Genomic DNA, 258423 nt, shown 5'->3' with positions numbered 1-258423 from the left:
GGCAAAATCGAACGGAAAAGAAGGCAAAACGCCGGATTGACAAATGCCCGCCATAGCGATCGCCGGATCGACAAACGTGGCTGCCCATCACACCGGAAAAGACGGCAACAACACACCCGAACCGAACCCCAGGGTTCGAGTGCGTACGTGCAGCTCCACCCCAACCCTGGCGTTCGATCGGGTGTGATGACGGGAGCCACGTTCGTCACGGCTGTCAGAGGTTCGTTCGAGTTGCCGGACTGGTGATCTTGGTGTGTATTTATGATCTTGTTCTAATTAAATGTATGTATACATTAATCATGTGGTACCTTTATGTGATTTTGGTGTATTTATTTTCTGAAGTTGGAAGAGGGAATTTGGTAGCATCAATCAGCAAGGTTGTTCTTATATATATATATATATATATATGTGATTGGAAGATTACAAGCAAGCAAGCAAGCTATGTATATATTACAAGAAAAATATAACTTCATTTCACTTTTTGAAAATATCATCATCATAAATCTATAACATTACTCAACAAAAAATTAATGTTAAAAGAGTAATGTTAGCAGCCCGCCCGCCCGCCCGCCCGCCCGGATGTGGATCGATGCCCACTGTAAATACATATATACATGCTTTATTGTTCTTATTTTTTTTTTTTTTTTGTACCCACTTTCATACATATATACTGTCACTGTTACTTTATTGAAGTTAAGTTAATTTTAACACTTGAACTAGGAGGATAAATGCTTAATTTTAGCATAGCAGGCCTCCTGAACACGTGTTCGAAACCAGTGACCCAATACCCACTACGTGTCTTGCACAGCGGGTATCAAGCCCTTCGCCTGTGCAGCAAAACCCGCAAGTGCCCCACCAGATGTGCCTAATAGCGACACGTGGCCTCAATTTCTTCACTCACCGCCACATCACATGCAATTCACTGTATAGTAACCGCATGTTCATTTTCACCATATGTAGTCTCTTCTAACTATACTTGCGCGCGGTAGAGACAGACAGAGAGAGAGATGGGAAAGCGGCTGGCGTTTTTGGTGCTTCTGGTGGTGTTCGCATCGGCGGACTATGAGGCGGACAAGAACGAATTGAAGTACGCAATGAGGGGAGAAGACGACGTGAGGCACACTCACGAAAAGGGCAAAGGCAATCAATCATCACCGCGACGAGAGAAAGGCCGATAAAGCAATGAAGTCCGGCGAGGAGACAGACGACGATGATGCAAAAGCTGACCGGCATAAGAGAAAGGGCGAGAAGGCAATGAAGGCGAGGGGAGAGATGGACGACGATTATGCGAAAGCCGGGCGGCACAAGAAAAAGGCCAATCGAGAAGGCAATGAAGGCCGGCGGCCGGGAGATGGACGACGACGACGATGCCAAAGCCGATCGAGCGGCACAAGAGAAAGGCCGAGAGAGCAATGAAGGCGAGGCGGCGGCGGGGAGATGGATGAGGACGGTGGCAAAGGGAAATTAAGTTCATAATCATCATCATCATCATCATCTTGATGTCCATGTTAAAGTAGTACCCACCAAAGCCGCATGGGAAGGGGAAAATAGAGGAGCATTACGAGAACGCTAAAGCCGAAGTGGCGGATAAATTGGAGTCGGCCAGGAGTAACGCAGCCAAGGATAACTATATATGAAGCCGCCAAAGAGGTGAACTGGGAGCTAAGCTCAGATCTAATTAAGGGTTCCCCAGGTGTAGAGCTGTGACCTGTGTGATGGGTCGGTTCCTAATTAATTAATTATTCATATATTGTGATCGGCTTAATTAATTCTCATGCATATATGCTCGTGACTTCTTAGTTAATTTCTCTAGGAATAATTTTTCCAAGAACTTAATTGAACTTGTAAGTGCATGCGGCCTTAACTATATAATTCATTCGAGTGATCGAGTCTGCCTGCCTGCTAGTGCTGCTGGTTACATAATATATATATATATATATATTTAATATTTATATTCCCCTTTCACTTGTTAATTCCTTTGTATATATATGTTCTTTTCAAGTATCAACTTCCTAATTAATTAAAGACAATACATATTTATATATAGCACAGAATCTCAATTATATATATATATATATGGTTAAAGCGTCAAACATAATGCACACTACAAACTAAAAATGCAAACAAAATGGCTCCATATTCATCTAGCTAGAATGTCATGTCATGTCAATGGCTTCAAACAAATTGTTAAAAGATGCCTTTAATATCTCATATTAACTACTTGACGATAAGTGCTGATTTGACTCGATCGCTCATTTAAGTGCTTTTAGAATATAATATATGTCGACCAAATTAAAATTAATATTCTCAATCACATTTTTTTCTTAACGGGACAAAAAATAATTTAAGAACATACTGAATATTCACTTCTCTTAAAGCACAAACAAAATCTTTATATATAGAAAAGTAAAAATAAGAATAAAATTGCATATAAATAAATACTAACATTATTTCTCTAATCCTGATCTATTGAGAACGTGCTTTATGACTGGGAATTGCGTGCATGTGTGGCCATCTTATGTAAAATATATATATATATAGGTGCAAATTAATCGATCGTTCTTGTCATGTGGAAGATTTGATTTTTCAGATGGTTATGAAGAAGAATTGAATTTCAGTGGCAAATGGGTCTTACCTATATATTGCCGGCTATATGTCTCTGATTTGTGTACTGTTTTTGTTGCGTGCACAACTCGTCCAACTGCGGCGGAATAGCCATATTTTTTGACTGCTTTTTTACGTCCATGAAGTACTCAATGCTACCCAGCCTCATACATATTGGCTAATTAAGGTTACCCACCATAGCCTCCCATTAATGGTAAGGTATGTTACAAGGGGTATAGGACTGGGAAGATTGGGACATAAAAGGTACATATATACATACAACATTCTCAAACAGTATAAATAAATATAGTTCTAGCTAGGAGCTAGCAAATGGAAATGGTGAGTTAGCCATCTCAGGTGCCTTGCCTTCTTCAGTTAATTAGCTAACCCTAGTTTTGATGGATCCAGAAGCAACTCTACATGGTGCTATAATTAAGACATGTATAGTTTGCTGGCAACAACTTTGTTAAGATTTAGGATATATATTTTGAGTCAAAACTCTTAATTATATTTAATTACAGACTTATCTTTGGGTTTTAGGTTTATTCCTTCCTCGTGCAACGATCTTGACAAATAACTCTAAAACAGCTATATATATAATTTATTTAAAACAATATAAAATACATTTCTGAAGTCCTGTATTTATTCTAACATGATATCCCAGCCGATTAGCCAACCCGGTTAACATATTAGCTGCACTAATGCAGATGATTGTATATGTCACTTTTGGCTCTTGCTCTCTCTCACATGAAATAAAGGCCTGCGGTTGTACTGTCACTGACCATGGCAGCAGAGGCTAACTAATTAAGTCCAGGGTTCCTGATTAATTTTAGCTACTATATGTCTGAGCAGGATCACTGCGATCTTGCTTAATTTGATCTAATACTAAAAACCCACATAGCCAGGACAAAGATCAATGTAACTACAGTAAGCAGCAAATTAACTAATAAAGAACTTTCCTTCCAAGGAGAATTAAGAGAAGGGAAGAGGTAAAACATATATAGCATTAATTAATGAAACCCAGTTCCTAATACTGGAGATTAACTCTCCATTTGTCATCAGAGATTTATACTGATCATTAGTGTCCAGCCTAGCTAGGAAAATGATTGATACACGATTGGGAATTACTGGAGTAACGTATTTGTGTTATTCTAGCATCAACTGCAGCTCTACATTTCATATATAGGAATTAAAATTAACCAAAGGCAGTGGATAGATTGAACATTGGTAGGGTTTGCAGTTTCAACAATATATAGCTAGGAAGAGTAGTACTGTGTTTATTTTGGTTTCATCTGCAAGAATAGTCAGCGATCAGCATGCCCATGTCCAAATTAAAGCGCACAGAGAAAAAGGCACATATAGAGAAATGTAAATATCAAACTAGGCTAACAAACAAAAGCCTGAAAGAAACATGGACAAGGACTGAAATTCTGGGACACGTTGTCCTGGAAAAACAAAATCCAAAGAAAAAGGAAATTAAGGATATATATATAGATATATATGGGCGGAGGTGATGGCGTGATGCGAATTAGCTTCAAGGGCATTTAACTCTCTTATTCTCTAGCTAGTATTACACAGAAAAAGCTTAAGCCAAGTACTGCAAGGTTAACCTAACATGTCAATATTATGCTCCAAAACAAGAGCAAAACTAGGAGATTTTTGAATGTTTGTAAAGATTAATTGTACGTAGCTAGATCAAGAATATAATAAATTCTCTACTCTCTCCGAAACTAGGAATTATTAAGCTTTGTGATCTTACAATTGTCTCTTTTTCATGGCTTGTTTATTGTTGTGCATCCATACCTTGAAAACTCGCCGCTTTACGCCTGATTCAGCGCAGAATCTCTGGACTTCTTCCTCGTCTTCCTTCTGGATCTTCCATCCCAATCTTTCTGCTAATTCTTGCATTTTGTCCTTCTGTTCTGGCGTGAATTTCGTCCGAAACCTCTTCTTCGAAGGTGAGAACGCCGGCTGCTGCCCCATTGCTTGTGTTCCGGCGTGGGAATGGAACATGTTGAGGTCTTCACTTGACGATTCCGCATGAGCTCCGCCGCCGCCGAACGCCACCATCAGCGGCGGAACCGGGCCAGCCGGGGGGCTGGCAGAGAGGCCGCCGCCGCGGGAGTATCTGTGGTACTGCGGCGGCGGCGGCGGAAGCCAAGGCGCGAGATGGGTTGCGCTCCGGTTGTTTCTAATGGGATTGTAAGGGTAGTATGAAGCGGCAGCCGGCTGAGAGTCGCCGTCGACCTCTTTCCGGTGGAAGCTGCGGTGGCAATCGCAGGCGGCACATTTCAAGGCTTCCGGCGTGCCTTCCTCGCCGTTGGGCATGAATTCTCCGCAGCCGTCGACGACGTGGCCGCCCATGCTGGCGGCGTGGTTCTTCAGGCACTCTCTATACCGAATTGAGGCGGCGCTGGTGGCTGCCGCAGACGTTGTTTCCGCTGCCGCGGCAGACTGCGGCGGCGGCGGCGCTGGAGTACTCTTCGAGTTTGATGCAATAGTAATTGTTGCAGTGGGCAGCGGTGACGGATCTGGATCTGGGTTCAGATTTGGATTGGAATCTTCTTCTTCCGGAACACGTATTTGCTGTTGCGGCTGTGGATTCAGTTGTTGGTGAAGAAGATGGTGATCTAGGGTTTGTCCAGGGTTTCTTCTTCCATCTCTGATTCCTGTAGACAAACAGCCAGAAGATAGCTTGGAAGATGATTCTTGATTTGCAGAAGATAAAGCAGAATACCCCATTGGCAAGCCAATATCTTTCTTTTGGCCTCGGAGCTCCATTTCCGATCTTCTTCAACTCGTCTACCCTCTGTGTTTAGATCGTCGTCGCTGTCATAGCATCGAGGATCTCAGGCAGAATCGAAGCGAACTCGTCTAATCCCAGGAGCAAATAATCAACTGGGTAATTAATCCAGGATTCTTGTGGTCTCTTTTCGTCTGATTTGGAAGTTGTGAATATTGCTAATCCCACCGAACCAACCACAGTGCTCTAGGCTTGAAGTTGAAACCGTTTCCCAACACTCACAAGCGAGTGAGGACAAAGGATGGATGAAAAAGATTTCATTTTTCTGAAAGCAAAATCATTAATTAAACGGAAAAGAAAAATAAAGGAGGGAGGGAGAGGAAAGAAAAAGGAATCTTGGAAGCCGAAATGGGACCCCTTGAATAGTAATCCAAAAACTGTGTTCTGACAAATTGATGAATCGTTCCACTGTAGGTTAAGAGAGAGGGACTGCACCACCTATCACCAGCACCAGATGAACAACTCTTGTACATGTATATATGAGGTTTGGTTCAAGCATTGATCTTCGGAGGAAAGCAGAATAATTTTATACTAGCAAAAGCGAGAGAGAGAGAGAGAGAGAGAGAGAGAGAGAGAGAGAGAGAGAGAGACTTGTGTTTCCCAACAGCCATCCAAGGCCATAAAAGCCATCTATCAGAGGAAACGAAAGGGTTTGGAATTGTGGGCACTGAAGATAGGGAGAGAGAGAGGAGGTGAGTTTGGGTTTTGTTGCCAGAGAGACTGATGACAATAAAGACTCACACTGCAGAACAACCGACAAGGTCATGTTCGTCCTCTCCCAGAGCCTGCACACTGGTCCAGCCCCTCATCATTTGCCCCTTCTCTCTCTCTCTCTCTGTTCTGTGTTTTTTGCCTTTTGCTTTCCCAGTTTCCTCCCTTGCGAGAGAGAGAGAGAGAGAGAGAGAATACGTGTATATGATGTGACGAGACCAGGTGGTGGTGGGACGCTGGGATTAGCTGCTCGATCGGAATCTTCCTGCATCCTTAAACTCCTTTGTTAGGAGGCCTAAGCTCCAACACAAAACGCAGTTACAAAGCTTCAAAGACGGTTTAGGAAAAGAAAACATTTCCAAGAAAGAGAGAGAGAACTAAAAGTAAAAAAAAGAAGTGGGGTTAGACTCTCTCTTTCTCTCTCTCCACTCGAGGAGGGGGGAAAGGCTTTGTGGGTGCGCCTGCAGTGCATGCTGGTGCAATGCCTCTGCTGCAGCCAGTAAGCACCCACTCACAATCACAAAATTGGCTTTGGAGCTCTCTCTCTCTCTGAGTCAGAGTAGTATTGTTGTTGTTGGTGGTGGTGGTGTGTTGTTCTTGCGGTTGATCGATGGTGCTGTTGGCTAGGATTGCAGGCAAATCTGGCATCTCTGTCTGCTCTCGCCCTTTTTGATCGTTTGTTTCTGTTCTGTGCTTTGGTTTTCGCCTCCTGCTTAATTTGTTCTACGTACTATTATACCACACTCACTGTCTCTTCTTACGTTTGCCTTTCATATGCAAAAGCAAAACCCCCACAACTACTCAAGACGATGCCACTTCATCCTTCCCTCTTTTCTTTTCTTTCTGTGCGAGCAAGTTCTTTTTGTGCTCCTACCCACCATTCTAATGTCCCAAATCTATTCTATTTTACACGTGCTGATCACTTCGAGTAAATTTTTATATTAATTTGTTCTCATCATCATATATAGATACATTAGTTATAACACATGCAATATAATTAATTTAAGAAACACTGTTTCAGATTATTATTTGGAGGAATCCTTTCCCTCCTCTCTCTGTTTGCAGGGAATAGCAGTTTTTTAAACTGCGGATTTGAAGTCCACTCATCGACTTCAAGATTAAATTAAATTATTAAATAAGCACAACCTTTACAATTGGGAAACCTAAACTTCCAGGTCTCCATACTTTATTATTATATCTTAATCCCTTTACAAATTGGGAAACCTAAACTTCCAGGTCTCCATACTTTATTATTATATATCTTAATCTCTTTCTAATTGGAACAGAAGTGAGGATTGTAATGATTTTACTCAAAGCATTACTACACACACACACACACACACAGTATTAGTATTAGTCTAATGCACGAACTTTTTGTTATCATCGTATCAATGACAACGTAACTTGTTGTGAGTATTGAACCACGTGGACAACGCCCAGCCATGCTTCCCATGGAATTCTTTATTCCTTTCCTTTTATATATATATATATATATATATTCGAATTCGAATTGATTGATGATCTGCCTGCCTGCCTGCCTGCAGCTTGCTTAAGGGCGAGCTGATTAAAAAAAAATATTGTTATATATTTGATATTACATGTGTTTCAAAATCCTTAGCTTTAACTTTTGAAGGGAATATTTATTATTATTATTATTATTATTCAAATTTATTCGGGAAAAGAAAATCCTTAATTACATGGAGATTAGACTGTTGAATGGACTGACTTTCAAGCTTCCAATCAACAATCAATATCAACCAACATCGTTCGTACCTAATCAAAGACTGGGTTTCTTTTCTTTTGCAGAATGGATGGAACATACAACTGTTGTCTTGTACAGACAAGATTTGAATGGCTCAATTAAGGGAGTCTACTGTTCAAACAATTTTTTAAATTAATAAAAGTTAATTTGTGTAATTAACATTTCTTTGTTTATGAGTCATCATCTCTAATATCAATAACAATAAAATATTATTAGTTAATGGAATTCAGAGCTTTCCAATACTTCTATTAGTAAAAAGATATTAACTAGCGGTAGTTAATTAATTAAATGCTCACTACCATTCAAACAGTAGGGAGTAGCTAAATTAATAATAAATATTTAAATTAAATGGGTGAATTATAACACACTATTAATTGGTCCTGAATTTTATATATGCTTAATTGGTAACTAGTTAATAACTCTTATATATACTTCAACATGTCTTATATATATAGCAACCATTAAATTTTTAAAGTTATAATAATATTTTAGAGTGGTAGACCTTTTATTTATTTATTTATGAAAAAGTGATAAAATTTTATGACACCTCAACATAATATTATTAACTAACACACACGCCAGAATTATATATTGAAAAGACAAAAGTGCCAAAATTCAGTAAGTTGTCTTTCCAAGCATTTTGGAGTGTTATGTCAATTTGAGGCGCCAATAATGTGTGGCCATTGAGAATTAAGGCAGATTAATTTCATTGGAATTTTTCTTTAACTTGTTGTTAGATTCTTTTGTTTTGCATTTATATATATTGTACTTACTTGGATGATTATTTATACTTTAACCATTCAATTCATTTTAGTACTCTTGAAATATATATATTCATAAAAAAAAATCAATCTAAAGTGTATTAATGTAATTATCTTTTCAAAAAAAAAAAATCATATTAGAAGTGTCTATTCAAAAAGTCACACTTTTTTTTTCTTGACAAAGGTATCAAAAACTCTAAACTCAATTAGTTTGTTAAATTTTATATGTAGAATATATTAAAATATGAGTGGTATATTTAAAGATTACACACGTAACATGTCAACTAAGTTCTTGTAAGTCTCGATTCAGACCATCCTTAATTTTGGTATTTTATTTGTGCTTGTTTTGACCCACAAAATGAGTTTTGGATAAGTTCGAGAGGAAGTGAATTTTATTTAGGATGAAATTACAACATGAATTGGCTTAGCATTCAAAAAGTGAGATCAAATCAAGGATGGCCAAATACATGCATGGGAAAGAAGAAGAAGAAGAAGAAGAGGATTAAGCGAAAATGGTGGCCTACAATTACAATTTAAATCCACTTAATTTAATAAACGGTTTAAAAATAATTGTCACGTGCCCCCGCTGCCTAAATTTGAAAATCTCAACTTACTTACTGTAGCAAAGCACCTTTGAAGAAGACAAGCAAATCTAGTTTGAAGATTATATATATATATATATGGGCATGCATGTCACATCGCCTTCTGCACGCGGACCTCCTCCTCCTCCTCCTCAATCCTCCTTCAGTGCGTCGCCCATCATGCTTTCAGAGAATCTCAATTTTACGTTTACTTCAACATAATTATAATTAAATTCAATTATTGTTTTATTTCATCCTCACATATAAAATAAAATATTTTCTTCTCCTATTTAATACGTCTTCATCTTTATAGAATAATAAATAAATAAATAATAGATAAAAATAATACGCAACGAAAAAGAGTGAAGTGAGGACGAAAAGAAGAATACAAAGACTTGTTGATGTATTCTTTAGCGTTTAAGTTAGTTATTATGTTTGAAAAGAGTGTAATAATGATATAATAATAAATATCGTACCTAACTCTTAATAGTTTACGCTTTTATATAAACAACTTGAAAGATCAAAATAATGTCATATAAATGATCACATTTGATCGTCTGGATGGATTGGGAAGCCAGTTATGAGTTTGAATTTGGGCTCGAGCCCTTCTCTTTGATACTTATTTCGATAGTCTTTAGGTTACCGTGGATTTAGGGTTTTTTCACACTATAAACTAAAAAGCCACCCATCATGATCAAATTTTAACACTCATATATAAATTTTTGAATGTTAATACGTAATTTATAGATTATTATGTATATTTAATAAATATATACTTTTAAGATACTGAATGCAAAGTTTGAGATAGAAGGGATTTATAATAAGCTAGATTAGATTAGGGTAGCCTTGTGAAAGGTAAAGCATAAATAAATGGGAAATTAATGCTGGAGGATCAGTCAGTACTGGTATTTTATATATAATATGTAAAAAGTGTTTATATAATATACAAAATATAATACATAATAATAGAAAGTAAGAATAATATTGATATTGTATAATAAGAATGATAAAATTAATTAATGTATACTTTAATTTTATATTATTATTCGTATCATATATATATATATATATAGAACACTAATTAATACTTTAGTTTAGGTAACATTATTTCCCCTCATATATGTATGTATGTATGTATGTATGTGTGATGATTCACATGGCACTGTGTCTTGTTTCCGACCTTCCATACAAGTACTCGATCGATCGATCTCTCTTCTTTGGTTCTTCATTGTTTCCACGACTTTGAAGAATTGAATGTTTTAAGTGTCGGCCGGAGTCAATGTTGCATCCACAACTTAATTTGCCTTTGTGGAATTAATACGCCAAATTTTATTCCAAAAAAGTAGTTAATGTATGTCAATAACGTACGTTATTATAAATCTTAAATTTTATCAGCTAATTAATAAAAGATATGTCAAATATATATATATATATATAATGTTAAGCTAATCTTTATACTGTTTTAAGTCAAAAGTAGTGAGTCGACCCCCAAACACTGTCGACTCGACTATTTTTAATTAATTAATTAATTTATTTTTAACTCACCGTCCAACCCCCCCCCCCCCCCCCAAAAAAAAAAACAATATATATAATGTAAAAAGCATTTGTCCTTATTACAAGAAAAGCATATTCATAAATGGTGGGTTGTAGCGTAGCGTACAGATGAGATGAGGTTTGATGTGGTCAGAGCGATGGGGTTTATTATTATTATGGTTGTCAAATTCATATTTGTTAGATGGATCCCACTATTTGTACAAGAAGGGATTCATAGAACCCCTTTCCAAATGCAAAAAATTACGATTTGTTCACCCATTCTCTCTCTCTGCCCGCCTCTCCCAGTCGCCCTCATTTGCAACTTTGCTGTCGCCTCGCCTCATCTCGCAGCAGCAACCTCATCGCCTCTCGTCGTCTCGTTTCTATGCCTTGCGCCTCGCCTCCTCACCGCTGTAATCTCTAACAATCGGTGACCACTCAAAACTAACCGAGGTGCAGCGGTTGGCAAGCGACGAGACGAGAGAGAAATAGAGGAGAGAGAGAGACAAAGGAGATGACAGGCAAGAGGGAGATAGAGAAGAGAAAGAGTCTTCTAGGTCATTTATTATAGAGATAATTTGATCATTTCATTATTTATGTAAAGGGTTATGCGAATCCCTTCTGTACAAATAATTTTATCCTTGTCAGATAGATGGGTGGCTGGCTGGCTCATGGCTGAGCTTTGATCAACCTGTGAAATTCTCAGTAAGTTACAGAGCTTAAACTAAGAATGCGATATCCAACTTATAATCCGTCATTTCTTTTAATAATTAAATTTATATTACGATTTTATTATTAATATTAAGGTGTGTTTAATTGCATTACTTAGAATTTAATTTTAAATAATATTACCTAGAAAACAAAAACCATCTCACCCTATTAAAAAATGAATTCCATGAAAAGAAAATTTAAATAGTTGTACCATACATATTTTTTCATGAAAAAATTAAGAATATTTGATTATTTTTCATAAAAAATTATAATAATTACATATTTTTCATAAAAAATATATACAATCAAACACACTAATATTAAATTACAATTAATTTTCCCACTTTTTACTTATAATATATTCTTTGGGTTTGTCGGCAAAAGTTAAGACGGACGTGGGGATGCTTGCGCCCTTTCGTTCTTTCTAGTTTGGTGACAAAGTCCGCATGGAATTGCGGACTTCTAAGGTTGGTTCTCTCTCTCTCTCTTTTTAATTTTAAAAATGATATTTAGTCCTTTATTTTCAGTTTTAAAATAAAATAAACAAAAATTAAAAGTGACAGAATAGTAGTGAGTTGCCAACCAATCACAGCCCTCATTGACTCCATCTCAATCATTCATTCTGCTTTTATTATTATAAAATATTTTTTTCACACTTTTATTCATATGATAAATAAAAACACTATTTTTCTGTCAAAAATTGTTTTAATTTTTATTTTAATAAAAAAAAAAACAATATTATCAAATCACAACAGAAGATAGAAAAAACACAAACAGATGCAAATGCATGCATAAAAATTAAGAACAAAAGCAACACAGCCTCTCACCTCAACAACAACTGAATTCAGTCACTACATTTGCCCCCTTGTATCTAAACCCCAACCAAAACCAAAACCAAAACCAGACTGATAAAGATAGAATATTCAGAATATCTATATCTATATATATATATATATTATATTGCATGATTTAATTGAATTATAATACCACCTCGTCACAACAATGTACCATCACAATTATATTGAATATTTGCTCGCCTGCAATTCAAGGCCATTTACGAAAACAGGCCATATTGAATAAATCTTTGTCATTAAATTGGAGGGAACCGTTCCAGTATTAAAATTGTAAGTAAATCAAGCAACCATACCTGTGTGTGTGTGTGTGTGTGTGTATAAGCATTCCAATATTAAAATTGTAAATAAATCAAAGTAAACCATACCCGGCGGCCATCTAAAAGTTGCGGTAAAAGTATTAGCTCACCAGAGCCAGAGGATTAAGGATATATGCGCCAGATAAAGCTTCCTGCAGATCAATGCAGCCTCTGAATCAATACGATACATTGACTCTGATTCCCTAATCCCCATAGTCAGGAGCTTAGCGCAAGCAATTAGATGAAAGCACCTTTTATTACAATTAGTCCCCTACCTAAGCAATAGCCATGCTTCTGAGACCAGAGAAACACCTAAATAACTAGCTCACAGACAAACATTCCTCTTACAAATCCAAGAAAGCTATATTACAAGGGCAGGGGCCCGGAAAATTGGATCTCCAACTTCTGTGAATCACATTCGTCAAGAATTTCTCCTTTTCCTTGCTGAGAATTCCGGGTCTCTTCAGGTTAACCGAAGGAATGGAGTGTCGTAAGAAACTCTTTTCCCTCCATTATCATTGTTCCCCTGAAAAAAGTAGCATTCACGATAAATGAATGAGTACTAGTATATCTTGCTAAAATCAATAACGAATAGCATAGAACTGGGTAAACAGGAATGTGAAACATGTTTGGCAGTTGCATGTATTTGCAACTCCACGCACAAGAGGCTGAGTAAAGACCGCACAAGCAAAAACACACTACTGTGAGTGCATCAATAAGTGGGGCACAGGAAAAATAAAAACCCAACAAGGCTTCAAATATATACTCTGATAAAATGAGAGGAAATTGAGTTTATGTTATGGCCAGGGAACCCCCTATGAGGCCATTCAATTGACAGGATCGGTTACCATACCAATCCTGCACGTCTACATATTGTAGTTTTAATCACTTCAATTATTACTATTAGCAGATCCGTATGCTCACATTACATACCTTTTTGGATAAATTGCAGACGTTTCACATGCTATCCAATTTTAAGATGATTTTTAGGAACTTACCAACATGATTTACGCATACCAAAAATCTGCACATATTAAGCAAAGCTCACAAACCAAACTCGATTATGCATGCCTGAACTTGCCAAATGCTTAGGACAACTTTAGACCAAAAAAAAAAAAAAAGCGAAGTCAAGTCCCCAATGACACACCAAAAGGCCTAGGACTACATCCCTCTGATAAGAGGCTCAGTTCAGATCCCACCGCCTGAACTATTAAAAAAAGGAAAGCAGGACATAAAAATACTAGACAAGAGGACCTAACATTACAGATCAAAACCAACTGGATGTCACATCCTATCATTTCCACTTTAAGGGTGTAGATAATATTCTATCAGCTGTAGAGTAATACCCACATCATTGACAAGCATGATTACTGCTGCAAAGCCTTACCATACACATGTCAGGTGAGTAAAAATGAACAACAGATGATCGTCCCCACAACCCTTCATGCTAGTGCTGAAGGAATTCAAGGTTCCACAAAAGTTACTCTCAACCTTGCTATACATATGATAGGTGAACAGCTGTGGAAGTCTGCTTGTGAGAGGGAAGAATTTGAGAAGGCTAATTGTGTCCAAGTATGGTAGTAGTTGGAAAGATTAGTGCTCCTTGAGGCTTCTATGTTAGAAGGGGTAGGTCTATATAAAGGTTCCAAAAATTATTTTTTGTATTCATATTTATTTCGTGGTGAGTAGGAGTCATTTATGATCTGGGGAGCAAACTATGGACAATGTTTTCCCTATGCTTGTGGGGTAGTTGCATAGCCGTCAAAGGCACACCAATTCAGCAGTGAGGTGAGGCACCATCCCGAGGCCTCACCTAGGCACACGAGGCAAACGCTTCATGCGCCTTATATCACAGCTTCGGTTGGCTTGCTTTGGCTGTTATTTTATACTGTTATGTGTTAATATTCACTGTTTCACACTGAATGTTCTTCACTGTACACAGATTTGGCTGTTCCTTTTTTCCATCTTTCTTTTTCCTAATATATATATATGTATATATATTGCAATTAAGTTCATATTTTTTTCTCCTAATCTCTTGTTCTAACTCTTCTAACTCCACCTGTATATCTCTATTTATAGCTGGTCTCAAACCTGAATAAAGAGGAGGGTTATATTAGATAGTTGATAGCTAGCGTAAAACTCATCGAATCAAACAACATAAACTCTAAACAAAAGAAATATTGGGCGTAACCCTCTCCTACCCTCTTGTTTAGTCACCTCTATTTTTCAATTAAGTTTTTTTTTTTTTTTGGAAGGGGGGGGGCGGGGGGATTATATTGTGTTGTTTTTATCTTTAAGTACAGCTCTATGAAACTAATTTTTTATGCCATTATGAGACTAATTGTTTAGTTATTTAGTACATCTGGGATTTGGGATAGAACTTGAATTTGACAATGAGGATTGACATATGAGTACAATGAGTAATTTTTAACATGTGAATCATGATTTAAAATTTTTGTGTTTTGTTATATTTAAAAGGGGAGAAACGATTAATCTTCAAAAAAAAAATTAAGGGGTAGAAGGGAATGGAATGGAGAAGAACAGAAAACCAAATGTGGAGGAAAATGACTACTGCCCTGAGAAGTATGGCAAATGTAGTCCTTAGAGAGACAAATGGTAGAGCCTCAAACCTTAAGTAGTCTTGGCAGTGGAATGAAGAGCTACAATTGAAAATTAGAAATAAAAAAACTTGCTATAAGACTGTATATCAGTGCAACAATGAAGAAAACCTAAAAAATTATAAAGAAGCAAAAAAGGCAGCAAAAAGAGTTGTTAGTGAAGCAAGGTCAAAAGCATATGAGAATCTATATAAAAAACATGATATAAAATATGGAAAAAGGGATATATATAAATTAACTAAAGCAAGAGAAAGAAAAACAAGGGATTTAAATCAAGTGAAATGCATAAAAGATAAAAACCAAAATGTATTAGTGAATAAGGGAGCGATTAAGGAGAGATGGAAGGAGTATTTTACCTTATGGAACGTGAGCTATACATTTTATCGATGCATAAGTTCAAAAGAAATAAGGCAAGCATTAAAAAAAAGATGAAAAATCATAAGGTGGTGGAACTAGATAATATACCAATAGAAGCATGGAAATGCATGGAAGAAGGGAGCATCTCTTGGCTAACGAAATTATTTAACGCGATCCTTAGATCAAAAAAGATACTAGATGAGTGGAGGAAGAGTACTTTGATTCCTATATACAAGAACGAAGAAGATGTTTAAAACTGTGAAAATTACAGAAGAATTAAGTTAATGAGCCATACCATGAAACTCTAGGAAAGAGTAATAGAGCAGAGGCTCAGAAAAGAAACAGGCGTCTCAGAAAATCAGTTTGGTTTCATGGCTGATAGGTCAACAATGGAAACTATATACCTACTGAGCCACCTAATGGAAAAGTATCGGGATCATCAGAAGGACCTGCATATAGTGTTTATAGATCTAGAAAAGGCCTATGATAGGGTCCCTAGAGAAGTATTATGGAGAGTTTTAGAGAAGAAATGAGTCCGAATAGCCTATATACAAGCCCTTAAGGACATATATCACAATGCAAAGATAAAGGTCAGAACATGCGGAGAGGATATTGAACCGTTTAAAATTACAATGGGGCTACATAAAGGTTCTGCGCTAAATCCATACTTATTTGCTTTAGTAATGGATGAACTCACTAAATACATTCAGATAGAGATGCCATGGTATATGCTATTTGCAGATGACATAGTGTTGGTGGATGAAACAAAAGAGGGAGTGAATACTAAACTTGAGTTGTGAAAAAACAATTTAGAATCTAAGGGATTTAAATTAAGTAGAAGGAAAACAGAATATATGGAATGTAAATTTAGTAAGAATGCAAGAGTGGAGGATGTTATAATAAAATTGAAAGACCAAATCATTCAAAGAAAAGACTATTTTCGATATTTGGGATCAGTGATTCAAAAAGATGGAGAAATTCATGAGGACGTCACGCATAGAATTAAGGCAAGTTGGCTAAAATGGAAAAATGCATCGGGGGTGTTATGTAATAGTAAAATCCCATTAAAATTAAAAGGAAAATTTTATAGGACAGCTATAAGACCAATTTTATTGTATGGCTCAGAATGTTGGGTAATCAAATACAAGCATGAGCAAAAGACGAGCGTAGCGGAGATGAGGATGCTAAGATAGATGTGTGGCCATATAAAAAAAGATAAAATTAGAAATAAGATTATTCGTGATAAGGTAGGAGTAATGCCAATTGAGGAGAAGATGAGAGAGACTATACTAAGTTGGTTTGGTCATGTGAAAAGAAAACCAAGAGATGCTCATGTGAGGAGAGTTGATGAAATGGAACAATTAGTCAAAAAAAGAGATAAGAGGCAAATCCAAAAAGACTTTGAGAGAGACATTAAAGTTTGATATGAAGTATATGAGGCTAAATAAAGATATGACAAAAGACAGAAATACATGAAAGTCTAGAATTCTTATGGCCGACCCCACATAGTGGGATAAAGGCTAGATATGTTGTTGTTGTTGTTTGTTGTGTTTTGCTATATTTGCAAATTGCATTTCATTTTACCCGCTTTTCATTTTATGAATTTGTCTTCTTGTGTTGAAATTTGAAATAATGCTACATGTCATCTAAACTTCTAGTACTTTGTTGAAATAATATTAGTTGTTATTATGTGTTAATTATTTGTCATTCAATGATTTTATGAGTTTACATTTACCTCCTTATAGTTGTATGTTGAAAAATAATGGTGTACAAGTATTTGCTACATATTTTAAATAAATGTGCACCGCGTATCTAAGCCTTTCCTCATCAAGTAAGGTGGGGACCCTTTACAGCTCACACACCTTGGATCCAAGCATTCTTTGTGCCTCAATGCGACTTGAGCCTTTGGCAACCATGGATAATAATTGTTAATGGGGTGGATATATGGGATTATCCTAGGAGGTTGGGGCTGGGTAGACAAAAATTTTCAGGGATATTCAGTTTCAGCTTTGGGAGTTATATATTGTTAGGCCTTTTATATGGGTTGCCTCTCATCAGAGGTGGGAGGATTTTGTGGCATGCCAATCACAAATGTCCTTCTATGCAAATCTTAAAAGACTTCATCTTTATCCACTGTCAGGTGGAGCAAAATTATCTTTCATCTTTCTTTTCCTTTTCATTTGTTTCAAGAAACATATTGATCAATTCTGATTCTTTCTTTTTCTTGCTTGCATATTGATAATTTCAGTTTCCAATAATTATACATCCAATTTGAATCGTGGATGAACACACAAGCATACATGTCATTCTTTGTTTTGAGTTATAGCAATTAGATTTCTCAATGTAGCGCTAAGAATAGCTAAAATTTCCAGAAGAAGATGCCTTTTGCTTGATCAGAAATGAAAAGGAGTATCACTCAAGTAGCTAAAGCTAAAATACCTAGTTTCAAAAGTAGGACAAAGAAAGGCCACAAATAGAGTTGAAAAGAGGATTGCTCACTTCTTTCTATTATTCAAAACTGTGCATGAAGGAATGTTATCACCTCACACAGCTCCTACATGATTAAAGTAAAAAACTCATCTTCTCCACGCGCATGTGTGTATAGGACCAAATCCATTCAATTTCTAGAAAAGATTGCTAATCCTTCATTTTTTAAGTTCTATGAGTGGTGGGGAAGAACTAACTTTTCAATCTTTTTCATCTTGATTCTATATGTGCAAGTCAATAAAATTGAGAAATAAAATCATTTGCTTCGATTAATTCTCTACAGGCACAAGATCATATTTCATTGATCCTTTTGTGGACAAAAGCTTCAGTTTTGTAAGTTTTGCATTTTTGGGGTATGCTAGCCTAGTAGGAATTTAGTGGGATAGTGGAGACTTAGCATGTAATTTTATTTCATTTCATTTCTCTTTCTTGTCTTTAGGGAAATATAGTCCCCATTTTTGGGTGAATTAGATCAAGATTCCTCCTTTTTGAGTTTTTTTTTTTTTTTTTTTCTTTTTTCTTTTTTCTTTTTCCTTTTTATGGATGTTTTCCCCCACGTTGTTGGGGATTGCTTTTGTACAGGGTTTGCCCTTAAGGACTTCTTTAGTTAATATATTGATCTTTCACAAGAAAATATGAAGACAAATATTATACAAGAATGACTAGAATTCCTCACAAATAACTCAAATTCATTACACAAGACTACATAGGTTCACAGTTAATCGTATCCATCCAACTTCCATCCAAGACATCTACTTGATGAACTGGCTCGGTTCTAATGTTTATCCTTGAAACTATCATCCAGATTACTCAAACCAACATTCTTCCCTGTTTCTATGACACACAAGATGATACTGACTATAACTGCACAATTTACTCATCTAGCTTAAATGCAATCCCCATTCTTGCTCCAGTTAAGATGATTCCTTTGACCTTGACATTTCATGCATTTATCAAAGATTGTGGAGACTTAAACTGTCCTTTGTCAACAATGGTGAAAGATACAGAGATAAGAGGGTTGGCAATGAGTAGCCCATTTACCCATTTAGTAAATTCAAAATATGTCTTATGTTTATATCCTTCAAATACGAATTTTTCAAACTTATTTCAATTTTAAATGGGTAATTAGGGCTTATTTAGTAAATGTTCAAATAATTTTTTTCTCTAACTGAAAATATGAATTTTTCATAATCATTTTACCTTTAAATGGGTAAATGCGATATTGGCCCATTACCATCCCCAGATAAGAGTTGTGGTATATAAATATCATGTTAAAGCTTCACATGCATAACAAATTTACATAAAGATTAGGATTAGACTTGTTATCTTGCTTATCTATTAGGTGGTTGGAACTTAGAAGGAATATAAAGACTGCAGTTCAGAGAAGATAGTATGTTTCTTGTATGCGTGTGTGCGTCTAATAGGGCTAATAGTGTGTTTGGTCGAGAGGAGTATGGGATGAAATAGATGGAAGAGCGTTATCCTCGTTTGGGAGAGATATTAGTAATGGAATAGAATGGAAATGGATGGAAAAGCTCTCCATAGAAAGCCCTATTTTTTTGTCTCCTCCAAATTGAAGAAGAATAGATAGAATGGAAATCAATGAAAAACTAAAGTTGGGTTCTCTTTACTTTTTTCAATCCGTTTTGAGTTTTCAATTTTTCAAAATACTGAAAATGAGTTTACAAACACGTTTACTATTTTCGAAAACAAGAAAAAAATTAGTAAAGGAAACCCAAAACAACATTTGTTGTGGGTGTTTTCAACCAAAACACCCAAAACGCAGAAAACACCCAGCGCCCCCCCCCCCCTCCCCCCTACCCTCCCCACACACCAATCTCGCACAGACCTAGCATCTCTCCTCTTTTATCTCCTCCCTTCTTTTCCTTTGGCCGTTAACCGCCACCGCCATTGCGACCACCACCATCGACCCCCCCCCCCCCCGGTCGCTCTCTTGCTGGTTTTATCTCCTCTCTCCTCTCCCTTCTCTTGCTGGTTTTTGGGTATGTTGGTCAATGAGCCCTTAAGTGTCGGGTGGTTGCCTCTAATCGCCGGAAACCACCGATCACAGTGGCCGGTGGCGACTAACAATGCGTATATAAGAGGGTGGGTCGAACGTTTAAGCTTAAATCTAAGGAGATTTGGCTGTTAGATCTTGTTGATTTTTAGGTATGTTGGTCAATGAGCCCTTAGATGTCAGGTGGTTGCCTCTGATTGTCGAAAACCACCGGCCACCGTGGCCGGTGGCGACTGGCAATCGTTTTTCACTTGTGGCCAAAAATTAAAAATTAGATCTACGAAAATCTAACCATTAAATCTGACTTATTTTTGTGTATGTTAACCCCCTTGGCTTGGACTTTATAATAGTAGGTTGTGATCGTGTGAATCTCCAGCTAGCCGTGGTCACTGGTGACGGAGAAGATGCAGGGTGCCAAAGAAAAAGAAAAGAGAAAAAAAATAAATAAATAAATAAAAGAGAAAAAAAGAAGAAAAAATTATTATTAAATTTTGAAAATAAAATTATATATTTATTTAAAATTTAAAAAATGTAGTATATCTATATTATAATTAAAAATATAGGATAACATATAGTATATTATTAAGTGTATAATTTAATATAAATTATTGTTAAGATGTATGCTAATAATTTATTAATCAAATTTATTGTTTTATTTTAAAAGTAGAATTTCATTAAAAAGAGTTTATTTATTATTTAATAATTAAATTCATTGAATAAAATATCATAATGAAAAAAAAGAAACAATTTTTCAAAATTCCAAAGTAAAAGCATTTTCTAGTTTTCTATTTTAAGAAACAATTTTTTAGAATAACAAAAAGAATGCGGTTTTAAAAATCTCAAAACAGACATTCAAAACACAAAACTGAAAATAAATTTAAAACTCAAAACTGAAACACGAAGAGAACACCACCTAACTTTTGTGTTTTGACAAATTTAACCTTAATAGCTTTTTAAAAGTTAAAATTTTCCCTTAGCTTAATCACACTCCATCTTTTCATTAAAAGGGTATAATGATCGTTTATTGTTTAATATCCTTTCACTCCATCCATTTCCATTGCTCTCTCAAACAAAGAGAGACATTTCTCATTACTTTTCATCCCATACTCTCCCAAATGAGGAGAAAATATCTTATATTCCATTCCATTACTAAATCTCTCCCAAAAAAAGGCCTAAGGCATAGGATCTTCTCTTTGGACTAACTTCTTAAAAGAACAATCTTGTTCTATCTTATAACCTCTTCCTCTTCTTCTTGAATCCTATCATACTCCTAATGATTGAATTAAGCTTCTTCATTTGACAAAAAGCTAAATCAAGTACTCCTTTCTTTCTTTTAACAATAGGTATAATTTTCCACGATGGTACGACAACTTGATTCTTCCATCTTGGATCAATTGTTAAAAACAAAAAAGAGAGATTATTAAGAATGTTACTCACAGAAAATTAAGGCAAGATAGTTAAAGTAAAAAAGGTGTCTTAACATTTTAAGCAGTTTTAAAATCCCTTTAAAGTAACAAGTAAGTTTTATTGAAAGGTTATACAACCGTCTTTGTTGAATTGCCCAAAATGTTAGACAATTAATAATCAAAATGTGCAAAATATGAGTATAATCGAGATGAAGATGTGATAGTGGGTGTATGACCATACGAGAAATGATAAAATTAAATAAAAAACAAGTTTATTCATAATAAGATTAGAATTGTGCTTATTGAATATAAGATGCACAAGACACAATTAAAATAATTTACACATGTTAAAAAAAAAGACTAATGTAAGCACTTACAAGCGAGCGGATGGAATAAAAGAAGATTTTAATAAGAGAGGTATAGGAAGGCAACCAAGGCATGACATGGGTTATAATGGTCTGCAAAAAAAATGACCATAGATAGAAATGACTGGAAAGTTAAAGTTCACATAGTCAAGCCTACCTAATAGGATTAAAGCTAGCAATGATGATGATAATCTAACTTTCTAAACCACCCAAAGGGACCAACCTCCAACCTCAAAGGCTATAACAAACACATGTCGAACCCTAGAGCTGCTTGTCATGTCCAACATTAAATGGAGATTGCTTTTGAGATACGAGTTTGTGACAAACTATTATGAGAGCAGGACCCAAGTGCATTATTCCTCTAATATTGTTATAAGCCCAATTGAAGACATCAAAGTCAGGATAGATTTAGGCTACGATGGGTCTCTCCACTCCCAGGGAAAATAAGAGTCAAAATAAGGAGGGTCAAATATATATACATATATATATATATTGTTTGCTTGGTTGGGGGAGCCAATATCACATGACATTGGTTGAAGATAGAGTGCCACATGGGTAAACAATTTAGTTAACCGCACTTAATAATAATTGCTTTTGAGATGTGACTCTGTGATATGTAGCCTTTTCCTATGTGTCACTTATTTCCATGAATTCTTGCCCCAAACCAAATCTCCATCCATCTATGCATAAAATATTAATCCATATAAAGAGATCTATAGTCAAGCCAATTCTCTCCATAACCATTTCCTCGAATCGTAAAGATGACATGTAAACTCATTTTGTATCATTGTCCAAATGGAAACCCATTGTACCTTTCTCTACAATAGCTTGAATGAAACTACATTCAATTCCACGATATAAGTGTTACTTAGAATTATAGATCTTGTAAAAAAATAGTATTTAGAACAATAAACCTCAATCTGAGAAACATTAACTTCGCTCATCAATAAAACCAGTAAAAGAAAATAGGATTCACAAAAGTTTCCAACGCACAAAAGAACAAAAGCTATGCAGTAACCAATTTTTTTTAACTGCCAGTCTGTCTTTGTAATTGTATTCCTCGGGAAGATACCCTCTTCCCAACCCAAGAAGACATATAAAATGGCATTAATGTTCTTTGGCCTAAAATATACATTGCTCCTGACCCTAAAATTCTCCCCTCCCCCTTCCTGCTTCTCTTCCATTGTTCCTCATCCAAATCATCAATTTTCAAGTTAAATTGCTAATAGGTTCATTAAGAAGAGCCGAGACATAAAAGATTGGATAAATACATACAAGACTAACCAATTGAATGCCAACTCCTCATATCCATCTTTGCACTCTAAAATATTTGATTCCGACGTGGAGCATTACACACTTGTTATGAGACAAAGAGAAGTTCACTCAGATACATGATTTTATTTTTGTAACAACCAATATGCACTTCAATCCTTACGTTTTTTGGCTTATCAAAAGAAAAAATGAATATTTGCTTTTGATGTTACTAGGGATCAACCATCATGCAGAATCAACAAGACCTTATTATAATACAAGACAAGTTTTATTTAGGTTAAAGTGGTACATTTTGGAAACAAGAAGGAAAAATCAACATATTTTTTATTTTTACCTATCATGATCTTAAGGAGTGATTCCCATTAAAAATGTTTGCAAGAAAACAGAAATAAAAAATAATACTTTTGCCAATACAAGCATTATATGCAACAAAATATATGCTCAGTTTATCAGGAGTGTATCAAATAGAGATAAACCAACCAGTGTTGAAAAAAGACATTACAGGAACAGAAACTTATTCCTGTCTGTTTTAACCAATTTACATTCATGTAATTGACTTGAACTATCAAAGTTGACTTCCATCATTACACCAATGAAATCAAATAAGGACATCTTTGGCATAACCAATCAAAAAATGATTGTTCCAAGCAAGTAATCCATGTATTTGCAATTGCATGATACATTGATTTTAATAACTTAAAAAGGCAGCATATAACAAACCACATTATTTCGAAGCCCAAACCACAATAAGAAGCAGAATGGACCACTTCGAGTTTGCAATACAAACAGGTTCATTACTGGTAAGAACATGTACATGCCAATCACCTAACACTTATCCTACACAAACATGAACCAAGTTTAAGTAAAGGGTCAACTACCCGAAGTTTGCAGTGCCACCAATGGGTTCCAAAAGCTGCAATTGATGCTGTTGTTGTGTCTCTTCTTGCTGACCCATTTGTTGCTGCAATGGCACGATACCTTCCAAAGTTAACGCAGCTCCGGCTTGTGGATTCCCTTTTCCGTCGATTAATCTCCACATATACCACGATCCCACAGACCTATAAGGCCTCCACTTCTCACAAAGTTGTTCCATCTGCGACGGCCTTGGTACATCTTCTAGACCATGCAGAATCTGCACGCCCTTCCTAACACCGACATCGCTGACTGGCAAGACGTCCGGTCTGTGCAGCGAAAAGATCATGAACATGTGTACAGACCAAGATCCAATCCCTTTCACCATTGAGAGCATGGTGAACAGAGACTTATCATCCATTCCCACAATCGAATTATCAGACAAAATGCCAGTATTGTATTTGTTAGCCAGATCGAAAAGGTAGGTGGCCTTTCTAGCGGACACTCCAATTTGCCGAAGCTGCTGTGCTGAGAGGGCCAGGACTGTCTCGGGGAGGACTCGGTCCTCGCCGCCGCATAGCTCGACGAAGCGAGTGTAGATTGAAGTGCCGGCCTTGTACGCAAGCTGCTGGTACAGAATGCTTCTGGTTAGGGCAACGAAGGGAGGGTGGTGAGCCTCGAACGCAGGCGCCGGGAGGGAATCGATCAAGGGGACAAGAAGCGGATCGACGGTGCGGAGATGGTGAAGAGCGACATCGATTTCGCCTTCCGCCGACAACGGCTTCAAGACGTAGGGCAAAGCCCTTGCCGATTGCCCACCACTCCGTCTCCTGTTCCTGGAGGCGGCGGCGGCATCATTCGCGGCTGAGACGTTGGAGACGACGAGAGCTTTGGACGAATCGCCAGCGGACGGTTGCGGAGGCTTGTCTTCCGGCGTATCGGTGGCGGAGGAGGAGAGTTTCCGGAGTTTGTGGGGGCGAACGGGGATTTTGGAGGAAACAGAGGGGTTGTGGGGAAGATTGGTGGGAATTGTGGGGTCAGAAAGGCTAGCAACGGGGGTAGCTTTGGATTCAGCAATGGTTTCTTCCTGAGAACGAAGAGGCGGCTGAGATTGTTGGGGTTGGGGTTGGATCTGCGTTTGGGCCTGTGTTTGCTCACCCATGGCGGAGGGAGAGAGAGAGAGAGAGAGGGGGAGAGAGTGAGAAACAGAGAGAAGTTTCTGAGGTTTTATGAATGCAATGAGCCGAAGACCTCCCCCACCACCACCTCGTGCCTCATCACCAAGTCAATTCCACCGTTTTCCCTTGCCTATTTTTCAAGATTAAAAAGTTTATTTTAGGTTACTGCTTCTTAAATATTTTATTTTATAATAATTTTGTATAAATAAAAATGTCATAAAAACAATTAAAAAAAACATTTACAACTTTTAAAATGAGCCTAACAACAAAATATCACACATGATACCTAAACTACTAATAAAATGTATAATTGTCCTAATAAAAAATATGTATAATTATTAAAAAAATCTTTATTAGCATCATTTTTTAAAAAAAGTTTAAAAGAAACAATTTCTTCAAATATCATATTAGATTTAATCGTTTAAGATTAACAGTTGTACAAACAATCTCATAATACTCATTAAAATAATTACTTGGAATGCATAAATATATTCATAACTCAAATTATTATTTTACACGAGAGTTGATATTTGTAATATTAATCTTCAGTTATTAAGCAGTCCAAACCAATAAAATCAAATCACCATAAGTAATTCAAATCAGCAGGGCAAAGAAGATTGGTCCAGTCGAAAGCCACCAAAAGTGCTGCAAAGTTTAGATAATTTTAATAAATTTTATTAAAATTTAAATTTTTTTATTAAATATTATTAATAAAAATTGACATAATATATATTAATATAAACCTTCTAATCATTTGTTATTAAAATTAACCTTTTTAAAAGACGATATTCGGGAAACCTCAAGTGACCCAAGGGGCTTCCGAAATAACTCTCAAGAAACACTTGCAAGTACCCTCTAAGTGAAGTTACTTTAGAAAATTCATATAGTTTATTTTGAAGAAATTTCATGAAAAGACTAAGTGATGATTTAAATTTTTTGTTCATGTAACATTTAATCTAGTTAAATCTTGATTTTTTTTTAAAATATGACATGATCTTGATGATTTAAATTTATTTTTAAAATTAATTTTTTTTAAAAAATTATAACCACAGAAATCAAAACACCACTTATGATACTAAATTTTATAAAAAAGATAATTTTTTTTCCAAATGTATAAATAATTTATAGAATACTATTAACCATTTTAGTTTCAACAAAAATAATTTTTTCAAAATTAAAATTAATAAAATTTTATCTACTTTTAAGTTTTAACTATGTCACAAAAAAAGTAATTTGATTATATTATTAATTAAAAAATATTTACTTTTTAAACTTGAATATAAAAAATTAATTAATGATTTTATATCTCAAAATTAAAAAAATATTCAATAACTTTTATTATTTATTTATATTAAAAAAGAATCATTAAGAATTATGCCGGCCTTGCTAAGTATAAACACTACAATCAATCGCATTATGGAAGAGCAGATAAGCTGCTATTCTTTGAAAAATATATATGAGCTCATTTGTTTTTGATTTTATAAATTTAAAGATTAACTTTAACAAGATAGTTATAACATTTATTAGAAATAATTAATCTTAAACAATTTAATTACAGGCAATGAAAAAATAATTAGTTAGCTTAAAAAATTATGACTATATGAAATTAAAAATTATAAAAATAATAAGCACTGACATTAAGAATTCTAAATTCATTGCATGATAAATATTCAGAATGTTCTCGATTCTTTTGGCAGGTGGGTCCAAAAGAGAAAAATTCTATAAGTATGGATAACGTGATGAAATTTGTTAGTTGTCTGAAAAGATAAACATAACAACAACTATTTAAAGGTGCATATACCTGCATATTTATTTACATAAAAATTTATACCATATACTTGATTACTTATTATTATTGAGTAAAATTCCTATGGTTTAAATGGTAGCAACTGAGGCCAAGAAAATATTATTTGTTATAATGGCTATAATAAATAAAAGGAAAACATTATAATAATGCCTCTAATTAATTTTCATATTGTTTGAAATTTAATTGTTGGAGAAAATGTATCAATGTTGGCAAGAGAAATTGTGGGCATTATAATGTTTTTTTGGCTAAATAGACTATTTTTTTAATGAGTAATGTTTTTAGCTATTGATATTTTTTTATAATGTGTATTTTTTTTTGTTTAATTTTTTTATAAAAAAACAAGGGGGATCAATTTTGACTAAATTAGTTTCTAATAATGTATAAAAAAAAAATCAGGTTTTACCCGGTTTAATATAGATTAAATGAACACTCTTACCCATTATGGACCATAATAATTAAGGTATCATTAAACTAAACTACTTAGGATTAAGCAAAACTACACTTAGAAGTTATCTCAGCAACAAAATCAAAAGAGTTATGTTATTTGTACAAAAGAACTTTTATAGATTGGTTTACTAGGGGAGAATATCGCGATAAATTGACGATATTTTGAATTTAAATTGAAGCAATTTATTGCTATAAATTGAATTTAAATGAAAATTGCCCAACCCCTCTTCTTTGCTCTATCCACTTGCAATGTCATCATAAATTTCTCGCAACCATCGACGAAGCTACCATTCTTCACCGGTCACAAAGAAAGCAGGACAAGCCGACTCGTCGTTGGATCAGTGCCATGATTTCGACCAATCTGTAATACCTCATATTGGTATGGGGTTGTCACGTAAATTAAGTGAGTTTAAAATATCAAAAAATTAAGTTGATGGTAAAATTGTCGAATCGATGGCAAGGAAGATCTCAGAACTTAGATACCTAAAGATAAGGGTATGAAATCGACGAATGTCTTGAGGTAAGATTTTTGATACTGAAAAAAATCAGATTAGAAACGATTTTTTGTACAACTATGATTAGGTCTGAGAAATCTAATAATCATAAGAGATTTTTGGGAAGTCAATGGGACCCTGAGTAGGTTCATATTTAGCATAAGAATCAACCCTTAAGTAGTTTCGAGAAGAAACAAAACTAATTTCGGTCGAAACACGATCTTACGTATATTTGGGCCTAAGTATAATTTATTAATTTTGGCCGAAGGAGTTTGAAATGATAGTTTTTTTGTGTCTTTGGGGGCGAGATGAAGGGTTTAGAACTTATGGGGCTTAATGGAATAGTTGAAAAGCTCAGGGGTTTCAAATGGGGGCCAAAATGAAATATGGAAAATGGTAAAGGGTTAAAGTACAAATTTTGAGAAAACTGCCATAACCATGGCCATCCGAGCTTCTACCATCGCCAGTCAGCCTCCAACTGACATCGAAATGGGTGTCTAAGGGCATAAAAATGGGCCCCACAGCATGGCAGGTCAATTGCGATGAAGTATGGTCGCGATTGGATAAGATGTGACCTGTGATTTGATAGGATATGGCCGAGACTATCGAAAAATTGGGGAAATGGGTGTTCGAGCAAATCAGAGTGATTCGAGGTGATCTAGAGTCGTATCAGGTCATTAAGAGATTGGATTTGACAAGGCATGGCTCGGGTTGGTTGGAAAACAAATATAAATAAAGGGTTTGAGGTGACCGATTTCTTCAAAAATTAAACTCAAGGATCCGAGAGTTTGAGGAAAAATTGAAAGAGAAGGATAAGGGACTTTTGTTCCCCATGTGTTGAGGATTATTTCTGGAGAATTTCGTGAAGTTTCATCAAGGTTTGAAAGTGTTTTGAGCTTGGTCAGAAAGTCGTGCACAGTGGCCGAAATCGAATTGATTTTGCTCGATTTGGAGGCCTTCCGATGGTTGTTTGGACACCTAAGGGTACCTTCGTGATCAACTTGAAAAGGGCTACCAGGTGGTGTGGTCGGGGAATGATTCTGGTCGCCGGTCGACGAGCAATTCGCAGGAGAAGAAAAAGCGTGTGGCTTTCATGCCTGATTTCACACGCGCAAGCGCGTGAAGGCGAGTGCCAGATTGGATTTTTTTTGAAAATTTTTAATTTTCTTAGAAAATTATTTTAGGATTTATGGTGGAGAAAAATTTGGGAAAAACCTTGAGAAGATATTTATTTTAGAATTTTTGAGGAGAAAATTGGAAGAAAATAAGGAAAAAATTATGAAAAATAGATGTTGATATTATTTTGAATGAATATGATGTCTAGGGATCGTTGAGGATCGAAGTTGAGCATTAGTACGACTATTTGAGGACTAACACGAAAATAGAGATATTCTGAGTTATGTTCGAGGTGAGTGTTCTGACTTACAAACTTGGTTGACTATGAGTGGTTCTTCCGAAAACTTGATTTACTGTGAGTAGTTCTACCAAAAATTTAATTTTATTGTGAGAGTTTTTACTTCAACTTGGTTTATTTTGGGTGGTTTGACCATATACTTGATTTTTTCATGCAAACAATTTGACCTGCGATCAATTGGTTTCATGCAGGAGGTTCGTCCCAAATTGTTTATACATGTGCATTGAATTTCGTGCATTATAAATTCATGCATTGAAATGTTGATTTTAAATTATGCATGTTATGTGTTGCGACATTGACATATTTATGTGTTGTCTATGTGAGATGTGAGTTGTCAATTTGTGTTATGACACTTAAGTGATAACACTCAAGATGCATGCCAAGGATTAATGCTATGTGACTCACTTGAGACGGGGCTGAGACAGACTTCACCCTATGGTATTCAAGTGGCGAGACTGACAGTGAACACCATCTCAGGTTCCTTTGAGAATAGCATTATTGTCTATGTGGACGTTGATTCTGGGGATAGTGTTGATCCTCTTGTGGCCATGGTTGTGTTGAGATTCAGAATGCTTTTGAGTGGGAGCATGACGCCTAACATGATATAAGGGTGATACCCGGATTCATGAGTTGAGATTGTCCCTCTTAAATAAGATTGTGTTATGTCAATATGTCGGTGGTTGTGTTGACTTTAGAGAGATTGCATTTTTCCTAATTAAGGTTAAGTGCTGTATAGGATTCCCTTGAGTTGGGACATGTCAGGATATGTCGATTTTTTCATGGTCTTGCATATATTTATGAAAATATTTTGAACTCTCATTTAGATGATTCATCATCCAATTTGGATTTTGTCTTTGAAATATTCAAACGTTCCAGGTAAAAGTAGCGGCGCCAAAGGAAATGAAGTTATCGAGATGTAGCTGACAGTTACATATTAGATCTTTTATAGGTATTTATTTATGTACGAGATATTCAGCTGTAGGTGTCTTATTTTGATGATGTCATGTTGAACATCGATGGTACGAATTCTATACTATGAATAAATGAATTATGGTTATGTATATTCAAGGTTTCGATTTTGCTTCCGCTAATGTGATGATGTACCTATCTTAACTTATTTATTTTAAGTTTGATATGCTGATCAAGGTAGAATGGGATTGTCAGGATTTGCTTTAAATTGAGTGTATGTTGAAAAAAAATATCCCTGAAATTCTATGTTAACGCACGCACTTGGGAAAAATAGGGTGTTACACAATCTGCCTCTTGCAACTGCTCTCGTCTCCACCGGTCCTATAGCCTACAACAACGATACAACTGGTCATGCGCTTTAGGCTCTGTTCTACGAGTTGTTTCCTTCACTTTTTGTCTCTGGCTTCCTCGAGACCCCTTTCTGACTGCGAGCCAGAATGCCACCGTTCTTCTTCTGATATTGCCATAGCCACCTCTTCCAAGCTCCCTATGAAGGCGTCGCCATTGTGGAATCACCAGTCGTCTCCGTCACTGACCTCTCCCTCTCCATCTCTCTATGGATTCCCCTCAAGTGGCCACTGATGCCCTTTTTCGATCAACACCACAAGGCCGTTGTTGCTTGATAATTCAAATCTACCTCCATTTGATCATTATTTTTGGATACAAGTCTTGTATTGTAATCAATATTATTTTTACATTGTTCTTCAAATTTTCAGATTAAAAATAATTCCATATTTTTCAATATTATTTTTTTCAGAAAAAAAAAGAAAATAGCTCATTGTTTCCTGTCTATTTCTTTTTCTTGATTTTTTTACTTATTAGGAATTTGTTTATCAAATTTGGTGTCTCTACAAATATATTTGGGGATGCATTCAAAATTTAGGAATAAGTTGATTTATAGTATATTTATGTAGAGGTAAGTATTCTCTTAAGAGGAGATTAAGAATTCGAACAATACAACTTAAAAGTTGGAACTACTCGAAATATTAATAAATTTTATGACAGTGTTAATCAATGATTTATAGAATTGTTCTTGAGAATGTGAAAGAGAGAGAGAGATATTGCAGAGAAATGTTAAGATCTTGGAATGGGGGAGAGATTTTATAGGGGGGCAAATTAAATGATCAATTTCTCCCCCTATACACCAATATGTAAAAGTTCTTACCTACAAATACCATAACTCAAACCAAAACAATCTACCCTGGCAGATTTAATTACCTCCTTTGTGGTAACACTTTGACTTTAATGTTTTATGTAATTATTATTTATAAACAACACTAAATGAATAGAAATTAATATATATATATAATTTATTTACATCTACATATTAAAAAATTATTTATCGTGACCCATAAATTTATATTGCCTGTGGATAATAATTAAAGTGTAATAAATGTAAATTACATTTATTACACTTTAATTATTACAAAAAAATGATTAACCTCGTCCTCTTAACTGATAATGGTAGGTATTCTTATATCAATTGACATCTTTCCTCCCCTAATTGCTACTTACCAAAGAAAGAAAAGACACCTCAGGAAGCGACACGTACGTCGGTGGCAGTGACATGGCGACAACTCGTCGAGTTCTTTCGCTCCAACCGTCGCACGGCCGGTTTTCAACCTCTCCAGCTTTATCGCTTCTCCTCCTGTTTTCCCACATCCACCATCAAAATCCCATTCTTTTTCTGTCCTCCTGAATCCGTCTTCGAAGAAGCAAAAGGAAATTGACGAACACACAAAGCCGCGAGAGAGAGAATATGAACGACAACGCCGAGGATGGGTTCAGGAAGCCATTGCTGAACACCGGAAGCTGGTATCGGATGGCGTCGAGGCAGTCCAGCATCATGGGATCAGCCACCCAAATGATGCGCGATGGCTCCGTCTCCGTCCTCTTTTGCGTCCTCGTCATCGCCTTGGGCCCTATTCAATTCGGCTTCACGGTAAGATAAGATCATCCTTCGCTTTTTTCTTACAGTCATTTTTGCAGATACTTGCATGCATGTAGTGGTGTTTTGATACCCATATTATGACAGTGCGGGTACTCTTCCCCTACGCAATCTGGAATCATCAGCGATCTTGGACTTTCCATATCAGAGGTTTCAACTTTTTCTTCTTTTATTTACAGGAATTTTTTTTTCTTCTTTTCCTATTTGGGATTATGAATTAATGCGTCTGGGTATTACTTGAAATGTTGTTCGTGGCTAGTTTTCTTTATTCGGTTCGTTATCGAATGTGGGCGCGATGGTTGGTGCGATAGCCAGTGGGCAGATTGCGGACTACATTGGGAGGAAAGGGGTAAGGATGATCAGATTTTTCTTTTTGATATCTTGAGAATATTTTACTGGTCTTTGTGTTCCTGATTAGGATTGATAATTAAATTGGTGTTTGTTTCGTTCATTGCAGTCACTTATGATTGCCTCAATACCTAATATAATCGGGTGGCTAGCTATTTCATTCGCCAAAGTAAGAGTTTGGCAGTGACTTTTATAACTGGATTGTATCCATGATCTAGTATTACTAATTATAAATCTTATTGTTTGCCTATAGGATTCCTCATTTCTATTTATGGGAAGGCTGTTGGAAGGATTCGGTGTTGGGATAATTTCATACACGGTATACTTTAAGCAAACTTATCGCATCGGGTCTCCTGCTGTTGGGAGTAATTGTTATGGAAATGTCAATAATAGTGGTGGTGTTGATTGCCTTCAGGTGCCCGTATATATAGCTGAGATAGCACCTCAAAACATGAGAGGAAGCCTTGGATCTGTGAACCAGGTTGGTTTTACCATTTCCAGTTCACAGTGCTTAAGTTTATATTTATTTATCAACTTAAAGCAACTTGCTAAAACCGTTTCCCTTTTTTTCCTCCTATTTAGCTTGCTGTGACAATTGGAATAATGCTGGCATATTTGTTGGGACTTTTTCTAAATTGGAGAGTCCTTGCGGTTGTTGGTGAGCAATTACCACATAACTCCCTTTCACTTTTTCTCATAGTAATGGAAGTTTTTCAACATATTATTAATTTTCACGCCCTTACATTGAGTACATTATTTGATGTCCTAAAGAAAAGGTAAATTCATTCTTGATGTCTTCATTTGTTAGATGGCAAGTATTGGTCTGAGCTCGGTGCCTTATTTATTAATTTTCTTTTTTCCTGTCAACCTGCAATGCCATTCTATTGTTGCTCGTCTTTTTGCCCAATTTGTTTCATGTCCTGTTATGTGGACCCATTCATATTGAGCAGCATATATTGAATAAATAAATTGAAATAGTAACTGAAAGGACGAATTTTACAATGTCATTGACAGGAATTTTGCCGTGCACAGTTTTGATACCTGGTTTGTTTTTTGTACCAGAATCTCCTCGTTGGCTGGTAAAATCTTCTGTAACATCATCTTCAATTTTTATTTTGGGTTTATTGATAATGATGATTTGTTCTGTATCTTTTTTATTATGACACCTAGGCTAAGATGGGAATGGCAGAAGATTTTGAGACTTCTTTGCAAGTCTTACGGGGACTTGATGTGGATATTTCTGGGGAAGTAAATGAGATCAAGGTACTAAATTGAGTTCCTTTTGGTTTAATGCAGCTCAATCATGTTCACAAGTGGTTATCATCAATGATTCATTAGCTAGATCCTGAGCATTTGATCTCAAGATGGGGAGCATATTTATCCTTTAGTTGTTTGTACGGATTGTTTCTGATTTTGTTACAATCATTTTCTTATGAACTTGTTTTATATATATAGAGGTCAGTGGCATCCTCAGGAAAAAGAGCTACCATTCGATTTTCTGATCTTAAGTGGAAACGTTATTGGTATCCCTTGTTGGTGAGACGATTTGATCATTCTTTTTTTTTTTTTCAACATTAGCTGTTATTTCATTGAGAATGGATGATATTAATTAGAGCTTATTTATTTTTTCTTTTCCTTCTAAAATAATTTCCCTACAGATAGGAATTGGATTACTTGTGCTCCAGCAACTCAGTGGTATCAATGCTGTTCTGTTTTATTCCACCAACATTTTCGAATCTGCTGGTTAGTTCTGTTTCATCACCTTTCATTATCACATTAGCATTACAGTTATAATCTCTCGTGTCAGAAAGATTGTAAGATTGACATAGTTATACTGCATTTTTGTGGATAGATGTGTCACTCCTTTAATCTTCTGCTGTACCTTTTGCAATGTATATACTTGTTAAATAACTAGATTGATTATCTGTCTCCTGTGACCCATCCTTTTGGATGATGATTAGCTGGTTACAACCTCCAATATATTCCAAGTTAATGGGGTATTTCATGTCAAGTGAAGTATTTATGCTTCCTGGAAATATGCAAGATGCAAAATTGGAAAGCTTACGGTTATTCCTTGTTAGCATATCCTAGTAGGTTGTAACTTAGATATGCAAAAGCACAGCATTTATGCCAAACTTTCTTTTCCTTCCTTTCCTTTTCTTTTTGGGTTGGGTGTTGGATTGAAGATGTTATTTAATTATGGAAATTTTTATAATTATGCACAGTGAAGTGATGATGTTTACTCAATGGTTCTTTTTGAAACCCTAAAACATGCAAATTACTGATATTCTGTCTTTACCCTCCCATAACTGCAACTCATCAAGTTTTAATCTCATTAGGTGGAGTCAACTGTATAACATGTAGACTGATAATCATCCTAATGTCTGACCATATATATTTTTTTTTGGCCAATTAAGTGCATGACCATATATTTTAATGTGGTGCATATGGATGACCATATCTTACTCTCACTAAGAGTTTTAAATTTATGCATGTTGATCAAACCTGACTAACTTTTTGATGTTTAGAAACATGCTCTTTATCCTTGTTAACCTTCCCTTGGTGTGGCAATACTAAATTTCATTGTATAAGCTACTTTTTACGTAATTTTCAAAATGCAGTCCAATTTGGACACTTCCTCTCGTTTTGTTATTTGAATTATATCAACCAAATCTTATCCAAAAATTACAAATTATATCTCATTGGAATCCATTTTGAAAGAGCTACAACATATCCAAATTTCGGGTCCATCCAACTTCATTTGACACTTCAAATTAGTACACAAAGTTGGAATATCTTCAGAACTTTCAGAACATTTCACTTGTTCAGAATTCTGGGCGTCTGTTTCAAAACAGATAATCTTGAATCCTATATTTCTAAATAACTCACTTAAATTGCATAAATAGTTAGTGAAATTTATACTAAGATACAAAAAGATTACTAAACTTCAATTTATAACTAAAAAGTCATTAAATTTTAATTTAATATACATTTCCATAATCACCGTGAATTGACGTTAAAAGAGACTAACGGAATATTGACGTGACTAATAATGTGGATGGCTAAATAGCACAAATGATCACTGAACTTTACATAAAAATATAAAAAAAATTACTGAACTTTACATTAAAGTACAAAAAAGTCACTAAATTTTGCATTAAAATATAAAAACGTCAGCATTTCGTTATTTCTTTTAACGATAATTGAAGATAGTTATGGAATTATATACTAAATTAAAATTTAATAACCTTTTGATTATAGATTAAAGTCCAATAATTTTTTTATATTTTAGTGCAAAGTTGAATGACTATTTATGCAATTTACTCAAATAACTCACCTTTGAAACTTTCCACTTACTGTTCACTTTCTGGAAAAAAATTTCAAACCTTTCCTTCTTTAACCCATCATTCACATTCTGGACAATCTTATTTCAAAGTATCACTTTATTTTTGTTAAATTGTTAACCATCATCTCATATAAAAATTTAAATTAGTATATAAAGGTTTGAGTTATCTTTTATATTACTATTTTTACTCTCAACATATGTACTCACATGTGATTAGGCTCTACTACATTGGTTCAAACATGTGCAACTATTTAAATATTAGATTAACAATGAGTTTTGAACTCATAATCTTTGACTATTTTGATACTATGTTAAATTATTAATCACAATTTTATCTAAAAGTTAAGCAATAGATAAAATGATTAACTTATTTGTTTATTATTATTTTTACTCCCAATAATTTTAATCCAAAATTTTGATTTAAATTTAGAAACATATGCCCCCTATTTTGACACAATGTTCATTGAAAGAAAAAAATGGTTATTTAGAAATTTTCTTCTGCTTAGCTTGATCCAAATCGTATATCTGGATTTTCAAAATATCTGAAAGTACCGTTTATGAGATTAAACGTGACCAGTTGCCAAAATAATCTCATGCCATCCCACATTTTCAAAGAATCGTTTAATTGAAAAATATCTGAAAGTACCGTACTACAAGACACTTTTATGATATACTTCTCCCTTTACAAAATATTTAATTGAAAAATAATAAAAACTTCTATTTAACTCAAGTCTTGCATTCCATCTTCAAACGTCCACCTTTTCTTCCCCGTAGAAGAGTCAGGCTGTCAGCTTTATCTAATCACATTGAATGCACAGGATGAGTGTTGCCACACAATAAGGGTTCCGCCATATCTATCCTTGAAAACGTGTCGGCTTACCTGGTTTCCATTTTCATTGTCCATTTACTCCAACTTACTATTTTCCATAATTTCTGCCAGAAATTTATTTAATTATGAGGTACAAATTACAAAAGAGGATGGGGTGTTACATATAATGCCCGTCTATTATATCACTGGAGCAATGCAATGCCAAGTATTTGTCTGTTGAGTGATACTGTTGGAGTATGATTGCTTTAAAAATCTCCATGTGATTACATTCATTCTTCTTTATGTAAGAATTCTTGTGATTCATGTCATGGTAGAGTTCAAATTGTCTGTCATGCTGCATTTGGTAATAAATTTGAGGAATGGCTCCTTTTAAGAAAATTTGAGGTGGATGATCTATCTAGGTGCCTGTTTCCTTTCTCTTTTGGCATTTCAACACTAGCTGGGTCCTATCTGAATTTTGACCTATCTTGTATTCCAGTGGCTATTAAATTGGGCAGTGGATTCCTTTCTAGACTCGAGGTTGATGGTTTTTTTAATCTTTTTGGTCTCAAACTTAAACAGGAGTTTCATCCAGCAATATTGCAACATTTGGACTTGGTACTCTTCAGGTGACTGCAAAATGTTGCAATTTTCTGTTCATTCAGGGGCTAAGGAATCTGATCATTAACTACAGCCTGTCATTGATATAGGTTATTGCCACTGGGGTGACTACATGGCTGATGGACAAAGCCGGTCGCCGGCTTCTTCTTACAGTGAGTTTGCATGAATTTTCACTTCAATATTTAATTATCGCTTCTGTGTACAGGAAAAGACAACAAATAACCATTGTACTAAATCTGCCATCATTGTATGCAGGTGTCCTCATCCATAATGACTATCAGCCTCTTCCTTGTTTCCATTTCATTTCTTTTAAAGGTCACCAATTCATATTCCTCTTTTCCCCATTTTTAAAATAAATTTGTTGACTTACCCTTTCAGAAAACATGTAATATTTGTTTTCTCATATTAAGATTTCATACAAACTACATGTAATATATGTACTTCTCTCCCTTTCCTCTTGTTTTCTCTGAAATAGGGTTACATATTGCAAGATTCTCCTTTCCATAGCTTCTTGGGAATACTGTCACTGACTGGACTTGTGGTATGCCTTGCTTGTACATATCCATATAGTATAATTTTCCTCTGTAGTATTTGTTTCTCTTTTGGGTATGGTATTAGTTCTTCTTTCAATTTGTTGGTAAGTATATTTTTCGAGTGGCTGCATCTTAAGTCTCCAGGGACTAATTGTTTCTGTCCAGGCTTTTGTAGCTGGCTTCTCTTTGGGCGTTGGAGCTATCCCTTGGGTTATTATGTCTGAGGTATGCTAATATTCACCTGCTTCTAAAGCCTTTCTCCGCAGGCATGAGAAATGAGGTTCTGGAAGACAAGATTATTGTGTCAAAATATCTATTTGTTTTTCTTCTGGACACTTCTAATCTTTCACACTGGGGAGGTTGTTGATGGCTTTTGGTATTATTTTACCAAACATATAACCAACTGTTTAGGTTCCTTGAACTGTCTGTTTAATCCCCGTGCATCCTTAACTGGAAGCATCAAACTGATAGAACCATTGCCTGGAACTTTTAAGTGGGACTGGTCTCCCTTGAGAAGGTCAAGCTACATGTCTTGCATATCTAACTCGCCAGTGGCACCCAATCCAGGACTCTATCTATACTCATAATTTCTGTTCCATGTCTAGAAGTTTGTACCCAAAAATTCGAACTCAGGACTTGTGGGTCTTAAATATTTAAAGAAAAAGAAAACAATAATCAGTAGTAAGTTTGTTTTTGACCTTCTGTGCAAGTAAATACATGTAAGAGGTCTCACTGCTTGTGCAAGAGGTCTTTCCACTACCACGTTGTATGCGTGAAAGCTGCAAAATGATTTACGTAAATCACTTCATTCGAGAGCTTATGTGTTTTAATCGGTTGTTCAGATTCTTCCTGTAAATATTAAAGGCCTTGCTGGTAGTGTAGCAACATTGTTGAATTGGATGACAGCATGGGGGGTTACAATGACAGCAAATTTACTCTTGGTGTGGAGCAGAGGAGGTTCTCTCTCTCTCTCTCTCTCTCTCACACACACACACACACACACGTGAGCAAAATACCCTTTTTATGTTGGTCTACGTGGTTGTCTAATACTTTTTACTGTATATCTCAAGCAGGGACCTTCGCCATCTACACTGTGGTGTCAGTTTTCACTGTGGTATTTGTGCAACTTTGGGTTCCAGAAACTAAAGGAAGAACCCTAGAGGAAATTCAATCGTCCTTCCGATGATGAGATTGTTTGTTGAAGCACAGTTTTTCACCTTGTTCTGGCTTCAAGTAAATATCTTCGCAGAATTTTGCATGCGGACTGTAAATGTAGTTTTGCTCCCTTCATTGTAGCAAAATGTAAGTAAAAGGAAATCAATCCATTCACACTCATTTCCTACCTCCTCCAACCATAAATAAAACAACTCTGATCTTCTGTTTGAAGCATAATTAATAAAAGTTACTATTCCACATTCAGTCCCCGAGCAAATGTTTCTTCTTCTCATACCCCTGCAGAATAAAAGTTGGAGATGAATTCGTCATTTTCGATCTTCTTTCGGGTGGATTGAAGCAAGGAATTGCTTGAGACATCTGTTGTAGACACACGGCCGTTCCAGGTGAACCAGGTGACCGGCTTTCTTTATCCCTTGAAATGTTGCCTTGTCTCCTAGTTGCCTGTTATCATGTTTAGCAAACCTCCATGAGTATATAACCTGTTACGGCCTTTTGATATTATTTCTTTCGGACATTCTTTATTTTTATGGTTGTTCAATGCACGTACAAGCCTATATGGGTGTTATTTAGTTGATTGAGTGATGAATCTCATGGCCTAGGCCTCCTTATTGATGAGTAGTCTAGATATGTGGCTTTGAATGTGTGATCAGATTGCTTACTGTTTCATGTTCTGGGCAAGCTCCAGCTTGAAGATTTGATCATTCTCACCCCACAGGAGATGTATTCTCTGCATAAAAAATGCTTTAACAAGTTGAACCACAAAGCAAAGCAATATTTTTGCATAGAAGGCATATATTTATATATGATTGGATATAGACATTTTACCTCACGATTAGTTGGGTGGGTGTTTAGAAGTTATTGTTATCTCTTCTATGATCAAAATTGAAATGTTTTTGAGAGCATAATAATTTTATATATTTATTTAATGTGTGATATATGCACTATCTTATATATTCTAAGATAGTATTTGTTAAAATGAGTAAGATAAAGTTATATCAAAATAAAGTTAGAATGTTTCAGAATTAAGATATGGTTGTGAAACATTTTAAAATTTTTATCAAATTATTTGTTAAATTTTTTGAAATGCATTGATAGAGATATATATCATTTGTTCTTATCTGTAACGTTTAAAATAAATTTATCTGAAGGGAAAGAGATAGATTTATATGGATAATCCAAAATAAAAAGCTAAACAATTTATTTTTTAAAGGTTGTCAGATAAATTTAACATACATAATAAAAAATATTTTTATATTTTACTTTTTTTAACTCATATTTTAATTAAAATCAAAAGTTTATGGTTTACCTGTTGGAAAATGGGGATGGTGGCATCTTTGTTGCTGACAATCAAGCCCTCTAGAAGCTCACCTCTCTCCTTTCTGTTGTTGAACATCACCTATATATCATCAAATGAATATCAGTCAGAGGTAAGTTGAAAGAGCAATTTATGATGATGGGCTGATGATAGTAATATTTTTGACAATTAATGGTTCTATCAGAAAATCCAAACCATTTATGGCTATGGTTGGGAATTAGAATTTATGGAATGAAAAGTATAGAAAGCTAATTATTCATATGCACCGTCGATCACTATTAATATAAAAAATAAAAGGGTGTTGTTTATATTAAGATCTTGGTTCGCATGCATACACGTAATGAGATTCAGACGATTCCTATATATTTTTCTAAAGTTAGTTAAGTATGTATGGAAAAGAGTTTTATTTTATTTTTTTGATGAGTAATGTTATTTATTTAGATTAGGTGCCACTTTTATATTGGACAACAAAAATGTACACAATAAATACTAAAATTTATATCTTTTTACTGTCCAATAAAAGAGTGACACTTAAATTAAAAAGTACAAATTTATCTCTAATTTACATGAATAATATTATTATATTATTATTTTTTTTTGGTGGGGTAAGTCATTTAAGGGAGACGTCAATGTGCCCTGCTGCTGCCAACTACAATTGCCCCATAAATCTATAATTGTATTGGAATTTGAAAGGTGGGTCCACTACCTATTATTGAATCTTTCAAATAACGCTCAAGAAGAATATATTTATATAATCATCAGGGAGGGAGGGGGGTAATTTAGTAGGAAATTAAAGATTATAATTATTTCATTAATTATTAAAGTTTAAATTTTAATGGAGGTGAGCTATAGCTTATATATCTGAATTGTTATGTGCTTAATTAATTGATTTATTTTGTTTGTGAACTATATTGAATGAGCATAATGGACAATGGATGAGCTGAGCTGACTTTTTATACATTTATTAAAGAATAATAATTGAGGTTTTATGGATGGTAAAAAATTCAGTGCCATTCAGGAAAAATAATAATAGTATGAAAATAAGTATATGGGTGTATTTAGAAAACGATGGATGCGCCATTAATTCCAAGTTCCAACCATTGGGCATTTGTTTGAAATATATATGTATTTTATAAGATTATGAACAATGATGATATTATTATTATTGATAATTCATAAAAAAAAAAATATCATTGATTCCTTAAAAAAATTATTTATTTAGCCTCCTCCTTACATCATATATATTTTGAATCTGCATGAGTTTGCCTAATGAAAATTGATATTAATTATTATATATAATTAATTATTTATATTAAAAAAATTATTCAGAATATAATAAGTGATTGCAATTCTTTAATTAATTAAGATCTTAATTAATATATAATAAGAAATGATAATTCTTATAATTTTTGTAAAAGCAACACAAGGACAAGGGTATTAATTAGTGGTTGGAGACCACTATACATATATCTTGTAACTAGGCGTCTTGAAAAGTTTAGTGTTAGATAAAATTGGAATAATAATTAACTCCATTTGGGATTCAAGTACAGTTTAAACACAAAAAATTAAGATTATAAAATCTAGTTTTGCACGTGAGCGAGATTAGACGTCAGGGCGGGAGAGAGAAGGAACAGTAGAGCGAGGCTTAATTATTAATTAATTAAGGTCACGTTTTTAACTCAACAGAACAGTAAAATTTTAGGGAAGAGTAAGTTACTTTAAGGGTGGGTTGATGAACCAACCTCAAGAAAATCCTTGTGGAGTTTGTTGGGAAACCAGAGCTTCTTGTGAGCCGCGACAGATAGAAGCGCCTTCAAACCCTTGACGGAGCTAGGCAACAGCAGCTCCGATGAAGAAGAAAACCCTAGACTATGAAGCGTTGTCTGGCTGATCGAATCCGTCATGGCCAGAATCGAGCCGGAAACCACCAATGCCTCCACCACCTCAGGCCACAGCTCCGCCATCCTGAACGCTACCATCCCGCCGTAGCTGAACCCCACCACGGCGCATCTCTCAACGCCCAGCTTCCCCAATCCCTTCATCAGGCACTCCGCCTGGAACGTCGGTGACCGATCGCCGCTGTCGGAAATGGAGCCGCCGAAGAAGAGGAGGTCCGGCACGTAGACTGCGTACTTCTTGGTGAGAGCTCCGATCTGGAACTGCCACGTAACGATGCCCTCGGCTGCGAAGCCATGGACGAGCACCACCGCCGGCTTGCTTGGCTTAGCGGGTTTATCGGCGGCCGCCTTTGCCTTCTTGTTGATGGTTTCTTTGGGGACCCAGAAGTTCATGGTGGTGCCTGGCTCGATCTCCACTGCGTGGGGAACCACTCCCGCCATCTTCATCAGGCCATGCAACAATGGCTTCTGAGCTGCAACTAGATTCACCATCGATCTCTCTTCAATTTCTCAGAGAGAGAGAGAGAGAGGGTGTGTGTGTGTTTGAATGTTTGAAGTGGATTGAAGGAGTGAATAGATGAGGCAATTTAAGCTGAATGGTAAGGCAAGAGTTGGTGTCGGGTTGTTATCGGTTGTCCATTGAAATATTGATATATAATAAAAGAAAACGGTAAAATTATATAAAATGATATAATAAAAAGAATTATGTAATTCTAAATAATAATAATAATAATAATAATTTATTATTATTATTAATCTAACACATTGGTGGTTGAGATCGAAACTGGAGAGAGCATTGCAATTGTCATCAACAGTTAGTCTGTGAGGGTGCCAAAACAAATATATATTTGATCCAATTCTCAGAGAGAACATAAAATTAACCCAACATAAATACAAAAAATCACATAGTTGATCTAGAAATCGATCGGAGTTAAACAGAGTTCTATGTAATGATTTACCCATGGCTGAAACAAACATCATGTTGCTTCTTCAATATCCATCCTGGAGCTTATATATTAAATTGCTTGTCAGTTAACGATGATGATCCGACAATTCAGCTCTGGGGACAAATTAAATTAAGAAATTGATTCACAAAGCAAAAAAAGAAAAGAATTAATTCTACGGAAGGTTGGTTTGATCTTCGCTCAACTGCACCACCTACTCTCGATCGATCATTTGTGTGCTTTAGTTTGCTACAACTGGAAACTTAATTTGTGGTACAAACGTACGTACGAGGATTTTGTTTGTTCAGTAATTGATTGATGCCTCAGTCAATTGCTTCCAGGTGGCGCAGCTAATTAATTAAGCGAGAATCGGGATCAAATATAAACTAAAAATTTCAAGTGTGGATGTCCTATTATGTGTACTATATACATATTATATAACGTGTAATTAATTATGAAAGGATTAATAATAATATTACTACGTACTAGCTATAATAACCCATTAAAATCTATATATTTATAGTAAATTAATTAGACGACCTTTGAATATAATTTAAAAAATTAGAGTATTAAACTAATCTTCTACTTAACCCTTGTTAATGAGCAAGGAGCCTAGGATATATAGGATTTGAACAAGAATTAGACTACATCCAAAGGTCTCTTGTCACTACTTTATTTAAGGAAAAAGAATGACTAATTAAATGGGTAAGTCGGGATTTCTATAATCCTAGGGTTGCTAAATTATTTTGCCAAGGACAATATTGATCAAATTATGGGTAGATTTTGTTTGTTTATTTTTTATTTTTTGATTGGTAGTACGTGAATAAATATTATTCTAATTTTATTTATTTTTCCAGTTCTTTCTACAAATTCAAAGTTCAAACACATATAGTATTAACTATATATTAAGAGACTTTATACAATTTTCAATAATCTGATTTAGGATTATTTTTCTTGTCACAAGAGGCCATCTCCATATGTAGATTAGTACTGTAGCTTAAACGTCATGTCTTGGATTTAAATTTCTCCAGGAAGAGAGAAACGAAAGGATGCAAAATTATTTGTAAACGATTCTTATTATGATGGTGATGTCATTATTCAATGGTTAGGAAGCAATGAGTTTTCATATTCCATTTGTGGTGTTTTTTTAGTTGATTCTATAAGCAACGATCGATATTCACAAGAACAGGCTACTCTTAGGTGGTCATTAAAGACGATGACATGCAATATGTGGAAGCTGGAACATCACCGATGTTTTTGTTTTGTGTACAAATTCATAGGCATGCATTTGTTCCGATTTGCCATTTGATACTGCTAGGTCGTCGGTCCTTAATGCTACTGTTACTCCAGCTGGAAGAGGAAAACGAAAGATTTTCTTCTAGAATTAGAGTTTATATATATATACTTGCCTAAAATGTGTTTAATTAATATAAAACTTTAATCACATATCCGATCGATAAATTTATCTCATATATATATACACTCAAAATGAAGATAATAACTTTAAATTTTTATCGATAATTAAATCTGGATATATAATTGAGATTGTGGCATGTGGAGTAGGTTGGTCAAAGAATCACACTTTTTAAGGTAGCAACAGAGATTAGGAATTTGAGGAATTAGGCACACCCACTAGTTTCGTAGTTTAGTATTTTGGCGTGCACCGCCGGTTTCGTTAAGTTTGGGTCACCTGCCATCTAAAGTAGGCACAATTGATCCTAGGTTTCTTCTATACATTAAGAACACCAAATACCAAACTTTTACATAATAATTCTAACATAACAAGTACTTCTAAAATAATAAAATAATACTAATGAAATTTTAAATTAGTGATAAGGTAGAGATATAAAAAATCTTCAAACTTCAGATTTTCTTAAAAAAAAATTATTTAATCAATTTCAAGTGCGCATTGCCACCCGCTATCCGCTGATATTTTTTATGCTTGTGATTGTATCTGACAGGGTCAAGACGGTGTTGATCGGGCTTAGATGAGATTGATATAGGAGCTAGTTTTCATTTCAACCTGGGGAGATTGATACAAGAGCATATTCTTTGACGTATTAGTGTTTTTATTTTTTTATTTGTTTAATTAGCTTATGGTTGGTATTTATATTATTAGCTTTAATAAGACTTTTTAATATAGATGGACGGCCAAGATTAGAAGGAGATTAGAAGGATCTTTTGTGATCAGTGGCTGGGATTTATTACGACTGTATCCCTAGTATAAATAATCTTTTAACACACTTTGTAGGCAGCCTTTTTATTGGTTTGAGGTTTTCCTAAGCCCCAATTTCATATTAGCTTTCCAGCTTTGGTATGTCACTGTTTTAGCCCAAATTTTGCAGTTGTTTAGCTGTTTCTTCATTTCATACTATGTCAACATATCTTGTAGTCAGAGATATTTTATGCTAAACCATCTTGCTGTCAAGTTTAATATTGACAGTTGTATGATTTGGTACAATCTGGAGAAACAAAATCAACCATCCAGAGTTCGGTGTTTTCAGGGAAGAGGATGCAATTCTAAACTGCATCAATATTATGATTTTATATCATTATTCAGTGGTTAGGAACCAAGGAGTATTCATATTCCATTTGTGGTGTTTTTTTAGTTGATTCTTTTAGCAATGATCACAAGAACAAGCTACTTTTAGATGGTAAGTACGATCACATGCAATATGTGGAAACTGGAACATCGCTGATGTTTTTGTTTTGTGTACAAAATCTTAGGCATTTGTTCTGATTTTCCATTTGTTACTGCTAGGTCCTTAATGCTACTGTTGGTAGCATTGTAGTATTGCATAAGTGTTCACATATGTTGGTTTTTCTTTTTTCTTTTTTTTTTTTTTTGCGTGGAAGATCACCTGGGTAATACAGAGTCGGTGCAACTCTTTTGCTTATAAAGGAAGGCATCTTACCACATAGGGTAATTGTTGAATCTGGATGCCATCAAGAAACTGGTTGTCACAGTTTTTTTTTTTTGTAACTTAAACATCATGCAAGAAACTGGTTTTGTGAGTTTTCAGTCAGGCCATCGGTTCAACTTCACAGGCAATTATGTTATTTGCTTTTTAGAGAATGATGGGTTCCATTCAATCTTACGATTTGACAGTTCACTTTTGTCTTCTTGATGTTGTACAATGAACTCTCGACTAAGAGGGAGTAAGAAATTCTACATTGGAAGTAAATATTACTTCATTTGTGCAAGAATTTGCATACAGTTAGGAAATTTTAAGCAGGATTCACTAACAGTGATGCAAACAACTGAAGGGTTTGTATTAATAATTGTTGGAATGAAGCTTGTTTTAGGTGGTGGGGAATGGGGTTTTAGATGCACTCTGAGTATTGATTATTTCACTAGATTTAACATTTGGAAAAGAGATAGAGCTTCTAGACCATCATTTGCCATAAATTTTTCTTTTTTGTATATAGCCTCCATCAGCTCGAACTACATGGAATTTAATGTGTGTGTGTGTGTGTGTGAGAGAGAGAGAGAGAGAGAGGGAGAAGTTACAATTACTGATAATCTGTTCCGTTATACTATCTTTTTATACATAGGTAATTGTGAAACTATATCTAGGAAGGGAACATAGTATTCTGTTTCTTCTTTACCTTTGGCTGACTTCTCTCTTTCGAAAACTATATTGTTCTCTTTGCAAAACTTGTCTATTTGGATGAGGTAACACTCCAATCTTGTTTGATACATTTCTTCTTTTTGGTTCTTATTGCAGTCAGTTAAATTCCTATTCATATTTGATAGACAGACATTGGGTTAGTTAGAACTCACCACATGATGATGTTAATTTTATTTCTCTATTTATTGTTTTAATTACTCGGGCTAATTATCATACTCATTCATGTTATGACCTGATGATTTAGAAGGTAGAATGCCCTAATTAAGGGGATATCACAATATCATGAGAGCTGCATGGTTAGTATTTGTGATCTTTTAGGGGTTCTATAGCTTGAAGTGTGGAAATATATTGAGTTAGCAGATGACATGTTGGAATCTTAATTGAAATTCTCTCATAATTGGGGGTGAAATTTCTTTGTTCCACTACACATAAAACAAAATTAAACATGAACTCTGCTTTAAAACCATTGTTCCACTACACATAAAACAGCTCTGCTGCGACATCAATTCGATGCCACAAATCACATCACCAGTTGACCGCACCTTTTGCTAGAGAATCTGCACAAAAATTTCCTTACTTGGAGAGTACGCTGGAACTTTAACATTTCATAGCTTATTAATATTACTACAAATTTTGTAAAATTGACTGCTTCATTGGAATCAAGAATGCTAGTGGCGCAGGAGAATACACACCAAAAAAATGGCCACTGCTACTTCTCAAAACACCAGCAACCCCAGAAATTCCGAACTTACCCTTTGCAGTCTTGTCTACATTAGTTCTGCAGGGGTAACACCCATTCTAACACAGCCCTGCATTTTCTAATTCCACCACAATGCTTGAAAAGGTCCAGAGAAATAAGGAGTCAATGACCAGAGTAACCAGAAACATCAACTCAAATAGCTGGTCGAAGTCTCACCCCTTGTTCTGAAAACCAACCTTTTCCTCTCCAACAATATTTGACCAAACAACACCAAAAAAAAACAAAACAAAAACACCGAATAGCAAACTTTTTTTATTCATTTGAATTACACCCTAGAAAACCCTATTGGTCTAATAATTTACAGAGAGAGTTCGGACAGACAGCCTGAAACCCCCACCACTTAAAAATTCTGCCTTAAATTTGCCATGATACAACACAACAAAAAAATAAATGGTCTGAGCATTTGACGATATGGTATCATTTGACGATAAAATACCTTTATTGCTTAATTTCTAACCTTCATATTTTGTGAACCCAGCACAGCTAACCACAAACTTACAATTTCCTTCAATGGAGCACAATTCTTCCTGAAAAAACCCACAGCATTCAAGAGAGAATCTGAACTGCTCTAGCTTCTCCTTCCAATAATGTACACAACGATCTCAAGTTCCTATGTAAATAAGTTCCTTCTCCACTTTAAATTCCAAATGCAAACATTATCAACCCACTGACCCATTATACAAATCACACCTTCTTTCTCGAGAGATAGAGAAAAAAGTATTGGATAAACCGATTTGAGACTCTGCTCCCCTGCTCCCAAGCACCGTGCCAAAATCTTGTAGAAGACCCCTCCCCCACAAAAGTCTATGCAATTTTGAAATTTCCTTGGCAACACCTGCAGGAATTTCAAAAATAGGGATATAATGTAAAAGTTGGTTAGCAATAACGAACTTAAGCAAAACAAGCCTTCCACCTATTGATAAAGACTTTGCCTTTCTTGAAGCTTTCCTCTGAGCCTTTTAATCACTGGCGCCCACATTGAGGTTTGTGGCCATCCTTATAACTAGTGTATGATCTTCCGTTGACTAAACATGCATATTACCTCTTTGTAGAAAGCATTACTAGTGACGAATGAACAAGTCACCAATAATTGAATATTTCTACTGACACGTCTTTCATCACTAAAAAGGTGTCAAAATATTTGAACCATCAGAAATTTAGAGATGAGATTGCTGCCCTTTTGTCAAAATATTATCCCTTTGTGATATTTGATACGTATGATTCAACGATTCACAAATCTCAAACTTTTCATAGGCCTTGATCAAATTCGTGACAAAAAAAATTTAACAATATTTCTAGAAGGTACTGTGTTCCATATCTCTCTCTACATGCGGAGACAAAGGTGTTCATCTTAAACCCTTGTTTGCTGCAGTGTTAATTTAAGCGGGAAATCTGTTTTGCATGGTTTCTTCCATATTTTATTGATAGAAGGGTTCGAAGACTCCATATAAAAACAAACCTGTGCGTTTTTTAGGGTATGCAGTATGGTATGGAGTGGGTGATGCAAACTATGCTCTATTGCCTATTTCAAACCTCTGTGTTTTTTAGGGTATACAGCAGCATGGTATAGAGTGGTTGATGCGGCTTATGCTCTCTTGCCTATTTCTTTTGTGGCCCAAATTCTTTAGGACAGGTTGATTTCGTTTTTAGTTTAAGTTTTTAAATTTGTGTTAATTTTTTATTTCAGTTAAAAGGAATAAAACCTAAATCTGTCATTTCATTTTTACTGGCATCTTAAAAAAAATGAAAATAGAACATAAAATCGTTTGATAAATCTATTAATCTGAACCTTTTTCTTCATATAGTGATATAATTTCTGCAAATCCATGTAATATAATTTTATTTTGCATGTATATTAATTTATTACTTAATATTCATAATTATTTACAAAAACACCTTTTGTGAAAATATGCAAAAGCACAAGACGTGAATATTATATATTATCCCCATTCCTAAGCTAAATAAAAAGCAGTATAATATAGTTTTTGTTCAGTATAATAACGTAATTAGATTTTATTAACGCTATTGAAAATCTTTTTAATCTAAAAGCAAAATAGTTTTGTCCCATAGGCCAGGACCCCGTTTGTTAACCAGTGGCCAGCCTTGGGCCTGGCCCAAGGGACGAATCAGGCCGAGCTTCTTTTTTTTTTTTCTATATATATAATGTAATCTGCTTTTAACTTGGTAATAGCTTGATCTGCTAAAATATTAATTTATAAAATTATCTTTATTGTTTTATTAAAATTTCTCGGATATAATTTCTTAATAATTATTTGCAGTCCGGTAATTTCTTGTCCATTTTGGGAGTCACCCAAGCCCATATGATGATATTAATAACATATCAAGTTTTAATAACTTAATATTTTTATATAATATTTTGTTTTTTTTTATAAAAATCTTTATAACTTATACCCTATTCGAGATTCTCCCACAAAATTTGGTTGACTCAATTCTGCCTATTTTGTTAAATATTTGTTTTATTACATTACTTCTCTTCACATCATCAACCTTATATATATTAAACTTCAAGCATATATACATTTTATTCTCAACATCGTTCTTGGCTTTATTATAAAATATTTTATTTTTAAATTTATCTTTTCTCATACATCTATTTTAGCATCTTCATATCCATCACACATATTTTGATATTGTAGAGCTTCACTATTGTTAGAATTATAATAATGCATAAGCACGTGCATTATGTTAAATATCACAAAGATAACATACTAATTAGTTAATTAATTATGTGACTTTTTAAGTTGTGTCATGCAACCGATCGACTTCTTGATAATTCAAGTGTGTAATCATAAGATGAAAAACACATTCTAGTCACATCTCAAATACCCACAATTAATTTGGTAATGGAAATTAATTGAATTTGATTTTTTTGTGTACAAGGCTCACTCATAAAGTTTAGGAGACTAAGATGAATTTGAATTCTAATTTTAATTTAGATAATATTCTTTTAAATATTTATTTATCATGATTGCATAAAATTTAATTGACACTTACCTTAATTAAATTTACCTACAGTACTATCTAACATTTGTTATAGCTAGGATGAAGTTAATGTTATAGTTGTTTTATAAAATATTTCTTTAAACTTTATTAGAATCTTATTATTACATGAAACTTCACATGCACTTTTCCATCTTGATTATTATGCCTTAACAATATTTATATATATATTGGTAATATTGTTATCAATCACTCATCTTTTTAAATATTTGATCCAAGATATATGAATTGACATTTTATTATGGTAAATTGGTCATGACATGATACAAATCAAGTGTAATCGAAAAACGTAAGCTCTCCTTCAAAGTCATATATATATATAGTAATACTAAACCAATTCTATTCCTTTATCCGTCCTATGAGTACTAAAATTAGTATCTAGATTCTATCAATATTTTAGCTTTTTTTCGTTGTTTTTTTTTTTATTTTTGGTGTAAATGAGGATTATGACAAACCCAACCCGCACCCATACCCAAGATGTGAGGAGTCAGCATTCCAAAAATAGAAGGAATTAAGACATCCTTTTGCTGGATCAAGATCTCAATTCAACACGACCAATACATTACATTAATGGAGTCTTTGGTGTCTCTTTCTTTTTGCATCTTTACTAAACTTTCTTTTTAATCCATCTTCACGGCGAAGGAATGTGTCGCCTGGAGAAAAGATGGGACAGGAGGACATCTAGCTGTTTCATTTTGGACTCTTTTTTTTTTTTTTTTCAATTCGTCTGTAGATAAGCCAAAATATTAATTATATATATTATATTGAGCATTTGCATGTTTCTCTGCTAGAACTTAATTTCTATTCAGATAAAACCGAAGTAATTAGGGTACCAAGAACTAATAAAATTAAACATTGGACTTAACCGTTGCATTTGAAGGGGATGCATCGATCAGTAGCTAGCATTTTCATTACAAAAAAAGATTTCAAACCAGAATAATATATATAAATATTAAGAGTTGTGTTAAATCTTTTATCTTATTATGTAAATTTGATTATATAAATTATAATTCATTACTCATTTTTATCTATGACATCTCCAAACATTCATGCCAATCTCAAGTCTCTGTCACTAAAGTTTTTATGTTTTTATCTACTTCATATTTGATTTTCGGTCTATCTAACCAATCTATTGGGTCAAAGAAATCTTTATTGATTTTTTTATATAACAAAATTATGTTTTAATCGTATATATATTAATTGCTTATCTTTTATGTAATAGATTTGATTTTAACCTCTATGATTTTTATTTTTATTTTATCGCAGCAGCACTAGACCATTTTATGAATAAAAGTAACTCATGTCCCCAGTGAAGTTGGGGGAGTAGGTGTGTGAGCACTTTGTGAAATCACCCAAATGCCCTTTCAAAAAATTTGGTTATTTCACCAATAATTGGCATATCTACTCAAATCAACTTTGATAGGATTAAATATATAACTACCATTTCTAATATTACTTTTTTTTTGTATGTATGACTAATATCTATCCATCGCTTATGTTTTTTAAACAAATTTTAGATATTTTACTTTGTGCCGTACAATGGGTAATATTATATATAAGGAAAAAATATGATATGCCTAGAGAGAGAGAGAGAGAGAGAGAGTAGGGCATGATATATAGAGGGGACAGTTAGAGGTTACAGAGTGGAGGCTTTGGCGTTCAAAGTAGAAAGCATTGACCAGAGCGAGAGAGAGAAGCGAGCAAGATCTTCCACAGCACGGCTGGGGATAGTTATTTTTGTAGGGGTCGGGGGTTTGTCATTCTTGTAGTAGGAGGAGGAGGAGGAGGAGGAGTGGTGGTGTACGGGTGATATATGAATGTAATATGTTGCCCTTTTCTTTCTTTTCTTTCTTTTGTCTAAATGATGATGTTGTTGTTGTTCGTTCCGTTGAGAGACTGAGGCTTGTTGCTTTCTCTTTACTCTATCCCTCTCATATATATATATATATATATATATACAATACACTCTTCCATCAACACTTTCTAAGACATATATATATATATACTTGACCTATGAAGAAGTTTGGAAAAAGACTATACAAGCAGCAACAACAACATCACTGGAGACCAATCGCAGGCACTCTCTCTCTCTCTCTCTCTCTTACATTCACAAAGCCAGAGACAGAGATTCATTCCAGTTGTATCTTGTTGCTTTTGAGGAATGTTCCTACCTAGCTTTTTAAGATTTCCAACACTGTTCCTCAATACTTTTCCCACCCATATTATTATTTATCATCAACTTTGTCTCCCCCCCTTACTCTCTCTCTCCATATATATAATCTTAAATAATTAAAATCTCTATGTAAAACTAAAAAGTTACAGCATAAACTAGCTTAGTTAGCCTGTATATATCGCACCTCATATATCATATAGCAATATATGTAAAATTTTAAGGACAAATTACTCTCAACCCTGGTAAAAAAACACATAAAAACTATTAAAAATAACATGAAATTTTCTTGACTTATTAGTTGTGAATCACTTTTATATAACTAAATGAATTGCTAATTTTTTTAAAATATAAAAAAGTACTTTCTCTCTCCTAGCTATATTCCTCGTCCTCTTCTCAGGACATTCACTCTTGCGACAAGGCACGGCTTAGTGATTTGTCTCTCTTCCCCTCTCCACAAAATCCTAGTGATGCCAAGAGTTGAAATTACCCTTTAAAGAGGGTGCTTTGCAACCCCTATAACTAGAGATTTTTTAAGTTTTTAAATATATATATGTGCACATTTACTTTACTTTATAGTATATACTTTCATTTATATTTATATAGAAAATGCATTCATTTATATGAATTGTTTTCTGTAAATATATAAATGAATATGTTTAGTTTAAGTTTATATTTTTATTTTGGAAATGTTTTATTTCATAGTAGTTTGTACTTAAAATATATATATTCAATGTTTACATTTATATATACATTTATTTTTGTAATTAAAACATGTAATTTTTATATAATTTAGAGATAGATAGGGGAGACAAAACTAACTATGTGAGACAAAGAGGAAATTTACATATTGAGGGCAAAATAATTTATTTATTTATTTTCACAAGTAGTAAATAATTGAGGAAGTCTTTATTATTTTTTATTAGTATTCTAGCTAGATCCTGACTTCTTGTCAAACCTAAGTGGTGGGGAAGGCAGTGAAATTTATCCGAAATTTAAATACAAATAGGGATGAAAGAAATAAGTAAGAAAAGTTGTCGAATCAATGGTTGAATTGATGGCAGTTTGAATCCACATACTGATTGTTGTTAACTATATATGTATTATTAACCGGCAATCATAGAGAAAATTACAAGTCAATAACTTCTCTAAAATGTGTGTTTTAAATTGATTTGTACACAATCGAGGAACAAAAAATAAAATATAGATAATGATCAAAGAGTTTATCTCAAATACCTCAAATTATGGTATTTATAGGTTAATTGTTCCTTACTCTTCCTACAAAGATATTTTGAGGTTGAGATGATCGATGTGGTAGATTCATCATCTTAAATTTTAAACTAGTTAAGTCGCTTATTTGAGAAATATTTATTTTGTTTTTATGATTATTTATTCATTAGTTCATCTTATAGGTATGTGTGACAAGTGATTTGCTTAAATGAGATAATTTTTTCACGTTAGTGAACTTAGAAATCATTTTCATTCAAGCTTCTCTTATATTATTGGCTTGCAATTTAAAGGTGTATAAAAGAAAGTTGCTAGATTATTTGTGACAAATTGTTCCCAAATTTTCAATGCTTAATTTTTCACCCATAATTCCGTATATATATATATATATATTATAGAATATATATGCATCCATATCCATGCAAAATTGCATGGATGCATGGAAAAGCACACGTGGCACGTGAATTAGCGGTAATGATTAAGAAGTTTTGGGGGTTTAAGTGGGCAGTCAAGATACGGGCGGGGACCATGGGAAATTGATCCGAATGTGGGACCCAAGAAATCCAAGACCCACATAACATCATCATTGGCATTGAGCACGTAAACAAACCAACCGGGCCTTCCCCCCTTCACGATGAAGGCGGCCAATTAATTAAATTCTCTGCGTTTAAATGATTAACCAAATCCCAGAGTTTCATTCATTAAAATACAGTAAAAACGGATCATCTGCATTAATCCTTACATTACACATATATAGCTTGCATTTTTTCCAGATTTCATTTCAAAACCCCCACGCCCACCTCAGGACTCCTCTCGCGCGTACGTTCACGCGCACTTCAAATTAACAGGTTAATAGTCTCTTCCTTCCTTCCTTCCTTCCTTCCTTCTTGATTAAACTTTTGAGTATATATATATATATATATATATATTTAATTGTCGGTGAAGCAGAGAAGAAGGCGGCAATATTATTATTATTATTATTATTAATGAGGAGGCAAATGAATGGGTGGTAGTAGTTTGGGGAAACGCATGTGGGAGGGAGGGAGGGATGGTCTTGGTCTTGGGGTACTATTCCTAGTTGGTCTTTGCAAACAACGGAATAGGCAGCAACTTTTGGAAAGCATGCAGTGAGATCGTCCAACTGCTAGCTATTATCACCAATCTTTAGACGATTTGATTCTTTTTCTCATATATGAATTCTGAACCTTTTAATTGAATAGCGATGATATGATCGATATTCGAGAGGAATTTATTCGATTTTGGTGGGTCAAGATAGAATACACAACGGTAGGGTCACCTCTCTCTCTCTCTCTCTCTCTCTCTCTCTCTGTGCGTGGATTGGATCTATTTTTTTTTTTTAATTTCCTCCAGAGAGAAGTTATTTTATATGAATCACTCTCACTTGCTTTTATCATTATTGAGGATCTCTCTTGTTCCGTCCAAATGAAATATATGATTATTATTATTATTATTATTATTATTATTATTATTATTATTATGCCTTTATTTCTTTCTCCTTTTACTTCCTTTTTTATTTTCTCTCTCTCTCTCTCTCTCTCTCTCTCCCATTAACATGTCTCATCAAAATCTAACCTCTCGTATCTTCTCCCCCACCAAATCTTAAACATCTTTCTAAAAGCAATTCTAATGACATTACCAATTTTCTTCCCCCTTAGGTTCAATCTCATGCAATTACCTATATGAAAAATTGCCATCATAAATTATGAGATAATATAATTTATTTTTTATCATCTCTAATAAAAATAATTATACAAACAGACAAGTTTGATTGATTTTATTTCACATTGAGAACAACCAACCAACCAACCAACCAAAACGCATATTATTAACTTTAGTCTCGTGTTAGGTTTACTTGATCTTACGATATGATCACAAATTATAATAAAAGTTACAAATAATCCTTGTATGACAGATAAAAGTACAAATCTAAAATGCTCATCCACTTAATAAACGCCCCCTATAACAACTAGCTCACTTTCTTTGCCCCTCTAACTACCTCTTCTCCATTCCAATGTCTCATTTTCTTTATTCTCTAGTTTTTCAAATTAAAGTTTTTGGGATATGAATTTTGGTGTGTAGGATTTTATACACACGATTTATGAGTGTTATTGAACATGTTGGTGTTCGGTTGTGTGGTACGGGCAAGTGAAGAGGATGCGCGGGAAAGGTGGTGGGAGCAAAGAGAGCAATTCCATTTCCCTTCAGATCGAGGGTGGCAGTGATGGAGGGAAAGCATAGATGGATACGGATACGGACAAAAGTGTTTGATGGTAGCTAGAGTCGTCTCATGATCGGAGAAGACAGATAATGGATCCATGGAACATTGTTCCCCTCCCTCTAGTCACATGGCCTCTTTTGACTACCCATTGACCATTATTCTCACTCACCTCTTTTGACTATCCATTGTGTATAACGCTCAAAGATAAAATTTAGGAGACTAACATGAATTTAATTAAATTTAAATTTAAATCTAGATAATATTTTTTTAAATATATTTATTTATCATGATCACATAAAATTTAATTGACACTTATCTTAATTAAATTTATCTACACTATCTAACATTTTTTGTTATACGATGAAATTAATTTTATAATTATCTTATAAAATATTTTTAAAATTTTATTAGAGTCTTATTATTACATGAAACTTCACATGCACCTTTTTATATTAATTATTATGTTTTAACTATATATATATATATATATTGATAATATAGTTATTAATCTCTTATCTTTTTAAATATTTGATTGATCAAGATATCTAAATTGACATATTATTAGGGTAAATTAATCATGACATGATGCAAATCAAATGTAATCGAAAAACCTCATAATCTCCTTCAAAGTCATATATCTATAATAATAATAATAATGTTAAATCTGTTCTATCCCCTTATCCATCCCATGAGTACTAAAGTTAATACTCAGATTCTATTAATATTTTAACTTTTTTGTTTTTGTTATTATTGGTGTAAATGAGGATTATGACAAACCCAACCCGCACCCATACCCATTCACGTTCCGTGACGTGAGGAGTCAGCATTCCAAAAATAGAGGGAACTAAGACATTCCTTTTGCTGGATCGAGATCTCATCTCCATTCAACACGACCAATTAATTACATTAATGGAGTCTTTGGTGTCTCTTTCTTTTTGCATCTTTATTAAACTTTCTTTTTAATCCATCTTCACGGTGAAGGAATGTGTCGCCTGGAGAAAAGATGGGACAGGAGAACATCTAGCTGTTTCATTTTGGATTTTTTTTTTTTTTTCAATTCGTCTGTAGATAAGCCAAAATATTAATTATATATATTATATTGAGCATTTGCATGTTTCTCTGCTAGAACTTAATTTCTATTCAGATAAAACCGAAGTAATTAGGGTACCAAGAACTAATAAAATTAAACATTGGACTTAACCGTTGCATTTGAAGGGGATGCATCAGTAGCTAGCACAAAAAAAGATTTCAAACCAGGATAATATATATAAATATCAAGAGTTGTGTGAAATCTTTACCTTATATATGCAAAGTTGATTATCTAAATTCTAATTCATTACTCATTTTTATTTGTAATATCTAACATTCATGCCATGCAATCTCAAGTGTCTGTCACTTAATTTCTTTATTTGTTTTTTTTTTCCCGTATCACTAAACCTTTTATGAATAAAAGTAACTCATGTCCCGGCCCAGTGAAGTTGGTGGAGTGGCTGTGAGCAGCACTTTGTGAAGTCACCCAAATGCCCTTTCAAAAATTTTGGTTATTTCACCAAATTGGCATATCTAATCAAATCAACTCTGATCGGATTAATTAAATATAACTACCATCTGAATAATCGGTCTCATTTTTAATATTACTTTTTTTTTTTTTTTGTATGTATGACAAATATCTATCCATTGCTCAAGTTTTTTAAACAAATTTTGGATATCTTACTTTGTGCCGTACAATGGGTAATATTATATATAAGGAATTAATGTGATATACCTAGCTAGAGTGAGTGAGAGAGAGAGAGAGAGAGAGAGAGAAGGGTGCGCATGATATAGATATAATATTTAGAGGGGACAGTTAGAGGTTACAGAGTGCAGGAGGCTTTGGCGTTCAAAGTAGAAAGCATTGACCAGAGCAAGAGAGAAGCGGCAAGATCTTCCATAGCACGGCCGGGGATAGTTATTCTTCTAGGGGCCGCGGGTTTGTCTTTCTAGTAGTAGTAGTAATAGTAGTTGTAGGAGTGGTGGTGTTCCGCAGATATATGAATATATATGTTGCCCTTTTTCTTTCTTTTCTTTTTTTTGTCTAAATGATGATGTTGTTGTTGTTTCGTTGAGAGACTTGAGGCTTGTTGCTTTCTCTTTACTCTATCCCCACTCTCATATATATATATATATATACACTCTTCTATATATCAACACTTCCTAAGATATATATATATATATACTTGATATATGAAGAAGTCCGGAAAAAGACCATAAAGCAGCAACAACAACATCACTGGAGACCAATCCCAGGCACTCTCTCTCTATCTCTCTCTCTCTTACATTCACAAAGCCAGACAAAGAGATTCATTCCAGTTGTATCTTGTTGCTTTTGAGGAATGTGCCTGCCCGGCTTTTTAAGATTTCCAACACTGTTCCTCAATACTTCCCCCACCACCCTATGTAAAACTTTGTCCCCCTCCTCTCTCTCTCTCTCTCTCTCTATATATATATAAAATCTTAAATAATTAAAATCTCTATGTAAAACTAAAAATTTACAGCATAAACTAGCTTAGTTAGCCTATATATATCGCACTTCATATATCATATAGCAATATATGTAAAATTTTAAGGACAAATTACTCTCAACCCTGGTAAAAAAACACATAAAAATTATTAAAAATAACATGAAATTTTCTTGACTTATTTGTTGTGAATCACTTTTATATAACTAAATGAATTGTTAAATTTTTTAAAATATCAAAAATGTACCTTCTCTCTCCTATATTCCTCGTCCTCTTCTCAGGACATTCACTCTTGCGACAAGGCATGGCTCGGTGATTTTTTCTCTCTTCTCCTCTCCCCAAAATCCTTGTGATGCCAAGAGTTGAAATTACCCTTTAAAGAGGGGGCTTTGCAACCCTATAACTAGAGATTTTTTAAAATTTTAAATATATTTATTTAGTTTATACTCATATATATATATATATACAAATCTAATTAAATATATATATACACATATTTTACTTTGTACTATATATTTTCATTTATATTTATATAGAAAATGCATTCATTTATATTAATTGTTTTCTGTAAATATATAAATAAATATATTTAGTTTAAGTTTATATTTCTATTTTAGAAATGTTTTACTTCATAGTAGTGTGTACTTAAAAATATATATATTTAAAGTTTACATTTATATATAAATGTATTTTTGTAATTAATACATGTAATTTCTATAAAATTTAGACATAGAAAGGGGAGACAAAACTATGTGAGACAAAGTGCAAATTTACGTAATGAGAGCAAAATAATTTATTTATTTATATGACTAGTAAATAATTGAGGAAGTCTTTATTATTTTTATTAGTATTCTAGATCCTTTCCTTCCACTCCTTATAGTTATCGCCATTGAAATCGAGAACATCACACACTTCATATCAAATAAATTCACAATTAAAGCAGCTCCATAGAATAAAACATATAATCATGCTTATGTAATTGAATGTGACTATTATAACTTAATATCATATTTTACCAATGTAAAGAATAATGGAACAATCATGAATCACTAATATATAACAATTGTCTATGGGCTAAGTTACTATTTAAATCGATTCATAATGTAAGCTTCATGATGTGACTAACAAAGTATATTTCTTTTCTTAACTGTCGTAGCTAGTCATCAATTAATCAAAATTATATTGATCACATGAGATTTATTCGATTTAATCACAATAAATCATGCATAAGCAAGCAATTAATTGATGCATATATAACACTAATAATTATGCATAAACAATATCAATCTACTTAATCATGTATTAAAAATTAACATGAGAATATAATGAATTGCATATGCATAAACATTATCATGATCAAAACTATAAATAATTTACTTAAAGCATGCAATTTAATAATTAAACAAGAGATTAATACAATCGATTGCATGAAAATAAATTATTGTAAGCTGAAAAATTGAATCCCACACTCGCCTTTATGTGGGGTTAACTCAAACATGGATTTCAAGGCGTATTTAGGGGATACGAACCTTGCCAATGGAATTAAGGACTCCAAAAACCTTAAGTGTGACCATTTTCCAAAGTTGAATGCTTGTCTAGGGCGATGCGTGAGCCTCATGCGCCTCCCAAGGCGTGCGGCTATGCTAAGGCATAGCTAATGGGTTAGCCAATGGCTCGTGAGTCACACGTTTTACCAATGGCATGTGAGCCATATACGCGCAATGCATGTGAGTCATACACACCTCAATGCCGTGACCCAAATATGCATATCCGAATGGATCTGATCCGATTGGTTAACCCAACAACTCAATGGGCCAACCCACATTTTTCCCTAACAGCAGCTAGGGTTTTCACTCTTGTTGCCACTGCTAACTACCCTATTCTCCATTCACGTTGTCGGACGTTTCTTTCTCCCTTCATCACCGATCACCCAATCGACAATCATGGCGAACTAATCGACTGACAGCGAAGAGGGAACCCAATTGCCATGGTCGCGCCCATAGTGAGTCGTCATCAATAAACACAACAACCCCTCAACCATAGAAAATTGAAGACAGTGAGCCACGACCCACGATTAACCCAGGAAGATTCGGCCACTATAAAGTCGACACAAGACATCGCCATCAATTAAGCCATGATCGTTAATCGGCCATGGGAAACCCAGGGATGCGGCCATAGCGAAAAGCTTTAGCCGTCGACTGTGGCAAAACTTAAAGCCATGGTCGTTCAGAGGTGGCAAAGCGATCGGAAAAGTCACAGACGGAGAAGCTTAAATCGACGACGATGGCAATGATCGATCGCCGGTCAATGAGGGGTAACTGGAAAGCCAGCTCACAACCGACTACTAGCCATGGCCCATTCACGACATAAGAAGGAACCGATAGCCATGGAGTAGAGAACGGTCATTCACGACGATACAAGAAATTCGGCCATGGGTCATTGCCACCCCACGGTTGCTAGCGACATAAATAGCCGCAACATACGCGGCCGCTAGCGATGTTCATCTGTCTAAAACGCAAGAAATAAACATGCCCAAATATTTTGTAGAAAATTCAATATTTCCTAAATAAAAAAAAAAATCGTTATACAATAAGATTTTTAGCAAATAAGGCAAAGATACAATAGGCTTTGATACCAACTATTAGAAAAATTAAATATAAATTCACTTACCTCCGGTCATTATTTGTATGAAAAACTATATTACAATTGACTTGGATGCTTTCAATCAATCAATCAATTGTACAACGATAGTGTATGCCCTCAGATCTAGACTTGATTAGAGACCCAAACTGATTTCAATGTCTGTATGATTGTATGACTGTATATTTTCCAATAGAGGAATCTTCAATTTATAGACTGAACAACGTCTATCTTCATAAAAAACTAATCCTATCAAATTAGTTTGACTTCAATTTGAAAAGCAATTATCACTCTTTATCTAGTCGATAAATATTAGGAAATAGTTTTTTAATGGTTTAAATGATGTTTATTAGATAAATAGGACCCCTTAATGGATAATTATACTAATAGATAATTACAAAATTGACTGGTTGTGTGTATTATTTGGGCTTTTGCATCTATTATCTGTATTGGTTATCTGAATTTTAGGGGTAAATTCTGTTGATGTTCATTGTAGCCTATGTTTACTTGGATCATGGTGTGTGTTTGTCTATATTTCTATGCATTTGCATTTCCAGTTTGGTGTATGTTTGGAATTGAAAGTTTTGTGGGTATTGAAATTGAAATTATTTTTGTAAATTAAATGAATTTCTTATAACATGATATATATGATATGCAACATTACTATGTTACCTCTCATTTAAACCACCGGATTGAAATGGAAATATGTAGTAACATCCAACCAACGCCAGCAACAAAAAGTTGACCAATTCCGATGATGACAACAATAACAACTACTTTTATATATTTGTAATTTTTCATGTTATCAAATCTTGTGACTATAAATTATGTTTAACTAAAATGGTGCTTTGTGAAATATGTAGCGGTTGGTGATTTAGGCGTGTTTTTTTCTTTCTTTTTTTTATTTCATATGACCATGTCTGTTGTAAGTCACGAGTTCATTAGTATTAATAATAAACACCATAAATGTTGATTATGGTTAGCGTATATTGACAGTTTTGAGTAATAATTGATTACATTCTATTAAAATTTATTTTTTGTTGATTGTATTATATACACAGTAGGGAATCTGATTTCATATGGCTGAAAAAGTTGTGATGTTAAACCATGGGGGAAATTTTGTAACTAATTATGGGGTAAAGAGGTATGTTGGGGGCATTCAAATTGAAGGCATTGTGGACCCAGATAAGCTGTCAGTTTTTGAATTGCAAACATGTATCAGGGAGTTGGGTTACACCAATCACATTGCCATTTAATATGGGTGGGTCATAGGTGCTGATGTCTCGCATTACACATTAATTGAAGGAGATCAAGATGTGTTAAATTTATGTGCACTAATTGTAAACGGTCATATTGTGGATGTATTTGTTCAACATATAGATAGTGAGATTAATTGTTCAAGAACTGAGGGAAGTGGGATGTGAGATTTTGAATTTGAGGGTTCGGGGGAAAGCACTCAGGATAGTAGTATTGACAATAGTGAAGAAATGATTGACCCATCAGAAGATGATGCTAGTGGACTATTTCATAGTGGGGTTGATGAGGAGTTGACGATTGGTGAGGAATTACAAAAAGGACGTCCAATTTGCACAAGAAGATAGAACTATCATTAGGAGAAACAGGTAATGATACGAGGTTCTAGGGGAAACTTGTTCTGTCTGGTAAATGTATGGGTGTAACTGAGGGAGGTGAGCCTTATGAGAATAGCTTTAATCCTGACAGTAGAGGAGGTACTAAGGAAAACTCTAAGGCTGAGGTTAAAGCTAATCAAGGAAGAAGATGCACATGAGAAATATTCACTATGATCTGAACTCTGAAATTCCATACTAGGAGGTGGGTATGATTTTTAAGAACGTAGATGAGTTCATGGAGGTTGTGTCCAAGTACGTTGTGGCTAAGGGAGTAAAGCTTACCATTAAACCTAATGAGCTTAAGATGGTCAGGGTTAAGTGCAAGGAAGGATGCCTATGGTTGTTGTTTGCTAGTTTAGACATAAAATCAAACAACTTTATTGTCAAAACTTATAACCCTGTGCACAAGTGCTATAGAACCAATATGAATAGGTTATGCAATTCAAAGTTTATTACTGGGCATTTCAGGGAGATGATTTTGTCTCAACCTAGGATCAAGATTAGAGAAATTCAACAACTATGTAAAGAGACCTTTAATGTTTTTGTGGGGAAAACAGTGCGTAAAAGAGCAAAGAATCAAGTCATTGGAAGTATCACTGGTGATTACATGATTGAATATGGTAGGCTACACGACTATGCCAATGAAATTAGGAGATCCAATCCTGGTATTACATGTTTTGTTAAAGTTGAAAGGGGTGAAGATGGGCTCCAACACTTCAAGAGATTTTATGTTTGCTTAATGCTATTAAGAATGGGTGTAAGGTTGGGTGTAGACTGATTTTTGGATTCGATGGATGCTTTCTCAAGAGTCCATGTAAGGGTCAACTTTTAAGTTATGTTTCAAAGGACGATAATAATCAAATTAATCTATCCAGTAGCATGGGAGGTCGTGGATATAGAAAATAGGAAAAACTAGAATTGGTTTATCTCTACAGCCAAGATGGACCTTGGGTATGAGTACAAGTGCTGATTGGATAGTTGTAACAAACATGCAAAATGTATGCCATTTAAACTGATAGTTCAATGACTTTATTTTAATTTACAACTTATGCCTCATATAATGTTATTACATTCATTATTTACATAGCAATGCTTGGATTTTGCTATTGTGGACAAGTTGCTTGATGTAAAGCATAGAATGTGTGCTAGGCACATATAGTTAAACTGGAGTAAGAAGCAGAGAAGGGAGGAAAGGAGGAAGAAAATTTGGGAGGTTGCACAATCACCGTTTTAGCCGTTGGTAAAGGAAAAATTAAATGAAATGAATAAGTTCAGAAAATAGATAATTGATGACCTATTATATTATGATCATAATACATGGTGCATGGCATTCTTCAGACCAAATTGTCAATGTGATACACTTGAGAACAACATGTTGAGCCAACTTGTTCATATTAATTAAGTTTTGATGATTAATAAAAATATTTTTATTTATTTCTCATATAAAAAATAAATTTATTTTGAATTAAAGATAAATTATCTTTAGAAATGTTTCATTCTTTTGATCATTTATGTCTCAAAAGTTTATGTTTGAATTTTTATTTATTGATAAATACTTTTATTACTTATGCAAAAAGTATATATATTTTGAATTAAAGGAGAATTACTTTTAGACATGTTTTATCTTTCTCATAAAAAAAAAGTAAATTTATTTTAAATTAAAGAGAATTAGTTTTAGACATATTTTCTCTTACTTATGTAAAAAGTAAATTTATTTTGAATTAAAGGAGATTATTTTTAGACATGTTTTCTTGTTTTAATCATTTATGTCTCAAAAGCTTATATTTGAAATTTCAAATCTTAATTTCTTATGCAAAAAGTAAATTTATTTTAAATTAAAGGTAAGACATGTTTTCTTATTGTTTGATAAAATTTAAACATTTTTTGAATTTCAAATTTCATATTAATTATTTCTTTAGTGACTAAAATGCTTATAAATACCCCCAAACTCATTTGTTAAGAATCTATTGCACATCCAAATCTCTCAAAAGCTCTCAAGCTAATTTTCAAGCATTCCAAGGCTCTCAAATATTCATTGTTCATCTACCGAAGAGCCACAAGGCAAGAGAAGAAAAAGATATCGCAAAGCCGAATCCGATATTCTCTATTCAAACTGAGGTCATTGTTTATTTATTTATTTAAATATTATTGCTTTGTATAATTTGTTCTTAATTGCTTATTTGTGTTCAAGTGTGGACAAATTATTTGTAACATTTAAATTATTATTGAGTATTGTATAGGTTTCTTAGATCTATTAAAATCTAGGTGAATCTAGTTTCCAATATAAGTTAGAGAGAAAATCTTGATATAGTGGTTGCCTAAAACCCATTGTAATCTAGGCGTGTATCTAGTTTCCAAAGTGAGCTAGTGTGGAAACCTTAGTGATTTTGATTTAGTGGAACCCTAATAGTGGTTAGACATTGGAAGAGTGGACTAGGTGTATGTGAAGACACCGAACCACTATAAATTGTCTTGTACCTTATTGTATTTATTTTTGTTATATCTTGTGGTTTACATTTATTATTAATCTCAAATATAATTTATTATATTTATCAAATATATTTTTTTCAATAAAATCATTAATCAATAATATTTATTAAAATTGAGAAAAAATTTAATTACTCAATTCACCCCCCCTCTTGAGTTGCCATACCCTAAGGGACCAACAATTGATATCAGAGCAGATCCTAAAATATTTGTGATTATCAATCTCAAATCTTAGGATAAGATCTTATAATGGCCTCTTATTTTAGCTAATCCCTAAGTGATGTTTCAATCCCCTCTAGTCCTCCAAAGCTCATTAGAAATGATTGTTTTTTTTGGAAGATTAGGATAAAATCCTATATTATTTCCATAAGTTATCTTTTATGGAGACTTGTTAGGGATGGATTTGATCTATCCGCTCAATATAAGGAATAATGGTTAAAGAAATACCTAAAAAAAATAGAAATGGACCGTAGGGCAAGGTATATAATTCTTAGTTTTTTAATGTCTAGTGAGTGTGAAAAATTATCTTCATGCTCCACATCTAATGAATTATGGAAAGAATTAGAGAGAATTCATGAAGGAATCAATAATTCTAAAATGAGTTTTCTTATGTCTCAATATCAAAGATGTAAGTTATGATTTAGTGAGATAATTATTAATTTGAATGGATGGTTCAAAAAACCCTCAAATATTTTTAGAATGCTAAGGAAAATGAATGAAGGTGCTAAAGAGTATAATGAAAAGAAAACATTAGCAGTCAAAGGTGAGAAAAAAAAAGAAAAAGAAGAAGAAAGAAAAAAGAGATAAGAAATCAAAGAGAAATGTTATTCCTGCATGGGATATGGATGACTTTAGTGAGTCATTCCAATCCAATAAGGAAAAGACATGTCGACGTTCAATTTCGGCCGACCGTGATTCGTTTTGGGCCGTGGTGAGTCAATCCAAAAATACCGAGAAGAAAGGAAAAAACCCCCCAAAATTCCAAGCGTGTACACCAGAATCTTTACGTGGTTTGGCCAGAACGATGCCTAGTCCACAACCGCAGTCTGATTATTCTCTCAGAGTGGCGATATCTGATTATTCCTCTTGTCCCTCATGGTCTCTTTGACTCTCATTTATTCTGAGGAGCTTTTATAATTCAGATAACATATAAAAATACAGTGATTGTATAATGGGGGACAAACAGTTCTTATCGCCTTCACAAGACCGGGAGTGGGATCCTCATTACGAGGGGCATGGGCTGTTACAGATAAAGTGATCAGACCCTGCCTCTGACTTCTCAGCAGTTTTGCCACTCATGCGAGCTGGAGGTTTTAGGTCGGTGACCTGGATGGTCCAGCGATCTGGAGGATATTTCAAGAGCTCGTTAGTCGATTGCTTGGAGCTCGTTAGTCGATTGCTTGGAGCTCGTTGGGGGATTATCGGGAGCTCGCCATATGCTCGCTTTACGAGTTTCGAATTTTTGGTGGAGGCTGGACTTTCCTTGACGAGGTCGTCCGGGCCTTCTTGGCCTTGGGTGATTGGGCCGGTCTATTGGACCGAGTCTGGCTCATGCGGGGTGATGCGGGAAATACATATAACAAGACACATGTATGTTTTATGGGTAATCACCTCATTCCTAAATTCTAAAATTATTATCGCTTGAAATCTAAGTTTGTCAAATGCCTTAAAATATGAAAAATCATCCTATGGCATTTAAAAGAATTAGGCTTAATAAAAATTTCCATGCTTATGTCTAGGTTTTATTCCATAGTGTTTAAATGTTTGAAATTTTGTTTGAAAACCCTCATTTCCATAATGTTGATCCAACTTGCATGACTTATTGTGATAGATATATTTTTTTCAGTCATTCAATGCAAGCAAAATTGATTCATTTGAAAGAAAAATAAAATTTTTGACAATTTAGTCCTTATTTTCTAGAAGAATTATTATTTTTTTGAAATGGTCTAAATATGTTGTGTGCTTAAATGTTTCATTTATGAATGTATTAGGCCTTGTAGTGTATATATATATATATGTGTGTGTGTGTGTGAGTTACGTCATGTGTTACGTACGTGTAAATAAATAAATAAATAATTTATATATTAAAAAGCTTTAGTAAAGAATATTTATTTAATCTATTATTATGCTAAGCGTATAATAGTATACATTAATCTATTAAGCAATTATTATGCTAAGTGTATTTGGAAGAAATATGTTGTGTGCTTAACACAAATAACCAAAAAAAAAAATTTGCAATTTTCATTTCTGTTAAAAATAAATAAATTAAATTAAAAAAAAAATCAAACCCTTATCTCTCTCACTTTCTTCATCCTCCCACCCGAATCCTATCTTTGTTTTCTTTTTCTTTCTCACTCTCTGTCTCCCGAAACCGATATATATATATATATCTCTCTTGTCGCCCTCGCTTGCCTCTTTCTCAGCCAGTAGTCGTCGTCCTCTCGTTCGCCGCCTCTCCGTCATCTTCTCGTTCATCTCGCCACAGTTGTTGTCGTCCAGATCCGCGCTTGCCGTCGTTACGGCCTCAAGATCTGCATTCGCCACCGCTATTGTCTTTGCCCAAACTTGTGTTAGCCACTGCGCCCGCCAGATCGAATCAACGCCTTCAGCTCCGCACCATCCGTCGTTTCTCCATTATCACGGCCTTCAGATCTGCCTCTCTGACGTCTTGGGCTTCAGATCGCGACCTCTGTTGCAGCCGCCTAGATCCATGGTCGCTTTAGCTGCTCGATCTACCAAGCTTCAGTGAGTCTCTGTTTATTTTTGTTTTCTATCTTTGTGACTGTTTTTGTTAGAGTTTCTCGATTATTCATTGTTCCAGCCAGATTTATCCAAATCCGGCCTCTAAGTTTGTCTGTCTATTTTTTCGACCCGATCTATCTAGACCCAACATCCATCCAGATCTATCTAGATCCGGTCAAATCTACCAATTACCCAAATATAACTAAATCTACCCAGATCCACCTAGTACCCAGATCTGCCCAATCTTAAAAAAAATAAAAATAAAATATATATGATAATAATAATAATAATAATAAATAAGTAAATAAAATTAGAAGATCATGTCAGGACCCGGCTCTCCGTGCGCTGCCTGCAAAGTATTAAGAAGAAAATGTACCCAATCGTGAGTCTTTGTCCCTTATTTATGCCATGAAGAATGAGCTACTGATTTTGTAGTTATCCATAAGTTTTTAGTGCCAGTAATGCCTCAAAGTTACTGAACCAGCTTCTGGTTAATGACCGTTATGGAGCCGTCACTACACTCTTGTATGAAGTTCAAGTTAGGCTTCAAGATCCTATTTATAACTGTGTATTCTACTTTTTTGCCTTGCAACAGCAGGTCGTCGATCTTCGATTTCATCTAGCTTTGTTGGAGGAATTACTATTTATAACCTCTTATGCAAACCCTCTCAATGTTCAAAATTGGTTTCACCTAGAAACCAATTCAAACCCATATTATGACAATGAATTTTTTCTCTTGAATGATCCAAACCCTATTTAGAATTTTGAAAACCTAGTCATCCAAGAAGAAAATGTATCGTTTCCTTATTTTCAAGAGGCTAATTTGCAACCTTACCCAGTCGAAACTAGCAGGAGCCAATGGCCATTCCCAAATGATATAGATGAATTTAGATCTGTCGTGTTCGGCAACCATTATCAGTATTGAGCATTGGCGAAATCCAAAGATATCAACATGGGTGCCTTAGATTACTACTTTGTAAATTTTGTAATGCTACTATATCCCTTAACTATATTATGATTACTCTCTTTGATGTCGTGTAATCTTGAATTATGCTCGATATATTTCTCTCATGAGTTATATTATTTATATATCTTTATTTTCTTCATTAACAATGTCTTTTTGATTATGACAAAAATGGGAGAAGAATAAGATGCTATGAGATTAGAGATTGTATGTATGAGAGTGTGAATTGTACATTATTTTTGTATGGGGGAAGAAAAATGTATTATGATATTTTTTCGTGTATATGAGGAAATAGTATATCTGAGAGATAGGACATCAAGTAGGTGCAATCAAGACAATCAGGTTTCGTATTTAAAACTTTTAAAAATTATTTTATCTATTAAGCTATATCCAAAATACTTTTATGTTATTAGTATTTTTGAAAGGGGGAGCTTATAGTATAAAATTAAGGGGGAGTTAAAAAATATTTTATCAAATTAATAATCTCATAAATTATTTTTTTGTCATCATCAAGAAGGGGGAAAATGTTGAGCCAACTTGCTCATATTAATTAAGTTTTGATTATTAACAAAAATATTTTTATTTCTTTATCATATAAAAAATAAATTTATTTTGAATTAAAAGTGGGTACAAAGAGTAAATTTATTTTGAATTAAAGGTGGATTATCTTTAAAAATGTTTCCTACTTTTGATCATTTATGTCTTAAAAGTTTATGTTTGAATTTTTATTATCCTCAGGCACATAATAGTCGACTATGTGTGGCTTCTGTCGACTATATTCTATTATGTCGACTATTATGTAAGAATAGTCGACTATAAATTTTTTTCTATCGACTATGTATGTGCATGATATTGTAAAATTTCTTTGTATTTTTGTATATGTCGATTATGTGAATATATCTATCAACTATCAGTAGTTTTTGTTGGACAATAGTCGACTATGCTTTCTTGTCTGTCGACAATGCCTTAGTTTTATTTGAAAATATAGTCGACTATCCATTGTCTTCTATCGACTATATCTTTTCGCATAATGCTTCTAACGGCTAGTTTCTCATTCTTCAACGGCTCAATAACAACTAATTTCGGGCAAAGCTTGTGGGAAACCTATAAATACAAGTCATGGAGATCAAGAGAAGACTAATGGACGGGAATGAAATGATTTGAGCTTACTGTTATTCTCATTTGTATTTAAATCGTATGTGCTTTATTTTTCTCTCTTCAAGGTTTTGATCTAAATCTGTATACATTCATTTAAGCCTTGTTTAATTTTGAGAGACATTGTAACTAAGATATTCATCTCTTAGATTCTCTCTAATTGTACATTTCTTCTATTTCCTAGCTTGTGTAGCTAGAGGGCCTATTTGATTAGGAGATTTGTAAATTTCTTAGTCGAGGACTAGAGGACCTAGTTGGGTTGTGTAGGGGGTAGATAATGGATTGTTTTGAAAATCCTTAGTGAGGAGTTAAGGTAGTGGATTACGTTTGGGTTAAGCCGAACCACTATAAATTCTTGTGTTTATTTCTTGCTTGTGCTTTTATTTCAGTTATCATTTCAACCATTTCAATAATCCTTACTTGCATCAAATTTTCCATCAAAATGATTTCAAGTCTCTATCAAGTTTTTAAAATAATCAATTTACCCCCTCTTGGTGTGTGCCATAGCACTTCCCAGTCTCACAGGTGGGTCACCAGCTAGGGAGGAGAAGTGGGTCGCTGGCTATGGAATGGGTCATTGTTAGCTAGAACGATGAGGTGAACACTACAGACAGTAAGCTCTATCGACGTTAACAGTGGAGACAAAATGTGGCCAACAAGACCGATGATTGGTGGGCCACGATTGGAAGGAGGTTGTCGACCAAGACTTGTTGCCGTTGTGTCATTGGCGTAGGAAAAAGGCCCAAATCTCGCTGTTGGTCGATGTGTCTGAGGATGAGTGGGTCATTGGCTCCCTTGTCGCCTCTATTATTGTGCGCCGTCATTCATGCAATCGATATGAACGGTTAAGGAAGGGGATGCAGGTCATTGGGTATGGTGGGTCACCAGCTAAGGAGGGCAAATAGGTCGTTGGCTATGGAAGGAGTCATTGTTGGCTAAAACGACGAGGTGAACACTATAGGTAGTAGGCTCCATCGACATTAACGGTGGAGACAAAAGGTGGCCGAAGAGACCGATGATGGGCTCGCTATCATTGTGTTGTTGGCGTAGGAAAAAGACCTAGATCTCATTGTTGATCGATGTGTCTGAGGATGAGTGGGTCATTAGCTCCCTTGTCGACAACATTGATCTAGCTATGTCGTTGACAATAGCAAGGAGCCATATATATGGTTGTCTAATTTAGTCGTTTGAGACACATAATTCATCACTCACTCTTCTCAAATACAAATCATTTCACGCATGCTGTTTTGTGGAAAATCAAGGGTGTGATGGGTCCAAAATCTTTAAATGAGTAGTTTAATCGGATTCTCTTAGCAATTTAAAAGGGACAATAGACCCCTAAGTTAAGAGACATGAGTGATTAATTGAAATAAGTTGAGGGGTTTATATATGTTTTTAGCTTAGAATATTTTGCATGGATGCATGGACGTAGATCCCTGGGAAAAGCACACGTGGCACGTGAATTAGCGGTAATGATTAAGTCTTTGGGTTTTAAGTGGGCAGGGAAGATACGGGTGGGGACCATTGGAAATTGATCCGAATGTGGGACCCAAGAAATCCAAGACCTACATAACATCATCATTGCCATTGAGCACGTAAACCGGGCCTTCCCCCTTCACGATGAAGGCGGCCAATTAATTATATTCTCTGCGTTTAAATGATTAACCAAATCCCAGAGTTTCATTCATTAAAATACAGTAAAAACGGATCTGCATTAACTACATTACATACATAGCTTGCATTCTTTCCACCTCAGGACTCCACTCGCGCGTACGTTCACGTGCACTGTCCAAATTAACAGGTTAATAATCTCTTCCTTGTTGATTAAACTTTTGAGTATATTTGTCGGTGGAGCAGAGCAGAAGGCTGCAATATTATTATTATAATAATTATAAATTAAATATTAATGAGGAGGCAAATGGGTGATAGTAGTTTGGGGAAACGCATGTGTAGTGGTCCTCCTAGTGGATGGATGGAGGGAGGGAGGAGTGGTCTTGGGCTACTAATCGCAGTTGGTTTTTACGAAGGGAATAGGGAGCATCTTTTGAAAAGTGGTGATCGTCCAACTGCTATATCACCAATCTCTAGACGATTTGATTCTTTCTCTTATATATGACTTCTGTTCCTTTTAATCGAATAGCGGTGATGATTGATATTTGAGAGGAATTTATTTAGATACACAGTGGTGGGGTCACCTCTCTCTCTCTCTCTCTCTATGTGTGTGTGGAATGGATCTATTTCTTTTATTTTTTCTATTTTTCTTTTTCAAGTTTTCATCTTTGACTCACTTGAAATGTGAATCACCAAAAGAAAGAGAAGCTATTCTATATGAATCACTCTCACTTACTTTGATCATTGTGGAGGATCTCTCTCGTTGCATCTATATGAGGTAGATTATTATTATTATTATTATTATTATTATTATTATTATTATTATTATTATGCCTTTATTGCTTTCTCCTTTTTTTTTTTTTCTTTTTTTCCCCCTCTCTCTCTTACCCATTAACATGTCACATCAAAATCCAACTTTGTATCTTCCCCTACCAAATCTTTAACATCTTTCTAGAAGCAATTCTGATGCCATTCCCCATTTTCATCCACTTCAATCTCACATGACTGCCTACATGAAAAATCGCCATGATAAATATGAGAGAATCTAATTTATTTATTTTTTTGTTATATCTAATAAGTTCGATTGATTTCATTTTACATTGGAGATGACCACTCAATCAAAACGCATATTATTAGCTTTGATCTAATGTTAGGTTTACGTGATCTTGCTAAATAATCACTGCATGTAATAAAAATTAAAATTAGTCATTGTGTGACATATAAAAGTACATATAAGAGACTCATCCACTGATTGGGCGCGCCCACTATAACAACTAACTCACTGGACTACAAATCTCCATTGCCTTTACCTCTCTCTCTCTCTCCTCCTTTTCGATGTCTCGTTTTCTTTGTTCTTTGATTTCTTCGAATTAAAGTTATTGGGATATGAATTTTGATGGGTTAGATTTTATACGCGTGATTTACACATGTTATCGAACGTGTTAGTGTTGGATTGTGTGGTGTGGACGAGTGAAGAGAACGTAAGAAAGATAGTTTTGGGACAAAGAGAGCTATTCCATTTCTATTGTGAGGGTGGCAATGACAAAAAAAAATAAAAATAAAAATAAATACGAATACATACAAAAATATTTGAAGATATAATCACTTCGTGATAAAAAAAAAATAAATAATAGATTCATAGAATATTATTCCATTCCCTCTACTCACATGACTTCTTTTGACTAGTCATTGATCATTATTTCCCACCTCACCCCTCTATTCCCAATTCTTTATTTTATGTATGCAGGCTTAATTTCTCCTTTTTTCCTCATTTTTCATGTATTATTATTATTATTTTAAACTTGTTTTTAATCCCATTAAGTCCAGCATTGTTATAAGTATACAATTGTAAGAGTGTAATTTCTTGTCTAGAAGAAAATTTGATAAAATAATGCTTTTATTGAAGTTCGTCCTAGCTAGTACAAGTATCCCAAGTCCTAGCTAGTACTTGGGATTACCGCCCGGCGGTAATCCCAAGTATCTCTACCTAGCATTTCTTTGTGGGGTTGGGTGGAGTGTGTTTCATTTATTTATGGGTAATTAAGTTGGCATCTGGCACGTACACATATGAGCCACATGTTAGCATTTGACGACAACATAGACTGCAGCAGGGGCTGACTGCTATTTCGACAGTTTGTTATATTTTAGGCTATAAATATTATAAACCCACCCACAATCTCGTCGCACAACTCACTCACTCACTCACTCTCCCTGTCTCTCTCCCCCCATTCAAACCTTTCTCTCTCTTCCTCTTTCTATGTCCCCATTCAAACCTTATATTATTACACGTCGCTCTCACTTTACCATTTGCTCGTACCGTCTGCTGCCACTTCCCCTCTTACCATATTCATATATATAGACGCTTGCCCTCTCCATTTTCACTGCCCATTTCAGCCTTTGAATTTGAGCTTCGAAGGCGTTGTTAAGCTACGCACATTGGCAAAGCTTTAAGGATGCATCGCTGCAGTAATTCTCAGACCAATTCCTTTTCGATGCTATTCAACACCCAGCCGCTTGACGAAGCCGATATGTACCCGTATTCCTTCCCCCCCTCCTCCTCCTCCTCCTCCTCCTCTTCTGTTGATTGTACTCTCTCTCTTGGAACGCCGTCCACTCGCCTCAGTGGCGACGGCGACAAGCGGAGCCACCATGATCGCCGCCCCAGCTCCTGCATGTCGGGCTACTGCTGGGATATGTTGCAGGCCAAGAATGCTCCCTCGTCGCCACCAACTCACAAGGCCAGCCGCGGAGGCAATGGCGGCACTGGCAAGAGCCCTGGCGCCGACCCTCTCCTTGCCAGGCGCTGCGCTAACTGCGACACCACCTCCACTCCTCTCTGGCGTAACGGCCCAAGAGGCCCGAAGGTAATTACTTGTCGTTTCATTCAATAATTACATAGTCAATACACAAATTAATTAGCTACTTGTATGGCTAACGAAAGCGTGCTTGTATGAGGTGCAGTCACTTTGCAATGCCTGCGGAATTCGGTTCAAGAAGGAGGAGCGGAGAGCAACCGCCGCGGCGGCGAGCGGGGCGGCGCCGGGAGCAATGGAGCAGCCTCAGCACATGATAAACAACTCGTGGGTGCAGCACCCGCAGTCCCAGAAGCTGCCGTGCTTCTCTCCGGCCATCGGTGGCCACGAATTCAGGTTTATCGACGATGCCGACCGCGACGGCGAAGGCGGCGGCATTCCCTTCCTTTCATGGCGGATTAACGTGACGGACAGGCCCAGCCTCGTCCACGATTTCACCAGATAATTGATCAAATCGATGAATCGACCGGTCATCTACGACGCCTGTGAATCAAATCAAAATTCTTTTCCTCTTTATGTTTGAAAAGCTAGCTCGACCGTCCATCTAACGTGAGATGGGTGCCAAAATGGGGTAATCCGACGTTGTTTTTAGTGGCTTTTTTTTTTTCTTTAGATCTTTCTATTAACCCTTTTTCTTTCAGTCTGCGAAATCCACCACCATATATTGCTACTTTTTCTTGTTTAGTCTCTGATTCATACACTTTTCTTTCTTTTTTTTCTTCTCTCAATGGGATACGTGGATCTATGTGTTGTCCATCACTTCTGTTAACTGCAGTTTAGTGCTCAAAACACACACACACACACACACACCCGCATTTTGTGTATACCTGAGAGTCTGAAAATTTAGGTCTATATTTTTCTGGGAATCTGGCAGTGCATGTGTTTTCTGGATTACAGAAACTGATGGATGATGATCCAAATAGAAACAAAGAAAGAAATATATGACTTGACTCTACTCCTCTCTACTCATCTATTCTACTGCGCCTTCCTGTAATAATGACATCGCAGTACTTTCTGATGCACACACCCCCCCCCCCGGCCCAAAGCTGAGCCTGTGTCTGCAGTGCAGAAATGGAACATGGTCTTGAAAATGACTTTAAATCAGCCCCGCATTATTATTATTAATTTCGCTTGCTTCGGAAATTGAACTCACTCCCTTCTCTTCTTCTACTTCTTCTCTCAAAAAACACCCTTTATTAGACGTATAATAATAATAATAATAATAATAATGTATTTTATACTCAAGGGTACGTATATATTATGATGACTTCTCTTCGCTGCACTCATCAATCATCGTTTAGAAGAAAATGACTATTGGGGTACGCAGTCGATCAACAATTAATTATCTATTATGATCATAATATAATGTATGTATTTTTTTAGGGTGAAGATAAATCGATAAGTTTCCAGTATCAAATGATGTTAAAGGTTGAAAACTAAGTGCAAGACAGTGCAAAGAGGAAAATACACGATTGCGGACTCTGGATTCTCAAATTCTGAATAGAATTGTTCAGTTCCAAGGCATTGGCAATGATAGCACTATTCTTGAAATTATCGTTCTTATGCATCTTTCATCGTTTGTGCATGCTCTTAATTTTGATAAAAGAAATAAATTATAAGTAAAAATTTTATCTCAATGTGTGGAGTAAAGAGTTGAACTCATAATCTATTGATACGAATCTCAACTTATTATAATACAATCACTTAATTTGTACCTTAAAGGTCTCATACAATATAATGCAGTTGTTTTCTAAAGAGAATTTAAAATTTTATTAAATGTTTGAAAGTATATGTTGACAAAATTTAAAATATGCATCAATTTAACTTGTACAACTAAGAATCATTGTTAAATTTTTTCAAAGGCAAAAATGTCTTTGTCCTAATCTTCCAGGACTTGTTAGATGAATAAATTCGAGCTATCTTAGGGAAATAAGTTGAAATAACCCATTATGCTAAAAGCATAGTAATTGGAGGATTTTTGTGTTTTTTAAACTCGATAGTAATAAAGATTTTGTATTTGTCTTTTAATAGTGTAGAAGAGAAAAAAAGAAAGATAAAGTAAAAAATATAATAAAATATTAAAAAAAAAACTAAAAACATGATTGAGTTTGTGAAGTTTATTTTTGGTAAATTTAGGCTAACAAAAGGGTATCATGTGCATATTTTGTCAATCATAAGGGTGCTTAGTGCAAAGTTACTAACACTATATAAATTTTGTAAAATTAAGGGAGATAAGTCTAATTTATGAGTTATAAGGGGTTTCGCTTATGTCCAACATAATTTACTCTTTTTACATATTTAAATTTATAATGAGGTAAAAATTAAAAATTTAATATAATATCAAAATAAACAAATGTTCTGATTTTAAATTTTACCATCGATTTGATATGTAAATAGTTATAAAAGTTTCGCTTTATTATATACTAAAATCTATGTATAAGTGAAAGTAAGTCTATAATAAAATTAAGGGTTTTGCTAACGGGCATCTTTGGATATTTGTTAAGGTGTATTTAACATATTTTATTTTTAGTATTTAATATTTTTATTAGTTGTTATTAAATACATTATATTTTAGAAGATTTGCCAACCAATAGAAATGCTCAAATACGAACAATAAAGTATATTAAATTTATTTTAATGAGTTTTTTTGGGCAGTCATGATCAAAACTTTAAAATTAATAATATAATTGTAAGTAACGGCTAATTATTGCCCATAAGTTAAAAATTAAATAATAATAAATATATATTTTTTTAGATTACGCCTTATCTACCACTGACACCCTACCAATTGGCCCCACAGTCCGATGGAAGATTAAATTAGGAACCCATTGGCAAGTTTCGATTTCAAGCACACCTAGTAACGTGAGGGTGGAATACTCATTTATTGGAGTTCGTCGGGCTATACCTGGGACATCATGAATGTATATTATTTTTAGAGAAGATATATTTGTTATATTTCTTTTAATATCAAAATAATTTTATTAGCTAATTGTGTTTTCAACTATCTAATTAAGTAATAGAATTATTAAGATATTAAAACTAAGTTGTAATAATCTAGTTTATAAAAATTAAGTTACATTTATTATTGCTTAATTGTTATTATCACCTCAAAAAATTTAATTTTTTATGTAATAAATAATTTTGACATTCGTATAAAAATCTTAGACGTTTTCCCTTAACTTACAAGATCCTAAAAGTCCACACCACAACTTCTCTTTTTAAAACACTAATTTTGATAATATTATTTACGAATTTAAGTAAAAATAATTAATAATACTATTAATAATATCTTAAAATGCATAGAAATAATATACAATCTCGTCCAATGCCCTTAATTTTCTAACAAAATCAGCCCAAATATAATAATAATAAAATATAAATTATTTATGTCTTTTCCAGTTTTAAAAAGTAATTTATAATTTCAACTCTAATTTTATATTTCAAAAAATTATAGATTCATTTTAAGAAAATTTTAAAAAGTATCAAAAGGAATATTTTATAATTCATTTTATAAATTTAAAAAAATGGAAATTAGAATTAAATTTGACCATGGAATAGAAATCTAGAATTAAAAAATTTAAAAAACTATTTTATAAGCTGAACGGGGTGGGTAACTTTTTAACTTTTGAGCTTTGAGTGTTTGAAGCCCACATTTTAGACGATAAAGGGTTTTATACATATCAAGAATCTTGAGCTTGGCCCAATAAATAGTTGGCGGGCTTGTGAAGCCTCGTTTAATTCTAGTAAATTTCTCCGCTTTCGTTTCTCTCCCGCCACCCGTACCCTCTATCTATCGGAGCCCTAGTTCGCATTCACCGACTCTGTCAATCCTGCGTTTTGTTTCAAACTCCGAGCGGTAACACAGAGGCTTGAAAACAACGGCGAGTTATGGCTTCAGAGGCGGTGATGGATCCAATGGACTTGAAAGTTCGCGAGCTCTTGAAGGAGGTGCAACTTGAGTACACTCCTGCCGTCACTAAGGTCATCGGCGATGCTGTATCGGCCATCAAAGCGACCATCGATAAAATCCCCGAAGACTTGCAGGTTTTCTTCTCCACAAGCTGTTGTTTAATTGTGACTCCGGAATTTTGTTTTGTTTTCTGAATGTCCAAACATACCACACAACTAAGGGTGCGCTGAAATTTGGTAGGTTACGGCGGACGTTGCGCCGGGTTTTGTGAGAGACACGGGGGCTGACAAAGTTGAATTCAAGTTCAAGAAGCCGGAATCTATTGAAATTGGAGGTAGTTATGCAATGCGTTGTATTGCGAAGCCGGATGTAAACGTTGACCTCTTCATTCGAATGCCGAAGGTACTGGTTTCTATCCACGCTTACCGGTTGGGTTGCTTTAGTTGCAGCTTTCTGCTACAGTTATCGAGATCCCAAGCGATTCCAGTGCTCAAAAGTTGCGAGTTCTAAATTTTCCATCGATAAATATTACATGGAGAACTGAATAACGTGCCCAGTGATTGGTTTTTCAATTTTAACAAATAAACACATTGTGTGCGTGTGTTTAGATAAAAGTTTTTATTGAGGTATAATTACATTAATCTTGGTGCATTTTTGTTTTACCGAGGGGCTATTTAGAACTACGTCCTTAACGAATTGGGTAATTGATGATTTTGTTTGGCAGAGATTTTGTTTTTTGACAATTACTTTCCATTCTCTCTACGTTAGATGCCTGTATATATATTTTGAAGGATAAGTTACATGGATCCCCTCCCCCTGCTGCAAACTAACTTAAATTACCAGTGGAGATCCCTCACGTGGATGGTATTGCATTTATCGCCCCTACTTTTTCTCAAGATTCACATCATACCTTTACTGTTGAAACACCCCCTCTGGGCCTTGGCCAGGAGAACATTATTGTTTTCGTTACTTGCTGAAAAGTATGAAACTGAATGTTCTTATAAGGAAGGTATGGCATCTTAATTCGGTGTGTCCAAGTTTTTGCATGAATATAGTTGGCAACTCCACCAAATGGAGTTTGCCAGAGACAGTTGACATGGAAATATGTTAAGTAATATTTTGTTATGATTCTATAATTGTGCCGTTTCAAATCAGCACACAACTTTTTTAGCTTTACTGCCACATGGTAATTATGTAGTCCTGTTAACCTAGATCTCACCCTTTATATGATCACTCAAACACTCAAATGAAATCTCTCCTTAATTCACAAATGACCAGCAATCAGAAAACAAATCAAGAACCACACAACACACAGGAATTTACCCTGGTTCGGTCTCAATGAAGACCTACATCCAGCTTGGTTTTCGCCCCTACTTTCTCCACTATCTTGAATGTTAATACAAGATTACAAAGCACTCAAACTCAACTCTCACCTAGCCCATAAACCTGAAAGCTATATAGAGTTGATACAAGAAAGATATACACTCTTCCTCACTGCTCAATCTTATCCCAAGACCAATCACTAATCCAAGAAAGAAAGCCACACCTAAAAGCCTTCCCCTCCGCCTCTATATATAAGAAACTAAAAGGAGAAAAGCCTCCTGACCGACTGCCCAAAACTGGCAGTTACAACCAACTCGGTCAGCCCTAGAAAAATAATAAAATCCTTCTAGAAACACAGCAGAAACATTACATGAAAAATATCCCTATCATTACAAGCCCTAATCTAGAACAAATGCTTTAACAAGTCCACTTCAAAGTCTTTGAGTTTATGTATTTTAATTAAGCTCCTTAATCTTAATTTCTCTTTTTGACAGGAGTGCTTCCATGAGAAGGATTATCTGAATTATCGTTACTTTGCAAAAAGATGTCTTTATCTCTGCATATTAAAGAAGTATCTCAAACTTTCTTTAGTAGCTGAAAAGATTGAATGGTCCACGTTTCAAAATGAGGCTCGGAAGCCTATATTGGTCATCCATCCAGGTCTAAACCTGCAACACAATTATAACTTTTTTTTGTTGTAATCAATTTAAAAATTGGGTTTTGGCCGCTTATTCTAATTCCGATATTCTCAACTGAAAATTTCTATTTGGTAGTGTAGCTACAAAGCTTGATGAATACCCTCGCTTCTTGGTGAAGATAATTCCTACAGCAACATCTATATTTAATTTATCAAAGCTAAACTTGGAAAGGAATAATGTCCGGTCTCTGAAAGAAGGTAGTATATACTCACCTGCTTAATTACATTCCTACCTTTGAATGACGTGGTGATGTAACAGAAAAGTGAAGACTGTTTTGGAATTTTTTTCCAGGGGATGTTCTTCATGCTACTCCAAAGTACAATAGCAGTATAATAGAGGACCTTGTTTTGGAGGATAATGCAGAGTTTGTCAGAAAAACTTTTCTGGGATGGAAGGAACTAGGGGAGGCTTTGATTTTACTGAAGGTATGTTATACTTAATATTGCGGGCATTTTGAATTGGTGCAATGATCTGCTTAGATGCAAAATTGATAATCTTGTGATGATATAGGTCTGGGCTCGGCAGAGAAGTTCAATATATTCCCATGATTGCCTAAGTGGATTTCTGATCTCTGTCATAATGGCATACCTTGCAACAAAATCTGGTAGGAATCGCATAAATAATTCAATGAATGCAATGCAGATGTTTCGTGTGACAATGGACTTCATTGGTATGTGTAGTTTTTCCCTTTATTACTTTGATGTTGAGAATTACATATATGTCATGGAATAAAGTCAGAGACTCAAATAACTTCCCAAACCTAGTACCATGAATTCATATATTTAGTGGACTTATTGGTATGTATAATTTTTCCTTAGTTCCTTCACCATTGAAAAATTTATTGGATTCATTAAATAAAGCTGTGGAAACAAATAATTTCCCCAAATTTGCACCATTAAACTTTTAGGGGATGTTATTTTCCTGAACTTTCAAGGTCATGAATAATTTTCAATCGAATTTATAAAACATATACACAAACCAAGGAATTGAGGTCATATTTCTGATACTAAAAATTGACCTCCTATTTTACGTACTGATATCAGATATTGCAGAATTCAATGGTAATGTTGACATGGTCAAAAGTGCTCCTTGTTGCCTGTTGTGTTCCAATATAAATATATACAATGAGAAAAGGAATGGTGCTACATTTTGATCACTCTTCAAATGTGGCCTTAAGCAGCAGTGACTTATAATTATTTTCTTGTTTGTTGTTTAATTAAATCAATCAATTGATCTGCCTTTGCATGTTCTGCTCCTCTATAGGTATTCCCAAACTTCTATTATAATTCAGTAAAACGCCTACTATTTCCCAGGCTGGGAAGAGTCAGAATGCACACAGCCTTGTCTTGTGTCCAAAGACACTTTTCTTTGGTCTGAACCAGTGACCACTAGTCGCAATAGGGCAACTTTGAGTGCTGCTTGAAGGCCTCCAGAGTCCTGGACGTTTTCAATCTGTGGGGATCTGGGAATGTATTAACAAAAAGCTTACCCATGAATGAGTTTGATGTCAGTTCTGAGTTTCTATGGAGAATAGCAAGTTGATTGTTGTTTTCTGGGTGATTTTAGGAGCTTCACTCAGCCCACTATGTGGTACTTAAAACTATTTATCAATTTTGGCTTCTAGACAAACCTTCCTTCATGTCCACCTTATACAATCTTTTCAACTACTCCCTATGAGGTTAAAGTATAGCAATGTGAGTCAGAACGGACAGAAATGTCTTTTTTAATTAAAAGTGGCAAATAATGTGAATATTTGGACATTTTGGTTCGGAATGAAAGGATATCTTATGATTTTGAACTTTATTCTAATGATTTCTTCTTTATTAACTAGCAACTATCCCTATTGCATGTACACTTTTCATAACAATATTGCGCATAGTATCTTCATGAATCAACAGAAGGATGTTTTGACACGTGCAGCCACTTCAAAACAATGGGAAAATGGCCTCTTTTTCCAGCCTCAAAGTGAGTACAACATTTTGAAGAAGGTATGTTGCTTCATAATCCTTGTATTGACATATGATTTTTTTTTTATACCTTGAATGCACTTTGGATTACAGGATTGAATAAGGTGGGATACCCTGGTATATACTCTCCTAGGAGATGATATGCTGGGAGAAAGTATATTATGTTGATCTTTTCTGCCATATTTGGTAAACATGTGTTAAATTGTGGGATAATGTTACTGTTTTGCCTAAAGTAATTACATGCTGGATTTATTGAAGAAATCAGGAAGAAATAATGATGATTTGGTAGCAGTTAGTTAATAGGACATAAATGTAACTAATTGTTTTATTAAGGGTAGATTTGACTTTTATAAAGTTAGTTATTTCCCTTAGATATTTCCGCCTCCCTTAGTCTATAAATAGGAGGGTGCGGAGGCCAGTTTCATCATCAGTCATTCATATCTTTTATTCCTTGGGTTCGGATATAGTGAGAGGCGAGATTAAGAGCTGTGTGATTATAGTTCTTGTTGTCTTCATTAGAGTATTGTATTCGAGAGGCAAGGTGGAGTGAAAGAGGGGTATTCTTGTACTAGTTTCTGATTTGTTTCTAGTGGATTGATTGCTTCTTGGATTGCTGGATGTAGTGCCATGTAAATGGCATGAACTAGGGTAAATCTTGTGTGTTGCATTCTGGTTTGGTTTATCTACTTTTTAATTCTGTTTTTATTTTCTACTTTCAGTATTCAATGTTGGTTTGAATTCGGTGAGGTTCTTGAGTGATTCTTGAGAGATCATAATCTCGGTTTTAACAGATAAAGGCCACATTGTGTGCCATGTTGCCGTGGGACACATCCGTGCACAAAAGTAGACTTACCCATTAGAGGGGAACCCCACTTGTTTGTCAAATCTATTCCATTCAGTGACTTTCACATCTGAGGAAAAAAAATTGTTGAATCCATCCATCCAAGACATCTATGCTGATCAGCCCTTAGTGGCCTTGCTTCATCTTTCATATCATCACGGAAAACCTACATGCTCGTGACTACATTGACCATGCAGTATATCCTTGTAATAGTCTTTCTCAATACCACTAATCTCTTGTCTTGCCACAAATACATTGCCTTTTCCTTCCTCTTACTCATCGGGAGATCAAACTTGCACTTGCCTAGCTATAAATCAAATATGCTTTCCCTTTAGAATCGATTATGTTTTGTCATCTCATGTATGTTTACGTGCATTCAGGATAATATAACAACATATCAAGCCATAATCATGCCATGTGGGATTGGTTAAATTATAAATTATAACTTTTAATTTATAATTTTAAATTTTCTCATGACACTATTGATTATATGCATCAATGATCAGAAAACCAAAGTAGTGTATCAAACCAGAAAGGAGAGAGGTTCATGGGTGCAGTGGTTGGATTGTGGTTGAACTAGGATGTATTTTTATGAAATAAAAAAATATTAATTAAACCTATGATATAAAAATTTTAAAACAAAAACTATCATATAATAGTTAATAGAATTAAAAGTGTATTTAGTATATATGAAGAAAGTGTATTAAGTAACAAGGTTCATGGTTCAGTGGTTGAACTAGGACGTATTTTATGAAATAAATAAATACATTAATTAAACCTATGATATAAAAATTTTAAAATAAAAACTATCATATAATATTTAATAGAATTAAAAGTGTATTTAGCATATACAAAGAAAGTGTATTAAGTAACATTGTTCTACAACTAGAAAAAGTTTATGCAACAATATTAACATAAATTTATGATGAAAATAGAATAAAACTCAAGATTAAATATTTAAATTACAAAATCAACAATTAAAAAAAATTATCCATGTATTAACAAATGATAAACAACAACATATCCAGCCTTTATCCCACTATGTGGGGTCGGCTATATGAATTCTAGACTTCCATGTATTTCTGTTTTTTGTCATATCTTCATTGAGGTCCATACACTTCATATCAAACTTTAATGTCTCTCCCAAAGTCTTCTTAGGTCTGCCTCTATCTCTTTTTTTGAGTAATTGTTTCATTTCATCAACTCTCCTCACAGGAACGTTTCTTGGTCTCCTTCTCACATGACCAAACCATCTTAGTCTAGTCTCTCTCATCTTTTTCTCTATTGGCACTACTCCTACCTTATTACGAATAACTTCATTTCTAATTTTATTTTTTCTTGTATGGCCGCACATCCATCTTAACATTCTCATCTCCACTACGCTCGTCTTTTGCTCATGCTAGTATTTGACTGCCCAACATTCTAAGCTGTACAACAAAACTAGTCTTATAGCTGTCTTATAGAATTTTCCTTTCAGTTTTAATGGGATTTTACCATCACATAACACCCCTGATGCATTTCTCCATTTTAGCCAACCTGCCTTAATTCTATGTGTGACATCCTCGTGAATTTCTCCATCTTTTTGAATCACTGATCCCAAATATCGAAAATGGTCTTTTCTTTGTAAGATTTGGTCTTCCAATTTTATTATAACATCCTCTACTCTTGCATTCTTACTAAATTTACATTCCATATATTCTGTTTTATTTCTGCTTAATTTAAATCCCTTAGATTCTAAATTGTTTCTCCATAACTCAAGCTTAGTGTTCACTCCTTTTGTTTCATCCACCAACACTATGTCGTCTGCAAATAGCATACACCATGGCACCTCTGTTTGAATATCTTTAGTGAGTTCATCAATTACTCAAGCAAATAAGTATGGACTTAGTGCAGAACCTTGATGTAATTCTATTGTAATTTTAAACGGTTCAGTATCCCATCCGCATGTTCTGATCCTTGTCTCTGCATCATGATACATGTCCTTAAGGGCTTGTATATAGGCTATTCGGACTCCTTTCTTCTCTAAAACCCTCAATATAACTTCTCTAGGGACTTTATCATAGGCCTTTTCCAGATCTATAAACACTATATGTAGGTCCTTCTGATGATCCCGATACCTTTCCATTAGGCGCCTCAATAGGTATATAGCTTCCATTGTTGACCTACCAAGCATGAAACCAAACTGATTTTCCGAGACTTCTGTTTCTTTTCTGAGCCTCTGCTCTATTACTCTCTCCAGAGTTTCATGGTATGGCTCATTAACTTAATTCCTCTGTAATTTTCACAGTTTTGAACATCTCCTTTGTTCTTATATATAGGGACCAAAGTACTTTTTCTCCACTCATCTGGCATCTTTTTTGATTTAAGAATCGTGTTAAATAATTTCGTTAGCCAGGAGATGCCCTCTTCTCCCATGCATTTCCATGCTTCTATTAGTATATTATCCGGTCCCACCGCCTTATGATTTTTCATCTTTTTTAATGCTTGCCTTATTTCATTTGGACTTATGCGTCGATAAATGTATATCTCACGTTCCCTTTGGAGTTACTAAGATGTCCCAACCTAACTCTTGTGTCGCCATCATCATTGAATAATTTTGTGAAATACTCCTTCCATCTCTCCTTAATCACTTCCTCATTCACTAATACATTTTGATTTTCATTTTTTATGCATTTCACTTGATTTAAATCTCTTGTTTTTCTTTCTCTTGCTTTAGCTAATTTATATATATCCCTTTCTCCATCTTTTGTATCAAGTCGTTTATATAGATTCTCGTATGCTTTTGACCTTGCTTCACTAACAGCTTTTTTTGCTGCCTTTTTTTATTTTTTATATATTTTTTTTATTTTCTTCATTGTTGCACTGATATACAGTCTTATAGCAATTTTTCTTATTTTTAATTTTCAATGGTACTTCTTCATTCAACCACCAAGACTCCTTAAGATTAGAGGCTCTACCATTTGTCTCTCCAAGCACTACCTTTGCTGTGCTTCTCAGGGCATTAGCCATTTCTCTCCATATTTGGTTTGTCTGTCCTTCTCCATTTCAGTCTCTTCTACCCCTTAATTTTTCTTTGAAAATTAGTTGTTTCTCTCCTTTTAAATCCCACCACCTGATTCTTGGATTTTGTTTTATGTGATTTTTTCTCTTCCAATTTCTTACTTGGACGTCAAGTACTAAAAGTCTATGTTGAGTAGTCAAACACTCTCCCGGTGTCACCTTACAATCTCTATAACATACCCGATTCTCTTGTCTCATGAGGAAGTAATCTATTTGGGTACTTGATGTGACATTTTTCTATGTGATTAAGTGTTCGTCTCGTTTTTTGAACCTAGTATTGGTTATGATGAGCCCATATGCCATTGCAAAATCTAAAATAGACTTACTCTCATTATTAATTTCCCCGAATCCATACCCTCCATGTACCTCTCTATAGCTGTTTCCGTCTCTACCCACGTGACCATTTAAGTCACCTCCTATAATCACTTTATCTCCTCTTGGTATCATTTGTATGAGTCCCTCTAGGTCCTCCCAGAATTTTGCTTTTATCTCCTCACCTAACTCCGCTTGCGGTGCATATGTACTAAAGATATTCATAGTCATTCTTCCTAGAAAAACCTTCACCATAATAATCCTATCCCCTATTCTCTTTACATCCACTACCTCATCTACTAAGCTTTTATTCATAATAATCCCCACTCCATTTTTTGCTCGATCATTTCCTGTGTACCATATTTTATATCCATTTTCTGGCTAAGTTTTTGCTTTTTTCCCTACTCATCTCATCTCTTGAAGGCACATAATATTAATTTTTCTCCTAATCATCACATCTACCACTTCCATAGCTTTGCCTGTTAATGTTCCTATGTTCCATGACCCAATCCTTAATCTATGATTTTGTTTTTGGCTTTGACTTTGAATTTGATTTTGTTTTTTATTTTGATTTTGGTTTTGGTTTTGATTTTGATTATGATTATGATTTTGATTTTGATTTTGATTTTGGACTAACTTCTTTACCCACATCCGTCCAAGCAAATGCGGGAACCCTTGCTCATTTGTCACTACATCCGGGCGCCGATGCAGCGGCCTTAGCTCACTTGACACTACACGCAAGTAGTGTAGCGCGTCGCTATGAAGGGTTATGCCCATGCCCAAACGATTTTTCATAATTTGTCTAGAGTTCATGCTTTGGATCCGACTGAGTTTTACGTTGGCTGTCGGCTACCTAACACAACCCTCTTCCTTTATCCGGGTTTGGGACCGGCAGTGGATAACATCCCCAAGCGGAGTTTTATTAACAAATGATACATGATATTAAAAGAGTAGACATCAACTCCTTCCAAATGTATCAAATTATTATTTATATATACACATTACTACAATTATGCACAACTATTTTACATGTAATTATGTTATAGTTACAAAATAATGTGCCATTATTGTATTTGTAATACAATAATTGTGTTATATGCTATATTCATGAAATAATATACCTTAATAGATTTTATTTTTATATTTTTGTTATAACCGTATATTGATTATACATATGCTGATATAACTATGTTATAATTCTATAACTATATGTTTATGTATTACCAAAGTATAATTATACCAATCATGTTATATAACATTTTGCTTAATTATTTTATATTAATGCTTAAGAGGTACAAGTATTTATAATGATGCTATAATTTTATGTTAATAATAATGCTATGTTATTCTAAATATAATATACTAAATTTGTAGCACATCCTAGATGACCTTTATCTTGGGTGATAGCATCCCAAACCTCATATGGTGCGTATCAATATCTCATTCACATGAGATACGAAGCTAAGCCAAGAGATAATATTTCACCTCTTAAACTCACATCAAATGTAGGATAAACAGGTCCACACAGGATAATTTATTCTTGTCCCTCTTTATCCCACATGAAACAAACATGGCCAAAAGCCATTTTCTTGTCTTCTTTCTTTTTATTTTAAAATTAATTTTTTATAAGGGAGAGAGTTTCAAGGGGGAGTGGTCAAGTAATTATGAAGTTTCTACCCATAGACTTCTCAGCCAAATTTGCCCGATGGTAGTTGGACCCTTGTGGCTTGTACTACAGATTCATCATTTTGGAGTGTCATACCCAAAAATTTGTTGCATGACAGCTGCTCCTTGGTGTTGGGTTAATATATTGTCTTTCTGGACTTTTGCTTTTAATGCGTTGTATTGTTTCTGATGTAAATTTCTACATTGTGAACTTCTGAATTTCAGGAAAGGAGGATGTCTTCTGCATCTTTTCCAGTAATTATACGTGATTCATTTGCTGACTTTAATTTGGCATTTCGCTGGACAAGTATTGGTTTTTTGGAGGTGCTTTTGCTATTGTATTTTAGTATAGCTTATTTGACCTACATATAGATTTGAATCTGTCTTCAAAGCACATTTACTCATCTGGGGATTATATTTTCTATCATTATCCCAGCTCCGGGATGAGGCTGCTCTGACACTTAGCTGCCTTGACAAATGTAGAGATGGTGGTTTTGAAGAGGTTTTCATGACCATGATCGATTTTCCTGCTAAATATGACTACTGCATAAGGTATATTTTGTTGAGATGATATTTGTTTACCTGACAGTTAGTGACACAGGATTTCTGATTATTGTGAGAAATATCTGTCATAATTTGCTTTATTTTTCACTGTTCCAAATGAATATTAGATGGTGGGTTGAAAGAGGTTATTTGTGGTGTACCTGCTCATTAGCACCCCGGGATATATATTATCATGAGAAATATATCTGTCGTGATTTGCCTTATTTTTCACTGTTTCAAATGAAAATTAGCCTTGTGAAATAGTTCAGGACAACTCATTTTTAACAACTCATTTTTTGAGCTAACTCCTATTTAAATTCACATGTCAACCAAGAAATCATTGTATTCTAGTTATTAATTGAACTCTTCCTTGACTCAACTATCATGAACTTTATCAAATATATATGTATATATATATATATATGATTTTTTCATGTTACTTACACAGGTAGTTTGGTCTGAGATCGTCAAAGAGCTGGCTTGTTCATTATTCAATTGGGACTATGCCTTCATTTTGTCTTCATAGTTGCATTAATTTTATCTGTCAATAGTATATTAAAATGAGCATTGCTACCTTTTCTCAATCTTGATATTCTCTTTCAAGCTTTACTGGGGTTGTAACAATGACCTTGAAATTTGTTACTCATATTCTCTTCTATAGTTAGTATGGTGAAATTATGAGCTTATAGGAAAAGCATCCTCTGAGTCTCCTGATGTGCATTTCTGGAGCCTCTGGACTCTGGAGCAAATGCAATCAAGCTAAGCTAGATCATACAAGAAAAGGTCAGCTGATAATTGTTTGATAATTCCCACACTCAATCTAAAGAGAAGATAACTTCTTGTTGTTAATATCCAGAACCAGAAGATTACTAGGATTACAGGACTTACTTTTCCAGTCAAGATAATTTGTTTTGCATACTGTTTTATTTTTCTTCACCAACTAGGTTCTATGCATTTTTCCTTTTTGAAGTGTAGTAGCAAAGATGATGTTTCCTTCAGGGAACATATTACAAGGGGTGAAATGTTTAGACCATCTTCTTTTCTATAATTGTGCATGTTGGTGTAGGCTGTAATGTTCATAAAACTACTTCTACAGAAGCAGATTGATAGTTTAGCCCGTGGTTTTTGTAAACTGGTTATACAATGTTTTTCCATTTTAATTAATGAAACATAGTTTAAATAACATGTTTTTCCATTTTAATTAATGAAACACAGTTTAAATATGATGCCAATTGTGACTGTTAAATTTAAATATGAAACTGAATATGCTAGTTTGTTTTTGGTGGGAATGGGTTCAAATTTGGTTAAATCTTAGAAATGATTAAATTCAAATTTGGTTCAAACTGAATAGCATTGACCTTATGCCAATTGTGTACTGCTGTTGGTTTGAGCTGCAGTAACGGACTGATTGTGTCTGCTCTATTAGAAAATTAGCAAAAGGGGCCAGGGTAATTAAGTTGAGGAACCTCAGGTGGAAATGATTAACTTATACAGACTGGTGGCTTTTGGTTGTACTTTGCCATGGTTTTCTGCTGGCTGCTACAAGTAAATTTGTGTGAACCTTAAAGGTTGACCATGTTAATAGAAAAAATAAGAGCTTAAATTTGCAGGTTGTTCACGAGTGTCATTTTTTGAGGGTGTATAGACAGGGTCCAGATTTTTAGTTTAGTCTGAAGTTGAATATAGGTATCCTTCAAATCCAGATAAGGAGTTTTAAGTACAACTGAGAGCTTATATGGCAAATCTCCTTAAACTTCTTCCCATCTAAGCAACTCCAAAAAAAAAAAAAAAAGTTTGGATACTTCCAGCTCTTGGTCAGGGTTTATGAAAGTATTTAACTAGCTTAAAGTCTCTCATATTCTGTACTTCACTGATTTTCATATAATCCCCTCTTCCCCATCAGAGTGCAGCTTTTGATTCCAGAACTGTTGTGATTTTTCAAGTAATGCATGTGTTTTTTAGTTAAAATTTATGATATATTTGTACTTATTAAAAGAAAAGTTCATATTATGTTAGCCTACACTTACTTCAATGGGAAGTGGGGTCACAGGTTTGAACCAGACATAACCTCTCCACATGTTGTCAAAAGGGGATCGAGTTGTTTGTTTTCTTGTTTATTTTTGTAGCATGATTGAAATTCTTCTGAAAGTGTTTTTTGTTAAGTTCTTGAAGCAATATGTATTACATTTTGCTTCTCTTTTGCTCTACTTAGGTTGAACTTGAAGGGAAAGAGTGAAGTACATGCATTGGGATTTTGTTTGGATGATGAATGTTGGAGATTATACGAGCACAAAGTACTTTCTCTGATGCGTGAAGGGTTGAATGATAGAGCAAAGTTCATACGAGTTATATGGAGAAACACAGTTTCAGGGTGCTGTATGGAAGAAGTAAGCAATCCGTGCATTTATCCTTTTAGACTTTGATATATCATTTTGTAGACTGCTTTGATAATTGATTAATCTGTTTGTAGGGTTTCTCATTGTTGTCTAGAGAGCCATTGTTCATAGGGATTTCAATCAGTACTTTGGAGAAAGGTCTTAGAGTGGTTGACATTGGTCCAAATGCTGAGAATAAAGATGAGGTATCTTTGATATCTATCTTCTGTATTCTTATTATGCCTGTTCCATACAGGTGCTAACTTGTAAATGTTTGGAAGTAGGCTCTCAAATTCCGGAAGTTTTGGGGAGATAAAGCAGAACTGCGGAGATTTAAAGATGGTACAATCGCTGAAAGCACTGGTAAGCCTTTTAAGTAATCTTGTGATGGTTTGGAGTATCAATCTTCACTTGGTCAAGTATTAACTTACCTGTCACATTGTCCTGAATCTTAGTTTGGGAATGCAAGCAATGGGAAAGACATCTGATTATAAAGAGGATTACCGAGCATGTTTTGGTGCAGCATCTTTCCTTGCCAAAAGAAAATATCACGACTATTGTAGATCAACTTGATTTTTCACTTCTTTATGGCACAGAAGGTAATGGCACTTGGCTAGTGACTGCTTATGGGTTTAAGGTTATTCTTTGTATTTTGGTTCTACAATTCCTTTTTGGCATTGAAATTGTATAAAAACCAACAAAACTATTTGTTTCAGATCCTATTGCTTTTTCTGCAAGTTTGCTTGAAGCATTTGAGGTTCTATCAAAGCATTTGCGACTTCTCAAAGACATTCCATTGAGGGTAACTAGTGTGCAGCCTCTAGACTCAGGTTTGGTTTCTCACCTGAACCGGCCAATATTCTAAACTTCTTGCAATCTATAAATATATCAATCTTTTCCTCCACAAAGCTGAGTTAGTATATTTATGTGAATCTTCATCAATGTTAAATAATTTCTTTATGAGGTTTGGTGTTCCTAAGATATTGCCTATGTTTGTTGGTGTTGTTTTTTCTCATTTTCTTTTTTTTTTCCCCTCACCTGAACATTCTTGCAGAGTAGTGATGGCTGATATACGAAAGCAAATGTTCAATCATGTTAACAGAAAACAACATATCAATCCTTAGTCCTAGTACGTGAGGTCGGCAATTATGTAACACAAGATGGGGGAAATTTTTAAAAATAAAACAGAATGATTCTTTTTCTTTTGATTTTTTTTTTTTTTTTGGTAAAACTTGTTTGACTTTTTGTTGGTACTTCTCTTTTTTCAATCAGAACATTTTAGCCATATAGAGTTTTGGATTCTATCTTTGACACACACATGTTAGCATATGTTTTCTTTCAAATGCTTGATACTTACCACCAGGCACAGCTTTCAGGTTTACATCTGTCTTTCCTCCTGAACCTCATCCACTAGCTGTTGATAAAGTTATCAATCAAAGATTGCAAAAGCTTCCTTTATCCTGTATACAGCCTCTAGAAGTTATGATCCAGGTATGGTAGCAGCTAATTGAAATCATTTAATCTGTCATTTCTGAAAATTTCTTGAAGTTATGCTTTTGTCTTATAGTTGGAAGGTTCTGGGAGCTGGCCAATGGACGAGGCAGCCATTGAGAAGACCAAGTCTGCATTCCTCCTTAAAATTGGGGAAAGGTGTGCCAGTAGGAGAAGTTTAGATAAAAAAGAATAAATGACTATTTGCCAATTGGCACTTATCTAGTGTACTATTATTGTGACAGTCTCCAGGATAATTGGGGAATGACATGCAATGCTACTGAGGATGATGTGGTTGTTTTCACATCTGGATATGCATTTCGCCTTAAAATTTTGCATGAAAAAGGCCTTAGCTTGTTGAAAAGGCAAAGTAAGGAGCACTTTTTCTTGTCTGTTAACCATAATGCTTACATATAGAAGGAATATTGTGCATGATGGTGCATAAGCAGGACCGTCTGACTGTGTGAACTGTTGTGCCATTTTAATTTTCAGTTGGAAGTAATCAAGTGAAGCAGGTCCCATTGACCGACAAGATTCTTTTTATTCGAAGCCAGCACTCTAGCATGATTAATGGTTTACAGGGTCGTTACCCAATATATGGGCCAGTTGTTCGGTAGGAAATTAAGTTTATGCAAATTCCGTATCATCTACCTTTTTTCTCTAGCCATCTTGCTAACTTTTCATGTCTTGTTTGTTTGATCAGGCTTGCAAAACGTTGGGTTTCTGCACACCTGTTTTCTACTTCTTTGGTGGAGGAAGCAATTGAGTTGTTAGTTGCTTACATTTTTCTGAAGCCTTTTCCATTTTCTGCTCCTTGCTCACGGATTACTGGATTTCTAAGGTTGAGTTCCTCTCCTAATAGTATATTGAAGTAAAGAGCCATGGAGAAATTATTTGGTGGAGGAAGCTTCCTCCATTTCTCCATGAGTAGGATTTTTTTCTTCTTTTTTTTTTTTTGCTGTGTGCTAAGATATTTTCAAGTATTGAATGTTGTTCATTTTGCTGGTGCGCCAGAGCTGGCAGCTGCACACTGTTTGGCAAATAAAAATGCATTTCTTGGTGTAGGTTATACTTTCTAATCAATTCCAATATTCGTTTACCTACCCATATTTAGCAGAACTAGTTTCAAAGAAAATTTCTTAAATTTGGATGCATATTAAATCTACCACATTGGGGTTCAAAATAAATGGATCCTAATAATTTTTTATGGAGACTGGAATTTTTTGTGGTATTAAGATGGGATGTACATTAACTCTAGTTTATGTTAGCTGTTAAGAAGCACTTATATGGATATGGATATGAAAATGGATATGGGATACAACGGTTTGAGAAAAAAAAGTTGAGAATATGGCAGGAACACAAAAAACAATTTTTTATTTGTTTTTAGACTTTAATCATGTTATCAACATAAATAATTAAAGACCAATAAAAATATAAATTGCATCACTCTTACACTATGAAGATTTATTTTTTTGTACTTTATTTTTTTGATAAGTAAGCCAATTTGGAATCTCTCCATCTATAACAATAGTAATATGTAAAAATATTTAAAAAATTTCACTAGTTCAGTATTGAGTTATCATTTAATCCCTAATAATATACATAACAATGAATATACAAAAAAAGTAATTGTCTTTTTTACTCATATCTGTTGTGTTATCATGTTTTTTCAAGTTGGTTTTACAATATCAATTATGTGATGAACACAACTATATCAATTGTCTCTATTCATCACCCCATCTCATGAAACTTTTCCATTTAAAGATGGTGTTGGAACTCTATCTGGTCATTTAGTCGCCAGAGCATTGTGTCAGGAAAGCAATCTAATGTTAAATTTTGCTATATTGTTCTTTAGCATGGATTTGTATTGTCACTGTAATTTTTTAAAAGTCAACAATTGACATTATGATTGCTGAACTGCTGGCCCTAACTTCGTTACAATAAAGTATGGTTGATGATGATGATGATTTGTTTCCCTCTCTCAGGTTCAAATTTTTTTGCCAAACAATGTTCTAAATGCTCTATTCAGACCCTACCATGTTGGGCTTGTCTAATTTAGGGCTATGTGTGTGCTTCATGTTTTCAACTCATAGACATGTGTCTGGTGTCTTAGACATGTCAGAAAATGGAAATAATAATAAAATTAATGTAGTTATTTGGTTGAACATGTATTTTGGCCTTGTCAATAGAGTACTCATGGAGAAATAAAAAAGTTAGGGTACTTTTTAGCATGTTCAATGCATGTCAGAGATGGGTACAATACCTAAAATGAAGTGTCTGTGCTTCCTGGGTAGGGGGCCTTCTAGTGCCCACAGTGGTGAGCATATGTTGGCTGCTGTCAACAAAGGATACTCTTGAGTTAGTGCATCTACAAGAAGAGAAGATACTATCTGCAGTGGACAGTTTGCCTATGTGGGATACTGATTATCTAGTAACCACATTCTATATTTTACTATCATATTTATTTTACTGCTAATAAACTTGTATTTCTTGTTCATTTCATCTAGAGGTTCTCCTCTTAGTTCAAATGTGTTAATGTGCTCTCAAATAATTTGTTTTTCTGATCATAAAATTTTTAGCTGAGTATCTGTTAATTGGTGTTTGCACAGGAGATTACATACAGCCATGTACTCTGTCATTTATTCCTCTATGGATTAGCAAAAAAAGAAAGTGTGACTTTCTTAGATTACTGTTATTTGTTTCCTCATTGTCAATTTGACTGTCAGGTTCTTAAGATTACTTTCAGAGTATGACTGGGCCTTTTCTGCTTTGGTTGTTGACATAAATGGTGACTTGACAGGGAATGATGATAAGGAAATTAATGTGAGTGCCACTGTTGTGTAATCAGCTTGATGATGGCCATATCTTATTTGTCAATTCATTTCTTTCACTTCACTTTGTTGTAATGTTCAAAATTTATGACATCAGTTGATTTCCAATTTGATAGGGGAATTTTATGTCAAGTAGAAAAACATACGAAGCAAACATGCAAAATCAAATCCCATCCATGTTCTTGGCTACTACTTATGACAAGGCATCTGAAGCTTGGACCAGATTGTCACCGACCTCATCTGTGAGTACCTATCACAAACTAATTTGTTACGTGACCAAGGAATGTGATGAAGCTTTACCCTTTTCTGGTTTGTCTTAATCAGGAGAAGTTGTGATCTTTATCTTGCTTGTGCTAATCAAAAAAAGTAGTTCATGATTTTTTATGTTGTTAACACCAACCTAAGAAATTGCCAGCTCCAAATTTAATGGCCTTTGACTTCACCACTGTAGATCATTTTGTCTCAAAGAGGATTACTTTTGCCTATTAGTGATGGTAATGTCAGTGTGGTGATTATATTTTTACTTTCTTAAAAGCAGAGCACCATAATTTATCTCGCACATTCTTTTCTTCCGTCTTAGTGCCTATGCAAAGTGGAACCCGTGCTTATAGGCATTGAAACAATCAATGCCTTGAAGAGGATTTCATTTCTTTATTGAATTTACTTGGCACAAACAAGCACTTGCTGGCATATACAGATCCTGTTAGCCTACATCTGGTTTAATATGTTTGTGTTGTAGATGTTAAAAAGGGATTGATGTTGGATTTGCATTTTCACTATAATTATAAATGATGTAAACATGTGAAAGGAACTTGGAAGATTGGTGGCTTATGCAAAAAGCAGTGCGAATTTGCTAGCCAAACTCATAGCCTGTGGCGAGCTTGATTCTTATAGATGGGAGGTAAGAAACATGTGCTCATTTTGTGGTTTATAGGTATTAAATCCCTGATTAAGGATTATTATGGTGTAATTCTTTGCTTGCAGTGCCTTCTCCGAACACCTTTGAACAACTACAATGCCGTTGTGCTTCTCCACAGAAACAGGTTGCCATATCCTCAACGTCTCCTCTTCCCATCTGAACTGAACCAAGGTAGTCTTTTCTGCTTTTATCTCTTCTCCTCTCTCTAGAGCTATGAGCTTTCCAGTGCATTACAAGTCTCATAACTTGCATAGTTCGGGCAGGGCGGCATGTGGTTTGCGGGGGACCAAGCAAGAGTTTCCATCCCTTTATGTCGCCTGGGGACATAAAAGGGAGGTTAGAAGAAATGAAACATAAACTGATGGTAGACTTCAATCCACTGCAGTGCTTTATTGGAGATTTGGAAGTAGGTTCTGCAGAAATGCTCTAGTTTATAGTCCCAACACTAATTCTTGATAATTCTTACATAGGAACTAACCTTCTCATGTGTTAAATCTGCAGAGAGAGTTCCCCAACACGTTCAAAGTGTGGTATGATTCCCTAGGTGGTGATGCTGTTGGCTTAACTTGGGAGAGACTGGGTTCAAAGGTACAAAGATATGTTTACTCAATTTTCATGCATGACCAAGGAATGCTACTCACTGATTTGCAGACACATATGTTTATACTTTATATGTTATCGGCGAACAGTTTCTAATTTATGATCCCATTATTCTCCTGGTTCAGAAACGTGGACGAGAAGAAGTGGGCGAGGAAGAATCCGATATGCTTGATATGCTAAAAACCGTCGGTGAGGTCGGTAAAGGCTTCATCAGGAGTGTTTATTTTGTCAAGGCCCCGAGGCTAAGTAATTAAGTAGTTTCGTTGAGTTGAGTAAATAGCATCATGGTCAATGTTGCAGACTTGTAACCTTATGTCTTCTTACATCCATCTTATTTCTCACATTAGTGATTACTGCCACAATTTTGTATCCTGTGGCCCTAAAATTCGGAGTTTTGAGTTTTCTTTGTACCATCTCATTCCCTTTCCCTTTTATCCTTTCTTAGTCTGGCAAACGGAGTTGAAGCAACATTTTTGTGTATGCTGCCTACTTATCGTGTAACCGTGGCCAGGAGAACAGGTTTGTTGCTACTGGCCATAGCCAGTGTGCTGACCCCATTCATTTCAATAGTATACGGGTTTCTTTCTTTTTTGTTTGAAAAAAAAGAAAAGAAAAGCTTGGCACATTATTTTTTCATAGTGAATAAAGTATAAATGAATTTTATTTGATCTGTTAGTTAAGAAAATGAAAATGGGACATATAATTTCATGTGGCCCTCACAAAAGGATAGGAAAAAACACATGAAATATTATTTAAATAAATAATTCGTACACACACACAAGGTTAAACTTAAACCTAACCAATTCGATTCTCAGCGTTTTAATCAAAATGATAGTATAATGCAGGAAGCTTTGCAATATGACTTTTAAATTATAAGAAAAAAAATTAGTATATAGTGTAATTTAGTTGTAAAGGTTTGGCATTAGTGGAGTCAATTTAGTTGCACGAATAAATAAATTTATAGTGAAATGGCATGAGTCATAAATATATATATATATATATTTATATTATTATTATATTCATAGTTAGTATTGTTGATTTAGCTGAAAGTGAGAGTGAGAGAGGGGAGAGAGACCTATAAAAATAAGGGAACGTTTTAATTACAATAATGAAAACTAGTAAAAGTAAAACACAGAAGAAAAAAAATTGTACTAAGTAAAAGTCATTCACTCATAATATGCCTTTTTGATAAACTCTTGATGAAAAATTTTAAGCAGAATATGTCTAATTTATTGATGAATGCGTTAGTAGTCACCCACTTCTAGTTATAGGGCAGACACAAGAAAATTAGAAGCAGCTTTAAGGGCTTTCTGGTCTTTTTCGGAACTTCGGTTAGCAGTGTTAAAATGGTGGCCGGTGTGTGTAATTTGAACTTCCCCAAATCTGTAAAATTTGCCCTAAATATATCCACTGAATCCGAAGCTGTATTCTTGTTAGAGTCATTGGCATCCAATACCATCTTTTCTCTTCCGTTTCGGTTGGGGAACTGCGGGCCATTGAGAGATGGGGCTTCTGAGCATCATTCGAAAGATCAAGCGCAAAGAGAAAGAGATGCGAATACTCATGGTGTATGCTCAGAAATCAAATTTTCTACGTTAGATATCTTATCTATGTGTACTTACATCTACACACAGATGCCTGAAATGGTTGCTGCTGTAGGGGACTTGATAACTCCGGGAAGACGACAATTGTCCTGAAAATTAACGGAGAGGACACAAGCATTATTAGTCCTACGCTTGGTTTCAACATCAGGACCATCACATACAACAAGTCAGCTTCCGACTACTTCTTTTTCTCCCTTTTGTAGCACATTTCTACGTTTTTGTCCATTTAGTCGATGTTTACAAAATTGCTTGTTGCAAAAGCAATTGGTCAAGCGTCGTATTTGTGTTCTAACATGATCTTGATAGTTGAAGTCCAGATTATCTGTTATTGTTCTAGTTCGCTAAATGTGATTTTTGTCGGAGCAGAATCTACAATGACGAATTGGGGGAAAATAGGACAGTTGTTTTATTTGGCCATTTAGTGCCAGTGGGACGGGATCTACTACATAAGATGAGATGAAAAGGGGATCGTGTTACAGTGGCTTTGGGATTACTTCTTGTTTGTTGTAACAGGGAACTGCCTTGGTTTCAAAATTTTGAAATCGTACCACAGATGCCACGCTTCCATTTGCAGCATTTATATCAATCCTTATAATTTTTTTCCTTTTTTGGTTCCTTTTCCTTAATTGTACTGTGTTATTAATAACTTGAATTTCCTAAGCTACATATTTTCTAATAGGCCTTTGGAATTTAAATTGGTGCTATGTGCAGGTATACACTTAATATATGGGATGTTGGGGGCCAAAAGACGATAAGGTCCTATTGGAGGAACTACTTTGAGGAAACCGATGGTCTGGTATGGGTTGTTGACAGTTCTGATCTGAGAAGGCTAGATGACTGCAAGCTTGAATTGCATAATCTTTTGAAGGAAGAGGTACCCCTTTCTATGTCCCATGCATCTATTTGTTGAACAACAATGTTGAGTACTTATGGTATGTTAGCAGGTTTTGGTTGGAGTGGTTATTCTAATGACGTCCAAGTCCTTGCACTAGAAAGTGCTAATACTCTTACCAAATTACAAATTTACAAATTGGTATGCTCATTAGTACCCTGGCATTTTGCAAATTGGTATATTCACTCCAGAACACTGTGCACTGTTTCTTGCAAAATAGTGAACTTCAATATCCTGAATGATTTCCATAAAGGTTCTCTTAGCAAGAGAAAAATCACTCACTATAATAAATAAAATTTAGGGAAAATGGAGTTTTTGGGTGAATAAAATAGAAAAGATTTGTTGTTATGTTTAGAGAACAATGTTTTTACACGATTGATTTTATGAAAATAAACTATTTTCAATTATTTTTGGAATGTCTACTTATTAAAAGAATTTGTTGTACAAATACCTGAACTTTTAATAGTAATTTATACCAGTTTGGCATGTGATACCCCTCCCCTTCTACAAATAGAACATTTTTCATTCCGCGTAACACAGGTTTGGGTTTCTTTCTGTTCCCACAAATGCCTACAAGTGCTATCACCTTCTGTTCAAGATGATAGTACATCATTCTTTTCAGTTACAAACTTATTGTGAGATGCTGTGTTTTTAAGGTTCTTATAATAGCAGTTCACGTGGAGTATTATTTCAGTATTCTATTACCTGGTCCTGCAGGAATGTATGTTTTGCAATTGTTTCAAAACCAAAAGTTGTTCTTTCTGTTACATTCATTAAAGGATAATGATTCCTGGTCCAAATCAGACCATGAATTCTGGGCCGACTGGGGGTGAATTCCCCACTCAGTCCTTGCTTTTTAACAGAATGTGTGTGAAAGAGCACAGACTGAATGGGGAATTCACCACCCATTTGGCCCAAGAGGCTTGGAAAGATTCACTCCCACTCGGACCAAGCATCACAATCCTTATCTAAAATCCAATATACTGAGGAATGGCTATAGAACTATGCTCCTCATCTCTTGGGTTGTTTAAGTTCATTGGTTCTTTACATGGTTGGATAGTTGCACAGCTGGAAGGAGGAGGAAAGCATGAGACTTGTTACCTTTGCCTTCATGTGTTGATTGATTTTAGGAGGTTGTTGTACTATTTATAAAGTGAAGGATTAGTTTTTGTCTATTTTGTATGGTTGGATTTTGGCTTAAGTTGATCTGTTGTTGGATCAAATTTTGGATTATGTAGAGTCCTTGGAGTCTGGTTGTATAGCCAATATGGCTTTTCATATGTTCTAACCACGCCCAAATTCTATTCGCCAATCTTTTTGTCTGCTAATTTCTTGGAGATTGTTCGACTACGGATTTAATCAATCCATTACAGTTTTGCCAGTTGGGCTTGAAATGGGTTGATGCAATAATTAATCAAGCCAATATGGCTTGAAATAGAGTAGTGCAACAATTAATCTTGATACATGTCAAAACTCCTAGTTTTGTTGCTTTCTAAGCCATGCATAAACCAAATTGACGTGGAAACAAGTATTGGTGATGCATGGGCAATGAAACTTTATCCCCTTTTCCTGGTTTTCTCCCTCAAATAACCTGTGAAACCTGATTCCATTGAGATACCAGTTGTTGGCATCTTGCAGGACTTGTGGTAATTATTTGTTTTCCCATGTAAGCTTTTGACCTATTCACCATTCTTTGTTCACAAAATTTATCTTATGATGCTGAACAGTATGCTCTAATTGATGTGTTTATTGAACATGATCCAACTATTTATCTAGAGAAATTTTTTTTTTTTGGGTGGATGAGAACCCATAGCCACTATATTTCGAATGTGCACTGAGTAAACTTACTGAGCATGCGCTAAGCCCATAAATCACACACTCCAGGTAAGCACACAAAAATTTGCATGCAGGCTCGCCTCGAAAGAGGTTTGAGCCCTGGTGGTAGAGGAGGCCACTATAAGCACATCTTCTATTTGTGCTTGCTCTTTGATTTGTTTAATCTGACCTTCATAGCATGTTCTAAACATCTGCAACTACACATTTATGAATTATGATCAATTGCACCAATTAGTAGAGTCTGGAATGCTTTCTTCTTTTTTTTTTCCTTTTGCATTCAAGGCTATGGGGTGAAAGGTTTTCCAACGTCAGTGTTGCCTCTTTCAGGAGCAATAATTCACATAAAAGTTGACTCTTTTATTCCTATGGCAGAGGCTAGCAGGGGCATCATTACTGATTCTAGCAAATAAACAGGACATACGAGGTGCTCTTTCACCAGATGAAATAGCTAAGGTACCTTACTATCATTGTTTAGTATGGATGTAAATTTTCTAGATTCATTTCTTCAATGATTTAAGGATGCCATCAGACTTGGAAAAGCTTATCCATGTTGTTCTAAAGCAACTGATGGGATCCCTGCGAGGGAAGGGTTTTGTTCATGTTGCTTGCCCAAAAAAATCATTTTATTGGTGCATTTGTTCTTGAGTAAGAGATGGCCTTTCCTCATCATTATGTTCAAACCCAAACTTTGTTCATATTAATCCCATGAATGCTTCTTGGCGAAACTCTTCTCTAGATGGTCACCTGTGTTAAAAATCTATCCTCTATGAATTCTTATCAATTCTTTTTAAGCAATCTGGGCTTAAAGGATTGATATTACATAAGCTCGCATGATATCAGTAATATAAGTCATTTGATGATAAAATACTTGGAACTGCTTCTATATTTGAAACAGTCCGTAAGTTTTATTCTAATTTAACAAGCTAATAATGAACATGTTATACAAGGAACTAGCTAATTTAAGCCAATGTCTTTAAGTACATTGCATTTTCGATATCTGTGATAAAATACATGTTACGTTTTTATTTACTCATTGTGACTTCTGCTCTTTGTATTTTAAGTAAATTGGTATCTTCATCCTATGCATGCAGGTGCTCAACCTCGAGGCCATGGATAAAAGCCGGCACTGGAAGATTTTCGGATGCAGTGCATACACTGGCGAGGGCCTGCTCGAGGGATTTGATTGGTTGGTTCAGGACATTGCCTCTCGAATCTACATGCTCGATTAAGTGATGTCCATGGTTGAAACATCTTTTAGCTTGTATAACCAAGTGGAGGCTTCCTTTTTGAAATTAAATTGAGCTTTGGCTAATAGCATACGCCTGAGCTCGTATTGTTCTCAAAATTGTTATTGGCAATATGGTTTAAGTACGGCCAATGTGAAGATAGCTTTGAATGGCAAGGAGTTTTCCTGTTTGGTAGAAGCAGAACTCAGTTCAGTTGTAATTCACCCTTATGCAGGCTGCTTATGTGCAAACATCATCACTTGAAGGACCTCTCCTGGTACCTGAGCCTTGAAGGTGTGTAGAATAATTTTGCTTGCTGTGGGATTTGATCCTCTCTTTTTTTTCCTCATATTTGGACCAACATTATGACAAACGGCTTGGGAATTGGCCTTAGTCTAGCAAAAAAGTGGAAAAACTGAGACCAGTATGGCAAGGTTAGTTGGAAAAAAAATTTAAGGCATCGTCAGCTATTTTAGAGTTCGAATTTGATGCAAGGGCAATAAAGCCAATGGAGCATATTATTACCTAAAACCAGTCCAAGGAATAAAAATACTTATTTATCAAGCCTAAAAGGGATCATTTTATACTATATACAAGCTTATCCTTGTTTTGCAAAAATTATTATATTCACAATTTGAACTGTGACCTTCTAGTCACAAGGAGACAACATTATCATCGCCATCAATCAAGATTTTACTAGAGCTTGCCCTTAAAACCCTAAATGATAAGGTGATATATAAGTATGAGCCCAAAAAAACCCAGGCTGAATCTTAAAATTCAAAGCACCAATTCAGAATTCAAAATAAGTAAAAGTAAAATTGATAATGGTACAAAAAGGCATTATTTTGAGTCCAAATGTCAGCACATTTCTGGAAAGTGATTAGATCTAGAAAAGATGATGATCACTTCGACTTCTTTCCCTGTTTTTTCTTGATAACTTCATCAATATACATTATGCCTTTCCCTTTGTAAACTTCTGGAGGTTTACAGCTACGTACAGCAGCAACAAACTGGTGCACTCTGTGCTTGTCTATCCCAGTGCAACAAACTATGTTGGGTTTGAAACAGAACACTCGCACAGCTGGGGGTACAGTCAGTTCAACATCATGGCTGTAACCAAGTTTGAGATACAATAGACGGCCTTCTGATTCAGCTCTAGCCTTGAAACCAACACCCACAATTTTCAGGAATCGAAAGAACTTGGCTTCCATTACAATACCTACATCTCACAAAATGTTGGTCAGAGGAAGCAACCATAACCGGAAAAACAAGGACAAACAAATAATCATGGACATGTTTAAGAAATAAAGAAGGTTAACATGTAAACTCATACAAAAGATGCGTGCGATCAGTATTGCATTTAGGGATGAAGTTCAAGTTGGCATTCCCTCTGTTCGGAAAAGATTTAGTAGTGGAATGGAATAGAAATGAGTGGCATGGAATGCAAAATATTTTCTTCTTGTCCGGGAAAGTAGTGGGTGGAAAGTAATGAAATCTGTTTTTCCTTATTCTATAGAAGAATGGAAATGAATAGAATGAAAAGATGTTAAAAATGTCATTTATACCCTTTTAAGGAAAAGACAAGAGCATAATTGGTGCAAGGGAAAATTTGAACTTTAAAAAATTATTAAGGTTAATTTTATCAACACAACATAAATTTCACATCCATTTTTTATTCTCTCCATACTCCCCCAAATCCCCAATTTGGGGGAGACAAAAGATAAAGGCTTTGAATGGAAATTGATGAAAAATGTTCCCATCTATTTCCACTCCATTCCATTGCTATTGTCTATCCCAAATGATAAGACCACTTTTTCATCCATTTTCACCCCCCCCCCCCCCCCCCCCCCCCCCCCCCCCCCCCTCCTCTCTGGAATGCTCTGTTAAATAGGGGGGTGGATGGCAGGTACATCTTGCCCCAGGATCAATATCCTCTTGTATTATTTGATGATATTGATCATTAATTTCTGGAATAAAAAAATCCTTTCAAACTCCATGGCATTTGTATGCTTTCAACAATATCAGTTTGTCGGCAAAGAATATTTATCAATATCTACACAGGTATCTTTTCTGAGCCACCAGTTCACTGAATTGAGAGTGTATTGTACAACCATGTGCAACCCATTCAATTAGTTTCAACAAGGCTTATTTGCCTCTCGAAATTCAAATCATACTTGAACATAATCTGTTGAAATGATTGAAGCTGCTGCTCAACAGGGATCATATAGGAATTTCTCATAAATCAAAGATCAAATCATAAAATTCCTCAACTTTTAGGGTTATTTAGACCTTCTTCTCCTTTTTAAGTAAATGCTTGAGTTGATGAAAGAATGTGGGATTTATTGGAGAAAAGAAAGACAGGCAATGTGAGCACGCCATCCATTAAGCAGAGATTCCTAGAAACTGGATTAAGTTCCATTGCAGGATCATAGCACATTATTGTAATTACTTCCAAAATCCAGCTTAAAAATACAGATTTGAAATAATATATATCCTCAACTATCTGGATGTCAGATCTTTAGATTCCTCAGTAACCCAAGAATTATAGAAATAATCAGGACAATGAAGTAACCCAACTTCTAATACAGATTAGCAATCCAGGAAGAACCTTCCCATCAACCCATCACTCTGAACAATCGGAACAATACAATCAAATTCTCATAAACAAGGTAAAGTTGTTCACATGTGGACGTGAATCACAGCGTTCCAAGTCAGAATCTAAACCAGGGGGGATTCACCAAAATTCGCGGTCCGGTAAACCATAAACAGAACAAGAAAAGAAAAGAAACATAAAAGATTACACTCCTCTTCAAAACATGTTAGAATTGGGAGCACTGGCAGCCTTGTAATCCTCGCAAGAAACTGATCAAACACCCCTCAACACACTCTCAATTCACTCGGCTAACATACAACCAACACAACAGTTAATAAACAACAAAAATAAAAGAATAAACAGAACAAGAAAGACAATCAAACCACATGAGGAGACACCGGTTTTTATCCAAATTCATGCCACGTAAATGGCACTACATCTAGCCTTAGAAACCACTACCGAGCAGCCTTCTTTATTGATGGATAACAATACAGGACTTTCCCTCTTTTTTTCTCCCACAATACAACCTTTTCCAAAAATGTACAAGACTATTCTAACTCTCAGCCTTCTCACTCTCTTGGCTCTCATGAAAACATAAAGAGAACATGTGATTCTTAGACCCTCAGCCCTCCTACTCTATTTATAGAAAATAGGGTGATATTTCCTAGGGTTAGTTATGACATTATCGGATTTTCCCTCTACTAATAATTAATATTACAAGAGTGTCACCCGCTTGTCAACTACCCCATAACCGCATACAAAACACTACACATAATCCTATCACTAACTCAAGACAATGTTCAACAAATCTCCACCATTGTCTTGACTCTTCAATGTGATACCTTATATCTTCATCCATCAAAACCTTTGGCTTGCTCTTCCTTTGGTTTCCCGCATGATAACCTGACTATCAAAACAATCAACCTCAACAAACATTAAGAATATCAAAATAATGCTGTAAATTTCAACAATGGGACACCTTGGATCATACTTCCACTTGCATAACCTATACATGCAACTTTAATTAGGATTATTCCTCCTTCTCAAGGGGCTTTCCTAATGAATATATTTCTAACATCAATATGATTGGTCTCTCCATTGTGGGACTAAATTCTAAACCAATTTGAACTGCATCACATTAACACTGCACCATACCTGGATTGGCCTTAACATTGCTAGATTTATTCCTAGCTCCCCAAAACCAGCCTTTTAGGCTTTACCACTGTTTTTCCTCTAATGTTTACTTCAAACAAACAAAACTGCTTGAATTTTCTTTTAATTCTCCTCTATCTACCTACTAGTCTACCAAGATATACTTAAGATTAGGGTAACCTAGGCTACCTTAAACTGTCCAAACCCTATTCCAATCTCTATGCCTTAGTATTTCCTAGCTTATCCTTCCTCCCACACTCTCAAACACTGATCTAAACGCTCAGCTATACCTTGAGAGTTCTATTTGGAGAAAATACCAATGAAGCTGTCTCACAATATACTAGGCATACCACTGGAATACTCACAGCTTCCACATGCACTCAATTTCCCTTTTGGACTCTTCCAATCTTATATCTTACCTAAGGAATTACTATCATTTTTAGAGAGACCTTCTAAGTAATCAACCTTGCTTACCTTTCCTTCTAGCCTCTATTCCCTTGGGCTACTCTATAAGATCAATTTTCCCTTAATTTTCACATGGATCATGGCTGTTGGAGTCTTAGAGATGCCTATTCGACACAAATCAATCCTTCTGTGCAACTTTAACCAATGGCTATTTGTCTAGCCTTTTTCCTAGACTTTTTCCCCATTTTCAGCACCTTCCTTAATTCTCAAATAGACACTTCATAGCACTCCACCCCTTTAACCTAAGGGATCTTCCGTTTAAGTCCAAGATTCTCCCCAAATTTACATAGCTCCATGCCATTCATTTGGACAAGAGTGCATCACCTCTTCTTATACAAGAGGTTCCATTTTTCATCCTATTCATTAGCACTCAAACCAGAGCCTAAGCATCCTTCAAACCCAACATTCCATACCTCACTAATACTTTCTTGTGGTTCTATCTATTCCTCATCCTAGGCAACACTCTAAACCTTCTACTCCCTTGCTCATTATCTACAAGATGATTCTTCTTCTCTTTCCTTGCTTAACCCGGATTTTGATCAAAATGGGCTACACCATACAAGACAACACTTGCACACACCCTTTTCCCCTCACTATTCACAAAGACCTTCATTGCAAGAGCCAAAGCTATCTTGAACACTAGCTTTTTCCCTCTCACAATCTAGCCCATGCTTGCGCAATGAGAATGATAAAAAAAAAAATCAGATTTTCTTATTGCTATACCCTAGTTCATAGGCTAGTTTTGAACATTCCCAAAGGATTATACATGTTTTATTTTCCCAACATCCCAGATTCCATCCCTTGCCCTTAGCATCAGCTAATTTTATATTCCATTGGTAGAGTTTTCCCACATAAGTAAGAACCATAGCTTTAGAAGTCCTAGGCATACCTATTTCACAACTCTAAATCACCTAACCTTTCATACCAGAAGAAATTTCCAGCAAGCTCATACACACTTGGGAATTCCTTAGGGACACACCACCTCCACTAGGTTCACCTCACCTAGCTCCACCATGAGATAAGGCCTAGATAGGTCCCCCTAGATCCTAGAAGCTGATCTCTAATGGGATTTTGACATATAAAAGGTCTGATTTGGAGATTTCTATTTTGGTGACCTTACCAAACCACATGGTTCCTATTTCCTTACACTTACAAATTTTCCTCATCCTAATATCCCTAGCCTTAGATACTTTTCTTAGACCTTGCTCATCGAAGTGAGTCATCCTTAAAGAATGTCGTTGCCTAACTTATCATAAGCTTTCCTTAGTGGCTGCAGCTTATCCACATAAAAAATGCAAGCCTGCACCACATAACCTCCATTCTTTAGGGTTGCTACCATCTTTCTAAGAGATCCTTGCAACTCTTAGGGTTTCAATTCTCCTAAATAGGAGAAATCCTTTACTATCTAATTTTTCCTAAGAACATTAGGCTTTCTTTTAAATCAGGGACATATTTTTATAGCTTCTAATATTCTGGAACAGCTCCACCATGCATCCTATTTTCACATCTCCAATTCCCTTGACCATACTTGTTTCCTAGAGAAACCATTTCCCCATCCACCATGACTCTAAAGGTAAATACCTATTTCTTATGAGAAGTGCATCCTAAACCTAGTGCTTATGCTACTTTTCCTGCATACTTAGAAAAACTATAGGACATCCGCACTCTCATAGCCAAGACCCCACATAGTGCTTGAGCATTTAGGGCTAGTTCTATCTTGGAATTCTTTCTTCCTATTTAGGCAGTCCTTCTTCATATGCCCTTTTTCATGGCAATGAAAACATTTAACCACTTTCTTGCCACACCTAAAGTTAGACCGATACCTACCATTAAACCTAGGGTCTCTTTTTCCTGTTCTAGAGTTTACTGCCAAAGCTTCTATGGCAAATTTTTTATACTCTACCTTGTGTTGTAAATCCTTGGAATTCAAAGCTCCTGTCACATCATCTAGGGTCAACTTATCCCTCCCATGTTTCAAGATATCTACAAAGGTCTCATAAGACCTAGGAAGAGAGTGCAATAAGACCAAAACTTTATCCTTATCTTCATACCTAATATTTATATTCTCAAGATCCAAACACAGTTTATTAAAACTGTCCATATGGTCTTGCAACCTTTGACCCTCACTCATCTTGAAGGAAAAAAATTGTGTTTTAAAGTATAGCCGATTAGAGAGTTTTAGTCATGTCTAACCTATTCCAAATCTCCTCCGCAATTGTCATCTTTGACACCTCCCGCAAGACTTTATTTCCTAGGCTTAGAATAAGGGTGTTAAAGGCTCTTTTGTCGGTCTCTTTCCTCCTGTCCTTGATTTGCTTTTTTTGGACTTCAGTTAGGGTTTCAAGCATAGGCTTTTCAGCCTCTAAGACATCCTCCAGTCCAAGATTTCTCAAAAGAGCTCTCATATTCATCTTCCATAGGCCAAAATCGTTTTGGCCATCAAATTTCTCAACATCATACCATGCGGCAGAGGCTATAGGAGTCATTCTTGCGGGTATGTGATGAAATTCTAAGTTCTTGATGGTTCTTGATGAAAGACTCGGCTCTGATACCAATTTGTTAAAATTTGGGGCGCTGTCAGCCTTGTAATCCTCATAAGAAACCGATTAAACACCCCTCAACACACTCTCAACTCACTCGGCCAACATAGAACCAACACAACAGTCAATAAAGAACAGAAATAAAAGCATAAACAGAACAAGAAAGACAATCAAATCACATGATGAGACACCAGTTTTTATCCTGATTCATGCCACGTAAATGGCACTACATCTAGCCTTAGAAACCACCACCGAGCAGCCTTTTTTATTGATGGATAACAATACAAGACTTTCCCTCTTTCTCTCTCCCACGATACAAGCTTTTCTAAGAATGTACAAGACTATTCTAACTCCCAGTCTTCTGACTCTCTTGGCTCTTGTGAAAACAAAAAGAGAACATGCGATTCTTAGACCCTCACCCCCTGCCCTATTTATAAAAAATAGGGTGATATTTCCTAGGGTCGGTTATGACTTTATCGGATTTGCCCTCCATTAATAACTAATATTATAAGAGTGTCACCTGTCTGTCAACTACCCCATAACTGCATACAAAACACTGCACATAATTCTATCACTAACTTGAGACAATCTTCAACAAAACACATTCATAAATTCATCACTGTAATAGAATCTAAGATATATTTAAAAGAGCTTAAATCCCTATATCCACAGCAAAAACCTCCTATAGAATCAATACAAAATAGCAGTAGCATACAAGTATGGAGACTGTGGTTGGACATAGTCGAGTCCGTGAATCGACAACAATTGAACTTTCATGAAACAAAACAAAATAGTGGGGAAACTACATAAACAACCTACACAAATTTTCGTTGTTAGGAAATTAAAACGCATATGAATCCAACATATGTACCAAGATTTCATAATCTTTATTCACAAAAATAACAAAAGTGGATTATGATACCATAGAAGATAAAGTAAAAGACCCATAAAAATTTCGGATCATGGACTGATAAAGAGGGTAACGAAATGATACAGGTAAATAAACACAAAAATATGGGGGAAAATAACATAGAACAAATCAATCATTGTTTTAGCCAAAACATAAACAGAGACACTCATTCATACCTTTCTTGTAAGGGTAGATTTGGAGAGTATGAAAGAGAAAAGGGAGACTACAGCTTCTGTTTGTATGAGCGAATGATTGTCGTATGAAACTCAGGCTGATTAGTGTGAAGGGGCAAGAGAAGCAACTGTTGTCAATGGCCGATAAGGAATGACAACAGTGACCAACAATGGACAACGGCAACGGTTGTGGTGACTTCGCTGCTCTTTGATCGAGACAAAGAAATGGGTTTGAAAAGAGAAGGGCATTGAAGGATTAAATACAGAGTGCAATGGTTCTAATTTTGAAGGGTCGTCCAAGTTAATTTTATTGATAGTAATTTTATCTTTTTTCTACACTGCATTTCAGCATAAACTTGAAATTTTTTATTTATCTTTATTTAAAAATAATTAACTAATTTTGAAGGACCGTTCAAGTTAATTTTATCGATAGTAATTTTATCTTTCTTCTACACTGCATTTCAGCATAAACTTCAATTTTTTATTTATCTTCATTTAAAAATAATTTTTAATTTTAACCAAACACCCTTTTACAATCTACAATCTCATCTTCACAATTCATCTTAAAATCATTATACTATTTAATTTTTTTTGTCAAATAAAAAAGATTATACTTTAAAACTAAGTAGCTTGTGAAGGGCATATTTGTATTAATTTTTAATTATAAATTATATTAAGACAAAAGTGTCTTGAATTTGAGTATTGTGGGTTACATAAGATAGTGATTATTGAACACACATAAAAGTAGAAATTTAAAATTAAAAATTAATAATATTATCCAAATCTCTAAATGCAATATGCATCATAAACAAAACGAAGTGAAGGAGCAACTAACTATTGAAAGTAACATCAATAAAATAGATAGGCAAGCTATCCAAATCTCCGAATGCATTATGCATCATAAACAAAACGAAGTGAAGGAGCAATTAACTGCTGAAAGTTGAAGCAGATCTGGAGCTGGAGCTTCTAAGAAGCAGATCTGAAAGACTGAATCTGATGAGAGCCAATCGACAATCAAGAGGCAGCGAGCCACCAGCAACAGCGAGCGACGGAGCAAGGGGCAGCGAGCCACCGACCACGAGCACGAGGGCGAGCCGGCAAGGGCGAGCGACGAAGCAGAACAGCGAGAGGCGACGCTTGCTGGGCGAGCGACGGAGCAGCGAGCCATCGGCCACGAGGGCGAGGCGAGCCGGCGAGGACAAGCGACTGCCGACCGAGCAGCGAGAGGCGAGAGCCAAAGGGCAATGGCAAAGGGGGACGGAGTAGCAGGAAGAGAGAGAGGCAGTTAGCGACCAGCGACAGATTAGTTAGAGGAGCGAGGGCGAGCCGCCGACAGTGATGGAGAGGGCGAGGCGCGACAAAGCGAGAGAGGTAGGGCTAGGGCAGTGAACAAAAGAAATGGAGGGAGAAGGGTCGCGAAGAAGGGAGTGGGCGAGTGGGCCTAGGCAATGGGCCCTTATAAATATGGACATTTTCAATTTATGAGCCCCCTAATTAATGAAATTTTCATGGCCCTAAGGCAACTGTCTCGTGAAAGGTCCGGCCCTGGGCAAAGCCCTAGCTACAATTCTCTCTCTCCAGTCTTGACAAAATGATGTAGTCATTCCATGCAAACATTTCCATTGTCCGCTCAGTAAAGCATTTGCCAAAACAAAAACATCTCAAGATAGTTAATAGCAGTAGTAGCCAACATCATGTACAATTGATTGTGAAGGAATTGAGTTTAGAAAATGTATTCGAGTTACAAAACTTTAGCTAGAAAACCAAGCAAGAGAATAGACGCCGGCAATCCAATTTGCAACACCAGAGTCTGGATATTGGCCATTCATCTGCAATCTTCTAGCGGTTCTGAATCAGAGGACCTCCTGAATGAGCTTCTTTGTGAGGGATTTAGAGAGTCCCATGACACTATCAGTAGTCCCCACCTGCAGTTCAGCAGTTCAATCAGGAGAGGAACCGGTTTAACTTACAACAACAACAATAACAATCACAAGTACGGCTTCAATAAACAAAAGAGAAATACTGAAATAGAAAATATGAATTCCACAAGTAGCTAGACAAAAAGACTATTTGGTTCCCTTCAGCCACAGTATTGGAGATAACATCAAGATTCATATGTTTAACAGTTTTAGAGCTTCCACAAATTAAAATATTTGAAATAAATTCGGTAAAAGGAGTAATTGGGAGGGAAGGAAAATAAAACCATGCTTTATTTATTGGAAGAAAGAAAAGAGGAGGTCATGGCTAGTTTGGTTTCTGGGAAGATGTCAATTGGAAATGACTTTTTTTCAAAATCTTAGAAGATGAAATGAAGAGTTCAAAACTTGAGGGACTCAATGGAAGTTATAGAAAGTTTCGAGGCTTCATGGAAAGATTAAAAAGTAAAGAAGTAAAAATAAATGGGACAAAAGTGCAATTTTCAAAACTTGAAAACTGCCATGGCAGACCAAGCTTCTTGCCACGCTTCCCATCACCGAATTCGGTGGCGAAAGACTCAAGGGAGTGGGATGAGGGACCTCGGGGCAACAACTAGGCGGACAATCGGCCTTGGCATTGACCGAAATGGCCAAATTTCAGCCGAAAGTGGCTAAAAAATTAGTCACTTTAATCAAGCTTTTGAGAGCTATTTCGGTAGGTTTTGGACGGATATATGGCAAGGGGAGACATCAGAGGCCCTGGGTTGCTCAAGATCTGTCGTTTTTGGGTTCGAATTTGGTTATAAATAGAGGATATAGTGATCGAGGGTTTTGCAAGATTTGAGCTTCAAATCGACCTCGTTTTTGAACAAATTGAGGCACGAAACCATAAGAATTTTATTGCCCGTGAGGTGAGGATCATTTCTAAAAATTTTGAGGAATTTTAGAGTTCATTTGAGGGGTGATCAGAATTTCGCCGGAAAAATCGAATCTCGTCGGAATCGGACTGATTTTTGCCCGGAAATAGGTCTTCAGAATGTTGTTTCAAACTCAAATTTGGCCAGGGTGATTGAATCAAGGTGGGCTATCTTCTGGTATAGTCAGTTTGATTTTCTTGTGTGCCGGCGCTGGAGAAGATGATCGGAGGTAATTTTTATTATTTTTAAATATTAAAAATAAAGAAAAATAAAGTAAAAATAGAAATAAGATAGATAAAATTCTGAAAAAATGTCCATAAATACAGGAACAATGAATAGTTTATGTTTATGAATTTTTATTTTAGAAATTTCATGAGAAAAATAATTATTTAGAATATTTGAAAGGAAACTTAATTAGAAAAAAAATAAGAAGAGATTTTGGAAAATTCCCAGAAAATGTATGGAGATTATAAATATTATTTTAGGAATTTTTATGAATAAAAATTCAAGAAATTACTTGATTAGGTATTTATTTTGAATTTTGGAAGAAGTTATGACTATGAAAAATAGAGAAAAAATAAAAAATAAGTGTGAAAAAATTAGAGTATTGATTTTTCCTTGCAAATGATTGGTCAGGAAGTGATTTGGCCAAAGATCTTGATGATTTGCATTATTTTTTAGGTTGGCACGCAAACCAAGATTATGCACATTTTTTGAGGTATTTCGAACTTTGTGCTAAGGTGAGTGGTTTTGTCCCAAAAACCTATATATGACATGTTTGCTTCATTATGCATGATATTTATTAAAGTTATGATCATTTTGTCATATTACATGGAAAGTCGTGATTTTTGTATGGCATGATATTATTAGCATATTGATACTCGTGCATGGAATTGGGATGTTGCCCCTGATAGTGTAACTGTAATTTCTCAAGGGCGAATGATGGAACAACGTTAGGATTATCTTGAAAGCAAGTCAGGATTCTGCCTAGGGTTCCGTGCCGGGCTGGTGGGCCAAGAAAGTTACAATAAGGCATATGATTGTTTATGTTATTGTATCATGTATTCATGTATCATATTTCTAAACTCTCACTAGAAGATTCATCTTCTAATTGGGTCATGTCTTTGGAACATTCAAACGTTCCAGTTAGGATTTGCATATATAGCAAGGAGATGATTGAGACGTAAGGGTACGTGATGACGTGGCCGATAGGTTTGGCTAGTTGTCCCGATATTTGCTTCCTCGTGAGGATTCAGAATATATTATTATATTGATGATCATGTATAATTGTTATGGTTTTATATATTTATGAGGAATCGTCAGATTGTACAGATAAGTCTCCATGTATTTAAGTATTTAATGATATGATGGTACAAATTTCTTATGTTATGATTAAGTGAATTCAGTTATGTACCATATCAGGTTTCGATTTTAAACTTCCGCATTTATGATGATTACCTGTCTTGGCTTATTGATTCTTGTTTAGTATGCTGGGAAGGTAAAACGGGATTGTTGGGAAATGGTTTATATTAAAAATATATATATATTCTCAAAATTCCTAAATTATTTAACGCTCGAAAAAGTGGGGCGTTACAATAGCTTGTCACAAAATTTCATTGACGAAATTTCCATCACTGTTCAGCGACGAGACTACCAAACCCGTCATTGATTTGCGACGATATGACCTACCCCGTCGTTAATTTGAGACGGGACTGGTAGTCCCGTCGCTAATTTGTGTTTAAAATCTCCCAATTTCCCATCCCGAACGCCATTTCTCCCCCCTAGTTCTCATGCTATTTCTCCCCCATCCTTCTGTTCTCACACCATTTCTCTTTTCCCCCTAGTTCTTTTGTTTTCTACAGTTAATACCTCTCACCGATGTTGTTACTGCCTCCGGTGCCATTGTTGTCACTCTTTCAGTCACTGAAATAATTACTTTGTGTTGTTTAGTTTTAATTTTAGTTATTTTGTGTTATTTAGTTTTAGTTTAAAGTTTTTAAAATTAATTATTTTATGTTAGTTAAGTTGTAGTTATTTTGTGTTAGTTTAGTTTAATGATTATTTTGTATTAGTTTAGTTTAATGGTTATTTTATGTTAATTAGTTTAGTTTTAGTTTAATTATTTATATTATTTGTTACAGTATGTTTAGAAATTAAAATGTAAACTTTATTGATTGTTATTTAGTAATCATCATATAAATGTATATCTATTTTGTTATGTAATTGTATTAATAAATAATGATTATTTTTTATTTTTAATTTAAAACAGTAAAACTTTTAATTAAAAAATATAATACTGTAATTTTAAATAAAATACATAGAAAATAAAATACTAAAAATTAACATAGTATTTAAATAAATATATATTTTGTTGTTATAAAATAAAATATACACATTAAAAAATTAAAAAATTCTATTTAACATAAAACATTAAAAATAATAAATAAAATTTCGATTCAAATATTTAAAATTAACATACGAAATAAATTAGATAATTATTTTAATTGAAATATATAGGTAAATACTAAAAATTAAAATAGTATTTAAAAAAATTATTATTTTGTTGTTATAAAATATGTAGAGCATACTAATAGATTTTAAGATTTTTATTTAAAATAAAACACTAAACATGAGAAATAAAATTTCAATTCAATTATTTAGGAGTAACATAAGAAATAAATTAGATAAATATTTAAATTCAAATATGTTAGAAATGAAATATTAAAAATAAAAATACCATTCATGAAAAAATATATTTTGTTGTTATAAAATGAAATAAGCACACTAATAGATTTTAAGATTTTTATTTAAAATCAAACACTCAAAATAAAAAATAAAATTTCAACGTTAGACATTTACAGCTAACATATAAAATAAATTAGATACACTATTTTAACCATAATTTTTTTAATAACTCAATCCAAATAAAATAAAAATGTAAAAAATAAAAAATTTAATAAATATTAATTTATTAATGAAAATAAAAATTTAAATAAGTATTTAAGAAAAATTCAATTCAAACATGTAGAACTAAGTAATACAGAAAATATTCTGAATATTTAGTTTAGACAAGCCTATTTATAAAATTTAATTTAATTTAAAAATATATAGTATTTTAATAAAGATCAAAATTTATCTCAATGTTATATTTATTTATTGATAAATATGCATATTAAATAAACAAAATTTAAGAGAATAATAAATTATCTATTTTTATATTTATTTCTTGTTCATATTTATCAGTTGCCTATGACAGTCTGGAGTCATGCAATATATAATTTAGTTAGTTTTCAGGATATATAGTATTTCAGTCATATACTTGTAGGGGTGTGCAGCGGTTCGGTTAAACCGAACTAACCGAACCGAACCGACCAGTTTGGTTCGATTAATTTATACTTGGTTATCGGTTTAGTTAAGTCCGGTCAAATTTCAGTTTATAAAAAATCGGTTCGGTTTTACTGATTCGGTCTACTCAGTTAACCGAATCAACCGATAATCAAAACGACGTCATTTGACGCAAAAAATCGAGTTTACACAAAGAAGATATCACGTGGAGAACAGTAGGGGGGCTACGCACGCATCCATTCGGACCAATCCATTGTACGAGAGAGAGAGAGGGGGGGGAAATCGAAACCCTAGCGTCGTCGTTGCTTCCAACTGTCACCGTCGATTCCTTCCGTCGCAACTTCGTCTTTTTCTTTCCCGTCAAACGTCGATAGAGTCACAGAATTGAGGTGAGTTCCTGTTCTTCATCGTCAGTGGCTTTGTATATTTGATTCTTTGAGCGTTCAAGCTCTAATCCATCCTAACCAAAACTAAGAGAAAGAGAAGCCCTACCGTCTGTCGATTCGTCGTCGTCAATTAGGTCCTTGACTCATTTCGATCTACCCCTAGCCCTAACCAAAACCCTAAACGTAAACCTAAATCATAATCGATTAGACCTAGACCACACCTAGTCACCGACGATCGACCCACACGGCCACACCTACGACCAACACAGAGGTTAGGTTAGTTTCGAATTTTCGTTAGGTTAGGGTTTTGGATTTTTTAAATTTTTTGGACTTTTAGTTACTAGTTTGGGGATTTTTTGTTTGTTGTTGGTAGTTACTATTTACACAGCCACACCTACGACCAACATAGAGGTTTTTTGTTTTTTGTTTTTTGTTGTTGTTGCCATTCTTTGTCATATTGAGATTCATTACCTATTCTTTTTGAAACATCTTAGGTTGTATAAGGAAAGGAAATGAGGTTGTTGAACACTTGAACTTGTTGTTCTTTACTTCTTTTTGCAAATTTCCAGGCATGTATTTTTTATTTCAACATTATTTAGTTGTGTAATGTGGTAGAAATGAATTACATGTTGAATCAACTGCTTTATAATAAAAGGAAAAATTATAAACCAAACACATTTTCATTTTCAAATAATTAGTAGAAGTGGACAAAATGGGATACCCTATCCCATTCTGTCCCTTAATTTTTCATTTTAAATTACAGCCCCTTAGAAGTGAATTCCATTTTTCAGTATTCATTTTCATATAATTAGTAGAAGTGGACAAAATTAGGAGGATGATAGAATTTTAATTGCAGCCCCTTAATTTTTCTTTTAAATTACAAGATTGTAAGTTAATCACAAGAAGACATTTTAACTCACTGTTTTAATACATATTAATTACAATTGTATTAATTTTAGATGGCTAGAGAAGAAGACACCAGTCAGGCCACAAACATCCCTAGCAGTATAGATGATAGTTCAAGACCTACACCAATAGTACCAAGTCAAGGTAGTCAATCTCAAGCTGATAGAGGTGCAACTTCACTAGGCAAGGCAAATAGAAAAACAATAAGAGCTAGGTCAGATGTGTGGGATCATTTTACTAAGTTTACAAATGTAGAGGGTCAAATTAAAGGGAAATGCAACTATTATTTTAGGGAGTTCCATTGTGATTCCAAAAAAAATGGGACTACGGCTCTAAGAAATCATATAGGAACATGTAAAAAACACCCTCATGCTTTGGAAACCCACCAAATGCAATTAAACTTGCAACCAACTTCAACGATAACGGGAGCTGGGAGAGAGGGGGAGAGTATGGGATTGGTAAATTGAAAATTTGATCAAGTGCTTGCTAGAAAGGCTTTAGCTCGCATGGTGATGATAGATGAGATGCCTTTCAAATTTGTTGAGCGTGAGAGGTTTAGGCACTTCATTAATGTGATTTGTCCAAAATTTCGAATTCCTTCACGTTGGATAATTTCTCGTGATTGTTTTAAATTATTTAATGAAGAGAGGTTGAAATTGATGAATGAGGTAAAAAATGCATGTCAAATAGTTTGTTTAACCACTGCCACATAGACCTCCATTCAAAGGATTAATTATATGTGCTTGACAGCGCACTATATTGACAATAATTGGACATTGAAGAAAAAAAAATTAAATTTTTGTCCACAATATAGTCACAAGGGTGATGCTATTGCTATGGCAATTGAGAAATGTCTAATGGGGTGGAAACTTGATAGAGTTTTGACTTTGACAGTAGATAATGCTAGTTCAAATGATGTTGTTGTGGGTAACTTCAGGAAAAAAAATAGCAAAATGGGATGCTAGCATTATGAGTGGCAATTATTTACATATCAGGTATGTGGCTCATATAATAAATTTGGTTGTGCAACATGGGTTGAAAGAGCTAGATGAATCAATAACAAGAGTTAGGGATGCAGTCAGATATATTAGATAATCTCCAGCAAGATTAAGAAAATTCAAAGAATGTGTGGAAGTGGAAAAAATAGAATCTAAGGGCATATTGTTGTTGGATGTTGCAACTAGATGGAACTCCACATACTTGATGATAGAGACTGCTCAAAAGTTTGAGAGGGCTTTTGAGAGATTTGATGAGGAAGAGCCATGTTTTATGCTTGATCTTGGTACAAGTAGTTGGAATAATGACATGCAATAGGTTATTACTATTAATGGGAGACCTAAGCCAGAGGATTGGACAAGGGTCAGAATGTTTGTTAAAGTGTTATAACAATTTTATGAGCTTACTTTGTCAGTTTTGGGTACTTCATATGTCACATCCAACACTTTTTTTCATAAGATTAGTACTGTTCATTGTCTCTTACATGAGTGGCAGGAAGGTGACGATCTTGAGTTTAGTGAGATGGCTGAAAAAATTAAAGAAAAGTTTGATAAATATTGGGGGGATCTAGAAAAAATAAATCACCTGCCTTACATTGCTATGGTGCTTGATCCTAGGCACAAGTTAGATTTTATGGAGTATGCACTTCAGAAGATGTATCCAGGTAAGAAAGGGATTGTTGTAGTTTTGTCCTTAAAAAATGTTGTATATGCTTTGTATGAAGAATATAAGAAAAAATTGGTACCTGACGATGAAGTAAGAGAGCGGTCTCAAGTGTCTACTCCACTTGTTGTGGAGAATGTTGAGAAAGGAAAATCGCAGACCAAACTTGCTTAGTTCTCGTTTTAAAAAGTATAAGTATGCTAGTGATAGTGGGTCTACAATTGTGCCTTCAGAATGGGATAAGTATTTAAGTGAAGTGTGTGAGAAGGAAACTGATGACTTAGAAATTTTGAATGGGTGGAAAGTTAATTGTCATCGATTTCTTATTCTATCTTCCATGGCTCGGGATGTGTTGGCAATTCCAGTTTCTACTGTTGCATCCGAGTCTGCTTTCAGCACAAGGGGTCGAGTTATCTTTCTCCTAAAGTGGTTGAAAGTTTGATTTGTACGCAAGATTAGCTCCGGTCATCTACCACCTTATTGAGTATTGAAGAAGATTTGGATCATGTTGAACAACTTGAAGAAGGTAAACTTATTGTTACTCTTTTTTTTAAAAAAAAAAATTAGTTCAATACTTGTTACTTTTAAATTATTTAATTAATTTTGTGTATTGTTTTAGAATTGGCAAAGGTTATTGTTGACAGCCCCGCACCTATGGAAATTTAGATTTTGAAGACTCTTGCATTTGTAAGTAAGAGGATTTGAACCTCTTAGTATTTCAATATCTATTAGTTATTTGGTTTGCTTTGGTTGACTATGTTTAAGGTTTTTTTTTTAATTGCCATTATTTTAGTTTCTCATGGAGAAATTACCCCCTTGTACAAATCTTATTTGCCTGACATTTAATTCACTGATGGCATATTTCTTTTTTTATTTTTCTATCGACGAGGCATTTGTAACCTTCAACCTTTAGACAATAATTCACAAACCTTTCACATTGAGAAATTACTTTTGTTGGACCATTCAATTGATAGAAATGAAGAATTGTGTATAAAGAACAGATATATAATCAACACGAGCTGATGACTCATACCTAACTAGAAATTCTTGTTAAGACTTAAGAGTTGCAATAATATGTCTCCATTACCATGAATTTTTAAAGACTATAGACACCCATAGTAGCAATCAAATGTCAACTTCATCCTGACATGGAGCTTAAGAGAGGCATTCGCTAAAGTATATTGTGTTCAATAACATGTGTTAATTTTTTGTGTCTCAATCATATATGAAATTTAAACCTATCACTTGAAAAAAATAGGGTATCCAATCCTCCCAATTCAGCTTAAAATGTTTTCGTGTACCCACCAACTTCAATTAAATGGTCAGGTCATACAGAGACCAAAACACCTTGTTTGTTTCCCTAATTGGATTGAGGTTGTTTTGCCATGGCTTCAAGATGATGGTAGCAAAATCTTGGAAGGTACAAAAAGGGAGGATTAAGTTTTCTTTGTTTTTTTAGTGTTATAATTCGTCGTTTTTTAATATTGTCAACGCTAAACAACTTAACTTTAATTAATTTATCGACAACTAATCACAGTTAAATTAGCATACTAGCTAGGAATAGTCTAACATGTTAATTACCTGTTGACTATGTTTGAGGTTTTTTTAAAGTTGCAGAAAGCATATTGTTGCATGTTGTTTGATAATAATATTAATATGTTGTAGAGATTAAAAATGCATGTACTGAAGTTCAACTTTTCTTTTTTCGAAGGTTGGAGAAGTTAGGAGCTCTTGAGTAGAGCAAACAACAGAGTAGTGCACTTTCTCATGGCATAGGCTTAAGCTCGTGGATGTGAAGGGGTTTTGGACACCCCAACAAACCTATTTCAGGTGCTTTACTCCATCATGCTTTTTGGTGGACTCTAGTCAAGTCCTATGCTATGTTTTCTTTTTTAGTCTAGGTTTGTGAGGTATGAGGCATTACCATGTTTGTTCCTGCATGATAATATTCCCTGTGGCTAGCTTGTGCACGAGCACCAACAATGGAGGCTTTATTACTTGTATGTGGTTACAGCATATTGTTCATCTGCTTTCAAACTCTATGTTGTTGTTATGTTTGTTGTTATTGAATAACAGCATATTGGTTATGTTTATTGTTATTACTTGTATGTTGTATATTTTGTTTGTTTGCTGTTATTGAAGTTACTTTTGAACCATGTCTTGTGACAAGTTGAGTGAAATATTATTGTTGAATGTATATTATTGTTTGAAATCTTGATTGCAAAGTTGAAAGCTAATTTTTCAGTATTAGAAATCTTGAATTGCAAAGCTTTGTTTCCCAATTCAGTGGGACAATTTAGAAGGTACATTAGGCTAGTTCAATACATTTCGAAGGTTTGGTTAGACCGAACCAGTTAGTTCGATTCGGTTATATAGCGGTCGGTTCTCGGTTCGGTTAGTAGTTTAGGAAAAACTTCGGTTAGCATTTCGGTTCAGTTAGGGCATTTTTAGAGATCGATTATTTCGGTTATTCCATTGGTGTCAGTCTGTTCGATTCGGTTATTGTTTCTGGTTCGGTTATTAATTTTCGAGTGGTCCGGTTCGGTTAAAACCGAATGCACACTCCTATATACTTGTGAGGAATTAGTACATGGTCATTATACAATTTTGAATTGAAAATGGAAGTCTCGTTGCATCATTGATGGATTGATAATAGGTGTATGCCAAGAAGGGATGTGATCACTCCTGAATTTTATGTTGGTGTCGATGAGTTCATTCAACTTGCATCTACTCAAAAAAGTTTCATAAGACTACGAGTGTTAAAGTGTCTTTGTAAGCATGGGTTCATGAAAGGGTAGTATTACTAGACAAACCATGGGGAAAACATGCTAGTAATGCCTCCAAGTGTTATTGTAAATGAATATTATAGAGAATATAATTGTAGGGATCAGTTTAATCCGTATGAGCAAATGATAATGGATGCAACAGGGCCGTCACATGGGTTTGCTATAATGCAATGAGCGGTTAACGAAAGTGGTCATCAGTCGTACAATATTGAAGAACCACCTAATGAAAATGCAAAAACATCATTCGTAAGTATTAGAGAGTCATCGTCGCCTATAGTTAATGAACATGACATCTTCTATTAAGCTGTCAATTGTCGAAATAAAAAGGGTCGAATATACGATCTGGTCTCCCAAGTTAACTTGTTATATCCAACTATATCTTCCAACCGCTCTAGCTAATCATTTTTAAATATGTCACAAGAGTTTGAACAAATGAGACTCAAAATCACCCAATTAAATGAAGAACTGTTTCAATCCCGAGCTGAGAATCAACAACTATGACAGTGGCAAGAACAAATGAAGGTGTGATAGTCAGAAATGAATACAATAGTACAAGGATTGACAAAACAATCTACTGTAAATGCTAGACCGTCGATTGTTTCGAATGGATCTAACCCGGTACCCAATCAGGATGAGGATGACGATGAGAAAAATGTAATTGAGAATAATAATGACAATTAATTGTTGTAAATATTTATAATATTAAATTTTCATTTGAAATTTTTCAAATGAAATTTTTATTACTTATTAAAATTAATTTTCTTTTTAATGTTAATTTTGTTTTATTTTAAATGTAAACATTGATAATATTAATATTTTCTTTCTAATGTTACTTTTTAATATTTTATTTAATTTTTTTTAAAAAAGTTTCTTGTTATTTTTAATTTTTTTATATTTTATTTTTTAATTTTAAAATTAATTTTAATATTTTACTTATTAATTTTTATTATTTTAAAACAAAATTTTAATTTTAATTTTTAAAAATATTTTAATAAATTTTAATTTTTTAAAATTTTAAATTAAAAACATATTTTAATTTCAAAAAATATTTTAATTAATAATATTATTTATTTAAAATATTAACATTAATTTTAATATTACCTTTTTTTGTATTATTTAAAAAAATATGTGACGGGTACGCAACCCTGTCGCAAATCTAAGACGGGAGAGCTTGTCCGTCACAGATTTGTGACGGAATTGTCCAACTCCATCACTAAAATTTAGTAATGTCTTTTTTCTTGATGAATTTTTATCCTGTCAATAAATTTGTCATTAAAAATTTAGTAACAATTTTTTTGTCACTAAAATTAATTTTTGTAAATCAATTTTTGTTGCAGTGATTAATTTTTGTAAATCAATTTTTGTTGCAGTGATGCCTTCTCTCGACAGACGGTACCTTCTCTTAGGTCCTGACAAGGACCTCAACCATTCAGAGATTTCGAAGTTCTCTAAAAGGGATACTAAGGCTTTTCCAAGGTTCCATTGCTATACCGATTTAATATATTTGATACTTATATCTTGCTCACTTGTTCGCAATACAGAATATATTATGCGTTCTCATTGTTTGCTTAAAGAAATAACAAAAATAAAACTAATCCATTTATGGGCTTAAAGAAATAACAAAAATAAAACTAATCCATTTATGGGGATCAACTATCTCTAGTTATATAATTTCTGGTTGAAAAACAATAAGGATTACAATCCATGCTAATTATCAGTACAGAGGCATGTAATCTGCATGCGACCCTAAGAGCATGAAGAAAGAAAATCAAACCACATTTGGAGTATAGTGTTCCCTATGCTTTTGTAGTATGGATATGGTCTGACTACTTAATAAGTGTAGGCATACAACAAATTCAACATTTACCTGGATGCAATTGAATGTTTGGTTTCAAATATAGGATGCAATGTACTTAGGGATCGTTTGTTAAAATGAGCAAGATAAGAGGTATCAAGATAAGATTGGAATGCATTCCGAATCAAGATATGGAATGATCAAGATAAGGCTGTAAGGCATTCTAAGATTTTTATCAGATTATTTGTTAAATTTTTTAAAATCCACTGATACTTGTATTTTTTATTTTTATGTGTTTGTTAATGTATATGATAAGTACCAAGATAAGAGTTTTTTTTATCAAAATATCATTATTATTAAATTTATGATTAAAATACTATTTTATGATTAATATGAATTGTCAAAAAAATAAAAATAAAAATAAAAATTAATATTTTATTTTCTAAATTCATGTTTAAAAATAAATTTAAAAAGAATTGTAAAATAGAAATAATTATTATTAGAATTACAATAATTCCACCTAGGTAATTAAAAATGGTCAAAATATATTTTTATATTAGATAATAAAATATAAAATTAAATAAAATAATTTAAAAATTGGTGAAATGAATTATATTAGTAAATAAATGTATTAAAAATGTATAACAATTTAAAACATATAACAATTTAAAAATGTATTAAATAATATTAATTATAAGACTTAAATAAATAAGTTTTTTTAATAAATTTAAATCTTTAAATGGCATTAACTATCCTACAAGGGGCATATAAGTAATTGAGTCTTATCTTGAAATATCTAGATAAATTTATCTGAGGGGGGAAGTCGGATAAATTTATCTTGAAAGGGGGAGATAAGAGGTCACGTGAGATTTTTCAGAAAATGGTCAGATAAACTTAACAAACACGTTGAAAAGACAAAACATCCGGAATGCTTCCCATATCTAATCTTCTCTCCCTCTTATCTTGATTAACAAACACCCCCTTATCAAATAAGGTGCGTTTGTTAATCAAGATATGCGATGAAAAAGTTAAAATATGGAATGTATCCTGAACTTTTATCATTTCCAACATATTTGTTAAACTTATCTGATCATTTTTGAAAAAATCATCTTGTAACCTCTTATCTTAATTTTTCAATATATGCATATCTCTCATCCGTTCAAGATAAGCATATCTTGGTTCCTATATATAAGAAGAAAATGACGCTTGTCTCATCTAATATATTTCAAAGAATTTAACAAACAGTTTAATAAAAATCTTAGAATGCTTCCCGACCTTATTTTGACCATTTCATATATTGGTCCGAAAATAATTATGGTCTAATCTTGATACTCCCTTATTTTGTTCATTTTAATAAACACTACCTAAATAAATATGATGCAATTGAACATTTGGTTTCAAGTGCGACCAACCCACCTATAACATATGGAGACGATTCAAATCTTGGAAAAATAGTTGTAATTATAAAATGAAAATATTTGCTTAATTTTGTTTTAATTTAACTTATAAGTTGAATATTAAATTCTAATGTGTCACATTTTGTATTTAGTGTTTGATTATGAAATTAATGCATGTTTCTTTATAAAATGAGGTGACTGTTGACTGAATTTTTTCATTACATTATCCATTACGAATAAGTTCAGCTTCACGTAATTAACAATATAAAGTCAAGTTCAAGTTCCCTAACATTTAATTCTACACTTCAATTGACAGTATATAAGATCTATATTTCTCAAATATTGGCATTCCAATAAAAATAACCGATAACAACGAGCAAGAAAATACAAAAATGTCAATTTTCTCTTCAACCTCTTCCTTTATTCCTCAAGCTCCCTGACTCTTTTCATTAGCCCATTAATGACATACTGAACATGATCATGGAAGGATCATGCCACCGAAAAAAATTGCATGCATCACCCATTTGTAATTCAAGCACAATATATAAACCCATATATCAGAAAATGAGATACTACACGTGGAAATAAATTTAGTTTGTCTTACCCAATATGTAAAACTAAGTATATTACCCCATATCGACGATAATCAAAAAATCATCAATCGGTGTTCGTTTTCGTGTATGATATCTTCAGCATCGCATCAAGTCCACACATGCACTCTAGCAGATTGCGTCCTCGACCTTCCATGTCTACTTGGGCGACGACTCAGCATCGGCACGGATAGCACCATCAGTTAAGGTCAATGGCGAAGAAAAGTGAGTTGGTCGGCAGTGATAGAGGTGACAACTAGAGGTGTCAAAAGGGCCGGGCGGCCCGCGGGCCGCCCGGCCCAGCCCGTGACGGGCCGGGCTTTGGCCCGGCCCGTTATTGTTCATACGGGCCGGGCCGAGCCCAGCCCCCATTGGGGGGCCGGGCTGGGCCAAAGAAATTGGGCCCACGGCCCGGCCCGGCCCGTGGCCCGTTGGGCCCTTATGGGCCGGGCCCATGAGGCCCTTATGGGCCAGTAAGGCCCTTACTCATTTTTTTTTTTAATTTTGTTATTCTTAGGTAATTATTGATATTGGATGCTAAAAAATTTAATTTCGCAATATATATAAATAATAACCATCAATTAATTTATTTAAAATTTTTAAGTTAAATTTTCTATATATTTAAATTATAAATAAACATTCTCCTTTTTATATGTACATTATTTTTCATATCAATTCACAACAAAAATTATAAGGCATATAGAATTTTGAAATATAAAATAATGAAATAATATTTAAAACTTAAGAATTAAGATAGAAAATATTTAAAAAAAACAAATTAATTTTTATATATGTATTATTTTGATATTTATATATGTATATATTATATGTATTATTTTTAAAAAAATTATTTAAAAAAAAAAGGGCCGGGCCCACCGGCCCCGGCCCACTAGGCCCTGTGGGCTAAGGGCCTGGCCTGGCCCTCTAGCCCACGGGCTGGCCCGGCCCGGCCCTTTTGTAGGGGGGCGTGGGCCGGGCCGGGCCCTATCAATTATAAAAGGGCCCGGGCCCGGCCCGGCCCGTTTAAAAAGCCCGTGGGCCGACTCGGGCCGGACCGGACCGGGCCGAGCCGGCCCGACCCTTTTGACACCTATAGTGACAACTCAAAAGAGATCACAAATCGAACTGTGGAGAGGGAAGAGAGAGTGGGAAAGGGGAACGCCAGCTACGATTGGTGTAAAGTCTCAAATCAAAATAAGATTTCATATTCGTGATGTTAAAACAGTCAAGTTTAAAAATTTTAAAAATAATTTATTAATTTTAAATAGTCGATTCAATTGAAGGAAATGTCCTGAAATATAGATGTCTAAGAAAAATAATATGGTATTGACGAACATTTCGAAACATGATTTATGACATGGAAAGCGATCAGATCAGAGACAATTTTCGGTTAAGCTAAAATTCAATCTAGAAAATTGAATGATTGTAAGGGATCTCCAGGAAGTTAACGGAACCCTGATGGGGTTTCGATTTTATATAAGAATCAACTCTAAGATAGTTTCAGGATGAAACAATAGTCCGGTGAGTACACTAAGGCGAAATCATCCTTATTTAGTAAGTCTTAGAGTTATTAATTTTAGATTTTTAGTATCGTAATATAAATTAATTTAATGATCGAGGGTATAATTGTAATTAAAGAATTATCTAAATATAGAGTTTAAATGTATAATTTTTTATATATATTGGTATATTATATATAATATGTAAATATATAGTAATAGGAGGAAACAAAGCAGGGGCTGCTGCAAATTGGAAAGAAGATAACTTTAGAAAATTTTGGGAGATTTGAGGGATTGAGTAATTAATATAATGTGTAATATTTATATATATATATATATAACGTGAATAGAGTAGTGGTCAAGTCAGAGGAAATTTCCTGAAAATTCAAATGCGTGATGGCCAAGGTTGCAAGAGGCAGTGAGAAGGCTATAGATTCGAAGCAAATCGGAAGAATTTGGAAGCAATTGAAAAGAAATCAAGGAGAGAGAAGAGGGAATTGAAAATCGAATTGAAAATGGCCGAGGAAACGGCGGCCATGGCTGGCAGCGACGGCCGGCAGCGGTGGGATGGCCTGGGGCGCGCACGTGGCCGGTGGAGTAGCTGCGGGCCGAGGACATGGAGGTGTTGTTCGCACACAGGGAGAAGGAAGGAGAAGGAAGATGAAGGTTTAAAGAAAAAAAAAGTAAGAGAAAATGGAAGAAAATGAAGAATGAATGGGAAAATTTTTAGAAAATTTTGAAAAAATAGGAAATGAAAATTTATTAATTTTTTGAGAAATTTGATCAAAAAATTTACTTGAGACACATAGTTCGAGAAAAAATATGTATATTAAAAAAGTCGAAGGGACTACGTCGAGGTGAGTAAATTTTTTTAAAAAATTCTAGAAAATCAGAAAAAATATTTTATGCAATATTGTGAAGAAAAGTTTGGAAAAAATCTTGAGGAGATATTGTTTTTGAAGAAAAAATAAGGTTTATGAAAAAATAGGAGAAAATAAAGAAAATTTGGAAACTTATGGCAAAATTTAGAAAAATTAGAAATATTGATTTTATTGATATTCATTGATCAGGAGAAAATTTGGCTATAGGAGTTAAGGATTTGCACGATTTTTTAGGTCAGCATATTTTTCGAGAAATCCCGAAAAATGAAATTAGGGTGAGTGGTTCTACCAAACTGAATTTGGATTTTATGCAAATGGATATGACTTGTAAGTGATCTGACCCTAAACCCAATTTTATACAAAAGGTTTTTAGTATGTTGACATGTCTTATTATGCTATATATCATGTAGATTACATTCACATGCCATGAGTATGAAATATGCATATATATACATGATAATATTACTGATCATGCATCACATATGGTTTGAGAGTACGGGTCGGCACCACTGCTTTACCAAGAGTGTACTCATACACCTCGATCTGGTAAGAAGGTCGCAAAAATAGGGAGTAGCATTAAGATATAGTCGGTTCAAACGAAAGGAAAAAGAATAAGGACATTTTGCATATTGCATCAATGTACGAAATATGATTATTGTACCCTTACTTAGATGATTCATCATTTAATCCGGATTTTATTCTTGGAATATTCAAACGTTCTAGATGGAGATTGTAGTATAAATGAGGATGAAAAAGACATGTAATGGCACTTAGCAAAGTATATAATGTATTGGTTGTATGTTTATGTAGCCTATGTATTTAAGTTTTGTTACTTTGAATTATGAACCTCTTGAAAGATGATATATAAGCTTAATTGTGGTTAATGTTAAAATTAGATTCAATTCTTAGTTTATGTATTTGATGTTTATGACGATTCTCATTCAAGATAGATGAATGAAAATTTTGGGATGGATATAATGAATGATATGATTTACAATTAGATTTGGAAAAAAAAATATTATTCTAGAATTGTCCCAAGTTATAACACGTTTGGAAAAATAAGGTGTTACGGTAGGGGGTTGCTGGCGACAGGAATGACGACACCCAATATTGAAGGCGAATGGCTAGGGATAAGGGAGAGGAAATGGACCGTCGGGTGTGTCGTCAACTAAGGAGAAAAATGGATGTGGGTTGCCAACTACTGAAAGGGTCGAGAGCGGCTAGAATGGCAGCGTGAACGTTGAAGGCAGGATGCGCCACCATCGTCAACAATAAAGATAGGATGTGGCCGTGGAAAAGAAGGGGGAAGGGGATTGCCAGCTGCACTGGGGTCGTCGGTTGTAGGAATGACAATGCACAATAGTGGAGGTGAACAGCTAGGGAAGGGGAAGAAGATGTAGGGTTCAGTGGGTCACTGGCTAGGGAGAGGAAGTGGGTCGGTAGCTAAGGAGAAGGTTGTTGTCGGCTAGAACGACGGGGTGAACGCTACAGGCGGTAGGCACCACCAGCGTCAACGGTGGAGACAAAAGGTGGCCGATGAGATCGACGATGGATTGGCCATGACTAGAAGAAGGTTGTCGGCCGAGGTTTGCTATTGTTGTGTCGTCGGTGCAGGAAAAATGCCCAGTTCTCATTGTTAGCCAGTGTGTCTGAGGATGAGTGGGTCATTGGCACCCTCGTTGGTGACGCTAATCTTGTTGTGTCGTTGACGACAACAAGGAACGCCATATATATGGCTATTTCTGTACAAATTTTGTCATTGAAGACACATAATTTGTCGCTCAGTCTCCTCAAATGCACATCATTTCACGCATACTGCTTTGTGAAAAATTAAGGGTGTGATAGGTTCAAAATCTTTAAATAAATGGTATAATCGGATCCTTTTAACAATTTGAAAGGCACAATAGACCACCTAAACAAAGGGACATAAGTGATTCAATGAAATAAGTTGAGGGGTTTATATATGTTTTTAGCTTAGAATATTTTGCATGGATGTAGATCCCTGGAAAAGCACACGTGGCATGTGAATTAGAGGTAATGATTAAGTTCTTGAGTTTTAAGTGGGCAGGCAAGATACGGGTGGGGACCATGGGAAATTGGTCCGAATGTGGGACCCAAGAAATCCAAGACCCACATGACATCATCATTGCCATCCAGGCCTACCCCTTCACGAGGAAGAAAACCCCTACCCCCACCTCAGGACTCCTCTCGCGCGTACGTTCACGTGCACTCTCCAAATTAACAGGTTAATAGTCTCTTCCTTCTTGATTAAACTTTTTGAGTATATTCGTCGGTGGAGCAGAGCAGAAGGCGGCAATATTATTATTATTATAATTATTATTAAATATTAATGAGGAGGCAAATGGGTGGTAGTAGATTGGGGAGGGAGGGAGGAAGGGAGGGATGGTCTTGGGCTACTAATCGCAGTTGGTTTTTACAAAGGGAATAGAATAGGGAGCATCTTTTGAAAAGTGGTGATCGTTCAACTGCTATATCACCAATCTCTAGACGATTTGATTCTTCCTCTTATATATGACTTCTGAAGCTTTTGATCGAATACTGGCGATGATTGATATTTGACAGGAATTTGTTTAGATTTGGGCCAAGATAAGATATACAACGGTGGGGTCACATCTCTCTCTCTCTCTCTCTCTCTCTCTCTCTCTCTCTCTGTGGAATGGATTTATTTTTTTCATTTTTCTTTTTTGAATTTCCATCTTCGACTCGCTTGGAATGTGGATCATCGAAAGAAAGAGAAGCTATTCTATATGAATCACTCTCACTTCACTTGCTTTGATCATTGCCGAGGATCTCTCTCGTTGCATTCAAATGAGGTAGATAATGATGATTATTATTACTATTATTATTATTATTATTATTATTATGCTTTTATTGCTTTCTCCTTTTTCTTTCTTTATTTTTATTTTCTCCTCCCTCTCTTGTCCATTAACATGTCACATCAAAATCCAACTTTGTATCTTCCTCCTACCAAATCTTTAACATCTTTCTGGAAGCAATTCTGATGGCATTCTCCATTTTCATCCCTTCTAAGTTCAATCTCACATAATTACCTACATGAAAAATTGCCATCATAAATTACGAGAGAATCTAACTTATTTTTGTTGTTATATCTAATAAAAATAATTATGCAACCAGATAAGTTTGATTAATTTCATTTTACATTGGGGATGACCATATTATTGGCTCTAATCTAGTGTTAGATTTACGCGATTTTATGATACAATCACTGTTTGTAATAAAAGCTAAAATTGATCGTTGTGTGACATATAAAAGTGCATGCTCATCCACTGCTCTCCATTGCCTTTTGCCTCTCTACCTACCTCGATCTTCTCCTTTCCAACGTCTCATTTTCTTTATTTTTTAATTTATTTAAATTAAAATTTTTGAGATATAAATTTTGGTGTGTAAGATTTTATACCCATGATTTACTAGTGTTGTTGAACGTGTTGAAGTTGAGTTGTGCGGTACGAGTGATCAGGGAGGACATGCAAAAAAAGTGATGGGACGAAGAAAGCAATTTCATATCTCTTGAAAGGAAGAGTAGCAGTGACAAAGAGAAAGTAGAGATGAATACGGATACGAACATAAATATTTGATGATAGTCATCTCGTGATCAAAAAAGACAAATAATAAATTCACATAACATTATTCCTCTCCTTCTAATCACTTGACCTCTTTTGATTACATATTGATTATTATTTTTCTCTCGTCCTTCTATTCTCTATTTTATTCTATCTATGCATGTGGGCTTAATTTCTCCCTTCTTCCTCATTTTTTAAGTATTATTATTATTATTATTTAAAACTTATTTTTAATCCCATTTAAGTCCAGCATTTTTCTATGTATATTCAATTGTAAAAGTTTTCGTCCTAGCTAGTACAAGCATCTCTACCTGGCATTTCTTGGTGGGGTTGGGTGGAGTGTGTTTCATTTATTTATGGGTAATTAAGTTGGCATCTGGCACGTACACATATGAGCCACATGTTAGCATTTGACGACAACATAGACTGCAGCAGGGGTTGACTGCTATTTCGACAGTTTATTATATTTTAGGCTATAAATATTATAAACCCACCCACAATCTCGTCGCACAACTCACTCGCTCACTCCCTCTCTCTCTCTTCCTCTTTCTGAGTCCCCATTCAAACCTTATATTATTACACGTCGCTCTCACTTTACCATTTGCTCGTACCGTCTGCTGCCACCTCCCCTCTTACCATATTCATATATATAGACTCTTGTCTTGCCCTCTCCATTTTCACTGCCCATTTCAGCCTTTGAATTTGAGCTTCGAAGGCGTTGTTAAGCTACGCACATTGGCAAAGCTTTAAGGATGCATCGCTGCAGTAATTCTCAGACCAATTCCTTTTCGATGCTATTCAACACCCAGCCGCTTGACGAAGCTGATATGTACTCGTATTCCTTCCCCTCCTCCTCATCCTCTTCTGTTGATTGTACTCTCTCTCTCGGAACGCCGTCCACTCGCCTTAGTGGCGACGGCGACAAGCGGAGCCACCATGATCGCTGCCCCAGCTCCTGCATGTCGGGCTATTGCTGGGATATGTTGCAGGCCAAGAATGCGCCCTCGCCGCCACCAACTCACGAGGCCAGCCGCGGAGGCAATGGCGGCACTGCCAAGAGCTCCGGCGCCAACCCCCTCCTTGCCAGGCGCTGCGCTAACTGCGACACCACCTCCACTCCTCTCTGGCGTAACGGCCCAAGAGGCCCGAAGGTAATTACTTGTCGTTTCATTCAATAATTACATACGTCAATACACAAATTAATTAGCTACTTGTATCGCTAACGAAAGCGTGTTTGCATGAGGTGCAGTCACTTTGCAATGCCTGCGGAATTCGGTTCAAGAAGGAGGAGCGGAGAGCCACCGCCGCGGCAGCCAGCGGGGCGGTGCCGGGAGCAATGGAGCAGCCTCAGCACATGATAAACAACTCGTGGGTGCAGCACCCGCAGTCCCAGAAGCTGCCGTGCTTCTCTCCGGCCATCGGCGGCAACGAATTCAGGTTTATCGACGATGCCGACTGCGACGGCGAAGGCGGCGGCATTCCCTTCCTTTCATGGCGGATTAACGTAACGGACAGGCCCAGCCTCGTCCACGATTTCACCAGATAATTGATCAAATCGATGAATCGACTCTACGACGCCTGTGAATCAAATCAAAATTCTTTTCCTCTTTATGTTTGAAAAGCTAGCTCGACCGTCCATCTTACGTGAGATGGGTGCCAAAATGGGGTAATCCGACGTTGTTTTTAGTGGCTTTATTTTTTCTTTAGTTCTTTCTATTAACCCTTTTTCTTTCAGTCTGCGAAATCCACCACCATATACTGCTACTTTTTTCTTGTTTAGTCTCTGATTCATACACTTTTCTTTTTTTTTTCTTCTCTCAATGGGATACGTGGATCGATGTGTTGTCCGTCACTTCTGTTAACTGCAGTTTAGTGCTCAAAACACACACACACACACCCGCATTTTGTGTATACCTGAGAGTCTGAAAATTTAGGTCTATATTTTTCTGGGAATCTGGCAGTGCATGTGTTTTCTGGATTACAGAAACTGATGGATGATGATCCAAATAGAAAGAAAGAAAGAAATATATGACTTGACTCTACTCCTCTCTACTCATCTATTCTACTGCGCCCTCCTGCAATAATACATCGCAGTACTTTCTGATGCACACCCCCCCCCCCCCCCCCCCCCCCCCCCCCCGGGCCAAAGCTGAGCCTGTGTCTGCGGTGCGGAAATGGAACATGGTCTTGAAAATGACTTTAAATCAGCCCCGCATTATTATTATTAATTTCGCTTGCTTCGGAAATTGAACTCACTTCCTTCTCTTCTTCTACTTCTGCTCTCAAAAAACACCCTTTATAATAATAATAATAATAATGTATTTTATACTCAAGGGTACGTATATATTATGATGACTTCTCTTCGCTGCACTCATCAATCATCGTTTAGAAGAAAATGATTATTTGGGTACGCAGTCGATCAACAATTAATTATCCATTATGATCATTTATGTATGTACGTAGTTTTTGAGGGTGAAGATAAATTGATAAGTTTCCAGTATGAAATGATTTAAAGGTTGAAAACTAAGTGCAAGACAGTGCAAAGAGGAAAGGACCATTCTCAAATTCTGAGGGTGAAGATAAATTGATTCTCAAATTCTGAGTAGAATTGTTCAGTTCTGCGGCATTGGCAATGATAGCACCATTCTTGTAAGAATATTATAATGTGGTTGTTTTATGAACAGAATTTAAATTTTTATTAAATGTTTGAAAGTATACGTTGACAAAATTTAAAATGTACATCAATTTGACTCATACAATTAAGAATGACTCTTAAATTTTTTCAAAGGCAAAATGTCTTTATCCTAATCTTCCTAAACTTGTTAATTAGATGAATAAATTCGAGTTAGCTTAGGGAAATAAGTTGCAATAACCCATTATGCTAAAAGCATAGTAATTGGAGGATTTTTGTGTTTTTTAAACTCGATAGTAATAAAGATTTTGTATTTGTATTTTAATAGTGTACAAGAGATAAAAAAAAAAAAGAAAAGATAAAGCAAGAAATATAATAAAATATTAAAAAAAACTAAAAACATGATTGAGTTTGTGAAGTTTATTTTTTGTAAATTTAGGCTAACAAAAGGGTATCATGTACATATTTTGTCAGTCATAAGGGTACTTAGTGCAAAGTTACTAATGATATATAAGTGATATAAATTTTGCAAAATTAAGGGAGATAAGTCTAATTTATGAGTTATAAGGGGTTTCTCTTATGGCCACCATAATTTACTCTTTTTATATATTTAAATTTATAGATAAGATAAAATTAAAAAAATTAATATAACATCAAAATAAGCAAATGTTCTGATTTTAAATTTTACCATCAATTTCATATGTAAATAGTTATAACAGTTTCGCTTTATTATATACTAAAATCTATTTATAGGTGAAAGTAAGTTGATAATAAAATTAAGGGTTTTGCTAATGAGTATCTTGGGATGACTGTCCTTATGTAACCCTCGATACTCATGTTTTTTATTATGTCAAGAGAAATAAATTATAGGTGTTAGACTTCATCTCATTGCGCATAGCTAGAGTCGAATCCACGATTCATTGGACTGACATTGACATATCACTTGTCCGATCGTTCAATTTATTTTAACATATTTTATTTTTAGCATTTAATATTTTTATTAGTTGATATTAAATGCATTATATTTTAGAAGATTTATCAACCAATAAAAATGCTCAAATACCAACAATAAAGTTATATTAAATGTATTTTAATGAGTTTTTTTGGGGGCAATCATGATCAAAACTTTAAAATTAATAATATAATTATGAGTAACGCTCATTATTGCCCATAAGTTAAAAATTAAACAATAATGAATGTATATTATTTTTTAGAGAAGATGTATTTGTTATATTTCTTTCAATATCAAAATAAATTTATTAGCTAATTGTGTTTTGAACTATCTAATTAAGTAATAGAATTATTAAGATATTAAAACTAAGTTGTAATAATCTAGTTTATAAAAAATAAGCTACATTTATTATTGCTTAATTGCTATTATTAACTCAAGAAAATTAAATTTTTATGTAATAAATAATTTCGACATTTGTATAAATATTTTAGACGTTTTCCCTTAACTTACAAGTTCCTAAAAGTCCACATAGAAGGGATGATATTAAATTAATAATACCCGCCACAACTTCCCCTTTTAAAACACTAATTTTTAATTTTGATAATATTATTTACGAATTTAAGTAAAAATAATTAATAATACTATTAATAATATCTTAAAATGCATAGAAATATAATATACCATCTCTTCCAATGCCCTTAATTTTATAACAAAATCAGCCCAAATATAATAATAATTGTTGTGCCACCCCTAAAGGGTCAAAAAAGAGCTTTTAGGAAGACCCCCAAAAGAATTATTTCAGGAGACACCTGAGAGATTATTTCAGGTGAGACCAAAAGAGAGAAGCCAGAGGCAGAGACAAACCTTCCTTGAAAGAATCCTTTTAAGTAAAAATAATTGATAATACTATTAATAATATCTTAAAATGCATAGAAATATAATATATAATATCTTGCATCATGCAAATTCTAAACTAGAAACATCATCAAAGTTTAAATTTAAAGTCTCAAACTCAAGCAAGTACCAATCATCATGCAAATTTCTAAACAAATATATAAACACTACAAGTCCACAATCAATAAAAAAAATTTAATCAATCATTATCAAGGAGATCATCAACATGAAAGTCAATATCTTTATCATCCCCTTCAATCACCTCTTCATCTTCTTCTTCTTATCCCAATTCTTCTCTCTCTTCCAAGTCTTTATCATCTTCGGTCTCTATCTCACTTTCCTCCTCTTCAATCACCTGAGTTACTTATCGTTTTGAAGTCGAATCCGAAATTGAACTCGATTGTGATCGAGTTTGTTTAATACATTGGGTAGATACATTGTGTCTTTTCCTACTTTGAGGCAGTTCCTTCTCATCATCATCATCATACCCTTTAGCAAATTGAAAATTATCATCTAACAGTGTCATATTTCGCTCATCCATGTTATTCTTCTTCTTTTGTATGTACTCTTTAATCTCTTATTTTACTGATGGAGGACATTTTGGACAAGGTTTAGTACTCTCCATAATCAATAAACACTACAAGTCCACGATCAAGAAAATGTTTTCATTTTGAAAAACTATCTTCCGGTATTTTGATAGCTAATATTCATTGTTGTTAAAATGTTTTTTAATTATTTTTTTAAAAAATAGTATATATGTATTTTGGGATGGTAATATCGCTAAATTCTGAGTTTGTACTAAAACTAAAATTTTATTTTCTTATTGTTATGGATTTTGAATTTTTTAGATATTTTTATTAAAACCAAATAAGAGATACTTTCTTATTTACATTTATGTATTAAAGTAAATGGAAGGTAAAATATAAATAAAAAAAATGTAGACATTTACATGCACTGAGAAGATAGTTTAGATAAAAAAGAATAAATGACTATTTGCCAATTGGCATTTATCTAGTGTACTATTATTGTGACAGTCTCCAGGATAATTGGGGAATGAGATGCAATAATACTGAGGATGATGTGGTTGTTTTCACATCTGGATATGCATTTCGCCTTAAAATTTTGCATGAAAGAGGCCTTAGCTTGTTGAAAAGGCAAAGTAAGGAGCACTTTTTCTTGTCTGTTAACCATAATGCTTACATATAGAAGGAATATTGTGCATGATGGTGCATAAGCAGGACCGTCTGACTGTGTGAACTGTTGTGCCATTTTAATTTTCAGTTGGAAGTAATCAAGTGAAACAGATCCCATTGACCGACAAGATTCTTTTTATTCGAAGCCAGCACTCTAGCATGATTAATGGTTTACAGGGTCGTTACCCAATATATGGGCCAGTTGTTCGGTGAGAAATTAAGTTTATGGAAATCCCGTATCATCTACCTTTTTTCTCTAGCCCTCTTGCTAACTTTTCATGTCTTGTTTGTTTGATCAGGCTTGCAAAACGTTGGGTTTCTGCACACCTGTTTTCTACTTCTTTGGTGGAGGAAGCAATTGAGTTGTTAGTTGCTTACATTTTTCTGAAGCCTTTTCCATTTTCTGCTCCTTGCTCACGGATTACTGGATTTCTAAGGTTGGGTTCCTCTCCTAATAGTATATTGAAGTAAAGTTATCTTAGACATGGAGAAATTATTTGGTGGAGGAAGCTTCCTCCATTTCTCAATGAGTAGGATTTTTTTTCTTCCTTTTTTTGCTGTGTGCTAAGATATTTTGAAGTATTGAATGTTGTTCATTTTGCTGGTGCTCCATGTTGTATAAAGACTGTTTTAGATCTCTTTTCCTATGTGATCAGGTCAAGATTAGTTGAGGAAGAATTGGTCATTTACGGTTAATAAGCCACCTGATTTTGTGGGGTAGTTTTTGATTCTATTATTAGCAATATCCATTTGTATTTAAGCTGTTTTATCATTCAATAAAATGTGTGTGGAGCAGTACCTTCTTTGCTTAGATCCTTCAAGAGGAGCTGGCAGCTGCACACTGTTTGGCAAATAAAAATGCATTTCTTGGTGTAGTTTATACTTTCTAATCAATTCCAATATTTGTTTACCTACCCATATTTAGCAGAACTAGTTTCAAAGAAAATTTCTTAAATTTGGATGCATATTAAATCTACCACATTGGGGTTCAAAATAAATGGATCCTAAAAATTTTTTATGGAGACTGGAATTTTTTGTGGTATTAAGATGGGATGTACATTAACTCTAGTTTATGTTAGCTGTTGAGAAGCACTTATATGGATATGGATATGAAAATGGATATGGGATACAACGGTTTGAGAAAAAAAAAGAGAATACGGCAGGAACACAAAAAAAAATATTTTATTTGTTTTTAGACTTTAATCATCTTATCAACATAAATAATTAAAGACCAATAAAAATATAAATTGCATCACTCTTACAATATGAAGATTTATTTTTTTGTACTTTATTTTTTTGATAAGTAAGCCAATATGGAATATCTCTCTATCTATAACAATAGTAATATGTAAATATATTTAAAAAATTTCACTAATTTAGTATTGCTTTATCATTAAATCCCTAGTAATATACATAACAATGAATATTCAAAAAAAGTAATTGTCTTTTTTAGTCATATCTGTTGTGCTATCATGTTTTTTCAAGTTGGTTTTACAATATCAATTATGTGATGGACTTGACTATATCAATTGTCTCTATTCATCACCTCATCTAATGAAACTTTTCCATTTAAAGATGGTGTTGGAACTCTATCTTGTCATTTAGTTGCCAGAGCATTGTGCCAGGAAAGCAATTTAATGTTAAATTTTGTTACATTGTTCTTTAGCATTGATTTGTATTGTCAATGTAATTTTTAACAATTGACATTATGAACGCTGAACCGCTGGCCCTAACTTGGTTACGATAAGATATAGTTGATGATGATGATGATTTGTGTCCCTCTCTCATGTTTAAATTTTTTTGCCAAACAATGTTCTAAAAGCTCTATTCAGACCCTTCCATGTTGGGCTTGTCTAATTTAAGGCTATGCGTGTGCTTCATGTTTTCAACTCAGAGACGTGTCTGGTGTCTTAGACATGTCAGACAATGGAAATAATAATAAAATTAACGTCATTATTTGGTTGAACATGTATTTTGGCCTTGTCAATAGAGTACTCATGGAGAAATAAAAAAGTTAGGGTACTTTTTAGCCTATTCAATGCATGTCAAAGATGGGTACAATACCTAAAATGAAGTGTCTGTGCTTCCTGGGTAGGGCCTTCTAGTGCCCACAGTGGTGAGCATATGTTGGCTGCTGTCAACAAAGGATACTCTTGAGTTAGTGCATCTACAAGAAGAGAAGATGCTAGCTGCAGTGGACAGTTTGCCTATGTGGGATACTGATTATCTAGTAACCACATTTTATATTTTATTAACATATTTATTTTATTGCTAATAAACTTGTATTTCTTGTTCATTTCATCTAGAGGTTCTCCTCTTGTTCAAATGTGTTAATGTGCTCTCAAATAATTTGTTTTTCTGACCATAAAATTTTTAGCTGAGTATCTGTTAATTGGTGTTTGCACGGGAGATTACATACAGCCATGTACTCTGTCATTTATTCCTCTATGAATTAGCAAAAAAAGAAAGTGCGACTTTCTTAGACTATTATTATTTGTTTCCTCATTGTCAATTTGACTGTCAGGTTCTTAAGATTACTTTCAGAGTATGACTGGGCCTTTTCTGCTTTGGTTGTTGACATAAATGGTGACTTGACAGGGAATGATGATAAGGAAATTAATGTGAGTGCCACAGTTGTCGTAATCAGCTTGATGATGGTCATATCTTATTTGTCAATTCATTTCTTTCACTTCACTTTGTTGTAATGTTCAAAATTTATGACATCAGTTGATTTCCAATTTGATAGGGGAATTTTATGTCAAGTAGAAAAACATACGAAGCAAACATGCAAAATCAAATCCCGGCCATGTTCTTGGCTACTACTTATGACAAGACATCTGAAGCTTGGACCAGATTGTCACCGACCTCATCTGTGAATACCTATCACAAACTAATTTGTTACGTGACCAAGGAATGCGATGAAGCTTTACCCTTTTCTGGTTTGTCTTAATCAGGAGAAGTTGTGATCTTTATCTTGCTTGTGCCAATCTAAAAAAATTGTTCATGATTTTTTATGTTGTTAACACCAACCTAGGAAATTGCCAGCTCCAAATTTAATGGCCTTTGACTTCACCACCGTAGATCATTTTGTCTCAAAGAGGATTACTTTTGCCTATTAGTGATGGTAATGTCAGTGTGGTGATTATATTTTTACTTTCTTAAAAGCAGAGCACCATAATTTATCTCGCAAATTCTTTTCTTCCGTCTTAGTGCCTATGCAAAGTGGAACCCGTGCTTATAGGCATTGAAACAATCAATGCCTTGAGGAGGATTTCATTTCTTTATTGAATTTACTTGGCACAAACAAGCACTTGCTGGCATATACAGATCCTGTTAGCCTACATCTGGTTTAATATGTTTGTGTTATAGATGTTAAAAAGGGATTGTTGTTGAATTTGCATTTTCACTATATTTATAAATGATGTGAACATGTGACAGGAACTTGGAAGATTGGTGGCTTATGCAAAAAGCAGTGCAAATTTGCTAGCCAAACTCATAGCCTGTGGCGAGCTTGATTCTTATAGATGGGAGGTAAGAAACATGTGCTCATTTTGTGGTTTATAGGTATTAAATCCCTGATTAAGGATTATTATGGTGTAATTCTTTGCTTGCAGTGCCTTCTCCGAACACCTTTGAACAACTACAATGCTGTTGTGCTTCTCCACGGAAACAGGTTGCCATATCTTCAACGTCTCCTCTTCCCATCTGAACTGAACCAAGGTGGTTTTTCTGCTTTTATCTCTTCTCCTCTCTCTAGAGCTATGAGCTTTCCAGTGCATTACAAGTCTCATAACTTGCATAGTTCGGGCAGGGCGGCATGTGGTTTGCGGGAGACCAAGCAAGAGTTTCAATCCCTTTATGTCGCCTGGGGACATAAAAGGGAGGTTAGAAGAAATGAAACATAAACTGATGGTAGACTACAATCCACTGCAGTGCTTTATTGGAGATTTGGAAGTAAGTTCTGCAGAAATGCTCTAGTTTATAGTCCCAACACTAATTCTTGATAATTCTTACATAGGAACTAACCTTCTCATGTGTTAAATCTGCAGAGAGAGTTCCCCAACACGTTCAAAGTGTGGTATGATTCCCTAGGTGGTGATGCTGTTGGCTTAACTTGGGAGAGACTGGGTTCAAAGGTACAACAAAGATATGTTTACTCAATTTTCATGCATGACCAAGGAATGCTATGTTAGATTATTAAGGCTAGTTGTTAAGAAAGTTTGTTTTTATCTCTTGTTGAATAAGTCTAGCTATGGTTGTTACATAGTTAGAGATATATTAGGGATCAGATTGGTTGCTTTTTATCTTCCTATTTTTCTGCTGATTAGGAGGAAGTAGTTGTTATTTTTTACTATTTAAATCATTGTAGAACTTGAACTTCCGATCTAAGAAAGATTCTACATTCAAGTTGTTTTTCTTTGAAAATTTCCTTTCATGGTATCAGAGCCCTTTTTTGATCTTAAGGGTCTGTGAAAACTTCAACAAAAAAAAAAATCTCCATTCTTCTTGCCATCTGCCTACCTTTTCAACCTCAGAAAAATAACCCTCAAAAGCCAACCTACATGTCATCATTCAACAGTAGCTTCATCGTCCCATCACCACAGCTCTTCAATGGTGAAAACTACCAAATTTGGGCTGTCAAAATGAAAGTCTTTTTGCAGTCACAGGATTTATGGTCTTGTGTAGAGGAAGGCTATGTGCAGAGAGCATTACCGGCTAATCCCACCATCAACCAGCTGAGGCAACAAAGTGAAGAATCTGTCAAGCCGTATAAGGCCTTGTCAGCTATTCATGCATCAGTCTCAGAAGGAATTTTGGCTAGAATCTTAACTTGTCAAACTGGAAAAGAGGCATGGGATAGGCTCAAAGAAATGTTCCAGGGCAGTGAAGCAAACAAGAGGATGAGGCTTCTCAATCTATGGAGAGAGTTCGATTTGTCAAGGATGAAGGACTCTGAAAGCATCAAGGACTATGTTGATCGACTTATGAAGGTGGTCAATCAGATTAGGTTGCTTCAAGAGGATCTCCCTGATAGAAGAATAGTGGAAAAAGTCCTTGTGAGTGTTCCAGAGAGATTTGAATCTAAAATCTCCTCTTTGGAGGACTCAAAGGACTTAACCACGCTCAAACTTGATGAGTTGGTGAGTTCACTCCAAGCACTGGAACAAAGGAGGGCTATTAGACATGAATAACAGGTGGAAGGTGCATTTTTCTCTAGCTTTAAAAGCAAGGGGAAGCAGAAGGAGTATACGAAAGGAGATGGAGAGAAGAAGGGCAAGTTAAAAAAGAAAAGTTACAAGCAAAAGAAGGAATATCCTCCCTGCTCTCATTGCAGTAAAAACACTCATGCAGAAGCATTTTGCTGGTTTAGGCCAGGATACAAATGTTCTCTTTGTAACCTGCCTGGACATAGTGAGAAATTCTGTAAGAGAAAGGGAGAAGCCAACCAGCAGGCTCAGGTGACTGAGGCAAATCATTGTCAAGAGGAGAGATTGTTCTCTGCCACAAAAAGTGGTACTGACTTTGAGTCAAATATTTGGCTCATTGACAGTGCTTGTTCTCAACATATGACTCCAAATGAGAAGCTTTTCACTCAGTTGGATGAGTTACATTCAACCCAAGTGAAGATCGGAGATGGAAGCTTTCTGAAAACCAAAGGAAAAGGGTTGGTTGCAATAGACACCTCTTCAGGTACCAAGTTTATTGCTGATGTTCTTTTAGTACCGGACATTTGTCAAAATCTGCTTAGTTTGGGACAATTACTTGAACAAAATTATGTTGTGCATTTTGAGAATAAGAAATGCCTAGTAAGTGATGCTGGTGGATTTTTGATTCTAGAAGTACCTATGAGAGAAAAGTGTTTTCCAATAGAGTTGAAGTCTAAACTGAGGTCTTTTGCTGCTAGTATCAATCAGTCTAACCTTTGGCATAAAAGGTTTGGACACTTCAGTTATGGCACACTCAAAAGGATGCATGAAAACTGTCTAGTTGAGGATTTCCCTATTACTGTAACAAACCCAGGTATCTGTGCTGTTTGTGAATTTGGGAAGCAAACAAGGTTGCCTTTTGGGGAAAGAAGCTGGAGGCCTACTCAGAAGTTACAGCTTGTGCACTCTGATTTATGTGGACCAATGTCCACTGAATCACTTAGTGGCAGCAAATACTTCCTGCTGTTCATAGATGACTACTCAAGATACAGCTGGATTTATTTTTTAAAGAAGAAGTCTGAAGTGTTCGGCTCTTTTGTTAAGTTTAAGCAACTAGTGGAAAATCAGTCAGGGTACAAAATTAAGGTACTGAGGACTGACAATGGAGGAGAATTTACATCCAGTCCCTTCAAGAGCTTCTGTGAGCAAGCTGGAATTTTGCAACAGTTCACTGTTCCTAGGTCTCCTCAACAAAATGGGGTCAGTGAGAGGAAAAATAGGACAGTAATGGAAATGGCAAGGTGTTTAATGTTTGAGAAGCATCTACCAAAAAGGTTTTGGGCTGAAGCTGCCAATACAGCAGTCTACTTGCTTAATTTATTGCCAACAAGGGTTCTGGCAGAAAAGACACCATCCGAAGTCTGGTTTGGCTTCAAACCTTCAGTTCATCATTTGAGGGTGTTTGGTTGTATTTGTTACACCCATGTGCATGAGCAGCTGAGGGATAAGTTGGACTATAGGGCTGAGAAATGTATATTTCTTGGTTATGCCTCCAATGTTAAGGGGTATAGGATTTATAACCCTACTGCAAATAGGTTTTTTGTCTGTAGGGATTTGACATTTGATGAAGGAGCAGAATGGGAATGGAGGAATGATCCTGTTGTTCAGGAGGAGAACTTTCCTAATCTATCTGAGTTGCCTGCATCAGAAGTTGCTGAATTTGATGTTGCTCCTGTTAGAGGCACTAGATTCTTGCAAGATGTGTATCAAAGGTGCAGCCTCTCTATCAAAGATCCAACAACCTATGAAGAAGCAGCTACTGAGTTAGCATGGATTGAAGCAATGAAGGAAGAGCTAAGGATGATCTATAAAAACAGTACCTGGGAACTTGTAGAAAGGCCAACAGATAAACAAGTAATTGGAGTTAAGTGGGTTTATAGAACCAAAATAAATCCTGATGGTTCTGTGAACAAACTTAAAGCTAGATTGGTGGTTAAAGGCTACTCTCAGCAGCCAGGAGTAGACTTTAATGAGACTTTTGCTCCTGTGGCAAGATATGACACTATCAGGATGTTAATAGCACTAGCAGCAGCACTTGGTTGGCAAATATGGCATTTGGATGTAAAGTCAGCGTTCCTCAATGGTGTTCTGGAAGAATGCATTTATGTAGATCAACCAGAAGGTTTTAGTATTCCAGGAGAAGAGGATAAAGTTTATAGATTGCATAAAGCACTCTATGGATTGAAGCAAGCACCACGTGCTTGGTACAGCAAAATAGATACTTTTCTAATGCAACAAGGATTCAAAAGGAGTGAAATGAAGCCACACTATATGTCAAAATAGTTGATGGCAAGGTTCAACTAATTCTGTCTTTGTATGTAGATGACTTGTTGATTACAAGAGGAGATGTATGGGCTGCAAAAGAGTTCAAGCTGATGATGGCCAAGGAATTTGAAATGTCAGATTTGGGACTGATGAAATATTTCCTAGGCCTGGAAGTATATCAAGAATCAAAAGGCATCTTCTTAACACAAAAGAAGTATGCCATGGACCTATTGAAGAAGTTCAAGGTGAGTGAAGCAAAGCAAGTACCTACACCCTTAGTAGTTAATGCTAAACTATCTAAGGAGGATGAAAGTGAGGTTGTTGATGCCAAAGTTTTTAGGAGCATTGTTGGTTCTTTATTGTACTTAACAGCCTCAAGGCCAGAAATAATGTTTGCAGCTAGTTTGCTCTCGAGATTTATGCATGCTCCAAGGAAAACTCATCTTGCAGCAGCAAAAAGGGTCCTAAGGTACATTAAAGGCACTGCTAGCCTTGGTATTACATACACAAGGCTTGAAAACCCAGAGTTGGAAGGCTTCTGTGACAGTGACTGGGCTGGTAGTGTGGATGATTTCAAAAGCACCTCAGGATATGTTTTTTCTTTTGGAAATGGAGTGTTTTCTTGGAACTCAAAAAAACAAGATGTTGTAGCTCAATCTACAGCTGAAGCAGAATATATCTCAGCTGCATCAGCTAGCAATCATGCTTTATGGCTAAGGAAGATGCTTGCAGACCTTGGAATGGTTCAAAATTCTCCTACTAGGATGCATGTGGATAACAAGTCAGCTATTGCTATCACAATGAATCCAGTTCAGCATGGAAGAACCAAACACATTTCTGTCAAATTTCATGCCATTCGAGAGGCAGTCAAGGCAGAGGAGATTGAAATGATATATTGTCCAGCAGAAGAGCAACTAGCTGATATTCTCACAAAGGCACTCTCACGTGATCAATTTGAAGATATGAGGAAGAAGCTGGGAGTGACCAACAACTACCTTAAGGAGGAGTGTTAGATTATTAAGGCTAGTTGTTAAGAAAGTTTGTTTTTATCTCTTGTTGAATAAGTCTAGCTATGGTTGTTACATAGTTAGAGATATATTAGGGATCAGATTGGTTGCTTTTTATCTTCCTATTTTTCTGCTGATTAGGAGGAAGTAGTTGTTATTTTTTACTATTTAAATCATTGTAGAACTTGAACTTCCGATCTAAGAAAGATTCTACATTCAAGTTGTTTTTCTTTGAAAATTTCCTTTCATGCTACTCACTGATTTGCAGACATGTGTTTATACTTTATATGTTATCGGCGAACAGTTTCTTATTTATGATCCCATTAGGGTCATTGGCATCCAATACCATCTTTTCTCTTCCGTTTCGGTTGTTGAACTGTGGGCCATTGAGAGATGGGGCTTCTGAGCATCATTCGAAAGATCAAGCGCAAAGAGAAAGAGATGCGAATACTCATGGTGTATGCTCAGAAATCAAATTTTCTACGTTAGATATCTTATCTATGTGTACTTACATCTACACACAGATGCCTGAAATGGTTGCTGGTGTAGGGGACTTGATAACTCCGGGAAGACGACAATTGTCCTGAAAATTAACGGAGAGGACACAAGCATTATTAGTCCTACGCTTGGTTTCAACATCAGGACCATCACATACAACAAGTCAGCTTCCGACTACTTCTTTTTCTCCCTTTTGTAGCACATTTCTACGTTTTTGCGGAGTTTTTGTCCATTTAGTAGATGTTTACAAAATTGCTTGTTGCAAAAGCAATTGATCAAGCGTCGTATGTGTGTTCTAACATGATCTTGATAGTTGAAGTCCAGATTATCTGTTATTGTTCTAGTTCGCTAAATGTGATTTTTGTCGGAGCAGAATCTACAATGACGAATTGAAAATGGGACAGTTGTTTTATTTGGCCATTTAGTGCCAGTGGGACGGGATCTACTACATAAGATGAGATGAAAAGGGGATCGTGTTACAGTGGCTTTGGGATTACTACTTGTTTGTTGTAACAGGAAACTGCCTTGGTTTCAAAATTTTGAAATCGTACCACAGATGCCACGCTTCCATTTGCAGCATTTATATCAATCCTTATAATTTTTTCCCTTTTTTGGTTCCTTTTCCTTGATTGTACTGTGTTATTAATAACTTGAATTTCCTAAGCTATATATTTTCTAATAGGCCTTTGGAATTTAAATTGGTGCTATGTGCAGGTATACACTTAATATATGGGATGTTGGGGGCCAAAAGACGATAAGGTCCTATTGGAGGAACTACTTTGAGGAAACCGATGGTTTGGTATGGGTTGTTGACAGTTCTGATCTTAGAAGGCTAGATGACTGCAAGCTTGAATTGCATAATCTTTTGAAGGAAGAGGTACCCCTTTCTATGTCCCATGCATCTATTTGTTGAACAACAATGTTGAGTACTTATGGTATGTTAGCAGGTTTTGGTTGGAGTGGTTATTCTAATGACGTCCAAGTCCTTGCACTAGAAAGTGCTAATACTCTTACCAAATTACAAATTTACAAATTGGTATGCTCATTAGTACCCTGGCATTTTGCAAATTGGTATATTCACTCCAGAATACAGTGCACTGTTTCTTGCAAAATAGTGAACTTCAATATCCTGAATGATTTCCATAAAGGTTCTCTTAGCAAGAGAAAAATCACTCATTATAATAAATAAAATTTAGGGAAAATGGAGTTTTTGGGAGAACAAAATAGAAAAGATTTGTTGTTATGTTTAGAGAACAATGTTTTTGCATGATTGATTTTATGAAAATAAACTATTTTCAATTATTTTTGGAATGTCTACTTATTAAAAGAATTTGTTGTACAAATACATGAACTTTTAATAGTAATTTATACCAGTTTGGCATGCGATACCCCTCCCCTTCTACAAATAGAACATTTTTCATTCCGCATAACACAGGTTTGGGTTTCTTTGTGTTCACACAAACCCCTACAAGTGCTATCATATTCTGTCCAAGATGATAGTACATCATTCTTTTCAGTGACAAACTTGTTGTGATATACTGTGTTTTTAAGGTTCTTATAATAGCAATACACGTGCAATATTATTTCAGTATTCTATTACCTGGTCCTGCAGGAATGTATGTTTTGCAATTGTTTCAAAACCAAAAGTTGTTATTTCTGTTACAATCATTAAAGGATAATCATTCCTAGTCCAAATCAGACCATGAATTCTGGGCCGAATGGGAGTGAATTCCCCACTCAGTCCTTGCTTTTTAACAGAATTTGTGTGAAAAAGCACAGGCTGAATGGGGAATTCACCACCCATTTGGCCCAAGAGGCTTGGAACGATTCACTCCCACTCGGACCAAGCATCACAATCCTTATCTAAAATCCAATATACTGAGGAATGGCTATAGAACTATGCTCCTTATCTCTTGGGTTGTTTAAGTTCATTGGTTCTTTACAAGGTTGGATAGTTGCACAGCTGGAAGGAGGAGGAAAGCATGAGACTTATTACCTTTGCCTTCATGTGGTTGATTGATTTTAGGAGGTTGTTGTACTATTTATAAAGTGAAGGATTAGTTTTTGTTTATTTTGTATGGTTGAATTTTGGCTTAAGTTGATCTGTTGTTGGATTAAATTTTGGATTATGTAGAGTCCTTGGAGTCTGGTTGTATAGCCAATGTGGCTTTTCATATGTTCTAACCATGCCCGAATTCTATTCGCCAATCTTTTTGTCTGCTAATTTCTTGGAGATTGTTTGACTACGGATTTAATCAATCCATTACAGTTTTGCCAGTTGGGCTTGAAATGGGTTGATGCAATAATTAATCAAGCCAATATGGCTTGAAATAGAATAGTGCAACAATTAATCTTGATGCATGTCAAAACTCCTAGTTTTGTTGCTTTCTAAGCTATGCATTAACCAAATTGACGTGGAAACAAGTATTGGTGATGCATAGGCAATGAAACTTTATCCCCCTTTCCTGGTTTTCTCCCTCAAATAACCTGTGAAACCTGGTTCCATCGAGATACCAGTTGTTGGCATCTTGCAGGACTTGTGGTAATTATTTGTTTGCCCATGTAAGCTTTTGACCTATTTACCATTCTTTGTTCACAAAATTTATCTTATGATGCTGAACAGTATGCCCTAATTGATGTGTTTATTGAACATGATCCAACTATTTATCTAGAGATTTTTTTTTGGGGGGGGGTAGATGAGAACCCATAGCCACTATATTTCGAATGTGCACTGAGTAAACTTACTGAGCATGCGCTAAGCCCATAAATCACACACTCCAGGTAAGCACACAAAAATTTGCATGCAGGCTTGCCTCGAAAGAGGTTTGAGCCCTGGTGGTAGAGGAGGCCACTATAAGCACATCTTCTATTTGTGCTTGCTCTTTGATTTGTTTAATCTGACCTTCATAGCATGTTCTAAACATCTGCAACTACACATTTATGAATTATGATCAATTGCACCAATTAGTACAGTCTGGAATGTTTTCTATTTTTGTTCTTTTTTTTTTCCTTTTGCATTCAAGGCTATGGGGTGAAAGATTTTCCAACGTCAGTTTTGCCTCTTTCAGGAGCAATAATCATAAAAGTTGACTCTTTTATTCCTATGGCAGAGGCTAGCAGGGGCATCATTACTGATTCTAGCAAATAAACAGGACATACAAGGTGCTCTTTCACCAGATGAAATAGCTAAGGTACCTTACTATCATTGTTTAGTATGGATGTAAATTTTCTAGATTCATTTCTTCAATGATTTAAGGATGCCATCAGACTTGAAAAGCTTATCCATGTTGTTCTAAAGCAACTGATGGGATCCCTGCGAGGGAAGGTTTTTGTTCATGTTGCTTGCCCAAAAAAATCATTTTATTGGTGCATTTGTTCTTGAGTAAGAGATGGCCTTTCCTCATCATTATGTTCAAACCCAAACTTTGTTCATATTAATCCCATGAATGCTTCTTGGCGAAACTCTTCTCTAGATGGTCACCTGTGTTAAAAATCTATCCTCTATGAATTCTTATCAATTCTTTTTAAGCAATCTGGGCTTAAAGGATTGATATTACATAAGCTCGCATGATATCAGTAATATAAGTCATTTGATGATAAAATACTTGGAACTGCTTCTATATTTGAAACAGTCCGTAAGTTTTATTCTAATTTAACAAGCTAGTAATGAACATGTTATACAAGGAACTAGCTAATTTAAGCCAGTGTCTTTAAGTACATTGCATTTTCGATATCTGTGATAAAATACATGTTACGTTTTTATTTACTCATTGTGACTTCTGCTCTTTGTATTTTAAGTAAATTGGTATCTTCATCCTATGCATGCAGGTGCTCAACCTCGAGGCCATGGATAAAAGCCGGCACTGGAAGATTTTCGGATGCAGTGCATACACTGGCGAGGGCCTGCTCGAGGGATTTGATTGGTTGGTTCAGGACATTGCCTCTCGAATCTACATGCTCGATTAAGTGATGTCCATGGTTGAAACATCTTTTAGCTTGTATAACCAAGTGGAGGCATCCTTTTTGAAATTAAATTGAGCTTTGGTTAATAGCATACGCTTGAGCTCGTATTGTTCTCAAAAATGTTATTGGCAATATGGTTTAAGTACGGCCAATGTGAAGATAGCTTTGAATGGCAAGGAGTTTTCCTGTTTGGTAGAAGCAGAACTCAGTTCAGTTGTAATTCACCCTTACGCAGGCTGCTTATCTGCAAACATCATCACTTGAAGGACCTCTCCTGGTACCTGAGCCTTGAAGGTGTGTAGAATAATTTTGATTGCTGTGGGATTTGATCCTCTCTTTTTTTTTTTCCTCATATTTGGACCAACATTATGACAAACGGCTTGGGAATTGGCCTTAGTCTAGCCAAAAAGTGGAAAAACTGAGACCAGTATGGCAAGGTTAGTTGGAAAAAAAATTTAAGGCATCGTCAGCTATTTTAGAGTTCGAATTTGATGCAAGGGCAATAAAGCCAATGGAGCATATTATTACCTAAAACCAGTCCAAGGAATAAAAATACTTATTTATCAAGCCTAAAAGGGATCATTTTATACTATATACAAGCTTATCCTTGTTTTGCAAAAATTATTATATTCACAATTTGAACTGTGACCTTCTAATCACAAGGAGACAACATTATCATCGCTATCAATCAAGATTTTACTAAAGCTTGCCCGTAAAACCCTAAATGATAATGTGATTATAAGTATGAGCCCAAAAACATCCAGGCTGAATCTTAAAAGTACCAATTCAGAATTCAAAATAAGTAAAAGTAAAATTGATAATGGTACAAAATGGCATTATTTTGAGTTCAAAATGTCAGCACATTTCTGGAAAGTGAATAGATCTAGAAAAGATGATGATCACTTTGACTTCTTTCCCTGTTTTTTCTTGATAACTTCATCAATATACATTATGCCTTTCCCTTTGTAAACTTCTGGAGGTTTACAGCTACGTACAGCAGCAGCAAACTGGTGCACTCTGTGCTTGTCTATCCCAGTGCAACAAACTATGTTGGGTTTGAAGCAGAACACTCGCACAGCTGGGGGTACAGTCAATTCAACATCATGGCTGTAACCAAGTTTGAGATACAACAGACGGCCTTCTGATTCAGCTCTAGCCTTGAAACCAACACCCACAATTTTCAGGAATCGAAAGAACTTGGCTTCCATTACAATACCTACATCTCACAAAATGTTGGTCAGAGAAAGCAACCATAACCGGAAAAACAAGGACAAACAAATAATCATGGACATGTTTAAGAAATAAAGAAGGTTAACATGTAAACTCATACAAAAGATGCGTGTGATCAGTATTGCATTTCTTAATTGCATTTAGGGATGAAGTTCAAGTTGGCATTCCCTCTGTTCGGAAAAGATTTAGTAGTGGAATGGAATAGAAATGAGTGGCATGGAATGCAAAATATTTTCTTCTTGTCCGGGAGAGTAGTGGGTGGAAGGTAATGAAAACTGTTTTTCCTTATTCTATAGAAGAATGGAAATGAATAGAATGAAAAGATATTAAAAAATGCCATTTATACCCTTTTAAGGAAAAGACAAGAGCATAATTGATGCAAGGGAAAATTTGAACTCTAAAAAATTATTAAGGTTAATTTTATCAACACAACATAAATTTCACATCCATTTTTTATTCTCTCCATACTCCCCCACTTTGGGGGAGACAAAAGATAAAGGCTTTGAATGGAAATTGATGAAAAATGTTCCTATCTATTTCCACTTCATTCCATTGCTATTGTCTATCCCAAACGAGGAGACCACTTTTTCACCCCATTCCCCCCATCTGGAATGCTCTGTTAAGTAAGGGGTGGATGGCATGTACATCTCTGCCCCAGGATCAACATCCTCTTGTATTATTTGATGATACTGATCATTAATTTCTGGAATAAAAAAACCCTTTCAAACTCCATGGCATTTGTATGCTTTCAACAATATCAGTTTGTCAGCAAAGAATATTTGTCAATATCTACACAGGTATCTTTTCTGAGCCACCAGTTCACTGAATTGAGAGTGTAATGTACAACCATGTGCAACCCATTCAATCTATTTAAACAAGGCTTATTTGCCTCTCGAAATTCAAATCACACTTGAACATATTCAGTTGAAATGATCGAAGCTGCTGCTCAACAGGGATCATACAGGAATTTCTCATGGATCAAAGATCAAATCATAAAATTCCTAAAGTTTTAGGGTTATTTAGACCTTCTTCTCATTTTTTAGTAAATGCTTGAGTTGATGAAAGAATGTGGGATTTATTGGAGAAAAGAAAGACAGACAATGTGAGCACGCCATCCATTTAGCAGAGATTCCTAGAAACTGGATTAAGTTCCATCGCAGGATCATAGCACATTATTGTAATTACTTCCAAAATCCAGCTTAAAAATACAGATTTGAAATAATATATATCCTCAACTATCTGGATGTCAGATCTTTAGATTCCTCGGTGTTAGCTGACATGTTTAGGAGTGCATGCTGATGTGGATTTAAAATGTTTTGTTTCTGTTTTACTTTGCAGTTAGTTCCACTTTTCTAGGAAGTGGTTAGTTGTTTGTTGTGATCATGGGATAACTTCTAACCATGATCTTAGTCATGGGATAACTTCTAGCCATGATCTTAGTGATTTGAATTTTCTGTCCTCTATTTATTCTGTAAGGATTTCAGAAGTTATTTGATTTTTATGCATCTTATTCCTCACATTTGTGCTGCAACAGTTTTCTCTCTCTATCTATGTTCTTTCCTTTCAAATTGCAACAGTGGTATCAGAGCTTTTTTCTTTAAGGGACCTGTGCAACCATAGAGTCTGAATCCAACCTGACTACAATTGCTCCACAGGTGTTTGATGGCACCAACTACCAGATGTGGACAGTGCGCATGGAGACCTATTTGGAGGCCCTAGATCTCTGGGAGGCAGTGGAACAGGACTATGAGGTACCTGCACTTTCTGATAATCCTACTATGGCACAAATAAAAGCATATAAGGAGAAGAAGACCAGGAAATCAAAGGCAAAAGCTTGCCTATTTGCAGCAGTGTCACCAACAGTTTTCACTCGAATTATGTCATTCAAATCAGCAAAAGAGATATGGGACTATCTCGAGAGTGAATATGCAGGTGATGAGAGAATTAAGAGCATGCAAATTCTGAATTTAATCAGAGAATTTGAACTTCAAAGGATGAGAGAGTCTGAGTCCATCAAGGACTATTCTGACAAGTTGCTGGGCATAGCAAACAGAGTTAGATTGCTGGGGGCAGAATTTAAAGACTCAAGGATTGTAGAAAAGATTCTTGTCTCAGTCCCTGAGAGGTATGAAGCATCAATTACTGCTCTTGAGAATACTAAAGATTTGTCAAAAATTGCTCTTGCAGAATTGCTAAATGCTCTTCAAGCACAAGAGCAGAGAAGGCAAATGAGGGAGGATACTGAAGTTGAAGGAGCCTTAACTGTCAAGCATCAAAGCACAACAAAAGGCAAATGGAAAGGCAAGAAAAAGGATGATGAAAACAGTGCCACCAATGCTACACAAGCTAATGCTAATGGAAAAAAGGAGACTCAAAAGAAGTCCTATCCTCCATGTCAACACTGCAACAGGAAAGGCCATCCACCTTTCAAATGCTGGAGAAGGCCAGATGCAAAGTGCTCTAAGTGCAACCAGAAAGGGCATGTAGCAATCATTTGCAGATCCAAGTCTCAGCAACATGAAGAAGAAGCCAAAGCTGCTGATCAAGAGGAGGAAGATCACCTCTTTGTGGCAACCGGCTTCTCCAGCATGAATTCAAGTGAGAATTGGTTGATAGACAGTGGCTGCACCAACCACATGACCCACAACAAAGAGCTCTTCACTGAATTGGGTAAGGCAAGCTCATCAAAGGTCAGAGTGGGTGATGGCAAATACATAGCAGTAAGAGGAAAAGGTACTGTAGCCATTCAAACTTGTCTTGGTACAAAGTTAATTTCTGGTGTGCTTTATGTACCTGAAATAGATCAGAACTTACTAAGTGTGGGACAGTTGATTGAAAATGGAAACAAAGTTTTGTTTGAGAGAAAAACCTGTCTAATTCAAGATGCAGTAGGGAAAACTTTGTTTAGAGTAAAGATGAGTGGAAAAAGCTTTGCTCTTAATCCATTGGAGGAGGAGCAAATTGCTTTTTCCGTAAAGGGTAACATCTCTGAGTTGTGGCATAAGAGGTTAGGGCATTTTAATTATAAAGGCCTATTGCAAATGAAGTCAAAGGAAGTAGCTATAGGACTTCCAGAACTTGTAAATCAAGTCCCATCTTGTAAGGCCTGCCAAACAGGAAAACAATCCAGAAAACCCTTTCCTAAAGTAGCTTGGAGAGCCACTAAGAAGCTGCAGCTAGTTCATACAGACATAGCTGGCCCTCAAAGAACACTTTCATTGAATGGCAGCCTTTATTATGCTATTTTCATTGATGATTTAACTAGAATGTGCTGGATCTATTTTTTGAAGCACAAGTCAGAGGTTGCACAAGCATTTTGGAAGTTCAAAGCTAAGGTTGAGAATGAAAGTGGGGTGAAGATTCAGGTTTTGAGGTCTGATAATGGAAGAGAGTATACTTCTGAGGCCTTCGAAAATTTCTGTGAAGATGCAGGCATACATCATCAGTTAACAGCCCCATACACTCCACAACAAAATGGAGTGAGTGAGAGAAGGAACAGGTATATACTGGAAATGACTAGATGCTTGCTGCATGAGAAAAATCTGCCTAAAAAACTATGGGCAGAAGCTGCAAATGCAGCTGTGTATCTGCAAAACAGGCTTCTCTCAAGGGCAGTGGGAGATGTGACACCTTTTGAAGCTTGGTATGGTTACAAACCAAGTTTACTCCATCTCAAAGTGTTTGGCAGCTTGTGTTTCACTCATGTGCCTCATGCCAAGAGGGATAAATTGGATGAAAGAGCACTACCTGGAGTCTTTATTGGGTACAGCTCTACATCCAAAGCCTACAGAGTCTTCCAACCACAGAATGAGAAGATAGTTGTAAGCCGAGATGTTCAGTTCTTTGAAGAAGAAGAGTGGGATTGGAATGACAAAGCAGAAGAGAGGCAGAATTTAAAGCTAACTGACTTTGTCTCTACAGATCAGAATTTGGTGAATGATGAAGATGCTGTGGATGATAGGCCTGTGAGAGGTACTAGGCTACTAACTGATGTTTATCAAAGGTGCAATGTAGCTGTTTGTGAACCTACCAGCTATGATGAGGCCAAACAAAGCAAGGAATGGAGAGCAGCAATGGAGGAGGAGTTGTTCATGATAGAAAAGAACCAGACCTGGAAGCTTGTTGATAAACCTCAAGATAGAAAGGTTATTGGGGTTAAGTGGGTGTTCAGAACAAAGCTCAATGCAGATGGGACAGTCAACAAGTACAAGGCAAGACTTGTGGTGAAAGGGTATGCACAAATACCTGGAGTTGACTATTCTGATACATTTGCTCCAGTTGCAAGGTTGGACATCATCAGACTTCTTCTTGCTATTGCTGCACAGATGGGTTGGCAGGTGTATCAACTTGATGTGAAGTCTGCTTTTTTAAATGGATATTTGGAGGAAGAGATTTATGTTGATCAGCCTGAGGGTTATGTGAAAAAAGGAGAAGAAGATAAGGTTTATCTCCTAAAGAAAGCCCTTTATGGTTTAAAACAGGCTCCTAGAGCCTGGTATAGCAGGATTGATGAGCACTTGAAGAACTTGAACTTCTGTAAAAGCTTGTCAGAGTCAACTTTATATGTAAAGAAGGTTGAATCTGAGATTCTTGTTGTGTCACTATATGTTGATGACCTGCTGGTGACTGGGAGCAATTTGAGCATGATTCAGCAGTTTAAACAGGAAATGAGGGAGCTTTTTGAGATGACAGACCTGGGGCTGATGGCTTTTTTTTTGGGAATGGAAGTCAGGCAAAAAGATCATGACATCTTCATATGCCAGAAAAAGTATGCTAAGGAGATTCTAAATAAATTCAACCTTGAAGAATGTAAGGGCATGAATACTCCTATGAATGCTAAGGAAAAACTAAGCAAGAATGATGGAACAGAAGGAGTAGATCAGGTGCAGTTTAGAAGCATGGTTGGCTGCCTCATGTACCTTACAGCCACCAGACCTGACATCTTGAATGCAGTAAGCATTTTGTCAAGGTTTATGCATTGTCCTACTGAAATGCATCTCAAAGCAGCTAAAAGGGTGTTAAGGTATGTCAAAAATACCTGTAATTTTGGAATTAAGTTCGAGAAGTGTGAGGAATTCAAACTGATAGGGTATTCAGACAGTGATTGGGGAGGTTCTGTAGATGATCTAAAGAGCACTTCAGGATATTGTTTCTTCCTTGGGTCTGGTGCATTCTCTTGGTGCTCAAAGAAGCAGGACATAGTGGCTCAGTCAACTGCAGAGGCTGAATTCATTGCTGCTACAGCAGCTGTAAATCAAGCTCTATGGTTAAGGAAAATTCTGGTTGATCTAAACCTAAAGCAGAAGGAGAACACTGAGATTCTTGTTGATAATCAGGCTGCCATAGCCATTTCAAGGAATCCAGTGTTTCATGGGAAGACAAAGCACTTTAATATCAAGCTTTTCTTCCTAAGAGAAGTACAGCAAATTGGAGAAGTGAAGCTAATCTACTGCAAGTCTGAATGTCAAGTGGCAGACATGTTCACAAAACCTTTGCCAGCTAGCCGGTTTGAAGATTTAAGAGCTAAACTTGGTGTTTGCAACTCCTAAACAAGGAGGAGTGTTAGCTGACATGTTTAGGAGTGCATGCTGATGTGGATTTAAAATGTTTTGTTTCTGTTTTACTTTGCAGTTAGTTCCACTTTTCTAGGAAGTGGTTAGTTGTTTGTTGTGATCATGGGATAACTTCTAACCATGATCTTAGTCATGGGATAACTTCTAGCCATGATCTTAGTGATTTGAATTTTCTGTCCTCTATTTATTCTGTAAGGATTTCAGAAGTTATTTGATTTTTATGCATCTTATTCCTCACATTTGTGCTGCAACAGTTTTCTCTCTCTATCTATGTTCTTTCCTTTCAAATTGCAACACTCAGTAACCCAAGAATTATAGAAATAATCAAGACAATGAAGTAACCTAACTTCTAATACAGATTAGCAATCCAGGAAGAAGAACCTTCCCATCAACCCATCACTCTGAACAATCGGAACAATACAATCAAATTCTCATAAACAAGGTAAAGTTGTTCACATGTGGATGTGAATCACAGCGTTCCAAGTCAGAATCTAAACCATGGGGGATTCACCAAAATTCGTGGTCCGCTAAACCAAAAACAGAACAAGAAACATAAAAGATTACACCTCTCTTCAAAACACATTCATAAATTCATCACTGTAATAGAATCTAAGATATATTTAAAAGAGCTTAAATCCCTATATCCACTGCAAAAACCTCCTATAGAATCAGTACAAAATAGTGGTAGTATACAAGTATGGAGTCAGGGTCGTACCTAAGATTTTAAAGCCCCGAGTCGAAATGTAAAAATGGGCCTTGAATCGTAGTGTACATTTAAATTTTACTTTTTTATAATAAAACATCAAAAAATAAATAAATATTCATATCATGTCAAAAAATAAAATCGAAAATTTAACAATTTTAGCATGGACAATTCAACTATTCAATCACAATTAAAACAATTCAGCCGGGACAATCCCTAACTAAATGAAGTAGTCAAATAAAAATTAGTAAAAAGCCTAAAGTCATAATTTCTAAACTCATTATAGGTGTTAAATTAGTCAAAACAAAATAAAAATACACATTAAATAGAACATAATCAAATAAATTAACTTACCTCTAGTCTCTTAGTCTCTAGAGTATGAAGGGATGCCCACTGGCCAGTAGCCAGTGCCTGCCTGCCAATAACAAGAACACAACACCAAAGATTGAACCAAAGTGTCCCAATGGCAATGTAGAGAGGCGAGCGACCCAGTCACCCAGCGAGAGCAAGAGTTAGAGAGCCAGAGCCAGTAGCCATAGATACGACCTCCCCAGCTACCGACTAAGAGGCGAGGGCGAGCCGCGAGAGAGAGAGAGAGCAAGCGAGAGGCGAGGGCGAGGGTGAGGGCGAGGAAGCGATCGAGAACGAGAGCGAGGGCGAGGGCGAGGGCGAGCCGTGAGAGAGCCAGAGAGGGAGTAGGGTTTACAGAAGGGAGAAGGGCATGCAGAAGGCGTTGATTGGGGGTGGGCTTGGAAAAAATTTATGGGCCCCTAAAAATGACAAAATTTAAGGCCCTGAGACGACCGTCTCATGAGCCTCATAAGTCCGGCCTTGTATGGAATGGTTGGACGTAGCTGAGTCCGTGAATCGACAACAATTCAACTTCATGAAACAAAACAAAATAACGGGGAAACTACATAAATAGCATACCCAAAAAAAAAAAATTAATAGATTGCGAGTTCGATCTTTATTCTGTGTAAGGATTAAAGACTCAATTTGTGATTTATCTCTCTTTATGTAATTGAGGGCACGAGCACTAAGAGTTGCGCAAGACAGTCATCTCAAGATTTCATAATCTTTATTCACAAAATAACAAAAATGAATTATAATACCATAGAGGATTATATAAAAGACCCATAAAAGTTTTGGATTATGAAATGATGTAGAGGATAACGAAATGATACAAGTAAATAAACACAAAAACATAGGGAAAAATAACATAAAATAAATAAATTATTATTTTAGCCAAAACATAAATAGACACACTCATTCATACCTTTCGTGTAGGGGTAGATTTGGAGAGTATGGAAGAGAAAATAGAGGCTATGATTGTTATTTGTATGAGCTAATGATTGTCATATAAAACTCAAGAGCTGATCAGTGTGAAATGACAAGAAAAGCAACTGTTGTCAATGACTAATGAGGAACTACAATGGTGACCTACAACTAATGGTGGTAATGACTGTGGTGACTTTATTGCTCTTTGATCGGGACAAAAAAATAGGTTTGAAAAGAAAAGGGCATTGAAGGATTAAATACAAAGGGCAATAATTCTAATTTTGAAGGTCCAAGGTTAATTTTGTTGATAGCAATTTTATCTTTCTTCTACACTACATTTCAATGTAAACTTCAAATTTTTTATTTTATCTTAATTTAAAGTAATTTTTAATTTTAACCAAATAACCTTTTATAATCTACAATCTCATATTCATAATTTATCTTATAATCGTTATACTGTTTAATATTTTTGTCAAATGAAAAAGATTACACTTTAAAATTAAGTAGTTTGTGAAGGGCATGTTTGTATTAATTTTTAATTATAAATTACATTAAAACAAAAGTGTCTTAAAAATTTGAGTGTTGTGGGTTACATAAGATCTGAGTGATTATTGGACACACTTAAAAGTAGAAATTTAAAATTAAAAAATTAATAGTATTGTCACTAGCGATTTAAATTAAGCCTAATTGAATTATGACTTCCTTGCTATTGTTTTAAATTTATTAAAATAAGATTTGTTTAAGTTAGAATATAGGAAAAAGATATGGTACAGGCCACTTTCCTGCCTCTTTTTAGTTGGAAAACAAAAAGGAAAATGAAAAACAATGTACTGTTCTTTGTTTCTTTTTTGGTCAATAAGATACCCAATGTTATGCCTCTAACAATCTTAAATTCGATGCAACTAACTAATAGTTTTTTTTTTTTTTCGCTAGATAAATAACTAGTATTTTTACTCCTCTTAATTAAGGCACAAAGGAATATAAGGCATGAAGTCCCATTTTTAAGAGGATAAAAATTCCACCACACCCACGGGGCACAGCCCAAGCTGCAATTCTCTCTCCCCAGTCTTGACAAAATGATGTAGTCATTCCATGCAGACATTTCCACTGTCCGCTCAGTAACCCATTTGCCAAAACAAAAACATCTCAAGACAGTTAATAGCAGTAGTAACCAACATCATGTACGATTGATTGTGAAGGAATTGAAATCAGAAAATATATTCGAGTTACAAAACTTTGGCTACAAAACCAAGCAAGAGAATAGACGCCGGCAATCCAGTTTGCAGCACCGGAGTCTGGATATTGGCCATTCGTCTGCAATCTTCTAGCGGTTCTGAATCAGAGGACCTCCTGAATGAGCTTCTCTGTAAGGGATTTAGAGAGTCCCATGACACTATCAGCAGTCCCCACCTGCATTTCAGCAGTTCAATCAGGAGAGGGACCGGTTTAACTTACAACAACAATAACAATCACAAGTACGGCTTCAGTAAACAAAAGAGAAATACTCAAATAGAAAATGTCAATTCCACAAGTAGCTAGACAAAAGGTCTGTTTGGTTCCCTTCAGCCACAGTACTGGAGATAACATCAAGATTCACATGTTCAAGAGTTCTGGAGCTTCCACAAATTAAAATATTTGAAATAAATTCGGTAAAAGGAGTAATTGGGAGGGAAGGAAAATAAAACCATGCTTTATTTATCGGAAGAAAGAAAAGAGAAGGTCATGGCTAGTTTGGTTTCTGGGAAGATGTCAACTGGAAAGATAAAACGTGGATGCTTTGATGGGAAGCACAAAAGTAACTAGGGTAAACAGGGATGTGAAAATACCACGAGCATTGAAAAGGGGAAAAAATTAATTAAACAACAGCTAGTACACAATGCAACAGGTCACTCGTGCACCAATCATATGGTAGTCAGACCAACTACTTCAAGCAAGCATAGATGTAGGCACTCACGCACTCTCATCCCAAAGAGACAGAAAAAGTGATCTAACCACTGTGTCAACGAAAGGCAACGTCAATGGATGCTCAAGCATCAATCCTCCAGCAACGTTGTGCATAATTCCATCATCTACCTGAGTTATAGATCTCGTTGTGAACAGGCCTAAAAGGAATACATGTCAATATGTAGGAGTAAATTTTACACATTACCAGGCTGTCAATGACCTCCTCTGGTATGTCATGGAAATAAACCTGTACCATATGATAGTAAATGCTCAATCGTCCAAAAGTCAATCATAAAACCATCAATTTTCTAAAGAAATGGAGTAGCTATGATAAATTTATATGTTGTAAATCAGGGATGACAGATTGGCATCTTGAAAATTTCATTAGCAAGAGGCATGTAAGTTTATGTGGGTGGTCAAATTATATGAGCAGTAAACAATAGTATTTTGAACCTTTCACAATTTCAGAAACTCGTATTTTTCAAGGCTTCAAGTGTACAATTAACCACATCAAAATCTCAGGTTTTATGTGTGCACTGAAGAGTTTGCTTAAAATTGAGAATTGCATGGCTAAATTATGTTAGATCCACATGGTATCACACGTAGGATTTGCACAAGAGATGTCTGATTTAACAATAGGACTGACAAAATAGAAAACATAGAAGTTGCCAGGGGCATAAAACCAGTACTTGATTCAATTAGGTGTAAGCTGCCATATAGCATAGATATATTTCACCCTGGCTAAGTATCAAAACGTCATTGTTAAACAACAGACAAGTCTAAGTTTCATCTACTTAGCAAATATAGTTCATTATACTTGAGTTGCTGGGAATTGCATACCATAACCCACATATTGGCGCGTGGAAAATGGACTCCAAATTCAGGGAAAGTAATCAAAGATAATATCTTATGAATGCCACTGCCTACAAACACCTTTTTTCTGAATAGTTGGAAGGCAGATCATATACCATGCATAAATTTTATTTTAAGTGCCACATTGAGGTTTTTGCGTTCCAAGTAAAAAAACAATTCCAGGAGAAAACCTAAGCTAAACTAAACAGCATTTTTTCCTCTATGCCATGCATGACGCAACACAGACAGCGAGCCCATCATTCTTCAGAAAGACAAATTCATTACAACTTACTACCGCATCTTGCTTTCCTAATAAATATTTAACTCTGAACTCTTACCACTGATCTTGAGGACAGATGCTATCTGATTGGCCTCAACTTCATCAAGGTCTCCAACAACTTCTTTTTTTTTTTTTTAATTTTTTTGCCAAGCAAAAAGATGAATGACTCTTCTTTTCATTTTTTAATTTTTTGTTATATTTTTAGTGCAAAGAGAAGGCACCAAGTGGGTGTGCCCTGGTAAAAAAAAGGCATTGTGCGCTCATATGAAAGCTGGAAAGAAGCAGGAAATTGCATATTGGTTTGATTATTTATCAAGATCGATGAAATTGCAGGTTTCAAATTCAAGCAGCCAACTAGATACATACAGAATATCAAGTTTCAACCATGCATATACTAGTGGCTTAAGAGAAGTGCAATCAAATAGCTCAATGCCATGAGATTGAATGCCAAAATCACATGAAGGGTGTCCCTAGTGCACAGGGCTCCCCGCTCTTTGCAAGGGTCAAGGAAGGATCATGACATACACAGCCTTTGTGTTGTTTTTTCGCAAAAATGCTGTTTCCACATCGCAGACCAATGACCTTCTGGTCTCAAAGGAACAACCTTAACTGTTGCTACCAAGGCTCACCCTAATATATCAAAATCAGATAAAAGTGTCCCTAGTGTACGAGTCTCAACTTTGCAAGGGTCGGGCAAGGATTATCCTTGCACGCAACCTTACCCTTGCTGTACAAAGAGGCTACTTTCACAAATTGACCTGTGACCTTTAAGTCACATAGGAGCAACTGTACCAAGGCTCAACCCCAAAAAATCAGACAGCCTTCAAAAGGAGGATCAAAGAACCATTAGTGTTTAATTTCTCAAATGTACTTTCACAATGACCTCAAGCTAGGATGAAGTCAGTTTTCTCATTCACTCTTTGACAAGAATGCAAGGGAGAAATAACAATGAGGAAAAAGACTACCTCTGCCCTGTCCCATCCTCCCTTTCTTACACCTGTTTTTAGGTTTGTTACAAGAACAGATCCCACCACTGCAGCATGACCGCCAGAATAGCCTGAAAGTGCAAATAAATGAGAGTGGAACCATTGAAGACCGGCTTATTCATGTGATGGAGAAAAGGTGAATAGAGCCTATTATGCAAACCTTTGATAAATTGGCGTGCTTCTTCCTTGCTGGATGGTTTTTCCCTGATTGTCCCTTCATACACGACCACCTCAATGCAATTAGATGTAAAGTAAGATGCAGCCTCAAATAAACTCTAGTTTGCAATCAAAAGAGAACAATCTTTGCAGCATTTGTAAAACGTTGAGTTAATATTAGTGAAAGTTAATCAAGGAGAAGTGCATGCAAGGGATGACGTCAAAACAAGTTTGCCAACCAAGCACCCAGCAAGTTTGTATGAAACATCAACAAAACAGCAAGGAAGACTTATGCCCAAGTCTCTTTAAACCTTTTGCCTGATATTCAATACCTAACTGTAGATAGTTTTAACAGATTCAACAAAGAAGCTTATGGAGAGTGTAATGAGTTAATAATCATCAAAAAAGAATAATCATCCTTAAACTTCCTTCTTTGGAAAAGGTGCCCCATATTGTCTAATGTCAGGGTTGCAGCTCGGACAAAAAATTGCAATAGCAAAATCCATGGATTAGGATTATGGCTGACTGAAGAATTGTCATTTAGAGAACCATAATTTTGTCTTCCTTTTATATGTTATCTTTTAAGTCTAAGCCACACACAAAAAAAAAAAAGAAAGAAAAATACTCAAGCAATTAAATGGACAAATTTTGAATTTACCACAGGTTAAATATAAAATAAAATTAAACTTTAGTAATCAGGTTAAAACACTTGTCCTTTCTGCTATAATGGCAGAAAAGGAACCATAACTAGAGTTCCAATTCATCTCTCAGCTAGGTCATTTACGGCTGCTGTTATGTAAAAGATATACTAGAGGAATAAGTTCTTAAATAACTTTATTTATTTATTTATTTTCTTTTCTACACTGGAGGGCAGGGCCTTAAGGGGAGGTGAAGGTGAGTTGAACTGATAACTTAAGGCATGGGTAGAGGCGTTACTTACAACTGGCCTCTCCCACTCATATTTTTAAATAACTATCCTCTAAAATTGGTCAGGATATTACAAAGTTACTTAGCAATTATTAAAGAATAAAATAATTTATTTTTATAGGATTCAACATCTCTAATACATATTGAAATAAAAAGGGTTTTTTTAGTTATCATCAAATAAGATTAGTAGAATTAAATTTTACTTAAATTCAGATTTTTTTTTTTTTTTGCTAAGTTAAAAATTCAGATCTTCAATTAGTTTTTACATTGCTCAAGCTTTTAAGAATAAAAGTTCCAACAGTGGAAGGTGCAGGCATGCTGCATGGTAGACCATCTACATCCTATATTCACAAATTGAGAATGTATGGAAATTTATAGTGTGGTAATCGTAAAGCTTCCCCAAGATCTATGGCAAATACAATCATCTAGTGTAATGTTCAGATTAAAGGTTGATCATAGAGTCCCCTGCCCCCTCCTCCCACCCAAAAGGGGGCAAATTTAAGTGTTTCCATTGTTTTCTGCAATTTTTCCTTCAATCTATTGGTATTTTTAGTGATGCCCCCAAATTGGCCACTGTTTTATAGATCTAACCATATTGCCTAAAAGTGAGCACAAACTTGAATCCTTGCCTGCATACAGATAGGTTTTGATTTTTTTCCTACAAAGACAGATGTGTTTATTCCAAAATAGGTAACACAATGTTAGAGAATAATTAATGAGAAAGAAGAAATCAAAGCATACTGTGTCCGCGGTAATTAATAGAGTAGTGTCAGTGTCCTCCCCCAACTGACTGGTGCTTTGGATTCTAGATATGATGGCATCCGCCTAACATGGAGTTCCAATTAAATAAAGTTAAGAGATGAGACAAATCCACCAGTCAAAATGATAAAGCTGTGTCTTCTGCCAAACAAAGTCCACATAGGACATAAATTTAGGGAAATTAAAGGATCTAACTGGGAGTTGTCAGGAAGAGAAAATAATCAGTATTTACCAAAGAAATTCAAGGGTAAGAATTTTAGGTCATCCTAAAATCAGCATAGTAGATAAGTTGACCAAAATTCATGTGTCAGTAACAGATACCAGCAGTAAAGGCAATTGCAATGTATATGTGTTGCTTCAGATTTAAATTTTGCTAGCTTTAAGTTATCAGTCAATTTTATATAGGTAGCCAGTTCATTGTTCTTTGGGGAATTCATGGAAAGATGATAGGAATTTTATTTAATTTTGATTTAGATTTTAGACTTCTAGCTTTTATTTTTAGTAGATTTACTTGGATTATTGTAACTTGAAATTTTATTCTGTTTTTAAACTTTAGCCTATAAATAGGTAGTGATGCAAACAAGATTAAGTTTTTGATGTTCAATAAATTATTGGTTTCTCCTTCCTTGCTGAATTCTCACTGGGGCCCCTCTTCCTCTCTACATTTTGCTCTTCTTTTTCTTCTTTTCCAGATTTATCCCCTCCCTGATTTTCTTCTCTTCTCACATTTCCCACAATTTTCTGTTGTCCCACATCAAAACGCTTCCACAAAAGGAAACAGATAAACAAAGACCTGTGCCTCTCTTATCTTCTTTTATAAAACACATATTGCTTTCCTTCCAATTGATCAACTGAGCAGTGTACCGCCTTCTAAAGAAAATTGTGGCCAGGCTTAACAAGCAAGAGTAATTATTCATACAGCTTAAAATCATGATCTTCCTCCTTTTGGAAGTTGAGATGATAATCTAAACTCCTTGAATATTGAAGCAAATATTTAAGAGGCATGCCTTTTAAATTTAAAATGCTATGGGGAACTAAATGTTGACCGATGCAAGGTTGAAATGGAAGAAAAATGTGCAGAGGTTCTACAAAGACTCACCTCCCCATCAACCCATTTAAAGAACAAAGAAAGCAATAGGTGTTTCCAACTCCAGAATGAATAGAAATGGTTGCTCTATGATACTACAGTAAAGAAACACGGTTGTCCTGGCTCTTATGAATCATGTTTATGGCATTTTCAGATGATTCTTAAATAAAATCTTGCAAATGAATTGCTTTAGAAAGCCTTTGATCATGGATAATCCTATTCCTGTCCGCTGATAATTTTCTAAAGCAATTCATTTGCAAGATTTGTGATCAAAGGCTTTCACAAATTTTGAATTGATGGATGTATAACTCTTTAGAGGAATCTTTCCTCGTATAATCATGGATAATCCTATTCCTGTCCGCTGATAATTTCAGAAAAAGTTGAAACTTAGATGCCTAAGCTTAAGATTTTTGCAGAAGCAATTTAACATAAAAGGAATCCCTACTGAAAAACTACTGAAATAGTAGAAAAAAGCCTTCAGTGTAATTCTACGAGTTTCAAAGGCTTCAGACATTGTCTCTTAGCCTTAGGAGATAAATCTGGGAGTATAATCTCTTCTGGGTTATAAAGGTCATGGACTGAGGCTACACGAGTGTTGTTCTGTTGAAGTTACACAAACACAATATATATTTGCTATATATCACTTATTTTATAATAATAATTGCTATTTTAAATACAAAACAATATTTCTGAATTGATGGCTTCAAAATCTACAATCTTTACTTTGAATTGCTAGAGTTAATTTCAAGAAAATTACTTCTGAACTAAACACATTATTCTCTGACAGAAAATTAAATTACTGAATAGAACTTCCATCGATTTTTGGTGGGCCAAATTTATCTACAAATAATTGCAAATAAACCACATCGTGACTGAAAATGAAAAATTTGCAAGCAGAACAAACTGACTGAGAAGTTGAAATTCCACCCTTCATATGAACATTCAAAAGCATCAAATCTCAGCCACGACTGGTTATTGACAAAGCAAGAAATTAAAACTCCTGCATTTAAGACTAATAAGAGAACAGAGTCATTCTCATTGGAAAAATGATAAATGCCCTATTTCATACCTTCGCCTCAGCCAAAGCCGTCACCAATTCCTCTGGCTTGTCCTTCCTGATACTTTTCTCATCTATATCTGCAGTCTAAACTTACGACATTTAACCTTCTGGTCTCCACCGAGAAGAATGACGCTAAGAATGGCAACAATTTCGGCATCCGAGTCAGAAGAAGTACCATGATTGCGAACTTGTAACCCATTTCGGCCAAGATTTGTCGACGTGCCATTGACGAAGAGCCCAATATTATCTTTCACAATGCACCACATAATCAATTGGAACATTCAAGCGTGTTAGAATGTACATATAATAGAACAGGAAACATGTTTGGCTATCCATTAACCAGAGTTTGATCGGACCTTAAATGATGGATTTGTAGCAGTACCCATGTCTGAGCAACTGGCGAAGAGGCTGGGAACTGACCGGAGTGTGTCCAGAGAGAAAAGAGATTTGGAAAAGGCGGTAATGAGAGGGGAACATTTACGCTACCATATCCGCTGCAAACCGTCCGCCCTGGTCCAATGGCAATGGAGATAAAAGCAGATGCAGGGAAAGAGCGGGGAATAAAGAAACCGAAATGCTAGTTCACATTCTCTATTTTATTTTAGTCTTTATTATATTATAAATAATTTTTTATTTAAAAAATTATGTTTACTCCAACCACCCTCATATTCTTCTATCTATTTAATTTTTAATTTTTTTATTTATTATAAACTTTAATTATAATTTTGTTTATGTTACTTATAATTTTCACCATTATAAATTTTTAATATCATTATATTAATTTAATAATAAATATTATTGTATTTGTTGTGATCCACAGTCTTCACACTAATCATTTATTTGAAGCTAGCGACAAATTGGTTGCAATATGTTTTGTCCTCTTCATCTTATCCGATGGAGCTTCATGCTTTGACAGTATTGATTGCAACTGCGGTGATGACAGCAATAACGATGTCTTTAATGATAATCGTTGTGATAATAAATAACGAAATAATATTATTTATCTAAACTGAAGATGAATCTCCAGTTTAGATAATATTTTTTTATTAAACAATAAAAACGTGCACAATAAATAGTGACATTTGCACATTTTCATTATTTAATAAAAATGTGCTACCTATATTGAAGATTCATACTCAATCTAGATAAATAACATTATTCTAAATGACAAGAGCTGTAATAGACAATAGAATAGAGATTTAGTCTTCGCTATTTCTATAGTGAGTGAAATTAAGAATAACAACTTGCGATTAAGTAGTTTAAGTTGTCCTACTCGTTAAAATTTTGGCTTAGCAAGAGGAAATTAGATACGACAAGCTTAATAGTTGAAAAATTATGGATGATTATTTAAGGTATAATAAATAATTATTGGGTTAATAATAGTAAATAATTATAATATTTTTAAATTAATAAGATTGAGTGTTATGCAAAATATTAAAAAATTCTATATCTAAATAGTATTTTTGATAAATAAAAGGTATATGATAATTTAGTTCACTTGGTTATGTTCTGGAAAATGTTCAATATTTTCTTAAATTAGTTTTAATAATAATAATAATTATTAAAATATTCCGATTAAAAGTTAATGGTGTCATTTTTTTCTGTGCTATTATTTATGCTACAAAATTGCTTATGTCATTTTACCAAAAATTGTTTATTTTATTTTCTATTTATATACTCTATAATTTAAATTTAGTAATTAAGATAAATGTAATTTTCTTTTTAAACACGAAGGAGATGCACAAGCATTAATTAAAAGGAAAACACATTGGCCTCTGTACTTTTTTAAATCACAATAAATTTTCACGCAAATAATCAAAATTACTTTGTTCACATGTCAAGTATTCGTACGGACTGGAGCTATTGGTTCGAATCATCCAGGCCGGCGCCGGTCCGATTTGAACAAGCATGACATGGATGGATGCGCCTATTGGCGGGCCATTTTTGAGGAACGACAAGCACGCCGACAACAAAGCGAGAGAGAGAGACGGAGGGAGGGAGAGATGTGGCGAAGGTACCTGAGCAGCAGCGGCAACGCCGGTTTGAATGCGCTGAAGGAGAAGAAGTGGGACGTTATAGTGATTGGCGGCGGCCACAATGGCCTCACCGCCGCTGCCTATCTGGCCCGCTCCAGCCTCTCCGTCGCCGTTCTCGAGCGTCGCCACCTCATCGGCGGTGCCGCCGTCACCGAAGAACTTATCCCCGGCTTCAAGTTCTCCCGCTGCAGCTACCTCCAAAGCCTCCTTCGTCCTTCGATCATCAGGTGTGAGCCACCGCCCCACCTCTCCTTTTCTACGCAATCTCGATCTCTACTCGTATCGCTTGTAATCTTTGAGTTTTCAATTGTTAACATTCGCTAATTATTTTCTGTCTGATGGTACCAAAAGTGAATTGGAGTTGAAGAGACACGGTCTGAAGTTGCTGAAGAGGAGCCCTTCATCTTTCACGCCTTGTCTTGACGGACGGTACCTTCTCTTAGGTCCTGACAGGGATCTCAACCATTCAGAGATTTCCAAGTTCTCTAAACGGGATGCTGAGGCTTTTCCAAGGTTCCATTGCTATACCGGTGGAATATATTTGATACTTATATTGTTGCGGAAGAACTTACCAAAACAGAGGGTTAGAACAAAATATATGTAAAATCAAAACAGATATCGAAACAACCAAGATCACAGAAAAGTAAACAAAAGAGAACTCCCTGTAAAATATCTCATCAAGGCTCAGATCTAGATCTGTCCAGTGTGTACCACCCAAATAACTCCAAAAAATAGGGACACCAAGTCTCACGGAAGCACACAAGAACCAAGCCACGAAAACCCTCAAATTGGAGCCCAAACCCTCTCAGCTAGAACACCAAAACTTCTCCCCAAAATCACACAGGTTACGTTCAAAGCAAGATTCACCAAGGAACAAGAACAATCACGAAGATATGGGACGAAGAGTAGTACCAGAAAGCTTACCTCTAAGGGATCTGCCAAACCGAATAAATAATAGCTACTCACTGATCGACCAAGGGCTTTCAAAGGAAAGGAAGGCCACTGCCATGGAAAGGGAGATCTGGTTGAAAAAGGGAAGAACCGACTCACGGAGATCGGCCATCAAAAGGAAAATATTGGGAGAGCAAAGAGAGAAAGAGAGAGAGAGAGTTCAGCCGTCAAATAAGGGCAAGAGAAAGCAAAAACGGGGCCTTTTATATGACGGTGCTAGGGCACAATTGGGGAGCCATTTGGCTTAGGCTTCCTTAAGCCTTGAGCAAATGGGCTCAGCCCATTTCTCCTCCAAAGATTTAATTAAAGGCTTATGGCCCAACTTTTTAATGGGCTGCCAATGGGTGGTATATTTGGACTATACTTCAATCCTGAGCCGAAGCCTATGAAGATAAACCCGAATCTTCGTCATAGTCTTGGGCCTCATTGGGAAACAAAAAACAACAAATCTCCACCTGATTCCCAATGAGGCCAGCAAACACAAACAGAAGAAAAACATCAAGCACATGCAACAGAATGCAAATGATGCAACAAATGCCTAAACAATTATCAAGTAACCTTACCAATGTTAAGTAGATCTAGGTAGCTCTTAAATTTAGCCATAGGCAAAATTTTAGTCCCCATATCAGCAGGATTATATTCAAAAAGCACTTTTTCCAGTCTAATAATGTTTTGAGATACAATATCATGAATAAAATGCAATCTCACATCTATATGCTTAGTGCATTTGTGAAAAACAGGATTTTTGCATAAGTGAATTGCAGATTGACTATCAGAGAAAACAGTCACATTTTCATTAAGAACATATAGTTCATTTAGCAATCCCTTAAACAACAGGGCTTCCTTAATAGCCTTTGTAGCAGCAATGTATTTAGACTCGGTGGTAGAGAGGGCAACAATATGTTGAAGCTGAGACTTCCAACTAATGCATGATTCACATAAAGTAAATACATAGGATGATGTGGACTTCCTATTATCTCTATCACTAGCATAGTCTGAATCAGTAAACCCTTTTAATCTCACATTATTGGACTTATGCTTATATATTAATCCTACATTGTAGGTGCCTCTCAAATACTTCAATAACCATTTCACTTCTTCCCAATGATAGGGACCTGGGTTTGTCATAATTTTACTAAGAGTACTAACAACATAGGCTAGGTCTGGCCTAGTGCATACCATAAGATCCATGACAGAACCTATTGCATTTGAATAAGGAATTCTATTCATATATTCCTTTTCTTCCTCATTATTAGGAGATTTATCTTTAGATAATATGAAATGGTTTCCTAAAGGTAAAGATACTGATTTACTATCATGCATGCCAAATCTTTTTAGGATTTTTATCACATGCTGTTTGATGCAAAAATAACATAGAATTTGACCTATCTCTTTCAATTTCCATACCTAGGATCCTCTTGCCCATACCTAGGTCTTTCATGTCAAATTCTCCACCTAATGCAGATTTTATGCTATTTATCCTTTTAACATCAGGATCAATAAGAAGCATATCATCAACATAAAGTAAAAGAAACATACAGTTATTTTTATTTTTATGCTGAAAATACAAGCAATGATCAAACTCACTTCTTTTAAAACCAATTGATTTAACAAAGGAGTCAAAACGTTTATACCATTGTCTTGGGGACTGTTTTAAACCATATAAGGAGCAGTTTTTACATCTAGTTATTCAAGTTCCCAGTTAAAATATGCAACTAATGCAAGCATGACACGAATGGTAGTGTACTTAACAACCGGTGAAAAAATCTCATTATAATCTACCCTTTCCTTTTGTGTGAATCCCTTGGCTACTAACCTAGCCTTAAACCTTATTGGTTCTCTATTAGTTGTACCCTCCTTAACCTTATAAATCCACTTGCACTCTACAATGGACTTATCCTTAGGTATAGGGACTAATTCCCAAGTTTGGTTCTTGTTGAGGGAACTCATCTCCTCTTTCATTGCTTCTATCCATTCTTTTGAATTTTTACTTCTTATGGCTTCCTCATATGTGTTAGGCTCATTTTCAGCTAGGTCTTGATAGCTAGCATAGGCTAATTCGAAATCTGATGCTAACCTTTGAGGTAACCTACGAGACCTTCTTTCCCTATCCCTAGCTAACTGATAGTCAAAAACTGATGGTTGGTCATTAGGGAAATTTTCTACTGTTTCTCTCTCCTCATCTATTTCAGGCTGATTTTGACTCTCCACTTCACTAGAGGTTGAAGAAGTGTTCTCCACCTCATCTGAGTTTATAGGAGATTGGGTGCTTGAGTTTTTCAACTCTTCTTGAGGACTCTTGTCCTCACTAATTTTGTCACCACTAAGCTTTGGTTTCTATCCCATAGCCTATACCCTTTGACTCCCTCAGGATATTCTAAGAAAACACATTTCCTAGCACTAGGCTCTAATTTTCCCTCATTTTGATGAGTGAAGGCAGCACAACCAAAGGTTCTAAGAATTGAATAGTTTGCACATTGTCCATGCCATTTTTCATAAGGAGTATCACCATTTAAAGCAGCTGAAGGAGTTAGGTTAACTAGGTAACATGCAGTCATAACTGCTTCTCCCATAATGACTTAGGTATATTTGAACTAATCATCATACACCTAACCTTGTCTAAAAGGGTCCTATTCATCCTCTTAGTTACTCCATTCTGTTGAGGAGTGTAGGGGACTATTCTATGCTTAGTAACTCCATATTCCTTGCACAAATTATCAAAATCAGAATTGCAAAATTCTAAACCATTATCAGTCCTAAGGTATTTTATCTTCTTGTCAGTTTGATTCTCTATTTGAGTTTTTCAGTTTTTAAAACTTTTAAAAGTTTCTGACTTATCTTTTAAGAGAATAACCCAAACTCTCCTAGAGTAATCATCAATTATAGACAAAAAATACCTATTACCACCTGATGTGGGATTTGATGCTGGCCCCCAAAGATATGAGTGAATGTATTCTAAGGCTCTATGAACATTAGAGGAGAAATACAGCCTATGATGTTTTCCAAGGACACAATGATCACAAAAAGGGATATCAGACACAAAGTCTTTACCAAAAGCATTTTTATCACTTAGCAACTTAAGCCCTTTGACACTCACATGTGCTAACCTATTGTGCCACTTGATAGTGGCATCAGGATTGATTGATGCAATATGGGATCCTAGATTATTAATTACCTTAGCATTTAATACATAAATCCCATTTCTCCTTACCCCCTTACAGACTACCATTGCTCCTTTAGATATTTTTAACACTTCATTTTCAATTTTTCCAGTAAGACCACTATTTTCTAATTCTCCCACTGAAATTAAATTCCTAGCCATTTCGGGTATATACCTAACATATTTTAATTTTAAGACATAACCAGTCTCTAACTTAATAGAGATGTCTCCTACTCCAATGATTTTATATGCTAGGTTGGCATGTCCACTTTCAGATTCATGTAGATTTTCAAACAAATGTTTTTGAGATGTAACATGAAATGATGCACCTGAATCTAAGATCCATTCATGCATGTTTGACCTAGCTGCAACATTTATTTCAGTGGAATCAGAATTTAAGAGCATGTATACTTCACTAGGATCATATGAGGTTACTACATTAGCTTCTTCTTGATCCTTACCCTTTTCTTTATTTTTATTTTTCTCTACATAACAATCTTTAATAAAGTGCCCAGTTTTACCACACCCATAACACTTTTTACCCTTCCCTCGGTTTTTGGATTTGGACCTACTTCTACCCTTTTTCTTACCACCTCCCTCTTGATTTTTTGATTATGACTTACCTCTCATCATATGGACCTCACCATGTCTTTTCTCATGTTTAAGTTTCATTTCTTTACTTCTTAAGGAATTTATAACAATTTTTGGTGTTAAGGTATTCTTACCATACTTAATGGCATTTTTAACCTCTTTATAGGTATCAGGAATAACATTTAATAAAATCACAGCCTTATATTCTTCAGATACTGTTTCACCACAATTAGTGATATCTTGAACTAATTTGTTGAAGACATCTAAGTTGTCATCTAGATCCTTAGAGGGGTCAATCTTAAAACTGAAAAAATTCTCTAACAAATAGAGTTTATTTGGTGTGGACTTTTTCACATATAATTTTTCTAGTTTTTTCCATAACTCTTTAGTCGTGTCAAGTTTTCCTACTTTTCTTAACACTGAATCAGAGAGATGTAAGATTATTGAAGTGTATGTCAATTCATCAGCTTCTAGTTTTTGTTTTTCTTTAGTACCTTAAGGGTATTTACCATCTATGGCCTTAGATACTTTCTGTTGTACTAAAATTCCCTTCATTTTTTGTTGCCAAATAGAAAAGTCCCCATTCCCATTGAAAACCCCCAATTTGAAGTGTGTGGTCATATTCACTAAGTATATGAATTTCACTCAGAATATGCAGCCTAATTAAATTGATGCAAACACACAGTTTTAAAGATTTAATTCAGGCAGCAGATTCCCAAAGGGATAATAAACAGAACCGGAACAAGACTAAACAGGGATAGAGAAAACTGATTTACAAAGTAAACAGTATTCTAAACCTGTTTTGCACACAGCCAAATAACTGATATCACACACAGCAGATTATCAGGATGCACTCAACAGAGTATATATTGGCAAAAAACAAAAAAATTTAGAGAATAGTGACTACAGGATGAACAACTCAAACAAGCTGATACAAAATTTACCAAGCTAGATCTCAAGAGTGAGATCTAGAATGAAATCGGGTAGGATCTCGCGGACCTGCCGGCCTCCACGTGCCAAAGTCTGCCAACTACACACGCCATCACCGGCCGGAGAATAGATTGGCACACGCCGGTCAGGGCGAAGCTACTCGGACGAATGGTCACGGATCTGGGGTTGGTTTACCCCGAATCACTCACTGCACAAAGCAATAGGAGTTAAACGATTCGGGTTCCAACGAAAACCCTAGAACCACTTACTGTGTAAATCGATCGAAAAAACCAGAGGGGTTTTTCGATTAGGTTTTGATTTTGCACAACCTAGAAGCCACACGAGGCTCTCATACCATTTGTTGCAGAAGAACTTACCAAAACAAAGGGTTAGAACAAAATATATGTAAAACCAAAATAGATATCGAAACAACCAAGATCACATAAGAGTAAACAAAAGAGAACTCCCTGTAAAATATCTCATCAAGGCTCAGATTTGGATCTGTCCAGTGTGTACCACCCAGGTAACTCCAAAAAATAGGGACACGAAGCCTCACGGAAGCACACAAGAACCAAGCCACGAAAACCCCCAAATCAGAGCCCAAACCCTCTCGGCTAGAACACCAAAACTTCTCCCCAAAACCACACAGGTTACGTTCACAGCAAGATCCACCAAGGAACAAGAACAATCACGAAGATATGGGACGAAGAGCAGTACCAGAAAGCTTACCTCTAAGGGATCTGTCGAACCGAATAAATAATAGCTACTCACCGATCGACCAAGGGCTTTCAAAGGAAAGGAAGGCCACTACCATGGAAAGGGAGATCTGGATGAAAAAGGGAAGAACCAACTCACGAGATCGGCCATCAAAAGGAAAATATCGGGAGAGCAAAGAGAGAGAGAGAGAGAGTTCAGCCGTCAAATAAGGGCAAGAGAAAGCAGAAAAGGGGCCTTTTATATGACGGTGCTAGGGCACGGCTGGGGAGCCATTTGGCTTGGGCTTGGGCTTGGGCTTCCTTAAGCCTTGAGCAAATGGGCTCAGCCCATTTCTCCTCCAAAGACTTAATTAAGGGTTTATGGCCCGACTTTTTAATAAGCTGACAATGGGTGGTATATTTGGACTATACTTCAATCCCGGGCCGAAGCCTATGAAGATAAACCCGAATTTTCGTCATAGCCTTGGGCCTCATTGGGAAACAAAAAACAACATATATCTTGCTTGCTTGTTCGCAATACAGAATATATTATGCGTTCTCATTGTTTGCTTAAAGAAATAACAAAAATAAAACTAATCCATTTATGGGGATCAACTATCTCTAGTTATATGATTTCTGGTTGACGAACAAGAAGGATTTCGATCCATGCTAATTATCAGTATAGAGGCATGTAATCTGCATGCGACCCTTTGAGCGTGAAGAAAGAAAATCAAACCACATTTGGAGTATAGTGTTCCACACGCTTTTGCAGTATGGTCTGGCTACTCATTAAGTGCAGGCATACAGCAAATTCAACTTTTATCTGGATGCAATTGAACGTTTGGTTTCAAATATAGGATGCAATATACTTGTCAAATAAATAAATATGATACAGCAGAGCTTTGATTAAGAATTTTCTTGATACTGCTGGCTAGTCTATCTGCTGGGTCAAGAAATTGATAGGTGATTTTATTGCTAGTTCAATATCAAACCGTTAGGTAAGAAAACAAGAATTCGAATTGTTTCACCAGCTACGTATTTGATTCAGTTTTGCACCTGTATCTTTTTGACTCTCAGAGATCCATTTTATTTCAAAGGTCTTGAACATTTATTTGCTTTTATCCATTGTGTTCAAGTATGCAGATTTGAGAAACAGCTAGAGAAATTTTGTGAGTTCATGGATCCACTTCTAGATTCCCCTCCTCCAGAAACTTTGCAAGGAATTTCATCTTTTAGCTCCAGGATAAGGAATAATCTGAAAAAATCAGCCTTTTGGGCTCACTGTCTGCGGCAGGCTATCACCTTGGGGCAGAAAGAAATGGTGTAAGAATTACTTTTTCAAAGGCATGCCTACTTAGTGTTGATATGTTAGTCTTCAACTGCCAATGAGAAACATTATAGCATTACACGGGCCATGACTTTTTCAAAGGCGTGCCTACTTAGTGTTGATATGTTGATCTTCAACTGCAATGAGAAACATTATAGCATTACATAGGCCATGGCTCTTGTATGGCTTCATATAGAAATGTATGTTAACCAGGTTCAATTATTTTTGATGTGTTTATGAATTATGATTTTATATCGTTTGGTTGATTATTCTTTTCAGGGAGTTTATGGACCTTTTATTGTCCCCAGCTTCAAAGGTCTTGAACAAGTGGTTTGAGGTTGTTTCGTAATTAAATGCCCTTGTTTTATGTTCATTGACTTTCTGGACTAACTGCATTCATGAATGCATTTGCGTCTTTGTAATCTCAGTGTAATTCCATCCTAATACTTTGACAAAGAGGTGGATATTGTTGTAACACATGGGTCCTCACTTAGAATTTGACTTTTAAGCTCATGAACCAAGTATATAATATGCCCAAGGCATCCCCAGTTGACTACCGTTGTGGGATTTGGTGTGACAAACTTTCCTCCTCCAATTCCTAGCATCTTTGTTAGGCTAATCCTGCATCTCAATCTGATGGTTCTGAGACAATTTGGTCTCAAACACTTTCTTGGCCAGCACCACTTGGTAGTGGTCCTAGGTTTGGCTTTGAAATCATTGTAACATCACAAAGTGTTAGCTGAAGAGGAACTTTGGGCTTATGAGATGAAATAATATACCCAAGACATTCCTAGTAGACTATCAATGTGGGATTGAGTTGTGATAATTGTTATTATCCATTAGTGAAGTCTTTTTCCACAAAGTCCTCTCCCATTTTGTATCAAAACTTATTTAAAAGTTGTTAAATTTTGGATTTGCAATTAGGTTGATCTCTTTCCACTCCTTGAGGGGTAAATTTGACCTAATGGTTTGCTTTTTCTGTTTTTCTATCTTTCTAGTTCACGCCTTCATTCGATTTCTATAATCCTAGATTGGTGCTCTTCGTTTCCTGATTTAGGTTCAGCATCTAAACCGACATTATCAGCAAACTCGAAAACTATTACAACAAACTCAAAAAAGAAAATATATGTAGGCTTGTATGATATAATTATTATCAAAATAAATTTGATCTGTTATAAGTGTCCAAGCTAGTGTCTAAACATTTGCTGGTGCCTACTTCTGCTGAAATTGTTTAGCATGGTGTTAAGGATTGTGAAAAATTGTCTTACATATCTAAGCACTCAAAACTTCCAAAAAGGTGATGTCTTATTTTCCATCACTAATTTCACTGATAACCAAGTTATTTGAAACCTATTCCTTCAAAATAGTTTGAATATTTTGACAGAGTTAATTTTAGCTGCTTAAAAGATTTAAGATCATCTCATATTTTCTGTTTTGCTGCTCACTATTTCCTCATTACTTGTGGGCTTGAGTTATAGACTTTTGGCCTTGTCCTCTCTCTGATTTTATGTCACTAACTTGGATATATACAGAGTGATGTTCTAAAGGCAACCCTTGGAACGGATGCAGTGATCGGAACTATGGTAAGATGCTTATTGATACTTAGCCTGATGTACTGGTTTCAAGGGTTGTAGGTTTGTGCATATTGCCACTTTGTCTTTCTGCATGTAAGTCCTTGAGGTGGTCACCCTACATTTCTGGGAGTTCTTCTGGCATGAACATGGTGATACATCAATATGAGAAGTGACAACTGTTGAAGCAGTCCTTTGTTTGTTTTCAGTTTTGATTTTCATTTTTTGGGGGCTAAGTTTTGTTTTTTTTTTTGTTGAAAAAAAATGAAAACTGAACATGTTATTTTATATTTTTTTTTCCAAAAATGAGAAAATAAAAACTAAATGTAGTGTTTGATGCAAATTTTCTTTATTTTATCATTAAATACTTGTAACAATTAGATTTATGTTGACAAGAATGTACCTGACCAAGAAAAATTTTTGCCTTCTAAAAAAAAAAAAAATCCTTTTTCTTCTTCTTTCTTGGCCGGCCACCCATTGTTTATGGTAGGAACCAGATTCAGAGGAAAAGGGAGAAGAAAGGAAAATACAAACAGAGAAGAAAAAGGAGGAGGAGGAGGAGGAGGAAGAGGAGGGGGGAGGAGGGAAGAAACAAAGAGAAGAAGAAGAGGTGTTATGAGGGCCTTCACCAGAGAAAAAGGCCAGCAGAGGACCTTCATTGGAGAATAAGGCAGGCCAAAAATGATGGGGGGAAAATGGATTTTTTTTATAGTTTTTGAGAAAATGAAATAAGTAACCAAGCATATTTTTTTGTTTCCTAAATTTAAAAATGAAAACAGAAATATGAAAATAGCAGTTCAAGCAAACGGGCCCTTACCTTCTCATTTCTTTTGAATGATTAGGGGAATTACATCCACAATATACACAGACACTATGCTGAGAGTTCTTGTGGAAAACATTGGTTTGGAATTGGAGATAATGAAACTTCATTTATTTGATAAAGTAAGATGCTACATTTATCCAAAGGTCACAATTCTGTCAGTTAGTGGAAAGGACCTTCTAGTCCAACCATCTAAGCCAAATTACGCGGCCAAAGTTCCAATCCTTCATTTCTTTGAGGTCTGATGTCTCTTCATATTTTCATTTCTTTTTGGTGAGAAGACACAGACCTCTACCTGCCCCCCCGGCCCCCCATGCACTCATGTAGACATTGTACATGGAATGAAAGTGCCCATCTTATTTAAAATAAATAAGAAAAGAGAAAAAAAAGTTTAGCATGACTTTGCACCCTTAAAACATTCACTACTATGATTTATGCCTCTCTGTTTGGTTATTTGCTATACAAATTTCTTGCTTAAATCATATGAATATAAACAGGAAGCAGTTCAACTATTAAATGGATTTTTGGTGTCCCAAAGGTTGTTAGAGTGGATATATATTGCAAATTATGTCTATTGATTTGATAATATCTTTAAGATTGACCTAGCTAGTGCTTTGAACTCTGCTGTCAGCTGATACTGTCATCAACAAAAGGAGTCAAAAGTATATAGTAGTTAGGTGGCAATTCATGCAACTAATTACCAATACAAGATTTGATTTTTTATACTTGTCCTTATCTTCTTTTAAGTGCTGTGTTTTATGTAAAGAATTATTACCAGTGTAAGACTTTTTATTTTGTATACCCTGACTTGAGACATGTTCTAGAAACTTGCAGATATTGCTAAGTTAGGTTTTCTCTTCATTGTAGGGAAGTCTGAGTACACCTGGGAGTGGATACGTTCTACTTCATCATGTGATGGGAGGAACTGATGGCGATCGTGGTATTTGGTCGTATGTATTTGATGTTTTACATTTGATATGGTTTTGATGATGAAAAACAATTGTATTTTGATGATGAAATTATTTTGTTAATGGTTATTAACTTGGTGCTCCAAATTACTTTTATATGTTTTATTAAGCACAAAAATAAAAATTAATTTCATCATGCAATCTAATGTCAAAAATCTTGTAATAAATTTTTATGGCATTTGGAATATTATGTTTATTTGGTTAAAATGTGCAAAAAATTATTTAAAAGATTTTTTACCGTTTGCTACAGTGAATAGTAAATAACGAATAGTGAACAATGAACAGTTTCGGACCGTTGTGAATAGTGATCCGGCCGTTGTGAACAATACAACTATAAAAATGACTAGTTTCTTTTGAAGCTCTTGGAATGCCTATAAATACTATTTAAGGATACTCTTAAGACAACCAAGAAGAAAGAATAAATTCATTTGAGCTAATATTTGTATTTTTACTTCTCCATTATACTTGTGCTTTCATTTTTCTCTCAAAAGGTTTTGATTATCATTTGTATCATTTTGTTCAAGCCTTGTGTTTATTATTAAGAGATCTTATTACTAAGAGATTCATCTCTTAGACTCTCTTTTCTATACATTTCTTATATTTCCTAGTTTGTGAGTTAGAGGGCCTACCGGGTGTTGGTAGGAGGTTGTATTTCTTAGCAGTTTATGCTAGAGGGCCTACCGGGTTTGGTATGAGGTTTAGTGGATTGATTTGAAAATCCTTAGTGAGGAGTTAAGATAGTGGATTAGGCTTGATTTAGCTGAACCACTATATATTGCTTGTGTCCCTCTTGCATTTTATTTTGGTTGTGCTTTATTGTTTTCTTGTTTAGTTATCAAAACCTCCCAAAAAGTTTTAAATTTGTCAATCAACCAATTCACCCCCCTCTTGGTGTGTGGCGCCATTGGTATACACTTATAACAGTATCTTAGTTGCAGATTATATACAAAGTCAAGAAGCTAGAAAATGCCTTTTAGGGGATTTTATTTGGATTTGCTCCTGGGTGTTTTAATTATTTTCCATTGGACATGAGCATAAATAAATCCTGTTGTATATCTCATAAGAATTGTGAATGTGCACTTAAAATGGACTTCCACATTTCTCTGGTATTCTTTCTCTACTCTATCCTTCCCTCCCTCTCTCTACTTGCTAAATGACCCTATGTTATTTTCTAGTAGTACACTGAATTATTTGTTTGTGGATCTTTGAGCTTGAAATTTCAGCCCTTGCCCATTTTGGATACTGATGTATTCTTCATTGATAATAACATTTGCCATTTGTACTTTGCTTTGAGTTTTTTTTTTGGGGGGGGGGGGGTGGGGGGTGGAGGGTGGAGGGGAGGGGATTGTATTTCTGCTTTATTTGAGTCCACAATTTAATTCAGTTGAGTTCTTATGTAATGCAGACCTAGTTTAACATTAAAAAGAACTTACAGATTAAACTAAGACCTAGATTTTGCTTCTGATAACCTCTGACTGAGATATCACTGAATAGATAACCCCCCCCCCCCCCCCAAAAAAAAAAAAAAAAAAGCCACTAACAGATGGATAATTGCATTATCTGACCTGGTCTGAGTAACATATATACTTGGGATGGATTATTTGTAGGTATGTTGAAGGTGGGATGGGTTCAGTATCAATGGCTATTGGTAAAGCTGCTATGGAAGCTGGGGCTTATATTGTGACCCATGCAGAGGTATGTGCAGTTGAACTTACTCTCATTTAGCTTAATACTTGACTTCCTTCATGGCAGAAAGTGCTATTGCTATAAGTATTTTCTTTCCATTCCAATGTTTCATTTGGTTGGATCAGTTTTGAATTGTTTTTGGCTTAAAAATTTATGGTAGCTGTTTAAATTACTGCAAGTTTGATACTAGTCAAATCCTCAAATGGCAAGAATAGATGGAATGCCACACCCTTTTGAATATTTTATCAAGGTTAAAAACCCTGGGAGAGGTTAAGTCTTGTTTCTGTAGAGAGTTTGACACATCTTCATTTGCATGTTAAGCTTTACAGTTTACACACACCAGGTTGTAATGATTTTGGCTCTATCACTTCCTTAACATTCAGAAATACTGCACAGGTCAATTTGACCTCTTACCACCTTCTTCTTCCGCCTTAGATGAAGGAACATCTAGGATTTTATTTGGTCAGCAAATTGGGTATGCCAACTATTGTGGCTCATTCCTGGTAGAATGACAAAGTAAGAGAGATTGGAATTTTGGTTGTCTATCAGTTATAAAGTATAAAGATTAAAAGAATAAGGGGGAAGTGCCAAATTGGCCACTGAAATTTCATAAATGGGGCCACGTTAGCCAGCAATCAACTTTCTGATTTAACACAGTTAGACTGCAGTAGGTCAATGATTGATGGTTGGCTAACTTGGACATTTATGAAAGTTCAATGGTTTATTTGGCCCATTTTAAACGTCAGTGGTCAATTTGGCCCTTGTACCAAAGTACAATGGCCAATTGGGCCTCTCCTTCTTTCTTTTTTTTTTTCAAAAAGAAAAATTATTTCTAAAAGGGCGCAGTGCCAAATTGGTCACTGTACTTTTTCCCAAGGGCCAAATTGACCACTAAACTTCAAAATGTGCCAAATAGGCCACTGAATTTTCATAATAAGGCTGTTCCTTGTTTTTCTTTTTGAGACTTGGGAATGTTTGGCTTCTTGTGAAGTCAAAAATTGCTTTTACTTAGACCAAAAAAAAAAAAAAAAAAAAAAAAAAACCCAGTCAAGAATTCATGGGCAATGGGCACTTGAGTGTCATGACCTTGAGGGTATTTTTGTAGTAGAGACTATAGATGAATAAGCAGTTGTACTAAGCAGTTACTGCTTTAGCCACTTATACCTATTCGGTTATGTTATAACAACCGAGGATAATAGCCTATAAAAATGCCATGTACGGACTATGGAGGATGGGAATCATCAATGAAGAGATCGATTCTTTTCCTCTAATTTCTTTCCCTCCTTTTCTCTCTCTCTAATTCTCCCTCCTCTTTCAAATTCTCCCTCCACTTTCCTCTCTGTTCTATAATTCCAGAATTGGCCAAGCCTCAGATCCGAGGCGTGGCATTGAGAAACATCAAGACAGTAATTTTTTAGAATATCTGTTAACCATTAGGTAGTGAACCACATGATTTAGTCAATCCTTGCAGGTAAAATTCCATGAAGTTTTATCACATTGTTGCTAAGTCAATCTAAGAAATTTCTTTGATGTTGGAGTAAAAAGATGTATAAGTTCACATAAGAATTTATTCAAGCACCTAGTAGATAAAAGTGAATATCTTTGCACTTTCCAAGAATCTTCTTCCCATTTTCTTGTTGGCACTGGTTGACATTTTTGATCATCAGTGTCCTTGTACAAAAAGGGGCAAAAACAAATTAATCATAAATTTTCTTGTGTGTTTCCATAAATCAATCACTACTATTTGGGATTTTAGAAATGATTTTTCTTCTTGAAAAAAAAGGGTGAAGTGCCAAATGGACCATTGAACTTTAATAAGCGACAATAAGCCATTGAACTCTCATAAACGGGGCCCGTTAGCCAACAGTTGATTGCATCTAACGACGTTAAAATGAAAAGTTGATGGTTGGTGAACGTTGCTCTATTTATGAAAGTTTAGTGGCTTATTTGACCCATTTTAAAGTTTAGCCAATTTGGCACTTCACCTAAAGAATAAATAGTAGTCACTATAGGATCATCTAATTGGGAAAGGTTTGATAAAAAGTTTCTCTTATCACTTGTTCTATTAATTCTTGGACAAACAAGATTCTCCTTTTAATTTAAAGGAAATACATACAAAACCCTAGTAGGAGTTTACTAACGTAATTTGTATGAAAAGAACACGGTACAAGTTTGTTGAGAGTAAAAATAATAATATAAAAAGATAAAGTTAATTCTTTATCTACCAGCTTAAGGTTTTTGATGAGATGGTGGTTAACAATTTAATATTGTATCAAAGAAAATAGGGATACGTAAGTGAACATGGTATTAGAGTAGGCAAAGGTCTTAAGTTCAAACTTTACAGCTAACCCAATATTTTAATTGTTGCACATTTTGGACTAGTTGTGCAATGGAAGCCTAGTCACACGTGAGGGGGTGCGTTGAGAGTAAAATAATAATATAAAAGATAAAATCAACCATCTTTTTACTAGCTTAATCATTTAGATGAGATAATGGCTAACAATTCAACAAAATTCATTTGGACTTGAGCTACAATGTTGGATTTAGTTACTTTGATACAAGCCAGCACATATATGGAGTGATATGGAGGACTAGTCATATTATGATTGGTAACATAATGGTCATGCAAGGACCAAATCGTGGCTTTATTTTTCTTTCTAATCTTTGTTTCATTTTCTTTTGTTTCATATTATATAAATACTTTTTTTTTTTTTTGACACTTTCAAAACCATCTTCTGCTTGTCTGAAGTATCTGAGTGGATTAAGCTTCTGATGCAACTCCATAACAATGTTTTATTTAGGCTGTACAGTCACTCCCAGTCTCTCTGTGTGTATTTATTATGTTTTTGATGCTTCTGAGCCAAATACTTGCGTACAATGGTTTTTGTCTCATAATTGAAACAGAAAAAACAAGTTAAATGGAAGATTTGATAGAAATATGAATTCTTCTAATAAATCATTTTCATAGATCAAAGTGACACAAATAGTCTAGGAAGTTTACGTTCTTGGTTCTCATACCTTTTCCTGTCATTGTTTAGCTTGCTCTTGTCTAATATTTATGAGGATGCTTTTTTTTTGTCTAGGTTTCAAGATTGATGGTTGAAGACTCGGGTGCTGTAAATGGGGTTAGTCTTTTATCTGGGTTTGTTCATATGAATTGTATTTTCAAGCTAAGTAGCTTTGACATTAGAAATATGGCTGGAGTCATCCAGGTTATATTGGCTGATGGGACAAAAGTGCATTCTTCAGTTGTTTTGTCAAATGCTACCCCTTATAAAACATTTATGGTAATCTTCACACAGCTCCTGTACCTTATTCATATGCTAGTTCTGCGCTGTCAATTTTCTGTTTTATCTGAATGTCTTGTGCTTTCTTGACACAGGAATTAGTACCTGAAAATGTTCTTCCTGATGATTTCCTTCGCGCCATTAAGTACCTAGATTATAGCTCTGTAAGTCTATATACTTGTACTTTCCTGTCTTATCAAATGAAGTGTTATGGTGTCTACACTAGGACTGTTAATGAATGTTCTTGACATGCAAAATCCCAATTATTTTCCTTTATAATGTACTGATAGAATTTATATTTCTTTGTAGCTGTAACATGGATTGGAAAATTTCTTGTTATCTAGCAAAGGCTTATTCAAGTTGCCTGACTGCTATTTGAAATTTTTTTACCTGTTACTGAAACTATTTATGTTGAGGGCAAGCCTTGGCTGCAATAGTAAAGTTGCTCCTTTGTGACTGAAAGGTCATATGTTCAAGTTGTGAAAATAGTGTATTTGCAAAGTATGGGTAAAGGTTGTATACAAAAATGACCCTCCCCTGATCCCGCGCAAAGCGGGAAGTCCCTAGTTCTCACCTGCACTGGGGACGCCCTCTTCATGAAAACATTTATGTTATACTGATTGCACCAATCCCCATTCACTTATCAGCTTGAATATGAGAGAGAAAGAAATGAGTGGGAAACTAGATAATTCCACAGCATAAAGAATCTACAAATCATTCAAATGCAAATTTCTTGCATGAATTCTTGGGAAGTGTTATTAAGATTTGTCTCGAAAACTTCACAAGTACTGCAGTGACATCCAGGGCCAACATCATTCATGGTACACCATTTGATGTTTCCACTTAAATTGCAGAGATCATTTTGAATTTTTTGGGAAATGAAAGTGAACTATATGGTTGATGAAACTTTCAGATTTTTAATTAGAGTTTCTTGAAGCAATCTGACAAGTTTGAAAATGTGGGAATTCTTAAATATTCAAAAACGGCCCTTAACACCCTAAACTTGAATCAAAGTTGAAGGCTGAAAAGTTAAGACAGAGGCTCTTTCTGATCAAGATGAATTATTGACATATAATCAACCAAAACAGTAGTTTTTATATCTTTATTATTATGTGACTTTAAATCATTTAGAATAAACTGACTTGTACTGGGACAGGGGACTACTAAAATAAATTTAGCTGCTGAAAGGCTGCCGCAGTTTAACTGCTGCAACTTGTCTCACCCTGATGCTGGCCCTCAGCATGTCGGTACCATCCATATTGCTTCTGAGAGGTACGCTTCTTTTGGTTCCAGGTCTTTTCATCATACTGGTATACCCTGGATTCAGCAAGATGACAACTTGAAATTTGATTTAGCTGATCTCTGCAAGTGATCTGAACTTCCAAGCCCAAACATTTGTTGGAAACAAGATACTGTGGGGAGAATGAATCCTCTGGTGAGAAAGAAAGGTTGTGAAGGAAAATAATTGGCTAAGTCAAGATACATTGTGATATTAGCATTTTTCTCCCACTGTGATATCAGCTTGTAAAATTAGTTTTATGCTTCAATCATAGAATTTGATCCCACCTAGTGGGATTAAGGCTCGTAATTATTGTTTTTAATCATAGAATTTGAAATAAGATAAAAAGAAACTTATCTGAGTTAGATCAATTTTCTGCAGGTTTGTTTATCAACCTTTTCTTTTCCCCTTCATGGGGAACACTAACTTATAGGCAGCAACTTCAAGACAAGTATTAGATGGTTAAACTGATCATTGCAATTAATCTGACATGTATTAGCATGTTTTGGTCCCACATAAGGAAGTTCTCTTATGGATATAGCATACGAGGCATAAAAGTAAAGTAGGAGAAAATAGGCCTAATTGTTATTTTCTTATCTGCTCTTTTTGGGTGAGTTTTTTCATTTGTATTTATAATATCATAGTTATCCAGTGCACGTGACATCATAGGTTCTAGGGGATTCAAAGCTTGTAGTGATTGACCATGGAGTAGGTTAGCTGGCCACTAGTACTGATGTTTGACCATGAGCGTGTTGCACTGACGTGCCAACACAGGGTGGGGGGAAACTATGATGACTCTGACCTATATTGGATGTGTCGGGTGGAACTGCAGTGGGTTGGGTCTGGAATGGGTTTGCCTCAACTAACCTGAATAGGAAAATTTTCTCCGACACCCAACCCATTCCCAGATCCAGTTTTTCCTCATACCTATTTCTCATTTGTTACTGTAACACACATTTTCCCCCTTTAAGTTATCCAGTTCTATAGTATGAATCTGAGTTTTGACATTATTAATAGGAGACTAATATAATTATATAAAAGCTTAGTCTAACATAGAAGGATATGCTAAAAAAACCCATTTATAAGCATTTAATGCATTAATTTATCAATTTCTAGAAGAAATTGAACTTTTATCATGCAATTCTCTCAAGAACATATTTACTACTAACTATTACAGCTATGAATGTATATTCAAATGGCCTTATTATCCTTAATATCTATTAAGCTTCCAATTACCATAATAGGAGGCTTTAAGTCAAATAAATATACATTAATTTGAGTAAGACTCATTCAATGTTTTTTAACAGGTGCCTGAGGGGCGCTCATTTGCATTACCCATTTGCCAATGGAGAAAAATAGGTCATTCATCAGGTCTTATTGAAGCCCTCATAATCTCCGATGCTTGTATAATGCATACCGTGTCCATCTTATTAGAATCAGGTTGTATCTGGAGTTGTAGTTCAAGGTCAATTATCATCTCTTGTGCTGATTTCCATATTAGAAGTTTACAGGGCAGACCTATAACTTGGAGTAACGAATTCAATTATTAACTTCTTAGCTAGGGTACCTAGCCTTTCAGGTGAATTCTGATGTTTGTTAGGTGGTATAGTTTAGTCGTGGTTGTCTGATTTGCGTTGCTCTTTGCTTGTATTTTTAAGATCACCCTGCATTAATTTGTGTGATCATTAAAGTTCCAAAATATCATCAAGAGATTTTTTTTCTTTTTACTTTCCAGTAATTAAAAATTGTTGGTTGAGTCCAACTTTCATTTGTTAAATGGCCTTGCTTGTCATAAAATTGCAAATTTCCTTCCATTCTTCCTTGAACTTCATGTGAATTCTCTTAAACCATCTGAACAAAGTCTAAATATCACTTTATAATTTCTCATGTACTGCTTTGAATTCACTCCAGAATCGAGGATATTGATTCTGCCAGTCAGGATGCTATAAACGGCCAGCCATCAAGAAGGCCTATCATTGAAATGACAATTCCTTCTGTTCTGGACAAGACCATCTCTCCACCAGGTTCTTAAAGTTTGTTACTTATGATGCATTTCTCACATTTTTTATTTCTCATGCTGTACTTGCATCTTCTACCATCCAGAACTTGTGGAATATTATTTTGTCAGAATTAGAACCATAAACCATGAAAATGATAGGAAATTCCACGTTTTATTTTTGGAAAGTTGAAGCAAATGTGCTGTACTCCATTGTGCATATTCTGATGCAGATTTTAAAAAAAGAACTAATTGGTTGCAAATCAAGAGTGGGATGCAGGCCTAGTGCTTAGATGGTTAAATGTTCCTTCTTCCTTAGTTGTTTCAGAAAACTGGAAGAGCATTGGCCAGTTTAAGTGGCTTCAATTTCCCTAAATTTGTTAAGGCACTAGCCTAAGGATGTAAATGGCTCCCAGGAAAAGTGACTAGCCTTTCCTGTCTTTGTAGTTCATTCTTGGGGAATCCAAGAACTTTGCACAAAAATCATCTGAGAACTCTCATATCAAAATGGGACTTGGTGACTAATAAATCTTCTATTTCACTTGTTTTTCCTGCTCTATCAATACTCTTGTGTTTTCTATCTTGTTCTTATTCATATTGCACACAGCACTATTTCTTTTCCTTTATTTTCCAACATAATCGCTGTGCAATTCATTATGGTATCATTTTTAGTATCCTGAGCATGACCTATTGATAAGAATTGCTGCATCACACCAATGCAACGTAGCTGTTTCTCAACAGGTAAACATGTGATCAACTTGTTTGTTCAGTACACGCCCTATAAACCCTCCAAAGGCAGCTGGGAAGACCCTGCATATAGAGTGAGTTGGATTTTATGAAGCTCCTCTTTTCTGCTTCTGAACTTAGTAGCTCATGCTGGCATCGGCATTCATTCCATAGCTTGTTTTTTTTCATCTCTATTGGTTATGATGTCCAGTTGCCAACAAGATTTGGCTCTTTTTCCTGCTTTTTCCCGCCTCCCTCCCTACTCCATCCATACGTCCACAAATTGTCAAAGCGTGTCTTTTATCTTCATCTCTATTAGCTTATAGATACTGGCATTCCCTTCTCCCCCTTCTTATCCTTGCTTCCTTTACTTATCTTTTAGCTACCCAAGCTACCTTAGTAAGTTTTATTAATATATACACACATTATACATGTATAAATATTAAGTTATGCAGGCACAAATTTTGCAATTTGAGTACTAATTCTTATGAACTCAGCTTCACCTTTCTGTAGGAGTCGTTTGCGCAAAGATGTTTTAACTTGATCGATGAATATGCCCCAGGCTTCAGCTCATCAATTATTGGCTATGACATGTTGGCTCCACCAGACCTTGAGAGGGAAATTGGTCTAACAGGTATAACAATGCATTGCTGCATTGTTTGTATGAGGAAATATGAGTACACTTATCTTCAATAAACAATATCAGAATGGAAAGTGGGGAACCTGGGCATATGTTCTATTAAACCAGACCTTAAACTGCACACACATTTTGATAAGAGAGTCGGTCAGGTATAGTAATCAAGAACAAAAACCATGTTCCTCTATGGTAGGTTAACCTGGCACTTTAATCCAGGGAGGACCAAATTTCTGCCATGCTAAATGTCAAGCACTTGTGGACTTTATCACAATATGATTTTTAGTGTTTCTATAGTGCCTACTTGGTCAAAGTCTGCTAAAAACCTGATAGTCGACTGGCTAGCAAGTAGCTGGTAAGAAATTGAACAGATCACAAGCATAGTCTGACAAATTCATTATTGCAGCAATATTACAGCATTCTCAGCTCTTCTCTCACCTATTTCAAAATAAAATTTAGGTTCTCACTGAAGATAATTTGTTGCAAGTCAATGGAATTTCTAGTTTCATTATACACCCCCCCCCCCCCCCCGGCCGGGACCTTTTGGCAAGTATTGAATTCTACACAGTGGGAATTGCTTTGGTTTTTAGAGTAGGAATTACCTGCAGTTATTATGGATTAATATGGGTTTTGCAAATGGAAGTAGGTAGCTCACAGGAAGAACTTCCGACTTATTTAACATTTTGATTATCTGCTAATTAACTTAGCCGCTCATGGATCATGTCACTAAGTTCCTATTCTTGAACGCTTTTGGTAGGAGGGAATATATTTCATGGTGCCATGGGACTAGACTCTCTTTTCCTTATGCGACCTACAAAAGGATGGTAAATTCAAAACTCTGCAGATTCTCTCCATAAAAATTGCCAATTCTTCCCTGGCTTTCTAGCTTTTTCCCAAAGCTGTGTAAACTTTATTTCTCAAGAGCGCTTTCCACTTTTCTAATGATTTCCCTCTATTTGGGGGTTGTCCATCTATTTATATTTTAAGGTATTATCTTTTTACCCTATAATAGTTCCAATGGATAATACACTATCTTCATGTCATCATGTGTTTCAAAAATTAATACACAACTTCAATTTATTCTGGACTGAAATGTAAAAGATAAAAATTAACAGATCTGAACAGATTTAATGAAAAGACAGCAAAATTGGCATACCCTTTAATGCTTTTAGAGCATCTATTTTCAACCTTATTCATTGAAATGTTCCAAGTGCAGGTCAAATTACAGAACCCCAGTGCCGGGACTGTACTTGTGCGGGAGCGGGACGCATCCCGGTGGCGGTGTCATGGGTGCCCCAGGGCGTAATGCCGCCCGCGTGGTCCTTGAAGATGTCAACAAGCCATTGAAATGATGCTCAAAGCAAAGAGTCAGATAGTTACACATTGATCTAATGCTTTATTCTGCTTACGAGAACTAATAAACTAAATAATTTTCATTCCACTCAATAGTTACCAGAAGAAAAAAAACGTAATACATGTTTCAACATAGAAGTACCAAGCTCGAACTTCAAATTCAATTGAACTATGCATAAAACAGAGATTGCTTGTTGGAGCACCCACTAATTAAAAGTGTAATACGAACAATTTTTGTACGAAAAAATGTCAGTAAACCTTCACTTGACTTGCACAACCTCAAGTTTCTCCAATAATGAATCCGATGTAGTGTCGTGTAACTGCCTACGACTTCTTAAAGCAGTATCAGATCACCTGGGCAAGCATGCAGCAAACTTCGTCCCATTTCAGACATCCTGGTTGTCAAATCAATTAACTAGAGGAAGATCACCCACCTAGCCATGATACGGATTTAGGGAAAAGTGTGATGCCTTTTGAGGCTGTTTCTAACCTGCATTCACCAGTTGGCAGCTCCACGTGAAAAAATGGAGAGTCAAAATCTAATGCGAATACTGGCATCCCACCCAAATAAGGGTGTGCGATGAGAGAGGGTGTGCGATGAGAGAGAGTACTTCGAAATTTCTCCAACAGCATTCAGAACTTCGGTTGAATTAGTTTCCAGTACTTGACCGCCAAAAACGATCTCATCTAGAATAGCATGCGCCTGCAGAAGATAAGCTAATTTCGGCTTAAACACTTACCTTGTATGCTTATAAAAGTACATTCAAAAGAAAATGTACTGGAGGCTGACCGGTGAGAAATTTTAGTCAAAATTCCAGCCAGTATGCAAGGTCAATGATGTCATACTACTGATGTCTACAATGGTTTTTGTATGTATTCTCCTTGAGAGATTGTTAAATTTTCCATGCTGCTGCATGCCAATATCTAAATTCAACTTGCAAATTCTAAAAAGCATCACTTGGATTGTTGTTAAACATGGAACAGGCGAAATCAATTTCAAAGTCAATCAACATTTCTTATAATGGAGCCAAGCATAATTGGTACTGTATTAAAAGGATACTACCCCAACCTCAAAGAAGGTTAGAACTTCCCTCCCTAAGTCAAGATTAATTGTCAAGATCTTAAAAATTTTAACTTGCAATATAGCAAATATATCATCTCCACTGGCAATATTTGCTAAATAAACGGGATAAAAATTTATGTATACCTAGCAAAGAGGAAAATAGAGGCCTGATAGGATTAAGAAAAAGAATAGTACATGCTACAAAGGAAACTACAGAAACAACCTTGTTATAACTGAAGACTATGTCAAGCTCGCAGACATTTTTGAAGCTTTTGTCCAGCGTTTCCACAAAAACTGAAAGAATTAAGATAAATTTAAAATAAGTTACCCAATCAAATAAAGGCAAAATTTACAGAATATGAATCTTCAAATTAGCAATTGAGGGAAAAATAAGAATAAAAAATTTCGGCGTATGTCATATCTGTAACGAGCCTAATCAGTTATTCCCCATCAAGATCTCCTCATGACCCCAACAAGTTATTCAGTGAAATCACTAAGCAACTTTTTTAAACTTAGCAAAACTAGTCACAATTAAAAAATAAAAGCAACAATTTAAAGTATGTACCCATAAAATAAAGGAAAAAAAAGGAAAAGAACATTGAAAGTCCACTACTAGCTGGGATGATACACAAAGAGTTGATGAGTAGGCAGCAACTATATCATAGAACCGTCTGACCCTGCATATAAGGATCATGTTAATCCTACATGTATAAGCTGCATGCAACCTTTTTGTTTTGTTATTATAGTCCAAGAACATTATATTTATCATAAACAAGATGGCCAGTGGAATCAACTTCCACAGGAATTAACAACATAAACAATTTACAGTTGAACAGTATGACCATATTAAAGACATTTTTAGTCCTAGGAAAAGTTTCAGCCCTAATGCACAAACTTAGGAGAAGTTCCATCATCATAGGCCATAAAAAGAAATATATATATACATATACGAGGCAGATGTGCAGTATAGACCTCTTATTTTATTCACAATTTTCCGTGGGTAAATTGGTACCAGAAAGGGAGATACATCCACCAGAGTTCTCATATAGGGTGGTAGCTGAGGTCAGGTCTATTCCAAGTTAGCACATAATGCCTTGTAACAAAACAATGATCTCTTTGCATTCCAGTTCCTTTTGTGGAATTCATCACCCACACAAGATTTTGAAGCCATTCTTAGGTAGCTGACCTCACATTAACCATAAAAAGAGGTCTCTATGGCACAGTGCTCTCTTTGTGAGGGTCAGGAGAGGGTTTTTTGGTTAGACAACCTTTTCTTCACTTTCTTATCAAAAAGATGTTTACACAACTCAAACTCACCTTTTAGTCACAAAAGAGCAATCTTATTGCTGCTACCAAGGTTCGTCCTCGAACCTTGAATTAATCATAATAAAATGAAACAATTATTGCTGTTCTAGTAATGTCACCGATTAATTTCATGAAAAGCTCATCCATTGAACATTGTATCAGCTATGAATGGTAAATTGGCTTCCGCTTTTGTCCTTAAAGCTCCTATTGAAGATAATATGTGTGATATGTGATTAAGACAAATTGGTCTTGTGAGAAAAATACCAATAGACTCTTGTGAAGAGGGTGGATGGTAGAACTAGTATTTAGTAAAAGCAATAGAGGAAGACCAAGGTCCAAGACAAAACAGGGTTTGAGGATCTTCAGTGTAATATGAGTTACAATGGACTTATATAAGATAAAGTCACGAATAGAAATGATTTGCAAACTAGAATTCAGGTAGTCGACCCCACATAATGGGATTAAGGATTGATATGGTGTTATTCAAATTTTATAAACAAGATCCCATTTTTTTTTTTTTTTTTAATTTTAGGTTACATTCAGCTTAAAGGTGAGATAAACATGTCTGACAGCATACAAGATTTTGCTGTCCAAGAAAATAATGAAAAGTTCAGAAAGGAAGTCATTATTCATATGCATTATCTGAATTGTTTTAAGGTCAATAGATGGACTTATTTGCAATGCCTACTTCAACCATAATGTCATAAGAATAAAAATATTGATTACCTTGCACATTATTGATGGTAATCATAACTGAATTGGCACCACTAACAATGCTTGATTCACTGAATATGCCAATTTCTCCGACTTTCCAAAATTATACCATAAGCATTATTGCAACCAAACCAAGAAAGTTATTCCTACCTACTTCAGTTGTTTTTCCATTTCAATCTACCAAGTGCAATAGTTCAGTTAACACCGTAAGTTAATATGTTTTTTCATAATATCTTCCACTCTTATGTTGGCATCCATTGTCCCTAGCATTTTTCCCTCTTTCGATATTGACAAATAATTTCTGATTTATGTTTGCAATTGCAGTTACGAGTTTTTTGACTTTAGATTGTTAAATAGTTTAAATGAAGTTTATGAGACTTTCCATTTGATGCAATTGATAGTGCATGGATTTTAGTGCAGGGTAAAAAATTAGAGTTTACCTTGTATTAAGTCAAGCATGGCCAGCTCATTCTCAGAACTATCAAACACAAAGACAACATATAAAGTTGCATAGTGCTTGTATACAAGACGAGTATCCTGCAGGATATGTACAAGTCATGTTCCAACGTCCACCTGGACAAAGTATTGACAAATAGACATGACAAAGCAAAGAAAGATTTTGATCCAAACAATCACGGGTCTGACATGTTGAAATCAAGCAGAATGATATAATTACCAGAACACAAGTGGCCCGTAAGTTATGTATGATCTTCAAAGTTCCTCAGAAAAGAGGGTTGAATTTATGTGCAACAATAACACTGAAATTTTCTGTAGTATTTTCTTATCCTGAGAATCTAAATAAATTAGACTGGTATACATATATCATTTTTAGAAATCATCAAGAGAAGATCAAAACTAGCATCAGCAGGATTTGTCGAGTAATCAACCATAAGTTGCAAGTAATTGAAGATGGCTTAATGATGGTAAGAATTACGCCAGATTTTGGTAGAACGAAATTGACAACAGCTGCTATCATTTATACACCAATTACTGAACAGTGGGCTTAGTAGCTTTGTAATCTTATAGAAGAATTGATGGCGATGAGACTAAACAATTCAAGAGAGATTCTATTTTACGACGCCACTAAGGCCTATGCCTAGGACCCCCAAGGAGAAGGGGCCCCAAAATTAATAATTAATTAAAATTTTTTTATTTTTATTTTTTGAGATGTAAAATCACTAATCCTATTTTACGATGGCTTTCTTTATATTCATACTCTATTAATTTTGTTATTTCATTTGAACAAAGAGGCCCCCTAACTCTCAAAGTTGACGGATCATTTTCCAATATTAGACCATGTATAGTGAGATGCCATTTAAATGAGAAGGCTCTCAACTTCCTAAGTCTATGGATTATTTTTTAATATTAGACAATGAATAATGTGGTGTAAACTAGTAACGTAACGAAAAAAAAAGAGACAAGAAGTGGTATTTGATAAAATGAAATTTCATTTGGAGAATCTGCACTTATCTGGGCATTAAAGAAAAAAACAACAAAAGTAGATAAGTGAATTTTTAATTTACAGACTTAGCTGTAAACTCTTCACATTTTTTATTTATTCAATTTTTACTTTTTCATTTTTTTTTTCGTTTTTCTTGTCTATATTGTCAATTGAAAAGGATTTACTTTCTAAACTAGAATATAAAAATTTAATTACTGATTTTAAATCTCAAAAAATAAGAAAAATAAATTTTCAATAATTTTTATTATTTTTTGGAAGGCCACTAAACTAATTATCGGCCCCCTTGAGCCGGCCCTCACCAGAAATCATAGCCGCTACCATTTATAGACTACTGTCAGTGAACTGTGGGCTTAATAGATCTGTGATTTATAGAGGCATCATATAGACGGGGATGAGATTGAACAATTCAGAGAAGCAGAAATTACTGGCCCGAAGATCGACTCCACTTGTATGAAACTGCTAACGTTCTCAGGTCTACGACATAAAACTGCAAGAGAATTAAAAGGCCAAACATTAATCAGCCATCATCAAAACTAAAGATCAACATAGTAGTCATATAAACGTGTTTGTCTAACGTGTATATACCAATCAACAGAGAGAGAGAGAGAGAGACCTGAGTATACGCTTCGAACAATCTGTTGCTGGTTCTGAGCAGGCTACCTCGCGAAAGAAATTCAACTGAAGAGGTTATTGCGATGAAAATCAAATTACATACCAAAATGGATCCAATTATTTGGAGAAACATGAATAATCATGCAAATAGGAATTCTAGATATAGAGATGGCCAGAGAGAGGGAGAGATTTGGTTGGGACCTGAAAATCATAAAATCTGGCAAGGCGAAGTTTGCCAAGGGTGTTCATCACCATCACCGCCCTTATCATGCTTCTCTTCTGTTCTTGCGCGGTCAGAGAGAGAGAGAAGAGTATTTGGTAGACAGTGTGTTCGGGAGATGGGATGAAAAGGAATTGGCCGGAAGGGGCGAGTCGAACGGAAATGGATGGAAGAATGAGCAGTTAATGAAAATGACTGAAATTAGTCAAGTTACTTTTTACGTTATAATTCTTTAAATTCTTATTTTTTGTCACGCCTATTTGACAAACTGTAAATCTCAGCAAAAATGGACTGAATATTTATTTATTTTTCTTGTTAATATTAATTTTAAAAGAATAACAATTAGTTTTTTTACTATTTAAATAAAATTTAATTTAAACTTATTTTTTATAAACTCAAAAAAGATAAAATCCCTCGCTCCTCCCGCCAACCTATAATATGAAGAGAGGAGATTAATCACGAATCTAACAATCAAGATTTAACAGAAAATCTCTCACCGAGTATATAACGACTACAAGTCACCAATTTTCAAGAAATCTCGCTGTACTAGGTCGCAGGGTTTATTTTTTATGAACTTGACGTCCTCATAGGGTGCCACGGGCCAACCACGGGTTTCCTTTTCGGCGAGTCTGATTATTTCTTCTTGTTGAAAGCTAAAAAACGTAACACCGGATAAACAGCCAACAATTGTCTGCCAGATCAGCAGGTAGCATGAAACCTTGCCGTCCGCGTGAAAACGCCTCGCATCTCTCTTACAAGGAAGCCCTAAGGATTAAATGCGTCTGAAGAGCGAAGAACTGATCTGAACGGCCGCGTATTAATCATGGCCATTGACGGAGACGACGACGATGTCGACATCAATCCCTTCGCAATGCTCCTCCCCGACGACCAAAAAGCCGAAGCCGAAGCAAAGGAAGCAGAGGGAGAAGATGAGACTAGATTCCTTGCAGAGCACGAAGCAACTCACCAGCTTCAGCAGCACCACATCCGTTCGATCGACTCGGCGATATTGATCAGGCAGCTCCAGTCCGAAGGCCTCTCATTCCAGCTCTGGCCGGCGGCCACCACCTTCCTCGCGCTCCTCGACCGCCATCGCTCTGATCCGAACGCCAGCCCCCTCGCTCCCACTCTCTCCTCCGCCGCGCCAACCAGCGGCCGCCTCCGCATCCTCGAGCTTGGTTCCGGCACCGGCCTAGTCGGAATCGCAGCCGCCATTATTCTAGGAGCTGTCGTCACCGTCACGGACCTCCCGCACGTGCTCCCGAACCTCCGATTCAACGTCGAGTCCAACTCGAAAGTTTTGGCCGAGCACGGTGGGAGAGTTGATGTGGCGCCGCTGCGCTGGGGGGAAACTGAGGATATGGAGGCGGCTGGGCCGAGGGTACGACGTGATAGTGGCTTCGGATGTTGTATACCACGATCACCTCTACGAGCCTTTGCTTCGAACTCTGAAGTTCTTAATGCTGGAGGGAGAGAAGAGGATGGTGTTTGTGATGGCGCATTTGAAGAGGTGGAAGAAGGAATCCGTGTTTTTCAAGAGGGCGAGGAAGCTGTTCGACATTGAGGTCATACACGCGGATGGTCCCTCCAATGAGTCTAGGATTGGGGTCGTCCTGTATCGTTTTGCGGCCAAGTGTAACATGAATTGATGTCGCAAATGATTCGTGCAATATGCAATTGCAATTGTTCTTTGAGGTAGCTCTTTTTGTGTTTACTGTTTCCTTCCTTCAGTATTTTTCCTTCTCTTTCTTTCACCTCAACTGTTAGTCAAAACACACAAGCTGCAATTTCAATCCTCTATATGAAGGAATGTGAAAACGTCATTTCTTCATCCCTTTCTTTTTCTATCCTTCTCTCTTTCCTTTGAATTACTCATTCAAAGTGGAATGTTACTCGATTATCCCAATATGCAGAGGTAATATGAAATCTCTCTCCATCTCCAAGCATGAAAGAAATACTCAAATAACAGTCATATATGTACTTTGTCAAATTTGTACCATACAAAAACAAAATCTCTTGCACAGCTAAAAACTGAACATCATATTTTCAGACAAGGCAGAATTAAATTCTTTACAACAAAATCAGCTTCCAGCAAAACAGAAGATCTTCACATCGCAAGAGAACACAGAATCTTCACAACACAAACCACACTTGCAACAGCCTATTTATGAATTACGAATATAGTTCTTCTTTACCGTAATAGGAAGTCATCCACTTCTCTGATGTCCCTTAATCATTGGCAGCCTTCCGGGAAACACCCTGAAATAGCATGACTATGATTCTCTTCTCGAGTCACTACCTGATTAAACCATATTTGAACATTAACGTTCATCGCTTCCTCCCAAGTGCGCCTTTGTAAACAGCCTTCATGCTCTGCGAGTCCTTAAAGCAAACGAAGTGTACAAGAGTATTACTGTTGGGATAGACTGCAAAGACACTAGTCCCTATCTTCTTGTTGCAGAGGGAGCACATGCTATCACTGGTAATCTTCACTACTGTTTTCCTTTGGGTATAAAGTTCATCTTTTACCTGTTTCACATAATGAGCTTTCAGACACGCAGAGATGATGGAAAGGAACTTGTAAATATTAGTTTAATCAGATTGAAAAAAATACTCTGATCAAGTAGTGAAAGATTAAAGAAATGCTTATGATGAAAAGATAAAAATAAACCAATATAAAAGAAAGGATAAGAACAAGCTTTGACTCAGCTGGGCCTTTTAGGATCAATAAAGATAATTCTCAATGGTGGAATACTAATTTGGGGCCTTCTAGGCTTGAACTATCATATTCTTCTGGAAGTATAAAGGTTAAATTGGTGAACTTTATGATTAATCGACCAATCTGTACACTGGTAGAAAAGGAATATGCGGAAACTTATCTACAACAGATACAACAGGCCGGGTGATATGTTTTACAGCAAAATTATTGAAGCCACTACTAGAAAAACAGTTTCAGCCAAAGAATATCCATTGTCAGTGGCTAAAATAAAACAAGCATACAAGATTACGCATGAATGAAGCCAAATGAATCTGCTTACAATAGTAAACGAGCAGATTAAGTCCTTCAATATCTAATACAATTCTCAGATCATATCCTGATTAAGTAAAATGCATCGACACACGAATACCTGCAGGTTCTCACTCTCACGCAAACTCTTGATAACAGAAAAGTTCCGGTATGCTTCACTGGATTTTCTGATAAGGGGCCCAAGAAAGGGAAGCAAGTTCTGCAAAACCCAACAAAAACAATAATTAGATTAGCTTTCTTCAAGCACACAGAAGCATACAGAGTTCAAATATTAATGGTTGATAATCATATACTATCAAATGCAAAATATCATATGAGACTACTGGAGAGTCGCACATCCCTCCCCACATGAAATCTCAAGCTAATAACATGGCTCCCCTTAAAGAGTGAGGAAAAAAAACATATTTATGACTTCATTACATAATGGGATGCCAGATTATTTTTACCATATAGTATATAACTCAAGTACCATTTAACATATATAAGCATTCATATATTGTATAATTGCAAACAGGCGTATTGTTACTTGAACTAAATGACAAATAGTAATTGGAACTACCTTAATTTAAATGCTGCAAAGAGAAGCATCCTATGTGTTGTGAGAGAAGTTTTTCAGAACAAAAATGGTCCCTTATGGGCATGTCATACCTTTACCGTAGTAGCCCTTTAACAGTTTGTGACTTCACTGTGATTCAAACAACTTTCTAGTTTTTCCACAACATGTGAATATTAGTTGCTAATGTCTTTCATACTCAACATCCTTCGCATTATCTCCAGTTGGAAGGATTTCTCTTGCAAACCTTTATTGCTTAAATGTTCAAGAATATAAGTTCACAGAAGTTCTAAAAGCTGTTGTTGAATTAAAATTTGAATAACCTTTCACCACATACTACTGAGGCTTGTAAAGCCTAATTCCTACTACTGAGGCTTGTAAAGCCTAATTCCTGGCAATTAAAAGTCTAAGACTACATCATGGGAATACAAAAAGCATTGCCTTCATCATCACCATTTAAGTGATAAGTTTGTATATAACCTCTCCTAGAGATTTATGATTGTGCGACAGCCATAAAGATAACCAATTACCTGTAACTTAGTGCCCCTGGGTAATAGTTTTAATGCCTGTCCACCATTGATTCTGTCCCACCTTCGGCTCAACAGATCAAAGACCTCATCCAACATAATACTGGAACCTGCTTCCTCGTTGGGATCATCTGCATCACCATCACTCCTCCCACTGTCAGTACTGCTGGGACTGATTCGGACTTCTACTGCACCTTCTATCTCCGCAATTTTCCTGGATGAGCGACTTCCTTTCATTTTAGTTGAACTTCCTGAAGCAACTCTCGGAATACCAGAAGTGGGAGTTGATACCAGATTGGTGATTCGCTTTTCAAAGTTTTTTGTCGTCTTTTGAGGATTCAAATATATTTGCAAGAGAGTGAGGTAGATATTGCTATATGATTTTGCAGAATGTTGGAGTGCAGACTCATAAACACGATCACAGTAGGACAATGCTAGATCAGGAACATGAAGCTACAAATGCCAATTACAACAACATATCAAGTCTTTATCCCACTATATGGGGTCACTACAAATCTCAATTAAGTATAATTAATCACTGGAGAATTTTGAATTAGACAATAACAGCCAATTAGTAAGAAATTTCAGTCATATGATAAATGTCAGAAACCAATGATTAAAGGATGAATAGCTTGTCTATTATATTAATTATGATGAAATGAAATAATCCTCACAACAGGAGCAAGAATGATCATTGTAATCGGAGGAACAACATAACCAGAAAAGCTTATGCATAGAAGGGAGAATCAAGACTCAAGACTCACTTATTTAACCTCAACAGGTTAAAAAGCCCTGCCTGAAGCCTCAGAATCAGCAGGCAGATTGATAATTCTGGAAAAGAACTACCATGGACACATAATCACAGAAGAACTAGCTAACTCTAATAACATGTTGAGTTAGAAGCTGAGAGTCAGACAGAACAGGCACAATCTTGCATAAGCACAACAGAGGAAAAATTGAACTTATTGATGAGGAATGCCAGAAATGCTTTTCAGGATCAGACGATCCTCAAACTTGTAGGTGCCACCCAGCCAGATGACTATCAGATTTAAAAAAGATAATAATATACCTTATGAACATATATTGATAATGCAAGCTCATGTTGGTTCATTTTTCCCAACAAAATTGCACGCTCTTCAAATAAATCATCCGCCGGAAGTCGCTTTAATAGAGCCTCTGTATTATATCCTGAGATGCTCTCTAAAGCGGACAATAATTTCTTCCTTGTTGGGGAATACGTTTTTTCGTCCCATTTCTGTTGAGCACTTAGATCTACATGCCATTCAAGCACTTCGGAAAGATAGATTTGCACCTACCATAGACAAGACCAATAAGTATATCCATTTCAGATTAGAATCTTATGCACAAGGATAGAGATAAGAAAAAATGTTTATTTGTTAAGTAGTTGGCGTTGGCAACAACAGCTCATTTTGTAAGATTTTCCCAATTAACAGTATTACAAATAAAATTAGCCTCTAAATAGTGATTAGAACAGCAAGTTTGAAGTATCAGTACCATTTCATTCTGCAGATTTCCAGATATCCCATTTTCATTCATTGCAAGCATCAGTTCTAAATATGTGGCCTGCATATTGGGTGCATGCTGCTTTAAGTAAGAGTTAACCAAATCTGCTGGAATATTTCCAGACAAAAAGAGCTCAATGGTTTGTGTCGGACAACTTTCGAGGACGTGCATTGAAAACTCCAATACAAGCATAGGATCGGTCCCGCAGAGAGGCTGCAAAAAATATTCACATACACACACACAAAAGAAAAAGAAAAAGATATTAAGAAACTAAAAATATTAAAAAAAACAATAACCAAATTTCTAAAAATTTGAAAAATGAATAGTTTCAATGCACTAATGCATTTCTACTCAGATCATGCACCAGGCCATCATTGCCATGTCTAGTTAGTAAACAACAAAAAGAGAATTTGACAGTCAAAACTTGGATATTTCTCAAACTTCAAAAACAGGGGCATAGAAGCCATAAATAAAACTACATGTACAAGACATGATGAAGAGCTAAAATTTAAACTTTTTTTTTGGAACATAAAAAAAAAAATTGCTATCCAGAAAAAAAGATAAAAATATTATAGTTGAAGTGAAAGACTACAAGTCAAAAATTGAACAATTGAAAGGAAGCTCTAAAATGAAAATAAGGGAAGACAAGTTCCTTTTTGGTAGAGAGATTGTTCACACCAAAGGTAGCATCTGCAGGCACATCTGGAGACAAAAAACAATGTGAGTTGAAACATTTATGAAACACAAAATAACATGTGGTTTAAGTATCTTAAACTATGGCTATTGCTTGAGAAAGTTGGTGTGATTCAAGAGCTGATGAAAAATAGCAGGTACAAGGCTCTTTTGAGTTAGGTTGACATTAGTATTGGTAGTAGCTAATAGTTTACACATCCCTATGCTCAACCTAATCAGCTACATTGTGCGAATGGTGTGGAATGATATAAAGCTTTCTCGGTGACTCTAGAATCAACATATTAAGCATCCAAATAAGAGACAACACAAACAATATTGTAACTTCATATGGGAAAACTTACTTTGAGATAGTCAATAATCATCTCAGGCTTGAACTTCTGTGTGAGCTCTACTTGAGGTTGTTCTGACTTTGACTCCTCAATTAATTTATGCAGAAGATTGAGGGCTTCACGGTGCATAGCATTGCACTTGTAAAGTTCAAGCAAAGCGATGTATTGATTCCTTTTCTGAAGAAACTCCTCACATATTTTTATATCACAGTAGTTGAGACCTTTCAGTAGTTCAACTGCAGCTGAAGATTGTCCAGTTAAAAGAAGAGCTTGGAGTAGTGCTGTATCCAGTATTGCTGCCATCTCCCTAGCAGCTGAGCTAATGGTAATGTTAACACGGCCCTAAAAGACCAAAGAAGATTAGAAGCTTAAGTAGAATAAAGCTATGGAGATGAAATAACACAGACAATCTTTTGCAAAATTTAATCAATATATAATATCAAGGACTACAGGTAGACATAAATTGGAAAGGAAAAAAATAACTGAAAAATAATGACTAAATTGGCAAAATAAGTCATGAGAATTCAAAGATATATATATAGTATCAAATGATAAATCCAAAATACAGAGAAATTGTTCAAAACTGCTAGTATATGAAAAATGGGTTCATACAAAATTAATTAAACAGATTCTTTAATTGTCCCAAATCAAATATCCAAAACTGAGTTCTAATCAGAAATAGATAGCCAGCATGAAGTAAGCAAACCAGCAAAGTGCCAATTATTATAGTGAAGTGTTATTGACTCCTTACTTAATTTTGACGCAAACTTGAGCCTGTAAGATACAGGTAGATGAACAGCTATTTGATCATCAGCATTGTCTGCATTGATTTCCTTACAAACTGATTCAAAGATTACTTGAAACTGTCACTATATGAACAATGAGTTCATAAGAAATTAAGCAAATAAATTCTTTCAAGTGGTGCAAGTCAATTATCCATCATTTTCTAATAAGAACTGGAAAGTAGGGCCATCACAAAGTAAGCAAAATAAGCAGAGCAATGTCCCTGCATAAACACATAAAGATCCTGCACTTACGTTGACAAGCCAAGGTCATTGTGGTCTTAATGTTACCCATAAGGATAAGCTTTGATTCAATTGCAGGGTGAGGTTTAAGTCAACCATCAACTCTGTATCCGTTTACTAAGCCATGTTATGAACTGAGTAGTGTCCCATAACTCTGCTACAAGATTTCTTGCAATTCCCACGTTGGCTACAAAAGCCCCCCATACTAATAGGTCATTCATTGAGAAGCAGTTCTTTAACTGCTGGGCTAGTGTTCCTTTCTGGGCAATTATTAGTCCTCAATTTTGATCCATTAGGCAGAATCAAAGCCAACTAACACAAATAATAACCAAGCAAGGATTTGTTTATTTAGTTCTTGATAGGCTATACCCAACAGGACTTGAGAGTTCTCTTTATTCATGGAATGCAACCTAAACTGTATGTCCAGATTATCCATAGAGGATATTCAACTATGTGATAGAACCCATTATTTTGGATTAAATTCTACACTAAAACAGTAGAACGAATCAATGTTTACAAGGATCCCAGCAATTGCTAGGATGAGAAAAAGCTAAAACAACCAATTGGCCTATTCGAGAGGGCCTTCTCTCTCCCCACGACAATTGCCCAGATTTCCCACACCTTCTCTCTCCTTTTCCCTCACCTTATATACCTTCTCATCAATCTGTTACAGCCACGTGAAGGAATATTCTACCCCTAACCAACTTTGGACTCTTCTATCCCTTAGTCAATTTCCTTGGCTACTCTTGATTTCTCCCCTCCTTTTACGCCTCTGATAGGTATGAATAACGGGGGTCCTAACATTACCCCCGCCCAAGAGACACACCTTGTCCTCAAGGTGAAATTCAAGAAACTGTTGCTGTATCTGATGGTAGGGCTCCCAAGTTGCCTCTAGGGGTGGCAGCCCCTTCCATTGGATTAGAACATCAAGGTTTCTCAAATTCTTTCCTGTGCCCGACCTGACTCCCAACAAAAATTCCGGTTCCACTTTCATCTCCAGGTCAGCAGTGAGCTGGTCTGGAATTTCTGCCATCTCTTGCATTGCTCCTTCCGCCTTGCGAAGCTGGGAGACATGGAAGACGGGGTGGATCGCGCAGGAAGGTGGTAGGGACAGCTTGTACGCCACTTTCCCAATCTTCTTCTCCACAGCAAAAGGCCCATAAAATTTCGGTGACAACTTCTCGTTCACCCTAGCAGCCAACGTCTTCTGTCGGTGGGGGCAGATTTTCACATAAACCAGTTCGCAGACCTCAAACTGCACGTCTCGTCGCCTTTTATCTGCTAAATTCTTCATTCTTGACTGCGCTTGCCGCAATTGGGTCTGCAACTCCTCCAAAACAGCATCCCGCTCCAGCAATTGTTGCTCGATTGCCGAAACCGCTGTGGTCCCTTTCTCATAACACAGCAACGGGGGAGGTTCACGCCCATAGACTATCTGAAACAGAGTTAGTTTTGAGGAGACATGATAAGAGGTATTATACCAATATTTTGCCCATGGAAGCCAACTGCACCATGCCTTGGGTTTGGAGGAGGAAAAAACATCAGAGATAAGTCTCTAAAGTGCGGCTTAGGACCTCAGTTTGACCATCGGACTGAGGGTGGTATGCGGTGCTTTTGTTCAACTGAGTGCCTTGCAACCTGAATATTTCTTCCCAAAAATGGCTGACAAATACTTTATCTCTATTGGAAACGATCGAGTTTGGAACTCCATGCAATCGGATAATCTCCTTCACGAAGATCCCTGCCATGCTGGCTGCTGTAAATGGATGCCTTAGAGCAATAAAATGTCCATATTTACTAAGTCGGTCCACCACCACTAAGATAGAATCCCTCCCCACTGATTTGGGCAACCCTTCGATGAAATCCATAGATACATCTTCCCAGATTTGACGAGGAATTGGAAGGGGATGCAGCAACTCTCCCGGAGACAGCGCCACATATTTATTTTGCTGGCACACAGGGCAATGTCTAACATATCGCTGAATGTCCTGCTTCATTCATGTCCAATACACATTGGCTGATATCCTCTTATAAGTCTTGAGGAACCCGGAGTGGCCCCCAATCTGTCCATCATGTCCCTCTTTTAACATCAAGGGAATGAGAGTGGAGCCCTTAGGGAGAAACAATTTCCCTTTGTAGAACAACTGCCCATCCACCCATGCAAACTTGGGTCTGTTCGTAGGATTTTCCAGCACCTCTCTAATAATTTCCTGAAGTGTCCCATCTTCATTAACCTCTTTTTTGAGCTGGTCCAGCTGCAATACCCGGGGAATGACGAGGGTCAAGCATGGCAGGTGAAGGAATGCAGGAGAGGGCATCCGCAGCCCAATTCTCCATCCTCGGGCGATATCGGATCTCAAAGTCGTAACCCATCAGTTTCACAACCCACTTTTGGCACTCCGGACTGACTACCCGCTGTTCCATCAAGAATTTAAGACTTCGTTGATCAGTTCTTATAACGAACCTTCGTCCCAATAAATAATGTCTCCACTTCCTCATAGAGAAAACTATCGCCATCAGCTCCCTCTCATATATTGACTTGTTTCGACCATTGGGATTTAGGGCATGACTGAAGAAAGCGATAGGTCGCTGCCCCTGCATCAGGACTGCCCCCAAACCATGCCCCGACGCGTCTGTCTCCATGATGAATTCCTTCGCAAAGTCCGGCAAAGCCAGCACGAGTAGTCCTATCATTGCTCTCTTAAGAGATTGGAAAGCTTGCTCCGTCTCCTCATCCCAAGAGAAATTATTCTTCCGTAGGCGATCTGTCAACAGCCAAGCCAGCTTGCCGTAATTTCTTACAAATCTTCAATAATACCCCGTAACGCCTAAAAATCCTCGGAGTTCTCGCAGCGACTTGGGGTTGGGCCAATCCAGCATCACTTGCACTTTAGCATTATCGGCAGCCACTCCTTCTTGGGAGATGATGTGCCCTAAATACCCAATATCCCGCTGTTCGAACGTACACCTCTTAGCATTAGCGTACAGTTGGTGAGTTGTTAGGACCCTTAACACACACCTTAGATGTTCCTTGTGTTCACTCATACTCTTACTGTAGACCAAAATGTCATCAAAGAACACAATAATGAATTGTCTCAAGTGCTCCTTAAAAATCTCATTCATCAAGGATTGAAAAGTAGCGGGTGCGTTTGTTAAGCCAAACGGCATGACTAAGAATTCATAATGACCCTCATGAGTGCGAAAAGCAGTCTTCGGAATGTCATCCGGTGCGATACGTATTTGATGATACCCCGATTTCAAGTCCAGCTTAAAATAAACAGCAGCCCCATACAGTTCGTCCAATAATTCTTCAATGACAGGAATGGGGAATTTATCGGGAATTGTTACCTTGTTTAAAGCCCTATAATCCACACAAAATCTCCAGCCACCATCCTTCTTCTTGACCAACAACACAAGACTGGAAAATGGACTGATACTCGGCCTGATAAGATCTGCTACCAACATCTCTCGAACCAGCTTCTCAATCTCATTTTTCTGGAGATGGGGGTAACGGTAAGATCGCACGCTTACCGGAGGGACTCCGGATTGTAACATAATCATGTGATCCCTCCCCCGGTGCGGGGGCAACCCACAATGCTCCTTAAACACCTCCTTAAAATCTGTCAGCGGGTCCTGTAATTCCCCAAGAACCATCTCTTCCCCCTTCTTTTCTTCAGCTGTCAAACTTCCCAATTCCAACAACACTCCTCCTTTTTCACGAAAAGCCTTCATCATTGACTTCAAAGTTACCAATGTTTTGCTGAGGCTGGGGTCCCCCAGTAGTGTTATTGTCATACCCCTCGATCTGAACTTCATGACCAATGAACCCCAATCAACTTGGGTCTCCCCAAGTGTGGCTAGCCACTTCATTCCAAGAATGACATCGGAGCTTCCTAGCTCTAATGGTAGGAAATCCTCAACTACCTCAACATTTTGCAACCGCAGAGTAACCCCCTTACACACCCTAGCCCCTTGAATAGCCATGCCTGACCCCATGATCACTCCATAACCTCTCATTTGAGTGCAAAACAACCCCAACTTCTGCACTAGTTCAGCAGCTATGAAGTTGTGAAAAGCCCCATTATCGATTAAGACCACTACTTCTTGACCATCAATCTCTCCCTTGATCTTCATGGTCTGTGGAGGTGTTAACCCCACCACAGAATTCAAGGATAGCTCCACCACTTCCCCTATTTTGACTGTGTCTTCTGGTTCCCTTGAATTCTCTCCAGTTTCAGCCTTTGTTGTTTCTTCTTCTCCCTCTTCCCTTTCTTCCTCATAGATTACCATCACTTGCAGATCTTTGTTCTTGCACTTGTGCCCCACCGAGTACTTCTCATCACAGCGAAAGCAGAGACCCTTCACCCGTTTGGCTTGCAACTCGCTCTCACTCAGTTGTTTAAAAGGAGGGTTGCTCCACTTACCGACGGCTGGTGGCCGATGCGAGAAGGCGGTGCTGGGTGTCGCCAACTTCGGTGGTGCTTGTGGAGGGGGCCGAATCACCGGCTGGGTGTTTGTTACTGGGATGGAAAGGGCCAATACCCGAGTTGGGCCCGATCCAAGATAACCTTCGCGAACCACCTGATTCCTCTCTTCAATCCTTTGGGCCAGCTCCATCATCCGCTCCAGTCCCGTTGGCCGCAGTACCCTCATCTCCGCTCGGATGTCCAGCTTCAGGCCATTTAGGAAGTGACCTTCCAGAAATGCTTCTGGTAGCCTTTCAAGTGATGAAGCTAAGGTCTCAAAACAAAGGCGGTAGTCCTTGACGGACCTCATCTGCCTAAGCGCGAGGAACCTCTCCTCTGCGATGCCTTCTTGAGTCGATCGGAATCGATTGACCAGCATCGCTTTGAGCTCCTCCCAACTCCTCACACGCTGACGCCTTTGCTCCCACTGAAACCAGGCAAGAGCAACTCCTTCAAAACAGAGCGTTGCCGAGTCCAGCTTCTCCGCATCCGATAGTTGGTTCACGGCGAAGTAGCGTTCCGCCCTAAAGACCCACCCATCAGGGTTGACTCCCTCAAACAGTGGCATCTCCAAGCGTCGACCTCTCGTCTCCAGTCTTCCGAAGCCCTCCATCATTCCGCCTTCGTCTCTCCCTCTTTCTCCCACCTCGGTGTCTCATCCACTGTAAAAGAAGAACCCAAGGGTATGTTCTCCTCACCTCGTTTCCCTTTCATATCTTCTCCTGCACCTCCCACCTCTCTATTAGTAAGTTGAATTGGTCCAACATCATCGTCGTGTTCTTTTCTATGTCATGCACCTTTTGGAATTCATTCCGCATAGAATCCAACCCGACTTGCAATCCCTCCATTCGCCCTTCCATTTGTTGTTGATAAGTTTCCAATTTTCCCTCCAACTCCCCCACTCTCTCAGAAACGAAGATACCCATGGACCAAAGCTCTGATACCAGAATGATAGAACTCACTATTTTGGATTAAATTCCACACTAAAATAGTAGAACGAATCAGTGTTTACAAGGATCCCAGCAATTGCTAGGATGAGAAAAAGCTAAAACAACCAATCGGCCTATTCGAGAGGGCCTTCTCTCTCCCCACGACAATTGCCCATATTTTCCACACCTTCTCTCTCATTTTCCCTCACCTTATATACCTTCTCATCAATATGTTACAGCCACGTGAAGGAATATTCTACCCCTAACCAACTTTGGACTCTTCTATCCCTTAGTCAATTTCCTTGGCTACCCTTGATTTCTCCCCTCTTTTTACGCCTCTGATAGGTATGAATAACAGGGGTCCTAACACTATGGTTACTAAGTCTGTCTGCAGTCATGTTTTTGATAGTAGAGCTACACAAGGATATAAAATTATGGCCTCAAAATCCATCTGCAGTTCATGTATTGCATTATAGAGCTACATACAACCTCCAGAGAAGTATTTGTTCTCAATCTTCCTATTTCTCCAAGCATGTTGTTTGAAGGTGTTTACCAAAGTTTAGGACCTATAAGAATTAGAAGTCAATCAATTTAAGTGATATTTCCATCCAAGAATGTAAATCGGCAATTACCTCTAACAAAAGATTTTTAGATGTTTAAAGATCAACAAATGGGGCTCAAGCTCAAACATGAATAGATTAACTTGACTATGTTCGCCTAGAAACAAATGGGTTCAGGTTTGCTAATTTCACAATGGGGTTGTAAGTAATTAGGCCAAGTACTTCAGGGTAGGGAAAAGGAGAATGCTTTAGAAGAGTTTTGTCCCTTTTTCCCAATGTTGTTTGGTCCCCTCATTGTTAACAGAATCTATTGAATCATGTCTGTCATGCCCTCTCCAACCAGGATGCACTCCAGCAACCCTTCTACGAGAATTCACAAAGGAGTCTAACATCTACCCCATTAGTGGCCAAATTTTTTCTTTAAAAGCCATATACTCTCAAAAATCCACTAGGGTTTGGACACTAATGGGGTTAATACATATACTCTCAAGTTCCAGCAAGAAGGTCCAACCCAGGTATAAAACTCTCACCTCTTGCAAGTAAGGAAGTCCTCAAAGGCAATGAGTAACCATCTCTTTTCAATCAGAATCTTCATGTAATTCCCCTTTTAACACAAACAAATGGGTTAAACTTCTACCCTGAATTCCATACTCACAAGCTTTCTAACTGAAGAAGGAAATTGATACCATATACAGTGGATGAAACCTCTTTGAGCTTGCTCACAGCTCCATCTCTCTCTCCTTCTCTTCACTTTCTCTCACAAGTTTCCTTCGTGTTTGTTTTTCTTTTTCTCTTTTCTGGATATGGGTTTGTGATACACATACAAGAGAAGCCTTCAACCAAAATCACTTCGCCTAAGAATGGCCATGTTTCTCTCTTTCAACCCAAATACCAAGGTGGCATTAGTTCCGCCACCTCATCAACACTTTGCAAAAACTGTTGACCGTCACATCAAGCTGTCCACCATTTTGTTGAAATCCTGTAATCTCATGCCAGTTCATCAACTGTTGACAGTTTCCTCTTCACTGTTGACCATTTTTGTCCTGATTTCACATGTTAGATGTAACCTATTCTTCCAATAGGCCTCACTCACTACAAAAGGCAACTGAGCTATGTTACCTCTCCATAATGCCCGGGATTCACATCGTGGCCAGATTCCACTACACAACGCAGTCTTGAACATCTCAACATAATGGTGATTTACAATGTCGGCATTTTATCCCATGCTTTAAGATCATACTTTGACTTGGCAGCAGACGACAGATGGGTATGGAACTCATCACCAGGGACATTTCCAGTCCTCTTATTCTGTGATACCTTTAGTGACAAGGGGATGTTAGGATTTCCTTGTAAGGGCATGTGGAGACTAAGGGCTTCCCCCAAGGTTCCTCATCGTTACTAGGTTCCATTATTTCTTTCAACAATAAAAGGAAGAGCAGGCATGCATGATTTCTAGTTGGTGCATTACATGAAAGAAAAGCAAGGAATTGGAGACTTTTTCTTCATTATCCTGCTATCTCAAGTTGTTGGCAAAATACTACGGCATGCTGCCAACAATAATAGATTTTTTTCTTTTAAATTCCTGGGGTCAGGGTTGCTGAAAAAATAGTCAGACATGGTCTTGAGCTCTTTGTATAATGTGGTGAACATGGGCGGGCAGATACAGAAGAATTTTTACAGTACAAAGAGATCAATACTGACAGGAAAGCTTTCATGTTTCCCTGTTTTTATAGTTGAGAGAGGATACATTTTTGTATCTCCTTCTTACTGCAATTTTTAAATAATTTATCTTTCCCTCTTATCTAGCCCCATCCTCCAACCAAAATTTTCTCTTCCTGTTTCATGATTTCTAATTTACTAAAAGAATGAATTATGCAAAATAATTTGAATGTATACACCAAGTGTATGAGTCTTTTGACGTGTGATGATGAAATTTAGCAAAACCACAGAGATGAAGTTGTCCGCAGTTTGTCCAAGATAATGGCAATATTCAGATGATGAACAAAAATGCAGGTATCAAAATAATAACTACTGCAGGTCCACTGACATGATCTAATTAACACCATGAATGAGACATACAAAATAATTTACCTTGGTTGATTTCTTTGACCAGTTGGAATCAAAAGACACATAATTATCTCCAACAGCATCTGAAACAACCTCCTCAGTTCCCTCAGCAGCAGCTTTCTCAATTATGCCATATCTCTTCTTCTGCAAATACTTTATGAGAGCCATTAATGTGTTGTGGCTCATCTTCTTGGACTCAAGTGCAGCATTCTCACTGGTTTCGATTAGCTGCGAAGGGGATGGTGATTCCATATCGTCTGATAAACCAGATGAACCTCTTGAGAGATGTGGAGCATCTCCAGTTATGTCCATTAACTTATCTGGTTCAGGTAACACAGCTGATTTTGGAAGTACAATAGATGGGTATAAAGAAAGCACATGTGTGATTTCTACTTGAGATGCTACAAAATGTTCCATGGCTTCCTCATAGCTTCCATTCTCAAACAGATAGTGTGCATATCTGAGGAAATTAAAATTTTACCCAAGGTAAGTTCATAACTTCAATTGCATTACTAAATCACGCCAAGTATAGCATCTGATGAATTCTTTACTAAATCACACTTGTCGAAATGCATTAAACTTTGAAAATCTCAATAAATCATCATAATGTAAGCATGTATAGGTATGAGCCTAAGTAAAATTCCTACAAAACAACTATAAAACTAGTTATGTTATGCGGTCAACAACACACAAATATACATCTATGTATACTTCAATATAATGAAAATAACAGAGGTGCCAATGGGTGTGTCCACATATAAAAGAGGATGAAAATGAAAATCAATATCCTTAATGCATCAGTTACTCCAAAATCTCTATAAATCTACCCTGCTCCTAGGATGTCTTGATGCCATCAAGAATCGACTTTACAATAATAGAGAAGCATACTCTTTTCAATATAAAGACAGGATCTTTCAAAGCCTTGAAAGAACTCCAAAATTAAGTTTGCCCCAGACAACCTACTTTTCTCTAAGGTTTCAGGTTTGTCTAAGACACCAACAATCATCTGTCACTTCTCACATTTGTCAGATAATCATCCAAATATGAGATGTTATCTTTTAACTTAATAGAGCTCGACACTCTTAGACACTTGGTTTGTGTCCATTTAAGAAAATAGACAAGTGCTTGCTTAAAGAAGATAATTTGAAAACTAATGATAGAATAAGCAAATACAGATTTAGTCAGCTTTCTTCATTAGCGGTCAATGAAGCTATACACTATTATCAGAAAAGATGCTCACTTGCCAGGATTCTAAGACAGTTTGGTTTCCGACTCTTATTCAACATTTCTAGAAGGATGCTAACAGACTTATTTCTTTTCTACACAGGACTATTATTAATAAATTGGTTCAAAATTACCCATTTCCTGATACAATAAAGTAGAAACTACAGTTAGCTCCTGTTGGGGATATCAAATTCAAGGCATCAAACATCTATGAATACTTGGCCACTGTCCAGAAATTTAAGCAAAATGTCTATGAATAAATTAACTCCCTGTTACTTACTGATCCATCTCCAGCTTCAAAATTCCTGAAGTATTTTCCTCAAATTTCAGAACTTTAAGAGATAAAGTGACTTGCAGATTTCACATCAACATGTAAATAATCAAACTTCCAAGCCTCAGAAATTTGGTCGGCAAGAATTTAGGGCTAGAAAGCACAACAAATTCATTTTGGGTGCTATACCCAGGTTCAAAATTTACAGAAATGGATAATCGTCACAACCCGTGAGAGGTGCCGAACACATGAAATGGCCTGTTTAAATTATTTATTATTACTTGCCTCCTTTGACACGTCTAAAACATGCAATAAGACGTGTGTCTATGTATTGAATCAGACACATGACAGGTGCAAAAAGACAAGGCAGATTTGTATCACAGTTTTTGGAATTCTTTTGAAGTAAAATATACAAAAACAACAATTTTTGGTAAATAATAAAAACATAATTATAACTTTGATGAAAAATAGTTATTTTTCCAATGGCATTTATATTATCATTATTAGATTTACTGATGTCTTTACATTGTATTCCCTGTATTCTTTAATATCTTTGTATATTAACATGATTATAGGTTAAAATTATCTTCATATCGGATTAATGATAATGATAGACATGAGCGGAAAGCTAGAATTTATATAGCAAACTCCACATAGTGGGATAAAGGCTTGGTATGTTGGTATGTTATTGTATTGGATTACTGATTACTTTTTCAACATTTTCAGTTCTTTTTGGTTACTATATTAATAAACATTAGTAAAAATATATAAAAAGTATTCTTTTTTTTACTTATCCATATCTTTATTTGTCCAAATCACCATATCCCGTGTCCATTTCCATGCCTATATGCAAATCAGTGCGTACTCAGTTTAGGGTTTTCTGCGATTACATGAATTATCAGATACAGTAATACAAGGAAATATCTGTTTTTGAGAGCATAATTATCTCAATACATGGACATCTCAAATGCAATAAAGCAAAGACGTTATACCAATTTTTGTTTCATTAACGATGGCACATCAAAGCAATTGAATAAAGAAAGGGTGTCTTTTTTGCACGACACCCCGCTTTGCTAGGGTTGGGGGAGAGTGGTTGAATATAAAAATTACAATTTTTTTTTTTTTATGTTCAATTGAATATTAAAAAAAAAAATCCAAGAGACATAATCACCTTATATGAATTGATTGCTCCTTTGCTGCTCGTAGGCTTGAGTCCTCTGGTGGAAGCAGCTTACATAAAGCCAGAGCTTCCTCAAAATTGCCAGATGCTGTTAACTGTACTATCTGTATTGTAAATGAGACATAATTATTGCAATTTCATGAGGTCATTAAGTTCTTTATCCAAGCAATGGGTTAAACTTACTAGAGACAATATACTACTCAATTACCCATGGTTCCTTTTTATTATAATCCATTTTCCATCTCAAAATTCAAGAATAAAAAAATAGTTGGAAGTATATACTGTATAATCTCCAGTCAGCAACGTTTTTAGCACGCAAACCTATATCAATTTTCAAGTAATCAAGCGTAAATTTACAAATATTAACAAAACTTCTAACATGGTCTACAAGTACAATTGATAGAAAAGATCATATCATATCAATTTGTAACTAACAAACCATGAAAGATAAAGATCTTATCATCTGGTTAGATTATTAAGGAAAACCTCATGTGCCTTTCTTGAGGCTGCAGCCTAGCATAGAAGAGATCTCTCTTTGAGATTTGATGGTCCTGCTTTTGAAAGCCTGAACATGTCTTTAAAAACTCTAAACTGAAGCATGTGTTATTGCAGATAGCCTGGTGTATATCTGTCAAGGTACAAGAAAATACCTGGGCACCAAGAGGAACAGGAAACAGCCCATAAACAGAGTTCTCTAATGCAACAATTATTGCATAAGAGCTTTCCAAAAGATGCCGAACATTGCGGAGGACAACAGTCTGTATTAATGGATAAGGAACTCGGAGAGAGCGTATCTGCAAACCTCAAATTACCAAAAGAATATGAATGAACCCCTTATCTAGGTCAGAATAAAAGAAACAAGACTCCTGATTGCTTAATGGAATTGTCAAGCTACCTCAACATGTCTTGGTAAGAGACCTATAGCATATGGTTTCTGGATGGCAACGGTTGTTGGAGCCTCAGACCAACAAATCCTGCCTTCTTGAAGAAGTTTCCCATTTTGATCCACAAACACTCCAATGTTATCCTAGAAGCAGAGAACAAGATTGTGTAGATTAAGTTAGTCAATTAATCATGAATTAACAAGGATCACATTAATGATTAAACAATATTTAACAGATTAAAATAGATATTTGCTTACAGGATTCTCTATAATAATTAACACTGAGTCTACTCATAAACTACTGACTCAATCTCACTGCATTAAGTTTATCAACATTGCCATACAAATAGACTTCTCCAATCTGATCTTCCTCCTTTACCATTCTACCTACTCCTGCAACCTAATTTTTGATAAGATTATGGATTCATAAAGCATAATGTGAAGAATGAGATGATTGTTGTACAATTGCCAGAAGCCAAAATGTAGCTAGGAACATTCATCACAGCAAAGGCAACCATCAATTTTTTGGGTTAAGCAAGGTGAACATGATGTTCATTTTTCAAATTGAGGAAGATTGCTAAGCTAATTCATAGTTTAAATTGTAATGATACGATTATTTTCAAGACACATTGCCATGTGTATATAACACCCACAAAAACTAAAGGCTCAAATCAACTTTCTCCATATACTAAATCTCTTATTGACTTTCGTTTCACTTCTTCATGGACCATAGCCATTAGCCTGACCAAATCTCACGATTATGAGACAGTACAGCATGGCTCATAAATTCTTATCTCATTTAGTAGGGTTACTGCCTCTTTAATGGATCGGGGAAATTACAAATATATTAATTAATATCACTTCCCGAATTCAAAGACATATCTTCTTACTATATCCACTTGGCAAAAGAAAAATCTAAATTAGCAAGTGAGAAATACATGCAAAATCATACACAATATAACAGCAGAAGCCTACAATAAATTATGGAATTCTAAAATGACCACCACCTAATATGAATATAACCCATATTGCCATAATTGCATTAAGTAAGAAACGTGAGTAGTTTCAGTCTTTTATTGTCAGTATGACTTCTTCAATAATCTATCGTTATGTTTTCATGTTATACAAGTTAGTTTCACAATATCAATTATGAGATAAAACATAATCATATCAATTATCTTTATTCACTGCTACGTGAAATCCATATGAAAATAGTATTGGAACTTTATCTTATCTTTCCCTCAGTAGAGGGTTGTATCAAGAAGGGCATCTGACATAAATTTTGCTAGATTATTTTTTTGCATGAATTTATATTGTCAATGTGACTTTTAAAAGTTAATTGGCAGTATGAATGCCTTGCCAATGCCACCAACCCTAATTTGGTTAGAATAAGGTGCAGTTGACGATGATGATGACTACTTCTATAATCTGCAAAAACCATGATTGCCAAGTCATGGGAACAGGACACCAGTATAGCCTTATCTGAACAACTAGAAAAGGTAACAAGAATCAGAATTTGATTATTGTTTTGAAAATCTACATTTTATGCCAATATAATTATATAAGTTGGAACAAAAAATTTCTCTGTACAGATTGTCTAATAGTTGCCATGTTTTATTTTAATTTTTACATGATGCAATCAAACTGTGGTTCCTGCAGAGCCTTTCAAGTTGCTCTCACCAAATTCCATCAATAAAAAGAAAAGTTATGGCAAATCAATCAAGTCAAGGAAGCCACAACTGGTCAAATATCTATATTACCAGAAAAGCTATTATCTTAATAAATTGTGAAATGGCCTGCATGTATCCTTACATGGTACACTTTATTGCAAAATGAAATCATCAATATCAGCAATCTAATTTTTTTTTTGCTCATTATCCTCAATTATTTAACAGAAATCAAAGTTCAACAAAAAATCAAAAGACTGGCTGAATTTTTAACAGAAATCAAAGTTGTGGCTGTGGTCACAAAAGTTGAAGTACAGTGACCAGTTTATCATAAAGTGCAAAGTTCAGGGATTAGCAGTGTAATTTAGAATTATAGTATATACAGGGACCATTGTGCTTTAAAAGTATCTAGAATTATGATATATACAAGTATGCCTCTATAATACCATATTTTAAAACATGTGATATGGCATATTGCCGATTAAAAGTATCAAGAATTATGATATATACAAGTATTGTTGGACTATAGAGTGCAAAAATCCTTCAGATATTTCATGAAAACTTTCTTAATGCTCAGAGACACAAGAGATATGAAATTAAGACCATACCAACCTAACTCATGCATCTGTTACATGATCTCTCCAATGGAAGCTAATGAGATCTACAGGATATTAGTGTCGGGCAAACCACCATAACTCAAGATAGTAGGCGAAAATATTTTTGTTCTATGGTTATACCTGTAACACCCCATATTGCAGATCAGGCAACTATTCTAAACAACCTTAGTTAATTATCTATCTAAATGTATCTTGAGTTGGGAGAAACTCATCTTCTAGGCTCAACCAACTAAACTTTTGGATTCTTGAGATCTTAGAGATGTTTAGATGCTAATGTGTAGTGTTTTTGCATGATTTAAACACTTGAAATAGGTCTCTTTGCTCACTGATTCGGTGGATCTCTTGCATAAAACATCATGCAAAAGCATTGTAAGTTCTCACACCCTTTCATCACATATTCATCAGCATGGTGTGATAGCGATGCATGTTGGATGCATTTATATTCTAGTTGGTATATTGTCATGCTTTGGGGCATATGTTAGATATGTGATGAGGCTCTGCTTAATAAGCTTTAAAACTCACCCAATATTTAACATTTTTCATACACAAATAATAAAGTTGGAAATGGTGGAATTCTTTTGTAAAATATTTCACATGTAAAATATTTTACATCAAAACAAACAGAGCCTTAGTGAAGCCCCACAATCTGGAACCTCGTGTTAATTTCAGAAAATCAAATAGCCATGTCAATGAACTGGAAACCATAAGGAAAAAGAAAAAGTGAGAGTACCTTCCCCAGAAGAAGTTCTCCAGATGGAAGAGACACTACTAGTGGAGGGGCAATCCTACCAGAAGGAAATACCTCAGATAATGCACCATTTGTGGAATTCAGTATTGTGTATTCCCGTCTAATCCCCAAACATATATTCTCACCACACCAAGACATTGACTTAACCGTATCTGGTACCCCAAATTCCTTCACCTCCACAAATCCCCGTCCTCCTACAAAAGTAGCACACTAATTTGATAAACTTCTTCTAGGATTAATAGAGCATTGCAGTAAACAGTAAAACTAACAATAATCCCTTTCTCTTTGCAGCACACTTTTTTTTTTTGTAAATTCAGATGGGAAAATAATACAGCCACGTGAGACAGAAAGAAAATGAGTTAGAAGCATGACACCTCAACATCAACAACTTCATGAGGCTCTCCATCAAGGTGCTCAGTGAACTGAAGTAAAAACTCTTACGTTTAATGGAATGGAGTTCCAGTTTTCATTTTTCGGCCTTCAAAGTTTTTTGAGACCAAGACAACAAGGACAGTAACCAAAAATTTTCGCTCAATTTTTTATCCTTCTACTCTTTGAATTGCGTAACGTACCAATTTATAGCTTTCAGCATTTGCGATCATCCACTAATATCTTGGTATAATTTTTCAATCAATGATCGGCTATAATTAGAGTCAGAATTCGCGAAATTACCGTCGTGTCTGAAAATGCAGACCCTCTTTTGCCTGGCGAAGCACAGGAACCCTCTCCGGTCGTCCCAGGAATACACATTCGCGCCTTTGGCTTTGGTAATCACCGCAATAGTCTCCAAACCGGGAAGGCGGTGAAACGCGATCGATTCAGACAGCGAAAGGAGTAGCTCTCTCGAGGCCAAAACCTCCATTGCCACCATCGACCTCTTTGAGAAGCCATTGATGGTTCGTTCGAGGACATAGGGCTCCTTTCGCAGCTCTAGGGTTTGAGCACGCCGATCCGAAGTCGGAGAGTGGTCGGAGCCCGATGATTCCGGGGCGTAGATCCGAAGAGACCCATCAGAACAACCGAGGAGTAGTTTGGAGCCGTAGGACTCAACGGCGTCAATCTTCGTCGGGCAATTACTGAGGAGGACGAATGAATCGTATGCACTGTGTACCATTATCTCCGTCGGTGTTCCCTCTCTCCCTCTCTGGCTTTTCCAGCTTCGATTAGAGTTAGAGAGAGGTCTTGCAAATAAAACGGTGTCGTTCAACCTCGGAACTGTATAATAGTCGGATCAGCAGCTAAGAGAAAAGATCTTTAACATTTTTAGCTTCTTGGGAATGGGTAGAGGAGTTTTTCGAACATTCGAAACCGTCACAAAAAAAAAATATATATATATATATATGATCCTAAACATTTTTATTTAACTTACTATAGTTTAACTTACCTGTTTTTTGAAAATGAATTGGAATTGGTAAGTAAATTTTCACCTTTGAAGTAAAAACTACTTTTTATATATATTATCATCCAAACATTAGAAAATGAGTAAAAAAAATGTTCTATTTCAAAATAAATGGATCGATCTTCATATCAAAAAAAAGTTATGTATATACCATAGTAACTGATTTTATTTAATTTTTAAATTTTTATAATGAAATAACATTAACTGGCCTGTCCTAAAAAATATTATTATTAGACATTACACACATATATATATATATATACATGTGTGTGTGTGTGTGTGAGACGAAAATTTTCAACTATTAATTAATGCGGAAAAGAATGCGGCGCCCCATGTTTGGTAAAACTGCAAGACCATGAATCCGGGCAGAGCTCACTCTCAGACAGAAAGTCCGTGAGCTGTGCTTGTAGCTTTTTCAACAGCAAAAGCGGTAGGGAGAGAGATGACTCTCGGACTGATCAACGCGAACCCCGTGGTTCACGCCAAGAAGGAGAGGATCGCTCGTACCGAAGATCTTCACGGCGGCGACGACGCTGTCGATGCTCTCGAGATATATGATATCCTTTTCTTTCTCTCATCTCTATTTTTTTCTTTTTTTTCCCCCCCCTTCTTTCACTTTCATTCATCCTTTGGTTGCTGAGCAACTCAGAAAATCAGAATTTTAAATTCGATTGACTTGTACGAGCCTTATAAATGCGCCTGTCTCAGTCTGAGGTGTTTATGAGATCTGCAAAAGCCAATTTACTTTCTCGCCTAAATTTTCTTGGGGACCATTAGACCTTGGTCAATTGTGCTCTTGATTTTATGTCGCTGGCATCAATTCGATTTCGATGTGAGAATTATAGTTGGAATTTAGAAGGTTGTGATCTTTGACTTAGATCGATTACATTCCGTGAGGGATATAAGAGATCCGGAGCATCCTTACTCTTTGGAACAGCTCAGTGTTCTGTCCGAGGAGTCTATTAATGTTGATGTGAAGCTCGGTCGCATTCTGTGAGTACACATGTTTTTTGCAGTTTTCTTTATGTTTAACCAATTAATTATATGGAACTGTGAGCTAGATGTTATTTGCCTAGTAATATCATTGGATTCTCTGCATGTTCGTGTTGTGTAGAATGTTGATAGCATCCTTGTTCAGGATGAAACGCCAAAGCTTAGTTAAAAAGTTAAGGATGTATGGAAAAAGGAGTAGAGATTAAATGCTTGAGAATCTACACAAGAATGATCTAAGTCTGCAGATGTGATATAGAAACCATGACTTCGATTTACTGAGAAAGAAATAGTTATCGGACTTTGGATATACACATTAACGCAATTCACGTTCCTTATCTAATTTTTCAAAATTATGGGAAAAAATGTTGAGGTGATTTCCATGTTGGATTACTGGGACCTAAAGTAGAGCATTTGGAATTTGATATTAATTACATGTTACCAAGTACAACCCCGAGTTTGATGATCCTCTTGATGCCTTTTAGCTCTGGTATTTCTCCTTATACTAGGTCAAAGAGAAAGATTAATCAAATACCATAGCTAAATAGCTGTCAATGGTTATATCCTTCTGGATTAAATTGGAAATGAATCAAAACAACGACAATTATTATTAGCCTTTTCTTTCTATTATTCCATCTAGCAGCATAATTGATTCAGATAGCCACTTGCTGACAAAATTGCATTGGCACTGGCACCGATTTGGAAGAAAACAGATTCACTGGATGGCCCTTTATTTCTAGACGTCCAGTGCTTGTCTTCAAATCTAATCTTATTGTTGTTTTAAAGTCATAGATGTTGTAGGATGTGTAGTATGCATATCCAAGGATTTTGAGAGGTAACCTTGTAAGATGGTGAGATGCAGGCATATCTTCTTTATATGAGTACCCATGCTACCACTAGCCCATAATATGATCATTTATTGTATAAGATCGTTAAAATTGAAGGTAGTTCTCTGGTACAGCAATGAAATATAAGCAAAAGCCACTTTGTAATTTTGATGTTTGGGCTCATAGGCACTTCCTTTATGCAGTACCAATTAAGTCTCCTATTGTCTATTGATAGGATAACTTTTACCCCAACCATCCAGCACTGCAGCATGGCTACTGTAATTGGTCTTTGTCTCAGAGTTAAACTAAAGGAATGCTTCCCCCCACATTTTAAGGTCAGTTTCCAGGTCATTTACATAAATTTAGATGTTGTGCACATTTCTTGCCAGTTGATAGAAGTTGCAGTGATCTAATTGTGAAGCCAACCTGCCAATCTTTCTACTACTTTATAGCTTTTCTAGAGTTCAACTTTATATGCATTTCCTGATATGTTTTCCTTCAAGCATTTCTTCTTAGTTTCAGCATATTTTGTGTTTAATACTGGAAAATAACACAATTTATGTTGGGGTACCTGGTCTTATCTTATGGTTTATAGTGGTACTTGCATAATTTTTCATCCTATAAGCAAAATAATTTCTTATTTTAAACTCTGCTAACATTGGTAGGCAAATGTTTATTGCTATCTGAATGGTGCCTGAGGTGGTGAATGAATTCCAGGCTTATTCTTATGTCTGTAATACCATTTTGCTATTCGTATGAGTTTCAATACACTATTTCTCTTTTGAGATTTCAATTTAAGAGGGACTAGTTCTACATCCATTTGATAATATCCATGCTTTTTTTGGGTCTAAACCTTTGAAAACACAATCTTACAGGTGGACATCAAAGTGGCTCCTGGATCTCATGCAAATGAAGAATCAGGTAAGTCAAGAAAAGCCTATAATGTTTTCATACATTGTTTATAAGCTTTTCTTATATTTGATTTGTATAGGTGTACTGTTATGAAACCACCTATAAGATGCATGGAAGCTATGAATTAGGAAAACTTGCAAAAGTGTTACCAGTCACCTCTATTTGTGCTAGACGATCTTATGTGCTGACTGCTTTATTATTTTGAGTAGAACGTATCTAATTGTTTTAAGCAATAAAATGATGAGGCTAGTACTATCTGCACTTCAACTTTTATTCTATGAATTCCTCATATGAGTCCATGGATAGTTGAAAAAGGAGTGTGGCCAGTTGTTTGGCGGGCTTGTATATGGAATGTGTTAGGATCAGATCACACATACAAATTAAAAGGAAGAAGACACTATTAACATGGTTGAGTCTCAAGTCTCAGAAAAACTATATTTACGGTCCCATAACAATGGACAAATTCACTCAATCAATGATAATGTAGTTTTTGAAAGAGAAAACTGTGAATCCCAGCGCCATAAAGCCTTTGGATGGACAAAATTGTAAAGCCTCACAAAATGAAGATTTTTTGACATACAAAACTGTAAACTCTCACATGATATACAACCTCAATAACCTTATTATGGCATTTGATAACTGTGATTACTTAGGTGTGGTCACTCAAAAACTATATCTGGGGGTTGGGGGTGGAGTTGAGGCTTATTTATATGCAACTACGCTAATGGGATTAGATCTCCTGTCTGTATCCTTGTTCAAAATAGGATTAGGTTTTTCTGATAGACTTCATCTCTATCAGGAATTTGAGGAGTTATCCAACATAACTATTGAGGAATCAATAGTTGTTATTCTCAATATTATAATTAATAGCCATTGACCATTGGTTGTCACCTATAATGCAACTTAAAATTTAAGCCATTCGATGCTTAGTTGAATTGTTTAATTTCACTAATAATGCTCTATCCCTGACATATGAACTCTGCAGAACTACTGGGCGACCGTACAGGTAGCTTTTTCTCTTATTTCTTAATTGAGTAGTTTAATTTTATAGCAATACCTACTTTAGCTACTTATTTTCTGAATACAGATTAGTTCAAAGTGCATTTGAAACTTGAAGTGTGAAGCAAAATGAGGAAAAGTGTTTAACATTACTGACTTTTTTTTTTCCCGTACTCTTAGCTTGCAGAGCTTCTGTTTAATGGCATTTGCTATATTCTGTTCTTATTCTTATCTAATTCTCTCCAAACTACCAACAAATTATTCGGTTCCTGCAGTTAATAAGCAGTTGAATGACAAAGAAAGAGTGGCTGCTGCCTTGGAGAATCCCAACCTTCGCCAACTTGTCGAGGAGTGCCTTTACTCCAGTGAACTTTGATCAAACACACCTGCCATATCCAAATCTATTGTACAGCTAATGCCTGATCTTTGTTTAAACTTGAAACACGAGGTGTGGTTTGTAGTATGGATTTATTTGTTATCAAATAATTTTCTGCGTTCTCTTGACCTTCTATATGTTGGCTCCCATGGATTGTCTGGGGAGAATCTTTCTCATTGCTGAAGTGGGAAAAGAATTGCCGCTTGGATGGTTAAATGCATGGCAGACAATAATAAAGGGGTTTTTCATGACTGATTCAGGCCAAATATACTAGCCCCACGATTATTGCCTCCCTGACCCTAGATGAACACTGCTTGCCTTTTCTTTGCCTTGGAAAACCGTTAAACATTATTCATAAGTACTCTGTACCTGCTCAAGTTGCTGTCTTACATTCACCCTTTCCCATTTTGTTTTATTTTCCTTGCTGCTGCATAAATGGAAGCCTTTCCAGGTTTTATTGACGAAAATATGCTCAGCATCAGACAAATTCCCCAGCTGCAGTGGCGGCCCAAATTCAAAACAGAATTGGATGGTTCGTTTAACTGTACTTTTGTTTTTAGTTTTTTATTTATAAAATTTTATAAACAAAAATAAAAAAACTGAAAAAAAAAAAATTACAATCAAACAAGTCCTAGGTAGATAATTGATTTAGCTAGTTTGGTTTAGTAACTTAGTTCAAACAACCAAAACGAGTAATGCATGCCTTGGATAGGCAAGAAAAGAGGATAAATAAAATAAGAACAAAGAACGGGAAAAACAGCTATATCATGTTAGGGACTCTACTGGAGCAACAACAGTAGCAGGTTAGCGGCACTTGGTCTCTTGGTAGCCGTTGGGTGCTGGTACTAAACTGGATGAAGACCTTCCCCTAGAGGGATCCTTAATAGATTCATTATCCTCGTATTAAACCTTAATTTCATTATATGAGATAAGTTAAATTTTAATCAGTTAGCCAATTTTTTTTGTCTTTAGTAGATATTTATTTCAATTATTTGTTTTAACTAAACTAATTTAATCATATTTCACACATTTTATCTTTAATAAAAATTACTTCAATCTTGCTAGGAACAATTTTAGACTTTAACTCCTTATAAACGAAAGCTTTAATGGACTGAAAGTTATAACGATCCCATCGAGCCAGAGATCATCAACTTATCAATGAGAGCCATAAAATCATTACTGTTCTAGTCGTATTAAGGTTTTGGAGGCGTCATACTCATACAGGCTATTTATGAATTGGAAGAAGATAACCTCTTGTCATGCTTTAAGAGTATGCAAGCAAATGGATTCATCCCCGGCAAGGACTGAACATCATTTCCAGCTTCCACATAAGCCTGAATCTGCTGATTCAGTTCCCTCCACCGCTCTTACATCCTTAGATTGACTGACTCAGCTTACAGCTGCTGCAACTGTAACAGGCTCCGGACCCACCTCTGCTCCCAAGCTTCCATTAGGGGTGTGGAGCTGCCTACTGTCCAATCCCCAGAATTTAGCAGTTTTAACATCTTCCTGTGTCATCAGCCTTGAGAACTGTTCATGGTCATATTTCAAGCTGGCCTTTCCCCCAAACTCACTCGGAAGGTTTTCAGCGTCGAAATACAACTTCATGATCTCCTCACTATCTTTACGCTTTGGGTAAACAAACCTAATTTTCTGGAATGTTTTGGGGTCCACGAAATACTTCACCACCTGCAGGGATGGAAGAAAAGCTAGAGTTGTTAAACATAATCCACAGGAGCTACAAGTATTAGTAATTTAGACCTGTATACGATCATGCGACAAATCTTCACACGTGGTTTAATGAAATGGATTCCAATTTGTCTTATAAATTAGTTTTCAATAAAGGCATGAGCTAGGAGGACCTTCCAAAATGCTTCAAAGATTCTTGGTGGACTATAAAGGACAACTAAACCGAGCCTCTCGGGGTAGTGATTCTGCAGAACGAAGATAATATCTCGGGCAACTTTTATCGGCACGTTAGTGTTCACGGACCATCCAGTAAAGTCTATCAACCATGCCATTTGTTCTTGACCTTCAGGAAGGTTAAGGATTGAACTCTCCACAAGATATACTAGATGACGAAGATTGCCTTCTCCTGCTGTTGTTTTCTGCAACCAAAATGCGTATGGGTTGATCATTAAAACCCAAAAAATGAACTGTTAATTAACTTATAAAAGCGTACAGTTTATACATGAAGAATGAATTCTGAACACTAACCTGCATCCCCGGCCTCATTATAAGGACAACCCTCCCAAGCTGATCATGAAAATCTGCTATTGATACTAGACCATTCTCACCTATATGAGCTACCTCATTCTGAAAATGATACGAGTCCATATATTAGAATGGATCAATAAAAAATTATCTTCATGAACAACGTCATACAAGCCTGACATTAGAAGCATAACATACTGAATTCAGAAAACATTAAAATAAAATGATGTTTTGCCTTCAGGCAAGTTTCAACTGAAATTTCTCAAATTCCATATATCATCCAACTTAACCTATTTTGAACTCGACAAGCAGCTGTTATGCACTTACCATAAGATAAAAAGGATTAAAGACAAAAGGGGGACTTCATCAAGATTTCCTAAAACCAAGATCTTTTGCACCATGACATGACAAGTATTGATAGTGGAAATTGTTGGCATTTGATGCCTTTGCAGTTGCAACAAAGCTGGAGGTCTACAAACACATGCAATGGAAGAACACGTGGGAAAAGAACCAGTCCATGCACCAATGGTACATGACCAAGTATTCTGCTTCAGATATTTAGTTCCCAGTCAATAAGTTAGTCCTAATCTTTAGGACATTGTTAGTGCAATCTGCAGATCTTCGCTTTGTGGCTTAGATCTCGGTGATCCACTCACTTTCAGTTTTTCAGTATTATAAATGTAAAGGACTGCTGATGAAAAATGAAATAAGGAAAAAAAATTCAAAAAAACATTACAACAGAAATAACAAATATAAATATAATGAACAGGAGGGGGACTAATAACATCACACTCCCACCTTCCAATCATCATCACAAGCCTTAATCCCACCGCATAGTGAGCTACATTGATCCAAGCTTTCTACAATATTTTTTTTTTCCAAAAGAAAGGAAAAGAGAAAAAAAATGATAGATTACATGACAAAGGTGAAGGTCACTCTGGGCACAGTTTTTTATAGATACCTGATAGAGAACATATACATTAGAAGGTATGTTTAAAAGCATTTAAAAATTGTGTTTTTTTTCTGTAAATACAAAAAAGAAGTAGTTCTAACCTCTCAGATACACCCTTCTTTTAGTTATAAGTATTTGACAGAATCTTTACCTTTGGTTTAGTTGTAAGTATTTGACCCAATCGTTATGAAAAAAAATTCTTGTTCAATGAGCTTGCTTAATTTCTAGATGTATGTTTTCACTTTGACATGCCTGCCCTTCTAAGGCTTAAAGGGAGATGCAAGTTGCATAGAAAGACGTTGTAAGTTGAGACCGCAGCTTTCCGCAACTTACTTTATTTCTTTTTTCCATGTTATTGTCATAAGTTTGTTCCAAACTTTCACGACATTAGAAAAAACTTGATTCACTTCAATAAATTACATGAAAGTTCAAAGAAACATGAAAAATAGGTCCGCATCAAATGGATAGATGTGGCACTTTAAACATTCTGTATTTTGCTTTAGGAGTAACTTGAAAGAGATAAATAGCTGCCAAGTCTGTTTTAGCTAATAGATGCATAAATTTAACAGTGAGAATCATGAGAATAGGATGACAAACAGAGATTTCAAGGAATTCTTAACAAGAAATTCTCTTGAAGGTCACCCAATTTTTGGGCATGCTCTTATTTGGTCTGAGGTAGTTTAATTAACATCATCTTAAATTGTTAATGCTCACTCAAGCAATTGTTACTGAGCATTTCAATTCTTTATGGCTCAAAGATGCCAGTAAACCAGGACTTCCCTAGGAGAACATTAAAACCCATCCTACATAATGAGCTACATATAAATGTGAAGGGGAATGAGTATCAGTGAATGTTTAAATTATGAAGACAAATGCATTCAATTCTTTCAGAAAGATGATAAACTGATTAATGGCATCTCAAGATATAAATTTGCATTTTTCAACTTAGAGAGATTGGCATGTATTCTTTTTTGTTTTCCCAAACTTGTTCAGATTAAACATACCAGCATCTGAAGGAAAGGGAATACGGTGTAAAGAATGAACAAGATATTGAAGTATTCATCAACATAATCCATAAAAGATTATTAATGCAAAGGATAATGAGGATGACTATATGCCAAATCAAGTAAATCATGGAGAGATAGGATCAGAAAATGCAACACAAGTTGTCAATTGACATACCCAACGGATTTCCTCTGGTTTATAGGTTGACCTCCATTGGAGTGTCTCCTCCAACATTTTCTTTGCTTTGACAACATTCCAATTGCGAGCTTCCAAATATCTCCTCAGGCATGCATCAGTACAGTACTGCAAGGAACGTCCAGATAGGGGTCCAAGAGCAGCCCTGAGTTCACTGATCTGTTTGCATGACAAAGTTTAGACTTCGCTTTCATTAAAAATAAGATTCATCCATTTCCATTAAATTATTATTCCTTTTGATGAAGTGTTAACTAAATGAAGTAAAGGAATTGCAATCTGAACTTCCTGGTATTCTCCCTCCAGCTGACCTAATATGCATTTCTAGCTAACATTGTTATGCAGATGCTTAAGAACATTTTTCTTTTCCTGATAAAGTGATAAGGGGAGGCCATGCATAGAAGAAGGAATAGAAACGAAGACAACTAAGAGAATTGAAGCAAATACAGATCATCCAAGAAATGAGACAAACAAGAGATATAAAGGAAAGTCCTCCTTCAATCACAAAAACAGGGAACTGAAACTGATTCTCATCAAACTCAGAATAGAATCCCTCAACACCATAAAACAGTATATTGTTACTCTTGTGCCATTATCACCACATCTAACAAAAAAGGAGTGAGAAAACAAGCACATTTTTCCTCCTATATGAACAACCATACTCCCAAGAAAACGAAAATATATAGAAGTTAGCATGACCCACTGAGTAACCAAAAATTGCCAACAGAAAGTTGCAAAACACCCCCTATTGCAAGATAACATTCCAGGGGAAGCAACTGCCATGGTAACAAAAGATGCCCATTGAAAGAGCAAATAGAAAAGGTACGCCATCCCTATCCAATGGCCATTAAATGCATTTATTCTCCCCATTGAGGCAAACGATGATTCTGCAGTGTAAGAATGCAGAACACTCCACCACAAGTGCATGTTTATCCCGAGATAGTCAAGTCTGCAAAGAACCCTCTTCAATGGTCTATGACCACACTGGCTATTTAACTAAACCTAAGTTAGAACCTAAAACTAGCTGGAAAATAATATAACTAAAAAAAACTTAGCCTAACCTCTTATGGTACCTCTCCACAACCTGTGATCGAGGGGCATTAATGTGCCCCTAGACCAACCACCCAGGTATACTGCTCAACCACAACCCACCTCCGCAAATCCGCTCTCCATAGCAAACCGTCACAACCACTTATGTAAAAGGCCTCATTGAAAAGGCACCCAAAGCATCCTTCAGACAGCAACCCACGGGCCGATAAAGAAATTCATTGGCAAGGCATCCCTAGCTTCTCAAGCCTAATGGCCACACATGATTTATTGGCCAGTTTTCCAGATTAGCATGTTAATCTTTGAAATGCTCAAAATGCAACCAGGTGAGAATCAGAAGAGACTGCCTCTCACAATTACCAGATACTGTACATTTATCAATTATCATTCTATTTATGTACCAAAATACATATAATGTCACCAAACAGATTTTTCTTACATAACTCAAGATCCAAATATCCAATTTTGTGTGTACCTTTGCATCCCGCAAAGAATCATTCTCCTGATTCTGGGAGTTCTTTTGTCGAAAGAACGAGTACATGGGAGCTGTTAAGTCAAAAGAAAAAAAAAACAAAAATTAATGACATTACCAATACAATGTTTTTCATACTATGGAAGATCCTTGTAATAAATAGCTCCAACACTTGTGACCAATTACATAACAACAGACAAGGAAAACTATAATAACAGAAGTATAATGGAGTAACAACTTAAAGCAGATAACATACAGATACTCAATGAAGTGAAAACAAATTTCCCCGTTGATGCAGAAACAGAACTTGCACAAACATGAAGTTTGAAGATTCTGAAATTTCAAATTCTAAATGATGTCTAGTAAATCACTAGATATTGTTTTTCTGCAGAACAATTTGTGTTTCTTCTTTTTTTTTTCTTTTTAGGATACCTACATGCTTGCCTCAAGAACACTGACGTATGGTGCAGTTGGCCAATTTCATACTTGTACCATTTGACAAATATCTGATGATAACTTGTTGACTTGGTAGCCTAACAAAAGCTATCTCATGTGAAAAAAATACAAATACTATCCTTCCATGATTTTCAATACTACTTCTAGCGTTATCTCTTCTAGTACCATTATCTCCATATGAAACTTCCTGCCAGTATAGCTATTGTTAGTTGAGTTTGCATATCTGAAAACGTTAGTGACACCTTTTATAGATTTTCTTTTACTCATTTTACAACTATTTTTTGCATGATTGAGAGGGAGGGATAGGAAAAAAAATACATGGATCAAACCAAAAATTAGTTATCAATCCACCTTGAGAAAATAAATATCTCTTCTAGTTGCCTTTTAAGATGAAGTAACTAAGGACACACAATGTATGGACACAGTACGTGTGACCGACATACAGGAAAGAAATTCAAAAAATAAAAACCAAAAGAATAATGATAAAAGGAGTATTCCAGAAAAGTGGTAATATGGTTTGGTTCTCTTCTCCAGTTGCACAAATTATATGGTTCTAAATAATTGTTCTCGTTACAAGCAATCCTAACAACTTGGAATTCGGTTTGTACTATGTAGCTGATAAAAAAGAAAAGAACAGTTATCAAATTTGAAGTTTGCAGATATCTCGAGACAGGGACAACTTACAGGTAATACGAACTAAAGAAATTGATAAGAAAATCAAACCATAAAAAAAGAAAGAAAAAGAAAGGGTTTCAAATCTGCCGGTAAAAGTCAAAACCGTAATTTCAAATGTGATCGCCTACAATCACAGACACACCGCCCTTGACTCGGTTCACACGGTATCAGATTTAATGGAATATGACACAATTTGCTCGTATCCGGTGTGAACGTATTTCCCGGACTCGGTCATCAAATGCCAGAAATAGCAACCTACACTGAACCTTTAACAAATCCATAGCTCAAGCAAGCAAGAATACCTCCTTTGCATCTGAGATACAAAAATATCATGCACTAATGAATTGTAAACACCGTAAACGAGAAAAACCTGACACATTTAAGGCCTCAGTAACTGATCTTTGACTTTCAATCTAACACGAACTTTAAAACACAAGAAACCGAAAGGCAAAAAGCGGCACCAAAAACATTTATACAGAGCGATCGATACTGGACATAGAAGTCCAATCGAGATGAAATTTCCTTTACACGGAGCTGCAAACATACATACATGCATCTACATACACACATATACATATCGATTTTCAACAAATACACACCAGAGCGAGGGGGAGGAGAAAGAGATCTTTTCTCCAAGACTTTTGCCTTATGAGATAGAAAGAGAGAGTAAACAGAGGCTTCGGTCTTCAGAAGAGTGGCCTTTACTTTCTCCAACCGAACCAGGGCCAAAGAGGGGAATCGTTTGATGCCGCTTTCGTGCACTGTATTTATAGGGAAATGTAATAATGGAAAGAGTAGGTTTTGTTAACATCAACCGTTTAAGCCAGGCAACGTTGAAAACGAGAGAGGGAGAGAGACAGAGAGATCACTCCTGGCCGCTACCATCGAGTCTTGAAGCTTTTTAAACGGCAACGAACCTCCCCGACGGTCGTGAAAATTGTATAATAATAACCGTACGTCATGGAAAACTCAAGTGCCAGAATAACCGTTAATTACAGACTGCCCCTGAACTTTAACTCAATATCCCTAAACCCCTCTCAGCAAAAGCACAAAATCCTATTCTCTTCCTCAGTTACCAATTTAAACATATCTTTTGGGTAAATCACCCCAATGGCCACCAAATTTTAATATCTTTTACATTGTAGTTACTAAACTCCAATTCTTTATAAAGTAATCATAAAAATTTAAAATATTTTATAATCTAATCACATTTTAAGATTTTTTGATGTGCACTTATTGGAGCACTTACCATGACGATGACGTAGTTAGAGGCAGATTTAGGGAGGGGCAAGTATGAGCTGCAGCCCTCCCCTAGATTCAATTTTTCCTCATATCAATCTTGCAGATCTGGCTTATTTGAAAGGAAGAAGACTAAAATAACCTATGGATCTAGGGTCAGCCATCTCCCAGATTCGCTCTTAGATCCATCCTTGAGCGTGGTGATAAAGTGGAAAACAGTGAAAGTCTCATATTGAGTATACAGAATTGTCAATGAAAATACACCACGTGGCACAACTTCTCATCCCCATAAAACTTATTCTCATTCATCTTTTTCTTCTCGTCCGCATCTGCTACACTTTTCTTTTAGCCATCGATCATTGTCGTTTGTCTTTGATGCTGTCATCATCGTTGACGCTTCTGCTTCACCAGTTGTTGTTTCGATCATTGTTGCTTCACCTGTCGGTCATCTGCTACTTCATTGCCACCTCCGATTACTTCAATCACGCATGAAAAAAAAATAGATAGGGAGATAGTGTAAGGCCCAACTTTTGGGCCTAATGTTGAAAAGGCCCAATAAGTTTCAGCCTTATGTTGAGAATGCCCAATAAACGCCAACTTTATGTTGAGAAGGCCCAAGAAGAGCCAACCAGACCCATGTAGCCATATAAAAGGCCTAGGGTTCCCATTTCTTCCCTGTTCTTCTACTCTGTTGTTTCAATCACTTACTCTCTCTTTCTTCTAAGAAGCTCTATAGATCATCGATCTTGCAAAATCCGACCATTGGATCTTGAATCCGACCACATTATCACTGTGAAAGTAGCCCCGATATATAAGAAGTATGTCTTTTAGCTTCATCAGTCTTATTTTCAACTTAAAAATCATATTATATATATATGTATATACATGTGGGTTGCTTGGTTGAAACTTTAAACTTAGATCTACAAAAATCTAACCGTTAGATCTTACTGGTTTTTGGGTATATTCGTTGGAGGGGTTAAGAGAGGCGAGTAGTGGCCTATTACTAGGTAATGTTGATTGTGGTGGCTGGCGACTACTGGCAACGTGCTTTTTAAATCTAACCGAAAATTAAAAGTTAGATCTATAAAAATTCAATCGTTAGATTTAACACATTTTTTGATATATTATTCTCATTGGCTTGGCAATTCTAATGGTAGGTTCAAATCATAAGAACTTTCGACCAGAGGTGGTCACCAACAATCGACAGTGTGGTTAGTTCAGGATGTTATTTTTCTTGGGTTTTGGCCAATAGTGGCAGCCTTGGGTCAGTTAAATACTTAAGGGATTTAATTTTGTATTTGTTTAAGTTCTCATGAAATTTGATGATTTTGTTAGGTAACATCAACGTGCCCCAACCGAGAGGTGTTTGAGGGAATTTTGTATCTTCTATAACACGGTGAGTGGGTAAATCGTATTATGATGGTATTTGTTACATTCACATATCTTGTTATTCTAGTATTCTATACATACTATTCATGATTTCGTTCGTAAATTGCATACGGGAAAATTAGAATCTATATTGTTCTGTCTTGTGCATATTAACACCTATGGTTGATTGCATGTCTATTAATGTGGATTATGGATGGTGTTACTTATATGTGAAATGTTGCATGTGACACTTGTTTAAGCTAAAAGATAGTATAAGATGTGTATTTAAATGAAGTAACTTATAGAATCTTGTGTCGCTAACCTCAGTAAGAGTTAGCCGTTGGTGCACTACGTATACGTTAGGATGTGAGACAGTCCACCCTGGAGGAGCGTGAGTGTAATATCCCAAGAGCCCAGAGAAAGGTAGTATATATCGATGATAAGTAAGGAAGAAAATAACACTAGCTAAATACATTTTAGGTTGAATGTAGACAAAGAACTCCCAAGTTAAGCGTACTTAAGTTGGGAAAACTTAAGGATGGATAACCCCTGGAAAGTTCACGTAAGCCCATCAAGGTAAACTATTCCGGTCCTTCCTATCACTCGATGCGGGATGTTACGGACGGTATCAGAGCAACTCGAGCCATGTGTTGGGATCGTGTACTAGCCAAAGGCTGGGGGTACTGGATTGATGACCGTTTACTAGCTTAAAGTTGGGGGTACTGTATCGAGAACCGTGTACTAGTTAAAGGCTTGGAGTACTGGACTGAGGAGAGTTGGAACTAATTGTAAGGTCGCATGACGAGGACGTCATATGCTCAAAGAAGGAAGAATGTAGTAGCCTAAGAGCCCACAAAATGGTAATATATATCGAGAATAAGTAAGGAAGGAAATAACACCAGTTGGATACCTTTTGGGCTGAATGTAGGCAAAAAACTCCCGAGTTAAGCGTACTTGAGTTAGGAAAACTTAAGGATGGGTGACCCCTGAGAAGTTCGCATAGGCCAATCAGAGTAAGCTGTTCCGGTCGTTCGTATCGCTCAATGCAAGATGTTATAGTGAGATAGTCCGCCATCCATGTTTATGTCCGACGTGAGATAGTCCGCCGAAGTGGATCTTGGTGGCGTAGAGATAGTCTGTACCAAGAGAATAAAATATGTAAATTTTGTTTCTAAATTGTTTACCCCCAATGTGCATATTTATTCATCATCTCTTATTTAATATCATATATTACTTGGAATGTCATGGTGTGATGATATTTACGTTGATTTTATGTTCCCCCATTATAATGCTTTTTACCTCTCATTAAGCCAGTGTCAGGCTTATCTCTTAATATTTTAGATTTTGTAGATTTTTATAAATTTTTGGACGGTAAGAGTCATGGTGTACGTTTCCGTTGTATATACCTTAGCCATGCTCCAATTTCAATATATTCACTTCATTCCATGGGATTGTGCATGAGAGGGTTTAAGATTCTTTCTTATTCTGAATTGTGACTACTATAAGTACTGATGAATTTTGGGCCGATGTCACTTTGATTTATGTATACAAATGATGGTAGTATTTTTGTAAATGATTTGAAATGTTTATATATTAGAGGAATATGGGTATTGCAGGTTTGTTATTCTTTCTTGGGGCCTTCAACTTCTTAAGGGATAATGTCAATCACGACAGTCAAATTTTGAGTCGTGACAGAGAAAGAAAAAGAAAAATGAAGAGTGATAGTGGGGAAATGAGAATGGGTTTTATAAGGATGAATGGGTTGTGCCATGTGACGCATTATCATTTGCAATTTTGTATACTCAATATATGACTTTGACTATTCACCACGTCATTACCACAATAGAAGCTCTGACGAGTGCATGTCGAAAAATCTTAAATGTGATCAAATTACAAAATATTTTAAACTTTTGTGATCATTTTACAAAAAATTAAAGTTTAATAACTACATTACAAAAGACACCAAAATTTGATAACCTTTGGTATGATTCACCCCCATATCTTTTGTAATCAAACAAATTTACTAGTATACTAATATTTTTGTATCTCTAATATGGTTATAATATTTTTAGTACTCACAGAATCTTATTATTTAGTAAATATTATCCTTATTTAACAATATTTAAAACTACAAAAATAAAAATTGAAAAGTAAAGGGTAGAAGAGGCGAGGAAATAGGCCAACACAAACATAGGGCCGAGCTACCTAGAAGCAATTAAGATTGGCTTTTATGGGTGAATTATTTAGGGTTGTTTGGCTTACTAATTTGACCGCTTATAAGCTATTAAGCAAAAGTTGACAAGGTGTTTGGGTGCACATCACTAGAGTTTAAGTTAAGTAGCTTAAACGCTATTACCACAGTATTTTGCAAAAGTTAGTGTGGGAAAACTTTTGCAAAATGCTGCTAATTTATAAGCTACGTTGATCGATTATTTTACCATTTTAACCTAATTCTTTTTGCTAATTTCTAGCCATACCCTTTTTCTTCAACCTCTGTCTTCCGTCGCTTGTCATCCCAACTCTTTCGACTACCACCATTGGCCATTGCCATCGCCCCCATCGACGATTTCCCATCGGCCGTCGCACTTATCAGCAACATCAATCATTGTCCCCATTGTTGATAAATTTTATCTTTTTAGCCAAAAATTTGAGGAGATGTCTCGAAAACAAAAGAAATATAGAAAAAAAAAAAAAAAAAAAAGAAGAGATAGAGCAAAGTAAAAGTTGGAGTTAATCAAAGACAGCGTTAAATCTGAAAAGACATGGTCAGTGTTGGTTGAAGGGAGAGAGGAGTTGAGGAGTCACAAAAAACTTAAGAAGGAAGGAGCAAATTAATTTTTTACAATTATAAAAAATTAATTTAATTTATTTCACGTCACATTAATACGTGGCATATTCTCATTGGCGCGATAGAGCTTCTCCACTGCTCAGTTTGACAAATTAAATCTTGAACACTGGACTCAAACAATCAAATATTATTTTTATTTGTTCGTTTATATTTCAAAAATTAACCAAATCTCATTTATCCCGTGTTTTACATTAGCACAATTGAATATTTATTTTTATTTGTCTTTGTCACATTCCAAAGATTGTCCTTTGTGTTTAAAAAAATAAAAATATATTTTAATAAGTTGCACCTGCACCCATAAACAGAGCTGATGTGTTTAATTCGTTAATTATAAAATAATAAAATATAAGATACATTTTTTTTTTTCATAACTTTTATAGAGAGTGATTGTTTCCTTAGAAATGTCTGATCTTCCAGAATCTGCAGCATTAAGGTCATGTGGAATTGTAGCTACTTGTCTCCGATTTTTCTGAAGCCGCCGATTACTACTTTTGACCCTAAAATGAAGGAGAAAGATCAATTGCCCTGCGGCCGCTGCCTTGTTGACAAAACAGATGTCATAGTCAAAGAATTAGAAACTAAAAACAAAACCATCATGCTCGATGTATAATTATTTTATATATCTTAAGTTATATAAGAAAATATTATAATTAAAATATTCTGCGCTTTACATCATGCATATTTATGTGTTTCATGAAAGATCTTTTTGTCATTGATATATCTTTATGTAATTTAAGATATATACAAAGATATATCAATAGTATTTTTCAAAACAAAAAGATTACATCATTAAACGCTTCGGGAACATTCGCCGCAAATTGATAATTAATGAAATCCATCAATTTTTTATACTTTTGTATAAGTTCATGGAGTACCTATTACTTTTTAAAATTTATATTTCTACCCCTGCCGTTGAAATATTATATCAAGTTATCTTCTTACGTTAAATTTGCATTACGTCAGGTATACTTCAAATTTTATAAAATTACACATATTTCTTATTTGATTTATGAGAAGTTTATGTAATATTAAGAATGTTGAACATAAACTTTAATTTGGTAAAATCTTAAAAGTATAAAGTGTAATTTTCTTAATATTTGTTTAAAAATAGTTATTTATAATTGCTTTAACATGATAGATTTAATGTTCAAGTTTAGTATCTCATAGTTGTTATAGCAATTGGTCGCCATATAATTTATTAGTTTAAGTGTCTCAAAAGACTTATACTAAAAGTTTTCTCAAATTTTATGAATAATCAATATGTTTATTCTCTCGAGGTAGAGAAGTCTTTGGTCACCTAAATTTTATTTTTCAAAATAAATTATCATCATTTATTATTACTATTATTGTTTTTAAGGTAAATTACATTGCTAAAATATAAAATTTGTACTCTTTAATAAATTGGTCATTATACTTTAATTTTTGTCAGTATAAATATTGAATTTTGAACAATTCAATCACTCGTTTGATTTTTTGTCAAATTCTATTAATAAAAATTAATATGATATATACTAATATAAAATTTTAAATTACTTAATCGTGGGATTTATTTTAATTTTAATATTAAGTAATTTTGAGGTTATATTAATTTATATTATGTTAGATAAAAATAAAACGAGACTAAATTAGAACAAAAATTAATGCTGAGAGACTACAGTGATAATAATTAAAGTACAGTAAACTAATTTATTATAGAATATAAAGGTCAAGGACCTAGTAATATTTTTTTATTTTTTAATAATAATAAAAAATAAAATGCAAGTCAAACATATTACAAAAAATTGGTTACATTAACAAGCTGGCATGATGTATCTTTCTTCTATATTCACACATTTGAATTGGACAAATGCAGTAGAATTTCTGGCCAGCTAAGGTCAAACTTTTGGAAAATTCAAAGCAGCCCCCGTGATTGAATAACGGACTCTATTTTTTTTTTTTCGGTGTATGATAAAATAAGAAGAGAAGGCCTGAACTGAAATGTAGCAATGTTAGGTGAAGTCTTGGTATGTCAACGGCGTTGTATTTACGCACTCTTTGTTAGGCTACAGCGCGTGTGAACGTCCGCACCATTTTGTGCTTTTTCATGTGCAAATATAATCTTTTTTAAGTTCCTAGTTATGGGTTAGTACTTTTAATTTTGAAACTTACTTTTCAATCCTTGTTCTTAGAATATCCTACTTTTGGAAAACTATAAAATATATATTTTATTGGTCTCGACAATTATTGCTGATGTCTTATGGGTCATGGTCTAGAAACAAAAACTCACTCAAAAATATGAAAACCCAAAAAGATGAAAACCCAAAAGAATATTAAAGATGGCTGTCACTTATGTTGTACGGAAACATCTCATAGGTGTCGTTTTCCCGTTTTCGAAACGTTTCAGAAATATTTCTTATTTTCGTTTCGGATCCTATTTATACATATTTTTTTAGAAAAACGTCTGTTTCCACGTTTCCGTTTCTTATCGAAAATATTTTTCGTTTTCGTGCAACATAAACTGTCACACGAGGGCTGGAGAGACTTTCTTGACTTAAATGATCTCTCGGAACAGTCCTACAAAGGGAGGAAGAAAGAATTGGGAGACCTGGAGATCTCCAAAGACTTTTCACCTAGGGTATTCTCAATGACAAAACGTGAATAAATAACTTCGAAAATTCTTTTGAGAATCTCGTAAAAGAATAAAACTTATTTAAAAAAATTTGAAGTCTAATTGATCCCAGAACAATAAGAATGCTTATTGCAAACTCTTGAACTTTCCTATAAATAAGTAAACTCCTATTTCAAAAAGCGGTATGTTTCCAATATTAATTTGAGAACTTTACAATAATACTTTGCAATTTTAAGAGTTTTGACTTAAGTTTCATTCATGGCATTTGCGTGCCCTTTAATTGGTTTTTGTCTTGTAGAATTTTAATGGCTTGAAAATGAATCTCTCAACTGCATATTATATTGTTATGTTTGAGTGATAATAATTTCAACACAAAAACTAAATCTAAGTATGTAAAAGTATAGTTATTTTAAAAGTTTTTGAAATTCCTTTTTTAATGTGGGAATACAATTTTATTAAGAAGAATCAACGAGAGCAAGCAACACTATAATGTGGGGGAAATAATTAGTCCAAACTAAACTAGTCAAATACATGGATTGATAGCTGCAAGATGGTAAGCCACCAAATTTGTTGTGTGTTGGACATAACAAAACTCCATATTCCAAACTCGAGCCAACAAATTGAGAATAGATTGCAACATATGACCATGAGCTACAAGAAGAGGTATGCTTCAAAATTGCCAAAATAATAGACATGGAATCCCCCTCAATAAGGTTAGAGAGTATTCTAAATCACATGCTAGTTGCACTCTTGCCATGGCCGCACGAGCTTCATAGAAATCTACATCATCATCAACCATTGAGAGAGGCGCAATTGATACCACACAAAGTTTGCCTTCCAAATCCTAAGAACGACACCAAAATTGGCACGATTTTGGAAAATTGACAATACAACATTAAAATTAAGTTTAACTGAACTTTCCTTTTAATTAGATTGTCCCAAGAATATGACATAGAACAAAGTGAGATACTAGCTTTCTCATCATTATCAAATTTAACATCAAGAGTCCAAAGGAAGGTTACTAATAAGGGAATTAAATTGATTGAGGTGTTCTTGCACAAATACTATCTTTCATCTTCAAATTATACATCTTTTACCTCAAGAAGATTTTGTTTACCAATAATTTGCCCTCATAGATACTCTCGAGTTTATCTCATAATTTTTTAACATTTATCTCAAATTCTACTGTTGAATAAAATTAAATCTTCCAAAATAAAGAGGTTTGCTAAATCCATTCGATCTTTCTCTGCTAAACACAACCATCTTTTTTTGAAAATTGCATTCGTTTTTAATTTTCATAATGCAAAAGGTCGTCCTGTTAAGACAAAAAATTTCAAATTTGCTTGTTGTATTTCCTGTCATCATGGTTAGATCAATACAATCGAATATTTTTCTTTAACTTAACTCTAATACCAATTATTAAAAAAATAAATTAGGATCAAGAGTAAAGAGTTAATCTTTTATATACAACTAACAGAAAAATAAAACAACCAAAGAAAACAAAGAACACATTAATATAACGTGATTCGACAACTTGCCTATGTTTATGGGGAAGACCTCTATACAAATTTGGATATTGATCCGAACAAATACCAAGAAGAATAAATTACAATATCTCAAATTCCATCCTTATTTATAAAAAAGAAAATGAGATAACAATTAACCCTAAAAAAACAGAGAGAGATGAGTTTTAAGTTGATTAAATAATCATCCAATTCTACCATATTTTAGTCACAATTCATGATTATCTCAATCACATATTAGCTTTCATTATCTCAAAAGTGAGTTAATTGTAATTAACAATGTGATTATTTAAATCACAATTTGACTGCTATCATATAAAAAAGAATAAATAATAATTATTTTCGATTTTTGTCTCTTACTGTTGTTCTTAATCTTGAGTTGGAGCAATTAGATGTGAAAATTATTTTTTTGCATGGTAACTTAAATAAAGAGATTTATATAACACAAACCTAACAAATTTGATGAAAAAGGAAAAAAAATAATAATAATTTGTTGCCAAACAAATCACTTTATGGTCTAAAACAAATATTTAGAAGCTATTGATTCTTTTATTATGAGCTTGGAATATTGTAGATGTGAAGTAAACCATTGTGCTTACTTTTGTGACTTTGGTGATAGCTATTTTTGCATATTATTATTATATGTGGATGATATGATTGTGATAGACAATAGAAAGAAACATACTTCTAGAATGAAAGTTTCATGAGGTAAGAATTCAAGATGAAGGATTTGGGTGTGGTAAATCAATTTTTTGGGGTAAAGGTATTTAGAAAAGAGGATAAGAAGATTTGGTTGATACAAAAGGGTTACATTGAAAATGTTATACGATGATTCAACATGTAGAATGCTACCTCATTTATTGTTTATATAAAATTGCCTTCAAAATAATATTTTAGCACTAAATAGAAGAACACAATATCTTAAGTATAATATTCATCAATAATAGTAAGTTTTGGGATTACTGTTCTTGCGCAATCTCATTGCGCTCGTGCCTTTAATTTCGACAGAGGAGGTAAATTGCAGGTAAAGATTTTGCCTCATTATGTAGAGTAAAAAATTAAATCTACTATTTATTGGTGCGAATTTCAATTTATTGTAATTTAACCACTTAACTTGTGTTCTAAAAGATCAATAATAGTAAGTCTCATGTTTGCCATGGTGTGTACAAGAGCTAAGATTACATATATGGTGGGAGTTACAGTAAGTACATGACAAATTTTAGTTCTAATCATAAAGAAATTATGAAGTGGATTCTTACACATTTGAGAGGTATTTCTTATTTTTCATTGTGCTTTAAGCATGTGAAAAATGTGTGCGTGGTCTACATTAATATTGATTTTATTGGTGATAAAGATCAAAAGAGGTCTCTTATAAGATATGTTTTTTCAATGGTAGGTGGTGCAACTACTTTGGAAACAAAGTTATAATCAATGACATTGTCAACTACTTTGCTTGAGTTCATAACTATTTCACGTGCCTACAACGAAGCTGTGGTTGAAAAGGCTTATTGAAGATAAGACTTGATGTGATTTGTGGACATTGTGACAATGTCTTAGTATTTAACAAAAAAATTCATAATTAACGTGACATAGAGTAAGCGGTGGACAAATAATATGATAAGGTTAATATTAATAGATTATAAGTTTGATACTCGATTTAGGCAAGGATCAAAAGTCCGTTTGTAATTTATCTTCTCTGCCAAAATCGAGAGTACGAGTCGCAGGAGACCACGTAAGAACGATAATTCCAAATAATCCATAATTAGCTATTGCTCATTAATTTGAATAATACTTAAGAAAATACCTCACGGTATATAAACAAAAATACCCATAATTATAAAAAGAATATCACTGTTAAATTATATAAATATTTTTTTTATAAAAATATCATTCGCCTAACCAATTAACGGAATTTCTTGATTGTTATATAATTATTATTAATAGGAGTGTTCATTTGGTCTGAATTAGTTCTATAAAGTTCGAGATCGAAAACTAAACTTAATAGGTTGAGACTAGTTCAATCTCTTATTTTTCTATTTTTAATATATATATATATTTATATATATCATCCAAACAATTACAAATACATATATATAGTATGTGTTGTTTTTATTTTAATTATTATTAATGTTTAATAATTCTTCACCAGTTCTTGGGGCCGGATTGGCATGGAATCAGACGAAAAATTAATCTTTCCTAAAACAGCAATTGGATTAATCCTGAATTAAACTGATCCATCTGAAGTAGTTCAAACTGATTAATGCAGAGGCGGGCCTATTGTAAATATCTTTTTAGGTGCATCCACTTAATAATGAGATTAATGCAGAGGTGGGCCTAATACTAAGGATGGCCCGACCACGCCAGTGGCTGAGAGGACAACTAAAAGGGAAGTGGATTGCCAATTTGCCATTTGCCCTAAGGGGGAGGGGGCCTCGATCATAAATAATGATGAAGATGTGACGTGACGTCAATTGTAAGTTCAAATTGCCTGTAAATTCATATATATATATATATATAATATGAAGATAGTATTTTCATAATTATAAATAAATAATTTTAGTTATTTAATTCATTGCCCCTTAATTTATAGGAATCGACAACTGAAATCTTTGGTACTGCTTCTGCCGCCTCTAGCCTTGTGAAGTATTAACCGATTCGGATTGCTCAATCACAAATTGATAACTTATTTGATGATCCGCATCTACTAATTCAACTTCTCCTCTTTTATCATTATTATTATTATTATTATGATTATCTGGTGAGTGGATCTAGATAGGTACATTGACTTGACTGTTGCCCAATTCACACATCTGTAAAACAATTTTAGATTTTAGGAAAGAACAATCGAATAGAAACTTTACCATTATTATTCAAAAATAAATAAATAACCAGATCATTGAACCAACCCTTACCTTCCAAGCAACTGCTTCAATGATCAACCGTCATAGGCAGGAATTCTAAAATAATCTATAGGCTTCGTTTCTAACTTGGATTGTGACACATCAAAATAAATTGGGTGTTGAGTATATCCTTTTTTGAGAGAAAGTGTGCCATTGACATGTCTCAAGGTTGTTCTTGATAATGTAATATTTCGTTATACAAGAGAAAGAAAAACACAAAAAAAGAAAAAGAAAAAAACACAACATAAACACAAGCACCAAAGGGAAAAACTCTTGTCAAAAAAACTAGTACAACCTCCTCTTGAATACCCAAAATTACATATTTTTATTAAGATGTAACTTGTCATGCAAGTACACATGTTATGGGAAAGGAAAATTTTACATCTAACCAACCTCTTTTACTCTCTGCACTCATATTTTTTTTTTAGAAAAAATCATTTTTATCCTTACTTGTATTTGTAGCCACCCACAATTGCACCTTGCTTGCAACCATCCATCATCGACGGTGGCCACCCATCATCACCAACAACCCAAGCTCCCACCGACAATCGTGACGAACATAATTGTCATTAGCTCTCACCTCTCACCCATCATTACACCTACTTTCCCCTCTCTCTCTCTCTTCCACTGGCATTGTTCCCACTGAACCCACTTCCAATCTGCGACATGAGAGAAAGAGAAATAGAGGGAAGTGGGTTCGGTGGGAACGATGTCAGCAAGAGAGAGAGGGGGAGGGAAAAGTGGGTTCGATGAGAGCAATGCCAGCGAGGGAGAGAGAGGGGATGTGATGATAGGTGGGAGGTGGGAGCGATGACGACCGTCGGTGGGAGGTTGGGCCGTCGACAATGATGGGTGATGATGGTCGGTGATAAGCGATGCAAGTGGATAACCGTGTACGAGGGTATTTTTGAAAAATAATTATGAAATTGTAAAAGATGACTCTAAAGAACAAAACAGATTATTGCAAATAGAATTTCTCCATGACAAAAGACAAATGACAAACAAACACAACACCCCCTTCTATCCAAACTTCCATCAATTTTGCTTGCCTGTAGGCAACGACTGTCACCAAAATCAACACCAAAAATATGTTCCAAACTGTGATCTACTTCACACACCATAGTTCTTTAGAGATCATCTTATTTTACAGAAAAAAGGCCTCATTGTGATTTAAAGAAAGAAACATGTTATTGGTTAAGACTATAAATTGTAGGTATCTTAATGAGACTTGACATTTAAGTTATTCGTCATCGCCACAAGCTATGCCAGTTTAGTCTACATTCACTCAAACACGTTAAAAGATAAGAAAGTTAAATTAATGCTCAAATAAAAGTTTCAAGACAAAAAGAGTAAATAACAAAACTCTACTTTGGTTTAACTATCAACACAGTCACATATGAAAAAATTAGCTCTATGAAGGAGTTCAGTACATTAATGCAACTTGTTACCAATCTCATTAATTCATCCGCCAATTTGTATCTTCCTAACGACCACATAAGTCCAGTGAGATATCATTGCAACCACTTTGGGGCATCATCCTTGCAAACAAGTCTAGTGAGACATCGGTGGACATATGAACAAAACCTAAGAGCTAAAAGACCGTGTGATTTTCACTAAATTACCAACCTAAATAAGCCTAACTGCATAAGTGAAACAAACATTAGACAAGAACTATCAATATGCATAGTGTCCATTAGATATTTAGCCTTCACCCTTTACAGCTTGATCAAATAAAAAAAAGTACAAACTACAAAATGGTATAACTAATAGTCAATCCGGGCACAGTGAGAAGAATGCAAACCAAAATTTCAAGAAGCAAACTAACTCCAATGTGGAAACAAAAAAGCTTTTGATGATTTGCTTGAAGCCCATTTGATGTTGTAATTATTTCAAATTTTTTGCGTCCTCTTTTTTTTAATTTTTGAAAAATAACAAGCCAAATAGTTTAATTTAAAGTTTTTCTTTCTAAAAAATGATTTTTTTCTTAAAAAAGGCATGTGTTTCGCGTTGTGATCGTTCCAATCTGCCATTTTCTAACATGATTTCCTTCAAAGCTTTTCAAGAAAATGTTTTTTTACAAAAAAAAAAAGCCAAATAGTCTTAACCAAATTTACCGATTCAGTTGAATGATGGTTGAATCAACCATTCAGCCTGCCCACCCTTGATTTCAACCAGCTTGCTTGCCAAGTCTCACCAAACAAGCAAGGGTGAATGGTCTATTCACCACCTCATTCGAAGTCTGAGAATGCAGTAAAATATATTTAACAGTGTCTTTTTACAAACTATTGTAAATATCAAACTAGATAAAAAAAAAAATTAGCACAAATAAATTTATCAAATAACATGTATTACAAAAAAGAAAACTTTAAACAAACACAAGAACACTGAAAATAAATACATAAAAACTGATTAAAAAAAAATCAAACGTAGTTTTAAATGCTCATGTTTATACATCTCAGAAAGATACTAGAACCTACTAATCTAGACAGCAGTCGCAGTAAATAACAAACTTAAGAAAAAGATTTTGAACCAGAGGATAGAGCTGATTGGATACCAAATTTAGAACACGAGGCTTTCTGCACCCATTAGAGTAAGAGGAAGGGTATCCACGAACACGACACAAACCGTGGTCAGCTCCAATAGGGTGATCTGAAGCGCCAAACAGCAGCACAATAGGGATCTAATTGATCAATGGACCGCCGGACTTGCAGCATCTATTATTCCTGCTGACTCACAAAAGCTGTTTCAGGATGCAAATACAAAGATGTCAAACTTTTCCTCCTGAATGTACATCTTACAAACTCCTTAAAACAGATCCGAAACACAATAAATCACAGAAAAAACAGACACGCAAAAGAACAAATTAAAGCAACCCATCATATGAACATACACTGTACCTTGAATTTCACTGAAGCACCACCTCCAATGGTGCGTCCAATTTACGAGCATGTCAAGAAGCGCTTCATTTACTACCGGTCGTATTACAGATCTGACACTCCCGCAGCAACCACAGGCAATGCAGACGCAGTACCTACAACTCCTTCAGCAACGGCAACCATATGCTCGGAGACAGGCAAATGTTTCGTTTCTTCCTTAAGTCTCTATTTAAGTTTCAGGAAGAACACCAACAAGGATCCAAAAAGACACCACTCAGAAATTAGGCCTTCCCATCTCCTTAATCAACATAGAGATGCCCCAAAAATCTGGAATTATTTAGAAACGCTGTCCACTAGTCCTCCTTCAATCTGTAGAAGAAGCTTTCACAGTGACCGCAATATCCAGTGTAGTAGAACATCAAAATCCTAATCCACATATCTGCAGAACGGTTTAAGATTTCAGAAGAGCAAAATAAAAACTAAAAAAAAAAAAAAAGCAATGAAACAGCCCTTACCGTCAAAGCAGCTGCTTCATTAATGATCAGGAATTGCTGTGAACAATCGAGGGCCTCAGCCCTCAGGGGAACAGGACAGATTTCATAGACAACAAGAACAAAAGCCTCGTTCCTTCATGCTCCGAACACAAAAGATTGAATTTTCTAAGACAACAGAGCCCATTGTCCTGGTAACCCAAGATGCCAATCCGGAAACTTGTTTGTCACATACTAAATAATTATCGAGCCTACCAAAAGTGACTCCATAGAAACCCAATAACCATTAAGAACAAAATCCTCTAAGAGAGCACCTTCAAAGATAAAAAGGCCGGCCAAAAATACAGCCAACAGTTCACAAAAATATAATGGTTATACAATATGAAACATAATCAAGGCAAGACAACGCAACGAAACCTCATCATAAGGGCACAAGAGAGCCACACAGACATGCATGTCACAACATTGGACTAATGATTTGTTTGTACTGCAATATAGTTCGGTTTTATGCTCAAGTAACTTCAGTGTGCAGCAGAACAGCTACCCAAACATTGACTACATGTTACTTTGGAGTGCAATACGTCCAGACATTATTTGCCCAAAGGGTGCAACAAAGTGGACGGTTTAAACAATGTTTCTCTCACAAGTGACCAATTGTTAGTGTTTGATCAAAAGCCGTTGCCCAAATTATTTGAACCCATTAGTTTATACAATATAACTTCTGGCAACGTGGCGCAACCAAAGCAGGTAATGCTTTGAGCCTCCAGAATCAAAATACCCGTTACTTAGTACTTTAAAGATTACCAGAAATCAAGTCAATCAAACAATACATAGTAATAATTTTTCCTGGCTGTTCGTCACATAAATAGATGGCTATAACCAATTGATAACTCAAAAACTTGGGTAAGTACAATATATTGTTTTAGTTAGACAACTGCAATTATACCAGTTTAAACATTTATTTAACGATTCCAGATTTATGATAAATTACCTCTGTTTATAGTAGCCATAGTTTCACAACAATGTAATTCTACTTGGATCCCTTGGGCGTGACTGGGCATCAATATTTATTTGCTACTCCACAAACAGATGCAATATAGAAGAATTTCATAAGTGGGAATCAAGGCCACCATTATACGAATGATTTCTACCCTCAAAGTAGAAGCAAATAGAACACAATGGCGGCGTCCACCCAACCAAGTACAATGCTTTCAGCTATCAAATCAGAAATAGGGCTTAGTTTGTAACTTAAGAGGCCATGTATAAGTTTTGTGATTTTGTCTCCTTTCTGGATTACAAAAAAGTTGGGAGGAAGTTTTGCCAGGAACCAGATCGAATGATTTGTGTCAAAATAAACAAACTTCCTCATTTCTGGATTACAAAAAAGGACATAAAAAAATAACTAATAATAATTCTAAAATTCGGAGACCATCCTCCCTTGCGAATTCACAAGAGTGTTCTATTTTTAAGTAGTCATGCGCCTAGAGCAGAACACCATATTTACCAGTTTAGATAACTATAAACAGCAGAAATTTAGACAAAAAAAGGAATCTTATAAAATGCTCAAGACTTCTACTATAAGTTCATGTTAGGCAAGTCGGTTTCTTTATGATTAATTTAAGTTGATGCTTTGGAGAGAAGGTAACATTCCTGCTGAGCTAGTCAAGTTTGATGCCATCATTAACTTAAGAGGAGTTGGGAAAGCAAAACTAGCAGTGCAGCGTGTACCTTTTGAGAGTATGAGAGTTCCAACCACGTCCGTCAAGGATGCCTTTGAGAGAGAGAGAAGGAAAAACGCAACAAAAACACACACACCGGAGGGGAGAACCTGGGCAAAAAACCCATGCGATCTCCCCTCCAAAACCAAAAGTATATTTTTATTAAGAGATGACCTGCCATGCAAGCGCACCTGTCATGGCAAAGGCCGGTCGACAAAGATGAAAGATAAAGAGACATGACCCCCCTGAAACTAGGCCTTTTCTGTCCAGATATCTTACGTCTGTCGTAATAACCAACTTCTCTTTTAAGACCTCAAAGTTACAAGAATCAATTTCCTTGCTTGTAACAAAATCAGATTGTGACCAAGCCGATAACTAGAATATGTCCCAAAGCCGCCTCTCCATCACACACCAAAGTTGTTCGAAACACTTCCTTGTCGTCCGTCAGAGACAAAAGATCTCAAGAGAGCCATCCCTGAAACACCAACAACTGAGAAATATATACAAAATAGAATAACATACACATTATATAATATAATATGTGAAAGAGGAATATCGATAAATTCAGTACGAAAGCGAACCAAGGGACCGATGTAAAAGAAATCAGGTGCAAAACTTACCTCACCCTCCAATCGGACATATAATCCGGATCTACAAACGAAATTCATAAGAATGAAGCACCGCTCTCAACCGCAAATCGATTAATCGCGTTAGCCAATAAACAATCAAAAACTAAAATCAAGACCTAGAATTGTATTCTCGCCGCATGTATCGCCATTCGCCAAGTCAAGAGAGAGAAATCAGAGGTGAAGTTAGCCATACATACCGTCTTTGATCACTGTCCCCAAGTATCGAGCCGATCAATCTTGCAGAAATTAATAGCGAAGACGCCATGGCGGATGCCTAAGTACGTACCATCAAGAAATTCGCACGGAGGCTAAAATTGAAATACATCGACGGTTGCTTATAAAACAACTTATAACCGACTGTTTGAGGCGGTCTCAAGTGTCACGTGACTTTCGCTGAAGGGCAAATTTTCAAACGCGTGCGATAACGATAAGAGCGACAATCTCCTCCTGGTAGGATTATTAACTAATTCATATCTTCCTTCCTTTCTTCCTGTATCAGTCCATTCATACTCCAAAATATGTTTGGTATTTTAAATTGTTTAGTAGGCTACATTTTAATTTCACACGGCAATGAGAAATTTAAAAATTTTATAATTCACATATTACCAGTTGGCTTCATTAGCTGCTTCTTTGTAACTACTTTCTCTATAAATAAATATTTAAGAGTTAAAATATAATAATTTAATTTGAATTGAATTGAGATCAAGTTTTATTATTCATGGCGGTTTACATGCCTCTAAAATGCCGAGTATGGTTTTATTAAAAATACAAACTTCTTAACTTTTAACTTAAAATATTTTAATATATTATTATATGGGTTAAAATACTTTTATCATCATATAATTATAATTATAATTCAACTTAACTTATTTATATTACAAAAATATTTTTAAACAATCAAACCTAACAGATTTATAATAATTTAGTTGTTTTTCCATATTTAACAAATTCCGTAACGCCCCCCCCCCCCCCCCCCCAAAACCCAATTTCTATCCCGCAATATATTTAACAAATTATTTTCTCAGGCTCTAAATTTTATACTTCATAATAAATTAATTATAAGCAAAACTTCATTAAAAGTTCAAAATAACATTTTAGGCAAAGGTGTGTAAATTTTTCCTTAATTAGGGTCTCAAATTAGATAACTCTGATACCTGCAAATTCTTTGAGAGTCTTATAAAAAAGATAGACATTATCCTTTAAGAATACTGATAAAATTTTGGTACAAAAGAGATAAATATTATCTATTAAAAAGTTCTAATTTTAATAAGATATTGAAATATTGAGATAAATATCATCTATAAAAAAATTTCAAACCAAAAAGATTTAGAATTGCTTCATTTTCCTCTATAAATAAGCAAACATTTGTTACAGAAAAGATACATCTCTAATACTGGTAGAATTCTACTCTATAGTTTTCAGCGTCCTAAATGTTTAACATAAGTATTGAAGTGTTTGCATAGAGATCTCCCCGTACCTTCTGATTGTTTTCTTTTTTATAGTCTTAAACTACATCAGGTCTCGAGACGAATGTTTCAGGATAGCATCAAACTTCGAGACAAAGGTCTTGAGTGAACAATAATATCAAGCAACTTAAAAACAATGTTTTTACCTTAGAAATTTATTATTTTATTCGTGCAACAACAATAACTAAAACACTACAGTCAAATAATTTTAAAATTCATATTAATATATGTCATATTAATTTTCATTAATAAAATTTTAATAAAAAATTAAAAAATAGACTAAATTTAAAAAAAAATCAAAAATTAGTGATTGTGATTTGAGAATCAAAGTCTAATGATCAATTTGTTAAAAAGTATAAAAATTAATAATTAACGATATAATGCATTTAAAAAAATATTAAAATAAATTTTTAAATATATTTTAATTACAATTCAAAAATAGAACCAACAAATAGGGTTTTAATCGAGCTGAGAGTAGAATTTTATTTTGCTCGAGCTCACCTTGTCAAGAAAAAGTCAAGCTCAATAAGAAATAACTAATTAGTTTAAACTCAGCTCATCAAGAACTTGCTTTTTATGTTAAACAAAGTTCAAGCTCAAACCAGCTTATTTAACAAAATAAACAAGTTTCTAGTGAGCCAATGTCGAACTCGAGCTCTAGCTTGATTGTGTAGGACTAGTAGAGGAACTATTGTCTGCCATTTACAAGAAAATAAAGCAGTCGCACAGATGGATGATGGAGGTAGTAACGATGATGAGAAGGAGATGTCAACTAAGGGTTTCAATGTTTCGGATTGATCCGATTTTATAAGAATTTAATAATCAAATCATTTTTAACGGTTTTAAAAAAATACGAATCGTAACCGAACCATTATATATATAAAATCAAATCATAATCAATCTGTCACATCGGACCAGTTTCGGTTCCATCCAATTAACATTTAGTTTTTAAACATTTTCACAAAATATGAAATTACAAACAAATTTGCTAATTAAAATAAACCCATAACTTCATTAATGCTTCAAGTCTTGAAATAAAAGTAGAACAAAATAATTCATAAATTATCTCATCAAATGAGATTACATTAACCATTTAGTTTTGCAATAGCGCATAAAATTTTAGAAATAAAAAAGTTCATGAATAACAATAACCAACAATATAAAAGTCTAGAAATAAAAGAGTTCTTAAAGTAAAAGAGTTCAAAAAATATTCTCAGCAAGTCAAAGACTCAAAGTCTTAACAACAGCCCAAAAAATTTAATAGCAACATCAACACGTTCCTCTTCCATGTTCAAAGCAATAACCAAACTTGTCCTGGGGATCAATTTGAATTATTGAGAGCAACATTTTGCAAAGTTGCAAAAAAAGGAAAAAAAAAAAAAAGAATTCAAGAAGACTAAAAACTGAACAGTGAACACTACAACATAAAAAATTCCATTAAAAACAAAAAATTACCAAGTTCAAGCTCTTCTATTTCAGCCATGTTTTCTTCAACTTCAAATGGGAATGGAGTAGCACGTAGCCAGTCCTGCATACAAATCAAACATTCCACAAGCTTCAGAGTAAGTGAACTTCGAAATTGGTCTATCACACGACCACCAGTACTAAAGGTAGCCCTTAGAAGAAACAGTCGATACTGGAATGGTTAAAACATTTCGAGCAACTTCTGAAAGAATCTTATAACTAGAAGAATTCACCTTCCACCAATTGAAAATGTCAAAGTTCGAAATCACTTTCTCACAAGGTGTTTCCAAGTATTTATCCAACTCTGTCCTTTCTCCATCTAGTTCAATTTCTTCCAAATGCTTTTGAAACTTGGACTACAAAGTCACGGTTTGCACACTTTCTTATAGACATGGTTGGTCAACTTCCATGACAATAGAAGTTTGGCTTGAAGATAAAGTCCCTGCATTGAACTTTTCATACTCATCATAGATGCACTTCAATGCATCCTTAACCTTTGTTGTAAACCTTTCCACCATAGCAGATTCATAAAGTTCAGCATAACAAAATTTGACATATATCAACTTAAACCTGGGATCCAACACGGTAGCAATTATCATTAATATGTTCACTTTTTCCATTTTTCCCCAATACTTGTCAAACTTTGCCTTCATTTTCTTAGCCATGCCACCAATAGACACATCATTCAAGGATTCTAAACCCTTTCCCCACCCCAATAAAAAGCTCTCAATTGCACAAGCTTTTGTGAAATACATGTTAGAGGTAACATACGAAGAACCAAACAAGTGAACTGTAGCATCATAAAATTTCTGTAAAAAATCAACAAAGTATCGAGCATCATCCCAATCTTTTGTGGTAGGACATCCATCACTAAGTTCTAAGGGATAATGTGGATCTTCATCCTCAAGTCTTTCAAATGCCTTCTGAAATTTTAGAGCAGTACTTAGCATGAGAAAAGTGGAATTCCACCTAGTTGAAACATCTAGACACAAAGAACTTTTACAAGTTATCCTTTCCTTCTCCACACAAGCCTTGAAGCGCTAATCTCTTTGGGGAGAACTCCTAACATACTTCACAGCATCACGAATTCGGAATACTGAATCTTTGATTTCATTCAGCCTATCTTTCACAATTAAGTTAATGATATGTGTGCAGCATCTTATGGGAAAAAATTAACCCCCAAGAACAAATGTGTCACTCTTCTTTGAGAACTTTCTCTTCAAATAAGCAACTGCAACATCATTGGCACTAGTATTATCCACTGTGATTGTGCACAATCTCTCCACACACCATTCAATTAAACATGCCTCCAATGCCTTACCGATTGCCTCACCTTTATGACTTGAAATTACACAAAAGTTTATTATTCTCTTATGTAATTTCCAATCATTGTCAATGAAATGAGCAGTAAGGCAAATGTAAGAAGCATTTTGAAGAGAGGTCCATGTATCAATGGTAAGGCAAATTCTTTGATTTGATTTCTTAAACAAATTCCTCAATTTCACTTTCTCTTTAGAATAAAGTGCCACACAATCCTTTGCTGTTGTATTACGAGACAAATTCTTAAAGTTCGATTGCATAACACTACAAAAGTACTGAAAACCTTCACGTTCAACAAACTTAAAGGGCAACTCATCTTTGATTATCATCCTAGCCATTGCATCTCTACATGCGTTTTGGTCAAATTTCAACAGACCAACAGTACGTTCAGATTCCCCCTTTGTTGACCCATATGATGCTAAATTTTTTTGCCTTTTGACCTCCTTATTTAGGGGTTTTTGGTGCAAGTTAACATGTGTTTTTTCAAACTACTGGTCCCATTCTCACTCACCCATGCATAAGTCTTTTTGCAATAATTACATAATGTCCCTTTAGCTTTCGTACTTCCTGGCTCACGTATTTTAGAGAAATGATGCCAAACAACAGACTTAGGCTTTCTACCCTTTGATTTAGTAACACATACCTCTTCCTCAACAGGAGACAATGAAGCATTATCGACAGACTCTGCCATCGAATCATCAACAGTAATAGGTTCTCCCTCAATAGTGTTAGCGGGACTATTTGCTTCCAAGATACTAGACATCTGAAAGAAAATAAGATAGCACAAACCAGATTATTATAGTTATAGATATAATTAGTTTGAGTTAAAAAAAAAAAAAAAAGATTTAGACTAGGTTGCGTTCAAAGTGGTTTCTAAAAAACCAATCATTGTTTATTGTTGTTTTCTTTGCATCCAGTTTGTATGTGTTTCAGTTTCATATATTAGTTAATTCAATATGGGTTCCTTTGGTTCATAATTAATTGGGTTTTCCAAAAAAAGGTTTGATCAGTTTCTGATTCTTTTCGAAAAGGTTTCAGGAAAAAAAAAAAATCCTTGATTGATCTTTGGTTATTCCTCAGTGTTTAGGAAATGGTTTCAAAAAAAGTATAACTTCCAGAAGCCCAAATACTCACAATTCTAGAATTGAAAAAGCTAAAATTTGCTAAGCATACAGATGGGATGAAAAAAAAAACAGAAGCCTGCAAAAAAGAAACCAAACCTATAATGAGAAAACATAATGACAATGGAAGCCCCAAATCAAAACCCTAAAACACATAATCAAACATAATCCAGTATTCACCCAGTAATAGTCGATCAATGATCCAACAACCAGCAATTGATATATACAGAGAGATGATGAAGGACTATCGAAGATAGAAAACAGAAACAAAAAGTGAAAGAGGGGGATGAAACATGAGATAGGACTAGATTTTAGTTGGGTTAAATAGATACAGGAAATCAACAAATAAATTCAAGCAAAAAGATGGAAGGGCTTTGAATTTTGATAGGAAGAGTACTGAGGAATTTCAAAACCCATGGAAAGTAGAAAGGTTTTTGCAATTTTGTCGGAAACCAAGATTAGAGCAATCACGTGCAGCTACAACCGCTGAACATAATTTTTATGCCTATGTATATATATATACATATTCAAAAAATTATAATATATATATAAGTAAAAAATTGATTCTGGTTCGATTTGAATCGCAGTTTGAAAAACAAAACCAGTAATCAAACCAAATATATCGTTTCTTAATTTTTTAAAACCAGAACCTAACCATTGAACCATAGAACCAATCCAAAAGGTACGGTTCGGTCCGGTTCACTGGTTCTCGGATATTTTTTGACACCCCTATTGCTAAGCATACAGATGGGATGAAGAAGAAACAAAAGCCTACAAAAAAGAAACCAAACCTATAATGAGAAAACATAATGACAATGGAAACCCCAAATCAAAACCCTAAAACATATAATCAAACATAATCCAGTACTCACCCAATAATAGTCGATCAATGATCCAACAACCAGCAATTGATATATACAGAGAGACGATGAAGGACCATCAAAGATAGAAAACAGAGACAGAAAGTGAAAGAGGAAGAAACATGAGATAAGACAGATTTTAGTTGGGTTAAATAGATATAGAAAATCAACAAATAAATTCAAGAAAGAAGATGGAAGGGCTTTGAATTTTAATGGGAAGAGTACCGAGGAATTTCAAAACCAGTAGGAAGTGGAAAGGTTTTTGCAATTTTGTTGGAAACCAAGGGTAGAGCAATCACGTGCAACTGCAGCCACTAAACATAATTTTTATACATTATATATATATATACATATTCAAAAAAATATAATATATATAAGTAAAATATCAGTTCCGGTTCGGTTTGAACCGCGGTTTGAAAAACAAACCAATAACCAAATCAAATATATCAGTTCTTAATTTTTTAGAACCAAAACCTAATCATTGAACCAATCCAAAAAGCACGGTTCAGTTCGATTCACCAGTTCTAGGATATTTTTTGACACCCCTAATGTCAACGGTAAGGGAGAAGGATTTTAGAGGCGATTAATATTTTGATCGAATATGCTTCACAACTGGACAAATGGAAAGGAAATGAGGACATTTAGGGTTAAACCCAAATGGATTTTTTTCATTTTTTAAAACAAGTTTTTATTTAGAGAGAAAAAATTTCATTCTTCAATTAAAAACTAAAGGCAACTCTTCCTATTTTAAATTTATTTTTAATTTTATATTTTAAATATGTATTTTAAAATTACTAAAAATGTATTCTTTTTATTTGTAATTTTTTTTGCCTTTTAAAAATTTTGAATATATTTGTATTGAAAATAGTTAAAATGTTGTTTTTGAGTTTTCTTTATAATTTTTTTTTTTGTTTTCAAAAATATATTTTTAAAAATATAAAAATAAACACATTTTTATTATTTAAAAAATTAAAAATATCCTAAAAAGAACAAAAAGAACAGGAGGTCAAATTCTGTCACTATTCAAACAAAATATTAAAATAATAATAAAATATTTTATTTACAACAAAGCGGAATTGAGCTGAACTGCTCAATTCATTTACAAGCTTACCAATAAAGCATTAACCTATCTACATATACATACGTGCTATGTTCCCCCTCCACTTAATCTTCGTAAGAGATATTGGTCCGTTTGTTGCAACTTAATTAAAGAAATTATAACTTATAGCTTCTTAGATTATAGCTTCTAAAATTTAGAATAAGTTGTGAACCTGTTTGCTGCAACTTCTTAAAAGTTGTAGTTAAGTAGTTGTGGTGTTTGATACCATAAGCTGTAAAATAACTTATTTTTGTATAATTATCCATAATACCCTTAGTAGTTATAGAATGATAATTTAAAAATTAATTAGTGTATATGTATAAGTTTCAAGTGTTATAAAAAAATTAATTAAAGTATAGAGAGAGAGGAAGATGACGAGAGAGAGGAAGAGATTTGAAAATGGAAATGGTGGTGGAAAAGAAAAATCCATGATTGCGTGGACTAGAGAGTAATTCTTTGCGAAAAATAAGGGCAAAAGTGTCATAAAAATGTAATTATTTAAGCAGAAGTTGTAAAAGTTGGGGTACCCCAGTTTTAAAAAAGCCAGCTTCTACCCTTTTTAAAAGTTAGTAGAAACTATAAGTTAGAATTCTATAAGCTAAAACAAACATTACATCTTAACTTTTTTTAAGCTAAAAGTTAGAAATTACAACTTTTAAGCTGCAACAAACAGGGCCATTAACATGCCATGTCCCCGCTGCCAAGCTAAGGTGCTACGTGTCGAGCAACGAGAATAGATGGCAAGCGCCAACCGCTCCTAATTGTAATCAAATAAAAGTATTATCATTATTGAATAAAATTAAAAATTTAATCTAAAAAAAAA

The 258423-nt window shown here is 35.4% G+C and overlaps 19 protein-coding genes and 1 long non-coding RNA gene across 36 annotated transcripts; 9 read left to right on the top strand and 11 right to left on the bottom strand.

The window, feature by feature from the left end:
* Positions 1-3437: 3437 nt before the first annotated feature.
* Positions 3438-6952, bottom strand: LOC127803075 (zinc-finger homeodomain protein 6). 2 transcript variants are annotated; one of them, XM_052339096.1, is made up of 2 exons: positions 4408-6952; positions 3438-3896 (listed from the first exon to the last, which is right to left on the bottom strand). In XM_052339096.1, the coding sequence occupies exons 1-2, from the start codon at positions 5383-5385 to the stop codon at positions 3882-3884; spliced, it is 993 nt and encodes a 330-aa protein (XP_052195056.1). In that variant the 5' UTR covers positions 5386-6952; the 3' UTR covers positions 3438-3881. The 2 variants fall into 2 exon arrangements, with proteins under 2 accessions (XP_052195056.1, XP_052195055.1); XM_052339095.1 differs by lacking the exon at positions 3438-3896 and having other exon boundaries at positions 3923-6951.
* Positions 6953-12703: 5751 nt separating this feature from the next.
* Positions 12704-25228, bottom strand: LOC127804614 (alkylbase DNA glycosidase-like protein mag2). Its single transcript, XM_052341494.1, has 2 exons — positions 24017-25228; positions 12704-13142 (listed from the first exon to the last, which is right to left on the bottom strand). Exons 1-2 carry the CDS (start codon positions 25150-25152, stop codon positions 13085-13087), a joined length of 1194 nt encoding a protein of 397 aa, XP_052197454.1. The 5' UTR covers positions 25153-25228; the 3' UTR covers positions 12704-13084.
* Positions 25229-31723: 6495 nt separating this feature from the next.
* Positions 31724-39119, top strand: LOC127803021 (sugar transporter ERD6-like 6). The gene is made up of 18 exons (XM_052339012.1): positions 31724-32241; positions 32335-32397; positions 32507-32596; positions 32705-32764; positions 32849-32914; positions 33011-33076; positions 33178-33253; positions 33610-33674; positions 33766-33858; positions 34051-34131; positions 34254-34338; positions 37332-37378; positions 37460-37522; positions 37626-37685; positions 37846-37911; positions 38069-38128; positions 38746-38860; positions 38977-39119. The coding sequence occupies exons 1-18, from the start codon at positions 32059-32061 to the stop codon at positions 39087-39089; spliced, it is 1452 nt and encodes a 483-aa protein (XP_052194972.1). The 5' UTR covers positions 31724-32058; the 3' UTR covers positions 39090-39119.
* An 87-nt stretch (positions 39120-39206) lies between these two features.
* LOC127803022 (uncharacterized) lies at positions 39207-42882 on the bottom strand. The gene is made up of 4 exons (XM_052339013.1): positions 42137-42882; positions 40386-40475; positions 39739-39806; positions 39207-39520 (listed from the first exon to the last, which is right to left on the bottom strand). Exons 1-4 carry the CDS (start codon positions 42782-42784, stop codon positions 39385-39387), a joined length of 942 nt encoding a protein of 313 aa, XP_052194973.1. The 5' UTR covers positions 42785-42882; the 3' UTR covers positions 39207-39384.
* Positions 42883-74220: 31338 nt separating this feature from the next.
* Positions 74221-75732, top strand: LOC127803987 (GATA transcription factor 18-like). Its single transcript, XM_052340675.1, has 2 exons — positions 74221-74877; positions 74975-75732. The coding sequence occupies exons 1-2, from the start codon at positions 74467-74469 to the stop codon at positions 75269-75271; spliced, it is 708 nt and encodes a 235-aa protein (XP_052196635.1). The 5' UTR covers positions 74221-74466; the 3' UTR covers positions 75272-75732.
* A 2838-nt stretch (positions 75733-78570) lies between these two features.
* Positions 78571-97976, top strand: LOC127803986 (uncharacterized). 3 transcript variants are annotated; one of them, XM_052340672.1, is made up of 26 exons: positions 78571-78870; positions 78977-79138; positions 80554-80719; positions 80838-80954; positions 81049-81182; positions 81268-81427; positions 82678-82745; positions 88828-88926; positions 89039-89154; positions 91358-91532; positions 91616-91726; positions 91805-91883; positions 91976-92119; positions 92237-92350; positions 92890-93011; positions 93088-93170; positions 93257-93381; positions 93504-93624; positions 93715-93852; positions 95738-95834; positions 95959-96084; positions 96651-96743; positions 96827-96932; positions 97025-97167; positions 97263-97349; positions 97487-97976. In XM_052340672.1, the coding sequence occupies exons 1-26, from the start codon at positions 78715-78717 to the stop codon at positions 97613-97615; spliced, it is 3171 nt and encodes a 1056-aa protein (XP_052196632.1). In that variant the 5' UTR covers positions 78571-78714; the 3' UTR covers positions 97616-97976. The 3 variants fall into 3 exon arrangements, with proteins under 3 accessions (XP_052196632.1, XP_052196631.1, XP_052196633.1); XM_052340671.1 differs by having other exon boundaries at positions 97016-97167; XM_052340673.1 differs by lacking the exon at positions 92237-92350 and having other exon boundaries at positions 97016-97167.
* Positions 97977-98686: 710 nt separating this feature from the next.
* On the top strand, positions 98687-103189 carry LOC127803989 (ADP-ribosylation factor-like protein 2). The gene is made up of 5 exons (XM_052340677.1): positions 98687-98929; positions 99021-99131; positions 99677-99839; positions 102066-102146; positions 102785-103189. The coding sequence occupies exons 1-5, from the start codon at positions 98865-98867 to the stop codon at positions 102920-102922; spliced, it is 558 nt and encodes a 185-aa protein (XP_052196637.1). The 5' UTR covers positions 98687-98864; the 3' UTR covers positions 102923-103189.
* Positions 103190-103675: 486 nt separating this feature from the next.
* Positions 103676-159017, bottom strand: LOC127803992 (60S ribosomal protein L6, mitochondrial-like). Of its 2 annotated transcripts, none has more exons than XM_052340681.1 (2): positions 110756-110909; positions 103676-104138 (listed from the first exon to the last, which is right to left on the bottom strand). In XM_052340681.1, the coding sequence occupies exon 2, from the start codon at positions 104128-104130 to the stop codon at positions 103822-103824; it is 309 nt and encodes a 102-aa protein (XP_052196641.1). In that variant the 5' UTR covers positions 104131-104138; positions 110756-110909; the 3' UTR covers positions 103676-103821. The 2 variants fall into 2 exon arrangements, with proteins under 2 accessions (XP_052196641.1, XP_052196640.1); XM_052340680.1 differs by lacking the exon at positions 110756-110909 and adding an exon at positions 158903-159017 and having other exon boundaries at positions 103807-104138.
* On the top strand, positions 132720-134210 carry LOC127803988 (GATA transcription factor 18-like). The gene is made up of 2 exons (XM_052340676.1): positions 132720-133582; positions 133681-134210. The coding sequence occupies exons 1-2, from the start codon at positions 133184-133186 to the stop codon at positions 133975-133977; spliced, it is 696 nt and encodes a 231-aa protein (XP_052196636.1). The 5' UTR covers positions 132720-133183; the 3' UTR covers positions 133978-134210.
* On the top strand, positions 146933-151383 carry LOC127803990 (ADP-ribosylation factor-like protein 2). Its single transcript, XM_052340678.1, has 5 exons — positions 146933-147039; positions 147131-147241; positions 147794-147956; positions 150190-150270; positions 150908-151383. Exons 1-5 carry the CDS (start codon positions 146975-146977, stop codon positions 151043-151045), a joined length of 558 nt encoding a protein of 185 aa, XP_052196638.1. The 5' UTR covers positions 146933-146974; the 3' UTR covers positions 151046-151383.
* LOC127803991 (60S ribosomal protein L6, mitochondrial-like) lies at positions 151756-159040 on the bottom strand. Its single transcript, XM_052340679.1, has 2 exons — positions 158903-159040; positions 151756-152258 (listed from the first exon to the last, which is right to left on the bottom strand). The coding sequence occupies exon 2, from the start codon at positions 152248-152250 to the stop codon at positions 151942-151944; it is 309 nt and encodes a 102-aa protein (XP_052196639.1). The 5' UTR covers positions 152251-152258; positions 158903-159040; the 3' UTR covers positions 151756-151941.
* A 1811-nt stretch (positions 159041-160851) lies between these two features.
* On the bottom strand, positions 160852-168410 carry LOC127803177 (uncharacterized). 3 transcript variants are annotated; one of them, XM_052339237.1, is made up of 9 exons: positions 168234-168410; positions 168053-168124; positions 167887-167961; positions 165713-165796; positions 164049-164118; positions 163868-163959; positions 161976-162017; positions 161819-161895; positions 160852-161236 (listed from the first exon to the last, which is right to left on the bottom strand). In XM_052339237.1, the coding sequence occupies exons 1-8, from the start codon at positions 168261-168263 to the stop codon at positions 161860-161862; spliced, it is 501 nt and encodes a 166-aa protein (XP_052195197.1). In that variant the 5' UTR covers positions 168264-168410; the 3' UTR covers positions 160852-161236; positions 161819-161859. The 3 variants fall into 3 exon arrangements, with proteins under 3 accessions (XP_052195197.1, XP_052195196.1, XP_052195195.1); XM_052339235.1 differs by having other exon boundaries at positions 160853-161236; positions 161819-161899; XM_052339236.1 differs by lacking the exon at positions 165713-165796 and having other exon boundaries at positions 161819-161899.
* A 1365-nt stretch (positions 168411-169775) lies between these two features.
* On the top strand, positions 169776-192070 carry LOC127803920 (uncharacterized). Of its 3 annotated transcripts, XM_052340558.1 has the most exons (16): positions 169776-170140; positions 170265-170426; positions 177384-177563; positions 177847-177904; positions 179100-179150; positions 180826-180908; positions 182534-182621; positions 185696-185737; positions 185825-185899; positions 185995-186063; positions 187056-187171; positions 189090-189202; positions 189916-189995; positions 190414-190534; positions 191292-191358; positions 191751-192070. In XM_052340558.1, the coding sequence occupies exons 1-16, from the start codon at positions 169791-169793 to the stop codon at positions 191884-191886; spliced, it is 1791 nt and encodes a 596-aa protein (XP_052196518.1). In that variant the 5' UTR covers positions 169776-169790; the 3' UTR covers positions 191887-192070. The 3 variants fall into 3 exon arrangements, 2 of the variants coding, with proteins under 2 accessions (XP_052196518.1, XP_052196519.1); XR_008023616.1 differs by lacking the exon at positions 191751-192070 and having other exon boundaries at positions 190398-190534; XM_052340559.1 differs by lacking the exon at positions 170265-170426.
* Positions 191950-197876, bottom strand: LOC127803922 (AP-3 complex subunit sigma-like). 7 transcript variants are annotated; one of them, XM_052340564.1, is made up of 8 exons: positions 197245-197876; positions 197045-197087; positions 196857-196918; positions 195410-195506; positions 193174-193244; positions 192499-192590; positions 192322-192377; positions 191950-192241 (listed from the first exon to the last, which is right to left on the bottom strand). In XM_052340564.1, the coding sequence occupies exons 1-8, from the start codon at positions 197311-197313 to the stop codon at positions 192222-192224; spliced, it is 510 nt and encodes a 169-aa protein (XP_052196524.1). In that variant the 5' UTR covers positions 197314-197876; the 3' UTR covers positions 191950-192221. The 7 variants fall into 7 exon arrangements, 5 of the variants coding, with proteins under 5 accessions (XP_052196524.1, XP_052196522.1, XP_052196523.1 ...); XR_008023619.1 differs by lacking the exon at positions 191950-192241 and adding an exon at positions 192678-192797 and having other exon boundaries at positions 192325-192377; XR_008023617.1 differs by having other exon boundaries at positions 192322-192590.
* Positions 197877-197937: 61 nt separating this feature from the next.
* LOC127803921 (uncharacterized) lies at positions 197938-198961 on the top strand. The gene is given in 2 exon segments (XM_052340560.1): positions 197938-198632; positions 198634-198961. Coding segments are annotated over 2 exon segments (825 nt in total). The 5' UTR covers positions 197938-198086; the 3' UTR covers positions 198913-198961.
* Positions 198962-199218: 257 nt separating this feature from the next.
* Positions 199219-220756, bottom strand: LOC127803918 (vacuolar sorting protein 39). Its single transcript, XM_052340556.1, has 12 exons — positions 220227-220756; positions 219537-219748; positions 216535-216666; positions 216290-216433; positions 215631-215743; positions 212989-213424; positions 203930-204259; positions 202887-203108; positions 202441-202683; positions 201375-201824; positions 200392-200490; positions 199219-199792 (listed from the first exon to the last, which is right to left on the bottom strand). Exons 1-12 carry the CDS (start codon positions 220666-220668, stop codon positions 199592-199594), a joined length of 3024 nt encoding a protein of 1007 aa, XP_052196516.1. The 5' UTR covers positions 220669-220756; the 3' UTR covers positions 199219-199591.
* LOC127803919 (uncharacterized) lies at positions 207751-212959 on the bottom strand. The gene has a single exon (XM_052340557.1). The coding sequence runs from the start codon at positions 210022-210024 to the stop codon at positions 207751-207753; it is 2274 nt and encodes a 757-aa protein (XP_052196517.1). The 5' UTR covers positions 210025-212959.
* Positions 220757-221260: 504 nt separating the features above from the next.
* On the top strand, positions 221261-225192 carry LOC127804935 (protein AE7-like 1). The gene is made up of 5 exons (XM_052342039.1): positions 221261-221512; positions 221843-221946; positions 223006-223105; positions 223646-223691; positions 224957-225192. The coding sequence occupies exons 1-5, from the start codon at positions 221396-221398 to the stop codon at positions 225055-225057; spliced, it is 468 nt and encodes a 155-aa protein (XP_052197999.1). The 5' UTR covers positions 221261-221395; the 3' UTR covers positions 225058-225192.
* A 1009-nt stretch (positions 225193-226201) lies between these two features.
* Positions 226202-232953, bottom strand: LOC127804939 (uncharacterized). Its single transcript, XM_052342049.1, has 6 exons — positions 232670-232953; positions 230943-231013; positions 229406-229582; positions 227275-227373; positions 226920-227165; positions 226202-226746 (listed from the first exon to the last, which is right to left on the bottom strand). Exons 2-6 carry the CDS (start codon positions 231006-231008, stop codon positions 226447-226449), a joined length of 888 nt encoding a protein of 295 aa, XP_052198009.1. The 5' UTR covers positions 231009-231013; positions 232670-232953; the 3' UTR covers positions 226202-226446.
* Positions 232954-246947: 13994 nt separating this feature from the next.
* Positions 246948-250629, bottom strand: LOC127804082 (uncharacterized). 3 transcript variants are annotated; one of them, XR_008023648.1, is made up of 6 exons: positions 250468-250593; positions 250262-250292; positions 249652-250116; positions 247948-248237; positions 247454-247871; positions 246948-247296 (listed from the first exon to the last, which is right to left on the bottom strand). It is a non-coding gene; the product is annotated as an uncharacterized LOC127804082 (long non-coding RNA). The 3 variants fall into 3 exon arrangements; XR_008023646.1 differs by having other exon boundaries at positions 247948-250116; positions 250468-250596; XR_008023647.1 differs by lacking the exon at positions 250262-250292 and having other exon boundaries at positions 247948-250116; positions 250468-250629.
* Between the last annotated feature and the right edge of the window lie 7794 nt (positions 250630-258423).

The sequence above is a fragment of the Diospyros lotus genome, chromosome 6, assembly GCF_014633365.1.
Source record: "Diospyros lotus cultivar Yz01 chromosome 6, ASM1463336v1, whole genome shotgun sequence".
NCBI lineage: Eukaryota > Viridiplantae > Streptophyta > Magnoliopsida > Ericales > Ebenaceae > Diospyros > Diospyros lotus.
This window is presented reverse-complemented; position numbering and strand designations above follow the sequence as displayed.

What these genes read in the sequence shown, in the direction of transcription:
- LOC127803177 (XM_052339235.1), bottom strand. Translation starts at nt 168,263, where the DNA reads ATGGGTACTGCTACAAATCCATCATTTAAG. An exon ending in CGGCTTTGGCTGAGGCGAAG is followed by an intron (nt 165,797 to 167,886) that starts GTATGAAATAGG and finishes ACTCCATGTTAG; the next exon opens with GCGGATGCCATCATATCTAG. An exon ending in GAGGATGGGACAGGGCAGAG is followed by an intron (nt 162,018 to 163,867) that starts GTAGTCTTTTTC and finishes CATATGGTACAG; the next exon opens with GTTTATTTCCATGACATACC.
- LOC127803989 (XM_052340677.1), top strand. Translation starts at nt 98,865, where the DNA reads ATGGGGCTTCTGAGCATCATTCGAAAGATCAAGCGCAAAGAGAAAGAG. An exon ending in GAGATGCGAATACTCATGGT is followed by an intron (nt 98,930 to 99,020) that starts GTATGCTCAGAA and finishes TTGCTGCTGTAG; the next exon opens with GGGACTTGATAACTCCGGGA. An exon ending in AGGACCATCACATACAACAA is followed by an intron (nt 99,132 to 99,676) that starts GTCAGCTTCCGA and finishes TGCTATGTGCAG; the next exon opens with GTATACACTTAATATATGGG.
- LOC127803986 (XM_052340671.1), top strand. Translation starts at nt 78,715, where the DNA reads ATGGCTTCAGAGGCGGTGATGGATCCAATGGACTTGAAAGTTCGCGAG. An exon ending in ATGCTGAGAATAAAGATGAG is followed by an intron (nt 91,727 to 91,804) that starts GTATCTTTGATA and finishes GTTTGGAAGTAG; the next exon opens with GCTCTCAAATTCCGGAAGTT. An exon ending in ATATATGGGCCAGTTGTTCG is followed by an intron (nt 93,625 to 93,714) that starts GTAGGAAATTAA and finishes TTGTTTGATCAG; the next exon opens with GCTTGCAAAACGTTGGGTTT.
- LOC127804935 (XM_052342039.1), top strand. Translation starts at nt 221,396, where the DNA reads ATGACTCTCGGACTGATCAACGCGAACCCCGTGGTTCACGCCAAGAAG. An exon ending in ATGCTCTCGAGATATATGAT is followed by an intron (nt 221,513 to 221,842) that starts ATCCTTTTCTTT and finishes GATCGATTACAT; the next exon opens with TCCGTGAGGGATATAAGAGA. An exon ending in GCTTCCCCCCACATTTTAAG is followed by an intron (nt 223,106 to 223,645) that starts GTCAGTTTCCAG and finishes ACAATCTTACAG; the next exon opens with GTGGACATCAAAGTGGCTCC.
- LOC127803991 (XM_052340679.1), bottom strand. Translation starts at nt 152,250, where the DNA reads ATGGAAGCCAAGTTCTTTCGATTCCTGAAAATTGTGGGTGTTGGTTTC.
- LOC127803075 (XM_052339095.1), bottom strand. Translation starts at nt 5,385, where the DNA reads ATGGAGCTCCGAGGCCAAAAGAAAGATATTGGCTTGCCAATGGGGTAT.
- LOC127803021 (XM_052339012.1), top strand. Translation starts at nt 32,059, where the DNA reads ATGAACGACAACGCCGAGGATGGGTTCAGGAAGCCATTGCTGAACACC. An exon ending in CTATTCAATTCGGCTTCACG is followed by an intron (nt 32,242 to 32,334) that starts GTAAGATAAGAT and finishes ATATTATGACAG; the next exon opens with TGCGGGTACTCTTCCCCTAC. An exon ending in TGTCACTGACTGGACTTGTG is followed by an intron (nt 37,912 to 38,068) that starts GTATGCCTTGCT and finishes GTTTCTGTCCAG; the next exon opens with GCTTTTGTAGCTGGCTTCTC.
- LOC127803992 (XM_052340680.1), bottom strand. Translation starts at nt 104,130, where the DNA reads ATGGAAGCCAAGTTCTTTCGATTCCTGAAAATTGTGGGTGTTGGTTTC.
- LOC127803990 (XM_052340678.1), top strand. Translation starts at nt 146,975, where the DNA reads ATGGGGCTTCTGAGCATCATTCGAAAGATCAAGCGCAAAGAGAAAGAG. An exon ending in AGGACCATCACATACAACAA is followed by an intron (nt 147,242 to 147,793) that starts GTCAGCTTCCGA and finishes TGCTATGTGCAG; the next exon opens with GTATACACTTAATATATGGG. An exon ending in ATAATCTTTTGAAGGAAGAG is followed by an intron (nt 147,957 to 150,189) that starts GTACCCCTTTCT and finishes TTCCTATGGCAG; the next exon opens with AGGCTAGCAGGGGCATCATT.
- LOC127803918 (XM_052340556.1), bottom strand. Translation starts at nt 220,668, where the DNA reads ATGGTACACAGTGCATACGATTCATTCGTCCTCCTCAGTAATTGCCCG. An exon ending in CTGTTCCTCTTGGTGCCCAG is followed by an intron (nt 215,744 to 216,289) that starts GTATTTTCTTGT and finishes TTTACAATACAG; the next exon opens with ATAGTACAGTTAACAGCATC. An exon ending in CCAGGGGCACTAAGTTACAG is followed by an intron (nt 200,491 to 201,374) that starts GTAATTGGTTAT and finishes TGGGTTTTGCAG; the next exon opens with AACTTGCTTCCCTTTCTTGG.
- LOC127803922 (XM_052340561.1), bottom strand. Translation starts at nt 197,313, where the DNA reads ATGATAAGGGCGGTGATGGTGATGAACACCCTTGGCAAACTTCGCCTT. An exon ending in TGTTCGAAGCGTATACTCAG is followed by an intron (nt 196,919 to 197,044) that starts GTCTCTCTCTCT and finishes ATTCTCTTGCAG; the next exon opens with TTTTATGTCGTAGACCTGAG. An exon ending in TGGAGTCGATCTTCGGGCCA is followed by an intron (nt 195,507 to 196,856) that starts GTAATTTCTGCT and finishes CATATCCTGCAG; the next exon opens with GATACTCGTCTTGTATACAA.
- LOC127803919 (XM_052340557.1), bottom strand. Translation starts at nt 210,024, where the DNA reads ATGATGGAGGGCTTCGGAAGACTGGAGACGAGAGGTCGACGCTTGGAG.
- LOC127804939 (XM_052342049.1), bottom strand. Translation starts at nt 231,008, where the DNA reads ATGTACTCGTTCTTTCGACAAAAGAACTCCCAGAATCAGGAGAATGAT. An exon ending in TAATGAGGCCGGGGATGCAG is followed by an intron (nt 227,166 to 227,274) that starts GTTAGTGTTCAG and finishes TTTTGGTTGCAG; the next exon opens with AAAACAACAGCAGGAGAAGG. An exon ending in TCTTTGAAGCATTTTGGAAG is followed by an intron (nt 226,747 to 226,919) that starts GTCCTCCTAGCT and finishes CCATCCCTGCAG; the next exon opens with GTGGTGAAGTATTTCGTGGA.
- LOC127803987 (XM_052340675.1), top strand. Translation starts at nt 74,467, where the DNA reads ATGCATCGCTGCAGTAATTCTCAGACCAATTCCTTTTCGATGCTATTC. An exon ending in ACGGCCCAAGAGGCCCGAAG is followed by an intron (nt 74,878 to 74,974) that starts GTAATTACTTGT and finishes TATGAGGTGCAG; the next exon opens with TCACTTTGCAATGCCTGCGG.
- LOC127803920 (XM_052340558.1), top strand. Translation starts at nt 169,791, where the DNA reads ATGGATGGATGCGCCTATTGGCGGGCCATTTTTGAGGAACGACAAGCA. An exon ending in GAGGGAAATTGGTCTAACAG is followed by an intron (nt 190,535 to 191,291) that starts GTATAACAATGC and finishes CGCTTTTGGTAG; the next exon opens with GAGGGAATATATTTCATGGT. An exon ending in ATGCGACCTACAAAAGGATG is followed by an intron (nt 191,359 to 191,750) that starts GTAAATTCAAAA and finishes TTCCAAGTGCAG; the next exon opens with GTCAAATTACAGAACCCCAG.
- LOC127804614 (XM_052341494.1), bottom strand. Translation starts at nt 25,152, where the DNA reads ATGGGTGAGCAAACACAGGCCCAAACGCAGATCCAACCCCAACCCCAA. An exon ending in GGTGGCACTGCAAACTTCGG is followed by an intron (nt 13,143 to 24,016) that starts GTAGTTGACCCT and finishes TACTTTTTTCAG; the next exon opens with GGGAACAATGATAATGGAGG.
- LOC127803022 (XM_052339013.1), bottom strand. Translation starts at nt 42,784, where the DNA reads ATGGTGAATCTAGTTGCAGCTCAGAAGCCATTGTTGCATGGCCTGATG. An exon ending in CCATCCCCATTTTCCAACAG is followed by an intron (nt 39,807 to 40,385) that starts GTAAACCATAAA and finishes TTTTTTATGCAG; the next exon opens with AGAATACATCTCCTGTGGGG. An exon ending in CTTGCCCAGAACATGAAACA is followed by an intron (nt 39,521 to 39,738) that starts GTAAGCAATCTG and finishes ACATGATAACAG; the next exon opens with GCAACTAGGAGACAAGGCAA.
- LOC127803988 (XM_052340676.1), top strand. Translation starts at nt 133,184, where the DNA reads ATGCATCGCTGCAGTAATTCTCAGACCAATTCCTTTTCGATGCTATTC. An exon ending in ACGGCCCAAGAGGCCCGAAG is followed by an intron (nt 133,583 to 133,680) that starts GTAATTACTTGT and finishes CATGAGGTGCAG; the next exon opens with TCACTTTGCAATGCCTGCGG.